Source organism: Erythrolamprus reginae, chromosome 1 (assembly GCF_031021105.1).
Source record: "Erythrolamprus reginae isolate rEryReg1 chromosome 1, rEryReg1.hap1, whole genome shotgun sequence".
NCBI lineage: Eukaryota > Metazoa > Chordata > Lepidosauria > Squamata > Dipsadidae > Erythrolamprus > Erythrolamprus reginae.
Window position 1 is genome coordinate 21,049,289 of NC_091950.1, and position 232,593 is coordinate 21,281,881.

At 42.6% G+C, this 232,593-nt stretch overlaps 3 protein-coding genes and 1 long non-coding RNA gene across 10 annotated transcripts; 2 read left to right on the forward strand and 2 right to left on the reverse strand.

The window, feature by feature from the left end:
- Nucleotides 1–208: 208 nt before the first annotated feature.
- On the forward strand, nt 209–76,365 carry AP3D1 (adaptor related protein complex 3 subunit delta 1). Of its 4 annotated transcripts, none has more exons than XM_070746742.1 (33): nt 209–694; nt 13,663–13,758; nt 16,817–16,897; nt 23,287–23,367; nt 25,317–25,424; nt 26,851–26,980; nt 28,371–28,510; nt 34,381–34,454; nt 37,581–37,630; nt 37,773–37,822; nt 39,971–40,019; nt 41,632–41,777; nt 42,146–42,294; nt 44,107–44,337; nt 44,484–44,715; nt 44,832–44,977; nt 45,535–45,676; nt 46,110–46,181; nt 46,341–46,416; nt 49,329–49,528; nt 50,377–50,450; nt 51,916–51,939; nt 53,038–53,239; nt 54,127–54,189; nt 62,493–62,579; nt 63,474–63,611; nt 64,873–64,920; nt 65,086–65,275; nt 66,351–66,439; nt 67,265–67,350; nt 68,702–68,823; nt 71,811–71,890; nt 74,568–76,365. In XM_070746742.1, exons 1-33 carry the CDS (start codon nt 599–601, stop codon nt 74,661–74,663), a joined length of 3,648 nt encoding a protein of 1,215 aa, XP_070602843.1. In that variant the 5' UTR covers nt 209–598; the 3' UTR covers nt 74,664–76,365. The 4 variants fall into 4 exon arrangements, with proteins under 4 accessions (XP_070602843.1, XP_070602854.1, XP_070602863.1 ...); XM_070746753.1 differs by having other exon boundaries at nt 62,496–62,579; XM_070746762.1 differs by lacking the exon at nt 51,916–51,939.
- A 420-nt stretch (nt 76,366–76,785) lies between these two features.
- On the reverse strand, nt 76,786–119,915 carry IZUMO4 (IZUMO family member 4). 3 transcript variants are annotated; one of them, XM_070746794.1, is made up of 11 exons: nt 119,734–119,915; nt 105,818–105,898; nt 101,581–101,652; nt 98,036–98,062; nt 95,179–95,254; nt 94,194–94,241; nt 92,037–92,051; nt 87,428–87,475; nt 86,961–86,978; nt 84,607–84,629; nt 76,786–76,947 (listed from the first exon to the last, which is right to left on the reverse strand). In XM_070746794.1, the coding sequence occupies exons 1-11, from the start codon at nt 119,882–119,884 to the stop codon at nt 76,847–76,849; spliced, it is 660 nt and encodes a 219-aa protein (XP_070602895.1). In that variant the 5' UTR covers nt 119,885–119,915; the 3' UTR covers nt 76,786–76,846. The 3 variants fall into 3 exon arrangements, with proteins under 3 accessions (XP_070602895.1, XP_070602886.1, XP_070602904.1); XM_070746785.1 differs by lacking the exon at nt 119,734–119,915 and adding an exon at nt 109,122–109,356; XM_070746803.1 differs by lacking the exon at nt 84,607–84,629.
- On the forward strand, nt 119,673–154,170 carry MOB3A (MOB kinase activator 3A). 2 transcript variants are annotated; one of them, XM_070746816.1, is made up of 4 exons: nt 119,673–119,809; nt 147,120–147,654; nt 149,532–149,734; nt 153,621–154,170. In XM_070746816.1, exons 2-4 carry the CDS (start codon nt 147,240–147,242, stop codon nt 153,648–153,650), a joined length of 648 nt encoding a protein of 215 aa, XP_070602917.1. In that variant the 5' UTR covers nt 119,673–119,809; nt 147,120–147,239; the 3' UTR covers nt 153,651–154,170. The 2 variants fall into 2 exon arrangements, with proteins under 2 accessions (XP_070602917.1, XP_070602925.1); XM_070746824.1 differs by lacking the exon at nt 119,673–119,809 and adding an exon at nt 137,617–137,887.
- A 2,126-nt stretch (nt 154,171–156,296) lies between these two features.
- LOC139156681 (uncharacterized) lies at nt 156,297–163,062 on the reverse strand. The gene is made up of 3 exons (XR_011557364.1): nt 162,948–163,062; nt 161,767–161,813; nt 156,297–156,358 (listed from the first exon to the last, which is right to left on the reverse strand). It is a non-coding gene; the product is annotated as an uncharacterized lncRNA (long non-coding RNA).
- Between the last annotated feature and the right edge of the window lie 69,531 nt (nt 163,063–232,593).

Below are 232,593 nucleotides of genomic sequence, written 5' to 3' on the forward strand. Positions count from 1 at the left end.
AGGGGTTTTTGGCGTGCTTCCTTAGTCATGGCTTTCTCACTTAGGCGTGGGAGACTAAGAAGCCAGCTCAGTTGACGCGTGGACTCTAACGGCCCAATGAGCAAAGCTAGTGATAGAGACGGAGGAAGCAAAGGAGAGAGCGGCAGAAGGATGTGACGTTCGTTCACTAACCTCACTTACTCTATGGAACAACCATAGATTTCAGACAGTTCCTGCATGAGCGCTATAAACTTGAACGCCCCGTCTTCCCAAGGCGGTCGTGATGCTGGCACGGGAGGCTGGCCTGGAGGATAGGAGGCGTGGCCTGCGCTCACTCAGCTGACTGTCCGCCATTTTGTCCGCCGCTCCGGCTTTTACCTCAGAAAAGCGCCGGTGGGGCGGGAGGCGAAAAAAAAAAAGAAGGAAAGGGGGGGAGCAGGCGGGCAAGCGGCGACGCTCCTTCCAGCCCGCGGGATGTGACCGGCCGCCGTCCTGCCTTTTTCCTGCCTGACTCCCGTGGCGTGTTTTCCTTTCTAAGCGGAACGCTGCCTTCTTTTTTCATTTAGTTTGGCTTCTCCCGCTCTGTCGCCGCCGCCGCCGCCGCATCTCCCTCTCCACGATGGCGTTGAAGATGGTGAAGGGGAGCATCGACCGCATGTTTGACAAGAACCTGCAGGACCTGGTGCGGGGCATCCGCAACCATAAGGAGGATGAGGTGAGCAGGAGGGGCGGGTGGTGGGGCGACGTGAAGGGTGGGACATATAGGCCAACATGTCGGCGACAGCGCATCCCTCTTCAGCATCTGTCAGATTTGAAGTGAACAAATTCCTCCGACCCGGCGATTAAGATGTGTTAGACTGCCAGTTCCCTCAGCCCCGGCCAGTAGCTGCATGCCAGCTGGATGTCATGCGAATTGAAGCCCGGGGTTTCTGCAAGGAACCAAAATTAAGGACGAGGCTGGTTTAAGAATTGGCGGGTGCACTTGTTGCTGTTCCTCCTACCTCGTGTATACACCGCCTTCTTCTTTCCCTTCCTGTTTTCTTTTCTTTCCCCCCCTTTTTTTGCATATGCCATTTGTACCCTTTGTTTCCCTCAGGGAACATAAAATCTGGGGAGTGGCTCAATCAAAGAACTTGTTCTCTCTGATCTATTTGGTCCCTCTGGATAAGAGGAGACGATTTCTTCTTAAAAAAAACATGTTAGGTTTTTCTGACCTTCCATGTTTGTTTTCTAATCTTAGCTCTGTTAAGGAAAGAAAGAAAAGAGTTGCACAAGATTTCTTTAAATAAATTAGTATGATTGATTGATGGATGGATTGGTTGGACTTCTTTGGACCTTGTGTTTGAATTTAGTTATTCCTCTCCCTTTGATTCTGATAAATGTATCTTTTACATTAAAAGCCTGAAACAGGAGCTGTATTGGAACAGGATTGTATTGGAACTGTACTGGAACAGGAACTGCACCAATATTATACCACTGATTTTTGCTATCCTTTTTAGGAGCCTTTCTGATAAAGGGAAATATGCTTTATGATCGATAGTGGTCTTACAATTTCGACTGTATTGGCATTATTCAGCTTCCATAACTAGCTTAGCAAGATAAGTTGGTGATATTGTTATATGAACATTCTATTAAAAAAACGTTCATTTGGGACATTGACAATCTGGCCCAGTGATTGTTGTGAGGATAAAATTGGAAGACAGAGTCCTGCCTTTCTGAAAGGGAATGGGAAATTTGGACAGAGGTTTTCTGTGTTGCATCTCAATGACTTGATCATTGAGAGCAGTCATGGGCCTACCTAGGTATGCCCATGTTTCACCAACACTCCGCAGTCTGCATTGGTTGCCGATCAACTTCCGGTCACAATTCAAAGTGTTGGTTATGACCTTTAAAGCCCTTCATGGCACTGGACCAGAATATCTCCGAGACCGCCTGCTGCCGCACGAATCCCAGCAACCGATTAGGTCCCACAGAGTGGGCCTTCTCTGGATCCCGTCAACTAAACAATGTCGGTTGGCGGGCCCCAGGGGAAGAGCCTTCTCTGTGGCGGCCCCGACCCTCTGGAACCAACTCCCCCCGGAGATTAGAACTGCCCCTACACTCCTTGCCTTTCGTAAGCTCCTTAAGACCCACCTGTGTCGTCAGGCATGGGGGAACTGAGACATCTCCCCCGGGCATATACAATTTATGAATGGTATGTGTGTATGTATGTGTGTTTAGAAAATGGGGTTTTTAAAATGTTTTTAGTAGAAATTTAGATTTGTTATCAATTGTTTTTCACTTTGTTGTGAGCCGCCCCGAGTCTGCGGAGAGGGGCGGCATACAAATCTAAATAAATAAATAAATAAATTATGCTGTGGCAATTTTTTATGAAAATCTTTGTGTAATTAATAATCACACACACACACACACACACACACACACACACACATATATATATATATATGGATCTAGTCAACCTCTCACTAGATTAATAAGGTTTGTGATCTTACAGTTAAATAAACCCCTGCCTTCAATAACAAAAGTGAGCAAAACACATTGACCAAACAAAATATCTGGAGACCTTTATAACTGATAAAAAAAATGTTTACTTCACATTTACACAGTAAAATAGACCAGTATTGCAAACTCTTTTTCCAAACAGAACTGAAAGTGGCATACATAGCACTTCTGCAATTTTCCTAAGAACAGTTCCTCTGTGGGATAAGGGTGGACTTGAGCTTTGATCTCCCTAGTTCAAAATACTTTACTACATTATTCAAACATTCAGGAATAAACATCTTTATTCTGCTTGTGTTTGAGTGTACCACTGTATTATTTATCTTCTCTTTCAACAGTCCTGTAACAGGCCACTGTAGCCTCATCTTACCTAAGATTATGGGTTGAATCCTTGCAAATGAATTCATATAATAGATTCCCTAGTCCCCAAAGAATATTGCCAGTATGTACCACTAGTCGTAACACATTATTTACTAGTGTAACTGTTTTGCATATATGCTTTTAAAGATAAGTAACCATTGTAAATACATGTGTGGTAAGACTGAGTATGGTTATATTGGCTATGCTTGCATGCCACAGCTACTATGAACTAGTCTGTTTAGCCTATTGTGTTGAATAACCTATCCTCTGTGGCTAATTTATGATTCAATATATTGAATGAACTCAGAAAATTACCTAAATCGTAGTTTAGTTCATTATAAACATACTCTGCAAATACAGCCATTGAAGGTATGTGGAAGCAGGGTTTCAGGCTCAGAGAAGTAGCTTTTCTAAGGCAGCCTAATAGATTTACAGTAAACCTACCCAATCAACAAAACCGGTTCATTGTTGAATTTCCTATTTAATTAAGGACTGTCAGGAAGGGAGATATCTTATCTTCATGCCTAATATTTATGGGGGATTGGAGGGAGAGGCTGATTGGAAATATAAATCCATTTGATCACTGTAGCTAACTGTAGCCGCTCCGAGTCCTCAGAGAGGGGCGGCATACAAATCTAATTAATAATAATAATAATAATAATAATAAATAATAATAATAATAATAATTATTATTATTATTAATCTGTGGCAACAATCTTCTGTCTTGCCTTAGCCACAGTTACATTTAACCAGCATCTTGAGATAATACTGAAATAACTTTTTTTTTTACTTGTTCCTCAAGATAAAGACTGAAATCATTTGTTGAATATGCTAAAAGAAGAGTGTAGCCAAACATGACTAGTGGTTGCTACATGGCCTGAAAACTGACTTTTGCAGCCCTGATGTGCTATTTCAATTAAAATTATTAAAAGTTCACAGCATGATTTTTTTGCCCTCACAGTATGGTTCTCTACTCTTTTATGACAGAAAATATAGGAACATGAAGGGCAATTTTTTAAAAAAAATATACTTCTAACATGGGAGGCAGGGGAGAATGACTCCACTTTTACATGCTCTCTTTATTTCATCATCCCACTCATTTGTGGTTTTAATCCTTCCCAAAATTGTTAATTGCAACTCTGGCCACCAAATAGTCACCCAATCTATTTTATGTCTCGAGTACTAGATTTAAAATGTTTAAGCAAGCCATGGTTTACTGTGGAACAGGTTACTATCTCAGGACTCAGACACAATTAAGGAAAATGTCATTCATGCAATTATAACATCTTTGTTTTGCAAATATCCAGTATTTATATAGAAACATAGAAACATAGAAGACTGACGGCAGAAAAAGACCCCATGGTCCATCTAGTCTGCCCTTTTACTATTTCCTGTATTTTATCTTACAATGGATATATGTTTATCCCAGGCATGTTTAAATTCGGTTACTGTGGATTTATCAACCACGTCTGCTGGAAGTTTGTTCCAAGGATCTACTACTCTTTCAGTAAAATAATACTTTCTCATGTTGCCTTTGATCTTTCCCCCAACTAACTTCAGATTGTGTCCCCTTGTTCTTGTGTTCACTTTCCTGTTAAAAACACTTCCCTCCTGAACCCTATTTAACCCTTTAACATATTTAAATGTTTCGATCATGTCCCCCCTTTTCCTTCTGTCTTCCAGACTATACAGATTGAGTTCATTAAGTCTTTCCTGATACGTTTTATACTTCAGACCTTCCACCATTCTTGTAGCCCGTCTTTGGACCCGTTCAATTTTGTCAATATCTTTTTGTAGGTGAGGTCTCCAGAACTGAACACAGTACTCCAAATGTGGTCTCACCAGCGCTCTATATAAGGGGATCACAATCTCCCTCTTCCTGCTTGTTATACCTCTAGCTATGCAGCCAAGCATCCTACTTGCCTTTCCTACTGCCCGACCACACTGCTCACCCATTTTGAGACTGTCAGAAATCACTACCCCTAAATCCTTCTCTTCTGAAGTTTTTGCTAACACAGAACTGCCAATGCAATACTCAGATTTAGGATTCCTTTTCCCCAAGTGCATTATTTTACATTTGGAAACATTAAACATTATTAGATTTATATTATTTTTCTTAAGAAGCGTATATAGCATTCAGATCTATGTCCTACCTCTATCAAAAAAAGTTTACTTGTATCCATTTTACAAACTGTATATGGGTAGGAAGAAACTTTAACAAAGCTATTTCAAGTTATTTATTTTTTGCAAAGCTTGCCTCCTTGAAATGTTTTTTATGTATCTTTTACACAAAATACATTTAAGGAATGTAGCGCTTTCTACATTGTATTGTTTTCCCAGCTGCCCTTGGGTGAGTGAGAAACTATTTGTACTCCTAATATAATCAGATAAGCCTACCCCCTAAAAAGAGGAAATGGCTGAGTCTTATGTCCTTTACAACATGAACATTTAGCCTTTTGATGAAATTATAAATAATAAGGTATCATAATCAGCCAAGTTTTCCTGTGTTCATCTACCCCTCTCTCATTTACCACAAGCATGTGAAGACATTAACTTTAAATTTATGTATGAAATCCAAACTGTGGGAATTGTAGTTGTAAGTTGTGATCATTAAGCAGGTCACCATGTGACTGCATCCAATTTTTCTGCCCTTTTTTTCAGTAATTGTAAAATTACGGTAACTCATTTTAGCCAGTGGGTGGTTTTTTGTCAGAAACCAGAAGTAAATGCCAAAAAAATTGCAGTCATATAACCATTTGCTAAATGCCCAAAAGATTAGGTGACCACAGGCAGCATGACTGTAGGAACTTTGAAACTTGGTCATAGGTAACTTTGGGAAGACATGTCATAACTCTGAGTGATCGTTAAGCACTCAGTCATAAGTCAAGGACTACTCTTAATCTTGTTTAATTTATGTTAGCTTTCCACACTAGTATTTGAATTTTTTGATTATGTGCCATTAAGTCACTATGAACTGCGAGCAACCACAAAGATTTTCTCCATGATGAAGTGACTCAACTAACTGTAATATTTAAATATTGTTTTATTTTGTTCAGACAAATTGCACATCTGGTTTAATTTAATAAACAGTGTAATTTATTGTACCCATAGATTAAATTGTGGTTAAACAGAAATGCTTTAAAGTCTTAAACCATTTCTTAGTTTTTTGTTACCTTATTTACAACCTACCATGTTGATTGAACTTGAGATGTTATGGAAGACCAGGATGCTTCAATAGTGGCCTTCAGCTCTTCTGCATTGTTCCAGGATATGTATCTCATAGATTCTCTATGGGGTTCAGGTCAGGTGAGTTTGTTGGGCAATCAAGGACAGTAATCCCATGGTCATTGAAGCAGGTTTTGGTGCTTTGGGCAGTGTGGACAGGTGACAAGTACTGCTGGAAAATTTCCCCAAATCAAGACACACCGCGGAAATGTTACACTGGACCTCAAGCATATTGCAGTATGTGCTTCTCCATTCTTCCTCCATACTCTGGGTACTTGGTTTCCAAATGAGATGCAAAGGTTTCCACAGTCTGTGTTGATTTGGGGAGCCATGTCATCTGCTGGTATTCATCCACTGTGCTTCATTAAGTCCAGGGTCAATGCAGCCCTCTACCGGGAGATTTTGGAGTGCTTCATGCTTCCATTCGCATACAAGCTTTATGGGGATGGTGACTTAAATTTTCAAACAGGACTTGTCACCTGCCCACACTGCCAAAAGCACCAAAACCTGCTTCAATGACTGTGGTATTACTATCCTTGATTGGCCAGCAAACTTGCCTGACCTGAACCCTATAGAGAATCGATGGGACATTGCCAAGAGAAAGATGAGAGACATGACACGGAACAATGCAGAAAAGCTGAGGGCCGTGGGGGAGGGCCTTCTCTGTTGCCGCCCCGACTTTATGGAATCAACTCCCCCCCCCCCCAGGTCCATATGGTCCCCACCCTGCTGGCCTTTTGTAAGGCCACAAAGACCTGGCTATGCCAGCAGACGTGGGGTCCCTAAATCAATCCAGTAGCTTGCCCGTGTATGTGAATTTGGTATGAACGATTAGTACATGTTGTTGAATCGCTTTTAAAATTTTAATTAGGATTTTAGTAATTGCTCGTTTCTTCTTTGACTTCTTTTTATTATTGTCATTGTCATTGTAATTTTATATTGTTGTGAGTCGCCCTGAGTCCTTCGGGATTGGGTGGCATAGAAGTATGTATGTATGTATGTATGTATACGTGCGTGCATGCATGCATGCATGCATGCATGCATGAATGAATGAATAAAATAAATAATCGCATGTAATATTCTAATTTTCTGAGATGGGGGATTTGGGGTTTTCATGAACTGTACCTCATAATCATCACAATTATGACAAATCATGGCTTAAACTATCTTGCCTTGTATGTTATGAATATCTCTCCTATATTAAGTTTCACCATCTAAGTTACATTACTGAAATAAATGAACGTTTGCACAATATTCTAATTTTTCAAGTTTCACCTGTATACGTCATCTTAACTGAATCTTAAAAGTCTGAGTTTCCTCCTCCCTGACTTCCTTTTATTCTAGTGAATTAGGAAGGGGACAGTTTGAGCTCATTGATTTTTTCTGTTTCCCAGACTTAATGCATATTTTTCCAATTGTGGTCTCTTCACTCAGCATGAAGACATTCGGCGTAAAGTAATATTTTCATGCTCATTGCATTCTCATATGGCTCTTAGACTCCAGAAATATTGCTGCCATTGGATGGCATTGGGCATTATGATGTGACCATTTTGTCAGAATGGTGTCACGTAAAGAATTAAGAACTGAACATGCTTTAAAATTTACTCAGAAAAAGTGCTTTGGACATTGTAAAAAAGCCTCCTGCTATTCCTTAAAATAACGATTTTTTAAACAATGACTTGCTTAAGGGGGGGGACTAACCTTTTGAGTATGCAGCCAGTGCTTCAAGAAGTGTGTGACAATTACAAAATCCATTCTTCAAAACAAGATCCATTCTTCAGAAATATCAAGCCAAAAGGCATGCATGAGAAATGAGAATTTTGATTCTTTTGCTTTGCTTGATGTTCCAAGAAAGTTGATTTCTCACATATCATATCTAGCGGTTACATTTTAATAAGTCTAATTCTCCAAGGACCTCTGCTATCTCATTTTTCTAATTATATAGGTGATAGGCATAGCACATCTTCTTGCTCTGCGTTTTGCAAAAAGAAATGCAGATTGGAATTTTATACCATCCTAGTTGTTCTAGAAAAAATATTTGGTATGGGAAAGATCGATGACAATGTACAGTGGAAATGGAAGAGTAAAATTGTGCTTTCTGCTCCAAGCCTAAGAATTCAATATGGGTGAAACTTTATATTTATCATCCCATTTTAATAGATTCATCCAGCAGCCGTCTTTGGCCTCTGAGAACAATTACTGGAATTATAGTGAAAAAAGTATCTGTATCTTAGCTTAAACTGTCTTTATCAAGATGATGGATAATTTATTAAGCTAGCAGAAGTTGGCTGTTCAGGTGGCTTCACCTATTTACTCTTTCGACCCCTCAACTTTCATTCCCCTTCCCAACCTGACTATTTCCCAACTTTTTTAAGGCTCTTAAACCTCTTGCTTACTGTGACCTGAATGGCTTCTGCCTATCCCCTTCCCTAGCCCACAATGACATTCAGTTCTCTCCTTCTGCTCTAGGTCTCATGTCAGGATTTAATGTAGTTTGCCAGAATTAAGTTTTGATCTAATGCCAAGTGGCTGCCTAGCTTTAGGCCATTGTTTCAGTTAATGTACATGCTTTGACCTTCAGTGAACAGAAAAGGGTGTAAATTGCCTTGGTGATGCCATGCCTGAAATACATACATCTTATATGTTTTAGATTAATGCTTCTGTGGCTGCCATGAGTTGCTATTGTCCAGCTGATTAATATGCACTGTAAAATATGCAGGAATATATTCCACAGCGGGCCAATTGCAATTCAGAATGACTCTTTGTTTAAGAGTGTTAAAAAAAATCATACTTGACCTTCAGCAGCTTCAGATAGCAGAAAAAAGTGTGATGGTGATGGGGGAAGACAGACCTTTCTTCTTGCTAATGCTGTTCCTCCTCCATGTAGTGTTCTCAGGATACTTTATATTTTCATTGAAAAGCTTGGCAAAAGCTCCATGGCTATCACTCCTTCCTAGCAAGAATCTGTTTTGATAAGGAAATGACACTGTCTTTGAGATAATATGTCCTGACATTATTAATTAATATTTCAGTCATAATATTTGGTTGTTTTCCTGAGCACACATTATACTATCTTCTCCCCAGAATTCATAGGTTATAGTCCTGCTTTGGGTACAAAGCCAATTGGGTAACTTTGAACCAATCACTCACTCTTGACTCTAGGAAAAGGACAATGGCAAGCCACTTCTAAAAATCTTGCCAAAAAAATTACATCCACAAATGCAGTGAGAGGAAACTTAAATTTGCTATCAGAATTCATCTGTTTTTGAAAAAGCTGAGATATATACATAGATACATCTGTGTGTATGTTTTTCAGATATAACCACCACAGATCATTTATTGAGATCTATATATATAATCTTTGCAGACAAGGCTGGAAATAAGAAGGATTTAAAATTTTAATGTGTAGTACTTTCCTGCTAGTACCACCCCCTCAGCTACTCAAATTGTAGCTCCATATTCCACTGCAAAAAAGGTTTCATGGCCTCAAAATCAATTCAGTGGAATGGTCTCCAAGTCTCTAAACCATTTAATGGAATTTCTGGACTAATATGCTTTGGACTGACACCCATTAAAGGAAAACTACATGATGTTTTTTCTAAATATTTCATATGCATTTTCCTGTCTTGCTGGTGTCAGAATTCTTGCTGTGGTTTTTTTGGGGGGTGGGGGGGGGTGGAGCAGCTATCTTTGGCTACCTTTGGCTTATTGTCAAAACTACACATGTAGAGTTCCAGCTAACTAATTTATTATTTTCTGCATATAATACAGGAATCCCTTTGTTCTGGTAGCCCATTCTTGGAAACAATTAAATAAGGCTCCAATGAATTGGGGGGGGGGTATCAGTCCTAGCCCTTTTGCTGGTTGTGCAGTGATTCCAGGCTAGCTCTATGCTTGACCACTTCTCCCTGCTAAACTGGGTATTTCCCAACACTTACATAAATTTCAGATTGGTTTTGCTCAGATCTTTTTAGTGTTGAGATTTAGAGATAAAAGGTTTTTTTTCACTTGTGGGTTTGCTGTCAACAAGTTGAACTACCTATATTGTTATCTACACATTTTGCTGTGTCTTTGGGAATGGCACAGTTTGTAAAAGCAAGAGCTGCAGTTTTCTTGGCAAGTACAAGTACTGTTTAGCCTGATCTGGAGAATTAGATATGGAAGTGATGGACTCCATAGCATCTGTATGCTTCTGCTGTGACATAGCCATCAAATATTTAGTGTGAAGAATTATATACTAAAAGATCTGTTGCATACTGAACAAGGCGTTCTCAGCATATCATTTTCCAGGTGGAATTGCAGAGACATGTGAAATTTGAGTCTTTTTGCTTGTTTCAAAATTTGAAAGCAATGGAGTATGACCAGTGGTAGCTCAAATCAGCATCTATTAAGTTATCTTTTTTATTATTATTATTAACACGGCAAGAAGTAGTCCAGTCATTCTGTAAAGTCATCGAGATAATTTGATGGATAAGCAAGGACATGAAACAGGGACGGCATACAAATCTAATAAATTATTATTATTATTATTATTATCATTATTATTATCTACGGAATTAGCAAAAGTTCTGAAGACCATGAACTGAGACTTACATAGAGCTATACAATCTGAGCAAAGCTATCCTGAGCAAAGAGATGTTTGCATTCAGTTGTTCGTACCATAATCAAAATTTAGTAGCCTTCGATTTGCATATTACAGATAGTTCTCAATTTACAAAAACAATTGAGCCCAACATTTTTGTTGCTAAGTGAGACTTAAGATGACCACATGCAGCTGTCATTTATGTCAGTTGCCAAGTGTCTGAATTTTGGTCATGTAACCATGAAGACGCTGCAATGAAAAATGCTAGTGCATCGTTTTTTCAGTGTCATTGTAACTTTGAACAGTCACTAAATGAATTATTGTAATTCGTGGACTTGAAACTTGAAACATGACATTGAAATGTAATCTGAATTTCCAGTTGCAGATTCTTAAAATTGATAGTTTCCAAGTACTGTATGACCCCAGAAACTAAGAATTCCTTGAGTCCTAAACACTCCCTAACATAGGAGAATTTTCTATGCATTTCCATGTGAATCATTGCTCTGATAATTTTATCTAGGCTGAGTTAACTCAATTACTTTTGTTGACACACAGAGAAGAGGCTACATGTTGCATCTTTGTACGGTTCCCTGGTCTGAATGTCAAATATGAATTCCTCCATATTTTTTCCCTAATCCCAGAGCAGTTTACAAAGATGAATTCTAGTTGGAATTCTAGTTTGTCTGACAGTCATAAGTTCAGGTGGTGAAAGAAGGTCAGGTAGCAAGACGGAAGCCCCTTCTTTAGCATGATAGAACAGCATATATCCCCAAAATATCATACTAAAGAAGGGGCTTCCATCTTGCTACCTGAGCTGTTTCACCTATGACTGTCTGTATTCAGAGCGGAGGCTTTAGAACAGAGTTTCCTGAAGTTTGAAAACCTCTGTCTTAAATTTACATTACTTGACTTTGAATTCTTACTGAGGGTTGTAGAGCTTCTGTTTCTTTATCTGGCCATTTCACCAATCGCTTCACATGCCTCAGTGAGTTGATAGGACAAAATCCTATGACTAAAAGCATTTTCCAAGAGGCATGATGAGAGTCCATAGTGTTGGGTGCGGCTGGAAGAAATCTGAAACCATTGGGCAGAGTACAGAAGGATTAACTGCAAATTTTCACAACCCTCCCAATATTTTCACAACCCTCCCAAGCCTGAAATGAAGTAAAAGAGCTGTGAACAATAGGAAGCTCCACAATTGCTCCTTCAATACTTCTTAATTTCAGTTCCAAATACATTAGTCAGTTGTGGAGGAGGGTTCAGATTTGTTTAGCATTTAAAATGAACATGCTTTTTTTTTTACTGCATGTTAACACAAATTTATTAATGTATTCCTCAGATAATTTCATGGCAAAGGTAGGTTTTCTAATGAAGAACTTTCCATGAAACCACATTACTGGCCAGAACCTACTTACAACTACCTGTAATATACTACAGGTAGTTCTCAGTTTATAAGCTACCGGTAATTGGGATCAGGAAACATAGAAACATAGAAGACTGATGGCAGAAAAAGACCTCATGGTCCATCTAGTCTGCCCTAATACTATTTCCTGTATTTTATCTTACAATGGATATATGTTTATCCCAGGCATGTTTAAATTCGGTTACTGTGGATTTACCAACCACGTCTGCTGGAAGTTTGTTCCAAGGATCTACTACTCTTTCAGTAAAATAATATTTTCTCATGTTGCCTTTGATCTTTCCCCCAACTAACTTCAGATTGTGTCCCCTTGTTCTTGTGTTCACTTTCCTATTAAAAACACTTCTCTCCTGAACCCTATTTAACCCTTTAACATATTTAAATGTTTCGATCATGTCCCCCCTTTTCCTTCTGTCTTCCAGACTATACAGATTGAGTTCATTAAGTCTTTCCTTATACGTTTTATACTTAAGACCTTCCACCATTCTTGTAGCCCATCTTTGGACTTGTTCAATTTTGTCAATATCTTTTTGTAGGTGAGGTCTCCAGAACTGAACACAGTACTCCAAATGTGGTTTCACCAGCGCTCTGCATAAAGGGATCACAATCTCCCTCTTCCTGCTTGTTATACCTCTAGCTATGCAGCCAAGCATCCTACTTGCCTTTCCTACCACCTGACCACACTGCTCACCCATTTTGAGACTGTCAGAAATCACTACCCCTAAATCCTTCTCTTCTGAAGTTTTTGCTAACACAGAACTGCCAATGCAATACTCAGATTCATAAAATGGGGGGGGGGGGGATCACATGACTGCACTAACTTGTAATGGTAGTTCCAGCAGCTAGTTATAGCTATTAAGCAAATCATGCAGGATTGTTATGCAACATTACATGATTGTAATTTGCAACTTCCTGCTGGCTTTCCCATTAACTTTGCCTGTTGAAAGCCATTGGATAAGGTTGTAATTGTCAATCACATAACTGCAGAACACTGAAACCATCTTGAATACTCATTGGTTGCCAAGCTCTCGAATCATCACATGACCATAGGGACCCTGTGATGGTCACAATTTTGAGGACAGGTCATAAAAGCCTCTTTGTTTAGTGTCATCGTAATTTTAAAAAGTCAGTGATGAGAGATCGCTGAGTGAGGACTTTCTGTAGATCATGTTTTTCTTATCCTGCTAACTAAGATTATTAAACTAGACCATGATTTGACATAGCAACCTACCAGTTGTGATTGCCTGCTTCCATTCCTTTGTTGAAGAGCAAAAAGAAAAAGATTGTGTTTATATAAATAATTAGATATCTTAATCACACCTTGTGCAGAAAGTTTTCAAGTCAATTATCCTTGCAGGAGTCAGTTTATTCTGTGAGAAGATTTCTAATGCTGTGTTTTTTTAATATTTGGGGGGGGGGGAAATCCAATATCAGAATTAGTCTATGCTGCATTTCAGCATAGAAATTGTTATCTGTGTCCTTAGGGCAGACAAACAATATTTGTGAATTGTTTTACCGTTATTGGTAATTTGGGTAGTTCTGGCTTGACAGGATCCTATTTATAACCAATAACCACACTTTTATTTTAATTTTCCAGGCAAAGTACATCTCTCAATGCATTGATGAGATCAAACAAGAACTGAAGCAGGATAATATTGCTGTGAAAGCAAATGCTGTTTGCAAGCTCACCTACGTGAGTATTTTCTTCATTTAGAATGTCCTAAGATAGAATATTGAATGTTCCAGAGCTATTCATTGATATATTAATAGCATTTTATTTCTTCGAAGATCTGATAAAGGATGTGATCGCTTTGTGGTTGAGCTATTGCAATGCCTTCCTATATGTGTCTGCCTTTGAAAATCATTTGGAAGCTATACTGGTACAGCACATAGCAGTACAAGCAGTGATGGGTAGCCATACTGTACCCATATTCTTTGAGCTGTCCTACTTACCAATTGACTTTCTGGTGCAATTCAAAGTGAAGGTTGTTATAGTTAATACTCTAATTGGCTTAGAGCCTATTTATTTAAGGCAAGGGGTCCCCAAACTTTTTACACAGGGGGCCAGTTCACTGTCCCTCAGACTGTTGGAGGGCCGGACTATAAAAAAAACTCTGCAGTTTTCTTAATGCCGCCCTGGGGGGGGGAGAGGTGAAGTGGAGCAAGTCCCAAACTCCTTGCCAAGTTTTCTGTCTCTCTCACTCTCTCTCTCTCTCTCTCTCTCTCTCTCTCTCTCTCTCACTCATTCTCTTTCTATCTCTCTTCCTTTCTCCCTCTCTATCTCTTTCTCTCTCTCTTGCTTTCTTTCTCTCTGTCCCTCTTTCTCTCTCTCACTCACTCTCTTTCTATCTCTCCCTCTTCCTTTCTCTCTCCCTCTCTATCTTTCCCCCCTCTCTCTTTCATTCTCTCTGTCCCTCTCTCTTTCTCCCTCTTGCTTTCTTTCTCTCTGTCACACTCCCTCCCTTTCTATCTCTTAAATTTTAAGGGATCACCTATCTTGTGTGGTTTCTATCCATCCTATAAGATCTGGCAGAGTTTGCTTTCTCTGGGACATATCAAGATTCTTCTAGATTGGCTAAGTTAAAGCTAATCAACTGTAAAAGTGACTAGGTTTGATTGGTCTGATAAATGTGTTGGGTGTGCCCAACTCCTTTGTGTTTAATCATTTCCCCTTCAATCATTTTTAAAATACAGTTTGGCAGCAACTTTTGAAAGGCCTCTAAGGCAGAAATGCTATGTGGCCATATGGTTTGATTTATAATAATTGGATTGTTTTCGTCTGGACTGCTATTGGGTTGTATATTTTTAATGGCTTTTATTATTTTTAATTTGCATTGATAAGCAGCCCAGCCTATGAAAGTGGGTAGCTATAATAAATTTCAGGTAATAATAATATGCAGTCCCTTAATTTTAAATCTTGTGTTTTATATTGATCTTTGCTGTTTTGGTATTGCGTTTGGTTATAAATATAAAGACATATCGTGCAATACCCTTCAAATGTCAGTATCATGCAAAGCACAGAAAGAATAAGCAATATAGCAAAAAAACCACCCTAATGGAATGAAGAATAAAAATAAAAAAAGAAATCACCAGCACCATCATATCTCTCTCTTTCCATACCTTGCCATTGTTGCAAACCATCCTTGCTTCCACCACATTGGCATACTTCTCATACATTGCCTTTTATAAGTAGTTTTCAAGTTATGATTACAGTTGGAACCAGAATTTTCATCACCTAAGCAATGCAGTCGAAAAGCGTGACATCACTTGACCCCATCCCTTAGCAACAGCAGTCCTTGTATTCCCAGTTCCTGTCATTAAGTAAAGTTCGTGGGTTGTTAGGCAAGCTCCTCCTCACAATTTTCTTTATACAAAATAATGACTTCATTATCATAAAATCAGCAGAGGCTTACTCTAATATATACAAATTTGTCATTTTTCAGATAATATTGTAGCAATCTTTTCTACTAGTATTTACATGTCTTAAAATTAGTAAGTTATTCCGTCTATTAAGGCAGAGTTCCACAAAGCTTTGCAGATTGGTTTGGGGGAGGAAAGAAATCAGCACAGACTGTGGAAACTTTTGCATCTCATTTGGAAACCAAAGACCCAGAGTATGGGGGAAGAATGGAGAGGCACACACTGCAAGATGCTTGAAGTCCAGTGTAAAGTTTCCACAGTCTGTGTTGATTTGGGGAGCCATGTCATCCGCTGGTGTTGGTCTACTTTGCTTCATTAAGTCCAGGGTCAACACAGCCGTCTACCAGGAGATTTTGGAGCACTTTCTGCTTCCTTCTGCAGAGGAGCTTTATGGGGATGCTGACCTCATTTTCCAGCAGGACTTGGCACCTGCCCACACTGCTAAAAGCATTAAAACCTCATTCAATGACCATAGGATTACTGTGCTAGATGGGCCAGCAAACCCACCTGACATGAACCCCATAGAGCAGGGGTAGGCAAAGTGGGCTCTTTTATGACTTGTGGACTTTAATGGACCAATCATGCTAGCTTAGGAATTCTGGGAGGTGAAGTCCACATGTCATAGAAGAGCCAAGTTTGCCTACCCCTGCCATAGAGAATCTATGGGACATTGCCAAGAGAAAGATGAGCGACATGAGACCGATCAATGCAGAAGAGCTGAAGGCTGCTATTGAAGCATCCTGGTCTTTCATAACACCTCAGCAGTGCCACAGGCTGATAGCTTCCATGCCACACTGCCTTGAAGCAGTAATTGCTGCAAAAGGGGTCCAAACCAAGTACTGAGTACATATGCAGGCTTTTCAGAGGTCCATCCTTGTTTTATTGATTACATGTAATCTAGTTTTCTAAGAAAGTCGATTTGGGTTTTCCATCATCATCACAATTACGACAAATCACAACTTGAACTATCTTGTGTTGCATGTAATGTAATGTATGAGTCTCTCATATATTACATTTCACTTTTTAAGTTGCATTACTGAAATAAATGAACTTTTGCACGATATTCTAATTTTTTGAGTTTCACCTGTAAATATATATGTATTAATGAATTTAAAATATTGCATGTATTAATAACTCTACTCTATAAGCTCAGACTGAGTTTCCTAGCCAAGTACACTTGCAAGCCTAAACAATCAGAAAATATTCCTATATAGACTCAGGTTAAAATATTCACACAGATATTTTCTACATTGGACTATATTGGAATATATTTATCTCTTGTTATGAGATTAATGCCTTGTATCTTCTCCCACATCCCATCTTGTTAATAGTTGCAGATGCTGGGCTATGATATCAGTTGGGCAGCATTCAACATCATTGAGGTCATGAGTGCATCCAAGTTCACTTTTAAAGTAAGTGTCTATATGAAAGTTGGAGTGTTAGAAACCATCAAGAATTGCTGTTATTGAGGACTTTTAATTCTATGCAGAATGACCTTTGCTTGTCAAGGCTGGGACCATAGCGATTTGTGTTTCTTCGTACTGAAGGAGCGGGTCCAGCAGTCACATGGGTTGCTCATGTCCAATCCGGTGGAACTGAGCCTAGTGTTAAAAAAGCTTGCTGGATCCGCCCCTTCCCCAGAATTCGCTCAGTTCTCGCATCCTGCGGTTGTATTGTGATAGCTTGTTCAACATTCTAACACCTTCCCTTCGATCTTTTCTTCAAAAGTAGTAAGAATTGTTTATCCTTATTTGTTTACTTGCACTAATAGCGCCAGCCGTTTGCGGCTCGGCTTTTTTCCTTGGGAGAAGTTGCGGTTTCGTTTTCCCACGGCTTTCTTTGCCGTTTACGATCCCCGCTGCCGCTTGTGGATTCTTTTAATCCTTTGGCCTGGAGGTCTTTGTGCAAGTATTGCTTCATTGATTTAGTACTATTGTTAAAGGGCTTAAGAATTACCTCCTGCGGAGTGAGACGCTTGTTATAGTCTCCTGGACTTAGTCGATCGCTTCCCCTTTAAGATTTCTATTACGGAGCGATTTTTCGGCGCGAAGGCCTTCGCGCCCTTTTTTAATCTAGGCCTCTCGTGTTGGCCTTCTGCCAGCCGCGTAGGCCTCAGTCCACCGCTCGGATCCCGGAGTGGGCTTTGGGACGCTCAGGCTTAATTCTCCACCGGCTAAGCCTCCAACCAGAGTGCCTTGGTTACTTTAATTAAAGTTTAGGGAGGCTAGCCACGCTGTATTTGGGGACACGAACTCTGGGTTTGCCCAGATTGCCCTCAAGTCTCAGCAGCTCCGAGGCCTAGGAGCAGGATCCTTTCCTCTTGGGAAGTCTTTGAAATTCTTCTCCCTAATTATCTAGTTTATTTGGCTCAGCCTTGTCTTCTGTTAATTGTCAGACTATGGCTACTTTTCCCAAGAGAGGCACCACTCAAGGTCCCAGAGAGGCCAGGCCTACAGGCGATGAGATTACCAGTATCCCCCAGGCCTCGACCTCCTCTTCTTCAGGGGCCCGTCCCTTGACCAAAGTCACCAGGGCTGAGAAGAGAAGGGACCAAGCCCTACAAAAACTCCATGACAAATCAGCAAAGCGTTTGAAAGTACAGGCCCAAGTACTCAGTAGTCATGACCCCCCAGAGGCTCCTAATCTGCCTTCTTCTGGGGTCACTGTGTTATCTCTGGATGAGCCAAACCTAGACAGACCCCAACCTAACCTATGGGGATTAGGTCCAGAGGAACCAGATATTATTGAGGATTCCCCCCAGCCAGGATCCTCCCAGGCTTTCAGGGATTCATCTGCCATTCCTGCTGATATTTCCAGTTTACCTCCTGAATTTCAATCTATTTTTTCTGTGTTATCCAAGGCCATTGATGCTAAACTCTCTACCATCAATGTGCCCTCCTTACCTCCTCCACCTCCTCGTTCCTCCCGCCCCTTGGGTTCTTCCCCAATGGTTAGAGCTCCTATTCAGGATGAATCAGATTCCTCTCAAGACGAATATGAGGATATGGAAGAGGATGAGGATCCCTTTCAAGGTCTCTCAGATGATGAGGAATCCCAAATAAAGGTTCCTTCTCCAATTACTATTTTTCCCTCTCAATTGTTCAAATCTCTCCTCCTCAAAGCTAGAATTTCTACGGGATTGGCGGCCCAGGAGAAACAGGCCTCCACATCCACTGATCCCCCGGAGGAGAACTTACCTTACTTCACAGAGGAACAGGAGGATAATGAGGTAATTCCTATGCCTAAATTGTTTAAAGATGCCTTACTTAAGCAGTGGGATTTCCCAGCCTCTGGGCTTAATCCCACAACCAAGGACAAAAAGTTGTACAAACTTTCCTCTTCCTATGAGGAGCTCCTATCTTTTCCTAAACCGGATGAACCTGTCAAGATCCTTCACTCGGCGGCTGCCGTGCCAGGCGAAGCAGAGGAGGTTCTCCGCCCAGAGGACAAGCGGATTGAACAGATGCTCAAAAGAGGATTCACCGCAGATTCCTGGGCCATTAAAAGTTCCGCAGCGGCTTCCTTTTTCTCCAGAGCCATGCTTCTGTGGCTTCGCCAACTTCAACAGCATATTCCTCCCGATAACTTGAGAGGTCAACAAGACTTCAACAAGGTATTTGCAGCTGCTCAGTACGTGGCTGATGCCACTTTACAATCTACTAGATTTGCTGCCAAGTCTATTGCAGCCTCTACAACGGCAAGAAGACTCCTATGGCTTCGCCCTTGGCAAGCAGGAGTACGTCAGAAGTGGCAGTTATCTCTGGGACCCTTGAAGCGCGACCTTCTTTTCGGGGATCTTCTGGATCCACTCCTCACGGAAACCACGGACAAGAAGAAGGTATTGGGTCCAACCACCAAAAAGGCCACCAAAATGCAGTCCTTTCGTCGCCCAGGGCGTCAACAAGATCAAGCGGCTTCCTATCAGAGAACACCAGGTCAGTATTCCCCCCGCTTTCGTTCCCAAGGTAGGAACTCCAGGGGCAGAGGTTTTCGCTTCCAAAGGGGAGCGTCCTCTAATAGGGCTTCAAAAAAACCTAGATGGTAATTCTTCCTCGATTCCCATAGGTGGCCGCCTAGCCTATTTCGCCTCTAATTGGCGTCTCACCTCCAAGGACCCCTGGGTCATTGACACTGTTCAAAAAGGCCTTCTTTTAGAATTTACTTCTCCCCCTCCTAAACGTTTTATTTCCTGCCCTTCTCTCAGGTCTTCCTCAGATTGTAATCGTATGGAGGAGGCCATTTCCCATTTATTGTCCATCAGAGCCATTCAACCGGTTCCCCCCGGTCAGAAGGGCCTAGGTTTTTATTCCATCCTATTTATGGTTCCAAAATCCTCCGGAGGTTGGAGAGCTATTTTGGATTTAAAGAAGCTGAACCTATTCATCAAATATAGGAAGTTTAAGATGCACTCCTTATCATCCATTTTGGCCGCCATCCACCCGGGAGATTTCATGGTTTCTTTAGACCTCACTGAGGCCTACCTCCATATTCCTATAGCCAAATGCCACAGAAAGTTTTTACGTTTCTCCTTTCAGGGTAGGCATTTCCAGTATAGGGCCATGCCATTTGGCCTTTCCTCGGCCCCTCGGGTCTTTACAAAGCTCTTGGGGTCCCTGGCGGCCTATATCCGGGCGTCACCCATCCACATTTTATGTTACCTTGATGATATTTTAGTTCATGGGAACTCCCTAGAGAAAGTGAAAGCAGACCTTTCTGTCACCATGTCGGTTCTACAGGACCATGGTTTTTCCATCAACTTTGACAAAAGTCACCTCCAACCTTCCACATCCATTTTACACCTGGGTTCCATTATTAATTCAGAAGCTTCCCAGGTATTCCTTTCTCCTGAGAGAAAGATCAGTATAGGGGAGTTAATTTCACGCATTTTATCTCAACCTTCAGTTTCCATAGTATCCCTGTCTTCCCTTTTGGGGAAGATGGTGTCATGCATAGGCATCATTCCTTGGGCTCGCCTTCATGCTAGGGAACTTCAGTGGCTCCTGTTACCCTTTCAGAGATCGGGGCACAGCAACTCAAGCCGCCGCATTGTCATCCCACCAATTGTTCGCAGATCCTTCAAGTGGTGGAAGTCTCCGGCCATGGACAAAGGATCCCCTTTCAGGTGCCCGGATCAATTTGTCATCACCACAGACGCCAGTCTATCGGGATGGGGCGCCCACGCCCAGGGGATGATAGCCCAGGGCACGTGGTCCCCGGAGGAAGCTTCCAAGCCAATCAATTGGCTAGAGTTAAGAGCCGTCTCCCTGGCTCTGAAGCAATTCTCTCCTCGCATCCCCAACCGACACGTTCTCATTCTCACCGACAACATCGCCACGAAAAGCCATATCTACAGACAGGGGGGCACGAGATCCAAGGCCCTCATGAGGGAGGCCCTCAAGTTAGGCCTTTGGGCGGAAAAACATCTTCGGTCGCTCCTAGCCGACCACATCTCGGGGAGCCTCAACGTCCGGGCGGATTGGCTATCTTGAGCAACGATAGACCCCGGAGAGTGGAATCTCCATCAAGACCTGTTCCATCAAATCAGCCTCAGATTCGGCCTACCAGTTCTGGATCTCTTCGCGACCAATGCGAACGCCCAACTCCCTCGCTTCTTTTCCAGATTTCCATCCCCGGGAGCGGAAGCAATCAATGCCCTCCGGAGCCCATGGCCTCCAGGCCTACTCTACGCATTCCCTCCAATTCCAATTCTCCCGGACGTGATTCACAAGGTCCTCACCGAGAGGGCCCGAGTAATCCTAATCGCCCCTCATTGGCCCCGCCGGCCCTGGTTCGCGGATCTCCAACAGTTGTCCGTCCAGGACCCTTGGCGACTCCCCGTTTCGGGGGATATGCTGCGGCAGGGGGCCTCATTCCATCCAGACCCGGAGTGGTTCCACCTCACCGCCTGGCTGTTATCAGGAGAGACTTAGAACTGCGTGGCCACGACCCCGATACAGTGGAGGTCATCTTAAAGGCCAGAAGGGGTTCGACCAATCGAATCTACGACCATACGTGGTCCAAGTTTCACCAGTGGTGTCTACAGGAGGGTCTCTCTCCCCTGTGCATCCCCATACACAGGATCATTTCCTTTCTTATGCAAGGTTTCCATCAAGGACTTTCCACCAGCACCCTCCGGCGTCATCTGGCGGCCATTTCCTCTGTCCTAGCGGGGCCCCGCAGACAGCCTCTCCGGTCCTTTCCAGAAGTTCAGGAATTCCTCAAGGGTATAGCCAACCTCAGACCTTCCAAGGTCCACAGGTATCCATCCTGGGATTTGCCACGGGTTCTCCATTCCCTTACGCAGGCACCATACGAACCCTTAAAATCGGCGTCCCTCAGGTACCTATCCTTTAAAGTGGCATTCCTGGTGGCTATTACCTCTGCCCGACGCATTTCGGAGTTGGCTGCCCTCTCAATCAGGCAGGACCTCTGCCAATTTCATCAGGACTAGGTAGTCTTACGACTGGACCCCACCTTCTTACCCAAGGTCAGTTCCATGTTCCACAGAACCCAGGATATTGTCTTACCTTCCTTCTGCCTCCAACGGGACCATCCCTTAGCAATTAGATGGCACACCCTGGATCTCATTAGAGCGCTGAGGATCTATATCCAACGCACAGGACCCTTTCGGAGGTCAGAAGCACTTTTTATAGCCTATCATCCCAGAGTCATGGGGGCCAAAGTGTCTTCTACAGTGATAGGCCGTTGGATCAGAGGGACTATATCTAAGGCCTACGAATCGGCCGCCCTCTCAGTTCCAAGGAACATCACAGCGCATTCCACCAGGAGCGCAGCCACCTCGGCTGCTTGGGCGACTCAAGCCCCGTTGGAGGAGGTCTGCAAAGCAGCCACTTGGGCCTCGCCAAATTCCTTCATCAGGCACTACAAGATTGATTCTTACGCCTCAGCGGACGCTGCCTTCGGCAGAAGGGTACTCCAATCCGTTATCTCTCACGATAGCAATCTAATCCCACCCTAGGGACCATCTATTGGGTATGTCCCATGTGACTGCTGGACCCGCTCCTTCAGTACGGAGAATAGGCGTTGATTGCTTACCTGAATGCCTCTTCTCGTACGGTGAGCGGGTACAGCAGTCACTTCCCGCCCTTGTATGTGTCTTCTATTCTGTCTATAACCTTTCTTTCCTCTAACAATGAGAGTTGAACACTAAAGAGCTTCACATCTGAGCCTAGTCTACGGATTCGCGAATTCTGGGGAAGGGGCGGATCCAGCAAGCTTTTTTAACACTAGGCTCAGTTCCACCGGATTGGACATGAGCAACCCATGTGACTGCTGTACCCGCTCACCGTACGAGAAGAGGCGTTCAGGTAAGCAATCAACGCCTAATCTCTTTTTTAAAATCAAAATGTAAAAATACTAAGTAAAAGTTACTATACAATCTTATTTTGTGTCAACAAAATAATAATTACTTTACAAAATCCTGATATTGCTATTCAGTAAGATGTGTCAGAAGCTGTGCAGGTCACAAACTCCCATCAATCCTAGATGCCTTCTTTTTGGTCCTTCTCTGATTTTGAATTTTTTGATATATTGCCCATATATTTAAATATACTTTTACAGTTAGATCTAGAAAGCTAAACTGTACATCCAGAACTGTTTCTGTATTTCTTCCCTGTCATTTTTTTTCTATTAAATTGTAGTTTATTGAGAAACCCAACTGTTGCTCTAATGCAATTCTTTTGTACCACCTACAGTCCATATTTTACTAGACTCCTGGTTTCTCAGATGGCCACAACTCTATTGAGTCTTTGATAGTGATTACTTTTTATTCATTTTGCAGAGAATCGGATATTTGGCTGCCTCTCAATGTTTTCATGAAGGTACCGATGTTATAATGCTGACAACTAACCAGATCCGAAAGGTAACTTCCGCAAAAGAAGCTTGCATCACCTGTATTTTACTTATGCCAAACTGTAATCAACAAAACACTTTAAAACTGGAAAGAATACAGTCAAAACTTTATTTGACTTTATTTTCAATGCGATAGCATTGAAAACAATTCAACAATCCTTTCAAAAAAGACTCTCTGTTTATCTGCGCCAAGGCAAGGACAGTAGAAATGATGAACACACTAGTTCAAGGGTGTCAAACTGGTGGCCCAAAGGCCAGATCTGCAGGCCATTACCACCCCAGCTCTGTGAAGAGGGGGAAAAAGGTCACTTGACGGCAAGTTGATGTGGTGAATTTGACACCCGTCCTGTAGTTGAAAAGCCCAGTCTTCTTTGCCTCTAACTTCTGCTCAGAAAGCAGAGCACCAAAAAGGATTTCCAAAGATGACATCCATAAGCAAACAGATTCCTCTGAAAAAATAGTCACTAAAAAGAGTTCCTGTATATTTAAAACAATGAATAGTTAAGGCAGAGGTCTTCAATCTAGGCAACTTTAAAACTTGTGGACTTCAACTCCCAGAATTCTCCAGCCAGCTATGCTGGAGTCCAAAAGTCTTATATAGTTGCCAAGTTTGGGGACTCCTGGGTTAAAGCAACTAACTAATAGCAGCCTTAGGAGTGACACAATAGCTGCCTTCTAGTACATGAGGGCTGTCCCAAACACCTGAGAGTAGGATAAGAAGCAGTGGGGGGAATCTTGTGAAAGGAAAATTCAGCCTGGTACTCAGGAGATGTTTCCTAATAGTGAGAACAATCAGTGAAACATTGCTGGAGACTTTCAAGAAAAGAGTGGACAACTATTTGTCTGAGATATGGTATACAGTAGTCCCTCGCTATATCGCACTTCACCCACCACGGTTTCACTTCATCGCGGGTTTTGAAGTCAGCGTTGGCACAGATACGGCGCTTAGAAGTTTGGAAGGGCAGGACAAGCCAACCAGCCCGCGGCTGGGCGAATGATGAGCAGGGCGGGGACTGAGCTCCGGCGGAGGCCCGTCCCCTCGCCTCGCCAGTGCCTCGCCAGTGCCGAGAAGGCAGTCTTTGGAGGCGCGCTTAGTGGTTGGCGGCGGCGGTGTGCTTGGGGTTGTAGAAAGAGCTCCTGGCAGCGTGCGAACGAGCGAGCGCGAGCAAAGAAAGGAACGCGACGTGGCGGGGATTTCCAGACTGGGCTCGAGGGCGGGAGAGGAAGTGCTGGGTGGGTGGAGGGGAAAAAAAAAGAAAAGAAAAGAGAGAAAGAGAAAAAAAGAACCAGCCGGGGCAGCTTACCAGGGACTTTCCAGCCGGGGCAAGGCAAAAAAGACAACGTTTGGCCGAACTGCTGCAAAGAATAGCAGTGGGTCGGGAATGCTCGGGAGCGTTTTTGCCCCCCTCCCCTTCTTTTCCTCAGGCGCAGAGTAAGTAGTAGTGGGGGGGGGAAAGGTTAGCCAGCCGTTGCTCGCCTCCAGGCATCCGGAGCTGTGGGAAGGAGGAGAAAGGGAGCAGGGAGCGTCCCCCCTAAAGTACTATCAGTCGATAAATTCCCCATCGCGGATTTCACCTATCGCGGCCGGGTCTGGAACGTAACACCAGCGATAGGTGAGGGACTACTATATAAGGTCTCCTGCTTTGGGCAGGTGGTTGGACTAGAAAATTCCAAAATTCTTTCCTCCCTAATAATTATATTCCACTCTATTCTGTTCTTATTCTAATTACAGTAATTCTAATAATTCTATTTCTAGATAAAAGTTCTTTCATAGATGATACATGGGAGAGTGATGATATGTTAGTGATTGACATTTTCAAAAGTGTATGTGATTGGCAGTGAATTTTGCATGCAAATATTAAATCTACAGCATACTTCCAAAAATTTTAAAAACTCTATTTTTTTTCCTCATTCACCCGTCCCCTCTCTTCCTCCCACTTTTCTACTTTACTGTTCTAGGACCTGAGTAGTCCCAATCAGTATGATACTGGAGTTGCGCTAACAGGTCTGTCCTGTTTTGTGACTCCCGATCTTGCTAGAGATTTGGCAAATGACATCATGACTCTGGTGAGTAGTTGGAGAGTGGCTGTCCACACTACCTGCTTTGTTCACTCTGAGAAAAAATCTTGGAAGTTCCAAATGAGGAAGAAATGTTTTCAAAGCAAATGAATATCAAGAGCAGCTGACTAGAGGAGCACTGGAGACACATTTTTGTGGTTCAGTCACATGCAGTGAAATTTTGTAGAAAGCAATGGCTACAGTCACAAATCTTTCTTGACTTATTTTTTTAAAAATTTGAATCTGATTCCTAATTACTATAACAGCATGTATGTAGAGCTTTTTGGTAACAGTATAGACATTATTGCTATTCTTTGGGGAATTGTTAGTCTTTCCAGTATAGAATCTAGCCCAGGGATGGCGAACTTGACATTCAGAGCCCTCTCCGAGCATGCGCGGCATCACGTTTTCTCCCTGTCACTTGCGGGACTAAAAAAAATATGGTACAGTGGTACCTCATGATACGAACCCCTCGCCATACGAACAACCCGAGATACGATCCCGGGGTTCAGAAATTTTTTGCCTCTTCTTACGAATTTTTTCCGTCTTACGAACCTGCCGCCGCGAAGCCCCGCCGTCTGGCTGTCGCTTTTTGAAACAGCCGGGGGGCTTCTCAGCATCCTCCTGAACCCGAACGCCAAACCCGAACTTCCGGGTTTGGCGTTTGGGAGGCCCCCGAGAAGCCCCCCGGTTGTTTCAAAAGATGACAGCCGGGCGGTGGGACTTCTCGACGGCCTCCCCAACGCCGAACCCGGAAGTTCGGCAAAAGTTCGGGTTCGGGAGGCCGCCGATAAGCCCCACCGCCCGGCTGTCGCTTTTTGAAACAGCCGGGGGGCTTCTCAGCATCCTCCTGAACCCAAATGTCAAACCCGAACTTTCGGGTTCGGCATTCGGGAGGCCGCCAAGAAGCCCCCCGGTTGTTTCAAAAGGTGACAGCCGGGCGGTGGGGCTTCTCGGCCGCCACCCGAACTCGAACTTTTGCTGAACTTCTGGGTTCGGCATTGGGAGAACGCTGAGAAGCGCCCGGCTGTTTGAAAAGGTGACAGCCAGGCGGCGGCGTTTTTTCCGGGGTTTTTTCGTTGCACGCATTAGTTCATTTTTCATTGTTTCCTATGGGAAACAATGTTTCATCTTACAAACTTTTCACCTTACGAACCTCCCCCGGGAACCAATTAGGTTCGTAAGACGAGGTATTACTGTACATTTGTTGTTGCTGCTTCCATAGCCTGCCCCTTGCATAGTGAAATTTAGCCGCTTCCCAATGGGGGAGACGGGGTCCTGTCCACCTCCTGGAGCCCCTTACAGCATGGATGATTTCTTCCTTCCTGCCAGAGGAAAGAAATCCTCTGAATTTTTAGTGCCAGGAGTGATTAAATGAAGGCGTCTTGAATTAATTGCTGTGAAAATATGTGTCAAAAGTTTTTTCTCTCTGCAGATGTCTCACACAAAGCCTTACATCCGGAAGAAGGCAGTGTTAATCATGTATAAAGTGTTTTTGAAATATCCTGAATCCCTTCGGCCTGCATTCCCCCGCCTTAAGGAGAAACTGGAAGACCCAGATCCTGGTTAGTGATCCAGAAGATTCTAAGCAGTTTGGGACTCTTGACCTGGGAAGAAGGTGTACATTTAAATAAATCTGGATAAGGTCTTTTGCAGTAATAGAGATGTTACTTGTATCCTCATTTTTTGTACTGGAGATACTATAACATTCAAGGATCAAAATAAACAGCTTTGCACACCATTTATTTTCACATATTTATTTATTTATTTATTATTTAGATTTGTATGCCGCCCCTCTCCGCGGACATATGCACAGGGTGATTGTGAAGTGGAAAAGAAAATGTAGGACAGATTAACTCATCAAGCACACAAAGCTTTATCTTGCTTCCCAAAAATAGTTTATTAGGATCATTGCTGAAGCTAAATTAAAAATGCCGATTAGCACAGCTGTTACATACCATCCATAGCAGCTTGTATCTTATTGTTTGTCCACATTTCTGTCATTGAACCTCTGTGAAAGGCAAAATAGGCCTTGACAGGTAGAAAGTATTGATCTAGAGTTATGGATGAAGTGTTTTTTTAATTAAATGTAGAACATGAGAAGACAACAAACATGCCTTTTCTCTCAGATCAAAATTTGCTGCTACTTTAAAACTTTATTATTGGAGTTGGGGGAGGGTAATGTTCTATGTTCTACACCGAGGAGGACCCCTAATGTTCTACTTTTCTGCCTTCTAACTTAAAAAAAGCTTATGCTTTTTGTAATGCAGAAACTCGGTGTTACCATCCCCCTGGTTATCTTGTTCTCTGTTTTACACTCTCTCCTTACAGTGGGGGCGGGGGCTAGTTCACTTTTCCCCAAACTTAGTGCTCTCAAGCTTTAGGGCATGCTGGCTGTTGTGTGTCTGGAAGGCCAAGCTTATAATAGGGAGGTTGGGATATACAGTTGGATCTGAATGCAGGACTTTGGCATGGATCTCACTTGGTAGCCATGAAGCTTTTATTGACTGTAAATAACTTGCTCAGCCTTCACATTTGTATTAGGGTGAATATTTTAAATGCTTTGCTAGTTTAAGCAGTAGCATCGTGCAGGAATCTCTAACTTTGGCAACTTTAAGACTTGTGGACTTCAATTCCCAGAATTCCTCAGCCAGCTTTGTTATGCCAGTCCCCTGGCATAATGGGAATGAGGAGTTGGCTTTCAAGTTTCAACTATATCATATGAGCATGTTTATATTTCAAATACTATACAGTTAGAAATCTACTTTCCTGTGTCATTGGAACATTCTTGTGGGGCAATCTGATGGGCTTTTCTATCTCCAAATTCCTCTCAAGTTGTTTTACGTGGATTATCTTGCACATTAATTAAGGGGGGGAAAGTGTTGCTGTAGTTGCCTTTTATGAGCTCCACAGCCCCTCTTACTAAGATATTCCACCCTCTTTTTTTCCCTCCAGGTGTCCAATCAGCTGCTGTGAATGTTATATGTGAGCTAGCCAGACGCAATCCAAAGAATTATCTTTCTCTCGCTCCACTTTTTTTTAAGCTGATGACATCATCCACCAACAACTGGGTCCTCATTAAAATTATAAAATTGGCAAGTATTAGCAGGTCCTGGCAGCTGGTGTCTCTTATCAGTATATGTAGTGTGAAAAACACAACCCTGTCACTTCAGAGGTGCAGTAGCTGACACAAACTGATGTGGAGAAAAGCAGCAGACTGTAAAACTGGCTTTGGAGGGGAATTGTTGATTTTCAGGCAAGAACTAGTAGAAATCTACCCGGCGGATAGAAAATGGAGATTGTAAACAAAAATAAGCAAAAAGGATTCTGCTTGTTAGCTATTCTATTACTGGTTGTTTTCAACTTCTAATCCTTACTGCCAAAAGCAGTCACGGTTACAAAAAACAGAATTATGAATTAAGCAGAATTGAGTTTGCATAATCAGTAATACATGAACTTGAGCCTGTTGATCCATATACAGATAATAATTGATTTATAATCATAACAGAGTTTAACCATGATTGTAACTGTTGATGATCACAGAACAGTTTGGTCATGATAGCACAGTTCCAATATTTGAGAGGCTATTTTCCCAAGAGCCAAAAGACAAGAAACAGTGGTTGGAAACTAACCAAGGGGTGAAGCAAGCTAGAACTAAGAAGAAATTTCCTAATGGCGAGAGCAATCAACCAATAGACTAGCTTGCCTCCAGATGTTGTTGGGTGTTCCATCATTGGAAGCTTTCAAAAAGAGACTGTAAAATAGATGTTCTGCTTGAGCAGGAGGTTGGACTAGAACAGAGGTCCCCAACCTTTTTTGCACCAGGGACCGGCTTTAAGCTAGACCAGTTTTCCATGGCCCGGTGGGGGGGGGAGCTAGCTGTCAGCGGCGCCGTAAAAGGGGCGATCAAGAGAGGAATGGGTGAATGAATGGACGGAGGGTGGGAAGGAAGGAAGGAAAGAGGGAAGGGACAGGAACAAAAGAAGGGTGCAAAGGAAGCAAGGAAAGGTGTGAAAGGGGAGAGTAAGAGAGGAAGGAGTGAAAGAAGGGAATGAGGGAGGAAAGAAGGGAGGAAAGAAAAGGAAAGCAAGAAATGGAGGGAGGAAAGGAAGGAAAGAAAGAAAGAAAGAAAGAAAGGGGGAAGGGACAGGAACAGAGGAAGGAAGCAAGGAAACTTATGAAAGGGGAGAGTAAGGGAAGAAGGTAGGAAGGAGAAAGAAAAGAAGAAATAGAGGAAGGGAAGGTAAAAGAGAGAAAGAAAAATAGCAAGAAAGAAAGCAAGAAAGAGAAAGAAAGAAAGGCAACTTCAAAGAAAGGCTCACTGAGCATCTCTCACTCTCTCTCTTTCTATCCCTCTTTCTTTCTTTCTCTTCCTTTCTCTCTCTCCTCTTCCTTTATCTCCTCTCTCTCTCCCTCTCTCTTTCTCTCCCCCCTCTCTCCCCCTTTCCCTCTCTCCCTCTCTTGCTATCTCTCCCCCCTCTCCCTCTCTCTTTCTCCCTCTCTTTCTCTCTCTCCCCCTCTCTCTTTCTCTCTCTCTCCCCCTCTTTCTCTCTCTTCTTCTCACTTTCTCTCTCTTGTTTTCTTTCTGTCTCTTTTGCTTTCTCTCTCTCTCACTCTTTCTTGTTTTCTTTCTCACGCTCTTTCTCTCTCTTGTTCTCTCTCTTGCTATCTCTTTCTCTCCCCCCCTTTCTCACTCTCTCTTTCTCACTTTCTCTCTATCTTGCTGTCTGTTGCTCTCACTCACTCTCGTTCTCTCTCCGTTCTTCTCAGCGATGACGCGCGCACGCCCTGCCCGCCTCACCTTTGCGAGAGCACTTTCGCCCCGGGCTCTCAGCAAGGGGGTTTGCAGGAGAGGCGGGGCCGGCGAAGGTGATATTGAATGTCGGGGGAGAACGGGCGGTTGCACGCGCTCCCTATCCCCCTGCTAGCCCACTCGGAATATTCAAAATAAGAAAAGCCTTCGCCGGCAAAGGTTTTTCTTATTTTGAATATTCCGAGTGGGCTAGCAGGGAGATAGGGAGCGCGCGCAACCGCCCGTTCTCCCCCGACATTCAATATCACCTTCGCCGGCCTCCGCTGAGGAAAGCCTTTGCCGGCATTTCCTCTCGGCGTCAAGGAGGCGCAGCGGCGGGCGGAGAGAGGGAAGGGGGGGCAGCGGCGTCCCTCCTGGCCTTGGCGGGCCGCCCAACCCTCCCCACCTCCTGCAAACGCGGCGGGCGGCGGGGAGAGAGCGAGGAGCCGGTTCCGGCGGCCGCGGGGCTTGGCTGGCTGGCGGGGGGAGCGCCGCTGGTGGTGCGGAAAGGCCGAGGGGGCCCTGGCGCCGCGGACCGGCTGAAAAGCCCCAACGGCCCGGTCCCGGTTCGCGGACCGGCGGTTGGGGACCTCTGGACTAGAAGACCCCTGAGGTCTCTTCCAGCTCTATTATTCTATGTCCTATATTCTATTTATATGTGTCCCTTGGGAGAATGGAGTAAATAATTTTTTTAAAGATAGATGTTGACCTTCATGCTGCCACTCTGAATCTTCTGGAGTCATATCTTTGGCCATTGTAGAATAGCAAAAATAAAGGTGTCGGCAAATCTATACTTTCTGCATTGTGCATATGTGTTTGAAGGGATCAGAAGTCAGGGGTACCTAATTTCTAAGAAGGGCTGAAGGAGGTACAGATGATTAAATAAAAATACCCCCCTCTTTTTTAAAAAAAAAAATTAAAAAATGGTCTTTAACTTTAGAAAGCTGTAGCATAGATAATATTTTCCCTTCCGATCTCTATATTTATTTATTTATTCTATTAGAGTTGAAAGGGACCTTGCAGGTCATCAAGTCCAACCCTCTGCTCAAGCAGGACATCCTACAGCTCTTCAGCCAGATGGCAGTCCAATCTCCTCTGGAAAATGTCCAGAGTTGGGGCATTCATAACCTCCGGTGAGAGGCCATTCCACTGGTTGATCGCTCTGACCGTCAGGAAATTCTTCCTTATTTCCAGGTTGAATCTCTCCTTGGTCAGCTTCCAACCATTGTTCCTCATCTGGCCCTCTGGTGCCCTAGAGCAGTGTTTCCCAACCAGTGTGCCGCGGCACACTAGTGTGCCGCGGGACATGGTCAGGTGTGCCGTGAACCCGGCCTGGCTGGAGCTTCCTTGGCGGTGACGGGGTGAGCTTCTGGGGTCCGGTGGGAGGGCGCCGGCCACTGTTGCTTCTAAGCTGCGTGGGCGTGCACCCGCACAGCCATTAGGACCCACACCCCCACCCCCGCAGAAATTTTTGAAGTGGCGCAAAGCCACGCAGTCCTGAATTGCTCCCTTCTCCGGCCAGCAAAGTCGGCTGCCCAGGAAAGCGCCGTGTTTGAAAAGCACGCGTTTAAAAAGCGTGCCGCTGTCCCAGGCAGCCGGCTTGCTGGCCTGAGAAGCGAGTGATCCGGGACTACGTGGCTTTGCGCCGTGATGACAACATCAGTGCCGTGGTGGCCTCCAAGCGCCACCCTTTGTGGCGCCCCTCCACCCGTTCCTGCAGGTAGAAGTCGGGCGGGGTACCGGGAGGCGGAGGTGGCGCGTGGCCGGGTGCTGAGCGCCATGGACACCTGGTAGGGCGAAGGGTTGAATGTGGCTGCTGCCTCTTAGGCGGAGGCGGAGACGACGGCGGAGTCCGCGCTGGGGCTATGCAGAGCCGCTGATCCAGGGGGCCACGGACCGGCAAGCCGCCCTCTACTCTCTCTCCACTCTCTCTCTCTCTTTCTCTGTTGCCGGCGTGGTGCATGAGAAAGAGAGAGAGAGAGAGAAAAAGGAGGGGAGAGAAAAAGCAAGAGAGAAAGAGAGAAGGAAAGCAAGAGAGAAATCAAGAGAGAGAGAGAAAGCAAGGGAGAGAGAGAGAGAAAGAGTGTGTGTGAGAGAGAAAGCAAGAGAGAGAGAGAAAGAAAGAAAGGAAGAGAGAGAAAGCAAGAGAGAATGAAAGCAAGAGAGAGAAAGAAAGCAAGAAAGAGAAAGAGAAGGAAAGCAAGAGAGAGAAGGAGAGAGAGAGAAAGCGAGAGAGAGAGAGAAAGCAAGGGAGACAGAAAGAGAGAGAAAGAGTGAGAGAGAGAGAAAGCAAGAGAGAGAAAGAAAGCAAGAAATAGAGAAAGAGAGAGGAAGAGAGAAAGAGAAAGAGAGAGAAAGAAAGCAAGAGAGGAAGAGGAAGAGAGAAAGAAAGAGAGAGAGAGAGAAAGCAAGGGAGAGAGAAAGAGAATAAAAGAGATAGCAAGAGAGACAGAAAGAGAGAGACAGAAAGAGAGAGAAAGAATGCAAGAGAGAAAGCAAGAAAGAGAAAGAGGGAGGGAAGGAGGGTGAGAGAAAGAGCAAAAAAGAAAGGAAGGAAGAAAGAAAGAGAGATGGAGAGAGAGAGGGAAAGAAAGAGGAAGAGAAAAATAGGGCGAAAGGGAGGAAGAGAGGATTTTTTTGTCCAAACTTTTTTAGCCCCCCCCCCCCCGCTCCCCCCCCCAATGTTTCCCAGGATTTTGTAAGTGTGAATAATGTGCCGCGGCTCAAAAAAGGTTGGGAAACACTGCCCTAGAGAATAGAGTGCCCCCCTCCCCTCTGTGGCAACCCCTCAAGTACCTGTATACTGCCATCATGTCCCCCTGGCCCTTCTTTTCACTAGGCTATCCATGCCCAGTTCCCGCAATCTTTTTGTTTTTGTTTTTAATATTTTTTAATTAATTTTTAACAAGTTTAATATAGACACAACATAAAACAGTGCATAGTGAAATGTGCCCACCACCCCGACACACACACATACCCCAACACCAATCGGGGGTGTTTCTTATATAATCCACTCTTTGTATGACTTGGTTCCTAGTCCCTTTATCATTTTGGTTGTTCTTTTTTGTACCCTTCCCAGAGTCTCTGTCTCTTTTGAAGTATGTTGACCAGAACTGAATGCAATACTCCAGGTGTCGTCTGACCCCAGGACATTATAGAGTGGTATTAATACCTCTCTAGTTTTGGAGTGTATTCCCCCGTTGATGCAGTTTAAGATTGTGTTGGCTTTTTTAGCCGCTGCTGCACATTGCTGGCTCATATTTAGTTGGTTATATAGCACAGTGTAACAGGATACTAAATTCAAGACTAACATTTTCATAAAATTTGCTACATAATTTATAGTAATGGTTTTGAAAGAGTACTAGGCATTTGGGGGGAAGAATAAAACAATTATTTGTTTATTAATCATTAATAACCAGCTGGAATGTCTGTGTTTGAAAATAAGCATCTCTCTGATTATCAGTTGCTATTGAGCCATTGTTGGATGGGTTTTTCCTTATATGTCCTTGTCGTGGGCTTCTCCGAGGTACCTTTCTAACAATAATGAGAAGATAATGGATTGGCTGACCTTTCTTATAATCTAGCAGAATTCTGGAATCCTCCCTTGTATTCTGCAACCATTATTTAAGGTCAACAACTGGTTTTTAAATCCAAACAATTTCTTTAGCCTGCTAAGTATCTCGCTAGTCTCCATAGAGTACAAGTATGCTGATCAGATCAAATCCAGACTTCCCTTTCTATACTATGCAACCAGATACCAGTGGAAAGCCAACAGACAAGAAATGACTATAACATAGCTTTTCTCTTTCTGAGCAAATGCATAGAGAGGAATCCTGCCACTGATGGTGGAAATAATGTAATTATTGTGACTGAACACTGGTTGGTTGGTTTTCATCATTTATCTGAAAGACCCATATTGATGTTATTCCCACACAATACTAAACACTAGTTGTATTAAACAATTCAAAGGCTTGCCTAACACATTGAGCCATAACCAAGCAAATTGTTTTATGGCTAAAATTAGGCTTAAGCACTGTGCCAATTCATTTGTTGACAGTTTGAATTTGCCTAATAGTGTAGTTTTCTGATCTAGTTCAGGTCTGTTGATGTATGTCTAATAACGGTTACAAATATGCTGAGACAACTAAATAATTTTTTTCTTTTCTTTTTTAGTTTGGTGCTCTCACTCCTTTGGAACCCAGGCTAGGAAAGAAATTGATAGAACCCCTGACCAATCTAATACATAGGTAAGTCAACTAATTCTTCTGGATTTTTTAAACTTAGTGTCTGGGGGAGATGGCTTTAACCAGCCATCTGTATATTTTAATATCAGTATTAAATAATTCAATAAAATTATTTGTGCTTCTCGGTAAGGTTAGTCATTGGTATCCTGTGTGTTGGACTTTGACTGAACTGTCTTTTATATTTGTCACCATTGTGCAAATTTTAAATATGATTCCGAAAAGAATGTTATTTTATCCCTTTGAAGGTAGTACAGGTAGTCTTCAATTTATGACTGTAATTGAGCCTGGAATTAACATTGTAAGTTGTGGCTGTTGTTAAATGTGACTAATTTTACATCCTTATTTGCAACAATCATTAAGTGAACTGGTTTTCCGCAATGGGTGTTTTTTGTCGGAAACCACAAATGCTGGAAATCAACAAAAAGTGCTCAAGATTGCGGTCAGGTGACTGTAGGATACTGCAAATGATGGTAAATAGGAGCCGGTGCCAAATGCCCAAAATGTGATCATATAAACCGGAATGGGGATTGCGGCCATTAGAACTACCTGTTGATTAGAGGAAAGAAAGAAATGTCCATTTAATTCTATTTTCTTTCACAAAGTCACTTTTCTAAAGTAAATAGAATTCATGGCAACTCTATATTTTAAAAAGTAATCTGCTTCCAAAAAATGAAGTAAAATGAGCAATATATTTGCTCTTGACTTATTCCACTCTTTCTAGTCTTTAATTCATAGCAAACCAAAGCAGAAAGTTTTTCTTAATCCTTCATTCTGGCAAAAGGAATGAAAGTTATATGCTGTGAAATGTTTGTGTTTTGAGTTTCCATAATTGTATCCTTCTATCCCATCTACAGTATAGGCTGCCCACTCAAAATTATTTGAAGTGATGATATAGATCAGGGGTTTCAAACTAGATTTTATTGAGGAACGCAATGAACTTGGCGGACTTGATGTCACTGGTGGAGGGGATGCCTGTGGGCTGCCCGATTGCTCTGCCAGCAGAAAAAAAGCTCCATTTTCAGCTGTGATGGCCTCCTGCAACCCTCCGTCAGTGAAAACAGAGCTCAGGAGGGCCGCGTGTGGCCTGCCCAAGCTCTGTTTTTTGCTGATGCTGCGGGTCAGTTCTTCGTTGTTTCCAGGGCAGCCCTGTGGGCAGATCTACGCACCCCATGGGCCGGTTCTGGCTCCTGGGCCTTGAGTTTGACACTCCTGATATAAATGAAAAACTTAAAGAGTCAGTGCAACAGTCGATGCCATAAAAAGGAAAATATGTTAGAATAGACAACATACCCAATAGCAAAACCAATCACAGTGGACCCATATCACACCCTAGCCTGGGGAAACAGCTCATCTTAAAAAGAGTGGGATCGGATCTAATTGGACCCTGGGGCGGGAGAGAGGGGAATTGATGATCAAAAGAACAGATGGTATAACCAAGAAGGCTTGTCTTCTGGGACTCATCAGATGACATGTCTTAATACAGGGGTCCCCAACCCCTCGTCCATGGACCAGTACCGGTCCACGGCATGTCGAAAACATGGCCACACAAACAAGTGAAGCACCATCTGCAGGATGCAGGCAGCATGCAAAACCATGCCCCCTGTGGTCCACGGAACAGCCTCTCTCCACGGAACCAGTTCCTGGTGCCCAAAAGGTTGCAGGCTGCAGTCTTAATAGATGTGACTCAAAGCATTCAAACTCTGTCAGATCTTACGAGTGGTCAGACATTATAGGAGAAACACAAACCCTCAAATTAGCTCTATTCAGGTTGTCCGCAACTTTCAACAGTCCATTAGTAACCATTCAATTTTTACAAAGGCACTGAAAAAAGTGACTTACCATCATTTTTCACACTTACAACCTTTGCAGCATCTCCATGAACATGTGATCCAAATTCAGATGCTTGGCAATTGGTTTATACATAAATGGCTATTGCTGTAGCCCAAGACATAATCAATTTTTGCAACCATTTGACAAGCAAAATAAACTGGGAAACCAGGTTACCATATTTTTCAGAGTATAAGATGCACCGGAATATAAAGCGCACCTTAGCTTTTGGGGAGGAAGATAGGGAAAAGAATCTGCTTACCAGATATTCATCGGGCTAGCATCCTTAGTCCGGTCATCTTCAGCACATTATTTTATCCCCTGGATAAGGGCTTTAAAAAAATGTATTCTGAGAGAGTAATAATGAAAGAGCTTGCAAGCTAGTAAGAGCTGGGAATATCATAAACACCTGGAAAGAACCAGTCTGAGCAAGTAGAGCAATGTAAAAAACCCTGCAAAGACTTAGGGCTTGGAAAACATTCTTAGCAGAGAGATACAATGAAAGAGCCTGCAAGTTAAGAGCTGGGAAGATCACTAGCAGCTAGTTAGGGCTGAAAAAAGAAGCTACATTCAAAATATAAGACGCACCCTAATTATCAGCCTCTTTTAGAGAGGAAAAAGGTGCATCTTATACACCAAATAATACGGTAACTTAACAACCATGTTACTAACTTATAAACTGTAGTGATTCATTTAACAACGGTGGTAAGAAAAGTCATAAAATGGGGCAAAACTCACTTAAATGTCTCAACAACAGAAATTTTGAGCTCAATTTTGGCAATAATCGAGGACTACCTGTAACCTGAATTGCACCTGAAAGTCTATTGCAACTTGTGATGAAGGTTAATATCATGGCATGTCCTTGACTGCTGGTGGAGCCACATTTTTAACCATCTGAAGCTTCTGAGTGGCCTTCAAGGGCAGCTCATGTAGACTTAATCTTATCAGGTAGACTACAATAATCTAAAGAGATGGCTAAACCACTGGTAACTATGAATAAGGCTCTCTGATGCAATAATGAGCATATTTGAGTGCATGAGTGGACTTGTTAAATTTGTTGATTGGGGTTTTAAGGATCTAATTACAAAGAAAAATGTAGCCTACCTTTGTTTTTTAAAATTCATATTTCTTTTGAAACCAGGTTATTAAAAATGCAAAAATTAAAGACCTTTTTTCTTTCTATGTTTTTATATACCTTAATTCTTTAAAATATAGAAAACATATGGTCACCTTTCTGGTGAAACTACTACTGGGGTTAACTGTGTCTCATAATGCAGTAATTTTCTGGTCTTTTTTCCTCAGCACCTCAGCCATGTCACTCCTCTACGAGTGTGTGAACACAGTGATAGCAGGTAAGGAAGTGTCATTGAGGGACATTGCATTTTAGTACAAAAGAAAAGCAGATATTTTTGGGATATATCGGTCTGAGAGTTAGTTTTTTTCCAGGAAAAATTGACTGGAGATTAAATACGTGTGTCTTTAACTTTTTCACAGTGTTAATCTCTCTTTCCTCGGGAATGCCCAACCACAGTGCAAGCATCCAGGTAACAAGGTTTCACTTTTTGGTGTCTTCTTGTTATTTTGTGTTGGCTTTGAATGTTGTGGTGTCTTGATTATAGAGTGGATATATATTCTAGAGAGGACATATTACAGTCTGTGCAGGTGGCTAGATGATTGTTGGTTTATATGTGGATATCCCAAGAACACACCAAAGCATTCAAGAGCAGATGGGCCAGCTTAGCAATGTAATTCCAGCGATATGTGGGGCATATTAAGCTTTGGTTTTTATTTGTTTGAAACCCTCATTCCCATTTGACCGAGATGAGTGGACGGACAGACACACAGATAGATATTTTAAAAAATAACCTCCCTTGCATCAGATCAATTCAGATCATTGACAGGAAATATATTTCTTTTCTGTGCTGCTTTAGAGGAGGACGTGCATTAGTAGGAAAGCGACAATGACTGAGGCTAAGTGGTGGAAAGATTGCTGAGAGTGTTAAAATGAAAGGCTATTCCATCCACTTTAATTATTACTTATTTTTATTACTTTAGATTTTTTTTTACCCTGCCTTTTTATTTTTTATAAACAACTTAAGACAATGAGCATATCTAATACTCCTTTCTCCTCCTATTTTCCCCATAACAACAACTCTGTGACTTGTGTTGGGCTGAGAGAGAGAGACTGGTCCAAAGTCACCCAGTTATCTTTCATGCTTAAGGCACACTAAAAGTCTCCTGGTTTATAGCCTGGGGCCTTAATCATTAGATCAAACTGATTCCTATGCTTCTATATGTAGCCCTATCATACAGATTCTCCCAGAATTGAGCCCTCAGTAAAAATTGGGCTGCCCACCCATGTTGAGATTAGAATCATAGAATCATAGAGTTGGAAGGGACCTCCAGGGTCATTGGGTCCAGCCCCCTGCTAGAAAGTTTTTTTCTAATATCTGATCTAAATCTACTCCCTTGCAGTTTCATTCCATTGTTTCTAGTCCTTCTATGTGCTAATGAGAACAATGCTGATCCCTCTGCTCTGTGACAGCCCTTCAGATATTTGTAGACAGTAAACAAGTCTCCTCTAAGTCTTCTCCTTTGAAGACTAAACATCCCTAGATCCTTTAACCGTTCCTCATAGGACATGGTTTCCAGACCACTCACCATCCTTGTAACTCTCCTTTGAACTTGCTCTAGTTTATCAATGTCATTTTTAAATTGGGCCCCCCAGAACTGAACACAGTATTCCAAGTGTGGTCGTACTGTAGAGAGGAATAATTACTTTGCGTGAGCGAGATTCTATGCTCCTCTTGATGCATCCCAGGATTGTGTTTGCCAGAGCGAGTCTTCTTTCCCCCCCTTACTATTCCATCAGGAATTACAGTGATACCTTGTCTTACAAACTTAATTGGTTCTGGGACGAGGTTCTTAAGGTGAAAAGTTTGTAAGACGAAACAATGTTTCCCATAGGAATCAATGGAAAAGCGATTAATGCGTGCAAGCCCAAAATTCACACCTTTTGCCAGCCGAAGCGCCCGTTTTTGCGCTGCTGGGATTCCCCTGAGGCTCCCCTCTATGGGAAACCCCACCTCTGGACTTCTGTGTTTTTGTGATGCCAGCAGGGGAATCCCAGCATCGCACAACCAAGCTCGCTGGCAACGGAAGTCTGGAGGTGGGGTTTCCCAGCGAAGGGAGCATCAGTGAAATCGCAGCATTGCAAAAACATTGAAGTCCTCAAAACCCCACCCCTGGACCTGTGTTTTTGCGATGCTGGGATTCCCCTGAGGCTCCCCTCGCTGGGAAACCCCACCTCTGGACTTCTGTTGCAGCATCACAAAAACACGGAGGTGGGGTTTCCCATGGAGGGGAGCCTCAGGGGAATCCCAGGAGCACAAAAATGGGTGCTTCACTGGCAATGGAAGTCCGGAGGCGGGGCATCCCAGTGGCGGCGGTGGGTTTGTAAGGTGAAAATAGTTTGTAAGAAGAGGCAAAAAAATCTTAAACCCCAGGTTTGTATCTCGAAAAGTTTGTATGACGAGGCGTTTGTGAGATGAGGTATCACTGTATTATAGAATAGTCTTCCACTATTAGTAAGAACTACTGATATCTACTAAAGAATAGAGGACCCTAAGGGGTAGAGGGAGGAAAATCCTTGGCTTTGCAGAAGAGGTTAATGATATATGCTGTCTCTGCAGCTCTGTGTGCAGAAGCTGAGGATCCTGATAGAAGACTCAGACCAAAACTGTAAGTATAGGAAATGCTGCCATCTTGGAGAGGTAGTAGTAATTAAAGCCAAGGAATTAGATGCTGTGTTCTAAAACTGAAACAGCTAAAATGAAAAAAAGACCACATTCATTTTACTTCTGGTGATACTCTTTCTCTCCCAGCCACTTATGAGTTTAGAGAAAGCATATGGTAAAGGGAATAGGCCTAAATTATGGGATGTTTTGGTGAATGTAATAAAGTACAGTATATAATTATAGTAAAATATATATAATGGATGGTTAGTGAATAGTTCAACATTGAATTGAGTAGGGAGTAAGTCACAGTTGTATAATGTTTCTTTTGTTGCTAGCTTATTGAATGTTTAGTGATGTTAATAATATATTACTTTGGGGTGTATGTATGTGTGTCTATAGAGAGAGAGAAAGAGACATACATACATACACTGCATACTGGTGAACATTTTATATGCATATGCATACGCATATGCATATATGTATATGTTCACCAGATGATATGTGTTTGTCTGTCTGTCTGAGAACTTAAGTGAAATTCAGTGAATGTTAAATTGCTGTTATAATGCAACCAGATCTAAAAAAGAACTCATTGGAAGCCAAAATTGTTAGGTTTGACAAGGAACATGAAGTAACTGCTGCGCATAAACTTAGAGCTCATGAATTGGTATAGTAGAAAGTTTGCCACAGATGGAGAAATGGATGGGGAATTTTGTAATGTACCTCTCCTTTAGAAAAATGTAGATAATATGCAATAAAGAATGCAATTTATCAAAATATGCCAAACTAGCCTACAGCTGTGCTTTTGTCCACTTATGTTAAATGGAAGTGAAAGTTGGATGTATTATCCCCCCAAAAAGTGAGGTGATAGATATGTAGTTATATATAAGAAAGGAGAAGAAAAAGAATGTTTTATCGAAGAAGGCAGGAAGGGAGGGAGGGAGGGAGAGAGAGAGAGAAAGAAAGAGAAAGAAAGAATGAATGAATTTTTATTTAAGAATGACAGATGTCATTTGGCACTCAAGAGAGACTATAAAACAGTTTCTAGTATTGTTAACCTTCCCCAAGCCAGTTCTTTTCAAATGTGTTACCTTTAGCAGACAAGATGATTGGGAATTCAAATAATGTTGTGCTCTAGAGGATTTCAGATTTGAGAAAACTGCAGAATGGGAACTTTCTTTTTCATTGCATTAATATCTGTAAAATGGTTCTCTTTTAATACCATTGGTGAACTTGGCAAGATGATGATCATCATCATCATCTGCATGTGTCTCTGTAGTCCTGGCATCTCCAAGTAGTATTAGCCAGCACTCCTGTCTGAAACAGTTAAGAGCCTCGGAAAATTTAAATAGAAAATACAAAACTGGTCAGAGGAATAAGACCAATGTAAGGGGAATGCTTATATTCCTTCTGTTTGTGATCTAGTAAATGCACTAGATACAACAGACACAGACAAAGCTAACCATCTATACCAGAACAAAACTTCAAACTACTGGAATTCGATCCATTTACTGTATTACTATATGTGTACGTTCTTTTAGAAATGGAGAGGGCCCTTGGAGGGTTTTTTTTAAATTGTGTTTTATTTCATGTGTGTATGTGTTGTTTCTTTACCCCAGTGAAGTATTTGGGATTGCTGGCAATGTCCAAAATCTTGAAAACACATCCTAAATCGGTACAGTCTCATAAGGATCTCATTCTCCAGTGCTTGGATGATAAGGATGAGTCCATCCGCCTCCGAGCCTTGGATCTTCTGTATGGAATGGTAGGTTTTGTTCTTAATGTGCATCCTAGCTAATTTATTTCCCTAAATACGGTAGTAAAATATCTTCCTAGATACTAGAGTGGCTAATATGGTCATGATAATAATGATAATAATAATGAAAAATGATTCTAAGATAGCTTATTTATTTACTATTTGTTTAAGCAGTTATATTCCTAAATCACTTTCAAGACAGCAAAGAAACTGGGAGATCAGAAGTTTCCAGAATGAAGCATCTGGTCTTGCTCACTGCTACATCTTGTGGGTTTTCTGCCAAGCTGCATCAAATAGGCACCTTCACATTACATGTATAGAGACCAGTATTTAGTATCTGGTGCCTGAGATTCTGTTTGTTTGGGCCTTTGCTACAGGTGTCCAAGAAGAATTTGATGGAAATTGTGAAGAAGCTTATGATTCATGTGGACAAAGCAGAAGGAACAACTTACAGGGATGAGCTGCTAACCAAAATCATTGATATATGTAGCCAGTCCAATTACCAGTACATCACAAACTTTGAATGGTCAGTATTTATCACATACGTAGGTCTTGCTTTATAGCCTCAGGAGGATTTCAGGAGGTTGTACAATGTTTTCCTCAAAGTAAAGTTTAAATCTTGCATAATTCAGGTAATTATGTGTCTATTAGCTTAGCAACCATTCAAAGTTATGATGGTGCTCAACCCAAGGGACATACAATCAGGCTTTGAAATTCCAGCCATTGCAGCTATGGACACATGAACAAAATTCCCATAAAAGAGATGTGAGGCAGAGAGCTCTTGAACCAAAGACTAGCTAATAAACTATATGTTATATATCCTATCGCATCTTCCTTTTTATGGATAGCATTTCCCCCCCAATTATGGCCCCAATCCTTAAATCTTTCAGTCTTGCTAAACCGTTTTGCTTCCCTTCACTGCTACTTTCCTCAGAATGTGTACTTTATATTGGATTGTTTTGGGTTTCCTCATAATTAGAGTCACTGTCTGTTTTTAACAGCTATGTTATTTTTATTTTTTTTTAAAGGTTAAACCCCCCCCCCTCAATCAACAAAGGCCTTTTGTTTTACACACAGAGAGACAATACACAAAGAATTGAAATGGTTCTGTTTTTCTTAAAATAATCTACATAGATTTTGGAAAAAGTTTGCTTAAAAATGTTTACTCATATTCAAATATATATATATATATATATATATATATATATATATATATATATATATATATATATATTTGTTTTCGTAAATTTTCACGGGTATATGTATGTAGATTGTTCTGAGTTCGGGTTTTGCCCTGTGTAATGTTTTGCATGTCTATGCGACGTTTCGGCGAAATCACATTCACCATCTTCAGGCTGAGGTTCCAATCTTTGTGATTTCGCCGAAACGTCGCATAGACATGCAAAACATTACACAGGGCAAAACCCGAACTCAGAACAATCTACATATATATATACTGTATATATATATGTTTTCGTAAATTTTCACGGGTATATGTATGTAGATTGTTCTGAGTTCGGGTTTTGCCCTGTGTAATGTTTTGCATGTCTATGCGACGTTTCGGTGAAATCACATTCACCATCTTCAGGCTGGAGTTCCAATCTTTGTGTTGTTGTAAATGGAATATTAGCAAACTTTGCTAATTTTAAAAAATTCCAGCTAAAAACATTTAACACATACAAAATATAGTTTGTCGGCTATAAATATATTACTGCCTTGCAGTGGCCCTGGGTTGGGCCTAGAGGCAAAAAAAGGAGCTGTGACGTTCCTTAAAAATATACCAGGGTGATCCGACATAAGAAAAACATATATATATATATATATGCTCACTCTGCCTCTACACACACACACACACACACACCTTGAGCAAATTTTATCTGTTCAGCTTTAGTAATAATACAATATATTTTTTGTACCCCATGGCTCTAATAGGGTTTTGTGAGGACATGGGTGTTGGAGCAGCCCTGGCATCACAGGAGGGTTGGAGCAGGCAGCTGTATCTAACTACTTTTGAACCATTCCAATACAGGCAGATAAAGGCTAGGCAGAAAAAACAAAGAAACAGAAAAAGCAGAAACTACCAATGGCCATGTAATGATATGGGGAGGGGCACGTAAGCTGGGAACTAGAGTTTGAAAGCAAGCTGAGGAAGAAATTCACAAGTGGTATTGGTGTGGGTGTAGAAGCTATAAGAGTATAATATAGATATTGACATTTGAATTATTGAAAATCGCGGTGTATGTGAATTGTGCATGAAATTTGTCGATAGGCCTCCTCTTTATAGTCTCCACTTGCTTTCTCTGCTTGGACATTGGTACCTTCTTTTTATCCGCTTCAGGTACATCAGCATCTTAGTGGAGCTGACACGGCTGGAAGGTACAAGGCATGGCCATCTCATTGCCTCCCAAATGTTAGACGTGGCAATCCGAGTGAAGGCCATCCGCAAATTTGCTGTGTCCCAGATGGCCATGCTTCTGGACAATGCTCACTTGCTGGCCAGCAACACGCAGAGGAATGGAATCTGTGAGGTGCTGTACGCCGCAGCTTGGATATGTGGAGAATTCTCAGAGTAAGTGCCCAGGAATCTGGTAGGGTTTTCAAGAGGCCAGGTTCTCCTTTGGTGACCCTGATGCCTGAAGCGTTTCTTGTGACTCCCCTTTTCCTGTCCTGGATAAGGAGAGGGAAAAAGTCCCTAAACCTCCCTCTTCACTGCAGACACCTTGAAGAACCCCAGCAGACCCTCGAAGCCATGCTGCGGCCTAAAATGACCACGCTTCCAGGCCACATCCAAGCTGTTTATGTCCAAAACATGGTGAAGCTTTATGCCTCGATTCTGCAGCAGAACGAACAGGCTGGTGAGAAGGAAGTGGCCCAGGAGGCAACACAGATGATGATTGACCGTCTGCCTCAGTTTGTGCAGAGCGCCGATCTCGAAGTCCAGGAGAGAGTAAGAAAAATCCAGCTTTTTTTTCCTTTTTCTTTTGCTAAATTCTTTGTATTTGCTGGGTTTGGAGTGAAAAGAAAGCATCATTCATTCATTCATTCAATCATTCTTATCTTTAGGCTTCCTGCATCCTTCAGCTCATGAAGTACATCCAGAAGCTTCAGATCAAAGAGGTCCCAGTGGCTGAAGAAGTGACTGCCTTATTTGCCGGGGAGCTTAACCCCGTTGCACCTAAAGCTCAGAAGAAAGTTCCAGTCCCAGAAGGGTGAGATGCTCTGCTTTTTCCCATAGGATGATAAGTCTCAAACGCCGTAGCCTAAGTAACCTTGGCCCATCTCATAAGCCATAGAGCTTAGAAGAACTAGGAGAGGATATTTATGTTTATGTGGGGCAGAGCCAGTATTGGGTTCCTACCTGGATAGGGGAGGGTGACACACCGGTAACGGAAATTGAACTGTGCGCGGAGCTCCAGGTGACTAGCGCGTGCACGCGTCAGAATGAGATTTGGCTTCTGCACATGTGCAGGAAGCAAATTATTGCGTGAGGATGCACATACGAGATTTTGGTGATTTTCGCTGAAAATGCCAAAATCTCATGCACCCGCATGTCTTTTTGTGAGATTTGCTTCCTGCACATGTCCAAATCCAAATCTCACTCCGATGTGCGTGCATGCCCACTGATCACCCAGAGCTGTGCGTGCATTGGTAGCGGTGGTAAGTTGGAACCCCTACCTGAGCAGGGCACTTGGCACCTCTGTTTTAACAACAGGATTGGCTGCCGTCTTCTAACATAACCTGAAACAGAGATTTCTTCCTTTCATAGTTTGGATCTCGATGCTTGGATCAATGAGCCACCTTCAGACAGCGATTCTGAAGATGAAAAACCCAGGACCATATTCCATGATGAAGAACAAAGGCATTCAAAGCAACGGCAGCCTGAAATGGATGAGGAGGAGCTGGCCAGGGTAAGTTGTGTAGGAGCAGTTCCAATGGCTGAAGGAAGGCTTTAAAGTTCATTGCATTTTTAAAAAAAATAATTGTCCCAAGGACCCCCAGGAACTTTGCACGTGTGATTTCCAGGTTCTTGCAACATTTCATGATTTAACAAAATTTTAGTCATTTTAACTCTTTTTTTAAATGGGAAAAGTACTAAAATATTAAAACAGTGCTGGTCCTTTGTTGAAATACTGAAGCTGTCTGACTGATTGTAACTTATTCCATTCTTACCTGTTCTTTAACAATGCAAATGACTTATCTACCTTGATCTGGGATTCTTAGTTTTTATTCAAGCAGAAGAAGAAACACCTTTGAATTTTCTTTTATAAATGAAACTCAAGTGATAGCAATCCTACTTCTGAATATTTTTCTTTATTTGCTTTTTTTGTTTTTGTTTTAAAGCGTCGAGAAGTTAGGAAACAGGAGCAGGCAAACAATCCATTCTATATTAAAAGTTCTCCATCTCCACAAAAGGTAAACAAAGGTTATCTGGGGGAATAAAAATAGTGACTTAGTGATAATGATACTTATCTAACAATTGGGGTTTTTTTTAATGTAAGTGTCTGCATGCAGCTGTCAGACTGCTGGATCTGTACATTAGTACTAAATTCCTCTTCTTTTTGCTTTCTCTAGAGGTACCAGGATAGCCCTGGTGTTGAGCACATACCTGTGGTTCAGATCGATCTCTCTGTTCCTTTAAAAGTTCCTGGTAAGAGAAACACTTTATTTATTGATTGATTGATTGATTGATTGATTGATTGATTGATTGGATTTGTATGCCGCCCCTCTCCTCAGGGCGGCTAACAACAATAATAAAAAACAGCATGTAAATCCAATACTAAAACAACTAAAAAACCCTTATTTTAAAACCAATCATACATACAAACAAACATATCATGCATAAATTGTAAAGGCCTAGGGAAAAAGAGTGTCTCAGTTCCTCCATGCCTGACAGCAGAGGTGGGTTTTAAGAAGCTTACAAAAGGCGAGGAGGGTGGGGGCAATTCTAATCTCCGGGGGGAGTTGGTTCCAGAGTGCTGGGGCCGCCACAGAGAAGGCTCTTCCCCTAGGCCCCGCCAAACGACATTGTTTAGTTGACGGGACCCGGAGAAGGCCCACTCTGTGGGACCTAACTGGTCGCTGGGATTCGTGCAGCAGAAGGCGGTCCCTGAGATAATCTGGTCCAGTGCCATGAAGGGCTTTATAGGTCATAACCAACACTTTGAATTGTGACCGAAAACTGATCGGCAACCAATGCAGACTGCGGAATGTTGGTGTTATATTCCCAAATAAGGGGGCAACTACAGCAAATGCCATCTGGCTGGCTGGATGAGCAAAATAAATTTGGGCATAGTCATGTCTGGCATAACCTTTCTATTTCTAAAGTCTAGCCACATTGGGTGTTATTGTTGTTTAGTTGCAAAGTCGTGTCCAACCCATCGCAAACCCCATGGACAACGTTCCTCCAGGCCTTCCTGTTCTCTATCATCCTCTGGGGTCCTAAATGGTAGCTCATGCCAACATTAGCTCACGCCTACTGCTTCAGTGACTCCATCTAGCTGCCTCATTCTCTTTCGTCCCCTTCTTCTTTTGCCCTCAATCTTCCCCAGCATCAGGCACTTCTCCAGTGAGTCCTCCCTTCTCATTAGGTGACCAAATGAATTTAAGCTTTATCTTCAGGATCTGGCCTTCTAAAGAGCAGTCAGGGTTGATCTCCACTAGGACTGACCAGTTTGATCGCCTTGCAGTCCAAGGAACTCGCAGGTGTCTTCTCCTGCACCATATTTCAAAGGCCTCCATTCTTTGGCACTCAACCTTTCTTATGGTCCAACTTTCACATCCATGTATTGCAACTGGGAAAACCACAGCCTTGACTATACACACTTTTGTTGGCAGGGTGATGCCTCTGCTTTTTAGTGTGCTTCTCTAGGTTTGCTATATAGGGTATGTTGTAGTAATCCAACTGTTCAATATTCACGGCATGAATGACTGTTGTCAGGGCAGCTTCTGAACCTAGTCTATATTGGTTTCTTATTAATACCATGTTTCCCCAAAAATAAGACATCCCCCCCCCCAAAAAAAATAAAAAACCCTCCAAAAACTAACCTTCGCTAAAAATAAATCCCTAAAAATAAGCCCTCCTAGAAAATATTTAAATGCATGCGCAGCCAGTCCCTACCATTTCCTCTGGTTAGGGAGCTGGAGCTGGATAGGGTAAGATGGCAAGATGAGCTCCGTCTTGCTCTACACGCCCCAAAATAATAAGACCTCCCCAAGAATAAAGCCAAACGCTTATTTTTGAGTTCAAAAAAATATAAGACCAAGGTCTTATCTTTGGCAGTACTGTATTTTTTTTTAATGTACTTTGGTTAAAAGGCATCCAAAGTTCTGTAGAACATAATGCAACAAACCAAAATCCTTAAAAACAGAATGCAACATAAAGATAAACAATAACTTTCAAAACAGCAGTTCTTTTTAAGGAGTGCAACATTTAACTTGTTAGTTCAATCATTATTATTATTTATTTAATTGGATTAATATGCCGCCCTTCTCTGAAGACTTGAGGTGACTTAGAACAACAACAAAAAGAACTATGCAATGTAATCATCTAAATCCAATTAATTTAAAAACTAAGTGTACTCATCTATCCTGTTTTTCAGTCAGAAATTTTCCTACCGACTTAAAAAAAAATCTGTATGGGTCGCCTTCTTAGTGTCCGTTCAGAGTTATGACCAATCTGAAAATGGGTATACAGTCTGAATCAGAAATTCCAACAGTCGCCTCCCTTCCACACTGGAAGTGGGCTGCATTTATGACCATTTGCAGCATCTCACGGTCTTGTAACACATTACAATGATTTTGCTGAAACATGGCAATTCCAATTTATGGCAAAACTGCACCAGCATCAAATCATGGATTTGCTTAATGACCGTAATGTTCATTTAATAACCGCCATAAAAAGGTCATAAAATTGATTCAGTCATGTGACTGTTTCAGCTAAAGACTGTAAAAGACACGGTCCATTACGGTCAAAACATGAAAATTATCTATAGTGTGATAGTCCCCATTCAGAACCTTAAAATCTAGAAAACATAAATCACAAGGGAAAAAAAGGAGGAAACTGGGAAAAGAAAAATAAGCAGGTTTGAATACTTACAGGTTATAATCTATTTCATGCCTCTGTTTAATGAAATATTTCAAACAATTTTATGTGAAATGAATGCTGGTAGACGACAGGTGAGAGATCTCAACTTATGTCAGTATTTCTCAACCTGCTGACTGGGGCATTCTGGGAATTGAAGTCCACACATCTTAAAGCAGCCCAGGTTGAAAAAACACTATCTTATGTAATTATAAAAATAGCAGGTGGAAATGGTATGGTTCAATATTTTCCCTTCTCTGACAAAGAATAATCAATGATGCATCTGCACATCATCTGTTAGCAAAGTTGGCTAACAATTTCTTCAGACTTATCACTTTTTTCTTGGAATTTAAATCAGGTTGTTTTGATAGCACATTAATCAACATGAAAGCTATCCTTTCTAAGCTCTCTTTCGTTCAGTAGCCAGCGTCGATACAGTCTCTTCTGGAGGCTACTTTTCTCTCTTCTGGCCTTATCAGGTTTACCAGCCTCTGACCAATATGTGAAGCTGGAGGAGGAGCGTCGGCACCAACAGAAACTGGAGAAAGACAAGAAGAAAAAGAAGCAGAAGAAAGAAAAATGGGGCAAGAACCGTCGCCACAATTCCTTGCACACAGAGAGCGATGAGGATATTGCACCCGCCCAGCATGTGGATATTATCACAGAGGAGATGCCGGAAGTAAGTGCTGCAGGGCTTTAGGTCTTCCTTTGCAGACTTCCATCCACCTGGCTAGAGACCAGGAGACTGAGTTCTAGTCCTGACATAGGTATGAAAGCTGGCTGACTGACTTTGTCAACCCACCCAACCCACCTCACAGAGTCATTGTGAGCAAAATAGGTGGAGGAAGGAGTATTATTCCCCACTTTGAGTTATTTATAAAAATAATAAAGGGCAATTTTAAATAAATGAACGAAGGGCACTCTGGTTCACATTTCTGTTCCCTTGTGTGACCCTGAAGCCAATTGCTAGATCTGGGCCTAACGCTCTGAATGGTGGGCAGGGCCTTGCAGAAATAAAGAATGGAGCACAGCCTCTAGTGGGTACAGTTGCTCATTCTTTCTTTCTCAATCCCTCTTTTTCTTTCTTTCTCTTAGTTTCCCCAGGGAAGAAATATCTGCCACAGGTTCAGATTGACCACTGTTAGAGAACTTTTGAATAAGGCTCAAGGTCATACAAAATTAAGCTATCCTCTTCTTGACATATTTTACAAGGATGGCACAGCTTGCAGATGAATGTTGGCTTTTCAACAAAATAGGCTTTTCCCCGGCATTCAAAGCTAGTACCCTGTAAGTCACGAACCAAAGAATGAAATAAATATGAACTGCAGCCAACAAATACTTTTTCCAGTGTTGCTTTTTTCACCAAACCTCTTTGATAAGGTGGGGGAATTATAGAAATGGGATTAATTGGTTTAGGATACCATAAACAGGAGAAATCTAAAGCACCCTTGAGAAACAAGGATCACGATGCATTTCCCTTGACAGTAGATACCTTTTACACCAACTCCTCTTCTGCCTCTTATCTAGAATGCTCTGCCCAGTGATGAGGATGACAAGGATCCAAATGATCCCTACAAGGCACTGGATATTGATTTAGATAAGTGAGTACAAATCTTAGCTTTTGCACAACCATCTAAAATTCATGCCAAAATGTAGTGCTGAATGTGACAGAGTGGGATTTATTGATTGCTGAACGTGATGTACTCACCATACACTACATAAATTAAAGTAGACAAGCTAAAGACTTGGACTTTGATTCCTAAACTGCTGGTTTTATAAATTTAGTTATAGAATGCTTATTCAAATAGTTATTTGAATGTTATGTTGGTGCATCTGAGATCTGAACATGAAGATGCATTAAAGGAATTCAAGAACAGAAATGACACCGTGATTAGAATACAGTTTGGCAAGCTAACTGCCTACTGCCAAGAATTCAGTCCTGACCAGCTTAAGGTTGACTCAGTCCTCCATCTTTCTGAGATCAGTTAAATGAGGATCCACATTGTTAGAGGCAATATGCTGATTATGTAAACCACTTAGAGGAGGCTGTAAAGCACAGTGAAGCAATATATGTCTTAAGTGCTGTTGCTGTTAGGGCCTTTCAAAGGGAGGCTTGCAGGCTTAGATCTTCCTTGTGCCATTATAGAAGGAATTGAGAAACCTTCAGCTTTCCAGATGTTTCTAGGCTCCATCTCTTCTATTCGGAGCTTTAATCATCCTCTTTAGTCTTGATGGGATTTGGAATTCAGCTAATAGAGGGTAATTAGTTTCAGAATCTTACTATATTAATTCCCTAAATTTCAAATGGAGGCAAAACGTATTTCTTTTTCAACCCTGATAGACATAGTTGAAATCATGTAGAGTTTCTCTATTTTACCTTTGGAATACAGTGATCCCTCGAGTTTCGCGTCCTCGAGCATCGCGAAAGGGCTATATCGCGAGTTTTCAACCCGGAAGTAAACAACACCATCTGCGCATGCGTGCCCTTTTTTTCTATGGCCACGCATGCGTAGATGGTGGAGTTTCCCCAGCTGGGAAGCAATAAGAGCAACGGGGTGGGCGGGGGAAGGCCGGGCGGTGCGCGGGCGGGGGCCGCTTCCCAGCTGGGAAGCAATAAGAGCAACGGGGTGGGCGGGGGAAGGCCGGGCGGCGCGCGCGCGCGGGGGCCGCTTCCCAGCTGGGAAGCAATAAGAGCAACGGGGTGGGCGGGGGAAGGCCGGGCGGCGCGCGCGCGGAGGCCGCTTCCCAGCTGGGAAGCAGCGAGAGCAACGGGGTGGGCGGGCGAAGGTCGGGCGGCGCGCGCGCGGACAAGCGGCAGCAGCGAGGCGGCGGGGAAACCCCAATCTTCGGCTCCTCGCTGCTGCGGTGGAAGTAAAAACACCATCTGCGCATGCGCAGATGGTGTTTTTACTTCCGCACCGCTACTTCGCGAAAAATCGATCGTCGCGTGGGGTCCTGGAACGGAACCCTCGCGATGATCGAGGGACCACTGTATTTCCATTCCCAGACATTGTCATATCCTGTAGTCATATTGTTTTTCTTTCTGTCTGTCTGTCTCATACACAGTCTGATTTCAGGGAATTCTGGCAGGTAAGTTCCCTCTTTGACAGCGTAGAAAGCTAACTGCTTCTCTTCAACACTGTAAAACACAACATGGCAAATACAACATGGTAAAGTTTTCTGTTTATACAGAAAATTTTACATCAAATTTCTAAATTTACTCCAAATCTCTACATTTATAATCTGGAATAAAACAGTCAGTCTATAATGATTGGTTGCACAACCATTGAATCCTACAATCCATCTTATTTCAGTCAAAGAATAATGGCCCTGCCACTTCATTTACATTCGTTCCCAATCTTTGAGCAGAAATTTAAAAATTGATATTTGGTTGAGAAAAATGTTGGGCTTTACAGTGTGAACTGTTCCTTTTCCTCAACTCCTCCACCCACTTCCTTTAAAATGAGATTCAAGATTAAAGTTTTGTACAAGGAGAAATCTCCAATTGCTTCAAGATGAATACAACAAATTGCAAAATTGAACAGGAAAACTAAATTATGCATTTCAAATGGGCAATAATTTTCTTTTCTCAATTGTTTTTTCCGCTTAATAAAGACTGACAATTTTTTTTCACAGAAGTTCTGTATTTGTCATTAACAGCAGAAATTCTGACCACGAGGAAGCTGGGGATAAGGGGAAATGAATAAATTGTAATTCTGGTCTGAAAAAGTTAAAAGTGAGCAAATAAATTTTTACTATCTTTGCATCAAGGAACATTTCCAATCTTTCTGAATGTGATTACAAAAATAATCAGGAAAGGAGCTATGTTTTTCTTTTTCAGACCATACAACTCTATATTTAAAATGATCTGAATTTTTAAAATGTCGCACCATTTCATCTAGGAAAACGCTAGATGGAATTTTCTCAGTTTTCACTTTTTGGAATTTAAAAGCTTGCTTTTATGTTGAAGAATTTTACAAATAGAATGCTAACAATTTTGTTCAATAATTCACTTCACTTCACTTAATTTCATGTGATCCTCTTTAAATTGTGTTGAATTATATTTAATTACATATGTAGTGCAACTAATTCACTCTGACATTCTGTGCTGACCCTGAACTGTTGTTGGAATCTGAGAGAGACATTTGGTGGAATTTCATTGAAGATTTTACCATCTTTTTTATTAAGGCCTTTAACCGACAGTGAGGCACTTCCCGTACAGAGGCATCGAAATACCGATAATCTTAAATCTCCTCAAGAAACGCAAGCTCCCCCAATTGAAAAAAAAAGCAAAAAGCCAAAACAAAAGGAAAAGAAACACAAAGAGAAAGAGCGGGAGAAAGAAAAGAGGAAAGAGCGAGAAAGAAAAACAGATGAAGACGACAAAAAGGTAATTTCCTTGCTTCTGCCTACCATATTTTTCACAATTGTAGAAGTCCAATGGAGATTTTAAGAGCTTCTCAATAGGCATAGGTGCCCACAAGGAACAGTGAAATGTAGCCTATTTGAAATATTCTGATTTAATAAAAATCTCTATATACTGTTTATAATATTTATGCATTGATTTAGAATAGAATAGAATTTTATTGGCCAAGTGTGATTGGACACACAAGGAATTTGTCTTGGTGCATATGCTCTCAGCGTACATAAAATAAAATATACATTTGTCAAGAATCATGTGGTACAACACTTAATGATTGTCATGGGGGTCAATAAGCAATGAAGAAGCAATATTAATAAAAATCTTAGGATATACGCAACAAGTTACAGTCATGCAGTCAACATGGGAGGAAATGGGTGATAGGAATGATGAGAAAAACTAGTAGAATAGAAGTGCAGATTTAGTATAAATAAATTTTTATTTTATTTTATTGTAAATATTTACAAATAATATGTTTGTTCAAATATTTCTGAACAAACATGACATATTTACTGTTTCTACCAGAATTCTAGATTGAGATTTAAGTGACTATATGGTACCTTGCAGTTCATTTATGTATAACACAGTAGTTAACCATGAACTGCCAGATGGTGGCAACTCTTGCAGCTGTAGCATTAAGAATATTATTAAAGAATACAATATTCAGGTAAATACTATGGGGCACATAATGTTTATTCTGGATCACAGTGGCTGAGTTCATATTTCTTGAGCTTGAAACAAAGCAAAGGACATTATGCCTAGTACAGTGGGGGGGCCCTATAGGAGAATATGTGCTTTGAATGCTTGAAGTTGTCTTATAATAGTTGTCTGGAATACTTTTTGGGTGATTCTTCCAGGCTCAAGATGTGGACCTGTGGCTTTCTGATACCCCACCCCCTGTGGCTTCCATGGAGGCAAAGGTTAGTCTCTCCTTTATAGAATGTGCAGCAGAACCTCTGAAAAATATTTCCTTCTCTATAAATATTGATTCCAATTTTCCAAGGAAGAAAAGGGAGTTCTAGCAAAGAAAATCTGGGTGTACTGGGCAAATTTATTTATTTATTTATTTATTATTTGGATTTGTATGCCGCCCCTTTCCGAAGACTCTCTACTCTAGGTTCTACTCTCTCTCCCCTCCTCTCCATAACAACTGCAAAAAGATGATTCATGGCATCCTTTCCTTCCCTTGCTATTTTGGATCCAAATTAAATACGTTATTAAATTAAGCTTTGCATTTACCAGTAATCTACAAATTCGGTGAGGGGAGCATTAGCAGTGGTGTTGAGTGTTATGACCGCAGAGGGTGCAGAGAGGTGATTCCCAACCACCACCACCCAAAATACGGTTTGAGGGGAAAAACATTCTTCTTTAAAGTATCATCTGCCTTATGAGGAAGTATTCTGTTTCCTGCAAGAGGTTTATTTATTTATTTTATTTATTTATTAGATTTGTATGCCGCCCCTCTCCGTAGACTCTCTACTCTAGGTTCTACTCTCTCTCCCCTCCTCTCCATAACAACTGCAACTGCAACTGCAGAGGAAGTATTATCTACTGCAGTAAAAAAACCAAAAACAAAGCCCATGGCAATTCCTTCCATGCTTTTACATCATTATTAACTTCCTTGACAGGTGATGCTTTTTGCATTCTCCGTACTGAAGGAGCGGGTCCAGCAGTCACATGGGTTGCTCATGTCCAATCCGGTGGAACTGAGCCTAGTATTAAAAAAGCTTGCCGGATCCGCCCCTTCCCCAGAATTCGCTCAGTTCGCATATCCTGCGGTTGTATTGTGATAGCTCGTTCAACATTCTAACACCTTCCCTTCGATCTTTTCCTTCAAAAGTAGTAAGAATTGTTTTACCATTATTATTTACTTGCACTAATAGCGCCAGCCGTTTGTGGCTCGGCTTTTTTCCTTTGGAGAAGTTGCGGTTTCGTTTTCCCCCGGCGGTTTTGCCGTGTACGATTCCCGCTGCCGCTTGTGGATTCCTTTAATCCTTTGGCCTGGAGGTCTTGGTGCAAGTATTGAATTATTGATTTATTGATTCATTATTGTATATTATTAAAGGGCTTAAAATATACCTCCTGCGGAGTGAGACGCCTTGCTAGTCTCCTGGACTTAGTCGATCGCTTCCCCTTTAAGAATCCTATTACGGAGCGATTTTTCGGCGCGAAGGCCTTCGCGCCCTTTTTAAATTTAGGCCTCTCGTGTTGGCCTCCTGCCAGCCGCGTAGGCCTCAGTCCACCGCGTGGATCCCGGAGCGGGCCTTGGGACGCCCAGGCTTAATTCTCCACCGGCTAAGCCTCCAACCAGAGTGCCTTGGTTTACTTAATTAAAAGTTTAGGGAGGCTGGCCCCGCTGGATTTGGGGACACGAACTCTGGGTTTGCCCAGATTGCCCTCAAGTCTCAGCAGCTTCGAGGCCTCGGAGCTGGATCCATTCCTCTTGGGAAGTCCTTGAAATTCTTCTCCTTATTTATTCAGTTATTGGCTCAGCCTTGTCTTCTGTTAATTGTCAGACTATGGCTACTTTTCCCAAGAGAGGCACAACTAAAGGTCCCAGAGAGGCCAGGCCTACAGGCGATGAGATTACTAGTATCCCCCAGGCCTCTTCCTCCTCTTCTCCAGGGGCCCGCCCCTCGACCAAGGTCACCAGGGCCGAGAAGAGAAGGGACCTAGCCCTACAAAGAATCCATGACAAATCAGCAAAACGTTTGAAAGTACAGGCCCAAGTACTCAGTAGTCAAGACCCCCCAGAGGCTTCTAGTCTACCTCCTTCTGGGGTCCCTGTGTTATCTCTGGATGAGCCTAACCTAGACAGACCCCAACCTAACCTATGGGGCATAGGTCCAGAGGAACCAGATATTATTGAAGATTCCCCCCAGCCAGGATCTTCCCAGGCCTTTAGGGATTCTTCTGCCATTCCTGCTGATATTTCTAGTTTACCTCCTGAGTTCCAATCTATTTTTTCTGTGTTGTCCAAGGCCATTGATGCCAAACTCTCTACCATCAATGAGCTTCCCTTACCTCCTCCTCCTCGTCCCTCCCGCCCTTTGGGTTCTTCCCCAGCGGTTAGAGCTCCTATTCAGGATGATTCAGACTCCTCTCAGGACGAATATGAGGATATGGAGGATGATGAGGATCCCTTTCAAGGCCTCTCAGATGATGAGGAATCCCAAATAAAGGTTCCTTCTCCAATTACTATTTTTCCTTCTCAATTGTTCAAATCTCTCCTCCTCAAAGCTAGAATTTCTACGGGATTAGCGGCCCAGGAGAAACAAGCCTCCACTTCCACTGATCCCCCGGAGGAGAATTTACCTTACTTCACAGAGGAACAGGAGGATAACGAGGTAATTCCTATGCCTAAATTGTTTAAAGATGCTTTACTTAAACAGTGGGATTTCCCAGCCTCTGGGCTTAATCCCTCCACCAAGGACAGAAAGTTGTACAAACTTTCCTCTTCCTATGAAGAGCTTCTATCCTTTCCTAAACCGGATGAACCGGTCAAGATCCTTCACTCGGCAGCGGCTGTGCCAGGCGAAGCGGAGGAAGTCCTCCGCCCAGAGGACAAGCGGATTGAACAAATGCTCAAAAGAGGATTCACCGCAGATTCCTGGGCCATTAAAAGTTCTGCAGCAGCTTCATTTTTCTCCAGAGCCATGCTTCTGTGGCTTCGCCAACTTCAACAGCATATTCCTCCCGATGACTTGAGAGGTCAACAAGACTTCAACAAGGTCTTTGCAGCTGCCCAGTACGTGGCTGATGCCACCTTGCAATCTACTAGATTTTCTGCTAAGTCTATTGCAGCTTCTACAACGGCAAGAAGACTCCTATGGATTCGCCCTTGGCAAGCGGGAGTACGCCAGAAGTGGCAGCTATCCCAGGGACCCTTAAAGCGCGACCTTCTTTTCGGTGATCTTCTGGATCCACTCCTCACGGAAACCACGGACAAGAAGAAAGTTTTGGGTCCAACCACCAAAAAGGGCTACCAAAACGCAGTCCTTTCGTCGCCCAGGGCGCCAACAAGATCAAGCGGCTTCCTATCAGAGATCTCCAGGTCAGTATTCCCCCCGCTTTCGTTCCCAAGGTAGGAACTCCAGGGGCAGAGGTTTTCGCTTCCAAAGGGGAGCGTCCTCTAACAGGGCTTCAAAAAAACCTAGATGGTAATCCTGCCTCAATTCCCATAGGGGGTCGCCTAGCCCATTTCGCCTCTAATTGGCGTCTCACCTCCAAGGACCCCTGGGTCATTGACACTGTTCAAACAGGCCTTCTTTTAGAATTTATTTCTCCTCCCCCGAAACGTTTTATTTCCTGCCCTTCTCCCAGGTCCCTCTCAGATTGTAACCGTATGGAGGAGGCCATTTCTCATTTATTGTCCATCAGAGCCATTCAACCGGTTCCTTCCGGTCAGAGGGGCCTAGGTTTTTACTCCATCCTATTTATGGTTCCAAAGTCTTCCGGAGGTTGGAGAGCTATTTTGGATTTAAAGAGGCTGAACCTATTCATCAAATATAGGAAGTTTAAGATGCAATCCTTATCCTCTATTTTGGCCGCCATCCACACGGGAGATTTTATGGTCTCCTTAGACCTCACTGAGGCCTACCTCCACATTCTTATAGCCAAATGTCACAGAAAATTTTTACGTTTTTCCTTTCAAGGCAGGCATTTCCAGTATAGGGCGATGCCATTTGGCCTTTCCTCGGCCCCTCGGGTCTTTACAAAGCTCTTGGGGTCCCTGGCGTCCTATATCCGGGCGTCTCCCATCCACATTTTATGTTATCTTGATGATATTTTGATTCATGGGAACTCCCTAGAGAAAGTGAAAACAGACCTTTCTGTCACCATGTCAGTCCTTCAGGACCATGGATTTTCCATCAACTTTGATAAAAGTCATCTCCAACCTTCCACATCCATCTTACACCTGGGATCCATTACTAATTCAGAATCCTCCCAGGTTTTTCTCTCTCCCGAGAGAAAACTCAGTATAGGGGAGTTAATTTCTAACATTTTATCTAAATCTTCAGTATCCATAGTAACTCTGTCATCCCTTTTGGGGAAGATGGTGTCATGCATAGGCATCATTCCCTGGGCTCGCCTTCATGCTAGGGAACTTCAGTGGCTCCTATTACCCTTTCAGAGATCGGGGCACAGCAACTCAAATCGTCGCATTGTCATCCCACCAAGTGTTCGCAGATCCTTCAAGTGGTGGAAGTCTCCGGCCATGGACAAAGGATCCCCGTTCAGGTGCCCGGATCAATTTGTCATCACCACAGATGCCAGTCTATCGGGATGGGGCGCCCACGCCCAGGGGATGATAGCCCAGGGCACTTGGTCCCCGGAGGAGGCTTCCAGGCCAATCAATTGGCTAGAGTTAAGAGCCGTTTCCCTGGCTCTGAAGCATTTCTCTCCTCGCATCCCCAACCGGCACGTTCTCATTCTCACCGACAACATTGCCACAAAAAGCCATATCTGCAGACAGGGGGGCACGAGATCCAGGGCCCTCATGAGGGAGGCCCTCAAGTTAGGCCTTTGGGCGGAGAAACATCTTCGGTCGCTCCTAGCCGACCACATCTCGGGGAGCCTCAACGTCCAGGCGGATTGGCTATCTCGAGCAACGATAGACCCAGGGGAGTGGAACCTCCATCAAGACCTGTTCCATCAAATCAGCCTCAGATTCGGCCTACCAATTCTGGATCTCTTCGCGACCAATGCGAACGCCCAACTCCCTCGCTTCTTTTCCAGATTTCCATCCCCGGGAGCGGAAGCAATCAATGCCCTCCGGAGTCCATGGCCTCCAGGCCTACTCTACGCATTTCCTCCAATTCCAATTCTCCCGGACGTGATTCACAAGGTTCTCACCGAGAGGGCCCGAGTAATCTTAATCGCCCCTCATTGGCCCCGCCGGTCCTGGTTCGCGGATCTCCAACAGTTGTCCGTCCAGGACCCTTGGCGACTCCCCGTTTCGGGGGATATGCTGCGGCAGGGGGCCTCATTCCATCCAGACCCGGAGTGGTTCCACCTCACCGCCTGGCTGTTATCAGGAGAGACTTAGAACTGCGTGGTCATGACCCCGAGTCAGTGGAGGTCATTTTAAGGGCCAGAAGGGGTTCGACCAATCGAATCTACGACCACACGTGGTCCAAGTTTCACCAGTGGTGTCTACAGGAAGGCCTCTCTCCTCTGTGCATTCCCATACACAGAATCATTTCCTTCCTTATGCAAGGCTTCCATAAAGGACTTTCCACCAGCACCCTCCGGCGTCATCTGGCAGCCATTTCATCTGTCCTAGGGGGTCCCCACAGACAGCCTCTCCGATCCTTCCCTGAAGTTCAGGAATTCCTCAAGGGCATAGCCAACCTCAGACCTTCCAAGGTCCACAGGTATCCATCCTGGGATTTGCCACGGGTTCTCCATTCCCTCACGCAGGCACCATACGAACCCCTAAAATCGGCGTCCCTCAGGTACCTATCCTTTAAGGTAGCATTCCTGGTGGCTATTACCTCTGCACGACGCATTTCGGAGTTGGCTGCCCTCTCAATCAGACAGGACCTTTGTCAATTTCATCAGGACAAGGTAGTCTTGCGACTGGACCCCACCTTCTTACCCAAGGTCAGTTCCATGTTCCACAGGACTCAGGATATTGTCCTACCATCCTTCTGCCTCCAACGAGACCATCCCTTGACAATTAGATGGCACACCCTGGATCTTATTAGAGCGCTGAGAATCTATATCCAACGCACTGGACCTTTTCGGAGGTCAGAAGCACTGTTTATAGCCTATCACCCCAGAGTGATGGGTGCCAAAGTGTCTTCAACAGTAATAGGCCGTTGGATCAGAGGGACTATATCTAAGGCCTATGAATCGGCTTCCCTCTCAGTTCCAAGGAACATCACAGCGCATTCCACCAGGAGCGCAGCCACTTCGGCCGCTTGGGCGACTCAAGCCCCGTTGGAGGAGGTCTGCAAAGCAGCCACTTGGGCCTCGCCAAATTCCTTCATCAGGCACTACAAGATTGATGCTTACGCTTCAGCGGACGCTGCCTTCGGCAGAAGGGTACTCCAATCCGTTATCTCACACGATAGCAATCTAATCCCACCCTAGGGACCATCTATTGGGTATGTCCCATGTGACTGCTGGACCCGCTCCTTCAGTACGGAGAATAGGCGTTGATTGCTTACCTGAACGCCTCTTCTCGTACGGTGAGCGGGTACAGCAGTCACTTCCCGCCCTTGTATGTGTCTTCTTTACCTTTCTATAACCTTTTTTTCCTCTAACAATAAGAGTTGAACACTACAGAGCTTCACAGCTGAGCCTAGTCTATGGATTCGCGAATTCTGGGGAAGGGGCGGATCCGGCAAGCTTTTTTAATACTAGGCTCAGTTCCACCGGATTGGACATGAGCAACCCATGTGACTGCTGTACCCGCTCACCGTACGAGAAGAGGCGTTCAGGTAAGCAATCAACGCCTATTTTCTAAAATACAGAAGTGCATGTATATAGGTCAGGAGAGGAGTGGAGTTTTTCCCCCCTGCTGTTCACTTATTTTCTCCAAGACTCACAACTAAGAGAAATCCCTAGTCTTTGCATATGCTGATGACAAGAATAGAATAAAATTGAATTGAATTTTTTATTGGCCAAGTGTGATTGGATACACAAGGAATTTGTCTTTGGTGTACAGTGATCCCTCGATTATCGCGAGGGTTCCGTTCCAAGACCCCTCGCGATAATCGATTTTTCGCGATGTAGGGTTGCGGAAGTAAAAACACCATCTGCGCATGCGCACCCTTTTTTCCATGGCCGCGCATGCGCAGATGGTGGAATTTGCGTGGGCGGCGGGGAAACCCGGATCTTCGTCTGCTCGCTGCTGCCGCGGCCGCCCAACCGCAGCGAGCAGACGAAGATCCGGGTTTCCCTGCCGCCCACGCAAAGGGGAAAGCCCGATTCGGCTCCTCGCTGCTGCCGCCGAGCAGATCAGCTGCTGGGCGGCCGCAGCAGCAGCGAGCAGACAAAGATCCGGGTTTCCCCGCCGCCCACGCAAAGGGGAAAGCCCGATTCGGCTCCTCGCTGCTGCCGCCGAGCAGATCAGCTGCTGGGCGGCCGCAGCAGCAGCGAGCAGACAAAGATCCGGGTTTCCCCGCCGCCCACGCAAAGGGGAAACCCCGGCTCCTCGCTGATGCCCCCGCCCGCCGCCGCCCGCCGCCCGCCAGCAAGAGGGGGAGAGATAGAGAAAGAGAGAGAAGGAAAGAAAGAGATGAGAGAGGGAGGAAGAGAGTGTGAGAGAGGAAGAAGCAAGATAGAGAAAGAGAGAGAGAAAGAAAGATGAGAAAGGAAGGAAGAGAGTGACGTCATCGGGTGGAAAAATCGCGATATAGCGTTTCGCGAAGATCGAGATCGCGAAACTCAAGGGATCACTGTATATGCTTTCAGTGTACATAAGGAAAATAAAATACACCCATCAGGAATAAAAAGATACAACACTTAGTGTTAGTCAAGATAAAGGATAGTCTCCTTTATCCTAAGGAGACCCTGGTTGACAGAAAAGGGTAATAAGGCAGAAATATCTTTTTGAGAGCTCATGGGACTTGTGGCCATTGATTACAAATTGAGAACTGTTAAGATATTCCTATAAATGGGATGGGCAAGCCACAGGTCATATGTGACTTATCAGGCCCTTTTATAGGCAGCCCACAGAGTTCCCCATGGTTATACTACCAAAGTTTGGAGACAAAGTTTCGAATTAAGAGAAGGTGGTTTTGTTTATTTGGTGGTTTATTGTTTTTTCACAAAACTGGGTGGTAAAATAAGCTTAATATTTCTATTTTTGGTCAAAACACCAGAAAGCCAAATGCAAAGAAAAAAAAAAAAGGAAATGGAAAATCTAGCCCTGCCTCTTTCAACTGTGTCATTTTCACAGACACCCGCAGTATCTGGCTACATACAAGGTTGCCTTCTTCTGCTTTACAGCTTTAGGATGTTCTTTGAGTGGACTCAGTGAGACCCATTAAGTGAGCAAAGATGAGCTGGCATGGACTTTCAGTTGGTGGGCTCCTTTGTGTGGCCCATTCCCAAGGAGGTTTGGAGAAGGAGGCTAACTACATTGAGGACATTTGGACTAATATGAACAGGGATCATACCTGAATGACTTGACCCACATATTTTCTGTGATGTTCGCAGATATGGTCTCTTAGACCAAGCTGACTTTCATTATCCCAGTTTGTTTCTTTAGCAGGACCTGCCTGAAGTCAGTGTAGATCCAACGGAACCTGAAGAACCTAAGAAAGAGGAGGAACTTCAGGAAGAAGATGAAGGAAAGGTGGGTGGCCTAGAATACTCTGCTTTTCTATATTTTGCCTGGGAACAGATGCTTCTTGACCAATCACTAATAATGGCAACCGGTATCACATCTGGGAATATTTTCAGTATTGTTTGAATCTGTTATAATGTATGAACTGTCTTTGATCAGCAGTATCTTAGGCATAGGGCTAGGTTGCCCAGCATGAGTTTTATTTATTTATTTATTTATTTATTTATTTATTTATTTATTTATTTATTTATTTATTTATTTATTAATCAGATTTATTAATCAGATTTGTATGCCGCCCCTCTCTGCAGACTCGGGCCGCTCACAGCAATACTAATACAATGTAAACAAATCTAATATTTAAGTTAATTTAAAAAACCCAATTTAGAAACCAATCATACATACTAGCATACCATGCATAAATTTTATAAGCCTAGGGGGAGGGGAAATGTCAATTCCCCCATTCCTGACGACAGAGGTGGGTTTTAAGGAGCTTACGAAAGGCTAGGAGGGTGGGGGCAACTCTGATATCTGGGGGGAGTTGGTTCCAAAGTGTCGGGGCCGCCACAGAGACGGCTCTTCCCCTGGGTCCCACCAAATGACATTGTTTAGTTGACGGGACCCGGAGAAGGCCAACTCTGTGGGACCTAACTGGTCGCTGGGATTCGTGCGGCAGAAGGCGGTCCCGGAGATATTCTGGTCCGGTGCCATGAAGGGCTTTATAGGTTATAACCAACACTTTGAATTGTGACCGGAAACTGATCGGCAACCAATGCAGACTGCGGAGTTTTAGCAGAAAATTCTGGCAGATACATGACTTGTCCAAGATAAACAGCTTTTATTGGTGAGCCAAGAGGCAGCTTGAGGAACCAGGAAGCTTACTTTTTGGTCTATGTGGACTTACAGAAATCCAAGCATAGAAAGAAGAAGCATAAGAAGGATGAAAAATCCAAAGAGAAGAAACATTCCAAGCATCGTGACCGAAGGGATGAGCCACAGACGGAATCTGTGCAGAATGGAACTCTGGAGGAAGAGCCACTGCCGGTGAGAAATTTGACCAGTGCAGAGAAGTTGTAATCGTTCAACAAATACTGAGATTCCAGATACTGCTGTGGCATGGTTCTGCAGTAGCTTTGAACAGCATCTGATACTTTACATACAGTTCCCCATCCCTTGGTTGAGGTTATTGGTATTGTAATCAACCATTAAGAGCTGCAGTGGTGCAGTGATTAGAATGCAGTACTGCAGGCTATTCTGCTGATGGCCGGCTTCCTGCAATTTGGCAGATTGAATCTCATGTCAGGAATAAGCATATCCTAAGGTAATATCTCAATGCAGAAGGAAGGCCTACGTAGAGAATGCTGAGTAATTCTGAGGCAACTAAGCATGCAGCAACCTCATCAGGTGAAAAGTATTTAAATATGCAAGAGCTCTCTGCTCGCTGCTGTTCGTTCGCGCTCTCTCTCTGTTAGATTTTAGATTTATTGGATTTATATGCCACCCCTCTCCGCAAACTCTCTGATTCTGCTCTGTGTGAAGTGTGCTCTGAAGTTGCTGTATTGATCTGTTGGTTCCTGTGAGTTATTGTAACTTAAGAGTTGTAGTGAGATACTAGTTTGATATATGTATAGTAGAGTGGAATATAGTAGTAGTGTAAATAAGAAGTAAATATATTTTTCCAAGACTTCCTACTGCTGCTGTGTTTCATTGAAGACTTCAACTCCTTATCTACTGGTCTGTGGCTGGCTGGTTGGGTTGGTTAACTGATTGGGCTGGTTTGCTGCTTGGGCTGGCTAGCTTCCGAAAGTGCAGCTCTGATATCTCATCAGGCTCAAGGTTGTCTCAGCCTTCCATCCTTCCGAGGTGGGTAAAATGAGGACTCAGATTGTTGGGGGCAATATGCTGAGTCTATAAAACACTTAGAGAAGGCTCTAAAGCACGGTGAAGTGCTATATAAGTCTAAGTGCTAAGTCAAGTGCTATTACTGTTACCTGGTTGTTAAATGCATTGAAATCCCAAAGGTGCTTTTTCAAAAGGCAACTGCACTTTATTTTTGCCTTAAAGACATTTCGCTTCTCATCCAAGAAGCTTCTTCAGGTCTGGCTGAAGTTCTTCAGTCAGAACTGAAGAGGCTTCTTGGATGAGAAGTGAAAAAAGGTCCCAAAGGCGCTTTTTAAACCATGACCTGGATGACTGAGAATCTCCATAGATACCCTGCACTGAAACCACAGATCACTTCATTGCTGCGTTGCACCATTTTTTTCTTTCCCTTCTGCTTACTTTAATTTTTCTTCTCCTTTCCCAGCCTATGTCAAGCTATATTCTCCTTGGTGAAAATCCCTACATTAAAATGGTGAGTAGTTTATGTGCTTTCCCCAGTTTTTGTTTTTTTCTTGATTTCTTTGAATTATGATCAGGATCTACCAGGCTTTGCTCTTGTTTTCAGCACCAGTTTTCAGCAGCACCGAATTTCTAATTTCTCTTGTGACCTCTCCCTTCCAATGATTCTTTTTCGCAGACGTATGATATCCAAGGGAACCTCCAGAATGATAGCCAGGTGACAGTTTCTGTGATCTTTGAGAATAAGAGCAGCAGTTTCCTAAAGAGCATGGAGCTGAACGTTTTGGACTCTCTGAATACTAAAATGCTGCGGCCGGAAGGATCCTCCATCCATGATGGGATACCTGTCCCTTTTCAGCTGCCTCCTGGTATGACTCTCTGCTTCCTGATGAGAGGGGTGGGTGGGAAAGAGCTTTTCTAAGAAGTTTGAAACACTGGAAGTTTTTCAGCAGATGTTGGATAACCATCTGTCTGAAGGTAGTGTAGGTAACAGTCTATCCTCTATACCAGTGTTTCCCAACCTTGGCAACTTGAAGATATTCGGACTTCAACTCCCAGAATTCCCCAGCCAGCATGCTGGCTGGGGAATTCTGGGAGTTGAAGTCCGAATATCTTCAAGTTGTCAAGGTTGGGAATCACTGCTCTATACTAACCTACCCAGGCCTCATGCTCTGGAGAGGACATACAGTGCATACAGCACTGAACCAACACGGAAAGCAGCAGTCACTGGTCTTTACTTGATTATCATAGAGCGTGACGGCAGGGGCAGCTTTGGAGGTCAATATGTCTCATTGGCATAATGACAAACAGTGACGTCTTCAGTGTCTTGGGCATGTTGTAAGAATGGAGGGTGGGTAGATTCTGAAAGATCTCCTGTATGGTGAACTAGTGCAGGGAAAGTGTCCCAGAGAGAGACCACAGCTGTGATATAAGGATATCTGTAAGAGGGATTTAAAGGCCTTGGGAATGGATATTAGCAGCTCGGAAGCCTTGACCTCTGATCGTTCAGCTTGGAGGATAAAGACACAGCTTGGCCTTCTCCAGTTCGAAGAGACACTTGTTCGGCAGGCTGAGGCAAAGAGGCAATCCAGGAACCAGTGAAATCCGGGGGGCAGGCAGGGGACAGAATGGATCTGCGCTCAGTGTGGAAGAGATTGCCACTCTTGGATTGGCCTTTTTTAGCCACACTAGATGCTGTTCTAGGAACTCTTTCCAGAGCACGATACCATAGTCTTTCAAGACTGAAGGTTGCCAGTGAGAATGAGAAATTTTAATGATTTGTACTCTTCTAGTAGAAAAAATGGTTAAGTCTTTTAAAGAAACCTGAGTGTGAGAAATAAGATTTTGAAATCAAGATAAGTCTTAATATAATTCTCACTTTGTTTATAAATCTAACTACATTCTGTTATTCCATTCTACTTTTGTTTCCTTTCCCAAATTTAGGAGTCTCAAATGAAACCCAGTTTGTTTTCACCCTGCAGAGCATTGCCATGGCACAGAAACTAAAAGGGACCTTGTCATTTATAGTCAAAGTAAGAACCTGTTACCCTTTCCTAATACATGTAGTTCATTTCTGAGAAAGTATTAAAAGGGATTAAAGAGATAGTAACACCAACTTTTTATTTCCCAAAGAGATGACCCTCACTAGTTAGTTTGAGTGAATTGTTTTTTTCATCCTGGTGCTGCAGTGGGCATAAGGGTGAAAAACAGTCATTGGTTACTTTTTTCAGTGCTGTCGTAACTTCAACAGTCACTAAAAAAATGGTTGCAAATCGACTACGTATATTTGAACTTTGGACAACTGGTAGATAGACAGATATATTTCCCTTAAGGCAGTGGGAAATGAGCTCCCTGCTTCTATTCGTTGAGGCTACCTCCTATTATAGCAATAGCTATGCTATTATAGCAATTTTAGTCTCCCAGAAAAGTCTGGTTCTGAAGGAGTGTTGGGGATACAATCCACACCTTAAAGTTGCCAGGTTTGAAAAACACTGTCCTAGGCTGTGATGGAGAATGGAGTTGGCTTCCCCTTGCTGCATATGAGGAGGGAACCATATCAAACATTTGGCAAGATAAAATGCCTAGGTTTTATCAAGAGGATAAAATGACTGGGATAATAATAATAATTATTATTATTATTTATTAGGTTTGTATGCCACCACTCTCCGGAGACTCGGAGTGGCTCACAACAATAAAATAATGGTGTATTTTAAGCTGTGTGACCTTCTGACTCCTTCCCCTTCCCAGTATCTATTTGGTCTGATACTCTTTCAGGAGTATTTAAATTATGTCTCATCCACTTGTTGGACAACTGGCTTTGGTCCTGTGGTTTACCTCCATTTGTCATTATGCTGCAGGATGATGAAGGCTCAACACATGAAAAGTTAGACTTTAAGCTGTACTTCAGTTGCGCCTCTTATCTAATTACGACGCCCTGTTACAGGTAGGTTACGCTACTTCTTGAAAAAAAGCAACTTGTTCTTCATTTGTTGAAAGAAATACGCTGTATTGTTAATATAGATCAGCATTATTCTTGCAATGATGTGGCTGTGACTTGATGAATTTGCAGACAAAATTCAGTGAGAATGTAAGAAGAATCAAAGCACCTTTAAGTAGGGGAAGAATGTGATGTTCCTTCAGTTATACACGCTCAAGCTTTATTACAGAGATCTGTAGCATAATTCCTATGGGTAGCAAAGTATTTGTCACAGCCAAAAATTACCCTTGTGCTTTCTTAAAAATGAATGTTTTCTTTAAAATCTCTTGAGCTTTGGTCAATTGCACAGAAAAATGCTGAAATTTGTAAAACTTGCAAAAGCATACATTCTCGTGTTGGATTTTAAGATGATGTAGCTAAAAATCACATCAACTGTAGCACTCTAGAAAAATTTAGGTACATTTAGGTGAAGAGTAATTAATGCCTAGCTCATTAATAGAAAATAGTAGACTGTGTCACAGATACATTGTGGGTTTTGCAGAAAGTTTTGAAGAAAAAGAAGCAACATGCAGGCTGGATGATGTCCAAATATGGAAGGTAGAATCTTTTAGGAAACCTTGGAAGAGCTAAAGTGGTTTGAAATGAGCTTGTTTCCCTTCATAGCATCCATCCCGGAGTATTTAATTGTATCTGTGAGAACACTTTAATGGGGAAATTAATGGAAATAGTTGTAGTTTTTTGCATTAGAATTAGCATAGAATGTGAGAAATTCAGAGTAAAATGTAATTAGAAAAAGATTGCAGATTATTACTGTTGAGTAATAGATTATTCAGATGTACAGAATAACAATATACACTATATAAAGTATTGTAGCAATTTCATAATACCTTCTGTTATAGCGAGGCTGTAGATTAATAAATGGAAATGGCTGTTGGGGGGATTTTGCTTTTATTTTATTCCTTGGATCTGGCTTTTTCTAATGTTATCTAAAGAATACAGTAAGCAGATGACCAATGGAGGAAGCACCCCCAAAGATTACAGAAAGAGTGTGGGGCTCTCTGAGCTTGATTGTTTGCTTGTAGATGTTTCACTATCCAAACAGATAACATCATCGTCAGACATCGGTTGCAAGCAAACAACCAAACCCAGATACATTAAGGACTCATTCAACTCCTGGTTACAACATACTGTATATTCTCTTTTATTAGAATTACAGAAAGTAAAAATGGACTGAGCTTGGAAGCAGTTTTAAAATTCCCTCTAATATCAGACAGGTCAAGGTAGATGTTAGCCATTCTGTAGTTTCCAACTTCCTCCACTACTCAGATAAGCTATTTCCCATTTGTATTTCCCACAGTGATGCTTTTGCCAAGCTGTTGGAGTTGGGAGACCTGCATGCTAGCTCAATTAAAGTTGATGGCATCACCATCCCTTTCCATCACCTCCTGGCAAAAATTTGCTTCCACCATCATTTCTCTGGTGAGTTCCTGCTAAGAAGATTCCTTGACTCATACAGTTTTGTGCATATTGGCTAACAATTTTGATGTTGGGCATAAACCTCCCAGGGTCAAAGATTGGGGAACCCTCATTTTGCAGAATTCTTCTGATGGTTGACGATTAGCCATGTTGTTAGGATTTAGCCCTGGTTTCTTAATACTGAACAGAAGACAACCTACTAAGAAACATAGAAACATAGAAGACTGACGGCAGAAAAAGACCTCATGATCCATCTAGTCTGCCCTTATACTATTTTCTGTATTTTATCTTAGGATGGATATATGTTTATCCCAGGCATGTTTAAATTCAGTTACTGTGGATTTATCAACCATGTCTGCTGGAAGTTTGTTCCAGGATCTACTACCCTTTCAATAAAATAATATTTTCTCATGTTGCCTTTGATCTTTCCCCCAATTAACTTCAGATTGTGTCCCCTTGTTCTTGTGTTCACTTTCACTAATCTTCCCAGCCTGGCAACTCTCCATTTGTTGAGACTCTGACTTCCAGAGTTACCCAGTTCTAAGCTCTGGAAGTTGCTTCCCAGTATATCCAAGGGAATATTAGGTTGTGAAAGACTGGATTTTTTTTTTTTTGCAGAATCCATTCCAACTAGGATTCTGTAAATTTGGGGTAAAAGAGTTTTTTTCCTTCTGAAAGTGTACCCTAAATTCCAAAACTTGCATGCCATACTTAAATGTTGGTGGTTATTTATTTATTGGATTTATATGCAACCATTCTCCGAGGACTTGGGGCAGCTTAGGGAAAAGGAAAGCAATACAAATAGGAAAACAATACATATATCCAAATCCAATTAATTTAGACTAGCTAATCTAAAAACCTCAGTTACTTAAAAGTCAATTATTCCCATTCAAACAACAAACATACATTGCATTTGTCAGTCGGGGCTAGAGTCTAATGGCCCCAAGCCTGGTGGCAAAGGTGAGTTGTCAAACTCTTGACGAAGACGAGGAGGGGTGGGGGCAGTGCGAATCTTTGGGGTGGGGGGAGCCAATTCCAGAGAGCCAGAGCTCCCACAGAGAAGGCTCTTCTCCTAGGTCCCACCAAGCGACGCTGTCTTGTTGAAGGGACAGTGGAGAAGGCTGACTCTGTGGGACCTAACTGGTCACTGGGACTCATGCGGCAGGAGGGAGTCCTGCAAATAATCTGGTCCGATGCCATGTAGGGCTTTATAGGGTTGTTAGTATGTAGGGTTGTTAGTTAGGTGCATTTTTTGTTTGCTGGAACAAATGTAACTGCTTTTTCGGAAGTTATTTTTTCCTCTACCGTGTTTCCTCGAAATATGGTAGGAAAATAAGCCCTTCCCCCAAAATAAACCTTCCTCCAAAAATAAACCCTTCCCCGAAAATAAGCCCTCCCCGAAAATATTTAAACGCATGTGCAGATGGTCCCCCCCATTTCCTCTGGTTAGAGTTAATGTGACAGAGCTGGAAACCCCGAGTCTTCGGAGAGGGGCGGCATACAAATCTAATAAATTGAATTGAATTGAAATCAGGTAAGACAGCAAGAGATTCCCTGTCTTGCTCCACACACCCCAAAATAATAAAATCTCCCTGAAAATAAGGCCAAGCACTTATTTTGGAGTTCAAACAAATATAAGACAGGATCTTATTTTCAGGGAAACATAATTGTTCTTTATTACTCCTATTCTCTTAAACTCAGTGTCTCAATATAATTTTTGGTTAATTCTATTATAATGCAGCAGTCGCTTCTATCTCCCATCTTGAATTGCCTATATATGTGTATAAAGGCTTTTTTTAAAAAGAAAAGTAAACCAAGAATGTGAGATTAGGCATTTTGTAAAAGGTATTTGAAAGGAAAATTGTTCTTGATAGTTTGTTACTCCCACTCTAAAGTAACTTGTGGTTTGCATGCAGAATATTCCTGTTTAATATATTAAATATCATGCCTATGACGCTGCAAATTTGCTATCAATATTTAGTTAGACTGGGGTGAGGTCTTTTTCAGATTGTCTATTACAGTGTTTTTCCATCTCAGCAAATTAAGATATGTGGAGTTCAACTCCCAGAATTCCCCAGCCAGCATGCTAACATGTTACAATTTACAATTATTATCCAGAGTGCAAACAATACTTTATGATCAGGGGGGGGGGGAAACCCCCAAGAATAAAGTTCATTCCAGAAATTCCTTGGAAATTTAATGGAGTAGCGGAAATGACCATTTCCTTCCAGCCAAGAAAAATCTCAGCCAGGAATTCCTAGAGAGATTTATAATATTTTAGACTTTATATTTCATATTTTCTGTTGTTATCTCTTGTGTTTTATTGAAATGTGATGTGAATGTGCCATGCAACAAATAAATAAATCCTAGAGAGGCATCTTAGGGTTTTAAAAAGGGAATTAAAACCATGCAAGCTTGCAGGAGGCTTCTTATTGAAGGTTGTGTGAGTTGTGCTAGTTTTGTCACATTATTAGAAGGAGAAATGTAATTGCTGGTGCTTTTCAATTGACTTCCCATGAGAAAACTGCTAACTCTGTGAGCCAAAAGCATCTCTTCGTAGAGGAGATGTTTCACTGTAGCAGATTCGCTGCATTGTCTCAGTACAATTGTTTAATGGGGCTCAGTAATTTTGCTGCATCTGCACAAATGTGGTCATAAAAATCCAGGGATATAGATGAGAATGATGTGTCCTGGGGAAAAAAATGGCTTGTTCCTTTTCTGAACAATGAAAAAGGAAAGCAGACGCTAAAAAGAGCGCAACAAATCCCAGCTGTCAATAAAAAATAGTCAGACAAACGTGATTTTTGGTACTTGGGATTCTTCCCTCTCCCCCTCTTTTGTTATTTTCTCCACCAGCTAGTGATCTACTTAGATAAGTGGCTCAGGCAGATATGCATTCCTTAATATTGTGCTATTTTTTTAAAAAAAATCCAAAAGCCTTATTTGTGGGAGGGATGGGAGCCCTTTAACCATTTTCTTTTTTCTTTCAGTTGTTGAACGTATGGGGGACTGTGCATCCATGTACAGCCGTTCTATCCAGGGCCATCATGTCTGTCTACTTGTGAAAAAGGTGAATCCAAAAACAAAGCACCACCGACAGGTGGTGATATGTTTAATCAGTCAGCTGCAGATGCTATAGCATAATAGGACATTGTCCCATCGTCCAGAAACCAGATATATTAATCACAGGCATTCCCTAGTAGGCAACGACTTTTCTCGTCTCTAGATTTTGTTGCTTCCACAATCAAATTAAAATATGCAAGTAGTCCTCACTTAATGACTCTAATTCAAAATGGCAACTCTCTCACTAAGTGATCTGATCGGAAAGCAGGAAAACACATGACCGTACCAACTCACAATGGACATTTTGGCAACTTCTAGTTGCGTTTGTTCAGTGAATCTCACATGTGGGGATTTAAGTGAGACATCATGTGACCGACTTGCAACCTTTTTTTCCAACTTTCCCACTAACTTTGCTTATCAGAATCTGGCTGTGAGGGTCACAAAAGATGATCAGATCATCTGTCAGCTTTTCCAAGTAAACCAAACAAGGAATACAATTAGATAAAGTAATTCTACTTTATGGTGAGAATTACATTGTCAGAATCATGAAAATCTGAAAGTACAAACTTCCCCCCTGCCACATGAACCATTAGAACTGTCCTTAATAAGATTCCTTTCCTGACCATTAGGCCATTGGGGGCTCCTTCCTCATGCCTGATTTGTTTCTTGGGCAGCATCTCTTCCCCTCTTCCCTCAGGGCCTTCCACAGATTTCAACACTTCACATGACCATAGGCACCTGCAACCAGTGTTCCCTCTAATTTTTTGGGGGGTGGGCGGAAAAGTATAGTGTCTGAGCGGCAGTCCCTTTGGGACTGGGCGGCACAAAAATAATAAATAAATAAATAAATAAACAAACAAATAAAAAACCCACCCTGTTTTGCCTCAGAGAATTTCAAAATAAAATATACTGTACTGTGTGTCTATAACAGTGAGCTCATAATAGGGCAACTCTATCAATATCAAAATGCCACTTAAATAGTTGAGCTAGTTTCAAACTAGATTTTGATTTTCTTTCTCTCTTCCTTACTCCCATTCTTTTTCTTTCTCTTTTCTTTCCTCTCTTTTTTTCTATCTGTTTCTCTCTCTTCCTCTCTTCCTCTCTCTCTCCTTCCCTCTCACTCTTTCCCTCTCGGCTTCTGGGCAGGTTTGGAAAACTCTGAGTTGATGATGATTTTTAAGTGAGCGATTGCTCACTGCTCAGCTTAGAAGGAACTATGCCTGCAACCATCATAACATGTGCAAAGGTTGCCAAGCACCTGAGTCATGATCACAACTTCAAGGACTGGATGTGAATATGTTTTTTCCCCCCAGCCCATTCATAATTTTGAATGATCCCTAAATAAATGGTCATTAAGTAAGGTCTGCCTATACTCTTAATAACATCCTTAGTTAGAATATTGGTATTAAGTAATAAATCAATTTATTGATTGATTGATTGATTGATTGATTGGATTTGTATGCCGCCCCTCTCCAGAGACTCGGGGCGGCTAACAGCAACAATAAAACAGTGTACAATAGTAATTCAATACTAAAAACGATTAAAAACCCATTAATACAAAAACCAAACATACATACCATGCATAGAATTGTAAAGGCCTAGGGGGAAGGAGTATCTCAGTTCCCCCATGCCTGACGGCAGAGGTGGGTTTTAAGTAGCTTACGAAAGGCAAGGAGGGTGGGGGCAATTCTAATCTTTGGGGGGAGTTGGTTCCAGAGGGCTGGGGCCGCCACAGAGAAGGCTCTTTCCTGGGTCCCGCCAAACGACATTGTTTAGTTGACAGGACCCGGAGAAGACCCACTCTGTGGGACCTAACTGGTTGCTGGGATTCGTGCAGCAGAAGGCGGTCCCTAAGATAATCTGGTCCAGTGCCATGAAGGGCTTTATAGGTCATAACCAACACTTTGAATTGTGACCGGAAACTGATCGTCAACCAATGCACTTCCAACAATCAATGCAAAAGAAATGGTTTAATTTTTGGGAATTGACACAATAGGCGTTGCTCTTGTAATTACTCAGTATTTTTAATAATACTTACATGCACCTTCTTTCTTTAAACACACCATTCACGGAACACAAAGGAGACGACCATCAGATGATAGGTAGTGGCATTAATAGTGCTGTATATTTCAACTTCCAACTTCGATTTGCTTTTTAAAGGGAACAGGTTAAATCTTATGTGTTCAATAACTCTCAACCTGACTCCCTGTTAAATCCATAATATGGATTGCCCTCCCTTCAATAGGGGAGAAATGAAGTTGCTTCCTAATAGGCAGGTGAGTCTTGACATCTCCTTGTAGAGAATAGGAGAAAAGAATAAACATGATTCAGTTTCCTGGCAGGTGAGAGGAAAGATGATTATGAGAAACAATTTGATCAGGCTAGAAATGGGGGAAGTAGTTCTAGTTTTCATTTTAGGCATGAAAACCACTTGAGTGACTGGGCTAACCACCAGGAGACAGTGAGTTCTAGTCCTGCCTTTCGCATGAAAGGTGATTTTGAGCCTCTCACTCTCTCAGCCCAGCTCACCTGACAAGGTTCTTGTCGGGAAAATAGGAGGAGGAAGATGCATGGGGTATAATAAAGAGATACAAAGAGCCAAGAATCATGCTACCTAACCCTAAAAAATCCCTATATTTTCTCTCTCTCTCCCCCTTCCCCCTTTTTAATGAATCCTTTGGCAGGGAGAAAACTCTGTGTCCATTGATGGAAAATGCGACGATTCAAGCTTATTGGGAAATCTGTTGACAGAACTCAAAGAAACCCTGTCGAAATGCTGAGTGCTCTCGGAATCGAGCACAGCCCCTCGTCCTCCTGGCCCTCCAGACGAGCAGCATCCCGAGGCTCACGGGACTGACACCAGTGGAGCATTCGATTCCTCTCCCTCTGTGCGCATGTTTGATCTCCCAGGGCATGTGTTTTCCATTTCCACCTCCCTCCTGGGTGGTTGTGTTCGTTCTATTTTTGTTTTAATTTTGTTACGGTTTACACCTCTTTAGAACTGGGCTCTCCTCTCTCCTCTCTTTGGAACGGTCCGACCATAGCAAAGAGATCCCCAACTGGATTGACATCCTGGCAAGGGAGAAAACGGGATAGAGGAGAGGCAGAATCCATATTGGAAACCCAACCGCATCCCTGGATGTGCTTGCACCTCTCCTGGTGTGAGAGCAGGTCAATTCCATTTATCGTTTTAAACCTCTCGCGCTTAAAAGGAGAAAAAGGTCAGAATGTCCCTTCTCTGCCACCAATTGGGATGCCAATTCCCTCCTTCCAGAACATTTCCTGCTGCCCCCGGCTGGGATTGGTTGATCCTCTCTCATCAGGGAAGGCTCCCACAGGAATGTTTAAAGCCCAGCAATCTCTCATTCCTGGAATTAACGAAAGTAGCCTAATTAGAAGTCCAAAGTCATTGTGTCTGTGTGGATTTGGGGGTATGTGGTTATTTTTTTTCTTTCTTCTGTGTTAGGTTGAACAATCCTACAGTGGGGCCTATCTGCCATGCCCAGCTTTTACAAAGCCTACCCTTAAGCAGATGGCCACAATCTTAGTGACAGTTTGTTTTTGAAAGTGTCCTCACTCCATAGTTGCAGCCAGTGGTTTATTTTTCTTTCTTCTCTCTCTCTCTCTCTTTTGGGCAAACTTTTCTTTTTCTCCTCCACAATATTGAAAGATATTAATGATGATCAGTTACAAATAGGGTGGGACACCTTGATTATTGTTAAAAGTTAATGAGAGATTTCACCATGGCCGCCCTTAACTTGTTTTTTTTTAAATTATCTCACAATGAAACTTCACTATTGGATACTCCAAACACTGATACTTAGATTCCTGAACTTGGGGGGGGGGGCGCTCAGGGACGATGGGGGGAGGACAGGATGGAACCAATGAACCCTTTGGTCTCTGGCTTGCATTATGTCCTCTATGTTTCAAGACATTTGGTGCCTCAATATCCTTCTGTGTGGTCAGGGGTCTTTTTTTTTTTAAAATATCAGTACAGTAATTATGTCTGTTGGGAGCTGAGCTGCAAGATTTACTGAGAATAATTTAGCGTTCTCTCAATATTGCAGGCTGGTGAAGCAGTTATTGCAAGGAGCAAGGCGGAGAGTGTTATTTGTTGACTTTTTGTGAATTAGTGCAGATTTTGTTGGGGGTTGGGAAATCTGCACATATTCAGAAATGTCTTAAAAGGGCAAATGCTCCTTGAAGTTAGTGGGTTTTAAATATATATATCTAGATATATATATATACACACACACATATATATATATTCCTGAATGAAAACTTGTCACTTTAGCATGTAGAGTCTGTTCTCTTACAGTGATTCTAAAACTCTTCTGAAAATTGTACAATATGTTATGTTTAAAAGAAAAAAGTTATTTACTATTGACATTCCCCCACAAAACACATACCACAAAGCTGCTGTAAGAATTTTTTTGTGTCAAGATGATCGAATAAAATTTCAAAACTTACAGAATTTAAAAATCTTTTGAATTGTGCCTTGAATCTTAGTGGTGAATGCAGACTTTTTAAAGGTATTCAAGTCTTTTCTGCTCAATTCAAATTGCCTCCTGGGCCTTAACAACAGATAGTGGGTTGAAATCCAGATTTTAAAGGAGTTTTCATCATGGTTTCTTTTGTAAGATTGTAAATAGCCATCATTGCTGCCTTCACCCAGTCATTTTAATCGAAGCGGTAAAAGGGAGCTTGTCATTATTTTTCTTTTTTGTCCCATTTTGTTACAGAAAGACATTTCCCATGCCGCTGGGGAACAGGGATATTAAGAAAATTAAGAGTCTTTGGAGAGGGGCAGCATACAAATCTAATAAACTATTATATAAAATAAACTTCTTCCATTTGCATATGAATATAGTAATATTAATCATCAGGATAGCAGTTTGGACGGATCTCATCATTTTATTTTGTGTGTCACATTTGTGTTACACAAACGAAACAGCAAATCAATTCAACAACTGGGCTCAAGTAGTTCTAAGAGAGAGGCATCCTCTTCCATTTCCTTCAAAGCCATCGTTTTGAGCCAGTTTTGTGACAGAGTATCTCCTATACCTAGGAACAGAGAAAACCCACAGATATTATTAATAAATATTCACATATACTGTTAATAACTCTTGCCGTGGCCTCAGATTTGTTAGGTGAGCATCACACAAGACAAAACAAGCCCGTCAAGACCTGGGCGTGTAATTGAGGAAAGCACAGAAAGTTCTAACGGGTGTCTTGCTTCATTAGAAATGTTTTCCCTCTGTAGATTATCTCTAATAAAAATATATGGCTCAGACTCAATTTCCCCTTTGCTGCGATTCACTTGAATATTGTCTTTGACCAAAGTAGAGATGTTCAGTCTTGGCAACTCAGATTAGATCCTACAACATAATCCTGGGACACACATATTTGCTCTTATTCACTTTAAGACCTCTGGACTTCAACTTCCAGAATTCCCCAGGCTTGGTAATTTTGGAAATTGAAGTCCAGGTCTTAAAGTAACCAAGGTTGGACACCACTGGACTAAAAGTTTCACTTGGACACCAATTGCTCCAGTGACAATTTTTTTAAAAAAAGATCCCTTTTTAAAACCATCCGTCAGCTTTGATAACAACTTGGTGTTCAATAAAGTTAGCCAAGTTAGATGGGGAAAAAGCCATTTTGAAGTTATTTTTTTTTAAAAAAAAAATATTCTATTAGTTTTTCAAATTTTAAAAAGCAAAGAAATATCCGAAATTTTTGGTTCTACATCATTGTATTTACATTGATTTCATATTAATGCATTGCAGTATTTTCATTATTTGCAATATTCCATGTTCTTGTTTCATTTTCCCTTTTTTGTTTTCTCTCATCAGTCCATTGTTACCAGTTTTGAGGTTGCTATATAAAACGTGTAGCAAGAGGACATCATTAAAAAAAAGTCAACTTTGTGGGGGAATCATTTTTGAAGGCCGCACTTCTTGAGGACAGTCTATGGAGGATTGTAGATTGGACCGTGTAAATCAAGAAGACCAAGATCAGCCTCTTCCATTTCGTCTCGGCAAAATAGGGCCTGGTTTGGCAAGATGCAGCCACTTTCAAAGGGTATTTTAAATTAGGTTCTAAATTTCATAGGCCTGATCTAAGAGGTGGTATTCTCTCAATTAAAAAAATGCTGATTTTAACTAAAGAGTATCTTCTCAGTCTTGCCAACTTGAAGATACATGGACGTTTTTAAGCAGATGTTGAATAACTGTCTGAAGTAGTGTAGGATTTCCTGCCTAAGCAGGAGGTTGGACTAGAAGACCTCCAAGGTCCCTTCCAACTCTGTTATTATTATAGACTTCAACCCCCAGAATTCCATGTATAGTAACTGTTCAATAGTATTGATAAAAGGGACTTATGACCATAGTTCCCTCTAAGCTGAGCAGTGAGCAATCGCTCACTTAAAAATCATCATCAACTCAGAGTTTTCCAAACCTGCCCAGAAGCCGAGAGGGAAAGAGTGAGAGGGAAGGAGAGAGAGAGGAAGAGAGAGAAACAGATAGAAAAAAGAGAGGAAGGAAAAGAGAAAGAAAAAGAATGGGAGTAAGGAAGAGAGAAAGAAAATCAAAATCTAGTTTGAAACTAGCTGAACTATTTAAGTGGCATTTTGATATTGATAGAGTTGCCCTATTATGAGCTCAATGTTATAGACACACAGTACAGTATTTTATTTTGAAATTCTCTGAGGCAAAACAGGGTGGGTTTTTTATTTGTTTGTTTATTTATTTATTTATTTATTATTTCTGTGCCGCCCAGTCCCAAAGGGACTGCCGCTCAGACACTATACTTTTCCGCCCACCCCACAAAAAAATTAGAGGGAACACTGCTTATGTCTACAGTTCACACAGCCATTGTAGCATCCCATTGGCTGGATAATCAAAATTTGGGCCCCATGTCAACTGGCATATATTTATGATGATAAATAGGGGTCATGTGATCCCCATTTGTAACTTTCCAGACAACCTCCGTCAAGCAAGATTCCTTTAATGGCCATATATGATGTGCTTAATAACTGCAGTGATTTGCTTAACTGTAGCAAAACAAGAGGTCAAAATGGGGCAAAACTCACTTAACAACTCTCTTGCTAAGCAGCAGAAATGTTGGGCTCATTTGTGGTTGTAAGTCAAAGATTACCTCTATCTGCAAGTTGTTATGGTTGAAAAAACATTGACTTAAGGCATTCCTTTTTGCATCTGCTATTGTGGGCCATGAAATTTCCATCCCAACTTCCTTCAACCCTAGTTTAGCATAACAGTTGGGAATAATGTGAGCGATAATCCATGATCATCTTCAGATTGTGTTAGGTGTACAGACTATTTGGAATTGTATGGGTAAGAATCGGAAGGGAATTTAGAGATCTTCCAACTCAGGGGTGTCAAATTCGCAGCCCGCAAGCTGGATGTGTCATGTGCTGGCCACGTCCATGCCCAGTTTAGTGAAGAGGAAAAAAGTCACAACACATCATGCGATGTCACTGTGACAATGCAAGTTTGACACCCCTGTTCTAGTTCCAACTGCCCAGAATTGAATTCATCTTTAACAAGATTTCAGAAAGGTAGTTATCGACCATGTTTCCCCCAAAATAAGACCCTGCCTTATATTTTTTTGAACCCTGAAATAAAGCTTGGCACCCAAAAGCCCCATTGGGATTATCAGGGGATGTCTTACTTTGGGGAAAACGGTAGTTTCTGATTACAAATGTCCAGGGAGTGTGGTCTTTTTCCAAAGTAGGCCTATTCCAGGGATAGGCACAGTGGGCTCTTCTATGACTTGTGGACTTCAACTCCCAGAATTCCTGAGCCAATCATGCTAGTTCAGGAATTCTCGGAGTTGAAGTCCACATGTCATAGAAGAGCCCACTTTGCCTATTCCTGGCCTAAGTACACTAAGGCTCTACTAGATGTAGATTTTAAGTTATGCCTCCATTGTTAAGCAGCACTTACTGCTGGGAAATTGTTCCTGATATCAAACAAAGATCTACTTACTCTTAATTTAAACATGTATTATTCTCTCTTCTGGAATAACTGAAGAGTTTTGCCCTAGGTCAGTGATAGTGAACCTTTTAGGCACAGAGTTCCCTAGCCAGAAGGCACTGCTGCCAGAGCCGCTGGAAATCTGACGACAAGTTGGTCTGTGCGCATGCGCAAGTCAGAAATCTGACGACCATCTTGCTGCGCTGGGGTGACGGGGTGCATGCCCAAAGAGAGGGTCCTGCGTGCCACCTGTTGCACATGTACCATAGGTTCGTCATCACGGCCCTAGATTGTACATAGCAACAGTTGAAATACAGTGGTAGCTCTACTTAAGAACTTAATTCGTTCTGTGACCAGATTCTTAAATAGAAACGTTCTTAAGTAGAAGCAATTTTTCCCATAGGAATCAATGTAAAAGCAAATAATGCGTGCAAACCCATTAGGAAAGAAATAAAAGCTCAGAATTTGGGCGGGAGGAGGAGGAGGAAGAAGATGAGGAGGAAGACAGTCCCTGCTGAAGGAAGAAGGTGAGGTGAAGGGAATCAAAATAATCCAAAACTTTAAGGCTTAAAAAAAAGAGAGAGGGACTCTGAGGCAGGGAGGAGGAGCACATGCCTCCCATACACCCGGCGTGAGGCTGCCTCCCATACACTGGCTGCAGCTGCTGCTACCTGCTTCCTCTTCCTTCCCATGCTGAAGGGCTCCCCTTTCCTCTTATTCGCTCGCTTTGTAGCCAGCGCCTTTCCTTCGCTGTGGTGACTCCTCGGCTGCCCAGAGCGAAGGGAGCGTTTCTTTTCTCTGGACACTGGCAGAGGTTTATTCCCTGTCCAAGCGCCCAGAGAAAGGAAAATGCTTTGTTCGCTCTGGACTGCCAAAGCCTCCTTAAGCGCCACCAAAAGGCTCCTCTGGCAACCCAGATGGCCGGGATTAAAGGGGGAATGGCAGGAAACTGGCCGGGCCTTCGTGCTGCTCTCAAATTTCCTGAGAAATTTTTCCAGGCTTGGGTTCTTAAGTAGAAAATGGTTATTAAGTAGAGGCAAACAAATCTTGAACACCCGGTTCTTATCTAGAAAAGTTATTAAGTAGAGGCATTCTTAAGTAGAGGTACCACTGTACAGCTGTACATATCAGGTGAAAATCCGTTTCCAACCATTTCTCCTAGGTTTTGCTTCTTGACTTTTTCATTGCAAACCCCACACCCTGTAGCATGATGTTGCCCAATTGACCAATGAAATGTCACCAAGCAAACAACCAAGGTTGAGAACTTTATTGCCTTCTTCTAAAGAAGATCCACCTTTTCAGTATCACTCCTAGAATATCCTGCATAGGACTTGCCTCCTCATTAGTAAAGATTTGCAAATGTAGCCAATCAAATGAGACTAATCAAGTAAAGCGGCTTAAAGTAAGTTAATAATAGCACTGCCTAAAATAACATAGCCCTGCTTACTTAAGAATCAGCAGACTGATTTGAAACAGCTTTCCCAGAAATTGCCTTGCTAAGGTTGGGGAAGGTTGTTGAGAAGGTGGTGGCGCTCCAGCTCCAGCGGTCCTTGGAAGAAGCCGATTATCTAGGTCCTCAGCAGTCAGGATTCAGGCCCGGCTACAGCACGGAAACTGCTTTGGTCGCGCTGATGGATGATCTCTGGCGGGCCCGGGACAGGGGTTTATCCTCTGTCCTGGTGCTTCTTGACCTCTCAGCGGCTTTCGATACCATCGACCATGGTATCCTTCTGCGCCGGCTGGAGGGGTTGGGAGTGGGAGGCACTGTCCTTCAGTGGTTCTCTTCCTACCTCTCTGGTCGGTCGCAGTCGGTGTTAGTGGGGGGTCAGAGGTCGACCTCTAGGTTACTCCCTTGTGGGGTGCCTCAGGGGTCGGTCCTCTCCCCCCTACTATTTAATATCTACATGAAACCGCTGGGTGAGATCATCCAAGGACATGGGGTGAGGTATCATCAATATGTAGATGATACCCAGCTTTACATCTCCACCCCTTGTCCAGTCGGCGAAGCAGTGAAAGTGATGTGCCGGTGCCTGGAGGCTGTTGGGGTCTGGATGGGTGTCAACAGACTCAAGCTCAACCCGGATAAGACGGAGTGGCTGTGGGTTTTGCCTCCCAAGGACAATTCCATCTGTCTGTCCATCACCCTGGGGGGGGGAGTCACTAACCCCCTCAGAGAGGGTTCGCAACTTGGGCGTCCTCCTCGATCCACAGCTCACATTAGAGAAACATCTTTCAGCTGTGGCAAGGGGGGCGTTTGCCCAGGTTCGCCTGGTGCACCAGTTGCGGCCCTATTTGGACCGGGAGTCACTGCTCACAGTCACTCATGCCCTCATCACCTCGAGGCTCGACTACTGTAATGCTCTCTACATGGGGCTACCTTTGAAAAGTGTTCGGAAACTTCAGATAGTGCAGAATGCAGCTGCGAGAGCTATCATGGGCCTTCCTAAATTTGCCCATGTCACACCAACACTCCGCAGTCTGCACTGGTTGCCGATCAGTTTCCGGTCACAATTCAAAGTGTTGGTTATGACCTATAAAGCCCTTCATGGCACTGGACCAGAATATCTCCGGGACCGCCTTCTGCCGCACGAATCCCAGCGACCAGTTAGGTCCCACAGAGTTGGCCTTCTCCGGGTCCCGTCAACTAAACAATGTCGTTTGGCGGGACCCAGGGGAAGAGCCTTCTCTGTGGCGGCCCCAACCCTTTGGAACCAACTCCCCCCAGATATCAGAGTTGCCCCCACCCTCCTAGCCTTTCGTAAGCTCCTTAAAACCCACCTCTGTCGTCAGGCATGGGGGAATTGACATGTTCCTTCTCCCTAGGCTTATAAAATTTATGCATGGTACGCTAGTGTGTATGATTGGTTTTAACTTGTGGGTTTTTTTAAAAATTAATTTAAATATTGGATTTGTCTTACATTGTATTGCTATTGCTGTGAGCCGCCCCGAGTCTGCGGAGAGGGGCGGCATACAAATCTGATTAAACTTAAACTTAAAACTAAAGATAATACAGTGATGCCTCGTCATATGAACCCCTCATCATACGAACGTTTCGAGATACGAACCCGGGGTTCGGAATTTTTTTGTCTCTTCTTACGAACTTTTTTCACCTTATGAACCCGCTGCCGCCGCTGGGATGCCCCACCTCCAGACTTCCGTTGCAAGTGAAGCGCCCATTTTTGCGATCCTGGGACTCCCCTGAGGCTCCCCTCCATGGGAAACCCCACCTCCGGACATCCACGTTTTTGCAATGCTCTAGGGGAATCCCAGGAGGGGAATCCCAGGATCGCAAAAATGGGCGCTCCGCTGGCAACAGAAGTCCGGAGGTGGGGTTTCCCAGCGAGGGAAGCCTCAGCGAAATCGCAGCATCGCAAAAACAAAGAAGTCTGGAGGTGGGGTTTCAAGGACGTCCGTGTTTTTGCGATGCTGCAATTTTGCTGAGGCTTCCCTTGCTGGGAAACCCCACCTCCGGACTTCAGTTGCTAGCGGAGCGCCTGTTTTTGCGATCCTGGGATTTCCCTCCTGGGATTCCCCTGCAGCATGAGGCGGGGTTTCCCATGGAGGGGAGCTTCAGGGGAATCTCACCAGCGCAAAAACGGGCGATTTGGCTTGAAAAAGGGGTGAATTTTGGACTTGCACACATTAATCGGTTTTCCATTGATTCCTATGGGAAACATTGTTTCGTCTTACAAACTTTTCACCTTACGAACCTCCTCCCGGAACCAATTAAGTTCGTAAGACAAGGTATCACTGTACTTAGAAGTTCTTTAAACATGAAAATAAGATCAGGCACTGATAAAGGCACACATTTCACCTGCGATGATGTGGTTTTAATTTTGGATCAATGAATCTGAGGTTAGTTGGGGAAAAGATTAGAAGCAACGTGAGAAAATATTATTTTACTGAAAGAGTAGCAGATGCTTGGAACAAACTTCCAACAGATGTGGTTGGTAAATCCACAGTAACTGAATTTAAACATGCCTGGGATAAACGTAGATCCATCCTAAGATAAAATACAGGAAATAGTACAAGGGCAGACTAGATGGACCATGAGGTCTTTTTCTGCCGTCAGTCTTCTATGTTTCTATGTTTCTATTTGTAAACTCGGCTGTTCCATTTTACTCAAACCACAGTTAAGCAAATCAGAATTTGGCGGGGTGTGATCCCAAATGTCTCATAAGTTGATGAACAGTTGCATTACTTTGGAATTAGTTTTGGGTGAAGGTGAAGAATTCCACCCTCCATTTGTAGGGGAAACTACATTGGTACACTGCATGCTAAATAATTACAAATCTTGAACTCATTCTTTGTAGGAATTATTATCTTTTTCGGCGTATAAGACACACCTTTTTCCCCCTAAAAGAAGCTGAAAATTTGGGTGCATCTTATATTCTGAATGTAGCTTTTTCAAAGCTTTCCCACCCCACCAGCCCTAAAAAGGCTCTAACAATCTTCCTGGCTTGCAGAATTTTTTCATTGCTATTCCAAAGAAGTTTTTTCCCAGCCCTAAGTCTTTGCAGGCTTGTTTTCATTGCTACTCCCTCTGAAGATGGTTTTCTTCAGCTCTAACAAGGGGATAAAATAATGTGCTGAAGCTGACCAGACTAAGGATGCTAGCCAGATGAATACCTGGTAGGTAGATATTTTTTCCCTATTTTCCTCCCTCAAAACTAAGGTGAGTCTTATACTCCGAAATATACAGTAAATCTTCATGCTTTTGAAAACTTACTTGTAAAATTCAGTGTATCGGGGCTATTAAAAAAAAGGAGGAAATGAAAGTTAATAGTATATCAGAGGAATTTTGAAAAAGGATAAATGCAAACATCAAAGAAGAATTATTTTCTAAATCGAGCATCACCTGCAGCAGAATCCTGTTCATTGAATATCTCAAAAGCAAAATAATAATAATAATAATAATAATAATAATAATAATAATAATAATAACAGCAGCAAAAAGATCGCACAGACTGACTACAAGCATAGACATAATGCTGTGGCACAGATGATCCACTGGAACTTGTGCCGGAACTACCATTTACCAGTGGCAGAGAACTGGTGGGATGCTAAGCCCGAAAAAGTGGTCGAAAATGAGCAAGCAAAACTACTGTGGGACTTCCGACTTCAGACTGACCGAATTCTGAAGCATAACACACCAGACATTGTGATCGTGGAGAAAAAGAAAGCATGGATCATCGACATTGCAATCCCAAGAGACAGCAGAATTGAGAAGCAGCTAGAGAACTTAGTGAAATACGAAGATCTAAAAATCGAGCTGCAACGACTCTGGCATAAGCCCGTGAAAGTGGTCCCAGTGGTACTTGGCACGCTGGGCGCAGTACCGAAGGATCTCAGCGGACATTTGAAAACCATCGGAATTGACAAAATCTCCATCTGTCAATTGCAAAAGGCCGCTTTACTGGGATCGGCAAACATAATTCGCCGCTACATCACGCAGTCCTAGGTGCTTGGGAAGCGCCCGACTGGTGATGAAATACAAAATCCAGCATAGTGATCTCGCTTGCTGTGTTGTACTGACATAATAATAATAATAATAATAATAATAATAATAATAATAATAATAATAATAATGAAAAGGTGTTGTCCTCCAGAGATGTCTACAGGGTTATGGTCATAGAAGATGACTTGTGTGATTGTACATAATGGGCAGTGTCTTGATCACACCATTGTCTTTTTGACTTTTGGGACTAAATCCTGTAGGCATTCCTAATAGTGGTTCTTGTTTCCCTTCAGCAATGACGAAAAAGTGTCCTACATCAGGGGTTTTCAAACTAGGCAGCTTGAAAATGTGTGGACTTCAACTCCCAGAATTCCCCAACCAGCCAGCTGGTTAGGGAATTCTGGGAGTTGAAGTCCACACATCTTCAAGCTGCCAAGGTTGAAAAATGCTGTCTTATATTACAGTCTTTAGTGGGCTATTGAGCCAAATGATGCTGAAATATCTATCTACGGTGTGTAAGACATTTGCAATGTTTCCAGAGCAACCAGCTAGCTCTTCACTTCCCTGTCCCATAAGGAGCTCTGGTCCACAAATGTAGAGGTATCTTTGTAGTTGTCTCTGCAATTCCTTCATAATTTTTTTTACCCTGGGAAGCTTGGGACTATCAGCAAACTTTTCCTCTTCTTGACCTCCTAACTCCAAATGGGTTATCCACAAGCTGAAAAGTAGTTCTTCTGATCCCCAGTTTTTTATGTCTCTCCAATTAGAAAACTTATCCATTTATTCTGGAATTTCCTGTTGGTCGTAAGACAAGTAACTGGGGGAAAATGTCTACCCCTTGTTCTAAAATATCATCACATTTTTGTCTTTACAAAGAGCCTTTGGTGAAGGATTTTGTTATATCCGGGCCTCTTAACAAAGGGCCTCTTGAATTTCTTTCTGGATACGTGCTAGAATTTTCTGGGTTCATGTGACCCACCAAATCATAAATATATCACATCGAGGCAATACGCACAGCCCACAATGGGGCTGAAATGCTTCTGGTTAGTTTACAGTTCAAAGCGCGGTGCTGTTCTCTTGAGATCAGAGATTCTATCCCATACATTTAGGAACAAGGGAAAAAAATCTCACTCAAAAAAACTTGAAACGCTGCAGCCAACTTTTGCAGAAAAAAGCTATTTTATCTTTTCCAAATCTCCGGGTGTGGCTGCCACAGCTTCCCCAAAGCTATCATTTAATTGTTATGATTTATGTGATAAAACTAGATGGATGGATGGATGGATAGATGCTAGATAGATAGACAGACAGACAGACAGACAGACAGACTAGATAGATGATAGATAGATAGATAGATAGATAGATAGATAGATAGATAGATAGATAGATTAGACAGACAGATTAGACAGATAGACAGACAGACAGACAGACAGACAGACAGACAGACAGACAGACAGACAGACAGACAGATAGATAGATAGATGCTATACAGTTTTGGCTTGCTTGCTTGAGTAAGCCATAGCTGGGTTTTGTTTTTATTTCTGCTAATCACCTGAGTAATGTGTGAACTAAGAAACAATCCCAATCCCATTTAGCCCTAAACATTCTTCCTTGCTGTCACTCCTTACCTTTCGGCAGTACAATGACTGAAAGACAAACAGAGAAACAATGAGAAATTATTTTAGTCATTAGAGAGAGATCAGTTCAGCCCCTATTTTGAATCCACAGGTGGATGATTCAACCATTTACTGACCTCATTTCTGCTTAGCAGATCCCCTAATTATGTGGGGTTTGTTTTTTTAAAAATCTACAGGTAGTCCTCAATTTACAACAGTTCATTTAGTGACCATTCAAATTAACAATGGCACTGGGGGGGAGGGGAATGACTTAGGGCCGTTTTTCACACTTACAACTATTGTCTTGCAGCTTTTGCAATATCTATTCAACACCTCATCCTTGTTCCCAGAATCCTCTGGGCAAGTTGCTTAGTTCTCCTCCCTCCCTTTTCTCTCTGTCTGTACCAAGAGCTTTTTTTTTTTTTTACAGAGCAAAGCTCTCCACTTCCCCCACAGCTTCCAAAGAAACAGGGACTTACCTAAATGTAGGGACCTGTCTTAGGGCCGACGCCCATACTTCTGGTTCCCTGTGGATACAACCATCAGATGATGTTACAAGAGGTTCTGGCTTTTTGTCAACCTGTTTCTAATGATTCTTGACGAACTTTTCTTTTATGTACACTGAGAGCATATGCACCAAGACAAATTCCTTGTGTGTCCAATCACACTTGGCCAATAAAGAATTCTATTCTATTCTACAGTGTTCCCTCGATTTTCGCGGGTTCGAACTTCGTGAATAGCCTATACCACGGTTTTTCAAAAAATATTAATTTAAAAATACTTAGCGGGTTTTTTTCTATACCCATGGTTTTTCCTGCCCGATGACGTTATACGTCATCGGCAAATTAATATTTTTTGCAAATAAATAACAAAAAATAATAATTATTGTTAATAAATAATTATGTTTATAAATATCAGAATCACTAAGTGTCTTATTCAATGGTGACTACCAGTAATAATGGTGAGTAAATTGTTGTTAAGGGAATGGGAAATGGTAATTTAGGGGTTTAAAGTGCTAAGGGATGGCTTGTGATATTGTCCATAACCAAAAATAGTGTATTTACTTCCGCATCTCTACTTCGCGGAAATTTGACTTTCACGGGTGGTCTCGGAACGCATCCCCCGCGAAAATTGAGGGAATACTGTATTCTATTCTGTTCTATTCTATTCTATTCCGGCACCTTGGATTGTATCTCTCATACAATATCTCTGCTATTTGCAAGCACGGGCCTGTATTTTGTACTACAGTATTTCGAATAATCTCCAGAATTACCTCTAGTAGATCTAAGTAATCCCAAGAAAGCTATCTCCGAAGAGCATACTAATCCAGTAGGATTACTTCCAAGGGTAACAGACAGTATCTTTGTTTCTTTTTCTCTCCATTCTATACACATCCAAGCATCCATTAATTTCAAACAAAGACACTTAGTGTTTTTCAAATTTAGCAACGTTAAGATGTTGGCAGTTAAGCAGCTGGGAACTGAAGTCCGCGCATCTTAGAAGTTGCCAAGTTTGGAAAAACACAAGTTTAAACATTGCGGTAGGAGGAACTATATAAGTTTCTGAATCCAATTGCTTCTTTTTCTGAGGATTTGATCTTGTCTGCATTAAGGAATCTAATTTAGCCAAGGTATATCTGTTGACCAACTGCCAAGGCAGTTGACAAAGGTCAATTGGTAGTTTACTGCCAAGTGTCCAGTTCCAACTGTGAAACCCATCCTCCCCTGCCTTGTCTAAATTTTTAAAGGAGAATCTTCAGCAGCAATGTGTTTTGCAGATACAGTGGTACCTCTACCTAAGAACACCTCTACTTACGAACTTTTCTAGATAGGAACCGGGTGTTCACGATTTTTTTTGCCTCTTCTCAAGAACCGTTTTCCACTTACAAACCTGAGCCTCCGAAACTGTAACCGGAAAAGGCAGGGAGATGCCTCTGTGGGACCTCTCTAGGAATCTCCTGGGAGGAAACAAGGCCGGAAAAGGTGGGGAGAAGCCTGTGGGGCCTCTCTAGGAATCTTCTGGGAGGAAACAAGGCCGGAAAAGGTGGGGAGAAGCCTCTGTGGGGCCTCTCTAGGAATCTCCTGGGAGGAAACAAGGCCGGAAAAGGTGGGGAGAAGCCTCTGTGGGGCCTCTCTAGGAATCTCCTGGGAGGAAACAAGGCCGGAAAAGGCAGAGAGATGCCTCTGTGGGACCTCTCTAGGAATCTCCTGGGAGGAAACAAGGCCGGAAAAGGTGGGGAGAAGCCTCTGTGGGGCCTCTCTAGGAATCTTCTGGGAGGAAACAAGGCCGGAAAAGGTGGGGAGAAGCCTCTGTGGGGCCTCTCTAGGAATCTCCTGGGAGGAAACAGGGCCTCCACCCTCCCTGTGGTTTCCCCAATCGCACACATTATTTGCTTTTACATTGATTCCTATGGGAAAAATTGCTTCTTCTTACAAATTTTTCTACTTAAGAACCTGGTCACGGAGCGAATTAAGTTCATAAGTAGAGGTACCACTGTATTAGCCAAATACATTTGGATAAAATCATTCTTTATTTATATGATAAGCCTACACCAGGGCAGTAGTGGGTTCCTACACCGGTAGTAAAAGTTGAGCTGCACGTGTAGCTTTGCTTTCCCTGCGGGCGCACGTCCCAACGTGTTTTTGCTTCTGTGCATGCGCAGAAGCAAAACAATTGCTAAAATCTCACACGTGTCCCCTCACAAAATCTTGCCTCCTGCACATGCGCAGAAGCAAAAACACACTGGGACGCACATGCGCGCCCGCAGAAGTAAAGCTGTGGAACTGGTAGCACCAGCAATTGGAATCCACCCCTGCACCAGTGGTGTCAAACTCAATGTCATTGAGGGCCGCATCAGGTTTGTGCTTGACCTCGGGAGGAATGTGGCCAAAATGGGTGTGGCCAGCCCAAAGTCACTTGTGTCAGGGGCGCCTGTGGTGGGCCGAGTGCTTTGCCAGAGAAATGCTCCTGAGCTCTGTTTTCAGCTATGATTGGCCTGCAACTCTCCGCCAGTGAAAAACAGCTCGAGAGGCGGCCCTCCCGAGCTCCGTTTTCACTGGCAGAGGCCTATCCTTTGCAGTTTTCAGGGTGGCCCTGCTACGTACAGAGCTACAGTGGTACCTCTATTCTACAGTGGTACCTTGGAGAGGGGCAGCATACAAATCCAAACAAACAAACAACAAATAAATAAATAAATAAACAAACAAACAAATAAATAAACAAACTTAATTCGTTCTGTGACCAGGTTCTTAAGTAGAAAAGTTTGTAAGTAGAAGCAATTTTTCTCATAGGAATCAATGTAAAAGCAAATAATGTGTGCAAACCCATTAGGAAAGAAATAAAAGCTCGGAATTTGGGTGGGAGGAGGAGGAGGAGGAAGAAGAGGAAGAGGACAGTCGCTGCCAAAGGAAGAAGGGCAGGGGAAGAGAATCAAAAAAATCCAAAACTTTAAGGCTTAAAAAAAAAAAAAGGGACTCTGAGACGGCAAGAAGGAGCACGTGCCTCCCATACACCCAGCGCCAGGCTGCCTCCTATACACTGCGCCAGAGAGAGAAACCCAAGGGGAATGGCAGGAAACGGTCCAGGCCTTCATGCCGCTCTCAAATTTCCTGGGAAATTCTTCTGGGCTCGGGTTCTTAAGTAGAAAATGGTTCTTGAGAAGAGGCAAAAAAATCTTGAACACCCGGTTCTTACCGTGTTTCCCCGATAGTAAGGCAGTGTCTTACTATCTTTTTACCCCCAAAAGCCCCACTGTGTCTTACTTTGGGGGTATGTGTTATATTGTCCCGGGCACCGGGGCCGGCTCGTCTTCGGGCTTCGGCCCGGGCGAGGCCTCTTCTCCTCCGGGCGGGCGGCGTTAGGCGGCGTTGCGCGGCAGGCGCGGCTGCCCGTCGGGCCCGGCCTCCATCCCTCCTGCGCCGTGGTGGGGCCGGTCTGCGATGCGCGTCCTGGGGGCGCCCGGCTGGCCGGCTCCGGAGGCTGCGGCTCTTTCTGCTGCTGCCCAACGCCGAGGATGCCCCGCGCCCAGCCCGGCTACGGCAGCAGGCAGGCAGGCAGCCCCAGGCGCGGCGGGGAGAGCAAAGGCGGCTTCGGCCCGGGCGAGGCGTCTTCTCCTCCGGGCGGGCGGCGTTAGGCGGCGTTGCGTGGCAGGCGCGGCTGCCCGGAGGAGAAGAGGCCTCGCCCGGGCCGAAGCCACCTTTGCTCTCCCCGCCGCGCCTCGGGCTGCCTGCCTGCCTGCTGCCCAACACCGAGGATGCCCCGCGCCCAGCCCGGCTACGGCAGCAGGCAGGCAGGCAGCCCCAGGCGCGGCGGGGAGACCAAAGGCGGCTTCGGCCCGGGCGAGGCCTCTTCTCCTCCGGGCGGGCGGCGTTGCGCGGCTGGCCTCCATCCCTCCTGCGCCGCGGCGGGGCCGGTCTGCGATGCGCGTCCTGGGGGTGGCCGGCTCCAGAGGCTGCGGCTCCTCCCGCTGCTGCCCAACACCGAGGATGCCCCGCGCCCAGCCCGGCTACGGCAGCAGGCAGGCAGGCAGCCCCAGGCGCGGCGGGGAGACCAAAGGCAGCGGCGGGAGTAGCGGACGCCTCCCTCGCTTTTAGTACCGTGTTTCCCCAAAAGTAAGACATATGTCTTACTTTCGGGGTATGGCTTATATTAGCCGACCCCCCTGAAACCCCCCATATGTCTTACAATCGGGGGGGTCTTACTATCGGGGAAACACGGTATCTAGAGAAGTTCTTAAGTAGAGGCATTCTTAGGTAGAGGTACCACTGTATGTTGAAAATTAGCATAGCTACCACTGATTGGCTGAGAAAGCGGCGGCAGAATCGAACGTCTGTCCCTGACTGGACGGGCAGCTGGGAAACCCTTAAAAGGGGCTTCCCTCCCGCTCATAGCCAGTTCTTTTCTCAAGTTTCTGCTTGTAATAAAAGGTGCTCCAAAAAATTCCCTCTGGCTCATCTTCTTTGTTCCCGCTCTCGAATACAACAGCCCCGTGGGCCAGATCTATGCACCCTGCGGGCCAGATGTGGCCCCTTGATCTTGAGTTTGACCCACCGCTGGCTTACACTCATTGGAAGATAAATCTCAACTTACTTGTTCAAGCTCTTTCTAGAAAAAAAAGAAAAAAGAAAAAGGCATATAAGTGAGAAATGTCACCGCATCTTGTTTCTAACTTGCTCGAACATTGCAAAAGGGCCAAATTTGCAAAGAATGGTAGGGGCAAAATCTGAACTTCTGCCTCCATGGTTAGATGTGCTATCAGTTCCTTGTTTCTCATTTAGAATTAAATAGAAATAGCCTTTAGATTTATATACCGCTTCATCAATGTTCCCTCTATTTTTTTTGGTTCCATCCTAGTCTCCCTTAATTTTAAAATTTCAGCTAAAAATATTTGATACATACAGAATATAGTTGTCAGCTATGAATAAATTAACTGCCTTGAAATGGTCCTGGGTTGGGCCTAGAGGCAAAAAGGAGCTGTGACGTTCCTTCAATATACCAGGGTGATCTGACATAAAAAATATATATATAGCAAGAAAAAAATTCCCTTCTTTTTTATTAAAAGAAATTAATAATAAAACAAAACCGAAATCTATTACTATTATTACTATCTTTTCCTCTTTTTCCATCCCTGTCTCCTCCCCACTTGTGTGTGTGGTGTGTTGTGTGTGTGTGAAAAGGGTGCGCGGGGGATTATTTTGGGGCGCGCACGCAGCTTACAGGAAACACTGCGTTTCATAGTGCTTTACAGCCCCATGTTTACAGACTCAGCATATTACCCCCAACCATTGGGTCCTCATTTTACCCACCTCGGAAGGATGGAGGGTTGAGTCAACCTTGAGCCAGTGGTGGGATTTGAACTGCTGAACCACAGCTAGCAGTTAGCTGAAGTAGCCTGCAATGCTGCACTCTAACCTAATCTATTGTGTTGTTTGAGAGTTACCTTTGTTTTTTTGAGCAATGTATATTATGGTTGCTTTCTATGGAAAAGCCTTCAAATTATGTCACCCATGAGAAGCACCGTTAAAATAAAGCAGATTCTCCCACCATAAGAGTAGCCTGTGTCTTGTGGTGCTAACTTAATCTGCACACCACACACGAATGCCTGGGGAAACTGGCTCACAAATGCAATAAATTACATTATTTAAATAAATATCATCCATTGCTTCCATTCCAGTTTTGAGAAGTGTACAGTACAGTACGTTCTTACAATGTACTCCATTTGGAGGCAGGAAAGGTACAAACGCTATTACGCTTGCTCTAAAGTAGGTTACATACATTTAAATTAAAAGAAGCCCAATCTTAAGGCACAATGAGATAATACTGGATCCGGAAGGCTTATAAACTAGTTGTAGACCAGCTATGTAAAGGGGAAAAGAATTTATCAGGTTGGTTTTTTTTTAAATTCTTTATTGTTTTTCCAACATCCAGCAAGGGTGGAATCTATGTCTAAAATTACATTTGTTAGATGTTGGTGTCATTTTCTTTTCTTTCTTGTACACAATTTTTTTCTTTCTTATTTTTTCTTTCTTTCTTTCTCTTTCTTTCTTTTTGTTGGTGGTGTTTTGCATTTTATTCTTGTTGAGATTAGATAGATAGATGGATGGATGGATGGATGGATGGATGGATGGATGGATAGATAGATGATAGATGTGTGTGTTGTATGTGTATGTGTGTGTGTGTACTGGGAACACTTAAATAACACAATATAACTCCAAGTAAATCAAACGTCTGAAATTAAATTGTCCACTTAAAGAAGCAACACTGATTGACAACCAATTTCACCTGCTGTTGTGCACATTCAACTTTGTACAGAACAAAGTATTCAATGAGAATATTTCATTCATTCAGATCTAGGATATGTTATTTGAGTGTTCCCTTTATTTTTTTCCACAGTGTGTGTGTGTATGTATGTATGTATGTATGTATGTATGTATGTATGTATGTTTGTATGTTTGTATGTGTATATATATATAGGCAAAGTTGGCTCTTCTATGGCATATGGACTTCAACTCCCAGTTAGCACGATTGGTTCAGGAATTCTGGGAGTTGAAGTCCATAAGTCATAGAAGAGCCAACTTTGCCTACCTCTGCTGTAGACAATCCATAGAGATGCTGCCAAATGCTATGGTCTCACCTGGATGGGCCATTTCTACCTTTTCTTTTGACCTTGGCTACTCTAGGTTCTACTCTTAGGTTCAACCTTCAAGGTTTTATTTTGTGACCAGAACATAGTACAATGAGACTTACACATAGTCATAGAGTTCATTCAAGGCATCTTTCCATTTTTCTGAGGAGCTGCAGAAAAGAACACGTGAAAATGTAAGCGAGAAGGGCATCACAATGACCTATGCCATGTTTCCCCATAAATGCAGCCTACCCTGAAAACAAGCTCTAGTCCGATTTTTCACATCTGCGCCTAATATAAGCCCTACCTCCCACTCCGAAAAATAAGCCCTGGTTAAGCCCCACCCACTGTCTGGTTCACCAAAATGGGGCGAGGTGTCGGCGTAAAAATCAAGCTAATGCAAGGGTGGGGAATGGAGAATTGGCGCTAGACTTATGGTTGGGGGTCACCACAACATGAGGAACTGTATTAAGAGATAGTGGCATTAGAAAGGTGAGAACCACTGATTCTTATCCCAAGAGGCAAATAATAATAATTTTTGTTTTCTCCATCGTTCCTAGCTGGGTGAGGCTTGACAGTAGCGAGAGGCAGAATTGGTACATGCCATACTAAACCTTTGGCCAAAATAGAACAGATTCATAAAATATACAATGTCCATATACAGTATGCCATTTTTTTCACTGTATATGATTTATTATTGTTTATAGTAGGGGCTATTTTTGCCAGCCCCAAAGTTCAAACTTTTCAATAATTAAGAGGGAGGGAGGGAAGGAAGGAAGGAAAGAAGGAAAGAAAGTATTAGAAAGAAAGAAAGAAAGAAGGAAGGAAGGAAAGGAGGAAGGAAGGAAGGAAAGTATTAGAAAGAAAGAAAGAAAGAAAGAAAGAAAGAAAGAAGGAAGGAAGGAAAGGAGGAAGGAAGGAAGGAAGGAAAGTATTAGAAAGAAAGAAAGGAAGGAAGGAAAGAAAGAAAGACAGGAAGGAAGGAAAGTATTAGAAAGAAAGAAAGACAGACAGGAAGGAAGGAAGGCAAGGAAGGAAGGAAGGAAGGAAGGAAGGAAGGAAGGAAGGAAGGAAGGAAGGAAGGAAGGAAGGAAAAATGATCCGTACTCGCAGTTATAGCCAAAGCAAGTTGGTTTGGTTGCATTGCAGCTTTCACAGGAGATAGCGTCATAGTGGTTGATGCCTGGAAAAAGAAGAAATGGCAAATTAATTAATCACCCAAGAAAATATGTATTATTTTATATTGAACATGCACATTTATACACGTATGCATGCACACTCACAGATGCACACACCTTATGCTCAATAGAAGAACAAATATTCTGCACACCAAAAATGTTACACAGCTGGGAAACAGAACGTTTCTGGAATCTTGGAGAGCTGTTTGATTTGTTATATTTTCTATTTCTTAAATGCTCTGGGAGTTGAAGTCCACCAGTCTTAAAGTTGCCAAAGTTGGAGACCCCTGCTTTAGAAGGCATGGACCTGGAACTCAAGGCATTGTTGGTGTCCCTCAAGGTAGTGTTTTTGGACCAACACTCTTCATTCTCTACATAAATGATCTCTCTGACCTTATTATCAGCAACTGTGTTCTCTTTGCCAATGATGTTAAAATATTTAATACCGCCGACTATACTGCTACTCTTCAAAAGGATCTTGACCATGTAGCTGAATGGTCTAACAACTGGCAACTTGAAATCTCAGCCAAGAAATGCCTCTGTCTTACACATTGGCAAAAAAAAAATCAGAACACAAAATACAAACTTGGTGGAAATGAACTTGTAGACGACCTTCACTCTGTCAAAGACCTTGGAGTATTCATATCCAGTGACCTAAATCCTAGAACCCACTGTAACAACATTGCCATTAAGAGTTGTAAATCGAATCTTACCTAGCTTCTCAAGTAGTGAATTCCAGCTGAGTTGATAAGGGAGATGTTCTCCCTTGAACCAAAACAACTGCCAAGGTCATCAAACCAATGGTTGCCTACTCATTGACCTACTCATTGTAGACTGCTTACTGCAACAGACTCATGGCAAAAATCCACAAAAAACAATATTAGATCCCATCCATAGTTCCCTCTAAGCTGAGCAGTGAGCAATCGCTCACTTAAAAATCATCATCAACTCAGAGTTTTCCAAACCTGCCCAGAAGCCGAGAGGGAAAGAGTGAGAGGGAAGGAGAGAGAGGAAGAGAGGAAGAGAGAGAAACAGATAGAAAAAAGAGAGGAAGGAAAAGAGAAAGAAAAAGAATGGGAGTAAGGAAGAGAGAAAGAAAATCAAAATCTAGTTTGAAACTAGCTCAACTATTTAAGTGGCATTTTGATATTGATAGAGTTGCCCTATTATGAGCTCACCGTTATAGACACACAGTACAGTATTTTATTTTGAAATTCTCTGAGGCAAAACAGGGTGGGTTTTTTATTTGTTTGTTTGTTTATTTATTTATTTATTATTTCTGTGCCGCCCAGTCCCAAAGGGACTGCCGCTCAGACACTATACTTTTCCGCCCCCCCCCCCCCAAAATTAGAGGGAACACTGTCCCAGCGAGAGAGAAATTTTGTGTAATTCTCCCCATCAAAACCCCAGTCTTGGTTGTCTTCTGAACAAAGTGAGAGAGAAATTCCCTGAGGATGGGACTCCCCAGCAAGAGTCCCAAAGCTCAGAAGACTAAACCTCTGGTCCCTGCAACATTGTCCTGGAGCGTGTATATTTGCCTTCATTCGTGTCTCCTGAATCACTGCAAGGTAGGTGCTATTTCAACCTTCTGAGACAAGATGATTCTGAGCAGAAGTCGGATACAGCAGGTTCTGACCAGTTCTGGAGACACCGGTAGCGGAAATTTTGAGTAGCTCAGAAACCCAGTAAATATCACCACTGGCTGGCCCTGCCTCTATCTATTCTTGGTCTCCCGAGTCCCAGCTGACCTGGAGGAAATGGGGATTTTGCAGTATCCTTCCGCTGGAGTGGGGAGATTTTACTGCATCCTTCCCCTGGAGTGGGGAGGGAAGGGAGAGTTTGCAGTATCCTTCCCCTGAAGTGGAGAGAGAATGGAGATTTTATTGTATCCTTCCCCTGGACTGGGGAGGGAATGGAGATTTTCAATTTCATTTTTTCAATTCAATTTATTAGATTTGTATGCCGCCCCTCTCCGTAGACTCTGAAGTATCTTTCCCCTGAAGTATCTTTCCTCCGTAGATTTTGAAGTATCCTTCCCCTGGAGTGAGGAAGGAATGGGGATTTTGCAGTCTCCTTCCCCTGAAGTGGAGAGAGAATGGAGATTTTACTGTATCCTTCCCCTGGAGTGAGGAGGGAATGGAAATTTTACTGTATCCTTCCCCTGGAGCGGTGTGGGAATGGGGATTTTGCAGTATCCTTCCCCTGGAGTGAGGAGGGAATGGAGATTTTGCAGTATCCTTGCCCTAGAGCGAGGAGGGAATGGGGATTTTGCAGTATCTTTCCTCTGGAGTGAGGAGGGAATGGGGATTCTGCAGTATCCTTCCCCTGGAGTGAGGGGATTCTGCAGTATCCTTCCCCTGGAGTGAGGAGGGAATGGGGATTTTGCAGTATCCTTCCCCTGGAGTGAGGAGGGAATGGGGATTTTGCAGTATCCTTCCCCTGGAGTGAGGAGGGAATGGGGATTTTGCAGTATCCTTCCCCTGGAGTGAGGAGGGAATGGGGATTTTGCAGTATCCTTCCCCTGGAGTGGGGAGAGAATGGAGATTTTATTGTATCCTTCCCCTGGAGTGGAGAGGGAAGCGAGATTTTGCAGTATCCTTCCCCTGCCATGCAAACCAGTCCTTACCCATCAAGCCATGCCACATCCACCAAGCCACGCTCACAGAATCAGTAGTAAAAAAAATTGAATCCCGTCACTGGATCTTCTGAGGAGACCACGTATGACACTAACATTGTGTGCAGAATCTCTTGTTTGTTATAAAGAATAGCTCTCCTCCCCAACTTACCACAGTGGTTTTCACACTTGTTTCTGCCTGAGAGAAAGGAGAAAAAGATTTCAACAGTTAACTAAGCCAAGGCTTTCCATCCATTCATTGTGTATTCCTTTGCAGGTCTACTGAGAAGTAAATCCCCTGCAATTTTTTTAAAAAGTTTTTGGATAGGTAACCAAAGAGCCGCTCAACAGACAGAAGATTCATGATTTTCAATTGCATTTACTGGAATTATCTTCAATAAGTTTTACCTTGGAAGAAACATTCTCACTGTTGTGTCTAGAACATCCACCGATCAGAATAAAAAGTTCACTCACTTACAGGATAATACTTTAAAAAGTATATTGATTACAAAATGTTTGGGTAAAAAAACTGGTTAAATAGTTCCAAATCTAATTTAGTCCCTTCCAGCAATATTCCCAGCTTAACTGCCTCTAAGATAAGAACCAGGTCCTGGACCAAAAGCCAAAGCTCAATTAGGGAAATTCCTTTGAAGTGATTCTGTCCGTCAAACAGACTGAAAGTTCTCTGTGGTTTATTCAGACAATGAGATTACATGAAGATGAGCTTACGTGGTTTAGAGCGATCTGCCAGCAAAGTGTTTCTTGAACTCTGGAGCTCCCACACGGCCACGATTTTTTATGAACGTTGTTTGCCATGCCCGCTTATCCCCAGACTGTCCCTTATATAGTGATCAGGTGTGGCCAAATGTTCCCTAGAGCTATTAATGCCAAGACCCCATTCTTTTCAGATACTCAGATTCTCTTCGATGGCTGGCATGATTAGGAAAAATCACTGGAAAAGGTGCAGAAAAGGGCAACAAGAATGATCAATGAAATGGAGCCCCTCCCTTATGAAACCAGGTTGCAACGCCTTGGTCTCTTCAGCCTTGAAAGACGGCGTTTAAGGGGCCAGCTGAGCCAGACGTGGACCCATCACATAGAAATATAGAAACAGAAGATTGACGGCAGAAAAAGACCTCATAGTCCATCTAGTCTGTCCTTATACTATTTCCTGTATTTTATCTTAGGATGAATATGTTTATCCCAGGCATGTTTAAATTCAGTTACTGTGGATTTACCAACCACGTCTGCTGGAAGTTTGTTCCAAGGATCTACTACTCTTTCAGTAAAATAACATTTTCTCACGTTGCTTCCGATCTTTCCCCCAACTAACTTCAGATTGTGTCCCCTTGTTCTTGTGTTCACTTTCCTATTAAAAGCACTTCCCTCCTGAACCTTATTTAACCCTTTAACATATTTAAACATTTCGATCATGTCCCCCCTTTTCCTTCTGTCCTCCAGACTATGCAGATTGAGTCCATGAAGTCTTTCCTGATAAGTTTTGTGCTTAAGACCTTCCACCATCTTTGTAACCCGTCTTTGGACCCGTTCAATTTTATCACAACATTCACCAACTGCCCCATCAAAAGAGGAATTTCTCTGTGAAGAGTTATTGCCAGTTGCTCTATTAAGGAAACATACCCACAGGGTGCCATCTTAGAAGAAGGGGCAGATCAGCGGCCCGTCTTGGGAGGTTCCACTGGCCGGGCATTAGAGGGTGCCCCATTTTAGAAGAGGCGTCTCCACTTCATGGTCCATACTGCAGCAGCCCCCCACCTTAAGAAGAGCCACCTTAAGAAGAGGCACCCAGATGCAAGAACGCTGGCAATTTAAGTAGATTTAAGTAGTAGATTTAAGAGTAGTAGATGCTTGGAACAAACTTCCAGCAGACGTGCTTGGTAAATCCACAGTAACTGAATGTAAACATGCCTGGGATAAACATATATCCATCCTAAGATAAAATACAGAAAATAGTATAAGGGCAGACTAGATGGACCAGGAGGTCTTTTTCTGCCGTCAGTCTTCTATGTTTCTATGTTTAACAGCAGCCCCATTAGCCTAATTACCCCCAGCCACAGGTGATCTCCCTTATTTCCTATAGTATTTCCGCAGTTGATCTTTCCTTGACATTGCCTTGCGTCTGCGCACATCTATGAATGTCTCCCCTTCCGAATCCAATGATGAGCCGGGGTGGCGCAGCAGGTAGAGTGCTGTACTGCAGGCCACTGAAGCGGACTGTAGATCTGAAGGTCACCGGTTCAAATCTCATCACCGGCTCAAGGTTGACTCAGCCTTCCATCCTTCCGAGGTGGGTAAAATGAGGACCCGGATTGTGGGGGCAGTATGCTGGCTCTGTTAAAAAGTGCTATTGCTAACATGTTGTAAGCCGCCCTGAGTCTAAGGAGAAGGGCGGCGTAAAAAATCTAATAAATAGCCCCAAGGAGGAGGGCTGTGTGGACAACTGTCGGTTCAGGAAGATTACGTGCAGTCGAGCAAAAACATAGCAATTTTGGTCTCTCTGTATCAAATTCCTATAATGTTCTTGCAGATTTAAATAGTAAGGATGTTGTAGGTATTAGCAAGTCCCCTCAGACGGGCTACAAGACGGGCTACAAGAATGGTGAAAGGTCTTAAGCATAAAACGTATCAGGAAAGACTTCATGAACTCAATCTGTATAGTCTGGAGGACAGAAGGAAAAGGGACATGATCGAAACATTTAAATATGTTAAAGGGTTAAATAAGGTCCAGGAGGGAAGTGTTTTTAATAGGAAAGTGAACACAAGAACAAGGGGACACAATCTGAAGTTAGTTGGGGGAAAGATCAAAAGCAACATGAGAAAATATTATTTTACTGAAAGAATAGTAGATCCTTGGAACAAACTTCCAGCAGACATGGTTGGTAAATCCACAGTAACTGAATTTAAACATGCCTGGGATAAACATATATCCATCCTAAGATAAAATACAGAAAATAGTATAAGGGCAGACTAGATGGACCAGGAGGTTTTTTTCTGCTGTCAGACTTCTATGTTTCTATGTTTCTATGTTAAGAAGAGCCGCCTTAAGAAGAGGCGCCCAGATGCAAGAACGCTGGTAATTTAAGTAGTAGATTTAAGTAGTAGATTTAAGAGTAGTAGATCCTTGGAACAAACTTCCAGCAGACGTGGTTGGTAAATCCACAGTAACTGAATTTAAACATGCCGGGGATAAACATATATCCATCCTAAGATAAAATACAGGAAATAGTATAAGGGCAGACTAGATGGACCATGAGGTCTTTTTCTGCTGTCAGTCTTCTGTGTTTCTATGTTTAACAGCAGCCCCATTACCCTAATTACCCCCAACCACTGGTGATCTCCCTTATTTCCTATAGTACTTCCGCAGTTGCTCTTTCCTTGACATTGCCCGCGCCTGCGCACATCAATGAATGCCTCCTCTTCTGAATCCAGTGAAGATAATGATGATGAATCACTCATGGGGCGACTATCTAACGGGCTGCCTGTAATTACCTCCTCTGTGGATCCCACGTCACTTTCACTACCTGCTACAGATGCTTCGCTGTCGGAAGCAGTCGGCAGTAAAACTGGCCTCTGACAATGGGAGGATTCTCCCACATCAACCCCCGCAATGCTTGGAGCAGGAGCTGGCCCAGAGCCAACCACAACACGTTCCCATCGACGTTCAGACTAATTCAGAATAGAAGAAGGACAGCTCACCTTCAGCTATGGCGACCTGTAGCATTTTGATTTGTTCTTCAAAAATAGAGTCCAGTTTTTTTGGAAGATCACCTGGGAAAACCAAGAGATCCAACAGGTCAGAAATACGACACCCACAAAGCCAAAACAACTAGCATGATCGTGAAGCAATCAGCCACCCAACCAAATGTAATCAGTCAACGGAATATATATTTTTTCAATGGCTATTTATGGCTGGACTCGGAAGAAGGTAGATGGGAGAACGGTGGAAGAATTTAAACTTTGGGGCTGGGAATGATCATTATATATTCCAAAGACTGCAACAAAGTCCTAGACCAGTATACAGTGGTACCTCATCTTACGAACGCCTCTTCTAACGAACTTTTCAAGATACGAACCCGGTGTTTAAGATTTTTTTGCCTCTTCTTCCGAACTATTTTCACCTTACGAACCCAAGCAGCTGCTGCTGGGATGAAGGGGTTTCTTTTTTCCCCCTTTTTTGAAGAAAGAAAAGGGAGGGGCAGCTTGGAGTAGGAAAGATTTTGCATGCTTGCAAAGGCACTGAAACGGTGTCTTTTTAAGAAAGAAAAGGGAGGGGCAGCTTGGAGGAGTAAAGATTTTGCATGCTTGCAAAGGCACTGAAACGGTGTCTTTTTAAGAAAGAAAAGGGAGGGGCAGCTTGGAGGAGCAAAGATTTTGCATGCTTGCAAAGGCACTGAAACGGTGTCTTTTTAAGAAAGAAAAGGGAGGGGCAGCTTGGAGGAGTAAAGATTTTGCATGCTTGCAAAGGCACTGAAACGGTGTCTTTTGAAGAAAGAAAAGGGAGGGGCGCCCCCCTTGCCTTTCTTCCTTCCCACTCACCTGTTCTGTCTGGGTGCCCCCAGACTTCAACACCAACTGGAAAAAACAGCCAGACACGCTGGTACAAACAAAGGCACTTTATAGTTTGAAAAATAAACACAGAGAAAAACCTGTTCTTCCCAACAGGCAGGCTTTGAGACTTCACAGCAGAGTCCTGACGGCCAGACAATACAGCAGACTTCTTGCTGGCACACCCACCAATGTAGAGAATAAGACCCACACCTTTTCCCCCCAAGGTTTCAGTATTCAAAGTCACAAACCAGAATTCCAAGACGCCAAAGATCACAGCCAGGTCCCAGGACTCCCAAAGATAATACTCCACAAGCCAGGAAGGGTGGGTCTGCCTTTTCAGCCTTTCCGGAGAGCACCACACCCAAACCCAGCTGTTGCCTCTTTAGTGCTGAAAGTACCTGGCTAATTGTCCCCTTCGTTGTGTTGCTCTTCTCTGCTGGAGATCGATGATTGCTTGTGCATTTTCATCTAAGGAATCCAGGCTGCTTGCTGGGGAGAGCTCCCCCGAGGGGGACTCTGGCTGTCCTCCCTCTCCCTCAGCCTGAGATTCCTCCTCCCCGTCTGCCTGAACCTCCTGTTCCTCATCCTCCCCCTCTGAGCAGGAAGCCGGCAGAGGATCAGCCGTTCCCTGAGGGGCCTCAGACGGAATCACAACACTCACCCTTTAGCCTAGCCTTGCTTCTTCCACCCGCCCCCTTTAGCTGCTCCTCCCTGCCCTCTGTTCGCCTCCCTTCAAAAGTTTGGGATTTTCCTGAAGGATTTGCACGTATTATTTGGTTTTACATTGATTCCTATGGGAAACATTGTTTCATCTTACGAACCTTTCACCTTACGAACCTCCTCCTGGAACCAATTAAGTTCGTATGATGAGGTACCACTGTATAGGTATAGTGGTTAACTGTGGCTACTTTGTGGATTAACTTCCGCATGCGCAAAACTCTCCCAACAGGATTTAGTAAATATGCAGAATATATCCGGATCAGAGGATTTTCAGCTCTCCCAGAATTCGGACAATTCAGCCACCGGATTTACAAAATCCCTTTGGTTTAGGGAGATAATGGCTGAGATTACACTCCATACTGCGCCATAATATGATTTGTTTTGACTTAACACAATGCTTTACCTACATACCAGGGACAGATCCCTCTTACCTGCGGCTAACAGTGCACTGTGCATGCAGCATGAGGATTCTCGCATTCATGCGCATATCCAGGGGGTGATTTTGCTTCTGTGCATGCGCAGGAAGAAAACATGCACCAAAATCTTGCGAGGGGATGCGCGCGAGAGAGAGGTTTTGGTAGTTTTTGCTCCCGCGCAATTATTCTTCCAGGTGTGTGTGGGGGGAATCCAAATCACTTTAAACACTCAGGTTATGAAAAAGCAACTCTTGTGAATGGCAGGAGTTTTTACTATTTGAATTTAATAGAAATATTGTGGTTCACTTTGGACTTTTAGGCTAGAAACCAGAAGTCTGTAAATTCTAGTCGTGCCAACTCAGTGACTTTGGGGTAGTCCCTTTCTTTCAGTACTAGGAAAAAGAACGGTAACTAATTCTGAAATCTTACTAAGAACACTGCCAGGGACTGGTTAAGGCAGTGACCAGGAATCAATATTGACTCAACACTCCTTACAATTACAGGTAGTCCTCAACTTATATGACCATAATTAAGTCCAAAATGTATATTGTTAAGTTTCACTTAACAATATACATTTTGTTATATGGAATAGAATAGAATAGAATAGAATAGAATTTTTATTGGCCAAGTGTGATTGGACACAAAAGGAATTTGTCTTGGTGCATATGCTCTCAACGTACATAAAATAAAATATACATTTGTCAAGAATCATGTGGTACAACACTTAATGATTGTCATAGGGGTCAAATAAGCAATGAAGAAGCAATATTAATAAAAATCTTAGGATATAAGCAACAAGTTACAGTCATACAGTCAACATGGGAGGAAATGGGTGATAGGAATGATGAGAAAAACTAGTAGAATAGAAGTGCAGATTTAGTAGAAAGTCTGACAGTGTTGAGGGAATTATTTGTTTAATAGAGTGATGGCGTTCGGGAAAAAACTGTTCTTGTGTCTAGTTGTCTTGGTGTGCAGTGCTCTGTAGCGACGTTTTGAGGGTAGGAGTTGAAACAGTTTGTGTCCAGGATGTGAGGGGTCAGTAAATATTTTACCCGCCCTCTTTTTGACTCATGCAGTATACATATCCCAGCGACCAATTAGGTCACATAGAGTCAGCCTTCTCTGGGTCCCATCAGCTAAGCAATGCCAGCTGATGGGACCATGGGGAAGGGTCTTCTCTGTTGCAGCCCCAGGCCTCTGAAGCCAACTCCCCCCAGAGATTTGTACCGCCCCCACTCTCCTTGCCTTCTGAAAGGCATTGAAAACACACTTGTGCCAGCAGGCTTGGCGCCATGAGTGATAGTTTCTGCTCCAACCAGTAGCATGAATGAGGGATGGTTGAATGTTATTTATACTGGGTTTTATTTTTGACTTGTTTTTATTCTATGCATTGGACTATTTTTTTCTTTGTTACTATTGTATTGCTGTAAGCTGCCCTGAGTCCACTAGAAGGGTGGCCTATAAATTAGATAGATAGATAGATAGATAGATAGATAGATAGATAGATAGATAGATAGATAGATGATAGGCAGGTAGGTAGGTAGGTAGGTAGGTAGATAGGTAGATAGATAGATAGATAGATAGATAGTTAGATAGATAGTTGATAGATAGATAGATAGATAGATAGATAGATAGATATAGATAGATAGATAGATAGATTAGATATAGATAGATGGATAGATAAGATAGATAGATAGAATATAGATAGATGAGATAGATAGATAGATAGATAGATATATAGATGATAGATAGATAGATAGATAAAATAGATAGATAGATAGATAGATAGATGATAGACAGACAGACAGACAGACAGACAGATTTACTTACTTACTTACTTACTTACTTACTTACTTACTTACTTACTTACTTACTTACTTACTTACTTACTTACTTACTTACTTACAGCTTTGGGGGTCTGGTGTGTGAGCGCATGCGTCCCAGTGAGAATTTGCTTCTGTGCATACGCAGGAAGTAAAATCTTGTGAGAGCACGCACATGCGCGTAAGAGGTCGCCAATTTTTTGCTTCCACATGTGCATGGAAGCAAAAAAAAAAGGTGAATGAAATTTTTTTCTGTGCATGTGTGGAAGCAAAAAATCCCTTGTGAGATTTTGCTTCCTACCAGTTCCATTTCATACCAATCCAAGTAAAAGCATTTGCATCTACCTGATGATTAAATATAGCAAAGGTAATTCACAGTGAAGGCAAGAAAACTACTATGAACTGTAGTAATGTCTCTGTATTTACCTGGTTTGTAGCTGTGGTTTTGGAACAACATATCAAGTTTTCCATACACGGTGGCAGCTATGGTGTGCAACTTCTCCACAGCTGCAGAGACATGGTTGGGGTGGGGGAAGGAGAGAAAGCAAGAGAATTTTATGCACCCAGCCCATCTCCATCTAGATTTTTTCTAGAAATATCGGAAATCTGAATGTCAGGGCTTGATAAAAGTGGCGGTATGCTACTTATTATCTTGAAATGTTCATCTTCCAATTTATTCCAGTTTTAGTAGATACATTACAGAAGAGTCCTCACTTCTCCACTCGTAACAGAATACCCTACGCCAGTGTTTCCCAACCTTGGCAACTTGAAGATATTTGGACTTCAACTCCCAGAATTCCCCAGCCAGCGTTCGCTGGCTGGGGAATTCTGGGAGTTGAAGTCCAGATATCTTCAAGTTGCCAAGGTTAGGAAACACTGCCTTACGCAACCAGACTTGAAATCCTAGGTTTAGAAAGCTTAGAGCTACGTCACCTTAAACACGACCTAAGCATAGCCCATAGAATCATTTGCTACAACATCCTTCCTGTCAACGACTACTTCAGCTTCAACCACAACAATACGCAGCACACAACAGATTAAAAACTCAAAGTAAACCGCTCCGAACTTGACTGTAGGAAATACGACTTAAGCAACTGAGTAGTTACTACACTCACTACACTACACTCATTATCTGACTCAGTATAATAATAATAATAATAATAATAATAATAATAATAATAATTTATTAGATTTGTATGCCACCCCTCTCCGAAGACTCATCACCAACCCCCCAAAACATTACCCTTAGACTATCCACTATTGACCTCACCTGATTCCTAAGAGGTCAGTAAGGGGTGTGCACAAGTGCACCAGCGTGCCTACTGCCCCCACTGCCCCTAATAATGTTTATCTATTTATAGTACCAATATCATGTATATAAACATTGTTATATTTTTGTATACTACCAATATGTACTTGACTAAATAAAATATAAAATAAAATAAAATAAATTCTGAGGACTTCACGCCTGTGGCAATGAGTTCCACAAGCTGAACTAGGATTCTGTTAAAGGCTGCCTGTTTTATAGGGGCAGAATACTGACTATTTCAACAAGCAGAAATGAGCTCCAGGTAGCCCAATATCTTGAACCCTTAACAGAGTTTAGAACAGGGGTCTCCAACCTCCGGCCCACTACCGGGCTGCAGCTTGTTCTGAACTGGGCCGCAGAAATGACAGACGAACACCGACATATGCAGCTCCACTTGCACGCAGAGAGAGTAGTTCCATTTGTGGGAGTGGGTGGCATGCTGCCCCTGCCATTCACGCAAATGAAGTGTCACACACACACAAACACTCAGGTGTGCCACTCACCCCCTGCCAGCCTGCAAAGCCAGAAAGGTTGGAGACCGCTGGTTTAAAACAGGGGCGTCAAACTCAACCCTCAATGTGGCCCACTGGGTGCTTAGATCTGGCCTGTGGGGGAAGTTTTATGAATGGTTGGAAATTAAAAATAATTGAGAATTATTTTCTTTTACATACTTTTGAAGAAATACATGATGACTTAATTTTAATCTATTAAAGATCCAGATGACGAAATAAGAATTGGTGGCAGCATTGGATAAGGAGTCAACACAGAAATGAAAGGATTAAATTAGATGTTGAGTTAAGATGTTAAGATGTTTATGTTTAATTATAAATAGAAAAAGGGAATATAAGGGACTGGATTTTATAATATTGTTATTTGTAGATGAAATATGAACTCAATCTGTATAGTCTGGAGGACAGAAGGAAAAGGGGGGACATGATCGAAACATTTAAATATGTCAAAGGGTTAAATAAGGTTCAGGAGGGAAGTGTTTTTAATAGGAAAGTGAACACAAGAACAAGGGGACACAATCTGAAGTTAGTTGGGGGAAAGATCAAAAGCAACATGAGAAAATATTATTTTACTGAAAGAGTAGTAGATCCTTGGAACAAACTTCCAGCAGACATGGTTGGTAAATCCACATTAACTGAATTTAAACATGCCTGGGATAAACATATATCCATCCTAAGATAAAATACAGAAAATAATATAAGGGCAGACTAGATGGACCATGAGGTCTTTTTCTGCCGTCAGTCTTCTATGTTTCTATGTTTTTATATATCTCATGTGTGGTTAATTTTAATTGACTTAGCAAAGAAGAGGATAAAAAGTACATATTTAAAGTATTATTAGCGCTTTTTTCTCTCTCTGAATGTTTAACATATCTAAGAAATATTATTAATTATTATTTTAAGCATTGATTCTGTGTTTTTAATTGCTTATGTTGTTTTATTGTATTGTGAAAGAAAAATAAAGAAAAATTTTATACCCGAAAAAAAAAGATTTGGCCTGTGAGGCCTCAGTGGAAACAGCAAAGGAATGGCCTGTGGTGCCTCTGTCGGCAAAAACGGAGCTCAGGAGGGCCGTTCCAAGCTTTTTTCAGCCGCAATGGCCTCCTGCAGCCCTTTGCCAGCGAAAATAGAGCTGTCATGGCTGAAAACAGAGCCCAGGAGCCTGTTTTAGCTGGCAGAGCGCTTGGGCCACAAGTGCTCTTGACACAAGTTACATCATGCTGGCCATGCCCCCTGGCCACACCCACCCTGTCCCCCCAAGGTCAAACCCAACCTTGATGATGCCCTCAATGAAATAGAGTTTGACACCCCTGGTTTTAGAACATCCCATTCCCACATATTATGCTGGTATAATAATAATAATAATAATAATAATAATAATAATAATAATAATAATAATAATAATAATAATTTATTAGATTTGTATGCTGCCCCTCTCCGTAGGCTTGGGGTGGCTCACAACAACAATAAATACAGTAAACACTAATGCAAATACAATTAATAAAAGTAGAATTAAAACCCCTTAATATTAAAAACAATCAATGTAACAATATAGTGTATAACAAATCTAATATTAAAAACGTCTAAAACCCATCATTAAAACCATACAACACAATCATACCATGCGTAAACCATATAAGCCTGGGGTATCTCAGTTTGTTATGCCTTAAGTGGTTTTGCAACGAACAGAAATCCAACTGGTGAAGCCTCCTTTTTAACTCAGCTACTGAAGAAAGAGAGAGGGAGAGAGATCCAGGGACGCATAAGAGAAGCAGAGGACCAAATAACCTCGTCCTATGAGCCAGATTGAGTTGGCAACCCTAGTTATATGTTGGTTTGAAGAATCTAGAACTGAGCTTTGTTTGAAGCCCAGAAGAAATAGATACGGGTATATGCTTGGGGACCAACTTACGTATGTCGGGGGGAATCTTGAAGTTCAATCCCCTAAGAGTATCTTGAACCCAGCCCCTCAGCCTCCGTCCTGCCAACGGCACGACCCCGAGCCCCCAAGACTTGCGACTCAATTTTAGGGCGTAAGAGGAAAGGTGGCTGGTGAAATTGGGGTCACACTGCAAGCAAGCCAGAGAAAGGCGAGGCTCAAGGAGCAGAACAATTGCTAAGGCCACAGAGAGGCTTCCGCAACCCATTCTCGGCTGCGTTCCTTATTCCAGAACATGATCTCCCCAGACCAGACAGTGGTGGCGGGTGGAGCATTCTGCTTCAGAACTCTCCAGAACAGATGCAGCTGTTCCAGAACAGCTACACCCAGCCTGGTGACCTCCAAGAACTTTGAACTTCAGTTCCCAGAATTCCAGAGGAAGGAAGTCAGGTGGGAATTCTGGGAGCAGGAGACCAATGCCTTTGGAGTCGCCAAATTGAACATGGCTATTCAGGAGTCCTTAAATCAGGGCTGTCAAGCTCACATCGTCATGTCGCCGTCGCATGACGTATCCAGTCCCAGAGGTCATCGCAGGCGCACTTATGGGCAGCGGCAGGTTCGCGCATCCCCGCACAAGAATTTGCTTCTGCGCATGTGCAGAAGCAAAGAAATCTATGAAAATTGCCAAAATCTCACACGAGGATTGATTGATTGATTGATTGATTGATTGGATTTGTATGCCGCCCCTCTCCGCAGACTCGGGGCGGCTAACAACAATGATATAAAACAACATGTAACAATCCAATTTAATAAAACAACTAAAAATCCTTATTATAAAAACCAAACATACACACAAACATACCATATATAACTTGTAATGGCCTAGGGGAAGGAATATCCTAACTCCCCCATGCCTGGCGACAAAGGTGGGTCTTGAGTACTTTGCGAAAGACAAGGAGGGTGGGGGCTGTTCTAATCTCTGGGGGGAGTTGATTCCAGAGGGTTGGGGCCACCACAGAGAAGGCTCTTCCCCTGGGGCCCGCCAAACAACATTATTTGGTCGATGGGACCCGGAGAAGGCCAACTCTGTGGGACCTTATCGGCCGCTGGGATTCATGCGGTAGAAGGCGGTTCCGGATGTATTCTGGCCCAATGCCATGTAGGATGTTCTCACACGCAAGGTTTCGGCGATTTCTTTGCTTCCGCACATGTGCAGAAGCAAAGAAAGGCCAAAAATTGCTGAAAATTGCTGATTTGTTTGCTTCCAGAAGCGAATTCTTGCTTAGGGGCGCAGCGGGGACGCAGGGATGTGCATGCATTACCGTTTCCGCTAATGAATCGGCAATCCCAGGCGTACCGGGGGGCAGCCCAACAATGGATGTATCACAACTTCCTCCCCCTTCGCTAAACCGGGCAAGGGCCTGGCCAGTGTGATGCATCCTGCCCGCGGGCTATGAGTTTGATACCCCCTGCCTTATAAATGAATGTTTCTCGAACTTGGTCATTTTAAGTCTTGTGGACTTCAACACCCAGAATTCCCCAGCCAGCATGCTGAAGTTAGGTGTTACAAGAACTTGGCGCACCAAATAACCACATATTTTGAAAGAGGTGAAAGAATCCCAGCTGTTTCTTCATTTTATTGAAAGGAAGATTGAGATAAAAGATTAGAGTATCATTTTCTACATGGCTTTTTAGAAACATAGAAACATAGGAGATTGACGGCAGAAAAAGACCTCATGGTCCATCTAGTCTGCCCTTATACTATTTCCTGTATTTTTATCTTAGGATGGATATATGTTTATTCCAGGCATGTTTAAATTCAGTTACTGTGGATTTACCAACCACGTCTGCTGGAAGTTTGTTCCAAGGATCTACTACTCTTTCAGTAAAATAATATTTTCTCATGTTGCCTTTGATCTTTCCCCCAACTAACTTCAGATTGTGTCCCCTTGTTCTTGTGTTCACTTTCCTATTAAAAACACTTCCCTCCTTTTTGGTAGTAATTCCTGCTTATTGATTATTTCCTGATTGCTTATTTGTATCCTGTGACAATCCTTAAGTGTTGTTCCTCATGATTCTTGACAAATGTATTTTTTTCTTTTATGTACACTGAGAGATATGCATCAAATACAAACTTCTTCTGTGTCCAATCACATTTGGTCAAGGAAGAATTCTATTCTATTATGAGATTATGGAGTTTTCGCTGTGTCTTCTGATTGCTAGTTGGGTGTCCCTGGTGCTCCATAATCACAAACTACTAGTACTCGTTTCCTATCTGTTTCTCCTAAATTAATGTGATAAATAAAAACAGGAGCTGTTTCAATCCTCACATTGTGCATGGTAGATGACTCCTATTTTTATTCTCGGGCTATTCAGTTGTGTGTCATAGAAACATAGAAAATTGACGGCAGAAAAAGACCTCATGGTCCATCTAGTCTGCCCTTATACTATTTCCTGTATTTTATCTTAGGATGGATATATGTTTATCCCAGTCATGTTTAAGTTCAGTTACTGTGGATTTACCAACCACGTCTACTGAAAGTTTGTTCCAAGCATCTACTACTCTTTCAGTCAAATAATATTTACTCATGTCTTACTTAAGATGTTTTGAATGGCTTTACTGGTGTGTTAGGATGAAGTTGTATAGTTAGAAAATAGAATTCTTTATTGGCCAAGTGTCATTGGACACACAAGGAATTTGTCTTTGGTGTCTACGTTTATTTATTTATATTTATTAGTTTGTTTTGCCAAGTATGTATTGGTGGTATACCAAGATATAACAATGTTTATATACATGATACTAGTAAGAGAAAAAATATTAGGACAGAGGACGGAAGGCATGCTGGTGCACTTATGCACGCCCCTTACTGACCTCTTAGGAATCGGGAGAGGTCAACAGTGGATAATCTAAGTGTAAAGTTTTGGGGTTTAGGTGATAATACTACATAAGGGTCATGTACATAATAATACTAATAAGGGTCAAATAAGCAATGGCTTATTTATTGTAACAGTTGTAATGGCTGTTTGTTTCTGACACTTTTTTGATGTTTTGAAGTCACTGTATTTGAATTGGGCGGCTATACAAAGGTGTTAAATTTGTAAAAATGGCAGCGATATCCTTCTCATAGTTTGCATTGGTTGTGTAGCAGTGGTCAGATATTTTTTGGTAGACTTGGGCAGGTATCCATTTTGTGGGAAAATGTTATATAGGTGATTCCTCCCCCCTTTTTTAATGGGGTGCCAGGTTGCTGCATTTGAATAACTTTCTTACACAGCTCCTCTTTTTAATTTGGTAGCAAGCAGAGCACTTGTTTAGTGTGGGATGTCCCAAGGGTGCTTTTTCAGGAGGCAACTGGACTCTTTTGGTTTTCTTTTTCTTTTGAAGACATTTCACTTCTTATTCAAGAAGCTTCTTTAGTTGACAGGAGAGTGGGAAATGGAAGGATTTATAATACAATGGTCCCTCTACTTACAAACTTAATTCGTTCCGTGACCAGGTTCTTAAGTAGAAGTTTGTAAGAAGAAGCTATTTTCCCCATAGGAATCAATGCAAAAGCAAATAATGCATGCGATTGGGGAAACCACAGGGTTTCCTCCCAGGAGATTCCTAGAGAGGCCCCACAGAGGCTTCTCCCTGCCTTTTCCGGCCCTGTTTCCCCCCCAGGAGAGGCCCCACGGAGGCTTCTCCCTGCCTTTTCCGGCCCTGTTTCCCCCCAGGAGATTCCTAGAGAGGCCCCACGGAGGCTTCTCCCTGCCTTTCCCAGCCCTGTTTCCCCCCAGGAGATTCCTAGAGAGGCCCCATGGAGGCTTCTCCCTGCCTTTTCCGGTTATCTAGGTTCTTATCTAGAAAAGTTCATAAGTGTTTGTAGGTAGAGGTACCACTGTATTCTTTGCAGACAGCTGGGGATTTGCATCCTTTTAGAGGGTCCTTGAAGCACTTGGAGGTTTATCTGTTTCAGGGTCAAATGCGTGCGCCGCCCTGTGCCCCATTTTGGGCCTAGTAGGCCTCTCTTCACCGTCCTGGGAGCAAAAGCAGGCTGTAGGGGGGTGCAGCGCAACCACCACACCCCATTTTAGGCCTAGTAGACTTCCCTGCACTTATAACCCATCATGTAATGTGTGTGCAACCCGCACATGTGCAGCAGACATTCAAAAATCTGTGGGAGGTGCGTGTGCATCTGTGGCGAAGCTGAGATTGGGTGACGGCTCACGTACCCGCAGAGAGGTCTTTGCGTGCCATAGATTCGCCATCATCGATCTATTATTTCTGAAGGCAACTTGTTCTGCTGGTTAATTGTGTGTTGTGTTTGTACAAATAGTCCTTGAGATATGACCGTAATTGAGCTTGGCAACTACGGTCAGGAAGATTATAAAGTGGATCACCATATGACGGACTCAATTTTACAACTTTTGTTTGCAGTGATTTTAAGGAAACGCCCTGGTCATTAAGCAAATCCGTTGTTTGCTGTAGGATGAGTTTTGCTGGAAATAGGAAAGGCCATTTTCCAGCAAAACCTTCGTAAATTGTAATTACATGCCCCAGGCGTTGTATGTAGCCATAAATGAAGGCTGGTTGCTGAGAAGCCAAAATATGATTATTTGACTGCAGGACTGAAAGGACATAGTAACTTTAAAATTGGGTAATAAATAGCTTTTGCAGGGGGCTCATTGTAACTTTGAACAGTTGCTATATGACCTCTCATAAATTGAGATCTATCTTAAACTGCTGTCTTGGATGCTTTCACTAGTTTTGAGTCTATGAATTTGTTAAATTTATTTATTTGATAAATGCATTTGCTACCCATCTCATTATGGCTTACAACAGTAAAATGGGAAAAAATAATAAAAACATTAGATAAAGAAGATTTGGAATATTATAAAATTTGGGGGATGTTTTATGAATGGATGGAAATCAAAAATATTTAAAATAAATAATTGTTTTGGATGTGATGTAAAAGAATTAGAAATTAGATGGTAGGGACCCAGATGAAAAAAGAAATGGTGATAGCACTAGATAATAACGTTACACAAATTTAAGGTAGTTTATTATTTATACTATTTTAAAGATATAAATGTTATTCTTACTTGTTAATTAACTGTTTAACTGTTGGAGTGACTTTTTTTCTTAGTTGATAAGAAAATTATACTATATTTACAGCAGCACGAAGCTTACAACTTCAGCCTGATGATGGTGAATGTGATTTCACCGAAACGTCGCATAGACATGCAAAATATTACATGGGGCAAAACCCGAACTCAGAACAATCTATATACATATACAGTACCCGTGAAAATCTATGAAAACATATGTATATACATATATACATACATACATACATACATACGTATATATATATATATATATATACCGTGTTTCCCCGAAAGTAAGACAGTGTCTTACTTTCTTTTTACCCCCAAAAGCCCCACTACGTCTTACTTTCGGGGTATGTCTTACATTGGAAAAAAATTGAAAGGGTCGCGTTCCCGAAGGCATCTCCCCAGAGTCCAGAAGGGCAGCCGCGGGACAGGAGCCTCGTGAGCCCTCTTCCAAATTCAACCTCAGGGCTCCAAGCGGCGTGCACGCGTGGAGCCACAGACGCGTGTCGGGGAAGCGTGTGTCTGGAGGGGAGGAGCCGCTCTGCGCAGTTGGGCAGCCCCACCTGCCTGCCGGAAAGGAGGCGGGCGAAGGAGGGCGCAGCTCCGGCCGCTCGCCTTGGAGCTGGTCGGCCTCGCTGGCCGCTTGCAGCCGAGCCTCGGCAGGACTCGGTTGCTGGGACGAGCGCCTTTGCTGCAAGCCGCCGCCCGCTCGGCTCGCTTCGGACCAGCGCCGTCCTTCGCTTTGCCAAGCCGGGGAAGAGGCGGTGGCGCTGCGGCGAGGCGAAGGCGAGGGGCACGTGGGGAGCTTGGAAGCGACGTCATTGGGCTCCCCCCCAGCAATACCCCCGTGTTTCCCCGAAAGTAAGACATATGTCTTACTTTCGGGGTACGGCTTATATTAGCCGACCCCCCTGAAACCCCCGATACGTCTTACAATCGGGGGTGTCTTACTATCGGGGAAACAGGGTATATATATATATATATATATATATATGTTAAAATGTTTTCAGCTGGAATTTTTTAAAATTAAGGGAGACTAGGATGGTCCCATTTCGGCCTTATTAGGCCTCATCAGCTAGCCACACCCCTTTCTTTTACTGGGTGTGGCTAGCTGATGAGGCCTAATAAGGCCGAAATGGGACCATCCTAGTCTCCCTTAATTTTAAAAAATTCCAGCTGAAAACATTTTAACACATACAGAATATAGTTGTCGGCTATAAATATATTAACTGCCTTGTAGTGGTCCTGGGTTGGGCCTAGAGGCAAAAAGGAGCTGTGACGTTCCTTAAATATACCAGGGTGATCCGACTTAAGAAAAACACACACATATATATATATATATATATATATATATATATATATATATATATATATACACACACACACACACACACACACACACACACATATATACATATATATATATATAAATTTCCAATGGATTCCAAAGAGAGGCAATCACCAACTTAATCCAAAAAGAGACACCCCCCAAGAACCAAGACACAGAACAGGACAATGGCATCGCCCTCCTCCCTTACATCAAAGGCACCACAGATAAAATCAGTAAAATTCTCCGCAAACACAACATCAAGACAGCCTTTGGTACAGATAAAAAAATACAGTAGCCAACATCCTAAGAAACCTCAAAGACAATATCCAGCTAGAAAACCAGGGAGTTTATCAAATACCGTGTAAAATCTGCCCAGCCACATATATTGGACAAACTAACAGGAGAGTAAATGCAGGTGTTGCAGAACATAAGAATGCATTAAGGAAAAAAGAAAAAACCTCCTCCCTTTTCCAACACTTCAAAACTACAGGACATGAAATTGATTTTGACAGTACTAAATTAATTTCCAAAACACAACACTACAGCAAAAGAATAATCATGGAAGCCATCGAGATAGAAAAACATCCCCAAAATATGAACAAGCGGGATGATACCTCCCGCCTACCAGACATCTGGAAACCAGCCCTCAAATGTATCCCAGCCATAGAAACTGAAACCAGACTCAGAACACACATTGCAAAACAATCAAGTAGCCTGCAAGCTCCAACTACTCAGGATATCACGCCTAATCCACAACCATTAACTAATCAGCATACCTCAGTTACATCAACGACCCCAGGTATTACCCTACTGACTCACCAGGAAGTTTCTACACAGCAGGCAATTGCTGAGTCATCAAACCACACCCAGCCACCAGTATTTATAGAAGGAAGGCAGCTCAGGTCTCGCTGTGTTCGCCCTAGCACAAGGACAGAAACACCAGCCTGAAGATGACGAGTGGGATCTTGTCGAAACGTCGCCAGAAATTTCTAAATCCTACACAGGAAGAAACCCGAATATACCAAGACCGTCATATATATATATAAAGGCACTGAAGTTGTATGTTTATTTTTATTTGTTAATTACCAGTAGTTCGAATGTAGTCATGATAGTTTAAATGAAAATTGAAAGCTTAAGGTGCTTCATTAGGTGTTTACTAGATAAGAAAATTCTATACATATATATATTGTTAGACATTGATGTCGTGTTTTTATTCATGTATGTTTTATTTTAAGGGGGAGAAAAAAATAAAAACAAATTTATACCCCCTCCCAAAAAAACCTGTCAGCATACCAGTAGCAAAAATAATAAAACAATAAAGGATGGTATAGTAATATGAATTAAAAGAATGAATATAATTGCAATGTGACATGGAATGAAATATCATAATTTTTATCTTCTATTTTTAGAGGTTTCATTTTCTGTAGATTCTGCAGTGGGGAATTGCTAGAAAAATGCCCAAGCTTTTATTTATTTATTCATTAGAATTGGAAGGGACCTTGTAGATCATCTATTCCAGTGTTTCCCAACCTTGGCAACTTGAAGATATCTGGACTTCAGCTCCCAGAATTCCCCAGCCAGCATTCGCTGATCTAGTCCAACCCCCTAGTCCAACCCCCTGTTCAGGCAGGAGTCCCTGCAACATTTTGGACAAATGGCAGTCCAATCTCTCTTTGAAAGTCTCAAGTGTTGGAGCGCTCACAACCTCGGCAGACAAGCTGTTCTCCCAGAATTCCTGAGACAGTCAGGCTAGGTCAGGAATTCTGGGAGTTGAAGTCCACATGTCATAGAAGAGCCGACTTTGCCTACCCCTGTACGAAGGTACTAGAGAAGGAAGGACAATAAAAAAGACTATTAAGTATTCCATAAATAGTGCATAAACTTTACTACCCCACTGTGCCGCCCCTCCATGGAGACAGCAGCCCATTACTGAATGTATGATAGGATGAATGGGGATGATTGGTTTTAAAAATTGGGGTTTTAGTGTCTACGGAGAGGGGTGGCATACAAATTTAATAAATAAACAAACAAATAAATAAATATTTTAAGTTAGATTTCTTATATGGTTTTTTTTGTATTTACCTGTGTTGTGAACCACCCCAAGTCTACAATCCTTGGTTCCTTTTGCTGCTGCGGTTTATTTATTTATTTATTTATTTATTTATTTATTCATTCATTCATTCATTCATTCATCCAATACACAAATACATAGGAAGAAAAATAGACATGTGATAATATAAAAGAGGGTGAAAGTGAACTTAGAGGAGAGGATATATGAAAGGAAGAGAATATATAAGATAGGTGAAAGAAAGGAAAGACAATTGGACAGGGGACGAAAGGAACACAGTGCACTTATGTACGCCCCTTACTGGCCTCTTAGGAACCTGGAGAGGTCAATCGTGGAGAGTCTAAGGGAGAAGTGTTGGGGGTTAGGGGTTGACACAATTGAGTCTGGTAATGAGTTCCACGCTTCGATAACTCGATTGTGGAAATCATATTTTTTTACAGTCAAGTTTGGAGCAGTTCGTATTGTTTGAATCTGTTGCATGCTCTTGTGTTATTGTGGTTGAAGCTGAAGTAGTCATTGACCGGTACGACATTGCAGCATATGATCTTATGGGCAATACTCAAATCGTGTTTTAGGCGCCGTAGTTCTAGGCTTTCTAGGCCCAGGATTGTTAGTCTATTTTCGTAGGATATTCTGTTTCGAGTGGAAGAGTGAAGGGCTCTTCTGGTGAAATATCTTTGGACATTTTCAAGGGTGTTGATGTCCGAGATGTGGTATGGGTTCCAGACAGATGAGCAGTAGTCTAGGATTGGTCTGGCAAAAGTTTTGTAGGCTCTTGTGAGTAGTGTGAGATTGCCTGAGCAGAAGCTGCGTAGGATCAGGTTAACAACTCTAGAGGCTTTTTTGGTGATATCGTTGCAGTGGCCTTTAGCACTTAGGTCATTCGATATTAGTATTCCAAGGTCTTTTACAGAATGTGGGTTAGCAGTGAGTGGTGGTGGGGGGGATAGAAAGAAGTGACCATGGCTAGTTTAATGAAAAGAAGGACCAGGGGAGACATGATAGCAGTCTTCTGATATCGCCTTCTGGAACCGCCTTCTGCTGCACGAATCCCAGCGACCGGTTAGGTCCCAGATTTGGCCTTCTCCGGGTCCCGTCGACTAAGCAATGTCGTTTGGCGGGACCCAGGAAAACAGCCTTCTCTGTGGCGGCCCTGACCCTCTGGAACAAATCTAATAAATACAAATATAAATCTAATAAATAAAAAATCTCAGGGGTTGCCACAAAGAAGAAGGAGTCAGACAATTCTCCAAAGCACCTGAGGGTAGAACAAGAAGCAATGGGTGGAAACTAAACAAGGAGAGAAGCAACTTAGAACTAAGGAGAAATTTCCTGGCAGTGAGAACAATTAACCAGTGGAACAGCTTGCCTCCAGAAGTTGTGAATGCTCCAACATTGGAAGTTTTTAAGCAGATGTTGGATAACCATCTATCTGAAATAGTGTAGGGTTTCCTGCCTAAGCAGGTGGTTGGACTAGAAGACCTCCAAGGTTCCTTCCAACTCTGTTGTTGTTATTATTATTGTTATTACAATACCGAGGTTCCACTGTATAATAATAATAATAATAATAATAATAATAATAATAAAAATTATTAGATTTGTATATCGCCCCTCTCCGAGGACTCGGGGTGGCTCACAACAATAATAAAATACAATAAACAGTGGCACAAATCTAATATTAATAAAAAGTAGGATTAAAACCCCTTAATATTAAAAACAATCAATATTACACAATCATACCATTCTCAAGTGCTATAGTCAGCAGAGGGGGCGAATCAGTCTACTCCTCCTCCAATTATTATTATTATTATTATTGTTGTTGTTGTTGTTGTTGTTGTTGTTGTTGTTATTATTATCCATCGATCAGGGAGAGTGAACCCAAAAAAAGGAGAACAGAAACCTAGCCAAATAAAAATAAACCTTCCACCCATATTATCTCCTCTATCCACGCGGAGAGGTCGCGCAGGGCAATGGAAAAAAACCCGCTTGATTTTTCTTTCCAGCGAAAGATTTCCGGGTAGGGAATCCCCCACCCCGCGCCATCCTTCAGGCAAAAAGATGCGGGTCTTCTAATATCCGCTTAAGGGAAGGAAGCCGGGCTGAGGCCGGGCAGGAGAGGCGGAAGGGGTGGCGCTTGGTTCAAATCTTGCCTGCAGGGCGGACAGACGCCTTTCGGAGGCTCCGGAGAGAGCGGCGTTGGGGAGGTTTTCGTCGAGACCGAAGAAGGTAAGGATTGCACGTGTGGATTTTGCCCGCGTCCTTTTCTTTCTTTTTGCTTGTTTGCTTTCGCTTGTGTTGCATTCCTCCCCTCCCCCCCGCCGGAAAAGTAACGATCGCCGGCTCTCTTTAATCCGGTGTTGCAATGAGGAGCAATCGCCTCGTGCGGTTGGATTTCCGCTGTCTTCTATCCCAAGCGGCCCTCCTTGCGGGAGTAGTAAAGAGACAGTAAGGAGTAGCAAAGGCATAGTAGAGGAACAATGTAGTATAATAAGAGGAGCGATGTATTAAAAGCATAGTAGAGGAGCGATGTAGTAAAGGCAGAGTAGAGGAGCGATGTATTAAAAGCATAGTAGAGGAGCAATGCAAAGGTATAGTAGATGAACAGTGTAGTGAAGGCATAGTAGAGGAGCAATGTCCTCGGGGAGGGGTGGCATACAAATCAAAGAAATAAATAAATGTATTAAAGGCATAGTAGTCTTTTGGGATTGGGCAGCATAGAAGTCAAATAAATAAACAGTAAAGGTATAGTAGAGGAGCAATGTAGTGAAGGCATAGTAGAGGAGCAATGTAGGAAAGGCATAGTAGTCTTGGGATTGGTCGGCATAGAAGTCAAATGAATAGAGGAGCGATGTAGTGAAGGCATAGTAGAGGAGCAATGTAGTAAGGGCATAGTAGAAGGAAGAGGGGCTCCAAACAGCCCTTTAAGGGTGAAGGGCAGAAAGAAAAATAAAAATGCTTTCCGTCAAGGAGATTGGCATCTGGCTGGGGGAAATGCACCTGATCTTACCACCTTTCCTACTCCGGATGGGTTGATCCAGTTTACCTCCGTGGTATTTATGGGAAAGTTTCACCAAGCTGGTTTCTGCCATTCAATAGCTGTGAATATCCGTCATGTGGAGGCGGTTTGCAAACAGCGGTTGTCTTACTTTCCTGACCTTAAGGCGATCTTTCCAAAACAGTGTGAATTCTCAACCTTGGGAAATTTTAAGATGCCCCATAGTTCCCCAACTATCTTGAGGGAAATTCTGGGGGTTGAATCCACCCATGTTAGAAGTTGCTGAGGCCAGGGAAACACTATTTTTAAAGAATAAAATTGTCTTTTGTTTTTTTCCTCCTTTAGTTTTGGTTTTGTGATCGGCATTGGCAAAAATGATTTTGACTGCTGAGTGAAATAGTACAAACATTTTTACTTGGATATTGCCAAGGGTCTCTGCAATCTTTAGAAAACCTATGAAAATGTGGGTCCTGGAACCCCTGCAGATCTTTCAGGGATCCACAAATTCGAAAATATTTGCTAGCCTATTAAACGATTCCCATCAAACTACTATGTTTCCCCCCAAAATAAGACCCCGTCTTACATTATTTTGAACCCTGAAATAAGTGCTTGACCTTATTGCCATGCACTCAAAAGCCCAATTGGGCTTATTATCAGGGGATGTCTTACTTTGGGGAAAATAGGGTGTGTATGTATATGAGCGTGATTGCTATTTTTTATAATAACTTTTTACCGGGTTTTAGTTATGTTTTAACCTTAATGACAATTTCCCTTCTAATTTTATTGTAAATGTACAGATGTCATATTTTCAGTTTAAAAAAATCAGCAACTTATTTCCATTTCTAAATGGATCTTGTTTTTTTAAAACTCTAATTGAAGGTGCTTTTAATTGCTGCTAAATGATATTGCTTTTGCTTTGTAAAGAACAAAAAAAACAACAAATCAAAGGGAGATTGTGATCCCGCTGTATGGAGCCCTGGTGGGACCACATTTGGAATACTGTGTTCAGTTCTGGAGGCCTTACCTACAAAAGGATATTGATAAAATTGAACGGGTCCAAAGACGGGCTACAAAAATGGTGGAAGGTTTTAAGCATAAAACTTATCAGGAAAGATTTCTATGTAGTCTGGAGGACAGAAGGGAAAGGGGGGACATGATCAAAACATTTAAATATGTTAAAAGGTTAAATAAGGTTCAGGAGGGAAGTGTTTTTAATAGGAAAGTGAACACAAGAACAAGGGGGCATAATCTGAGGTTAGTTGGGGGAAAGATCAGAAGTAACGTGAGAAAATATTATTTTACTGAAAGAGTAGTAGATGCTTGGAACAAACTTCCAGTAGATGTGGTTGGTAAATCCGCAGTAACTGAATTTAAACATGCCTGGGATAAATATATATCCATCCTAAGATAAAATACAGGAAATAGTATAAGGGCAGACTAGATGGACCATGAGGTCTTTTTCTGCCGTCAATCTTCTATGTTTCTATGTTTTACTGTTTTGTATCTATTTATATTGTACTCATACTATTGTTGTAAGCCACCCTGAGGCCTTCGGGATTGGGTGGCATAGAAATCGAATGAATGAATGAATGAATGAATATCATGAGAACCAGCGGTGGCGGCAGTTTTAATTTTCAATATGGTAAATATCAGTAAATACAACCAGTATTGTGTTGCTACCAGATCGGGCGGGAGGGCGGCGTTCTGGTAGTGAAAATGGATCTTCACGCGCAGCTCTAGGTGACCGGTGGATGGGGCGTGTATCGGAGCGAGATTTGGCTTCTGCGCATGCTCAGGCGTGTGAGATTTCAGCAATTTTGGCTATTTTTCTACATGCAGGGAAGCAAAACAATAACCAGAATCTTGTGCACCAGCACGTCTTCTCGCGAGATTTGCTTCCTGGAAATGCGCAGACGCCAAATCTCACTCCGACACGTCCCCTCCCCCCAGTCACCCAGAGTTGTGGGCGCATCAGCACTGGTAGCAGAGGTAGGTTGCAACCTCTGTCTGAATATAATACATATAAATAAAACATCTTTAGATGTTTTCTGTGTTTTTTATAATGGGGAAGGGCCCTGAGAGAAGAGAGGTCAAGAAATATCATATAAAATCATTGTTTCCACCACCACCACCTTCTCAAACATGATCAAGGAAATGGAGCCCCTCCCTTATGAAACCAGGTTGCAATGCCTTGGTCTCTTCAGCCTTGAAAGGCGGAGTTTAAGGGGTGACTTAATTGAAGTGTATAAAATCATGCATGGGGTAGAAAAGGTGGATAGAGAAAAATATTTTCTCTATCACACAATACCTGGACAAGGGGGCACTCCCTAAAGCTTATAAGTAAGAAATTGAGGACAAATCAAGGGAAATATTTCTTCACCCAGAGGGTCGTTGGTTTATGGAATTCACTTCCAGACGAGGTCATGACAGCTGTCAGCATGGATGGCTTCAAGGCAGGATTAGACAGATTCATGGATGCCAAGTGTATCGGTGGTTATTGAAACGGATGTCCACGTGTCGCTTCTATGTTGGTTGAGGCAGGCAGGGTTCCCTTGAGTACCATTTGTTGGGGGTCAAGGGAAAGGGAGGGTCTTGCCTTCACTTTCTACTCAAGATCCCCATGGACAATTGGTGGGCCACTGTGTGACATAGAATGCTAGACTCAATGGGCTTTGGCCTGATTCAGCATGGCTCTTCTTAGGTTCTTATGATGGGTTGTATATCTGGTCATCTCCAAATCCCAGCCTGCATTCTTGTCAGACAGTCAAGATGGTGGAGGACCTTGAGAGTTATAGTTTAACAAATCTGGAGGACAGCAGGCTTGTCAATGGTGTTGCTTAATTCCAGATTTCCTTGGCACTGGGGTGGAGGCTGTATTGGGAAAGAGGGTTGCTAGAGTTTCAACGTCTGTTGAAAGTCCAGGAAATCTGACTGGATTCTCTTGCTTTCATTCACGGTTGCTGGGTTTCACACAACAAACTGAAACCTGGTTAACAAGTATGGTTTGCTTCCTTGTAATGGCTGGTAAACTCAGTATATTGACAAAGTCTGCCAGATCAGATGTTTTAGAGCAGTGTTTCCCAACCTTGGCAACTTGGAGATATTTGGACTTCAACTCCCAGAAGTCCCCAGCCAGCATTCGCTGGCTGGGGAATTCTGGGAGTTGAACTCCAAATATCTCCAAGTTGCCAAGGTTGGGAAATACTGTTTTAGAGGACTAGAGGCTAAAACATATGATGAACAGTTGCAGGAACTGGGCATGTCTAGTTTAATGAAAAGAAAGACCAGGGGGGACGTGATAGCAGTCTTCCAATATCTCAGGAGTTGCCACAAAGAAGAGGGAGTCAACCTATTCTCCAAAACACCTGAGGGTAGAACAAGAAGCAATGGGTGGAAACTAAACAAAGAGAGAAATAACTTAGAACTAAGGAGAAATTTCCTGACAGTCACAATTGTCGATCAGTGGAACAAATTGCCTCCAGAAGTTGTGGATGCCCTAACACTGGACGTTTTTAAGAAGATGTTGGATAACCATCTGTCTGAAGTAGTGTAGGGTTTCCTGCCTAAGCAGGGGGTTGGACTAGATGACCTCCAAGGTCCCTTCCAACTCTGTTGCTATTATTATGGCATTGAACCAGATTACCTTCGGAACCGCCTGCTACTGCACGAATCCCAGCAACCGATAAGGTCCCACAGAGTTGGCCTTCTCCGGGTCCTGTTGACTAAACAATGTCGTTTGGCGGGCCCCAGGGGAAGAGCCTTCTCTGTGGTGGCCCCAGCCCTCTAGAACCAACTCCCCCCAGAGATTAGAACTGCCCCCACCCTCCCTGTCTTTCGTAAACTACTCAAGACTCATTTATACTGCCAGGCATGGGGGAGTTGAGATAGCCTTCCCCCTAGGCCATTACAAATTATGCATGGTATGTTTGTGTGTATGTTTGGTTTTATAATAGGGGTTTTAGTTGTTTTTTATTATTGGATTGTACATGTTGTTTTTATTATTGTTGTTAGCCGCCCCGAGTCTATGGAGAGGGGCGGCATACAAATCCAATTAATAATAATAATAATAATAATAATAATAATAACAACAACAATAATAATAATAATAATAATTATTATTATTATCAGGGCTGCATAAATCTAGACAACAGCTAGTCTACAGAGAGGGGCGGCATACAAATCTATAAATAAATAAATAAATAAACAAAGTAAGTAAGTAAGTAAGTAAGTAAGTAAGTAAGTAAGTAAGTAAGTAAGTAAGTAAGTTTTCCGAATTTTCTAACCCAGGACTAATATGCCTCGTTTAATAAAAACTTCCCACAACCTCTTAAAACGGGGTTTGGGTTACCATTGTATGTTGATCTGCCAAGCTATCCAACTCCATTTTCACCTACTATTGTCTGGTGTATTAAGTAGTGAGTGTGTATTATAAGGCTGTTTAAATGGCTGCTTATATTAAGCTCAGTACTATTTAATGTCTTTGTAAGTGGCAAGGCTGGAGTTTTGCCACTTATCCTATCTTGTGTACACACAATTCAGAATAACCTTGTGATCTTCAGCAGATCGTTGTTTTGTGTTCTAAAGATCACCAATGTTTATCACTACTAAGTGAGTTATTATTTATCCTAGCCTTTCATGCCTGTGCCCTCTGAGTGCTCACTAGTAACCTATTTTTCAGGTGATGAATCCCGAGGGACAATCAGGAAATTCATCACAGAAGTTTTGGCTCTCTAAAATTGGGGGCTAAATTCTCTGTATATTCTGGAAAAATCAGAGTAGAATCTGTCCAAGCCAACCTTCTGTTGGAGTGTCATTTCTAACATGATGGAGGGAATCACAATTCAAAGTGTTGGTTATGACCTATAAATCCCTTCATGGCACCAGACCAGATTATCTCAGGGACCGCCTTCTGCTGCACGAATCCCAGCGACCATTTAGGTCCCACAGAGTGGATCTTCTCCGGGTCCCATCAACTAAAGAATGTCGCTTGGCGGGACCCAGGGGAAGAGCCTTCTCTGTGGTGTCCCCGGCCCTCTGGAACCAACTCCCCCCAAAGATTAGAATTGCCCCCACCCTCCTTGCCTTTCGTAAGCTGTTTAAAACCCACCTCTGCCATCAGGCATGGGGGAATTGAGACCCTCTTCCCCCTAGGCCTTTACAATTGTATGCATGGTATGTATGTATGTATGTTTGGTTTTTTTATATTAATGGGCTTTTAATTATTTCTAACATCAGACTACTATTGTACACTGCTTTATTGTTGCTGTTAGCCACCCCGAGTCTCCGGAGAGGGGCGGCATACAAATCCAATGAATGAATGAATGAATGAATGAATGAATGAATGAATGAATGAATGAATGAATGAATGAATGAATGAATAAATAAATAAATAAATAAATAAATAAATAAATAAATAAATAAGATTTTCTCTGAAAAGCCTGGCTCAGTTCCACTTAGAAATGCACAAAGAATTTCCTGTGACTGGAACTCGTCTTGAAAATGTGATCATTTCAAAGAACTGTTAAGAAGACAGCAGTCTGATTATACAAAGTCTTAACAGTTTTGTTTTTAAAATAACAAGATGTGATTTGGGTATCCCGGAAGGGGAGAGTCCAAAATGTTTCTACTTTTCGGAGGACCTTTATCTACTTCAGCTTGTTTAAAAACAGAGCTATTAAAATACTTTCCCCACTTCTTTGTTCCAGCATCGTTTACTAGGGATAAAGGGAAAAATCCATAAACCCCAGATCACGTTGTTAAATAGCTTCCCCTTCCCCATTAGAGTCCAGAAGGAGTTGGGTGGCCTATAAATCTAATAGATTAAATCTAATAAATTAATTTTGTTTGTTGGAAGCCCCATGGGACGATGGTGATCATATTACCCAGGAATGCAGTAACCATCAGACATATAAGCTGGTTGTCAAGTGTCCAAATTTCCACAGATCATGGGGTCTGTAATATTCCTAAGTGCAAGGACCAGTCAAAAATCACTTTTCCAACTCTTTCATAACTCTAGTCATTAAACGAAAGGTTATTGTTGTGAGTGGTCTTCGACCAACTCTGGTAATGATAGATTCAGAGGAGGATGAGCCAGGCCCATCTTGGTACACGGGGCCAGTGGTTTTGCCAGCTGATGCAGAGAATGAGAGTGAGGAAGAAATAGAGCTAGATCAGACATAGAAACATAGAAGTCTGACGGCAGAAAAAGACCTCATGGTCCATCTAGTCTGCCCTTATACTATTTTCTGTATTTTATCTTAGGTTGGATATATGTTTATCCCAGGCATGTTTAAATTCAGTTACTGTGGATTTATCTACCACGTCTGCTGGAAGTTTGTTCCAAGGATCTACTACTCTTTCAGTAAAATAATATTTTCTCATGTTGCTTTTGATCTTTCCCCAACTAACTTCAGATTGTGCCCCCTTGTTCTTGTGATCACTTTCCTATTAAAAACACTTCCCTCCTGGACCTTATTTAACCCTTTAACATATTTAAATGTTTCGCTCATGTCCCCCCTTTTCTTTCTGTCCTCCAGATTGGGATCATTAAGTCTTTCCTGATACGTTTTATGCTTAAGACATTCCACCACCTGGGCAAAGTGCGGCCCAGGGGCCGGATGTGGCCCGCCCGCTGTCTGTGACCACCCCGCGGAGGTTGGAAGGAAGGAAGGAAGGGAGGAGAAATGAAGGGAGAAAAGAAGGAAGGAAGGAGAAATGGAGGGAGGGAGGAAGGAAGGAGAAATTCTCTTTCCATGCCCTTTTGCAAAAGTCCAATAAATGCTCATTTTTAATTATTTAAAGCAACCCCCACCCCACCTCTCAGGGGGAAAAAAGGGAGGAAGAGGAAGAAAAGGAATCCAAAGCTACTTTCAGGCAAAGCCTCCACTATGTTTTCTCAACTGACAATGTAGGTTAGTTGAAGAGAGGCACCTGAAAGGAATATTTTGAAAGAGAAGTAAAGAACTGCCCAAAAGCAGAAATAAAAGGCAGAGAAAATCAGAGAGACAGAAGCTTCTCTCCATCTGGAGAAGGAAGGAAGGGGTGGGCAATTAATTTATAATTATAATATATAAATATATATATATATATATATATATAATATAATATAATGTAATATATAATTATAAATTATGATTATAATATAATTAACTCAGTTCTACCCAATAATATAGAGTATTAGGTAGAACTGAGTTAATTATATTAATCCGGCCCTCTAAAACCATCCCAATTTCTCATGCGGCCCCATGGCAAAATTAATTGCCCACCCCTGACCTAGATGAACCTAAAAGACCACCAGAGGTGGCGGATACACCAGTGACAGGAGGGTGTGACTTAGAGGAGGAGGAGGAAGACTATGAAGCCTTTGTTAGATGCTCGCTTTAGAAGACTTAAGAAAAAGACAAAAATACTTGTATGGGAAAAGGAAGTAGTCTGTAGTTTGTTAATTTTAGGGAATTGTTGATCACTTCCCATAGGTATTTAAAGGTGGCTCATGGGATATTCGGGGTGGAGTTTTAATGTTTTGTAATGGAGTCAGTTGATGTTTGGAGTTCCAGCCATGTTACGCCAGCCAACTGTTATTTCTCAACTAAAATCCTTGGAGTAGAATTGCCCTGTCTGCAGGGAGTATGGCAATCGGTAAATGTAAGTCAGGGAAACTGGAGGCTCTTTATCTCATAAAGGAATGTGCAAATTAGCTTTGATCTTCGGCAGCTTTTAACTACTCTCACTGAGAAGCTGCCAAGATGACCTCCCATGCATGAATTTGGCTTGTATAAATGCTGCTTTCTATATAAAAAGGTCGATTTAAAATATCAGCGCGTGGATTCCTCCTTTGTTTTCAATCTGCGTAGGCTCAGGATAGAACAGTTATAAATTGATAATTATCTGTAGTGGTTAGATAACCACTACCGGTCATGTGAATGCAGCCAAAGGATCCAGGTCTGAGGATCTTGATCTGCACATAAATTCACATGTAATGGTGCCTAAATGATCTGTGCAGGAAGTTTTTAAATCTTCCTCCAGCCCCAGATGGAGTGAACCAATCTAGTATAGGTAGTCCTCGACTTACAACCACAACTGAGCCCAGAATTTATATGGCTAAGTGAGAAATTTGTTAAGTGAATTTTGCTCCATTTATACGGCTGTTCTTGTCACTTTTGTTAAGCGAATCACTGCAGTTGTTAAATTAGTGACACAGTTGTTAAGTGAATCTGGTTTCCCCATGGACATGACCCCGGGAGTCACCTATCAATCACATGATCTCAGGGAAGCTGCAAATCATAACTATAAAAAATGGCCATAAGTCACTTTTTTCAATGTTGTTGCAACTTTGATCACTAAATGAATGTTGGATATCGAGGACTAACTGTAGTAAGAGACACCCACTCACCCAAAAAGTGCTAATTGTGATAGATTGTTCCTCCCTTCTCCTAAGGGAACTCATCCAGAGAAGATAAAAGAATTGATTATAGTGTCATTTTAAAATTATAAGCAACGATCAATGACCTGAAATTCATTATGTAGCTATTGAAGTAAGAGCTGTTTGGCAGTGGAAGAGACTTGCCTTGAGTGGCATTAAACTCAGTTTAACCCTGCTGTTCTGTTCGGGTCTGTGAGACCCGAAATCAAGGTTTGAGACCCTGTAAAAAATTTTCCCTGCATATCTGAAACTTGAAATTTCATGACTTTTCATCATTTCAGGGGTTCTCTCTATGAGAATTTTTTTGGGGGGTGGGAGGTTTCTTTCTTGCTGAAAAAAAACCCCTCCCTAATGTTATGTTCCCGGGTCACCCTGACCCGGACCGAAAACTCTTCATTTGCAGTGCTTATGTTTGGTCTTTTTGAAAGCTTTTTTCACTTGGAAAGTAGTCTGAACATTTCTTCACACAATGGAATGAAAATTGAACTGAAAAAATTAATCCTTATTGGTTTATTTTGCCCATAAATGTGCCTCCCCCCCCCCGTTTTTGTGAAAGTTTTTTCAATTTATGGATAGTTTTGCTTGCAAAATGCAGTCTATTTTACTGGAGTTGGTGTGGGAATGGTACCTTGAACATTTCTGAATATAAGAAAAATATAAAGGAACTGAAAAAAATGATTCTTACTGGTTTTTTAACATCAGAAATAAGGCCTCCCTCCCCCCCTCGGCTGCTTGCAACCATTTTCACTTTATATTTACGCAGGCTTCAAATCCAAAATATTTTTAATATCTTAGGCATTCATTTACTCAATTTAACAATGCTGATCATCAAAGAAATATTTGTGGGGGTGGGGAAAATTTTTTTTTTCTGGGCAAAAAAAAAGTCACGTTTAGTCTGTTCGGGTCATATAGACCCGGACCAAAATGATTTTTTTTAGGTACTTGAATTTGGTATTTTTGAAAACTTTTTCAACTGGAAAACTAGTTTGAACATTTATGAACATAATGATATGAAAATTGAACTGGAAAAATTGAGACTTATATTTTTATTTTGATCAAAAAGCCCCTCCCCCCATCCTTTCTGAATTTCGTGTCAATTTCTATTTTTTAAGGCTACAAATCCCTAAGGAATTTTCCCCCAAAAGGTTTGATATACTAAATTGAACATTTCTGAATATAAGAAAAATATAAATGAACTGAAAAAAATGGTTCTTATTGGTTTATTTTTGCCACAAAAGGGACACCACCACCCCCGGCCTTGCTGTGTGCCATTATTGTCACTGTTCATACATATTTGTCTAGAAATATTTGGAATATCCTTTTGAAAATCAACCACATTGTAGCCAGATAACTAATTTTATGAAAGAAATCCATTTTACTAAAAAAAAGTATGTAAATTTGAAATTAACAGCATAAATTTTATATAAATTGAAATAACTTTATATGCAAAATAAACCAATATGCATCAATTTTTCCACTTCAATTTTCATATCATTATGTTCAGAAATGTTCAAGCTACAAATCCCACACCAACTTTAGCAAAATTGAATGTATTCTGCTAGCAAAACTATCCATAAAGTGAAGACTATGTCACAGAAACGGGGGGGGGGAGGCACATTTATGTGCAAAATAAACCAATAAGGATTAATTTTCTCAGTTCAATTTTCATATCATTGTGTGCAGAAATGTTCAAGCTACCAATCCCACACCAACTTTAGTAAAATAGAATGGATTTTGCAAGCAAAACTATCCATAAATTGAAAAAACTTTCACAAAAACGGGGGGGGAGGCACATTTATGTGCAAAATAAACCAATAAGGATTAATTTTTTCAGTTCAATTTTCATTCCATTGTGTGCAGAAATGTTCAAACATGTTTCCAGGTGAAAAAAGCTTTCAAAAAGACCAAACATAAGCACTGCAAATGAAGAGTTTTCGGTCCGGGTCAGGGTGACCCGGGAACATAACATTAGGAACTTTTTTCGAACAGCATACAAGGGTTAAACTGATATAGGGCAGCCATCTCTTAGCTATGCTATTGATAGGCGGTTAGCCTCAATGACCTCGAGGCTCCTTTCCACTCCATCACTTTAACTAACAAAATGAGGTGAGAAGGGTGACTCTCTTTTAACTGGCTCTTATCTGAGAATATTCCTTTCACCCTTCAACTTTGGGGTCCTAATTACTGACCCCTCGCATCCTGGACATAAATTGTTTCAATACTTACCTTCAAAATGATGCTATAGAGCAGTGTTTCCCAGCCTTGGCAATTTGAAGATATTTGGACTTCAACTCCCAGAATTCCCCAGCCAGCATTCCCTGGCTGGGGAATTCTGGGAATTGAAGTCCAAATATTTTCAAGTTGCCAAGGTTGGGAAACACTGCTATAGAGAACTGCACACCAAGACAAGTAGACACAAGAACAGTCCCCCCCCCCCCCGAACACCATCATTCTGCTAAACAAATTATTCCATCAACACTGTCAAGCTATTCACTAAGGCTGCATTACTGTTACAATGGAATTGTCCCATCGTTCCCATCACCCATCTCCTCCCACTTGTAACTGTATGACTGTAACTTGTGGCTTGCATCTTTAAGATTTATATTAATATTGATTGTTTCCTGGTTGCTTATTTGAACCCTATGACAATCATTGTGTTGTACTTCATGATTCTTGATAAATGCATCTTTCTTTTATGTACACTGAGAGCCAATGCACCAAAGACAAATTTCTTGTGTGTCCAATCACATTGGGACATGAAAGTATTCTACTCTACTCTTTCTTTCTTTCTTTCTTTCTTTCTTTCTTTCTTTCTTTCTTTCTTTCTTTCTTTCTTTCTTCCTTCCTTCCTTCCTTCCTTCCTTCATTCATTCATTCATTCATTCATTTATTAGATTTGTATGACGCCCCTCTCCGCAGACTCGGGGCGGCTCACCACAATAATAAAACCGTATACAATGAACAAATCTAATATTTAAAAGAAAATATCTAAAAACCCATTATTTTAAAAACATACAACACAAGCATGCCATACATAAAACTATATAAGCCTGGGGGAGATGTCTCAATTCCCCGATGCCTGACGGCAGAGCTGGGTTTTAAGAAGTTTGCGAAAGGCATAGAGGGTGGGGGCAATCCTAATCTCTGGGGGGAGTTTGTTCCAGAGGGTCGGGGCCGCCACAGAGAAGGCTCTTCCCCTGGGTCCCGCCAGACGATATTGTTTTGTCGATGGGACCCGGAGAAGGCCAACTTTGTGGGACCTAACTGGTCGCTGGGATTTGTGCGGCAGAAGGCGATCTCTGGAGATATTCTGGTCCGATGCCATGAAGGGCTTTATAGGTCATAACCAACACTTTGAATTGCTACCGGAAACTGATCGGCAACTAATGCAGACTGCGGAGTGTTGGTGTGACATGGGCATACCTGAGGAAGCGTGTGACCTAAGGCCAACACAGCCTCTTCCAAAAAGACCAAAATATCTCCAGGACCGCCTTCTGTCACACGAATCCTAGCGACCGATTAGGTCCCACAGAGTTGGCCTTCTCCGGGTCCCGTCGACTAAACAATGTCGTTTGGCGGGCCACAGGGGAAGAACCTTCTCTGTGGCGGCCCCGACTCTCTGGAACCAGCTCCCCCCGGAGTTTAGAACTGCCCCCAACCTCCCTGCCTTTCGTAAACTCCTTAAAACCCACCTTTGCTGTCAGGCATGGGGGAATTGAGACTTCTTCCCCGGGCATATACAATTTAAGTATGGTATGTCTGTGTGTATGTCTGTTTTAATAACGGGGATTTTAATGTTTTCTTTTTTAATCATTAAATTATTAGATTTGTTATGAACTGTTTTTTATTGTTGTTGTGAGCCGCCCTGAGTCTACGGAGAGGGGCGGCATTCAAATCTGATAGATAGATAGATAGATAGATAGATAGATAGATAGATAGATAGATAGATAGATAGATAAAATAAATCGCAGAGGAAGTGACCCTTCTATATAAATAAGATCACTAGGTTTTTAATTTTTTTATTCCCCTTTTCAGTGGCTTTGGTGGAAGGCAGATGTCTCACCAATGCACTTCAGTGGCATTACTCATTGAGGTTTTGCATCAGTTCAAACGAATAGAGGAACTTCAAGTTTGGGGGTTGGTAGGAAAAAAAAAAGACCCAACACACCACTGTGCACTCTTCCTCTTCTGCTGCTGCTAAAACCTTTTGCCTCTGCTGTCCATCTGCAGTTCGGATGTGTTTTTCCAAATCGATCCTTTGCCTGCTTATCATCTCTGTAGATCAGGATTTCTCAACCTTAGCAACTTTAAGCTGTGTGTGAATTCAGTTCCCAGAATTTCCCAGGCATCAAGGGGAATGTCTTTGTTGTTTGTTTATTCACTGTATTTTTCAGAGTATAAGACGCATTGTTTTATCCCCTGGTTAGGGCTGAAAAAAATCTTCTTTGGGGGAGTAGCAATATCCGCAACTTGGGTGTCCTCCTCGATCCACAGTTCACATTAGAGAAACATCTTTCAGCTGTGGCGAGGGGGGCGTTTGCCCAAGTTCGCCTGGTGCACCAGTTGCGGCCCTATTTGGACTGGGAGTCACTGCTCATGCCCTCATCACCCCGAGGCTCGACTACTGTAATGCTCTCTACATGGGGCTACCTTTGAAGAGTGTTCGGAAACTTCAGGTTGTGCAGAATGCAGCTGCGAGAGCAATCATGGGCTTCCCCAAATATGCCCATGTTACACCAACTCTCCGCAGTCTGCATTGGTTGCCGATCAGTTTCTGGTCACAATTCAAAGTGTTGGTTATGACCTATAAAGCCCTTCATGGCACCAGACCAGATTATCTCAGGGACCGCCTTCTGCTGCACGAATCCCAGCGACCAGTTAGGTCCCACAGAGTGGGTCTTCTCCGGGCCCCGTCAACTAAACAATGTCGCTTGGCGGAACCCAGGGGAAGAGCCTTCTCTGTGGCGGCCCCGGCCCTCTGGAACCAACTCCCCCCAGAGATTAGAATTGCCCCCACACCCTCCTTGTCTTTCGTAAGCTTCTTAAAACCCACCTCTGCCACCAGGCATGGGGGAACTGAGATACTCTTTCCCCCTAGGCCTTTACAATTTTATGCATGGTATGTCTGTATGTATGTTTGGTTTTATAATAAGGGTTTTTAACTGTTTTAATATTGGATTGTTATATGCTGTTTTTATTATTGCTGTTAGCCGCCCCGAGTCTACGGAGAGGGGCGGCATACAAATCCAATAAATGAATGAATGAATGAATGAATGAATGAATGAATGAATGAAAACAAACCTTTATAGGACTGGAAAAAAAGCTTCTTCCGAGTAGCAGTGAAAAAAATCCTGCAATCTGAGAAGATTGTTAGTACAGTGATACCTCATCTTACAAACGCCTCATCATACAAACTTTTCGAGATACAAACCCAGGGTTTAAGATTTTTTTGCCTCTTCTTACAAACTATTTTCACCTTACAAACCCACCGCCGCCACTGGGATGCCCCGCCTCCGGACTCCCGTTGCCAGCGAAGCACCTGTTTTTGCGCTGCTGGGATTTCCCTGAGGCTCCCCTCCATGGGAAACCCCACCTCTGGACTTCCGTTGCCAGCAAAGCACTTGTTTTTGCGATGCTGGGATTCCCCTGTAGCATCGCAAAAACACAGAAGTCCGGAGGTGGGAATCCCAGCAGCGCAAAAATGGGCGCTTTGGCTGGCAAAAGGGGTGAATTTTGGGCTTGCACGTATTAATCGCTTTTCCATTGATTCCTATGGGAAACATTGTTTCGTCTTACAAACTTTTCACCTTAAGAACCTCGTCCTGGAACCAATTAAGTTTGTAAGACAAGGTATCACTATTAGGGCTGGGGGAAAAAGCTACATTCGGAGTATAAGACGTACCCAAATTTTCAGCCTCTTTTTTTTGAGGGGGGGGGGGTTGTATTCTGAAAAATATGGGTAATAAAATATTTATGCTGCCTATCTCCTCTGTAAGGCTACAGAACCGTAGACTCTGGTTGCCTTACGATTTATGTAATTTGATTCAGTTTCATTTCTCCTATGGGGCCCAGCTGGGATTCAGGAATGAAAACTCACCTCTTTTACCACAGGGGCCTGTAACCTGTGGGCCAAGGCCAGCTACTAGGCCGCAGCCTAACTGCCAATGGGCCCACTCGCATAAGACTTGTTGCAGGCTCTTAGAGCGAGCCCAACTTGCACAAGTGTTGCTGCAAATGCTGAGAGCACTCAGGCGTCCGTACACAATTTTCCCTCTGAGATTTATTATTATTATTATTATTATTATTATTATTATTATTATTATGACTCGGGACGGCTCACAAAAGTAATAAAAAGGCAATAGAACAAATCTAATAATAAAAAGATATATAAAACCCCAACAATTAAAAACCATACAGCACATACATACCAAACATAAAATATAAAAGCCTGGGGGAGATGTCTTAGTTCCCCCATGCCTGGCGATAAAGATGGGTCTTGAGTAATTTGCGAAAGACAAGGAGGGTGGGGGCCGTTCTAATCTCCGGGGGAGTTGATTCCAGAGGGCCGGGGCCGCCACAGAGAAGGCTCTTCCTGGGGCCCGCCAAGCAACATTGTTTGGTCGACGGGACCCGGAGAAGGCCAACTCTGTGGGATTTATTTATTTATTTAGATTTCTATGTCGCCCTTCTTGAAACGACTCAGGGCAGCATACAACATTAAATGCAATAATATATAAGAAATCTAAATAATGATAAAAGATTATGAAAATTTACTAAAAAAACATTTTAAAAAGATCCCATGTACAATCACACCCATTAATCCAGTCCAATCATTTGTAGTATCGGCCGGAGACAGTCTCATCACTCAAGGCCCCCATGCTTACCAGCAGAGGTAGGTTTTTAAAGCTTTACGAAAGACCAGGAGGGAGGGGGGCGGTACGTATCTCCAGAGCAAGTTCGTTCCAGAGGGCCGGGGCCGCCACAGAGAAGGTTCTTCCCCTAGGCCCCGCCAGTCGATATTGTCTGGCCAACGGGACCTGGAGAAGGCCAACTCTGTGGGATTTAACTGGCTGCTGGGATACATGAGGCAGAAGATGGTCCCGAAGATAATCTGGTCCTAAGCCATTTAGGGCTGTGTAGGTCATAACCAGCACTTTGAATTGGGCCCGGAGACCAATTGGTAACCAGTGCAGCTCACAGAGTGATGTTGAAATGTGGGCAGATATTGGTAGTCCCACTATAGCTCGCGCGGCTGCCTTTTGCACAATTTGTAGTCTCCGAACAGTCTTCAAAGGCAGCCCCATGTAGAGAGCATTGCAGTTGTCGAACCTCAAGGTGATAAAGACATGAGTGACTGTGAGAAGTGACTCCCTATCCAGATAGGGCCGCAACTGAGGGCAGTCCTAATCTCTGAGGGGAGTTGGTTCCAGAGGGCCGGGGCTGCCACAGAGAAGGCTCTTCCCCTGGGTCCTGCCAGACGACATTGTTTAGTCGATGGGACCTGGAGAAGGCCAACTCTGTGGGACCTAATCGGCCGCTGGGATTCGTGTGGCAGAAGGCTTTATAGGTAATGACCAACACTTTGAATTGCGTTCGGAGACCAATCGGTAGCCAATGCAGCTCGCAGAGTGATGGCGATACAAGGGTAAATCTTGGCAAGCTCATGACAGTTCTCGCGGCTTAGCTGCAGTCTCCAAACGTTCTTCAAAGGTAGCCCCATGTAGAGAGCATTGCAGTTGTCGAACCTCAAGGTGATAAAGGCATGAGTGACTGTGAGAAGTGACTCCCTATCCAGATAGGGCCGCAACTGATGCACAAGGCGTACCTGTGCGAACACCCCCCCTCGCTACAGCCAAGAGATGGTCTTCTAAGCTCAGCTGTGGATCGAGGAGGACGCCCAAGTTGTGGACCCTCTCTGAGAGGGACAAAGACTCCCCCTCTACCAGGGTAATGGGTGGACAGTTGGTATTATCCCTGGGAGGTAAAACCGCACGAATCCCAGTGGCCGGTTAGGTCCCACAGAGTTGGCCTTCTCCGGGTCCCGTCGACTAAGCAAGGTCGTTCGGCGGGACCCAGGAGAAGAGACTTCTCTGTGGTGGCCCCGACCCTCTGGAACCAGCTCCCCCCAGATATCAGAGTTGCCCCCACCCTCCTTGCCTTTTGCAAGCTCCTTAAAACCCACTTCTGTCATCAGGCATGGGGGAATTGAAATTTCCCTTCCCCCTAGGCTTATAGAATATATACATGGTATGTTTGTATGTATGAGTGGTTATTTAAATTGGGGTTTTAAAGATTATTTTTAATATTAGATTTGTTTACATTGTCTTTTTATATTGTTGTTAGCCGCCCCGAGTCTTCGGAGAGGGGCGGCATACAAATCTAATAAATACAATACAATACAATGCAATACACATCCACTCTGTCTTGTCGGGGTTGAGTCTGAACCTATGGGAACACTGCTATCAGGTCACCCCAGTCCTTCTTGTCATTAAAATAAATAGGCCCAAGTTTGTGATGCTTTTGGTGGTGGAAGTTTTGTCTGTATAAAATAAACCTCAATTGTTATGTACAGCATCCAGGGAACCAAGGATGTGTGGATTGTTGCTGCTTAGAAACGCAGTCAATAAACAAATGTCGCAAGGTCAGCAGCTCGAGATAAATTCTGCTGTCTCTGTTTATAAGTTGGGATGGATTCCTTCCTGCATTTCTCTTTGGTGGTTATTCAAACCCAGAACTAGTTTGGTGTGGTGCAGGGGTCTCTGAACGTGGCAACTTTAAGACTTGTGGACTTCAACTCCCAGAATTCCCCAGCTAGCCAAGTTGCAATGGACCATGACCAGACCCCGGATGTAAGGGAGAAGATGCTGGGCTGGAACCTTGAAGACCCGTGAGTGTTAGTCTTCCTTAGGCATCAAAACCAGCTGAATCCCCCTCTCTCAGCCGAACCCGCCTCGCAGGGCTCCTGTTGGGAGGAAATTGGTGGCAGCCAAAGAGGGTGTGATTATTTCAGAATGCACTGAATTACAAGCGAGTCAACTTCATGTGTTGTCTGATCCAGCATGTGTTGTGTGACGAAGAGCCCGTTTAGAGTACTGTAGTGGCTAAGATGTGGGAGACACCGTGGATTCTCATCCTGCCAGCTGGGCGACTCCGGGCCGGCGACTTCTCTTTGCCCGACACAATTCACTACTGGGTTGCAGTGGGGAAAGAAGAGGGTGAAAGAATATTGTGTATGTTCAGTGCCTTGAGATTGAATTTCTTACAAGGAATAAAGGAGGGATAAAAATATTAGTGGATGGATGGATAGGTAGGTAGGTAGGTAGGTAGATAGCTACAGGTAGGTAGGTAGGTAGGTAGGTGCATAGGTAGGTAGGTAGGTAGGTAGGTAGATACAGGTAGGTAGGTGTTGTGATTCAGCCTGAGGCTCCTCAGGGAACGGCTGGAACTCTGCCGGATCCATGCTCAGAGGGGGAGGACGATGAACAGGAGGGGGAGGACCAGGCAGAAGAGGAGGAGGGGGAGAGCAGCCTGAAACCCCCGGGGGGGGGGCTCTCCCCAGCGAGTAGCCTGGATTCATTAGATGAAGACGCCCAGGCTATCATAGATATGAGGCAGAGACGGGCAGCCCAAAGAAGGGGCCAATTAGCAAGGTATTTCCATCCTTGAATTGGTAACAGCTGGGTTTGGGTGTGGTTCTCCTCAGCAGGGTTGAAAAGGCAGGCCCAACCTTACTGTATTGTGGAGAGTTATCTATTGGGAGTCCTGTGACCTTGCTTCGATTCTTGGCGTCTCTGATCCTGGCTTGTGGCTTCGAAGGCTGAAGACTTGGGGGAGGCGTGGGTTTTATTACCTCCAGTGTTGTTTTTGCCAGCAAGAATCCTGTTTTATTGCCTGGCCGTCGTGAAACCTCTGTGAAGCTTCATAACGTTCCTGTCTGTAAGAACAGTTTTTGTTACCTGTGTTTGCTTTCAAATATATAAACTGCCTTTGCTTTTTACCAGTGTGTCTGGCTACTGTTTTTAGTTGGTGTTGGCGTCTGGGGGGACCCAGACAGAACAGTAGGTAGGTAGGTAGGTAAGTAGGCAGGAAGGCAGGCAGACAGACAGACAGACAGACACTGGTAGATGGATGGATTTGACAATTCATCCACCCTGAGCAGAGGCAATCTACCTTAGTTGCCACATCATGTAAGAGGGGAAGACTATTGCTTTTAAGCCTTGCTTATGCATTTCCTGGAAACTTCAGGCCAGCACCAAACAGACTGTAAACTATTAAGAGTTTGTTGCAAAATTCAAAACCAGAAGTACACACAGATGACCAATTCAGCTGGATTGAATGACTCCTTTTTAACCATAATTAACAGATGAATTTGCAATACCCGTATCAGATTATTTTTTCAAGTAAACACAAGCAGGAGTTAGCTTCATTTCAGCAGAGCAGTACAGAGGGGACAGAGAGAGTGGATTGAGCTACGCCCAGCCTTAAGCTTAAGCTTTGAGTTTTGATTCTCTGCACAGACTCGGAAGTGCTTAGTTCCCATTGGCTGACTTAGTTACTATGCCTATTCATTGGCTAACCTTGCTACCTTTGGCACTCCCAATTCACGAATATCTCAATATAAACGGAGGTGTGTTATTTCTTACCCCAGACTCTTTAACCTCTGTAACACAGGTTTCGTTTCTTCCCTGAAGTTATATTCTCCCTTTCCTTCCAGCAGCTCAAAATGACACTCCCGCTCCCTATTTTCTTCTCCTATTACATAGAAACATAGAAGTCTGACAGCAGAAAAAGACCTCCTGGTCCATCTAGTCTGCCCTTATACTATTTTCTGTATTTTATCTTAGGATGGATATATGTTTATCCCAGGCATGTTTAAATTCAGTTACTGTGGATTTATCTACCACGTCTGCTGGAAGTTTGTTCCAAGGATCTACTACTCTTTCAGTAAAATAATATTTTTTCATGTTGCTTTTGATCTTTCCCCCAACTAACTTCAGATTGTGTCCCCTTGTTCTTGTGTTCACTTTCCTATTAAAAACACTTCCCTCCTGGACCTTATTTAACCCTTTAATATATTTAAATGTTTCAATCATGTCCCCCCTTTTCCTTCTGTCCTCCAGACTATACAGATTGAGTTCATGAAGTCTTTCCTGATATGTTTTATGCTTAAGACCTTCCACCATTCTTGTAGCCCGTCTTTGGACCCGTTCAATTTTGTCAATATCTTTTTGTAGGTGAGGTCTCCAGAACTGAACACAGTCTTCCAAATGTGGTCTCACCAGCGCTGTATATAAGGGGATCACAATCTCCCTCTTCCTGCTTGTTATACCTCTAGCTATGCAGCCAAGCATCCTACTTGCTTTCCCTACCGCCTGACTGCACTGTTCACCCATTTTGAGACTGTCAGAAATCACCACCCCTAAATCCTTTTCTTCTGAAGTATTTGCTAACACAGAACTGCCAATACAATACTCAGATTGAGGATTCCTTTTCCCCAAGTGCATTATTTTACATTTGGAAACATTAAACTGCAGTTTCCATTGCTTTGACCATTTATCTAGTAAAGCTAAATCATTTACCATATTACAGACGCCTCCAGGAATATCAACCCTATTGCACACTTTAGAGTCATCGGCAAATAGGCAAACCTTCCCTACCAAACCTTCCCCTATGTCACTCATTACCACAACCCTGCAAGGTAGGCTAAGCCCAGCTCTGCCTTCCCCAATTCCTCCAGTACCCCATAATGTCAACTGCCCACGTTCTTTGATGTTGCTGTGGATTTACGGTGGTTGGAATCATCTTTTCCTGGAGGGAGAGAGGGAGACTTTGTTTGGGAAAGACCTGAGCCAAGGCACAGCAAGCGAGTTCATTTCGGAGGAAAATTAGTAATTTGTTGTCTTGAGCTCTTTTGCTCTCTTCTCCTTTTCTTTGCAAGTTGGGTGTAAACATTCACTGGGTTTCCGCTTTCTTAACAGAGCTGACACGGGGTGGTTGCAGGATGCGGTGATGGCAGCTTCTTGAGTGGTTTCTGAGTAATCGGAGAGTCACAGCATCTGTCTTCTGCCTTCTCCGTAAGCTTGTGCATTTTGATAAAGAGGCCTTTTTTTTGCAAAATTAAAGAATAGAATAGAATAGAATTTTTTTTGGCCAAGTGTGATTGGACACACAAGGAATTTGTCTTGGTGCCTATGCTCTCAGCGTACATAAAATAAAATATACATTTGTCAAGAATCATGTGGTGCAACATTTAATGATTGTCATAGGGATCAAATAAGCAATGAAGAAGCAACATTAATAAAAATCTTAGGATATAAGCAACAAGTTACAGTCATACAGTCAACATGGGAGGAAATGGGTGAAAGGAATGATGAGAAAAACTAGTAGAATAGAAGTGCAGATTTAGTAGAAAGTCTCACAGTGTTGAGGGAATTATTTGTTTAGCAGAGTGATGGCGTTCAGAAAAAAACTGTTCTTGTGTCTAATTGTCTTGGTGTGCAGTGCTCTGTAGCGACGTTTTGAGGGTAGGAGTTGAAACAGTTTGTGTCCAGGATGCGAGGGGTCAGTAAATATTTTCCCCGCCCTCTTTTTGACTCGTGCAGTATACAGGTCCTCAATGGAAGGCAGGTTGGCAGCAATTGTTTTTTCTGCAGTTCTGATTCTCCTCTGAAGTCTGTGTCGGTCCTGTTGGGTTGCAGCACCAAACCAGACAGTTATAGAGGTGCAGATGACAGACTGGAGTCTTCTCAAAACCTGGCTTGTTGGATGAGATTGGGGGAAGAGTTCGTTGGGATGTTTTATACATATGGCCAATAGGTTCCACCTCCCCCCTCCAAAGAGGATCGGTGAGACCCCATTTGGAAGACTGTATTCAGTTCTGGAGACCTCACCTTCAAAAAGATATGGATAAAATTGAACGGGTCCAAAGTCGGGCTACAAGAATGGTGGAAGGTCTTAAGCATAAAACTTATCAGGAAAGACTTCATGAACTCAATCTGTATAGTCTGGAGCAGTGTTTCCCAACCAGTGTGCCGCGGCACACTAGTGTGCCGCGGGACATGGCCAGGTGTGCCGCGAGCCCGGCCTGGCTGGAGCTTCCTTGGCGGTGAAGGCAAGTGAGCTTTTGGGGCCCGGTGGGAGGGCGTCGGCCACTGTTGCTTCTAAGCCACACAAAGCCACGCAGCCCTAAATCGCTCCCTTCTCCGGCCAGCAAAGTCGGCTGCCGCGTTTGAAAAGTGGGCGTTTAAACAGCGCGCCGCTTTCCCAGGCAGCCGGCTTGCTGGACGGAGAAGCGAGCGATCCAGGACTGCGTGGCTTTGCGCCGTGATGACAACGGCGCCATGGTGGCCTTCAAGCGCCGCCCTTCGTGGTGCCCCACCACCCGTTCCTGTAGGTAGAAGTCGGGCAGGGTACCGGGAGGTGGAGGCGGCGCGTGGCCGGGCGCTGAGCGCCATGGATGCCTGGGAGGGCGAGGGGGTGAATGTGGCCGCTGCCTCTTAGGCGGAGGCGAATGCGACGGCGGAGTTCACGCTGGGGCCATGCGAGGCCGCTGATCCAGGGGGCCGCGGACCGGCAAACTGCCCTCCACTCTCTCTCCGCTCTCTCTTTCTCTCTCTGTTGCCGGCATGGTGCACGAGAGAGAAAGAGAGAGAGAGAAAGCAAGAAATAAATCAAGAGAGAGAGAGAGAGAGAAAGCAAGGGAGAGAGAGAGAGAGAGAAAGAGTGTGTGTGAGAGAGAAAGCAAGAGAGAGAAAGCAAGAAAGAGGAAGAGAGAGAGAGAAAGAAAAAGAGAGAAAAAGAGAGAAAAAGAAAGCAAGAAAGAGAAAGAGAGAAGGAAAGCAAGAGAAAGAGAAAGAAAGAAAGAAAGAAAGAGAGAGTGAGAAAGCAAGGGAGAGAGAGTGTGTGTGAGAGAGAAAGCAAGAGAAAGAAAGCAAGAAATAGAGAAAGAGAGAGAGGGAGAGAGAGAGAGAGAAAGAAAGCAAGAGAGAAAGAGAAAGAGAGAAGGAAAGCAAGAAAGAGAGAAAGAGGAAGGAGGGAGAGAGAAAGAGCAAAAAAGAGAGGAAGAAAGAAAGAAAGAGGGATGGAGAGAGAGAGGGAAAGAAAGAGGGAGGGAGAGAGAGAGAAATAGGGTGAAAGGGAGGAAGAGAGGGTTTTTTTGTCCAAACTTTTTTAGCCCCCCGCCCCCCCCACCCCACCCCCGCTCAATGTTCCCCAGGATTTTGTAAATGTGAATAATGTGCCGTGGCTCAAAAAAGGTTGGGAAACACTGGTCTGGAGTGCAGAAGGAAAAGGGGGGGACATGATCGAAACATTTAAATATGTTAGTTAAAGGGTTCAATAAGGTTCAGGAGAGAAGTGTTTTTAATAGGAAAGTGAACACAAGAACAAGGGGTCGCAATTTGAAGTTAGTTGGGGGAAAGATTAGAAGTAACATGAGAAAATATTATTTTACTGAAAGAGTAGTAGATGCTTGGAACAATCTTGCAGCAGACGTGGTTGGTAAATCCACAGTAACTGAATTTAAACATTCCTGGGATAAACATAGATCCATCCTAAGATAAAATACAAAAAATAGTTTAAGGGCAGACTAGATGGACCATGAGGTCTTTTTCTGCCGTCAGTCTTCTATGTTTCTATGATGTGAACTTTCCACTGAGTGGGAAACTTCAGATCCAGGTTTCCCAGTGAGGTTGCCAGGATAGCTTCGGAAATAAATTGGAACTTTGAGGAATACTTTGACTCGGACTCTCATTTAGTTTGGACGTTATCTGGAACCTTAACATTGCACTTATTTCAGGGTTCCAAAAAAATATAAGACAGGGTCTTATTTTCAGGGAAATATGGTGGCAGGTGTCTTATCTGTGCATCCCTGTTTGTGGAAAGGAGAAACTGGCCCCGTGTGGCTTTTTCTCAAAGGTCTCTTTGGCAGCCAAGGGAATGACCGCCTTCTGCCACACGAATCCCAGCGCTGATTAAGTCCCACAGAGTTGGCCTTCTCCGGGTCCCGTCGACTAAACAATGTCGGTTGGCGGGGCCCAGGGGAAGAGCCTTCTCTGTGGTGGCCCCGGCCCTCTGGAATCAACTCCCTCCAGAGATTCGAACATCCCCCACCCTCCTCGCCTTCCGTAAAATGCTGAAGACTCATCTCTGTCGCCAGGCGTGGGGATGATTACCTCCCCCCTTCGTTGTTTTTCTGACCTCTGTATTATGATTAATTGGGTTGAGTGTGTACGAGTGCATAGTTGTGATTTTATGATATTGATTATGTTATATTAATGTTTTTAAATTTACATTTTACTTTTTACATTTTAAAATCAGATTTGCAATGTATTGTACTATTGCTATGTTGTGAGCCGCCCCGAGTCTTCAGAGAGGGGCAGCATACAAATTTATTTATTTATTTATTTATTTATTTATTTATTTATTTATTTATTTATTTATTTATTTATTTATTTATTTATTATTTAGATTTGTACGCCGCCCCTCTCCGCAGACTCGGGGCGGCTCACAACAAAGTGAAAACAATTTACAACAAATCTAAATTACTGTCTAAATTTTTTTAAAACCCCATTTTCTAAACACACATACAATTTTTAAAAAAATATTATTATTATTATTATTATTATTATTATTATTATTATTATTATTATTAATGAATCCGAAGGGAACTTGGATTGATTGGTGGCTGGGCTTACAACCAGGGCTGAGAAGCAGATAGGGAAACTCCATGTTCAGAGGAAGTCTATCCCCACTAGGAATGAAGTTTAGGATTTGCTTTGCTCACCTGTCCTGGCAAGTATCCCGTGGTGGATAGTAGATGCTGGACGAGAAGGACTTTGGATATGACTGTGACATCAATGAGTGTGGTTATATGGTCTTATGACTTGGGTTTTTAGATTAATTTTATAATTGGGCTTTAGAATTGGTTTTTGTATTGCTTTTATATGTTGCAAGCTGCCCTGAGTCTTTGGAGAAGGCTGGCATATAAGTCCAATTAATAAATAAATAAATTCAAAGTTACAAAGGATTTCCGCAGAGCTATTTGTGACCCTGTTCCAAAGTTATGATGGCCACGTCCCTGCAGTCCCATGACCAAGCAGCAGACCTACGTTGATGCTCATTTGCAATATCTAATGGTCACATGACTTTTGGGGTATGTTTGTTTCCTGAAACTAGTTTTGCAGCAAAAAAACCCCGCCCATGTCAAACAATGAGTTTGCTTTTATGACCACAGTGTTTGTTTTAAAGGGTTGTAAAATTGGATCACCCACATGGCTGACCCACTTTATTAGTGTCACGAGTTACAACTCCATAAGCAGGCTCCATTAGAGCTACCTCCATCGCTGTTGTATATGCGATTGTCTTTTTCTCAAAGTTGCATTTCCACGAAGGCGAGGCAAGATTTTTTGACCCAGGCATGTGTCTAAATACAGTGATAACTTGTCTTACAAACCCCTCGTCATACAAACTTTTCGAGATACAAACCAAGGGTTTAAGATTTTTTTGCCTCTTTTTACAAACTATTTTCACCTTACAAACCCACTGCCGCCACTGGGCACCCTGCCTCCGGACTTCCATTGCCAGCGAAGCACCCGTTTTTGCGCTGCTGGGATTCCCCTGAGGCTCCCCTCCATGGGAAACCCAACCTCCGGACTTCCGTGTTTTTGTGATGCTGCAGGGGAATCCCAGCGGGGGAATCCCAGCAGCACAAAAACGGGCGCTTCGGCTGGCAAAAGGGGTGAATTTTGGGTTTGCACTCCTTAATCGCTTTTCCATTGATTCCTATGGGAAACATTATTTCGTCTTACAAACTTTTCACATTAAGAACTTCGTCCTGGAACCAATTAAGTTTGTAAGACAAGGTATCACTGTACTGCCCAATTTGACCTTGATTTTTAAAAATAGAATTCTTTATTGGCCAAATGTGATTGGACACACAATGAATTTGTCTTTGGTGCATATGCTCTCAGTGTACATAAAAGAAAATTACATTTTTCAAGAATCATGAGGTACAGCATTTAATGATTGTCATAGGAGCCAAATAAGCAATGAAGAAACAATATTAATAAAAAATCTTAAGGATACGAGCAACAAGTTACAATCATAAGTGTGAGGACATGGGTGATAGGAATGATGAGAAAAAAACTAGTAGTAATAGTAGTGCAGACTTAGTAAATAGTTGTATAATGTTGAGGGAATTATTTGTTTAGCAGAGTGATGGTGTTCAGGAAAAGTTTGAACAGAACATACATACAACTCCATCATGATCCTCTTACCCTTCACCCAAACAACTACCCTACAAACTTATAAAACAACATTATGAATCATTGATAAAAGGATGAACAAATTCAAAATGACAAAATTTAAACTCTGACTCAACTTTAGAAACTCAAAACTTTCATCTATACTGATAGTAAAGATCTTAAAAGCTGTAGAGTAATAGGGTCAACAGATGTGGACGCTATTTACGACATCTGATAAATTTATAGATATGAATCTCTTGTTTCCTTCTTCTTTTTTAATTTTTAATTTTTCCTCTTCTCTTTCCTTTCCCCTTTTCCTTCCTTTTCTTTCTCTCTAGCTTTATTTTCTTTTATATATGTAAGTGTATATTTTGATTTATAACTGTATACTCTAAATTCATGTACAATTGTACCAATTTTCGCACAGTCCTTTTGCTATATGTATCCCCTCTCCTATTTATCTTCAATAAAGATTATCGGACATACGGGGACACAATCTGAAGTTAGTTGGGGGAAAGATCAAAAGCAACATGAGAAAATATTATTTTACTGAAAGAGTAGTAGATCCTTGGAACAAACTTCCAGCAGACATGGTTGGTAAATCCACAGTTACTGAATTTAAACATGCCTGGGATAAACATATATCCATTGTAAGATAAAATACAGGAAATAGTATAAGGGCAGACTAGATGGACCATGAGGTCTTTTTATACCGTCAGTCTTCTATGTTTCTATATTTTCTTTGTTTTAAGAATTCAGAATATAAACAAAGTGCCTGAGTAACCAAATTTTAGAATTTATTTTGAGACATCCTTTTTGGATTTCTTTCCTTTCCCACTTTCTCAAACTTCTTGTTTATATATTTTTGTCTTGCAGATTTCAAAGTTCACTAGTGGGATTCGAAAGGAGATTTAAAGGTGTTGGTTGTAGCAGTCACACCCTTGGAGGGCACGTGGTGGTGGATTTCTAGATCTCAGAAACTTTGGGGAACAGGGGATGGCCAATCCTTTGAAACAAGTTTTTAACAAGGATCGGACCTTCCGGCCTAAGCGGAAATTTGAACCCGGGACCCAGCGCTTTGAGCTTCACAAAAAGGCTCAGGCATCCCTTAACGCCGGGCTGGATTTAAAGCTGGCTGTGAAGCTCCCTCACGACGAGGAGCTACACGATTGGGTGGCTGTTCACGTGGTCGACTTTTTCAACCGCATCAACCTCATTTATGGGACAATCAGTGATTATTGCACGGAAAAATCCTGCCCGGTTATGTCCGGTGGCCCAAAATACGAATATCGGTGGCAGGATGAGAAATACCGCAAGCCCACTGCCCTTTCTGCGCCTAAATACATGAACCTTCTCATGGATTGGATTGAAGCACAGATCAACAACGAGGATCTTTTCCCTACAAACATCGGTGAGTTGGTGGGAGGAGGTTGAAAAGGCCAGGAAGGAAATTAAGACGTTTGATTAGAAAAATCAGAAAAACCCACCTTTCCCCCTCTAAACACTCCACAGTCTGCATTGGTTGCCGATCAGTTTCCGGTCACACAATTCAAAGTGTTGGTTATGACCTATAAAGCCCTTCATGGCACCGGGCCAGATTATCTCAGGGACTGCCTTCTGCCACACGAATCCCAGCGACCAGTTAGGTCCCACAGAGTGGGCCTTCTCCGGGTCCCGTCAACTAAACAATGTCGTTTGGTGGGGCCCAGGGGAAGAGCCTTCTCTGTGGCGGCCCCAGCCCTCTGGAACCAACTCCCCCCAGAGATTAGAACAGCCCCCACTCTCATTGCCTTTCGTAAACTCCTCAAAACCCACCTCTGCATGGGGGAACTAAGATATTCTTTTACCCCTAGACTTCTACAATTTATGCATGGTATGTTTGTGTGTATGATTGGTTTTATAACAAGGGTTTTTAGCTGTTTTATTATTGGATTTTTACATTCTGTTTTTATCACTGTCTACGGAGAGGGGCGGCATACAAATCCAATGAATGAATGAATGAAAGAGAGTGAAAATTTGGTGCGTCTTATACACCGAATGTAGCCCTATCGAGCCTTTTTCCCAGCCTCTGAAATCTCTGTTTGAGAGGCTGGATGGAGCTACAACAGAGGTTTCAGAGGCTCGAAAAAAGCTTCTGAAATGGAGATTTCACAGGCTGAAAAAGCAAGGTACAGAGCTTACAACCAACGAACCTAAAGTTCTAAAGTTCCGCTCTGGGAACAGCTGATTGAGGGTATTCAGGGAGGCCATTCATCCCGCCAATCAACTATTTCTCCTATTTTCCGCCCCAAAAACTAAGAGGCGTCTTATACTCTGGTGCGTCTTATAGTCCAAAAATACAGTGTTTTGGCTGGAGACTATATATAACCCAAGTCTCCTTGTGGTAGCTCTTCCTTATTTTATTTCCCCTTCCTGGGTGCTGGAAAGGGACACTCCAATTTTGGGAATATGCAACTTGCGTAGTTAATTCTGGCCTGCTGGTTTTAACCATGTCTGCCATTTTTCCTGCCCTGGATATGTTACGCTGATCGAGTTGGCCAGACAATGTCAGTTGGTGGGGCTGTGATGGAGGGCCTTCTCTGTGGTGGCTTCAGTTCTATGGAACCAGATACCTCTTGAGATATGTATCCCTGCTGGCAGGCCTGGGACCGTTGATCGATAGATACCATCTAGATCCGGCCACAAAAAGATATGAATGGTTTCTTATTGGATCTTTTATATTGTTTTTAGATATTGTGGGCCACCCAGAATCCAGAAGGAGTTGGGTGGCCTATAAATTAATTAGAGAGAGAGAGAGAGAGAGTCTACGGAGAGGGGCGGCATGCAGATCTAATTAATAATAATAATAATAATAATAATACCCTAATAATAATAATTTCTTAGATTTGTATGCCACCCCTCTCCGAAGATAGATAGATGGATAGATGGATAGACGGATAGATAATTAATAATAATAATAATGATGATGATGATGATAATAAATTTATTAGATTTGTGTGCCACCCCTCTCCGAAGACTCCGAAGATAGATAGATAGATAGATAGATAGATAGATAGATAGAAAGAAAGAATAAATCAAGGGGGAGAGGGAGGGAAGGAAGGAGATAGCAGGGAAGAAGGTAGGTAGAAAATGGGAGGAACGAAGAGAGGTGGGAGGAACGAAGGGAGGATAGAGGGAGGGAAGAATGAAAGAGAGGAAGAGAGATGGGAAGGAGGAAGGGAGGAGATGGGAAGAAGGAAAGGAGAGAGGGAAGACGGAAGGAAGATTAATTGTTGTGGTCTTCCACAGGTACTCCATTTCCCAAGAACTTCCTCCAGGCTGTGAAAAAGATCCTCTCCCGTCTCTTCCGCGTCTTTGTCCATGTCTACATCCACCACTTTGATCGTATCGCCCAGATGGGCTCGGAAGCCCACGTGAATACATGCTACAAGCACTTCTACTATTTTGTAAAAGAGTTCAATCTCATAGACAACAAGGAATTGGAGCCTCTGGTGAGTGCAGGGTTGGTGTGGCATTTGCTTGCCTGCCACATGGGGAGCCATGGTTCAGGTACCTGAGAGGAGATGGAGGGAGGGCTCCCCCTCCTGAGCTCCTCAGGTATTGCACACTTTCAGCAGTTTGTTCTTCCAAAGTTTCACCCTAGAATGGTGGGATTTGGCAATCAATGAAGAGTATGGTTGTTTTAAGACAGTGGTTCTCAAACTGGGGGTTGGGGCCCTTTTGGGGGGTCGAACGACCATTTCACAGGGGTCGCCTAAGACCATGGGAAAAGACAAATTTCCCATGGTGTTAGGAACTAAATCTTCTATTCTGGTGTCTTGGAACATATTTTTACAATTCGACCAATCAGATGTTTACAGTGGGGGTGTCCCTCTGACCTTCCTGCCAAAGCTTAAAGCTCTGTTGGGAGAATTGGGGCTAGACTTATGGTTGGGGGTCACCACAACATAAGGAACTGTATTAAGGGGTCGTGGCATTAGAAAGGTTGAGAACCACTGTTTTAAGAGAAAAAGAGTCCACTTTTATTTAACGAAGAGCCACAGGACTCATTGGCATGTTATTGTTAAAGTTTGTACTTAATTTATCTAATTGCCCATTTCTGAATGGCTTAGAATAAAACAATAAAAACACATCTTAAATAACCATTAAAAACAAGATTACAAATAAAGAAGACCATGGAACAGTGGTGTGTTTTTGTTTTTAAATGAATATAAAAAGAATATATACGCAGTACTATTCCCCTTCATTCCTCTAATGCATAAAATGCATGTCATATTTGAAGTTTTATTTATTTGTTACGGCAACTAGGATTAGATATTTAACCAAGTTGTATAAACATTATTAGCTCTGCAAAAGGAAAGAGAAACAAGAACATATAGTACTAAGTTCATTCCCTTTCCTCTGATGCCTAAAATGCATGTGATTAGCTTGAGTTTTTATTTACTTATTAGGGCAATTAAGATTAAATATTTAACAAAATTGTACAAACATTAATACTTCTGCAAAAGAAAAGAGAAACAAAGAAAGGGAGGCACACCCAGGTGTTTTTCATCCTTAGCTGGACAATCAACAGCTTGATGGTAGATAAAGTAGAATAAATGACATTGGACTGCTGAGGTTTATTCATTTTATTTATTTAGAAAGTGTACTTGGCGATCTATTTCTAAGCCAGGGGTCTCCAACCTTGGCAACTTTAAGACTTGTGGACTTCAACTTCCAGAGTTCCTCAGCCAGCTTAGGCAACTAACAGCGGTTGGGGAAAAAACAATAAAATATATACAGACAAAACCAAAAAATAGTCATGCAATAATGGAAACACTATGTAGCCCAGTATTAAATTAATGGGTTTTTAGCTATATTTTTAACTATTAGATTTGTATACTTATTATTTGCATTGTATGTTGTGAGCTGCTGCAGGTCCCCAGAGAGGGGCGGCATACAAGTATAATAATAATAATAATAATAATAATAACAATAATAATAATAATAATAATAATAATTGTTATTGTTATTGTTATTGTTATTATTTCCTCAACCGTAGCAACATAAAGATGTCTGGACTTCAACTCCCAAAATTCCACAGCCAGTACGCTGACTGAAGGATTCTGGGAGTTGAAGTCCACATTTCTGCTCACAGTCACTCATGCCCTCATCACCTCGAGGCTCGACTACTGTAACGCTCTCTACATGGGGCTACCTTTGAAAAGTGTTCGGAAACTTCAGATCGTGCAGAATGCAGCTGCGAGAGCAATCATGGGCTTTCCCAAATATGCCCATGTTACACCAATACTCCGCAGTCTGCATTGGTTGCCGATCAGTTTCCGGTCACAATTCAAAGTGTTGGTTATGACCTATAAAGCCCTTCATGGCACCGGACCAGATTATCTCAGGGACCACCTTCTGCCGCACGAATCCCAGCGACCAGTTAGGTCCCACAGAGTTGGCCTTCTCTGGGTCCCGTCAACTAAACAATGTTGCTTGGCGGGACCCAGGGGAAGAGCCTTCTCTGTGGCGGCCCCGGCCCTCTGGAACCAACTCCCCCCAGAGATTAGAATTGCCCCCACCCTCCTTGCCTTTCGTAAGCTCCTCAAAACCCACCTCTGCCGCCAGGCATGGGGGAACTGACATACACTCTCCCCTAGGCTTCTACAATTTTATGCATGGTATATGTGTATGTATGTTTGGTTTTTATAATAATGGGTTTTTAACTGTTTTTAGTATTGGATTATTATTATATGCTGTTTTATTACTGTTGTTAGCCGCCCCGAGTCGGCAAATCAATCAATCAATCAATCAATCAAATAAATAAATAAATAAATAATTTTTTAAAAAAAATCAATGGAGAATCCAGATTCACTTAACAACCTGTGTTGCTAACTTAACAAATGGAACGATTCACCATAGTGAGGTGATCAAATTTCAGAGGCTTGACAAACTGGCTTGTATTTATGACAAGTTCATGCGATCTCCTTTCGCGACCTTCTGACAAGCAAAGCAACCTGTGTGATTAACTTAAGAACTACAGTGATTCACTTGACAATTCTACCAAGAAAGGTCACAAAATGAGATAAAATTTCACTTTAACAACTGTCACACTTAGAGAAATTTTAATTAGAATTAAAAAACAAAGAAGAATCTTCATTTTATAATTGCTGGGATTTATTCTATCGTTGGCTTGAAAAAAGGCCAAACCGTCATAACATACTAAACTGTTAAAAGTATAAAGGAAAATTACCTGGTGACAAAGTATAATGTATAAAGGAGATTAAGATATTTATATTAATTAAGATCATTACCTTTTTTTCTCTTTATTTCTTGTTAATTAGTAATTATTAATTGCTATTCAATTCAATTCAATTTATTAGATTTGTATGCCGCCCCTCTCCGAAGACTCGGGGCGGCTCACAATAATAAAAACAATATTCCAGCGAAAACAAATCTAATATTAAAAAGCACATAAAACCCTATCATATTTTAAAAAGCAAACAACATATACATACCCAAACATAAATATAAAAAAAGCCTGGGGGAAAGGCGTCTCAACTCCCCCATGCCTGGCGGTATAGATGGATCTTGAGTAATTTACGAAAGACAAGGAGTGTGGGGGCAGTTCTAATCTCCGGGGGGGTTGTTGATTCCAGAGGGCCGGGGCCGCCACAGAGAAGGCTCTTCCCCTGGGGCCCACCAAACGACATTGTTTGGTCGACGGGACCTGGAGAAGGCCAATTTTATGGGACCTTATCGGTCGCTGGGATTCATGCGGTAGTTTGGCAATAGAGAATGCACATAGTTAATACCGCTATACAGACTTGTCATGCACTTGCCCGCTTTCTATTGTGAGTTTTAATTGTGTATGTTTGTATTGTTTATATATGTAAATAAAATTTAATTTAAAAAAAAAAGAAATTTTGGGCTCAATGGTAGTCATCAGTCAAGAAGTACCTGTAATAACCTTAAAAAAAAGAAAATGTGATTTCTAAGTGACATTTCAATGTTCTTTTTAAAAAAAATATATTAATTTTTTCCTTTTTTTAAAAGTACATAGTCATATTTACAGATGAATCTACATCGTATATACATTCCTATTGACATTGTCTTCTAATTACTTTTAGATTTCTTGATGTTTTATTTCAATGCTTCTTTTAAGTTTCTTTTTTTTGTCCATTGGTACCATTTTGTCCAGGTTTCATAATAGTCCAATTCTTTTCGATTATTAAGTCCCATTGCCAATCTGTCCATCTCTGCACAGTCGTATATTTTCTTGATGATCTCATTGTCTTCAGGTATTTGCGGATTTTTCCAGTTCTGTGCAAATACAATCCTTGCAGCTGTTGTAATATGCAAGCTTAAATATTTTACATTTTTATCTTTTGACAGAAGGATATGACTTCACGGATGTGCCACTGACCTCTTGGGAATTTGTCTGCTGCCTTTCAAGCCGACGCCGTCCAGATCGAAGACCATTCCTGCCCGACAGACAAGATCTTATGATCTGGAGGGACTTCCATTTTTATACAGCTTTTTATGTTTATTTTTTTATGTTTAAAAAAGGAGCTTTCAGGAGCTCATGTAATGAATTTTTTGTAAAATCACCATGATTGTTGGATGATTGAAGTACATATATTTGTTTAAGAAAGGAAAGGACCACCGTTAAATGCAAGGCATCCTTTAAATCTCCATGACTTTCTTCTCACATCACACGGTGGGAGGCTGACTTGGGAGTGTTATTTGGAGCTTTCCCACCAAAATCACCTGGGCTTCGGAAGACAACACCTACTGCGTCAAGGGAGCAACTGATTTAAATTTAAACCCAAATCCACTGGACACCTGTAAGTAGCTTAGGAGTCTGCTTAGGCCATGACTTGGAATCACCTCTTTTGCAAAAAATGAAATAAAATAAAAAATTTAGCACTTCTTTCACTTGAAATCTCCTGTTGACGTATGTAGTGACTGTGTTTCCTGTCCTCCCAAGAAGGGGAAGGAAATTATCATGGGGCAATTTAACCTTTCTCTTTTGGGTCGTGCACAGCGAGCCAAACTATGCTTGGAAGTTGGAAATTATGGACTGCAACTACATCCTGTGTTTTACAGATAGTCCTCACCTTATGTTCTGTCTGGGTCACTCCGGAAGCCAAGACCAACCAAAAAAGAGAAGCCAGACACATCGGTAAAAGGCAAAGGCAGTTTATATAATTCAAGGAAAACACAGGTAACAGAAAATGTCCTTACAAACAGGAAAAACGCTGGAACTTCAAATATATACAGGATTCTTGCTGCCAAGACGAAGCTGTAGATAGCAAACAGACGCCTCCCACGAGTCTTCCAGACTGCTAGGCCACAAGCCAAGATCAGAGACGCTGAGAATCAAAGCAGGTCACAGCAACTCCAATTGATAACACTCCACATGGCTTCAAAGGCTTGCCTGCCTTTTAAACCCTGCTGATGAGGACCACACCCAAACCCAGCTGTTTCTAATTCAATGGTGATAATATTTCTTTAACTGCTCCTTTCGTTGCTCTGAACATCTCTGTCTCATGTCAATGACAGCTTGTGCGTCATCACCTAATGACTCCAAGCTACTGGCTGGGGAGAGCCCCCCCCCCCCCCCCCGGGGCTCTCATGTTGTTCTCCTTCCTCCCATTCCTGACTCTCCTCTCCCCCGTCCGACTGTTCAGCCCCCTCCTCTGCGCTGTCATCCTCCTCCGGGCATGGAGCCAGCAGAGACGCAGCAGGGTCCTGAGCAGCCTCAGGCTGAACCACAACACCTTACAACCACAATTGGGGCCAGAAGTTCCATTGTTAAGCAAATACAGTTGTTAAGTGAGGTGTGCCCAATTTTACAGGTCATTAAGTGAATTCTTCTTCCTCCATTGATTTTGCTTGCCTATCCAGACAATTAAAAAAAAAAGATTTGGAAATGATTGTCTGGAAAATTCCTAACGTTTGAAAGTGAATGGTTAGGCAGTAGATAGATGCCAACATGCTCAGCCAGGAACTCAGGAACCAACTTAGATAAATAATGAAGACATTTCCACAGAAACAGGTTTAAGTACTTTTCAGTGTATTCAAAAAAATACTTTCTTCCTCTTCTATTTACAGACTATACTTCACTTTAACTATGTACATGAAGGTATAACAAACCTTACTTACAAGTAGCTATTATACTAACTCTAGTTTAACTATCTTACCACCAGTATGCAGCTCAATCTTAATGCTTCAATCAGACCACAAACTAAGCCATCAACCAACTATCCAACAAAACCACACCAACTGCAAAGGTGCTTTCCTTCTTATAATGCTCTGGCCCAATCAGATTGCAGCTTAGTCATTGCGACTCAGCATTATCACTGTCTTACATATTCACAACCTTCTTTTACCTTATATGGAATATTGCCTAGAACAGAGATAGGCAAAGTTGGCTCTTCTATGACACGCGGACTTCAACTCCCAGAATTCCTAAGCTAGCATGATTGGCTCAGGAATTCTGGGAGTTGAAGTCCACAGGTCATAGAAGAGCCAACTTTGCCTATCCTTGACCTAGAATATTGTTTATTCTTGACAATGATGTGCAATTATTTCAGTGCAGAAATTTAAAAACTCTGGTTTGCATGGTGGACTCCACGCAACATGTGCCTCAAAGATCTTCAGTCAAAGAGTCTATTCCCCCACAAGGCATCTGCCCTCTCGAAGTTCAGATTGCCCTTAGTGCTTCCACAAAATCTACTTTCTTGTGGTTCCCCCACCACACCCCAGCTCTGATTGTGGGTGTCTGCAAAGAGGCGAGGAAACTGAGACAAATGCATGGATCATTATTGTCCTTATAGAAATGACATGACTTCACTTGCTATCATCTCAGTATATAATTTGCACAATGAGGTCATGATGACATACCTGTTAAGGCTCGCCAGCAGAGCAGGGGGCAGACTCAGACAGTGGGGAGGTTGGGAAGGAACATAGGCCAGGCCTGAAGTCTAGGGAAGGCTCCGATGAGTGCTTTCCGTCGGAGGCAGAGATGGGACCAGGGCTGTCAGACAGTTATCAGCTACCTTTGGAATCAGAGATAAGTGGGGCTGAAGATCAGCTGGAGCCTGTTCCCGATGTACACATGCACAGAGCTGTCGGGAGAAGGGAATTTTCAATATATCTGCAAAAATAGGCCCCAAAATGTGATCTATTATCCACACAGATTCTAAAACTAAATGCATAGCTTTGGATCACTCTTCTCGATAAAGCAGTGAGCAAGCATCATATTTTTGACTCATCAGTTTAACGGGTTCTCTTATCTAGTTTTGGATTTGTGTGGGAAATTAGAATAGAATAGAATAGAATAGGAATTTTTCATTGGCCAAGTGTGATTGACACACAAGGAATTTGTCTTAGGTGTACATGCTCTCATTCTATATAAGGGGAATAAAATACACTCATCAAGAATAAATAGATACAACACTTAGTGATAGTCAAAGTTACTAAAAAGCTATCAAATCATAAGAAAATTTGATAGCATTAGCAACTTTACTAGGAAACAAAAACAATATGATTGAAAGGCAAGCAACATGGTTATAGTAATAATTGGGAAGAGATACAGTAGATACTAGTAAGGAAGAGAAGAATAATAGTACTCGTAATACAGTCTTAGTAAATTATTTGATTGGTAGCAATTGTTTTTTCTGCAGTTCTAATAATAGAAACATAGAAGACTGACGGTAGAAAAAGACCTCATGATCCATCTATACTATTTTCTGTATTTTATTTTAGGATGGATATATGTTTATCCCAGGCATGTTTAAATTCAGTTACTGTGGATTTACCAACCACGTCTACTGGAAGTTTGTTCCAAGGATCTACTACTCTTTCAGTAAAATAATATTTTCTCACGTTGCTTTTGATCTTTCCCCCAACTAACTTCAGATTGTGTCCCCTTGTTCTTGTGTTCACTTTCCTATTAAAAACACTTCCCTCCTGAACCTTATTTAACCCTTTAACATGTTTCGATCATGTCCCCCCTTTTCCTTCTGTCCTCCAGACTATACGGATTGAGTTCATGAAGTCTTTCCATTGAAGTCTCTGTTAAGTCTTGTTTGGTTGCAGTGCCAAACCAGACAATTATGGAGGCGCAGATGACAGATCCAATAATTCCTTTGTAGAACTGAATCAGCAGCTCCTTGGGCAGTTTGAGCTTTCTGAGTTTGCACAGAAAGAATCTTCTTCGTTGAGCTGTTTTGATGATGTTTTTGATGTTAGGTGTTAGAACACATTATAGGTCATATTTATGCAGAAGTCCTGAAAATTCAAAAGAGTTCACGTACTTTGAACCACTGTCGTACAATGTCTCTATTTTTATTCTAATGAATGTTGGGGATTGGAATTCTATTGCTAAAATCTGAAATTGGCCATTAACTCAGTTTCCTTACCCTGACGCGAATCAAATATTGTGACTTTTGTGTTGGTAATTCATCATATGAATTACGAAATGAGTCATGGTGCTTTGAAAATGATGTTTAGAGCTTATGATGCTGGTAAACTCAGCCAGTGGGATTATACAGTCCTTAATTTACAATCATTAATTTAGTATTTAGCTGCACATATATTCTAGAAAAACTCTACAAGTAGTCCTTGATTTACAATATTTCATTTAGTGACTATTCAAAGTTAGAACAGAGCTGAAAAAGGTAACTTATTACAGTTTTAAGAGACATGGTAATGCAGTGGTTAGAATGCGGTATTGCAGGCTAATACTGCTGACTGCCAGCACTTTGACAGTTCAATTCTTTTTTAAAAAAAATATTTTTATTATTTTTCAAAAACAAACATAACAAACACAACGTATAACATAGAAACATAGAAGTCTGACGGCAGAAAAAGACCTCATGGTCCATCTAGTCTGCCCTTATACTATTTTCTGTATTTTATCTTAGGATGGATATATGTTTATCCCAGGCATGTTTAAATTCAGTTACTGTGGATTTATCTACCACGTCTGCTGGAAGTTTGTTCCAAGGATCTACTACTCTTTCAGTAAAATAATATTTTCTCATGTTGCTTTTGATCTTTCCCCCAACTAACTTCAGATTGTGTCCCCTTGTTCTTGTGTTCACTTTCCTATTAAAAACACTTCCCTCCTGGACCTTATTTAACCCTTTAACATATTTAAATGTTTCGATCATGTCCCCCCTTTCCCTTCTGCCTCCCAGACTATACAGATTGAGTTCATTAAGTCTTTCCTGATACGTTTTATGCTTAAGACCTTCCACCATTCTTGTAGCCTGTCTTTGGACCCGTTCATTTAGTGGAGCTACAACCGCTCCTCTTAAAATAGAAGTCTTCATTGTATAAAGAAGAAGAAAGAACTTATTGTCGTTTAACACCGTGTAAAAAATGTATAAAAATATCTATTATAACACACTACATAAAAGCACATCTAAAAATATAAAAGAATATATATAGGAATTCTTAATTTGTAGATTAAATCAAACAGAAATAAAGAAGATAAGAGTAAAAGAGATTGCATTTATGTTACAGTTCAATTCTAACCAGGCTCAAGGTTGACTCAGCCTTCCATCCTTCCGAGATGGTAAAATGAGGACCCAATTTTGGTGGGCAATATGCTGATTCTGTAAAACCGCTTAGAGAGGGCTGTAAAAGCACAATGGAGTGGTATATAAGTCTAAATGATATTGCTATTTTAACACTGCCTTTGCAGTTATGAGATTTGCACTGTCCTGGAGTCACATTATCCCCCTTTTCAGTCTTCTCACAAGCAAAGTATGAACTTATGAAAGTATGAAGAACATATTATTATTATTATTATTATTATTATTATTATTATTATTATTTACAGTATTAGATTTGTATGCTGCCCCTCTCCGTAGACTCGGGGTGGCTCACAACAATAACAAAGACAATGTAAGAGCAAATCTAATAATTTAAAAAACACTAAAAAAACCCATTATTAAAAGCAAGCATACACACAAACATATGAAGAACAGTTGCAAGAACTGGGTGAAATTAATGGAAAGAAGGACCAGGGGAGACATGATAGCAGCGTTCCAATATCTCAGAGGTTGCCACAAAGAAGAAGGAGTCAAGCTACAGTATTCTCCAAAGCACCTGAAGGTAGAAAAAGAAGCAATGGGTGGAAACTAAACAAGGAGAGAAGCAACTTAGAACTAAGGAGAAATTTCCTGACAGAGCAATTAATCAGTGAAACAGCTTGCCCCCAGAGGTTGTGAATGTTCCGACACTGGAAGTTTTAAAGAAGATGTTGGATAACCATTTGTCTGAAGTGGTGTAGGGTTTCCTACCTGAGCAGGGGGGTTGGACTAGAAGACCTCCAAGGTCCCTTCCAACTCGTTGTTGTTAACGTCAATGAGAACTCAATAACTATGTTACTAACTTCACAACTGCATGGTTTCACTTAACTGTGGCAAGAAAGACCTTAAAATGGGGCAAAACTCATTTAAGAACGGTCTCACTTAGGAATAGAAATTAGGCCCCATTTAGTCAGAAGTTGAGGACTACTTACTACAAGGCTTCCCAAACTTGGCAACTTTAAGACTTGTGGACTTCAACTCCCAGAACCTCTCAGTCAGCATACTGGCTGGGGAATTCTGGGAGTTGAAGTCCACAAGTCTTAAGTTGCCAGATTTGAAGACCTCTGACCTACTGTATGTGTATGTATGTATATATATATATATATATATACATATATACATACATACATAGACATACAGTAGGTCAGAAGACTTCAAACTTGGCAACTTAAGGCATATACATATATAGATACATACGTATATATATGTAGCACATGTTTTTTGCTGAAATTTTAAAATTAAGGGAGACTAGGATGGCACCATTTCGGCCTTGTTCTGGCCTCATCAGCTAGCCACACCCTTACTGGGATTTGATCCAGCAGCTTCTGCCTTGTAAGGCAGATAATTAACCGCTAGGCCACCAGACCTGATCCCTTCAGCTGTACCAGGGAGGGGCTATATGTTTTTTTTATGTCGTATCACCCTAGTATATTGAAGGAACGTCACCGCTCCTTTTTGCCTCTAGGCCCAACCCAGGGCCATTTCAAGGCAGTTAATTTATTCATAGCCGACAACTATATTCTGTATGTATCACATGTTTTTTGCTGAAATTTTAAAATTAAGGGAGACTATGATGGCACCATTTCGGCCTTGTTCTGGCCTCATCAGCTATAAAGTATATGTATGTGTGTGTATATATATATATAAGGAGCTGTGATGTTCCTTCAATACACCAGGGTGATTCGACACAAAAATATGTAACCCTTCCCTGGTGCAGAGCTGAAGGGATTGGATACTGTAGCCTAGAGGATAATTCTCTGCCTTACAAGGCAAAGGTTGCAGGTTCAAGTCCCAGTGGGTATGGCTAGCTGATGAGGCCAAAATAAGGCCAAAATAGATCTATCCTAGCCTCCCTTAATTTTCAAATTCAGCAAAAAAACAAGTGACATATATATGTATATACACAGTATATATCTCGTTAGGAAAACCCAACCCAGCTTTCCTCAAATAATTGCACTGGAAGCAATCTGAATGGGCAGTGGGCCATGAACGGGGTTTCCTTGGGTCTTTCCCCCTGCAAAATCCCCACCCCTCCACTCATTTCCCGGACTGAGGGACATTCCAGCCAGGAGTGTCCCAATTTCCCATCAACACTTCTGGGCCAATGCTTCTGTGTGCCAGCAACTCTTCATTCTGGAAAGGCAGCAGCTGTAGCAATACCAGGAAAAGCTTCCAGAAGGAAGTCCTTTGCAATGAACTCAATCAACAGCTGGAAGGATTTTAGAAACCTGTTTTTCTATAATTATTCTATGTCTTTAAATGCTCTTCTATTGCACTTTATTTTGGGGGAGAGCGGAGGGGGGAAGTCTGATTTTCTTTCTCAAACAAGCAGTATTGTTTCTGTGCCTGTCATTTCAGGGTTATGAGAAAATATTATTTTACTGAAAGAGTAGAAGATCCTTGGAACAAACTTCCAGCAGACGTGGTTGGTAAATCCACAGTAACTGAATTTAAACATGCCTGGGGTAAACATATATCCTGGGATAAACTGAACTACCCTTTTCCCCCTAGGCCTACACAGTTTATGCATGGTATGTTTGTGTGTATGTTTGGTTTTAATAAGGGTTTTTTAATTATTTTAAACATTAGATTTGTTACATGATGTTTATTACTGTTGTTAGCCGCCCCAAGTCTACGGAGAGGGGCGGCATACAAATAAATAAATAAATAAATAAATAAAATAAAATAAAATAAATAAATAAAATAAAATAAAATAAAATAAATAAATATCCATCCTAAGATAAAATACAGGAAATAGTATAAGGGCAGACTAGACGGAGCATGACGTCTTTTTCTGCTGTCAGTCTTCTATGTTTCTATGTTATACTCCGGCAACAACAGGGTTATAATAATAGACAGACAGACAGACAGACAGACAGACAGACAGACAGACAGACAGACAGACAGACAGACAGACAGACAGACAGACAAACCTGGCTGCTTCTCGCCTCCTTCTCATGTTTGCTCTGTGGGTAGAAGCCTGAGACAGAGGAGAGAAGGAGGAGAGAGTCAGTGATGCAATTTTTTGGTTCTCTGAACTGCGCATAATCGTCGCCATCAGTTATGTAGAACCTGTCCGAGCATGCCGAATTTCACCTCTGGTTATACTATATATTTCAACAGTCCCATTTTGCTGTATTCTGGTTTTGTAACACCGGTAGTAGGTTGCTATCAGTATGGTAGAGCAGTGTTTCCCAACCTTGGCAACTTGAAGATATTTGCACTTCAACTCCCAGAATTCCCCAGCCAGCGAATGCTGGCTGGGGAATTCTGGGAGTTGAAGTCCAGATATCTTCAAGTTGCCATGGTTGGGAAACACTGCGGTAGAGGATGGTGCATTAGTAGCGCATGGTGCGATGCACATGCGGCTTCGGTTCCAATGTATTTTTGCTCGTATCCAAAAGCAAAATCTCACGAGGGAACATGCAGGAGCAAGATTTCGGCGATTCTTTGTTTCTGCGAATGCATGTAAGCAAAAACAGTTGCCGAAATCTCATGCGCATGTGTATCCCCTTGTGAGATTTCAGCGCGTTTTAATATATAGTAGCCTACAACTTATGTTTAGTGACTATTCAAAGTTTATGATGGAGGTGCTTTACAACATACAGTATTCAACAACTTACTACAGAGGGACCTCAATTTATGACCACAACTCACCTTGAAATTTATGTTAAGTGAGAAGAGTTTTGGCACCTGTCCTTTGGGATGATATTGCAAAACCCTGAATTATGACTGGCTTCAAGCCGGTTGACTTTCAAAAAGGCACTAAAAACGCAATTTTTTTCCCCTTGGGTTTTGGAGCTGGGACACTTGTAGTCAGGAATTGTTTGCTGCTGAGTATTATTCTCAATTAGATATCTTGTAAGATATCTAATTTTTCCTATTATGATTTATAATAACATTGCTCCTGTTTTCAGTTCATCTTTCAAAGTGGCTTGCATTAATTTTATATGTGCAATAATAAATATTTTAAAAATATTTGTTTATTTTATTTATTCGATTTTTATGCCGCCCTTCTCCTTAGACTCAGGGCGGCTTACAACATGTTAGCAATAGCACTTTTTAAACAGAGCCAGCCTATTGCCCCCACAATCCAGGTCCTCATTTTACCCACCTCGGAAGGATGGAAGGTTGAGTCAACCTTGAGCCAGTGATGAGATTTGAACCTCTGACCTGCAGATCTACAGTCAGCTTCAGTGGCCTGCAGTATAGCACTCTACCTGCTGCACCACCCCGGCTCGTAGTTCAATGAACACTTTTCACAGAGAGCTAGTTTGGTGTAGTGTGGCTAAGGTGTGGCCTAGAAACCAGGAGGCTGTGAGTTCTATTCCCGCCTTAGGCATGAAAGCCAGCTGGGTGACTTTGGCCAATCACCAAGAGGCTGCGAGTTCTATTCCCGCGTTAGGCCTGAAAGCTTGGCTGGATGACTTTGAGTCAATTGCTCTCTTTCAGCCCAACCCATCTCACCATAGTTGTTGTGGGGAAAATCGTATTAGGTGTGTTCACCTCTGAGTTACTTACAAAAGAATAAAGGCAGGGTAAAAATCTAAGATAAACAAGAGTCGCTTTGGGATAGGGGTGTATGAAGCCAGCTGAGCAAACTATGAGCCAGTCTCCATTTCTCAAGCCTAGGAAACAATTAAGGGCGAACCATTTCCGAAAATCTTGCCAAAACTGGAGGAACATATCCAGGGGATTGTCAGAGTACAAGACCTACTCGAAAGCACCACAGATATAAAAGCAAGTGTGTCAGGGTTCCAGCAGGTAATATTATTATTATTATTATTATTATTATTATTATTATTATTATTATTATTATTAATTATTTACAGTAGTACCTCTAGATATGAGCTGCTCCACATGCGAGTATTTCAAGTTATGAGCTGAGACGCGAGCAAAATTTCTGTTCGACACCCGAGCTCAAATTCGGGATACAAGCCGAGCTTCCACTAGGTGGCGCAAGAATTCCTTGCTTCCAGTTATCTTGGCGCGAAAAACAAAGTCTAAAGGCATTCGTTCGAGATGCGAGTTGATCGACATACGAGCTCGAGTCTGGAACGAATTAGACTCGTATGTCGAGGTACCAGTGTATTGGATTTGTATGCCGCCCCTCTTCGCAGACTCATCCAAGCCAAATCAGAGTCTGAGTCAAAGTACAGTGATACCTCGCCTTACAAACTCCTCGTCATACAAACTTTTCAAGATACAAACCCGGGGTTTAAGATTTTTTTTGCCTCTTCTTCCAAACTATTTTCACCTTACAAAGCCGCCGCCACTGGGATGCCCCGCCTCCAGACTTCTGTTGGCAGCGAAGCGCCTGTTTTTGCGCTGCTGGGATTCCCCTGAGGCTCTCCTCCATGGGAAACACCACCTCCGGACGTCCGTGTTTTTGCGATACTGCAGGGGAATCCCAGCAGGGGAATCCCAGCAGTGCACAAACGGGCGCTTAGCTGGCAACAAAAGTCCGGAGGTGGGGTTTGCACCCGTTTTTGCGCTGCTGGGATCTCCTGGGAGAAAACAGGGCCAGAAACGACAGGGAGAAGCCTCCATGGGGACTCTCTATGAATCTCCTGGGAGGAAACAGGGTTGGAAAAGACGGGGAGAAGCCTCCATGGGGCCTCTCTAGGAATCTCCTGGGAGGAAATAGGGCCGAAAAACACGGGGAGAAATCTCCGTGGGGCCTCTCTAGGAATCTTCTGGGAGGAAACAGGGCCAGAAAAGGCAGGGAGAAGTCTCTGTGGGGCCTCTCTAGGGATCTCTCCGAGTCTACGGAGAGGGGTGGCATATAAATCCAATAAATCTAATCTAATCTCCTGGGAGGAAACAGGGCCTCCAAACTCCCTGTGGTTTCCCCAATCGCACACATTATTTGCTTTTACATTGATTCGTATGGGAAAAATTACTTCTTCTTACAAACTTTTCTACTTAAGAACCTGGTCACGGAACAAATTACGTTCGTAAGTAGAGGTACCACTGTAATTCAAAGCAAGCATATACTAAACAGCACTAAAAACCTGTCAGAAAGAAAACAAAGAGTTTTTTTTTTAAATTACTTGCACAACCAATTTTCAGCCCCACATTTCATCCTCCAGCCTTCCAAATTGAAAAACAGATAAACTCTCTCTGATATCCTAAATCAGTGTTTTTCAACCAGTGTGCCGCGGCACACTAGTGTGCCGCGAGACATGGTCAGGTGTGCCGCGAAGCTCAGAGAGAGAAAGAAAGAGAGAAAGCAAGAGAGAGAGAGAAAGCAAGAGAGAGAAAGAGCGAGAGAGAGAGAAAGAAAGAAAGAAAGAGAACAAGTGAGAGAGAGAAAGAAAGAGAGAGAGAAAGAGAACAAGAAAAAGAAAGAAAGAGAGAAAGAAAGAGAGAGAGAAAGAAAGCAAGGGGGAGAGAGAGAAAGAGAGGGAGGGAAGGAGAGAGAGAGAAAGACATAGAGGGAGGTATGGAGGGAGAGAGAAAGAGCAAAAAAGAGGAAGGAAGGAAGAGAAAGAAAGGGATGGAGAGAGAGAGAGAAAGATGAAGGGAGAGAAAGAGGGTGGGAGAGAGAAATAGAGTGAAAGGGAGGAAGAGAGAGATAGAATTTTTTTGTCCAAACTTTTTTTAGCCACCCCCCCCCCTCGCTCAATGTGCCCCAGGGTTTCGTAAATGTAAAAAATGTGCCGCGGCTCAAGAAAGGTTGAAAATCACTGTCCTAAATAATCCAGCTTCTAGGAAAAGGATATAGCCATCAAACTTTAAAGGGTTATATTATGATTTGTCCTCTAGGGGGCGATGCCTATCATGGTAATATATAAAGCAGGGGAAAAAATATAGTCAAAGCCATTTGCTCACTTTAGCAGCGTTTTTTTTTCAAACTTGGCAACTCGAAGGTATGTAGACTTTTACTCCCAGCTAGCGTGTTGTGTACATGTTTATATGCACACAGGAAATGATAAAATTCAACCAAATATCTAATGATAATTAAAAATAACTAAACTAATTTATGGCATCATTCTTATCTTATCCTGTTGCTGTGTTGTGGTAATGACCAATGCTTTTTAGCTATAGGGAATAAATGGAGTCTCCATAAGGCAGTGTAAGTGACTTAAATTTACAACCACCATAGCATCCCTACAGTCACATGATTAAAATTTGGGCACTTAGCAACAATTTATAATACTGTATATCATATCATCATATATCATCATATATGCTGCTCAAAAAAACAAAGGGAAAACTTAAAGTAAATCAACCTTCTGTGAAATCAAACTTCCCACTTAGGAAGCAACACTGATTGACAATCAATTTCACATGTTGTCAGCACATTCAACTTTATACAGAACAAAGTATTCAATGAGAATATTTCATTCATTCAGAACTAGGATGTGTTCGAGGGTGCCCTTTATTTTTTCCAGCAGTGTATATATGTATGTATGCATGTATGTATGTATGTATGTATGTATGTATGTATGTATGTATGTAACATATTTTTGCTGATAATGAAAAGGGAGACTACTATATATACAGTGATCCTTCGAGTTTTGCGATCTCGATCTTCGCGAAACGCTATATCGCGATTTTAAAAAAAATATTAATTTTTTTAAAAACCACTTCCGGGTTTGGCTTCGGGAGTCAGCTGGGAAGCGGCGCGGCTGTTTTAAAAGGTCGCAGCCGGCCTGGGGGGCTTCCCAGCACCCCCTAAACCCACAACCTGGGTCTTCCTGGCCGCCCACGCAAAGGGGAAACCCCGGCTCCTCGCTGATGCCCGCCGCTCGCCCACCCGCCAGCAAGAGGGGGAAGACCCAGGGAAGGTTCCTTCGGCCGCCCAGCAGCTGATCTGCTCGGTAGCGCAGCAGCAGCAAGGAGCCGAATCGGGGTTTCCCCTTTGCTTGGGCGGCGGGGAACGCAAACTCCACCATCTACGCATGCGGGCCATAGAAAAAAGGGTGCGCATGCGCAGATGGTGTTTTCACTTCCGCAACCCTACATCGCGAAAAATCGATTATCGCGAGGGGTCTTGGAACGGAACCCTCGCGATAATAGAGGGATCACTGTATTTGTGTTTGTAGGTTTTCATGGATATATGTATGTAGATTGCTGTGAGTTTGGATTTTTTCCAATGTAATATTTTGAGTGTCTTTGCGATATTTTGGCAAAATCACATTCAGGAAAAAAATGAATATATATATATACTGTATACACACACACACACACACACACACACACACACAAAACTATATTCAAAGCAGCACGAAGCTAACAACTTCAGCCTGATGATGGTGAATGTGATTTCACCGAAACGTCGCATAGACATTCAAAATATTACACAGAGTAAAACCCGAATTTAGAACAATCTACACACACACATATATATATATATTTGTTTTCGTAGATTTTCACGGGTATATGTATGTAGATTGTTCTACATACATATATATATATCTATATATATATACACACTTAATCAGCCTGATTATGGTGAATGTGATTTCACCGAAACGTCGCATAGACACTCAAAATATTACACGAGGCAAAACCCGAACTCAGAACAATCTACAGATAGATAGATAGATAGATAGATAGATAGATAGATAGATAGATAGATAGATAATATATCACATATCACACATCACACATCACATATATACACTACTCAAAAAAAAAGGGAACACTCAAAGAACACATCCTAGATCTGAATGAATGAATATTCTCGTGGAATACTTTGTTCTGTATAAAGTTGAATGTGCTGACAATATGTGAAATTGATTGTCAATCAGTGTTGCTTCCTAAGTGGGCAGTTTGATTTCACAGAAGTTTGATTTACTTGGAGTTATATTGTGTTGTTTAAGAGTTCTCTTTATTTTTTTGAGCAGTGTATATCATATCATATAATGAGTTGGAAGGGACCTTGGAGGTCTTCTAGTCCAACCCCTTGCTTAGGCAGGAAACCCTACACCATTTACTTAACCATTGTTTAAAGTTACGGCAGCAACGAAAAAAGTTCTGTTGTAGGGAGAGGGAGGCCATGTAGGGCTCGAAAGCCACCCGAAAGCTGGCTGGTCTTCGTCTGAACTTTGTCTTTGTGGCTCCTGAGCCAGAGTTCCTAGAATCAGGAGGAGAGTGTCTACTCTTTCCTTCTCGGAAAGAAATTGGAGCTGGTAGGTTTATGATTCGTCGTGATTGGCTGCGAGGGGGGAAAAGCCTTTGGCGCTTGGATTGCGGCCTTGGAGAAGGGTAGCCGTGTGTGGTTAGCCACGGAAAGGGTGGTGTCGCAGAGCAGAAGAACAGCTGGTGCAAGGAAATAAATGTCTTTTCCATTGCTCTGAATTATAGGCTCGATCCCACCCCCTTCAACTGGCTTCCGAAGCAGCACAGAAAACACATACAAACAACATTGAATAAAACAACCTCTAGATCAGGAGACTCCAACCTTGGCCACTTTAAGCCCGGAGGACTTCAACTCCCAGAATTCCCCAGGCAGCTAGCACTGGCTGGGGAATTCTGGGTGTTGAAGTCCCCCGGGCTTAAAGTTGCCAAGGTTGGAGACCACTAATCTAGATGCTTGCAGAGTTCTGGGTTTCTTCACTGCCAGTTTGTTCAGTGGTGTTTCACGTGCGTGCACATACGCAGTACTAAAAACATAGCTTTTGCGCATTTATTTTATTTGAGGTTTTTTTGCAAAGTATGTACAAAGATATAGTAATGTTTATATAGATAATACTAGTAAGAGAGAAGTCTTCGGAAAGGGGCGGCATACAAATCTAATATATTGTTATTGTTATTGTTATTGTTATTGTTACGTCAATACAAAACAGCAAATGAGATCACTATGCTGGATTTCGTATTTTATCACCAGTCGGGCGCATCCCAAGCACCTAGGACTGAGTGATGTAGCGGCGAATTATGTTTCCCGATCCCAGTAAAGCAGCCTTTTGCAATTGACAGATGGAGATTTTGTCAATTCCGATGGTTTTCAAATGTCTACTGAGATCCTTTGGCACTGCGCCCAGCGTGCCAAGTACCACTGGGACCACTTTCACTGGCTTGTGTCAGAGTCGTTGCAGCTCGATTTTTAGATCTTCGTATTTCATTAATTTCTCTAGCTGCTTCTCCTCAATTCTGCTGTCTCCTGGGATTGCGATGTCGATGATCCATACATTCTTTTTCTCCACAATCAGGATGTCTGGTGTGTTATGCTTCAGAATTCGGTCAGTCTGAAGTCAGAAGTCCCACAGTAGTGGCTGGAGAATTCTGGGAGTTGAAGTCCACAGGTCTTAAAGTTGCCAAGTTTGAGGACCCCTGCTTTAAGTGTTATTAACTAAAATTGCTAGATGGAACTCTTGTGTGAAATATACTGCCTCCCTGCTCCTCAGGTGGTATCAAGGCCGAGGATTTGGTGAGATCTCATTGTCTCTTCACTCCTGGGATTCTTTTTTTTAAAATAAAAGGATTAATGCCAATGTAAACAAATTATTATTATGATCAGCCACTGGTTTAGATTGGATTTGGCTTTTTTTAACCCACCGGTTGAGTTTTTCTCAAGGACTTGGGATAGCCAGAGGTTATTATTTGATGGCATTAAATGATGTCAGCTGTTTCAAGTAAAGCTGCCTTTTTTGCAATTGACTGTTGGTGGAGTTATCAGTGTCAATGGTGTTTGAGTGGTGTTGAAGCATGGTTAGAGACTCCAGACACCCATTTTACGGTTTGTTATTGTTGCTCCCCTCTGGGAGGAGGTTTTCGAAGTACAGTGGTACCTCTACCTACGAACGCCTCTACTTACGAACTTTTCTAGATAAGACCTTGGTGTTCAAGATTTTTTTGCCTCTTCTCAAGAACCATTTTCCACTTACAAACCTGAGCCTCCTTAACCTGAAAAGGCATGGAGAAGTCTCCCTGGAGCCTCTCTAGGAATCTCCTGGGAGGAAACAGGGCCGGGAAATGTGGGGAGAAGTATCAGTGGGGCCTCTCTAGGAATCTTCTGGGAGGAAACAGGGCCGGGAAAGGTGAGGAAAAGCCTCTGTGAGGTCTCTCTAGGAATCTCTTGGGAGGAAACAGGGCCAGAAAAGGCGTGGAGAAGCCTTTGTGGGGCCTCTCTAGGAATCTCCTGGGAGGAAAGAGGGCTGGAAAAGGTGGGGAGAAGCCTCTGTGGCGCCTCTCTAGGAATCTCCTGGGAGGAAAGAGGGCCAGAAAAGGCAGGGAGAAGCCCCCGTGAGGCCTCTCTAGGAATCTCCTGGTAGGAAACAGGGCCTCCACCCTCCCTGTGGCTTCCCCAATCGCACACATTATTTGCTTTTACATTGATTCCTATGGGAAAAAATGCTTCTTCTTACATACTCTTCTACTTAAGAACCTGGTCACAGTAAGTTTGTAAGTAGAGGTCCCACTGTACATTTAACCTGCCTCGGTTTGCATCAAGGATGAGTAACTATGGCAACTTTTGAGTGGCCCAGGAATTCTGGGAGTTGAAGTCCACAGGTTATAATAAAGCCTCTGTGTACAAATCCCCCCCCTCCAAACAAACCAGCCTCCTCCTCGCTGTATTAATTTTATCTATTCACCTATCTCCCACCTATCTCACCATGGAGCTGCTCTAAGTGGCTTAGAAATTACAATAATTATTGATGTGTCTCCTGGTCCAGTTTACAACCCCCCCGCCCCACACTCCACCCTATCCTGCTTGCCTCCTGGACAAATGCAAGACAGCCAGTGGAAACTGTTTTCTGGTTATTTGATACCTGGGACAAAGTGACCTGCAAGGGTTGAATCACCTGGAGAAAGAGCCATCTCTCTCCCCCAGCTGCCTTGGCAAGGATGCTGACATTGAGGCCTGAGATTTTGTGGGAGTTTCCCATCGCAGTCCTAACCAGGTTAGATTTGGCTTGGTTGCCAAGCCCAGCTAAGTGCTGTGGTCTTCTGCAAGAAACCTTACTTATTGTGTCATTCATTCATTCATTCATTCATTCATTCATTCATTCATTTGATTTATATGCCTCCCATCTCCTAAGAGTCAGAGTGGCTCACAACAAGAATTCTGCGGGTCTGCGGAGATACAAATCTAATAAATAAATAAAATAAAATAAATAAATAAATATACTGACAACATGTGAAATTAATTGCTTCCTAAGTGGACAGTTTGATTTCACAGAAGTTTGATTTACTGGGAGTTATATTGTGTTGTTTAAGTGTTCCCTTTCTTTTTTTGAGCAGTATAGAAAACATGTAACAAATCTAAAACACTCTAAAACAACTTCAATACTAAAAACATATAATTTAAATGCTAAAACCTCAAAATCTGAATACAGTGTTCCCTCGATTTTTGCGGGTTCGAACTTCGCGGAACGTCTATACCATGGTTTTTCAAAAATATTAATTAAAAAATACTTCGTGGTTTTTTTCCCTTATACCACGGTTTTTCCTGCCCGATAACGTCATATGTCATTGCCAAACTTTCGTCTGCCTTTAAAAATCATTTTTTAAAATAAATTTAAATAAATAAACATGGTGAGTAATAATCTAAATGGTTGCTAAGGGAATGGGAAATTGCAATTTAGGGGTTTAAAGTATTAAGGGGAGGCTTGTGATACTGTTCATAGCCAAAAATAGTGTATTTACTTCCACATCTCTACTTTGCGGAAATTCGACTTTCGCGGGCGGTCTCGGAACGCATCCCCTCCGAAAATCGAGGGAACACTGTATCTCAATATCTGCCCCAAGTCTTTGGAGAGGGGAGGCATACAAATCTAAATGAATGAATGAATAAATGAATGAATAAATAAATAAATATAAAAACCAATCATCCACATTCATCCTATCTTTTAATCATATAGATGTTAAAATTTCACTAGCCCCAGGTCTGCTGGCAGAGGTGCGTTTTTAAGGTCTTATGAAAGACTGGGAGGGTGGGGGCAGTACAAATCTTCGGGAGGGAAAAGTTGATTCTGAAGGGCCGGGGCCACCACAGACAAGGCTCTTCTCCTAGCCCCTGCCAGACGGCATTGCCTGGTTGACGGGCCCTGGAGAATGCCAACTCTGTGGGACATGACCGGCTGCTCGGATTCCTGTCTTCTGCATCATCTGAAAGGACATGACAGGTGGATGAGTGGGTGGATGACCCATTTTGATCTGACCATGGTTTCCAAAGCAAAACCTATTTCGGTAGTGCAAAAGTCTGCCTTACATCAATATTTTGTTCATTTCCCATATTTCTGGGCTAGCTTTCTTTCTTGCCTTTCCACCAGAATCCTAAATCAGCACTTTTTTTTCACTAGCTCATGTATCTTTCCAGAGTATTAAATCATAAGGGGATTCTGGGAGATAAAATCCAAAACCCTCTGAAAAACATCCCTTGGGCGCCATCTTGTTTATGAAATGCTGCTTTGATGTTTCTCGTCAGCTCTTCACAAAATTGTAAACTCACACTCAAATTATCATCAGAGGTTCATTAGGAATCCTCAATCTGAGTATTGTATTGGCAGTTCTGTGTTAGCAAAAACTTCAGAAGAGAAGGATTTAGGGGTAGTGATTTCTGACAGTCTCAAAATGGGTGAACAGTGCAGTCAGGCGGTAGGGAAAGCAAGTAGGATGCTTGGCTGCATAGCTAGAGGTATAACAAGCAAGAAGAGGGAGATTGGGATCCCCTTATATATAGTGCTGGTGAGACCACATTTGGAATACAGTACTGTGTTCAGTTCTGGAGACCTCATCTACAAAGAGATATTGACAAAATGGAACGGGTCCAAAGACGGGCGTCAAGAATGGTGGAAGGTCTTAAGCATAAAACGTATCAGGAAAGACTTAATGAACTCAATCTGTATAGTCTGGAGGACAGAAGGAAAAGGGGCGACATGATCGAAACATTTAAACATAGAAACATAGAAAACTGACGGCAGAAAAAGACCTCATGGTCCATCTAGTCTGCCCTTATATTATTTCCTGTATTTTATCTTACAATGGATATATGTTTATCCCAGGCATGTTTAAATTCAGTTACTGTGGATTTACCAACCACGTCTGCTGAAAGTTTGTTCCAAGGATCTACTACTCTTTCAGTAAAATAATATTTTCTCATGTTGCTTTTGATCTTTCCCCCAACTAACTTCAGATTGTGTCCCCTTGTTCTTGTGTTCACTTTCCTATTAAAAACACTTCCCTCCTGAACCTTATTTAACCCTTTAACATATTTAAATGTTTCGATCATGTCCCCCTGAAAAGTCCCGAGACAAGGCTAGGTAAAGACGGTTCCTTTATTTCAGCTCTTAAAGGTAAGTGACAATCAGCGGAACACCGTCTGCTCAACCTGGGGAGAAACCGCTCTTTTTATACATTTGCGGCTCCCGCCAAAAGAGAGCAACCCGCGTCTGAGCCAATCAGACGCGACTTCCTGTTTCCCGCTCAGACAGCGTTTCCACACGGAACCAACTATTTACAAGGATACAACACCCCTCCCTCCTTAGTCAGAATACATCACTCAAGAAAGCCACGTGACGAAATCCTCCAATCTGCTTGGTTTTCGCGAGGCTCGCTCCGACCTGCGCAGTTCATTTGAGTCCTCGCTTCCAACGGTGGAGGTCGGTTCGCCTGCACTTCCCCAGTGCGGCTGGGGCCTGGTTTGGGCTCCAGCCCGCTGAGTCGATCGGGCAGGCACAACACCGACCTCTGAGGATGAAGATGGCTCGGCGTCGCTGGAGGATCCTTCCTGACTCGATAAGTCCATTTGAATGTCCATTAAAGCATGTTGCGCGTTACAGTCTATTAGAGTGGGACAGTCTGTTTTAGCGGTTTGCTCAGGGGAGGTTTCAATGCGCTTACGTACATTCGACCATCATCCAATTTTACAATGTATGTTTTAGGAGCAGTTTGTTGTACAATAGTTCCCTTCATCCAATTCAAACCCCCATCAAAATTCTTTGCAAAAACACTTTGACCCAAATACATTTGTCTTTCAGGGTTCACATACATAGGGTTATGAGTACAAAACCTTGGGTGTAACCTATCCAGTGGGGATCTCAGTTTCCTTCCCATTAGTATTTCAGCAGGGCTTACATGTGTGTGGGAATTTGGTGTAATATGTTGTGTTAACAAGAATTGGTCCAGATGCTGTTGTACATCTCCAGGGCCTGACCTGTGCAATGCCTCTTTTGCAACCCGAACGTATCGTTCTGCCAAACCATTAGCCCAGGGCGAGTAAGGCGAGATGAGGGCATGTCTGACCCCCAAGTTATCTAAAAATAATTCAAATTGCCTGGCTGTCAATTGGGGGCCATTGTCTGACACTAAGATGTCAGGACAGTCATGGGTGACAAACAAATGGCGCAGAACCTTAATGGTGGCACTCGTAGTTATATTATTCATTGCAATGATTTCCACCCACTTGGAAAATGCATCTACCACTATTAAGAAATATTGTGACCCCACTGGCCCTGCAAAATCAATATGGACCCTGGACCAAGGCCCTGCAGGTTGTTCCCACTCTGCTGGAGTTGTTTGGGGGGGGGTTAGGCCGCGACTCTTGGCATGGATCACACTTGGCTACCCACTTTTCAATATCAGTATCCAGACCTGGCCACCATAAGTGCCCCCTAGCTAGGCCCTTCATCCTGACAATCCCAGGATGGCCCACATGTAACATTGTGAGTACTTTGGTCTTTAGACTTTCAGGAATGATTACTCTATCACCCCACAACAGGCAACCTTTAACATATGACAATTCCAGTCTTTTGGTTTTAAAATCACATAAATCAGATTCTACAGAGTCATTCTGCCACCCCTTAAGTACACAGTTTACCACCTTTTTCAGAATTGGGTCTTGCTGCGTGTGCGCAGCCACCTCCCTTGCAGTAGTTAGTGGGTTATCTTCGAGCTCTATCATTAAAACATCAGCAGATGGGGCAGGGTCCTCTACTAACTCTGCCATTGGGCACCTACTGAGACCATCTGCGTGGTTGATGGTTTTACCCCCTTTGTGAATGAGCTCGTACTGGTATCCTGAGAGGAACAAGGCCCACCTGATTAATCTTGGAGACATAAATGGGGGAGTTGGTTTGTTGGGGGCTAAGAGGCCTAGTAAAGGCTTGTGGTCGGTAACCAATTCAAAACTCCTGCCAAAGAGATAATTATGAAACTTCTTCACCCCAGCCACTAACGCTAGAGCCTCCTTATCTAGTTGGCTGTAATTTCTCTCCGTATTGGTCATTGTCCTTGAAAAGAAAGCAATTGGGGCCTCTGTATTATTTGGCAACACATGTGCCAAGACCCCTCCTACGCCATATGGGGACGCATCGCACGTAAGCCTGACGGGTAGTAACGTGCTATACTGGACTACTACACTTGCGGAAGTTAACAACTGTTTTATTTGTAAAAAGGCTTCGTGTTCAGTTCTCCCCCATGTCCAAAGGGTTCCTTTCTGAAGTAGCCGGTGTAGAGGCTCTGCTGCTGTTGCCTTCTGTTTTAAAAAGACAGAGTAAAAGTTTAGAAGGCCTAAGAATGCCTGCAATTCTGTTCTATTCTGTGGCTCTGGGGCTTCCCTGATGGCTTTTAACTTTTCAGTAGTGGGGTGTATGCCTTCCCCATCTATTCTATATCCTAAGAATTCTACACTGTTGGTTCCCCACACACATTTGTCAGGTTTGATCCTTAACCCTTTATCTTGTAGTCTATGTAATACTTCTCTTATTCTTTCGTTGAGTTGAGATTGGTTTTCTCCTGAAATTAAAATGTCATCAAAATAGGGAATGGTCCCTTTAATTCCTGACAACAAACGTTCCATTATGCTTTGAAAAATCCCGGGAGCTATGCTTACCCCAAATTGTAATCTGGTACATTTAAATGCACCCCTGTGGGTGACAATTGTCTGTGCGAGTGCTGTTGGTTCATCGACAGGGAGCTGCTGGTAAGCTTGGGCTAAATCGATTTTTGCGAACACTTTCCCTTCCCCCAGGGAGTGAAGGAGCTGTTGTACCACTGGAATGGGGTAAGGGTGATGTTGGAGGGCTTTGTTGAGCGTAGACTTATAGTCAGCGCAAACCCTCAAAGAGCCATCCGGTTTAAAAGGCGTAACTATGGGTGTTTCCCATGGCCCCTGCTCTACAGGAACTAAAATGCCCTGGCTTATGAGCTTATCTAGCTGTAGGTCAAGCTTGGGAAGGAGCGGGAGGGGTACCCTGCGAGGTTTGAGCCGGACAGGAGGGACCTTGGGGTCAATAGAAAAGGAGATAGGGGGCCCTTTATACGATCCCAAGGTGGGGCTAAACACTTCTGGGAATTCCTGTAAGAAGTTAGGCATGCTATCAGAGTTAACAGTACAGATACCAGAAATTTCAATTCCCAATGGTTCCATCCAAGCCAAACCCAGGAGAGAGTGTCTAGCCCCTGTAACAACAATCATAGGAAGGGTACATTTAACAGTCTTAAACATAATAGGTACATTCGCTTGGCCTAGAACAGGTATTATTCCCCCTTGAAAATCTCTAATTACCAATGAGGTTTGTAAAAGGTCAGACTTTGAGAGGCTAGGCATGTACATTATAAGCTTTTCCCACGGCATAATGGTGTATTTAGACCCCGTATCAAGTTCCATAGAGCATGGCTTGTTGTTTAGGAGCAGTGAGATTACAATCTTGCCCCCATTTTTTGTTGCCGTGCTATTCACGGAAAATTGATTGTTACCTCTTGAGTAGTCGCGGTTAGCGGTTGAGTAGTTCTTGCGGCCGGAAAACCAGGGAAACCGGTTTTCGCGCAGTTGAGGTGTTTGATTCTGGAAACGAGGAGGACGAGGAGTGGAGAAAGATTCCTCAGGCAAAGGTGCTCTGCAGGCTTCGGCGATATGGCCGCGTCGGTTGCAGCGGCGGCAAATGGCGTCCCGGAAGGGGCAGCGTTGGCGCGGATGGTTTCCTCGGCAGCCGGCGCAGGGAGCGATGGGGCGAGGGTATCTGGGTTGTCTCAGTTGGTCCTGTTGCAGCAGGAAACAGCTGTCCTTGTTGAGGGCTGGTGGGCTGAGGTCGTCTGGGGCCTCAGCGCGGGAAAACGTGGAGTCGATCTTGGCGATGACTTCTCGCTTGTCGTGCTCCTTCAGCTCTTTGGCAGCAGCGTCGGCGACCTCTGCGGTTTGTGCCAGCTTGATTACTGCCTGGAGAGACGGCTCGTTTTCGGTGAGGAGTTTGTTCCGCACCATGGCATTTCTCATGCCGAAAATTAAGGCATCAGTGAGGCGAGCTTCCGGGCTATCAAACTTGCATTTTGAAAGCACCGTTCGAAGACGCGTCGCGAACTGATTAATGGATTCGGATTCGAGCTGGGCCATTCTTGAAAACTGGTGCCGGAAAATGACGGCTGGTTTTGTAGGCTTGAAATGGCTCGCGAGCTTGGTTTGCAGGACGTCCCAAGCGACGGATTTGGCTGGGAGCGGATCGGTGAGAGCCTGGGTGAGATCGAATATTTCTGGGCCGCAGTAGTTCAGGAAGATTGCCCGCTTTCGTTCGGCGTTGGCGTCCCTTATTCCCGCGGCTTCGAGGAAGATCTCGAACTTGGCTATGTAGGCGTCCCAGGAAGATTTCTCCGGATCGAAGAACTCAGGAGCCCGGCCGATTTGAAGGTTGTTCATCTTGCACGCGTGGTTCTTCCGTCCGTCGTCGCCAGTGAAAAGTCCCGAGACAAGGCTAGGTAAAGACGGTTCCTTTATTTCAGCTCTTAAAGGTAAGTGACAATCAGCGGAATACCGTCTGCTCAACCTGGGGAGAAACCGCTCTTTTTATACATTTGCGGCTCCCGCCAAAAGAGAGCAGCCCGCGTCTGAGCCAATCAGACGCGACTTCCTGTTTCCCGCTCAGACAGCGTTTCCACACGGAACCAACTATTTACAAGGATACAACACCCCCCTTTTCCTTCTGTCCTCCAGACTATGCAGATTGAGTTCATTAAGTCTTTCCTAATACGTTTTATGTTTAAGACCTTCCACCATTCTTGTAGCCCGTCTTTGGACCCGTTCAATATGTTAAAGGGTTAAATAAGGTCCAGGAGGGAAGTGTTTTTAATAGGAAAGTGAACACAAGAACAAGGGGACACAATCTGAAGTTAGTTGGGGGAAAGATCAAAAGCAACATGAGAAAATCATATTTTACTGAAAGAGTAGTAGATGCTTGGAACAAACTTCCAGCAGATGTGGTAGATAAATCCACAGTAACTGAATTTAAACATGCCTGGGATCCATCCTAAGATAAAATACAGGAAATAGTATAAGGGCAGACTAGATGGACCATGAGGTCTTTTTCTGCCGTCAGACTTCTATGTTTCTATGTTTCTATTATTTATCTACCATACGCGACGGTTATTAATGCAAGAGGGCATATGGATTTCAACACAGGAAGCTGGGGCTTTTTATCACATGAAATTATTGGTACATTTTTAGTTGACTAACATTTCCTCGATGGGTAACTGCCTTCTGGAAGATTTTCTCAATCCGTTTTAACTTCGTTCCTGGAGATGGCGGAGACCAGAAACTATTTTGATGCCCCAAGGCAACCTGCCAATAGTGAACCACAAACCTAACATTTTTGCCTTGAATTTAGTGTGAACACAGCCTTGGTATTTTTCTTAGGATTATGGGAATCCAGACAATGGAATATAGGAAAACACGTAAACATGGTCATTCAGTTCCAAGAAGCCCAAAATTAAAGCTTGAATCCACATCCGTCTCTTGCAGAGAACTGAATTTTAAGGGTTATGAAAATGAGGAGGGACTGTCCCAGCTCATTCATTAATTGTATATAGGCAGTCTTCGGCTTCCAATGATTCATTTAGTGACTGTTCAAAGATAAGAAAGGGACTGAAAAATGTAACTTATGACCGCTTTTCAAAGTTACATAGAAACATAGAAGATTGATGGCAGAAAAAGACCTCATGGTCCATCTAGTCTGCCCTTATACTATTTCCTGTATTTTATCTTAGGATGGATATATGTTTATCCCTGGCATGTTTAAATTCAGTTATTGTGGATTTACCAACCACGTCTGCTGGACGTTTGTTCCAAGCATCTACTCCTCTTTCAGTCAAATAATATTTTCTCACGTTGCTTTTGATCTTTCCCCCCACTAACCTCAGATTGTGCCCCCTTGTTCTTGTGTTCACTTCCCGATTTAAAACACTTCCCCCTGAACCTTATTTAACCCTTTCACATGTTTAAATGTTTCGATCATGTTCCCCCTTTCCCTTTTTTCCTCCAGACTATACAGATTGAGTTCATGAAGTCTTTCCTGATCAGTTTGATGCTTAAGACCTTCCACCATTTTTGTAGCCCCTCTTTGGACCCGTTCAATTTTATCCATCTCTTTTCGTAGGTGAGATCTCCAGAACTGAACACAGCTATTTTTAGATGAACACAGCTACAACTTTTGCAACCTCCCTATGTTGTTGTGATCAAAATCCAGCCGCTTGGCAACTGGTTCTGCACATGCTTAGAACCACTGAAAGGCCGAAAATTGCTGAAATCTTGTTTATGCGAGTGTCCTCACGCGAGATTTCAGCAATTTCCGCTGATTTCTTTGCTTCTGCACATGTGCAGAAGCAAAATATTGTGTGTGGGGGCACGAGTGCATGTAAGAACATAAGAACATAAGAAGAGCCAGGCTGAATCGGGCCAAAGCCCATCGAGTCCAGCATTCTGTGTCCCACAGTGGCCCACCAATTGTCCATGGGGATCTTGAGCAGAAAGAGAAGGCAAGACCCTCCCTTTCTCTTGACCCCCAACAAATGGTACTCCAGGGAATCCTGACTGCCTCAACCAACCTAGAGGCAGCACATGGACATCTGTTTCAATAACCACCGATACACTTGGCATCCATGAATCTGTCTAATCCTGCCTTGAAGCTATACAGGCTGACAGTTGTCACGACCTCTTCTGGAAGTGAATTCCATAAACCAAGGACCCTCTGGGTGAAGAAATATTTCCCTTGATTTGTCCTCACTTTCTTACTTATGAGCTTTAGGGAGGGCCCCCTCGTCCTACTACTGTGTGATAGAGAAAAGAGTTTTTCTCTAGCCACCTTTTCTATCCCATGCATGATTTTATACACTTCGATCAAGTCACCCCTTAAACTCCGCCTTTCAAGGCTGAAGAGACCAAGGCATTGCAACCTGGTTTCATAAGGGAGGGGCTCCATTTCCTTTATCATTCTTTTTGCCCTTTTTTGCACCTTTTCCAGTTCCATTATATCCTTCTTGAGATGCAGTGACCAGAACTGTACACAGTACTCCAAGTGTGGTCTCACCATCGATTTGTACAGAGGCAATACAACACTTACCGACTTATTTTCGATTCTCTTCCTAAACATGCCAAGCATGAAATTTGCTTATAGCTACCAGATCGTCGATCCCAGGCATACCGTGGGCAGCCCAATACTGTTTGCGACCCTCTGACAAGCAAAGTCGATGGGGAAGCCAGATTCACTTAACAACCAGGGTAAACAACTGATCAACTGCAGTGATTCACTTAACAACTGTGGCAAGAAATATCGCACAATGGGGCAAAGCACAGTTTGCAAATGTTTGACTTAACAACAGAAATCTGGGGCTCGATTGTGGTTGTAAGCCGACAATACCTGTAGCTGGCCACCTTAAAAAAATATCTCTGCACGCAATTTATTTATTTATTTATTTAATTGGATTTGTATGCCGCTCCTCTCCGAGGACTCAGGGCAGCTCATAGCATATATAAAAACAAAACAATAATGTAAATCCAATTAATACTACAATTTAAAAACAATTAAAAGAAAAACCTATCAACCAAACATTCAGCAATCATACTTAAGGCATTCAGTGGTCAGGGGAAGATCTAAGAGTCCCAAGCCTGGTGGCAAAGATGAGTTTTTAAGCTCTTTCAGAAGGCAAGGAGGGAGGGGGCAGTGCGAATCTCTGGGGGGAGTTGATTCCAGAGGGCCGGGGCTCCCACAGAGAAGGCTCTTCCTCTAGATCCCGCCAGCTGACATTGTTTGGTCGCCGAGACCTTAAGGCAGGGGTCCCCAAACTTTTTACACAGGGGGCCTGTTCACTGTCCCTCGGACTGTTGGAGGGCCGGACTATAAAAAAACACTATAAACAAATCTCTATGCACACTGCACATACCTTATTTTAAAGTAAAAAACAAAATGGGAACATGCTATTTAGAGGGGGGGGGGGATGAAGTCTGAAATTCATATATGTTTATGTTTTGTTTTTAATTTTCTCTTGTTAACATCTGATTGGCTATACAAGGTTTTTAGGTTTATAGAAAAATGTATAAAGAAAGAAGGAAGCACTTTGGCATAATGGTTAATAAGTTAGAAATATAATTGGTGTTGTACTTTTTGAAGGAACATTAAGGAGGGAATTTAATTAAAAGAAAAGTATTACCTGGTGTTCTGTCTGGGTGCCCCCAGACTTCAACACCAGCTGGAAAAAGCAGCCAGACACGCTGGTAAAAGCAAAAGCACTTTATAGTTTGAAAAATAAACACAGAGAAAAACCTGTTCTTCCCAACAGGCAGGCTATGAGGCTTCACAGCAAAGTCCTGACGGCCAGACAATACAGCAGACTTCTTGCTGGCACACACACCACTGTAGAGAATAAGCCCCCACGCCTTTTTCCCCAAGGTTTCAGCCTTCAAGGCCACAAGCCAGAATCAGAGACGCCAAAGATCACAGCCAGGTCCCAGGACTCCCAAAGATACTACTCCACAAGACAGGAAGGGTGGGTCTGCCTTTTCAGCCTTTCTGGGGAGAACCACAACCAAACCCAGCTGTTACCTATTTAGGACTGGAAGTACCTGGCTAATTGTCCCCTTCGTTGTGCTGCTCTTCGCTGCCTGTGATCGATGATGGCTTGAGCATTTTCATCTAAGGACTCCAGGCTGCTTGCTGGGGAGAGGTCCACCCCGGGGGATTCTGGCTGTTCTCCCTCTCCCTCGGCCTGATATTCCTCCTCCCCTTCTGCCTGGGCCTCCTCCTCCTCCTCCTGTTCCTCATCCTCCCCCTCTGAGCAGGGAGCCGGCAGAGGTTCAGCCGTTCCCTGAGGAGCCTCAGACGGAATCACAACACCTGGATGACAACATTAGAAAAAAAAACTTTTGCAACTTTTTTGATGATTGATATTAGTTACTAACAAAATACCACATTTTATTCATGGAAAATTAGATGGTACACTGTATTGTTTGAATGTATGTTGAGAGAAAAATTTTTAAAAATGTACACCCCCCCCAAAAAAAGTCCTTCCTTCCTCCATCCCTCCATCCATTTCTTCTTCCTTCTTTCCTTCCTTCCTTTTCCCTCCATTTCTCCTTCCTTCCTTCCTTCCCTCCCTCCCTCCTTCCTTCCTCTCTCTCTCTCTCTTGCTTTCTTTCTCTCTCCCTCTCCCTCTCTTTCTCCCCCTTCTTTCCTTCCTTCCCTCCCTCACTTCTTCCTTCCTTTCCACTTCTCTTTCCCCCCCCTCTTTTTCCCTTCTCCTTCCCTTTCTTTTTCTCCACTTCTCTCTCTCACCCCTGGGCCGGATAAATGGCCTCAGCGGGCCGCATGCGGCCTGCGGGCCGTAGTTTGGGGACCACTGCCTTAAGGAGACCAACTCTGTGGGACCTAACTGATCGCTGGGATTCGTGCGGCAGAAGGCGGTCTCGGAGATAACCTGGTCCTGTGCCATGTAGGGCTTTATAGGTCATAACCAACACTTTGAATTGTGCTCAGAAACTGATTGGTAGCCAATGCAGTCCATGGAGTGATGGTGAGATGTGGGCATATCTTGAAAGGCCCAAGACTGCTCACGCGGCTGCATTTTGGACAAGTTGGAGTAAGTACTGTATACAGATCTGGCATGGCTTAGCTATAGCTCTTCAAGTTGATTTTCTTTTGGCTAAGATGTCAGTTTTTATATTTTTTCCCCACCATGTGCCGTACCTATTTTAGGTTCACACTGAAGTTTTCATGAGTTTCCCCCTTCAGAAATGGCCAGGGGGGGGAAATACCGGAAAAACCAGTTTCAAAGCATAAGTAACTAAACTTGTTTTAGGAAACCATATGTATGTTTACTCAGAGGTAATCCCCAAGTTAATTCACCCTGTGTATACAGAGCGCCCAGTTTTATTCTCCATGCAAGTTGAACATCTCACAATTCGCATCTCAGACATTAACACCCTTGAAAATGTCCAAAGATACTTCACCAGAAGAGCCCTTCGCTCCTCCACTCGAAATAGAATACCCTACGAGACTAGACTTACAATCCTGGGCCTAGAAAGTTTAGAACTATGATGCCTTAAACAAGATCTAAGTATTGACCACAAGATCATATGCTGCAATGTCCTGCCTGTCGGCGACTACTTCAGCTTCAACCACAACAACACAAGAGCACACAACAGATTTAAACTTAATATTAACCGCTCCAAACTTGACTGTAAAAAATATGACTTCAGTAACTGAGTTGTCGAAGCGTGGAACTCATTACCGGACTCCATAGTGTCATCCCCAAACCCCCAACACTTTACCCTTAGATTATCTACGGTTGACCTATCCAGATTCCTAAGAGGTCAGTAAGGGGCGAGTACAAGTGCACTAGAGTGCCTTCCGTCCCCTGTCCTATTGCTCTCCTATATCTCCTATACCTTTCTTCTATTCCTATATCTCTTCTTCTATTCTTTCATTGATATGTTCTATTACTATATCTTCTTTTCTATTATTTCTTAGATATATTTTACTATGAGTATCTCCTCTATAACCTTCATCATGTATTTTACTATGTGTATATAGATATATACCCACTAAAACCCTCATTGTGTATTGGACAAAATAAATAAATAAATAAATAAATAAAGTGAAATAAAAATTCTATTACAATTGACATCTGCAGGCTGATGTATAAATTTACAAGAGTGACTTGAGCACTTGGCCCGGCACAAAAATATATAGAGGTGGAGTTCTTGCCTCACAATCACGAGGTTGTGAGTTCACTCCTAGGTAGAATAGCAATAGCATTTAGACTTACTGTATTTTTCGCTGTATAAGACACACCTTTTTTCCTTCCTAAAAGAGGCTGACAATTAGGGCGCATCTGAATGTAGCTTTTTTTCCCCCAGCCCTAACTAGCTGCTAACGATCTTCCCAGCTCTTACCTTGCAGGTTCTTTCATTGTTTCTCTCTGCTAAGAATGTTTTCCAAGCCCTAAATCTTTGCAGGTTTTTTTTTCATTACTCTAACTTGCTCTGAGTAAGTTTCTTTCCAGCCCTAAACAAGTGCTAACAATGTTCCCAGCTCTTACTGGCTCGCAAGTTCTTTCATTGTTACTCTCTGCCAAGAATGTATTCCAAACCCTGTCTTTGATTTTTTTTTTCATTGTCTATTTGCTCCAAATGTTTCTTTCCAGCCCTAACCAGGTGCTAACAATGTTCTCAGCTTTTACTGGCTTGCATCAACACCCTTGAAAATGTCCAAAGATATTTCACCAGAAGAGCCCTTCACTCCTCCACTCGAAACAGAATATCCTACGAAAATAGACTAACAATCCTGGGCCTAGAAAGCCTAGAACTACAGCGCTTAAAACACGATTTGAGTATTGCCCACAAGATCATATGCTTCAACGTCCTAACGGTCAATGACTACTTCAGCTTCAACCGCAACAACACAAGAGCACGCAACAGATTCAAACTTAATACGAACTGCTCCAAACTTGACTGTCAAAAATATGATTTTAACAATCGAGTTATCGAAGCGTGGAACTCATTGCTGGACTCAATTGTGTCAACCCCTAACCCCCAACATTTCTCCCTTAGACTCTCCACGATTGACCTCTCCAGGTTCCTAAGACACCAGTAAGGGGCGTACGTAAGTGCACTGGTGTGCCTTTAGTCCCCTGTCCAATTGTCTTTCCTTTCTCTCACTTATCATATATATTTTCTTACTTTCATATATCCTCTCCTCTAAGTTCACTTTACCCTTATATATATTACTACATGTCTATTTTTCTTCCTATGTATTTGTGTATTGGACAAATGAATAAATAAAAAATAAACAAATGTATTCCAAACCCTGTCTTTGTAGGGTTTTGTTTTCATTGCTTTACCTGCTCCAGATATTTCTTTCCAGCCCTAACCAGGTGCTATTAATGTACCCAAGCTCTTTCATTGTTACTGTCTGTGAAGAATGCTTTCCAAGCCCTAAGTCTTTGCAGGTTTTTTTTTTCATTACTCTAAGTTGCTCTGAGTAAGTTTCTTTCCAGCCCTAATCAGGTGCTAACAATGTTCCCAGCTCTTACCCGCTTGCAAGCTCTTTCATTGCTACTCTCTGCAAAGAAAAATGTTTTCCAAGTCCTAAGTCTTTGCAGGGTTTTTCCCATTGCTCTACTTGCTCAGACTATTTCTTTCCAGGGGCTAATGATATTCTCAGCTCTTACTGGCTTCCAAGCTCTTTCATTGTTACTCTCTCAGAATAAATTTTTTTAAACCTTTAACCAGGGGATAAAACAATGTGCTGAAGCTGACCAGACTAAGTACACTAGCCAGATGAATACCTGATAAGCAGATTCTTTTCCCTATTTTCCTCCCTCAAAACTAAGGTGCGTCTTATATTCCGGTATGTCTTATACGATCTCAGCATCTACTGTTGTCCTACTATCGCAGCACCATTGAGAGTGTCCTGACATACGGCATTCTAGCTTGGTATGGGAGCAGCTCTGTAGCGAACAAAAAAGCTCTACAGAGAATTATTCAAACTGCCCAGAACATCATTGGGCTCCAGCTACCCGCCCTGGATGACATCTTCACATCTCGCTGTTCTAGGAAGGTGCATACCATTCTCAAAGACTCTTCTCATCCTGCTTACAATCTTTTTGAACTGTTGCCTTCTGGCAGAAGATACAGAACAACTAGAACTCGGACCACACGTTTCCTGAATAGTTTTTATCCCAGAGCTGTACTCGCACTTAACAATGAACTAAAGGGTCACCATCATTTCATTTCATTTCATTTTATTGGATTTGTATGCCACCCCTCTCCGTCGACTCGGGGCGGCTAACAACAGTGGTAAAAACAACATGCGACAATCCAATACTAAAGAAGCTAAAAACCCTTATTTTAAAACCAATCATACATACGAACGTACCATACATAAATTGTGGAAGCCTAGGGGGAAAGAATATCTTAATTCCCCCATGCCTGACGACAGAGGTGGGTTTTAAGAAGCTTACGAAAGGCAAGGAGGGTGGGGGCTATTCTAATCTCTGGGGGGAGTTGGTTCCAGAGGGCCGGGGCCGCCACAGAGAAGGCTCTTCCCCTGGGTCCCGCCAAACGACATTGTTTAGTTGGTGGGGCCCGGAGAAGGCCAACTCTGTGGGACCTAATTGGTCGCTGGGATTCATGCGGCAGAAGGCGGCAGTGAACTGTTGGACAATATTACTCAGTCTGTCATGTAGATGGTTGAGTGGTTCAGGGTGGGGAATTTGTAGTGGGTGGGACATTTTATTCTATTTTTTATTTTATTTTATTTTATTCTATTTTTAAATTCATCTATTCTGATTTTATGTATGGTGGGACTGGTCTCTGGGTGTCACACGACTTTCGTTGCCCATGACAATCTGTTGTTTTGACAATGACAATAAATTTATTATTATTACTATGAAAAATACAGTATATACTGCTTCATAGTGCTTTGACAGCTCTCTTTAAGTGGTTTACAGAATCAGCCTATTGCCCCCAACAACCTGTATCCTCATTTGACCCACCTTGGAAGGATGGAAGGCTGAGTCAACCTTGAGCCAGTGGTGAGATTTGAACTGCTGAATTACAGCTAGCAGTTAGCTGAAGTAGCCTGCAGTGCTGCATTCTAACTACTGCACCACCCCGCCTCAAGCAGACGTAGGGTCTCCTGCTTGGACAGGGGGGTTGGACTAGATCAGTGTTTTTCAACCAGTGTGCCGTGGCACACTAGTGTGCCGCGAGACATGGTCAGGTGTGCCGCGAAGCTCAGAGAGAGAAAGAAAACAAGAGAAAGAAAGAGAAAGAAAGAGCAAGAGAGAGAGAAAGAAAACAAGAGAGAAAGAAAACAAGAGAGAAAGAAAGCAAGAGAGAAAGAAAGAAAGCGAGAGAGAAAGAAAGAGAGAGAGTAAGAGAACAAGAGAGAAAGAAAGTAAGAGAGAGCAAGAGAAAGAAAGAAAGCAAGAGAGAGAGAGAAAGACATAGAGGGAAGTAGGGAGGGAGAGAGAAAGAGCAGAAAAGAGGAAAGAAAGAAGAGAGAAAGAGGGATGGAGAGAGAGAAAAAAGAGGGAGAGAAAGAGGGAGAGAGAAATAGAGCGAAAGGGAGGAAGAGAGAATTTTTTTGTCCAAACTTTTTTTAGCCACCCCTCCCCCCTTCAATGTGCCCCATGGTTTTGTAAATGCAAGAAATGTGCCGCGGCTCAAAAAAGGTTGAAAATCAATGGACTAGATCAGAGGTCCCCAACCTTTTTTGCACCAGGGACCGGCTTTAAGCTAGACCAGTTTTCCATGGCCCGGTGGGGGGGGGGGGAGCTAGCTGTCAGCGGCGCCGTAAAAGGGGCGATCAAGAGAGGAATGGGTGAATGAATGGACGGAGGGTGGGAAGGAAGGAAGGAAAGAGGGAAGGGACAGGAACAGAAGAAGGGTGCAAAGGAAGCAAGGAAAGGTGTGAAAGGGGAGAGGAAGAGAGGAAGGAGTGAAAGAAGGGAATGAGGGAGGAAAGAAGGGAGGAAGGAAAAGGAAAGCAAGAAATGGAGGGAGGAAAGGAAGGAAGGAAAGAAAGAAAGAAGGGGGGAAGGGACAGGAACAGAGGAAGGAAGCAAGGAAACTTATGAAAGGGGAGAGTAAGGGAAGAAGGTAGGAAGGAGAAAGAAAAGAAGAAATAGAGGAAGGGAAGGTAAAAGAGAGAAAGAAAAAGAGCAAGAAAGAAAGCAAGAAAGAGAAAGAAAGAAAGAAAGAAAGGCAACTTCAAAGAAAGGCTCACTGAGCATCTCTCACTCTCTCTCTCTTTCTATCCCTCTTTCTTTCTTTCTCTTCCTTTCTCTCTCTCCTCTTCCTTTATCTCCTCTCTCTCTCCCTCTCTCTTTCTCTCCCCCCTCTCTCCCCTTTCCCTCTCTTTCTCTCTCTCCCTCTCTTGCTATCTCTCCCCCTTTCCCTCTCTCTTTCTCTCTATCCCTCTCTCTCTCCCTCTCTTGCTATCTCTCCCCCTCTCCCTCTCTCTTTCTCCCTCTCCCCCTCTTTCTCTCTCTTCTTCTCACTTTCTCTCTCTTGTTTTCTTTCTGTCTCTTTTGCTTTCTCTCTCTCTCACTCTTTCTTGTTTTCTTTCTCACGCTCTTTCTCTCTCTTGTTCTCTCTCTTGCTATCTCTTTCTCCCCCCCTTTCTCTCACTCTCTCTTTCTCACTTTCTCTCTATCTTGCTGTCTGTTGCTATCACTCACTCTCGTTCTCCGTTCTTCTCAGCGGTGACGCGCGCACGCCCTGCCCGCCTCACCTTTGCGAGAGCACTTTCGCCCCGGGCTCTCAGCAAGGGGGTTTGCAGGAGAGGTGGGGCCGGCGAAGGTGATATTCAATGTCGGGGGCGCACAGGCGGTTGCACGCGCTCCCTATCTCCCTGCTAGCCCACTCGGAATATTCAAAATAAGAAAAGCCTTCGCCGGCAAAGGTTTTTCTTATTTTGAATACTCCGAGTGGGCTAGCAGGGAGATAGGGAGCGCGTGCAACCGCCCGTGCGCCCCCGACATTGAAGACCTCCGCTGAGAAAAGCCTTTGCCGGCATTTCCTCTCGGCGTCAAGGAGGCGCAGCGGCGGGCGGAGAGAGGGAAGGGGGGGGCAGCGGCGTCCCTCCTGGCCTTGGTGGGCCGCCCGACCCTCCCCACCTCCTGCAAACGCGGTGGGCGGCGGGGGGAGAGCGAGGAGCCGGTTCCGGCGGGCGCGGGGCTTGGCTGGCTGGCGGGGGGAGCGCCGCTGGTGGTGCGGAAAGGCCGAGGGGGCCCTGGCGCCGCGGACCGGCTGAAAACCCCCAACGGCCCAGTGCCGGTCCGCGGACCGGCGGTTGGGGACCTCTGGACTAGATGACCTACAAGGTCCCTTCCAACTCTGTTAATGTTAAATATGGAGGAAGGCCTGCTTTTCATAGCGCTAAGTTCGTTCTTAAATTCTGCAAAGAAAGGCTAGAGAAACTTATCACTGTTTATCTGATGGTTTTTCTATGTTGCTTTAGTTTTTCTTTTCTTTTTACTTTTGCACAGTAGGACAAGGATTTTGCACACCTAATTCTTGATGTTTTGCCTCCTTCTACCCCCCAAAATCTCCCACTATTCAGAATTTGAAGCAACTGCGTTTTTCAAGAGGTATGTCAATGGCAGGATTTGGGTATCAATTTATCATTGGCTATATGTCTCTGATGAGAAACATACCTTAATAAATCAATTTCAATTCAATTCAATTTATTAGATTTGTATGCCGCCCTTCTCTGAAGACTCGGGACGGCTCACAACAATGGTAAAAACAATATTATAGTGGCACAAATCTAATATTAAAAGAAATAACTAAAACCCTATTATATTAAAACCAGACAACACATACATACCAAACATAAATTATAAGGAGTCTGGGGGAAAGATGTCTCAAATCCCCCATGCCTGGCGGTATAGGTGGGTCTTGAGTAGTTTACGGAAGACAAGGAGGGTGGAAGCAGTTCTAATCTCTGGGGGGAGTTGGTTCCAGAGGGCTGGGGCCGCCACAGAGAAGGCTCTTCCCCTGGGGCCCGCCAGATGACATTGTTTAGTCGACGGGACCTGGAGAAGGCCAACTCTGTGGGACCTTATCGGTCACTGGGATTCGTGTGGTAGCAGGCGGTTCCGGAGGTATAATAATAATAATAATAATAATAATAATAATAATAATAACAACAACAACAACAACAACAACAACAACAACAGAGTTGGAAGGGACCTTGGAGGTCTTCTAGTCCAACCCCTGCTTAGGCAGGAAACCATACACTACTTCAGCCAGATGGTTATCCAACATCTGCTTAAAAATTTCCAATGTTGGAGCATTCACAACTTCTGGAGGCAAGCTGTTCCACTGATCAATTGTTCTGTCAGGAAATTTTTCCTTAGTTCTCGGTTGCTTCTCTCTTATTTAATTTCTTTTTTAATTTTTTAAAAAAATAAACTTTATTTAAACACACAAAATACAAACAATAAAACTCACCCAGAAAAAGAAAAAAACCCATTAAAATAAAAGTTGGATAATTTGTGACATGCCTGTAGTACAAATCAAATAGTGCTTATTTACTATTACATAGATTGTATTTACATATATACATGAAGTTTTGGCAAAAATCTTATTCTGGTATATCTTTTGGTTTTCCTTTTATGACCGATTCTCTGACATTTACTTCCCATATTATCTCCTTGTTTAATTTCCACCCATTGCTTCTTGTTCTACCCTCAGGTGCTTTGGAGAATAGGTTATTTATTTTATTTATTTATTTTATCCAATACACAATAATACACAATGAAGGTTATAGAGGATATAGTAGAGAAGAAATACGAGATATAGGAGAGACTATAGGACAGGGGACAGAAGGCACTCTAGTGCACTTATATACGCCCCTTACTGACCTCTAAGGAATCTGGAGAGGTCAACCTTGGATAGTCTAAGGGTTAAACGTTGGGGGTTAGGGGATGATACTATAGAGTCTGGTAAGGAGTTTCATGCTTCGACAACCCGATTACTAAAGTCATATTTTTTACAGTCAAGTTTGGAGCGGTTAATATTAAGCTTGAATCTGTTGTGTGCTCTTGTGTTGTTGTGGTTGAAGCTGAAGTAGTCTTTGAGAGGCAGGACATTGCAACATAAGATCTTGTGGGCAATACTTAGATCATATTTAAGGTATCGTAGTTCTAAGCTTTCAAGACCTAGGATTGTAAGTCTAGTTTCGTAGGGTATTCTGTTTCGAGTGGAGGAATGAAGGGCTCTTCTGGTGAAATATCTTTGAACATTTTCAAGGGTGTTAATGTCTGAGATGCGATATGGGTTGCAAACAGATGAGCTGTATTCGAGGATGGGTCTGGCGAAAGTTTTGTAAGCTCTTGTAAGTAGTGTGAGATTTCCAGAGCAGAAGCTACGTAGGATTAGATTAACAACTCTTGAGGTCTTCTTAGCGATGTTGTTGCAGTGGGCTTTGGCACTTAGATCTTTAGTTATTAGTATCCCGAGGTCCTTGACCGAGTGGGGATTATCTGTGATAATTTGTTTATTAAACCTTAAGTTTATTAAGGTTGACTCCTCCTTCTTTGTGGCATACCTGATTTTAGATCTTTGATAGAAATATTTTTGCCTTTCTCTTCTCCTGCCGGGAGGGTTTTTCCGCACGTACCAGAGATACTCAGGCTCGGAAAGTTTGAAAACAAACTGCAGACTTGTGGGGTCTGTTCTATTTCTTTGGCAGTGGGGTCTGTTCCCAACCTTTTTGGCAGTTCTCCCGGGAAATTTTGCAAATACCAACAAACCAACGTGGACAATTTGGGTTTCACTGATCCGGAGCAATTTTCCCTCGCTGCAATTTTGCAAAGGTCACCGTGAAGTCAATTTACATTCCCTGGCTATTTTGCCCACTGGGGGAAAAGTGTATATGTTGGGGTGGGGTGGGGGGGAGAGACGGTTGCTTTTGAACACAAAAGAGAATAGCTTTGGAAGCAGCTGAGCCGAGCAGTGTCCTGGATGTGCCCCAAGCTGTGGCGTATCCTTCAGAACGTTCTGTTTCCACAGGGTCATATGCTCTGGACCGTCCAGTTGCCAGCAACTTGATGGACTACGGGTTTTCCATCTAGGCTCTCTGCCAAACACACGAACAGAATCTCTCCAGGATCCTAAGAGAGTGGAACTGCAGCAGGTTGACCTTGAGCTGGAAAAAACTCAACAACAACAACAAATTACCCTACTCCTCCAGACTTCAAATACTAAATCTAGAAAATTTACAACTACGTCATCTCCGAACTGATTTAACTGTTGTTCATAAAATCATACATCATAATGTACTCCCTGTCAGTGACTACTTCACCTTTAACAACAACAACACAAGAGCACATAATAGACACAAACTGAATGTAAATCGCTCCAAACTTGACTGCAGAAAATACGATTTCAGCAATAGAGTGGTCACCGCCTGGAACTCATTACCTGACTCTGTTGTTGCTTCCCCCAACCCCCAAATCTTCACCCTTACATTATCTACAATTGACCTCTCCCCTTTTCTAAGAGGTCTGTAAGGGGCGTGCATAAGTGCACTTATGTGCCTAATGTCCCTGTCCTACTGTCTTATTATCCTTTCTATTACTACGTTCTACTTATGTTATGTTATGTTAATATGTACTATAATACTATACTTGTTTGACAAATAAATAAATAAAAAATAAATAAAAACAACAACAGAGTCTTTGGAGGTCTTCTAGTCCAACCCCCTGCTTAGGCAGGAAACCCTACACTACTTCAGACAAATCGTTATCTAACATCTGCTTACATGCCTTCTGCCGCACGAATCCCAGCGACCGGTCAGGTCCCACAGAGTTGGTCTTCTCCAGGTCCCGCCGACTAAACAATGTCGTCTGGCGGGACTCAGGGAAGAGCCTTCTCTGTGGCGGCCCCAACCCTCTGGAATCAGCTCCCTCCAGAGATTAGAACTGCCCCCACCCTCCTTGCCTTTCGTAAACTCCTTAAAACCCACCTCTGTTGTCAAGCGTGGGGGAACTGAGACATCTCCCCCTGCCTATGTAGTTTTAGTGCATGATATGACTGTATGTATGTTTTTTAAATTGAGGTTCTTTGCTTTTAGATTTTTAAATGTGCAAGTGTTATTTTAGATTTTGAATTATTAGATTTGTCAATGTACATTGTTTTTGCCACTGCTGTGAGCCGCCCCGAGTCTGCGGAGAGGGGCAGCATACAAATCTAATAAATAATAATAATAATAATAATAATAATAATAATAATAATAATGTTATGTTTAATGAAAAGAAGGACCAGGGGGACACATGATGGCAGTCTTCCAATATCTCAGGAGTTGCCACAAAGAAGAGGGACTCAAGCTATTCTCCAAAGCACTAGAAGACTAGAACGGTGATTTTCAACCTTTTTTGAGCCTTTTTTACATTTTAAAATCCTGGGGCACACCACCAACCAAAATGACACAAAATGACACCCTAAGACACTTTCCTCTCTTTTTCCATCCCTGTCTCCTCCCCACCCTTGTGTGTGTGCGTGTGTGTACACACTCTTGAACCATTTCCAGAAACAGGTGAGGACTGGGGGGGGTTTCTCTCTTATTCTTTAGGTGCTTTTTATCATATGCTTTAAATCAAGAGTCACTTCTCTCTCTCTTTTGTTTCTCTCTCTTTCCTCTCATTCTCAGTCTCAATCATTTTCTCATTTCTCTTTTTTTCCTCCCCTTTTTGCTCTCTCTCTCTCTCTTGCTTTCTCTCTTTCTCTCTCTTGCTTTCTCTCTCTCTCTCTCTTGCTTTCTCTCTCTCTCTCTCACTCTTTCTCTATCACTTTCTCCCTCTCTCTTGCTTTCTTTCTCTCTCTCTGTCTCTCTCTCAGCAAAAAGTTGCAAGACTGGAACCTGAGCTTCTTTTTTCGCGGCACACCTGACCATGTCTCGCGGCACACTAGTGTGCCACGGCACACTGGTTGAAAAACACTGGACTAGAACATCTCCAAGGTCCCTTCCAACTCTGTTGTTGTTGTTGATATTTTGCCCAATCATGCTTTTTTAAAGTAAATGAGTTTGTCTGCTGCAAAGCCAAGCATTTGTGTCAGGCGTAGTTATTTCCCATAATTTATTGACCTGGGTATTTATAGACCACTACAGTAAACGAAGCAATCTAGTAACTCAATCTGTCCAACCTACAACAGATGAGAATAACCTATGACACACGCAAAAAAGAGTCAGAGTTAAGGTGACATGGATGGGACTGCCAGGTTGAATTGTTTGACTCCTCACATAACCCTCTGGAACAAGAGTTGTCAAGGCCTCATTGATCCTGGTTCTTCCTCGCCACTGGAACCGCAGGAAAAAGCAATGGCTGCCAACCTGCTCTGCTCTGGCAATCTCTCACTACTTACCAGAGCTTACAAAACTTTCGCCAGACCCATCCTCGAATACAGCTCATCTGTTTGGAACCCATATCGCACCTCAGACATTAACACCCTTGAAAATGTCCAAAGAAACTTCACCAGAAGAGCCCTTCACTCCTCCACTCGAAATAGAATACCCTACGAGACTAGACTTTCAATCCTGGGCCTAGAAAGCTTAGAACTAAGACGCCTTAAACATGATCTAAGTATTGCCCACAAGATCATATGCTGCAAAATCCTGCCTGTCGGCAACTACTTCAGCTTCAACCACAACAACACAAGAGCACACAACAGATTTGAACTTAATATTAACCGCTCCAAACTTGACTGTAAAAAATATGACTTCAGTAATCGAGTTGTCGAAGCGTGGAACTCATTACCGGACTCCATAGTGTCATCCCCAAACCCCCAACACATTACCCTTAGATTATCTACAGTTGACCTATCCAGATTCCTAAGAGGTCAATAAGGGGCGAGTACAAGTGCACTAGAGTGCCTTCCATCCCCTGTCCTATTGCTCTCCTATATCTCCTATACCTTTTTTCTATTCCTATATCTCTTCTTCTATTCTTTCATTGATATGTTTTATTCCTATATCTTCTTGTCTCTTCTTTCTTAGATATATTTTACTATGAGTATCTCCTCTATAACCTTCATCATGTATTTTACTATGTGTACAGTGTTCCCTCGATTTTCGCAGGGGATGCGTTCCGCGAAGTAGAGATGCGGAAGTAAATACACTATTTTTGGCTATGAACAGTATCCCAAGCCTTCCCACTTTAAACCCCTAAATTACAATTTCCCATTCCCTTAGCAACCATTTAGATTATTACTCACCATGTTTATTTATTAAAGTTTATTAAAAAAAATATTTTTTAAAGGCAGACGAAAGTTTGGAAATGACATATGACATCATCGGGGGGGGGAAACCATGTATGGTATAGGGGGAAAACCGCAAAGTATTTTTTAATTAATATTTTTGAAAAACCGTGGTATAGACGTTTCGTGAAGTTCGAACCCACGAAAATTGAGGGAACACTGTATATCCATTAAAACCCTCATTGTGTATTGGACAAAATCAATCAATCAATAAATAAATAAAACCTGCGTTCCATTGAGGACCTGTATACAGTACTGCAAGAGTCAAAAAGAGGGCCATCAAAATAACTACCCTCAAAACAACGCTATAGAGCACTGCGAATCAAGACAACTAGACACAAGAACAGCTTTTTCCTGAATGCCATCACTCTGCTAAACAAATAATTCCCTCACCACTATCAAGCTATTCACTAAGGCTGCATTACTATTACTATTAGTCTTCTCTTTGTTCCCATCACCCATCTCCTCCCACTTATGATTGTATGACTGTAACTTGTTGCTTGTATCTTTACTATTTAGATTAATATTGATTGTTTCCTGATTGCTTATTTGTTCCCCATGACAATCATTAAGTGTTGTACCTCATGATTCTTGACAATTGCATGAATTTTTATATGTACACTGAGATGATATGCACCAATGACAAATTCACAGCTTGACGGCCAACTGTAAGAATGGTATGTATGTATATGAGTGTGCTTTTTCTTTTTTTATAATAACTTTTTAATGGTTTTTTTTATTTTATATATATATATATTTTTAAAAAAACAAAACAAGACATACATACATACATTAGAAAACCCCCACAAAACATATAACACAGAAGGAGGAGCACTAATCGCTCCTCTCTTGGTTAGTAAAAAGCTTTGGTTGATTAGATCTAATCAAAGGAAAAGTACCGGTAACATATTTCATATCCCTGTTATATGCAATTTCAAAATGAAATACTTTGTAATCTTTAAGTTCATTGAGTATTTCTTATATTCAGCTGAGTGTAGACCCTATCCCAAATAATATTCCATATTTTATGGGGTTTTTTAGTTTGTTATGTCTTAACCTCAGGTAAGTATTTGACTTCTTGTTGTAAGCTGCCCTGGGTCCTTTGGGATTGAGCAGCATAGAAGTCAAATAGATAGATAGATAGATAGATAGATAGATAGATAGATAGATAGATAGATAGATAGATAGAAAAATAAAATAAAATAAAATAAAATAAAATAAAATTAGAAACATAGAAACATAGAAGTCTGACGGCAGAAAAAGACCTCATGGTCCATCTAGTCTGCCCTTATACTATTTTCTGTATTTTATCTTAGGATGGATATATGTTTATCCCAGGCATGTTTAAATTCAGTTACTGTGGATTTATCTACCACGTCTGCTGGAAGTTTGTTCCAAGGATCTACTACTCTTTCAGTAAAATAATATTTTCTCACGTTGCTTTTGATCTTTCCCCCAACTAACTTCAGATTGTGTCCCCTTGTTCTTGTGTTCACTTTCCTATTAAAAACACTTCCCTCCTGAACCTTATTTAACCCTTTAATATATTTAAATGTTTCGATCATGTCCCCCCTTTTCCTTCTGTCCTCCAGACTATATTAGATTTGTCGTTGTACTGTATTGTTATACACTGCTCAAAAAAATAAAGGGAACACTTAAATAACAGAATATAACTTCAAGTAAATCAAACTTCTGTGAAATCAAACTGTCCAATTAGGAAGCAACACTGATTGACAGTCAATTTCACATGCTGTTATGCAAATGAAATAGTTGTGCAAATGAAATATTCAATGAGAATATTTTATTCAATCAGAACTAGGATGTGTTATTTGAGTGTTCCCTTTATTTTTTTGAGCAGTATATTTATATGCTGTTGGCCGCACTGAGTCCTCGGAGAAGGGCGGCATACACATCTAAATAATAATAATAATAATAATAATAATAATAATAATAATAATGTAATAATAATAATAATAATGATGTTGTGGCTAGCTCTGGCCCAACTCCTGCCCCAAGGACTGTGGATGTGGGGGAGACATCCACATGCTGCAGGCCTGTTTTGCTCCCGGTGGAATCTGCTGGTGAAGGCTCCTCTGACCAAGAAGACATGAGTGACAGAGAGGAGAGTGTGGCAGACAGCTCAGAAGGAGATCAATTATCTAGCTCCTCCTTGGATTTAGAACAAGAGTTAATGATACAGCCACCCATGTGGAGAGCGATGCATAGGCAACAACAACTGAGAGATTATTATCAAAGAAAATGAGGCCACCTGTGGTTGGGTGGGGCTGTGGTCATTAGTGAGGCTGCTATAAATAACAGCCTGTGGGTTTGGCCATTGTGGAGGATTATCTGATCCTTGTGTTTCGTGACTGCTTTACTGACTTTGACTTTTTGTGTGCTGATTTTTCCCCGCTTTGAAACTAAAGCAGAGCAAAGTGTGTTTCACTTTGTGAAAGAAGAAGGACTGTGAATTGCCTCACAGCTGCAAGCTAAGTATCTCAGAACTGATAAGGGACTTGTACAAATTACCAGTTTGTTTGGAGACGAGTGCTCTTTGCTATACAAAAAGAGTGCTTCGTTTATTTGCATTTTCGGTATAAAGAACATTGTTTTGAATTTTCAAACATGTGTGTGTCTGACATTTGTATCTGTGCATTTTCGGGAGGATTCTACCAGAGAGCTCGACAGAACAAATAATAATAATAATAATAATAATAATAATAATAATAATTAATAATAATAATAATAGTAGTAGTAGGAGGAGTAGGAGTAGGAGTAGAGTAGGAGTAATAATAATAGTACTACTACTACTAATAATAACAATAACAACAACAACAACAACAATAATAATAATAACAACAACAACAACAACAACAATAACATTTTTGTCTGTGATGCCCTCAACCCAGCCGGAAGAAAAAAGGCTCCTTTATCCGATGCCAACATGAGGAATGCTGCAAAAATTGTTGGCTAGTAACATCAAAGGAAACTGCTGGGAATAAACTTTGAGCATCCTCAGACCTGGGCAGAGAGATAAGAACAGTCAGTGCAATTTGTCTGTTCACTGAGGCCAGAGGAGAATTCTTCAAACCGTTCCCGGGCCTGCAAAATCCTGATTATTATTATTTTTTAAGTAAAATTGCCTTTGCGTCTCACAGGAGAACAAAAGTGGAAATATCAGAACCCACCTTGTGTTGCAATCAGTATCCCAGTTTAACAATAACGCCCATCTAATGGAATGGGGGCAATGAAAAGGGGCTAATAGAAATTAAATCCCAAAAGAAGAGGTTGCAGGAAAAAGGGATTATGCTGAGCCTTGAGAAATTAGATGATTAACGGGCAGTGTTGGGCTGCCAAAATTTTTACTGCTGCTCTGTGGGCGTGGCTTATTTTGTGGGTGTGACTTGATTGTCATGTGACTAGTTAGGAGTGGCTTGACAATCATATGATTAGGATGGCTTAAAGGTCATGTGACTGGGTGGGAGTAGTTTAGCGACCAAGGTAAGTTTTCAAATAGGCGCTTGGACTCTTTTTCAGTTGTTTAAGTCAGTGTTTTTCAACCAGTGTGCCGCGGCACACTGGTGTGCCGTGAGACATGGTCAGGTGTGCCGCGAAGCTCAGAGAGAGAAAGAAAACAAGAGGGAGAGAAATAAAGAGCAAGAGGGAGAGAAAGCAAGCAAGCAAGAGAGAGAGAAAGAAAACAAGAGAGAGAGAAAGAAAGAAAGAGAAAAAGAAAGCAAGAGAGAGAGAGAAAGCAAGAGAGAGAAAAAGAAAGAGAATGAGAGAGAAAGCAAGCAAGAGAGAGAGCAAGAGAGAGAGAGCAAGAGAGAAAGAAAGAAAGAGAGAAAGAGAGGGAGGGAAGGTGGGTGAGAGAAATACATAGAGGGAGGTAGGGAGGGAGAGAGAAAGAGAGCAAAAAAGAGGAAAGAAGGAAGAAAGAAAGAGGGATGGAGAGAGAGAGAAAAAAGAGGAAGGGAGAGAAAGAGGGAGGGAGAGAGAAATAGAGCGAAAGGGAGGAAGAGAGAGATACTTTTTTGTCCAAACTTTTTTTAGCCGCCCCCCCCCTCAATGTGCCCCATGGTTTTGTAAATGTAAAAAATGTGCCGCGGCTCAAAAAAGGTTGAAAATCACTGGTTTAAGTCACATTCTTTGAATAGCCACAAAAAGGACAAATGACAGACGGCATTATTTGTTGAGGAGCACAGGAATGTTTTAAGGTTTTGTACTGAACCCACAAGGTTCAATATGATAGCAGATTAGGTAAGTGGCTCAATTTCTCTCAGATTAGAGATGGATTCCATAAGGTTGTCTCTCTTACTCTTTCCCTCTCACTCCCTCTCCTTCCCTCTCAGTCCCTTCCTCCCTCTCTCAGATTAGAGATGGATTTCATAATATTGTCCCTCTCACTCTTTCCCTCCCTCCCTCCCCTTCCCTCTCCTCTCCCTCACTCTCTCTCAGATTAGAGGTGACATTCATAATTTTGTATATACAGTGGAACCCCGACATAAGAGCTGCTCTACTTAAGAGCAACTCGAGATAAGAGCTGGGAGGGGAGAGATATTTTTGTTCTACTTACAAGCCCAAATTCGAGATACAAGCGCCAAGGAGCTGTCTCCTGAAGCCAAATGCTAACTTCCGCGTTCGGCTTCAGGAGACAGCTGCGAAGCGGCGCGCGTGTTTTAAAAGGTTGCAGCCGGCCTGGGGGGCTCGGGGGGGTGCTTGCAGCTTTCTTTCTTGCTCTTTTTCTTTCTCTCTTTTACCTTCCCTTCCTCTATTTCTTCTTTTCTTTCTCCTTCCCACCTTCTTCCCTCCCTCCCTCCCTTCACTCATTCCTCTCTTACTCTCCCCTTTCACAAGTTTCCTTGCTTCCTTCCTCTGTTCCTGTCCCTTCCCCCTTTCTTTCTTTCTTTCTTTCTTTCTTTCTTTCTTTCTTTCTTTCTTTCTTTCTTTCTTGCTCTTTTTCTTTCTCTCTTTTACCTTCCCTTCCTCTATTTCTTCTTTTCTTTCTCCTTCCCACCTTCTTTCCTCCCTCCCTCCCTTCACTCATTCCTCTCTTACTCTCCCCTTTCATAAGTTTCCTTGCTTCCTTCCTCTGTTCCTGTCCCTTCCCCCTTTCTTTCTTTCTTTCTTTCTTGCTTTCTTTCTTGCTCTTTTTCTTTCTCTCTTTTACCTTCCCTTCCTCTATTTCTTCTTTTCTTTCTCCTTCCCACCTTCTTCCCTCCCTCCCTTCACTCATTCCTCTCTTACTCTCCCCTTTCATAAGTTTCCTTGCTTCCTTCCTCTGTTCCTGTCCCTTCCCTCTTTCCTTCCTTCCTTCCCACCCTCCGTCCATTCATTCACCCATTCCTCTCTTGATCGCTTAAAGCCGGTCCCTGGTGCAAAAAGAGTTGGGGACCTCTGTCCTACAGGATTGGGTGGCAGAGAAGTTGAACATATGTAAATTTAAAAGTTTAAGAAAGTTTACAAGTTAAGTGAAAGAAACTTCATTATTCATTTATATGTACATGTACATTTCTTCATTAAAAACATGTCTTTCTGCATAATTTAGACTAACTTTGTGAGTTTTTTGAGGGCTGGAACCAATTAAAATTATTTACATTAATTCCTATGGGGAAAAGTCGTTCGAGATAAGAGCTGCTCGACTTAAGAGCCCAGGTCCGGAACGAATTAAACTCGTATCTCGAGGTACCACTGTACAGTGTTCCCTCGATTTTCGCGGGGGATGCGTTCCGAGACCGTCCGTGAAAGTCGAATTTCCACGAAGCAGAGATGCGGAAGTAAATGCACTATTTTTGGCTATGAGCAGTATCCCAAGCCTTCCCTTAACACTTTAAACCCCTAAACTGCAATTTCTCATTCCCTTAGCAACCATTTAGATGTTTATTTATTAAAGTTTATTTTAAAAAAAATTATTAAAGGCGGACGAAAGTTTGGCGATGACGTATGACGTCATCGGGCGGGGAAAAACTGTGGTATAGGGGGAAAAAACGCAAAGTATTTTTAATTAATATTTTTGAAAAACCGTGGTATAGACGTTTCGCGAAGTTCGAACCCGCGAAAATCAAGGGACCACTGTATATCTCTCTCTCCCTCACTCTCTCGTTCCCTTCCCCTCCCTCCCTCTCCCTTCCTCTCTCCCCCCCCCTCTCAGATTGGATTTCATAATTTTGTTGTCTCTCTCACTCTCTCCACGCTCACTCTCTCCACCCCCCTCGGATTAGAGATGGATTTCATAAGGTTGTTGTCTCTCTCCCTCTCTCACTCCGCCCCCTCCCTCCCTCTTCCTTCCTTCCTCTCCCCCCCCCCCTCAGATTAGAGATGGATTTCATAATGTTGTTGTCTGTAATTGATGCTCCTAGGAATCAGTTTGTGTTTCCCCTTTGGGCAATTAACTTTGAAGAAATCAAACAATTAGTGTGGGTGTGTAGGAGTGTGAGTGTTTATATTTTTTCATGAATCACTGAGCTAGGTGTGGCTCCCAACTGGGGAGAGCTGCCTTGGACAGTGACTTACACAGAGCTGCAACAGTTCACTTTTGCAGAGAACCAACTCTCTGCAGAGGGAATTATGGGGTAATTCGGTGATAGCTGGTATTATAGCATAAATTATATGCATTATTGAGATTTCCCATGAGGGCTGATGAAAGAAGATAGACTTTTAACAGAATAACAGAGTTGGAAGGGACCTTGGAGGTCTTCTACTCCAACTGTTTGCTCAAGCAGGAGACCCTATGTCAGGCCGAAGTCATCGTTTTGAGTTGGAGACTTTAGCCACAACAAATTCTTTCCAGAGATTCAAGGTCATTCTTTGTTCAGCACCAGCCGGAAGTACATGGGAGGATTGTGGATGTTGAGGCAACTGGAGTGATCCATGTGATGAACTTGTGGGTGTGGGGACGAGGGATGAACCTTCACCTGGGTGGAGAATTGTAGGAAAAGTTAGTATCTGGTCAACTACAGTTTGTAACCAACATGGCTCTGTTAATGAATTGGAACTTGCAAGACGGCCAAGGTTTGAATTTTGATTTATTTCTCGGATGCTTATTTATTTATTTATTTATTTATTCATTCATTCATTCATTCATTCATTCATTCAATTTTTATGTCGTCCTTCTCCTTAGACTCAGGGCGGCTTACAACATGTTAGCAATAGCACGTTTTAACAGAGCAAGGCTATTGCCCCCACAATCCAGGTCCTCATTTTACCCACCTCGGAAGGACGGAAGGCTGAGTCAACCTTGAGCCGGTGGTGAGATTTGAACCGCTGACCTTCAGATCTACAGTCAGCTTCAGTGGCCTGCAGTACAGCACTCTACCTGCTACGCCACCCCGGCTCATAAATTGGAGCATTGACACCCTATACCAGGAGTGTCAAACTCAATTTCGTTGACGGCCACATCAGGGTTGTGTTTGACCTCGGGGAGCTTGACATCACTCATGTCAGGGGCATCTGTTCCAAACCCTCTGAAAGCAAAAATGGGCTCTTGATCTCCATTTTACATAGAAACATAGAAGATTGACGGCAGAAAAAGACTTCATGGTCCACCTAGTCTGCCCTTATACTATTTCCTGTATTTTATCTTAGGTGGATATATGTTTATCCCAGACATGATTAATTCAGTTACTGTGGATTTACCAACCACGTCTGCTGGAAGTTTGTTCCAAGGATCTACTACTCTTTCAGTGAAATAATATTTTCTCACCTTGCTTCTGATCTTTCCCCCACCTAACCTCAATATGTGTCCCCTTGTTCTTGGGTTCACTTTCCTATTAAAAACACTTCCCTCCTGAACCTTATTTAACCCTTTAACATATTTAAATGTTTCAATCATGACCCCACTTTCCCTTCTGTCCTCCAGACTATACAGATTGAGTTCATGAAGTCTTTCCTGATCAGTTTTATGCTTAAGACCTTCCACCATTCTTGTAGCCCGTCTTTGGACCCATTCAATTTTATCCATATTTTTTTGTGGGTGAGGTCTTCAGAACTGAACACAGTACTGTATTCCCAATGTGGTCTCACCAGCGCTCTATACAGCGGGATCACAGTCTCCCTCTTCCTGCTTGTTATACCTCTAGCTATGCAGCCAAGATTCTACTCGCTTTCCCTACTGCCTGACCGCCCCTGTTCACCTATTATTCTTATTAGGTACAGTATTTTCTTTAAAAATTATTAAAAAAGAAATTCAATAGCTTGACAGCTGCCAGAATAGCTTTTGCACAGCAGTGGAAAAACAAAGAAATTCCAAAAGAAGAAGTGGTAGTTTAAAAACTTATCAACTGCACAGAGATGGACATAATGTCAAAAAGGTTAAAAGGGCAGGAGGACTCAGAATATTATAAAGTATAGGATATATTCTACAAATGGTTAGAAAAGAGAAATAGAGCATGTAATTAAATCATATGGGGGGAAAAGCAACTTAAAACTGAAGTAATAATGTAAATAATATACAACAATATATAATAGTAAATAGTATAAGAATTCTATGTTAAACAAACTGTAAAAAGCATAAGTAAGGATTGCCAAAAATGCTAAGAAAAGGTTGTAAATCTATAAGTTTTAGTTAATTCCTCCAAAGCTCTGAAAATAGCTTCTGACAAGAGGTAGGTTGTAAAGAACCCCAATATATTTTTATGTTTGTTTGTTTGTTCGATCGTTCCTTCCTTCCTTCCTTCCTTCCTTCCTTCCTTCCTTCCTTCCTTCCTTCATTCATTCATTCATTCATTCATTTATTCAATTTTTATGCCACCCTTCTCCTTAGACTCAGGGCAGCTTACAACAAGTTAGCAATAGCACTTTTTAACAGAGCCAGAATATTGCCCCCACAATCCAGGTGTTTTGTATTGTGTCATGAAAAAAATGTAATAAAAAAAAGATAATTAAAAGGGTAACACAAGGAGGCTTTTACTAACAACAAGCCTTTCTACTGTATTCCTGCATGGAAAGGTGGGGTAATTAACTGCTAGAAAATATCTACAGACCCCCTGCATCCTGCAGATAAATTGTTTCAACTTCTACCCTCAAAACGACGCTATAGGGCACTGCAGACCAGAACAAGGGCAGCTTTTCCCCAGATGCCATCACTCTGCTAAACAACTAATTCCCACAACACTTGTCAAATAATTTACTAAGACTGTATTATTATTATTATTATTATTATTATTATTATTATTATTATTATTATTATTATCATCCTTCCTAATACCTATCTCTTCCCACTTAGGACTATATCCATGTTGTTTGAATCTTTCACTTTACCATATTTTTCAGAGTATAAGATGCACTGGGTTATAAGACGTGCTTTAGTTTTGAGAAAGGAAAATAGGGGGGGGGAGGGAATCTACCTACCAGGTATTTATCTGACTAGCATCAGATAGTCTGTTCAGCTTCAGCACATTATTTTATCCCCTGGTTAGGGCTGAAAAAGCCTTTTTCAGAAGGAGTAGGAATGAAAGCAAGCCTGCAAAGACTTGGGGCAGGAAAAACTGCTTCAGAGGGAGTAGAAACTTTTTAAAATGCAGCAAATCAGGAAGATAGTTAGCACTGCGTTAGGACTGACAAAGCCTTTTCCACAGGGAATAGGAATGAAAACAAACCTGCAAGGACTTAGAGCTAGGAAAATCCTTCTTAGAAGGGAATAGGAAGCTGGGAAGAATCCCAACGACTGGTTAGATCCCACAGAGTTGGCCTTCTCCGGGTCCCGTCGACTAAGCAATGTCGTTTGGCGGGACCCAGGAGAAGAGCCTTCTCTGTGGTGGCCCTGACCCTCTGGAACCAGCTCCCCCCCAGATATCAGAGTTGCCCCACCCTCCTTGCCTTTCGCAAGCTCCTTAAAACCCACCTCTGTCGTCAGGCATGGGGGAATTGAAATTTCCCTTCCCCCTAGGCTTATAGAATTTATACATGGTATGCTTGTATGTATGAGTGGTTCTTTAAATTGGGGTTTTTAAAGATTATTTTTAATATTAGATTTGTTTACATTGTCTTTTTATATTGTTGTTATCCGCCCCGAGTCTTCGGAGAGGGGCGGCATACAAATCTAATAAGTAAGTAAGTAAGTAAGTAAGTAAGTAAGTAAGTAAGTAAGTAAGTAAGTAAACAAACAAACAAACAAACAAACAAACAAACAAATAAATAAATTAGCACCTAGTTAGGGTTGGGGGGAAAAAGCTTCGGAAAAGCTACATTCCACACACCCAAATATTCCACCTCCTTTAATGAGGAAAAGGATGTGCCTTCTACTCCAAAAATGCAGTAATATTGTTTTTATTGGTTTCCTAGTACGATTTGATAGTTTTTAGTAACCTTGACTATCACTAAGTGTTGTATCTTTTTATTCTTTTTTCGGGGGTAATTTTTTTTTTGTATTTTTCTCCATACATTTTCTTCAATGCGTTTAAAAATATTTTCATATTATAATAAAAATAGTATCGAGTTAGTACATTCTTTAGAGTTAATCTCCCCCCCCAAAAGTTATTAGTTCCAAATTAATTACTTTTCGGTGTCAATCCAACCCCCCCCAAACCTTGACCTCTAATTTTGTCATCTAGATATCTAATTTTTGCCTAATTGAATTCAAGCTTAATTTCTTTTAAACCTGATTAAAATAGTATCCTTCGCCTTTAATACTTCAGATATGCCATAATGCCCACTGCTCCTTCTTATGTAGTCTCCAAAACCCTTACAGGGAAAAAAAAAACGTTATCAACTACAAATAATGAAAAAGAGAAATTATAGTTTAAAAAAGGGAAAGAAAAGAGCAAAGAAAAAAAGAAAGAAAAAGACAAATAAACAAAAAGAAAATCAAACTCTATTATTATACCAGTATTATAACAATGTAAAGATTAACCAAACCATTATTTTAAATCTTCAATTAATAATAATCTTAATATTATAATAATATTTTGTTTCAAATCATAATCAATTATCGTTAATCTATATATATAATTGGATTAACGATAATTGATTATATGACATATATGATTATATGTCATATGTTTTTTTGCTGAATTTGAAAATTAAGGGAGACTAGATCTATTTCGGCCTTATTTTGGCCTCATCAACTAGCCATACCCACTGGGACTTGAACCTGCAACCTTTACCTTGTAAGGCAGAGAATTATCCTCTAGGCTACAGTATCCAATCCCTTCAGCTCTGCACCAGGGAAGGGTTACATATTTTTGTGTCGAATCACCCTGGTGTATTGAAGGAACATCACAGCTCCTTATTTGCCTCTCGGCCCAACCCAGGGCCATTTCCAAAGCAGTTGATTTTATTGATAGCCGACAATTCTATCTGTATGTGTCACATGTTTTTTTGCTGAATTTGAAAATTAAGGGAGACTAGGATAGATCTATTTCGGCCTTATTTTGGCCTCATCAGCTAGCCATACCCACTGGGACTTGAACCTGCAACCTTTGCCTTGTAAGGCAGAGAATTATATATCAGTGTTGCATCTTTTTATTCTTGATTAATGCATTTTATTCTCCTTATGCACCCCGAGAGCATATACAGTGATACCTCGTCTTACAAACGCCTTATCATACAAACTTTTCAAGATACAAACCCGGGGTTTAAGATTTTTTTGCCTCTTCTTACAAACTATTTTCACCTTACAAACCCACCGCCACCACTGGGATGCTCCGCCTCTGGACTTCCGTTGCCAGCGAAGCACCCGTTTTTGCGCTGCTGGGATTCCCCTGAGGCTCCCCTCCATGGGAAACCCCACTTCCGGACTTCCATGTTTTTGTGATGCTGCAGGGGAATCCCAGCAGTGCAAAAATGGGCGCTTCACTGGCAACGGAAGTCCAGAGGTGGGGGTTCCCAGCGAGGGGAGCCTCAGGGCAATCCTAGAAGCGCAAAAACGGGCGCTTCGGCTGGCAAAAGGGGTGAATTTTGGGCTTGCACGCATTCATTGCTTTTCCATTGATTCCTATGGGAAACATTGTTTCGTCTTACAAACTTTTCACCTTAAGAACCTTGTCCCGGAACCAATTAAGTTTGTAAGACAAGGTATCACTGTACACCAAAGACAAATTCCTTGGGTGTCCAATCACACTTGGCCAATAAAGAATTCTATTCCAAAAAGAATTCTACTCTAGAAAGCCACAAAAAAAACCCCAACCCCTCAACTCATATCAGAAGGAATCCTCAAATGAGCAAGGCAACCTACAGAGGCACAGAGGGAACCCTCCTCTTTGGGTGGATGGAGGGCTTTGGGATTTATTGCTCCAGCTGCTCACAGCGATCTTCCCAATTGCTTTTAAGGAGAAGGTCAGCATCATTCCAGGGGCCTCCTCCGTTTCTCAGAAACCCAACTTGGTCTCTCAGTTCTGTTCCGAGTTCTTGATGAAAACATGTTTTGCTGCCTTGTGGAGGGCGGGACAGAGGCTGGAAGGGGAGGGAGCCAATGAGAGGACGCAAATGCTCAGCTCCTCCTTGTGGCTGTTTGCTACAAGTGATAAATGCGTTAGGGTGGATCTCGGCCTCCGCAGTCTTTTAACCCCGGAGGGGAGCTTCATCCCAGAAGAAATCAGCTTTCCATCTCTGTCTAAGCTTTTGACAGTAGGTCATGAATGTGAAGATGCCAAACACTTTTCACTGAAAGAATAAATTTACAATGGAATAACAGAGTTAGAAAGTCTTCTAATTCCACCCCATGCTTAGGCAGAAAACCCTACAATATTTCAGACAGATGGTTATCCAACATCTTCTTAAAAACTTCCAGTGTTGGATCAATTGTTCAGGAAATTTCACCTTCGTTCAAAGTTGCTTCGTTCCTTGATTATTCATTTCATTTCATTTCATTTCATTTTATTGGATTTGTATGCCGCCCGTCTCCGTAGACTCGGGGCGGCTAACAACAGTGGCAAAAACAACATGTGACAATCCAATACTAAAGAAGCTAAAAACCCTTATTTTAAAACCAATCATACATACAAACGTACCATACATAAATTGTAGTAGCCTAGGGGGAAAGAATATCTCAATTCCCCCATGCCTGACGACAGAGGTGGGTTTTAAGAAGCTTACGAAAGGCAAGAAGGGTGGGGGCTATTCTAATCTCTGGGGGGAGTTGGTTCCAGAGGGCCGGGGCCGCCACAGAGAAGGCTCTTCCCCTGGGTCCCACCAAACGACATTGTTTAGTTGATGGGACCCAGAGAAGGCCAACTCTGTGGGACCTAATTGGTCGCTGGGATTCGTGCGGCAGAAGGCGGTCCCAGAGATAACCTGGCCCGGTGCCATGAAGGGCTTCATTCATTCATTCATTTATTTATATATTTATTGTTAGAGTTGGAAGGGACCATGCGGGTCATCAAGTCCAACCCCCTGCCTAAGCAGGAACCCTATAGCATCCCAGCAAAATGGTAGTCCAATTTCCTCTTAAAAATGTCCAGAGTACTGTATTGGAGTTCACAACGTCCGCTGGTAGGTCGTTCCACTGGTTGATCGTTCTGACCATCAGGAAGTTCTTCCTTATTTCCAGTGTTTCCACCCATTGCTTCTTGTTCTACCCTCAGGTGCTTTGGAGAATAGGTTGACTCCCTCTTCTTTGTGGCAACCCCCTGAGATATTGGAACAGTGCTCTCATGTCTCCCCTCGTCCTTTTTTTCATTGATAAGGCCACACTTGGAATATTGCATTCAGTTTTGGTTGCCACGATGCAAAAAGGGTGGTGAGACTCTAGAAAAAGTGCAGAGAAGAGCGACAAAGATGATTAGGGGACTGGAGAGTAAAAGCTATGAAGAATGGTTGCAGGAACTGGGCATGGCTAGTTTAATGAAAAGAAGAACCAGGGGAGGCATGATAGCAGAGTTCCAATATCTCAGGGGTTGCCCCAAAGAAGAGGAAGTCAAGCTATTTTCCAAAGCACCGGAAGGTAGAACAAGAAGCAATGGGTGAAAACTAATCAAGGGGAGAAATCACTGAGAACTAAGGAGAAATTTCCTGACAGTCAGAACAGTTAATCGGTGGAACAGCTTGCCTCCAGAAGTTGTGAATGCCCCAACACTGGAAATTTTTAAGCAGATGTTGGATAACCATCTGTCTGAAGTAGTGTAGGGTTTCTTGCCTAAGCAGGGGGTTGGACTAGAAGACCTCCAAGGTCCCTTCCAACTCTCTTGTTGTTGTTATTGTTATTAAAGTAGATATACCCAGATCCTGCAACCGTTCTTCATATGTTTTAGCCTTCAGTGCCCTATTCACCTTTGTTTCTCTTCTCCATACCCTTTCTTGAGTCTCAACATCATTTTTACATCATGCCAACCAAAACTAGATGTAATATTCCAAGTGTGACCTTACCAAAGCATACTATATTATTATTATTAACACATTATGTGATTTTGATTCTATCTCTGTTTATGCAGCCTAGAACTGTGTTGGTTTTTTTGGCATCTGCAGCACATCGCTGGCTCATATTTAAATGATTGTCCACTAGGACTCCAAGATCCCTTGCACAGTTTCTTCTATTGAGCAAAAACAATGAGTTTGCATAATGACCGCCACAACTATTGAGCAAAAACAATGAGTTTGCATAATAATCACCACAAAAAAATTGAAAAATCAGGTCAATCACATCATTACCCATTTTACGACCATAATGAGCATTCTCCATTATATACATTTGTCGAAGACCAATACCTGTGCATTTTGTTGTCTAAATGTGGAACCTTATTTTTTTCACCATTGAATTTCATTTTGTTAGATAGCGCCCATTGTTCAAGTCTGTCAAGATCTTTCTGCATCTTAAGAATATCTTCTTCAGCTATTCCTTGACTTACAATAGTTTGTGTTGTATTACGTTGAATTGTTGTATTTCATTTGAAGTTACAACAACACTGGAAAAAATTGTGGCCATTAAGTCAAGTACCTTTATTCTCCACATGGAATAAATACAATGCTGGTAAAAATTTCAGAAGCTTAGGCATTAGAATAAAATAGAATTCTTTATTGGCCAAGTGTGATTGGACGGACAAGGAATTTATCTTGGTGCATATGCCATCAGTGTACATAAAAGAAAGAAAAGATACTTTCGTCAATAATCATAAGGTACAACAGTTAATGATAGTCATAGGGTACAAATAAGCAATCAGATCACACATTAGGAAACAGTCAATATAAATTGTAAGGTTACAAACAACAAAGTTACAGTTATGCAATCCTAAATGGGAGGAGATGGGTGATAAGAACAGTCAGAAGATTAATAGTAGTGCAGACTTTGTAAATAGTTTGACAGTGGTGAGGGAATTATTTGTTTAGTAGAGTGATGGCATTCAGGAAAAAATGTTCTTGTGTCTAGTTGTCTTGGAGTGCAGTGCTCTGTAGCGACATTTTGAGGGTAGGAGTTGAAACAGTTTATGTCCAGGATGTCAGTTAATATTTTCACAGCCCTCTTTTTGACTCGTGCAGTATACAGGTGGAAGGCAGTTTGGTAGTACAGTGATACCTTGTCTTACGAACTCCTCGTCATACAAACTTTTTGAGATATGAATCTGGGGTTTAAGAATTTTTTGCCTCTTCTTCCGAACTATTTTCACCTTACGAACCCGCTGCCACCGATGGGATGCCCCGCCTCTGGACTAGCGTTGCCAGCCGAAGCGCCAGTTTTCATGCTGGTGGGATTCCCCTGAGGCTCCCCTCCATGGGAAGCCCCACCTCCGGATTTTGCGATGCTGCAGGGGAATCCCAGCAGGGGAATCCCAGCATTGCAAAAACAGATGCTTTTATGCTGCGATTTCGCTGAGGCTTCCCTTGCTGGGAAACCCCACCTCCGAACTTCCGTTGCCAGCTGAAGCGCCTGTTTTTGCAATGCTGGGATTCCCCTGCAGCATCGCAAAAATGCGGAAGTCCGGAGGTGGGGTTTCCCATGGAGGGGAGCCTCAGCGGAATCCCAGCAGCGCAAAAAACGGCGCTTCGGCTGGCAAAAGGGGTGAATTTTGGGCTTGCACGCATTAATCGCTTTTCCATTGATTCCTATGGGAAACATTGTTTCATCTTACAAACTTTTCACCTTACGAACCTCGTCCTGGAACCAATTAAGTTTCATCCACTAAATTAGCTTCTATCCTGACACCATTCAGGAATTTTGTCCTACAACTCCCATTGTCCTCAATTATTCCTTTGCATTGTTTTTTTAACTTTTAATTATGGTTTGCTGCCCAGAGTCACTGGTTCGAGATGGGCAGTTCCAGGTAGTCTTTGACAAAAGTATATAATGGAGAATGCTCATTATGGTCGTAAAATGGGTAATGATGTGTTTGACCTGATTTTACAATTTTTTTGTGGCGGTCATTATGCAAACTCATTGTTTTTGTTATGGGGCCATTTTGACCACTTGTTTCAGGGAGCCAGAAAGTCCATTAGATTGCAGTTTTAGAAGTAGTTTGTCATGCACCATGGAATCAAAGGCTTTACAGAAGTCTATACAAATTGCATCTATTGTTTTGCCTCGATCTAGTTGTGTAGTCCATATGTTTTTCCAGTGTGGGAGTTGCGGATTACAGGATTTTTTTTTCTGGAACTAAATTGGTTGTCCAAATTACTCAAAATTCTCTGAACTACTCAAAATTTCTGCTACAGGTTCTCCAAACTATTCAAAATTTCCACTACTGGTTCTTCAGAACCTGTCAGAACCTACCGGATTTCATCCCTGTAAGCAACTGGTTATAAGCTGAGGACTACCTGTATATAAATGTAATAAATAATTGCTCAATAAACCAGCTAATGGGTGGATGAAATGACAGTGCAGTGTTTCTCAACTTGTTGGCTGGAAAAATCTGGGAACCAAAGTCCGCACATCTTAGAAGATAAATATTTCATTTGAATTTAGCAGGTTACTTCAATTTCTTTCACCACAAGATGGGGTGGATTTTTTTCCATGGCAAGGCTCTGCCCCCCCCCCCCCTTCAGCCCTTAACAGCTAGAATTTCAGCTGGTGAAAAAAATATTTTTGCTGATCGGAAATTGATTACCAAAATCCTGTCTGTCTATCTGTCTACCTCCTCTTTTCTAATGTCCTCTTTGTTTTGTATTCCCAGATTATAGAAAACTAATGCAAACAAAATCCCTTTGCATCTGGGTTATCCAGGATAATGAAGACGAAAACCACATTTGTCATTTCTGAAAACTAGCCAAGCCCACTTTCTAAAGTTGACACTTGCTAAAACATACATGTATTTTACACTTAGGTCTGTCTCGTCAAACATGTGCCATCTTTCGTCGTAATTTTAAAGACCTTTTGGCAAACACTATATTGCTTGCACAAACCAACCGCATTGCAAAAGACAAGAGCCTGCAGATTTCAAATGGGAAACGCATTTGAGTTCAGTTAATCCCTTGAAATCTGCTTAATTATCTAGGCTTGCATTCAGATGCCAACAAAGCATTGTTTCCTTACAGGAGATGTATGGGCTGGCATTCTCCACCTGCCTGCTCACACAGAGCATCCTGGCAAAGCTATATGTTATTATTACAGACTTGCGTGTGCTTTGTCTTGTGGTAACCCTTTGGTTAGGTAATATTTGGCAGCTGTTCAGGAACGGCTGCCTCTGTGTATCTAGAGATAACTCTCATCACCATACATACATACGCAGAATCCAAGGCCTGTCCTGTCCTGCAGAACGGCAGGCAAAGGAACCGAAGCCAAGGTCCAAGGAAAGGGTGTTTCCTGCAGCTGGAGCAACAGGAAAGTAACCAAACGTGATTGACAGCCGTCTGCAAGAGCTGCTTGGCTACCTTGCTTTTTCTCCTGGAAGGATATATATATATTCCCCACCCACTCCTCCAACTATGCAGCGATGGAAGATTTTAAATTGGTTGTACAGTTAAAAGTTTATATTTTTCATGGGTTTAAAGTCTGAATTGCGTGCAAAAGTAAGTTATTATTCTGTATCCCTTGCTAAGTTCTGGATATTTATTTATTTATTTAATTTATTTTATTCATTTATTTATTTAGTTATTTATTCATTAGATTTGTATGCCGCCCCTCTCCGTAGACTCGGGGCGTCTCACAACAAAATAAAACAATTTATGACAAATCTAATAATTTAAAAAACATTTTAAAACCCCATTATTAAAACAGACATACACACAAGCATACCATATATAAATTGTATAGGCTCGGGGGAGATGTCTCAATTCTCCCATGCCTGACGGCAGAGGTGGGTTTTAAGGAATTTACGAAAGGCAAGGAGGGTGGGGGCAGTTCTAATCTCCGGGGGGAGCTGGTTCCAGAGAGTCGGGGTCGCCACAGAGAAGGCTCTTCCCCTGGGACCCGCCAAACGACATTGTTTAGTCGACGGGACCCGGAGAAGGCCAACTTTGTGGGACCTAATCGGTGGCTGGGATTCGTGCGGCAGAAAGCGGTCCCGGAGATATTCTGGCCTGGATATATTGGTACAGTGGTACCTCTACTTAAGAACTTAATTAGTTCCGTGACCAGGTTCTTAAGTAGAAACGTTCTTAAGTAGAAGCAATTCTTCCCCTAGGAATCAATGTAAAAGCAAATAATGCGTGCCAACCCATTAGGAAAGAATTAAAAGCTTGGAATTTGGGTGGGAGGAAGAGGAGGAGGAGGAAGAGGAGGAGAACAGTCACTGCTGAAGGAAGAAGGAGAGGTGAGGGGAATAAAAAAAATCCAAAACTTTAAGGCTTATTAAAAAAAAGAGGGACTCTGAGGTGGCGAGGAGGAGCATGCACCTCCTATACACCCGGCGAGAGGCTGCCTCCCATACACTGGCTGCTGCTGCTGCTTCCTGCTTCCTGCTTCCTGCTTCCTCTTCCTTCCCATGCTGCAGGGCTCCCCTCTCCTCTCGCTCACTCGCTTTGTAGCTGGCGCCTTTCCTTCGCTGTGGTGACTCCTTGGCTGCCCAGAGCGAAGGGAGCGTTTCTTTTCTCTGGGCGCTGGTAGAGGTTTATTCCTTGTCCAAGTCCCCAGAGAAAGGAAAATACGTTATTCGCTCTGGACTGCCAAAGCCTCCTTAATCACCCCCAAAAGGCTCCTCAGGCAACCCAGATGGCTGGGATTAAAGGGGGAATAGCAGGAAACTGGCTGGGCCTTCTTGCCGCTCTCAAATTTCCTGGGAAATTCTTCCCAGCTCGGGTTCTTAAGTAGAAAATGGTTCTTAAGTAGAGGCAAAAAATCTTGAACACCTGGTTCTTTTCTAGAAAAGTTCTTAAGTAGAGGCATTCTTAAGTAGAGGTACCACTGTACATAGAAAAAACAGAAAGTCCAGTTGCCTCTTGAAGAAGCACCTTTGGGACATGCATACACAGGCACACCCCACCAGTGAAAATATAATCCAGAAAACATTGGATTGTGCAGAGATGGATAGAGTGAGATTGAAAATAAAAGATAAAGGAGACACAGAATGCTGTTTACAATAATGTAGAATAGCTTTGATCAATTAAATTGTTAGAGATAACAGGTAGAAATTAGATGAAGAAAGAGTATTGTTATGATTAAGTAAAATATGAATGTTGTCTATAATTATGTTAATATAATTAACAGGAACATAAATAAGTGAGTATAATTATAAATGTTCTGTTGTAGTATTATTACTACTATCAGTATAGGTCAGTGATGCGAACCTATGGCACGGGTGCTGTTAAATCACTGCACCGGAGACTTCTGTTTGTTCAAAGCATCTTTTATTTCTAAATGCAACAGCCAACTGTTCCTCTCAAATAGCAACTCCCAACAAGGGCAACGGCTAACCCGTTGCCCTATTTATACCTTTACTTTCGTGCGGGCTTTTTTACTGAAAACCGTTTGTTTTTGGCAGCAACCTGAATTTAGCCGCGTCTTAACCAATCAGCGATTTTCTGTATTTCTTTAAACGAACACAACTGGTGGCACAGGTGGCACGCAGAGCCATATCTGCTGGCACACAACCCATTGCCCTAGCTCAGCTCCAACGTGCATGTGTGTGCTGGCCAGCTGATTTTTGGCTCTCACAGAGGCTTTGGGAGGGCGTTTTTGGCTTCCAGAGAGCCTGCAGGGGGATGGGGGAGAGCGTCTTTACCCTCCCCTGGCTCCAGGGAAGCATTTGGACCTGGGGAGGGTGAAACACAAGTAGGGGTTGGGGAGTAGGCAGGACGAGGTGGAACACAGTTCCACCGGCGGAAATGTCGATCAGCGGCAGTAACTTCTTAGATTACGAGTCTCAGCTCAGCTCTCCTTTTCCCCCCCTGCTGCTGCTGCTGTGCACTCCTTGCTTTTTTCCTCTTTCCTCCTTCCTGGCCTCGGATAAGTTTCCCTCTCTCCTGCCCAGCTCCCCTCCAGCCTCATGCATCCACCTCCCAAGGCCAAGAGAGCCATGCCGCACTGAAGCAATCTGGGCTGCGGTCTTTTTCCCCTCGCAAAGTCCTCACTCTGGCCACAGCTGAGATGAAAAGGCATCGTGCGGCAATAAGAGTTCACTTGAATGATGATGATTGTTCAAGCCACTCCCATCTGGTCACATGGCTGGCAAGCCACTCCCACCCTGTCACATGACCATCAAGCCACACCCACAGTGCAGCAGTAAAAGTTGTGGCTGCCCATTACTGAACACGAGCCTACTGGGCCCACCAGAAGTTGGGAAACAGGCCGTTTCTGGCCTCTAAAAGGCCTTTGGGGGTGGTGGTGATAAGCTGTTTTTGCCCTCCCCACAGGCATTAAATTATGGGTGTGGGCACTCACGCATGCTCTCGGCACCCAAGGAAAAAAGGTTCGCCATTCCTGGTATAGGTGTTTTTTCCTTTTTTTTCTTTTGTAAAATGATATGCCTGGACAATATACTGTACTATATTCAAAGTATTTATATAGAAATTTAGAAAACTTGACTGGGGAAAAAAAAAAGCCCCTTTGGACATGCCCAAGCATACACCCCACATACTGAGATTATGTTTGAATGACAGCAATTAAGACGGCAATCCAACTAAAATGTGGTTTCCTGCCACTGCTTTGTAAGTTCTTAGGTGTTACACCCAAGTCTGGGAAGTGTTGCCAAGTGACCTTGTTTTTTAATTATTATTATTATTATTATTATTATTATTATTATTATTATTATTATTAATTAGATTTGTAGGCCGCCCTTCTCCTCGTGGACTCAGGGCGGTTTTCTCCAGTTCATAATCTTATTTTAGAAATACTGGTTTGCATGTGGCGTGAGAAATAGATGATGGGTTTGTGCAAGCCAATAAGACACTTCTGAGGTTACCTGCTGCTTCTCTGGATGAGCCCCTGCTGGGTTTCCAGATAGGCCTCGACTTACAACCATTCATTTAGTGATTGTTTAAGGTTGCAATGGCACTAAAAAAAAAGACTTACGACTGGTTCTTGCACTTAAAATTGTTGCACCATCCCCCACAGTCATATGATCAAAAGTTAGAACAATTAATCAGTGGAACAACTTCCCTCCAGAAGTTGTGAGTGCTCCAACACTGGGAAGTTTTTAAGAAGATGGTCGGATAACCATTTGTCTGAAATGCTATAGGTCAGGGGTATCCAAGCTTGGCAACTTTAAGACTTGTGGACTTCAACTCCCAGAATTCCTCAGCCAGCTTTGCTACCAGTACGATGGCATCGATCATACACAGGGGTGGGCAGCAGGCAGGACGGGGTGGAATGCAGTTCCACCAGTGGAAATGAAGATGGGTGCACAGCTCCAGCTGATCGGCAGCTGCCACTTCTGGGATTACCGGTCTCGTCTCGGCTCTCCTTTTTCCCCCTGCTGCTGCGTCTGCGCTCCTTGCTTTTTTCCTCTTTCCTCCTTCCTGGTCTCGGACAAGCTTCCCTCTCTCCTGCCCGGCTCCCCTGCAACCTCACGCGGCCACCTCCCTCCTGAGGTGCAAGCAGATGGCGTGGGTGGAAGCGGCGTTGGCAGCATTTATGCTTCTGGCCGCACTCGTTTGCCTAACTACCCAGCTTGAGGTGGGGGGGGCAACCCAGGAAGGAGAGAGCAGGAAATGCGAAGCAAATTGTTACCCCAGTGAACGACACTGGTAAGGTTGTAAGTCGAGGACGATGATGATTGTTCAAGCCACCCACCTGATCACATGGCCGGCAAGCCACTCCTACTCAGTCACATGACCATTAATCCACACCCACAAAATAAGCCACACCCACAGTGTGGCAGTAAAAATTTTGGCTGCCCATTAGTGATCATACGCTACTGCTTATGACCATTTTTCACACTTATGGCTACTGCAGCATCGCAATGGTCACGTGATCAAAATTCAGACACTTGGCAACTGACTCCTATTTATGATGGGTGCCAGGTCCTGGGTTGCCATGTGATCACCTTTTGAAACTTCTGGCAGGCAAAGTCATTGGAGAAGCCAGATTCACTAAATAACCATATTATTAATTGAACAACTGCAGTGATCCAATTAACAATGATGGCAAGAAAGGTCGTAAAATGGGGCAAATCTTAACAATTTTCTCATTTATCAACAGAAATTGTGGGCTCAATTCTGGTCATAAGTTAAGGATCACCTGTATTAGCTTGCAGTTAAACTTTGATCCTAGGGGTAGAGAGCCAGGGTGGCGCAGCAGGTAAAGTGCTGTACTGCAGGCCACTGAAGCTGACTGTAGATCTGAAGGTCAGCGGTTCGAATCTCATCACCGGTTCAAGGTTGACTCAGCCTTCCATCCTTCCAAGGTGGGTAAAATGAGGAGCCGGATTGTGGGGGCAATATTGGCTCTATAAAAAGTGCTATTGCTGACATGTTGTAAGCCGCCCTGAGTTTAAGGAGAAGGGCGGCATAAAAATCGAATGAATGAATGAATGAATGAATCAATCAATCAATCATTCAATCAAAAATAAAAATAAAAATAAAAATAAAAATAAAAATAAAAATAAAAATAAAAATAAAAATAAAAATAAAAATAAAAATAAAAATAAAAATAAAAATAAAAATAAAAATAAAAATAAAAATAAAAATAAAAATAAAAATAAAAATAAAAATAAAAATAAAAATAAAAATAAAAATAAAAATAAAAATAAAAATAAAAATAAAAATAAAAAGTCTTTCTTTCTCAAGAATTAGTCTCCAAGTGGCCAGAAATAGCAATTTTTCCATATTGGAAGTTGATTACTACCAGTGATGGTGAGCTATGGCGCGCATGCCACAAGTGGCACACAGAGCTATATTGGAGGGCACGTGAATCTTTGGCCTATGTCAGCTCCAGTGCGCATGGACATGTGGGCCAGCTGATTTTCGGCCTTGGGGAAGGCCATTTTCACCCTCCGGAGGCTTCAGGGAAGCCCTGGAGTGTGAAAAATGGCCCAACGGGCAAACCAGAAGTTCGGGAAAATGGACTTCCGGTTTGCTCATTGTGCTGTTTTCACACTCCGGACGCTTCATGGAAGCTTCTTGAAGGCCCAGAGTGTGAAAAATGGCCCAACAGGCAAACCAGAAGTTTGAGAAAATAGACTTCCCATTTGCCTGTTGTTCTGTTTTTCACACTTCGGAGGCTTCATGGAAGCTTCTTGAAGGCCTAGAGTGTGAAAAATGGCCCAAAGGGCAAACCAGAAGTTTGAGAAAATAGACTTCCCATTTGCCTGTTGTTCTGTTTTTCACACTTCGGAGGCTTCATGGAAGCTTCTTGAAGGCCTAGAGTGTGAAAAATGGCCCAACAGGCAAACCAGAAGTTTGAGAAAATAGACTTCCCATTTGCCTGTTGTTCTGTTTTTCACACTCCGGACGCTTCATGGAAGCTTCTTGAAGGCCCAGAGTGTGAAAAATGGCCCAACAGGCAAACCAGAAGTTTGAGAAAATAGACTTCCCATTTGCCTGTTGTTCTGTTTTTCACACTTCGGAGGCTTCATGGAAGCTTCTTGAAGGCCCAGAGTGTGAAAAATGGCCCAACAGGCAAACCAGAAGTTTGAGAAAATAGACTTCCCATTTGCCTGTTGTTCTGTTTTTCACACTTCGGAGGCTTCATGGAAGCTTCTTGAAGGCCCAGAGTGTGAAAAATGGCCCAACAGGCAAACCAGAAGTTTGAGAAAATAGACTTCCCATTTGCCTGTTGTTCTGTTTTTCACACTTCGGAGGCTTCATGGAAGCTTCTTGAAGGCCTAGATTGTGAAAAATGGCCCAAAGGGCAAACCAGAAGTTTGGAAAAACAGATTTCCAGTTTGCCATTGTTGCAAACTGGTTTGTCCCTTTTTTTCACCATCCCATGCTTCGGTGAGGCCTGTTCACATGCATGTGTGGGTGGAGGTTGTCACAGGGGACAGCATGGGGGTGCACATGCGTGGGGGTGAGAGAATAGGTGTGGGCACATTCACGTATGCTAGCACCCCCCTCTCTTTTGGCACACAAACCAAAAAAGGTTCACCATCACTGCTCTAGTGCAGCGTTTCCCAACCGGTGTGCCGCGGCACACTGGTGTGCCGCGAGACATGGCCAGGTGTGCCGCCAAGCTTCAGCTGGGCGGGGCGCTGCCGGTACTTCCGTCCTGGGGCTCCCGCTCGCAGCTGTCTCCTGCTCGATGCCGCGGTTTTCGGCGCTCTCCTGCTGGGCCCCAAAGAAGGAAGGCAGGAAGGAGAGCTCCATTCTTCGCACCTTTTTCCCGCCTTCTTTCTTTGGGGCCCAGCAGGAGAGCGCCGAAAACCGCGGCATCGAGCAGGAGGCGGGGGACAGCTGCGAGCGGGAGCCCCAGGACGGAAGTACCGGCAGTGCCCCGCCCAGCTGGAGCTCCTCTTTCGTCGACGGCAAGTGTCCGATGGGAGCAGGGGGGGGGGGGTGGCCGCAGCGGCCGCAGGCAGTCGGGGGAGATGGCGGCGGCGAGAGGGATCGCTCGCTCGCTCTCTCTCAGCTGACTGCAAGTGGGAGCCCTGACGGTGGCGGTTGGACGTTCTGCTGGACGTCGTACATGCTGGCGCTGCGTGCCTGGCATATACGGTGTCCAGCACCACGTCCAGCTGCCGCCGTCAGGGCTCCCGCTTGCAGTCAGCTGAGAGAGAGAGAGAAAGAGAGACATATAAGAGGCAGAGAGAGAGAGAAAGAGAGACATAGCAAGAGAGGCAGAGAAAGAGAGACAGAGCAAGAAAGAGAGACAGCAAGAGAGGCAGAGAAAGAGAGATAGAGAAAGAGAGAGAGAAAGAGAGACATAGCAAGAGAGGCAGAGAGAGAGAAAAAGAAAGAGAGACATAGCAAGAGAAAAAGAGAGACTTAGCAAGAGAGGCATAGAGAGAGAGAGAGAAAGAGAAAGAAAGAGAGACATAGCAAGAGAGACAGAGAGAGAAAGAGAGATAGCAAGAGAGGCAAAGAGAAAGAAAGAGACATATAGCAAGATAGTGAAAGAGAGAGAGAGAGCAAGAGAGAGAGAAAAAAGCAAGAAAGAGATAGCAAGAGAGACAGAGAGAGAGAGCAAGGGAGAGAGAAAGACATAGAGGAAGGGAAGGAGGGAGAGAGAAAGAGAGCAAAAAAGAGAGGAAGAAAGAAAGAAAGAGGGATGGAGAGAGAGAATGAAGGGAAGGAAGGAAAAGAGAGAAAGAGGGAGAAATAGAGCGAAAGGGAGGAAGAGAGAGGGGTTTTTTGTCCAAACTTTTCTTTAGCCCGCCCCCCCCCCCTTTCAGTGTTCCCCAGGATTTTGAAAATACGAATAATGTGCCGCGGCTCAAAAAAGGTTGGGAAACACTGCTCTAGTGTATATGTACACAAAATGTAAGACTTGTACTGAGTCTGCGGAGAGGGGCGGCATGCAAATCTAAATAATAATAATAATAATAATAATAATAATAATAATAATAATAATAATAATAAAACTTCCAATTGTACCAGATTAAAACGCCCATCATTTCCCTTCAGTGTGTCTCTTTTAAATACCCACAAATTTTCATTTAGCTCTGTATAACCTCTTCTAAATCCTGGGAAATAATCTCTCAGGTTCAAATATTTACATAGCAAACAGATCTCTTGTATGTGACCAATCAGTCAAGAGTGTAACCACCTCTATTTGAAATGAGAGGTATATTTGAGGGATAATGCCAATAGTAATTTGAAAGATTTCAGCATAAACCAGCTGTGGGGATCCCAGTGGTTATCGGGACAATGGGTGCCATATCAAATAGCCTTGGATTAAATTTTGCCTGAGATGGAATTTAAAACATTGACATCCCAGCGGCTGGTTAGGTCCCACAGAGTTGGTCTTCTCCGGGTCCCGTCGACTAAACAATGTTGTTTGGCTGGCCCCAGGGGAAGAGCCTTCTCTGTGGTGACCCCGGCCCTCAGGACTCAACTCCCTCCAGAAATTAGGACTGCCCCCACCCTCCTTGCCTTTCGTAAACTCCTTAAAACGCACCTCTGTCGTCAGGCTTGGGGGAACTGAGACATCCCCCCCTTGCCTATGTAACTTTGTGCATGATATGACTGTGTGTATGTATTTTAACTACTGGTGTTTTGTTTTGTTTTAGATTTTGTAATGTAAAACTGTTATTTTAGATTTTAATTATTAGATTTGTTACCATGTATTGTTTTAATCACTGTTGTGAACCGCCCCGAGTCTACGGAGAGGGGTGGCATACAAATCTAATTAATAATAATAATAATAATAATAATAATAATAATAATAATAATTTCCATCTGTCAAATTACAAAAGGCCCTTTGCAAAAGATCTGTTGCTTTTTCTTAAAGTCTCATAGGAAGGATCACATCTCTAGGGATCAGCTTTTGCAGAAAACGGGGCTCCCCAAGTTGTAACTCTTCAATGTCCTTGGAGGTTGCACCCCAAACATTCTCTCTCTACACTGCTAACCAGAGCTTACAGAACATTTGTTAGACCAATTCTGGAATACAGCTCACCTGTCTGGAACCTGCATTGCATATCTGACATTAATAAAATTTAGAGTCCAGAAATATTTCACAAGAAGAGTCCTTCACTCTTCCGCTCACAACAAAATACCTTATTCCACCAGACTTGAAATACTGGGATTAGACAATTACAACTACATCTCCTCCGATCTGATCTAAATGTAATTCATGGCGCTGGCAGCATTTACGCTTCTGGCAGCACCCATTCGCCTACTTACCCAGCCTGAGGCAGGGGGGCGACCCAGGAAGGAGAGCGCGGGAAACGCGAAGCAAATTGTCACCCCTGTGAGCGACACTGGTAAGATTGTAAGTCGAGGACGATGATGATCGTTCAAGCCACTCCCACCAGATCACATGGCCGACAAGCCACTCCTACCCAGTCACATGACCATTAAGCCAAACCCACAAAATAAGCCACACCCACAGTGTGGCAGTAAAAAGTTTGGCTGCCCATTACTGGGTAAGGGTGATAAACCGGTGGAACAGTTTGCCACAGGAGGTGGTGGGCTCGCCTTCGCTGGATGTCTTTAAACAGAGATTGGACAGTCATCTTTCTGGGATGGTTTGATGAATCCTGCATTGAGCAGGGGGTTGGACCCGATGACCCTGGAGGCCCCTTCCAACTCTATGATTCTATGATTCTATCCTGTACATGCTTGACAAATAAATTCAATTCAATTCAATTTATTAGATTTGTATGCCACCCCTCTCCGAAGACTCGGGGCGGCTCACAACAACAATAAAAACAGTATAACAATGGAACAAATCTAATAATAAAATTACATTAAAAAACCCCAACAATTTAAAAACCATACAACACATACATACCAAACATAAAATATAAGAAAGCCTGGGGGAGATGTCTTAATTCCCCCATGCCTGGCGATATAGGTGGGTCTTGAGTAACTTGCGAAAGACAAGGAGGGTGGGGGCCGTTCTAATCTCCGGGGGGAGTTGATTCCAGAGGGCCGGGGCCGCCACAGAGAAGGCTCTTCCCCTGGGGCCCGCCAAACGACATTGTTTGGTCGACGGGACCCGGAGAAGGCCAACTCTGTGGGACCTTATCGGCCGCTGGGATTCGTGCGGTAGAAATAAATAAATAAAATAAAATTAAGCTCCCTGCTTGTCCACCCCCCATTTGAAGTCTTGTCCTGCTCTCCCCAGGAAAAGGAACAGAAAGACCAGCGGCTGGACTAACAGATGTTAAGGAAAACGGGCCCAGGGGTAGCTATGAGACATTCAAAGCAGGAACCAGGCAGTACGTGTTCAGAGAGACATGACGCTGGGGAGCAAAGGAAACAAACCGTCCCTGGTTTCCCCGGAGGAAAAGCAAGGCAAGATGGGGCAGGGAGGGGGGGGGCTGTAGCCTCTTGTGCAAAACAGAAAACACAACTTGCAAGGGAAAGCAGAACTTGCAAGAAGGGAGACGCAGAATGGGGTGTCCTTAAGCGCTGGAGTTCAGGACTTAGGAAATTCCTGCCCGTGCGTGTATTTATTTAAATGAGTAAATAAACATTTCCCAGATGTTTATTGCAACAGAAGTATAGACTTGGAGATACACACAGCCACACACACACACACACACACACACACACACACACCAGTAATCCTTGGTGAATCACCACATTACCAAAATAAAAAGTCAAGACTTGGGAAAAAGTGCAAAGAAGAGCAACTAAGGTGTTTAAAGGCCTGGCAACAAAAACATATGGAGAACGATTGTAGAAATTGGGTTTGCTAATCTAGAGAAAACAAGGACTGGGGAGTGAGTGAGAGAGAAAGAAAACAAGAGAGAGAGAGAGAGAAAAGGAGAGGAAGGGAGAGAGAGAGAGAGAGAGAAAGGAATGAAAGCAAAAAGGGGAGAAAAAAGAGAAATGTTATTTATATGTTTGTTTATTCATTCATTCATTCATTCATTCATTTAGACTTCTGTGCCGCCCAATCCCGAAGGGACTGCCGTTTAGACACTATACTTTTCCGCCCACACCGAAAAAAAATTAGAGAGAACATTGACTGGGGTGGGAGGGATATGATAGCAGAAGGCTACTTCTACTGCCTGTCCACTCCCTGCAATTTGGCAGTTCAGTTCTCACCAGGCTCAAGGTTGTCTCAGCCTTTAATCCTTACGAGGTGGGTAAAATGAGGACCCAGATTGTTGGAGGCAACACAGTGTTCCCTCAATTTCCGTGGGGGATGCGTTCCGAGACTGCCCGCGAAAGTCGAATTTCCGCGAAGTAGAGATGCGGAAGTAAATACACCATTTTGGGCTATGGACAGTATCACAAGCCCTCCCTTAACACTTTAAACCCCTAAATTACCATTTCCCATTCCCTTAACAACCATTTACTCACCATTATTACTGGTACTCACCATTGAATAAGACACTTAGTGATCCTGATATTTATAAACATAATTATTTATTAACAATATATATATTTTTTAATTTACAAAAATTATTAGTTTGGCGATGTCATATGACGTCATTGGGTGGGAAAAACCGTGGTATAGGGAAAAAAACGCGAAGTATTTTTTAATTAATATTTTTTGAAAAACCGTGGTATAGGCTATTCGCGAAGTTTGAACCCGCGAAAATCGAGGGAACACTGTACGCTGATTCTGTAAACCGCTTAGAGAGGTCTGTAAAGCACTATACAGTGGAACCTCGACATACGAGCAGCTCTACTTACGAGCTACTCGAGATAAGAGCTGGGAGGGGAGCGACATTTTTGTTCGCCTCCCGAGCTCACATTCGGGATACAAGCGCCAAGGAGCTGTCTCCTGAAGCCGAACGCTAACTTCCGCGTTCGGCTTCAGGAGACAGCTCCTTGGCGCTCGTATCCCGCGTGTTTTAAAAGGTTGCAGCCGGCCTGGGGGGCTCGGGGGGTGCTGGCAAGCCCCCCAGGCCGGCTGCAACCTTTTAAAACACGTGCGCCGCTTCGCAGCTGTCTCCTGAAGCCGAACGCTAACTTCCACGTTCGGCGGCAGCGGGTTTTTTTGTTGTTGCACGGATTAATTGACTTTACATTGTTTCCTATGGGAAACAATGTTTCGTCATACGAGCGTTCCGACTTACGAGCCTCCTTCCGGAACCAATTAGTCTCGTAAGTCGGGGTTCTACTGTAAAGTGGTATTTAAATCTAAGCGCTATTGCTATTTTTCAATGCCACTGTAACTTTGAACTAAGCCAACTGTTGTAAGTCAAGGACTACCTGTATTAGTTGATACACTAAAGCAGGAGAATATAACCGGGAAGGAAAAAATGTAAAACTCGGAAAGGGACGCATGAAGAATAGCAATTCATGCTGAGCTGCACCAGGGAAACTTATTTTCTGTAATTTAACTCTGCCTGATTGGGACTGTCTAAGGCAGTGGTTTTCATCCTTGGGGTCCAGACCCCTTTGGGGATCGAACGACCAATTCACAGGGGTCGCCTAAGACCATAGGAAAAGATGTTGTTAGGAACGAAAGCTTCTATTCTGGCACCTTGGAACCAGCAATGGGCCATTTCTAGAACAGTTGAGATCGCTGTTCCGGTAGTGGAAATGCGGTTTGTGCCCGCATGCCCCCGTGCAAGATTTGGCTGCTGCGCAAGTGCAGCAAGCAAAATGGAGCATGAGGACAATCGCACATGTGAGATTTTGGCGATGTTCGGGCTTTTTTTGCTTCTGTGCATGCGCAGAAACAAAGAAATCGGTGAAAATTGCCAAAATCTCATGCTGCAAGCATCTTCATGCAAAATTTTGCTTTTGCGCACATGCACAGAAGCCGAATCTCATGCTGGGCACACATGCACATGTGCCAAATGTGCATGTGCTTGTTCCTGCCGCGAGGGGTGGACCAGTAGTACCAGTGGCGGGCAGCTCCTCGCTGCTTGGAACATATTTTTACAATCCGACCAGTCAGGTAAATATACAATGGATAATTACTAAGGAAATGGCAGTATTAGTTAAAAGTAATGTGATGGGAGAATTTAGAGAAATAAAACAAACAGCGATAGAAAGCGTTCAGGCGGTAATAGTCTTGGGTTGGAAGGACGTGACAAAATAGACAATGCAAAATTAGTATCAGTACATGGTGGACCATATTCGATTTGAGATTATGGATAAAAGGATGAATTCAGTTAATGAAACTGAGTTGTGACAACTGATGGGACGATGGGACAAAGTAAGACAATATATGGTGAGTAGAATCCGAGACCAAGCTACAAGGAATAAATTGGAATCACTCTTGTGTGCTTGTTTTTTAATATTCTGGGGTTGTTTTTTATGAATTTTTTAGCTTAAAATTGTAATTGGATTGGTGGGTATTGGATTTGTTATTATGTATTGTTTTTACCATTGTTGTGAGCCGCCCTGAGTTTGCGGAGAGGGGCAGCATATAAATCCAATAAATCTAATCTAATCTAATCTAATATATAATATGTAAACAAATATTTTACTCTTGAGTTAAAATGGTATATATGAGAAACCCCCCCGATTTGGTGGTGGGGTGTGAATGCTTGTCTGGTGGTGGGCACTACTCACAGAGCACCTGTTTTATGTTGTGTGTGTGTTCATATTTTTAAAAAAATCAATAAAAATATTAAATATAAAAATCCGACCAATCAGGCATTTACAGTGGGAGTATCAAAAGGTTTTCAGAGCTCAAAAGGATTGCATGCAGAAATAAAAATTTGTTTTCTCTATAGCAGTTCATTCATTACATAAATGCAGGACCCTATAGATTTTTTTATACATAAGCATAAAGATTAAAAAATGATATATGCAGTGTTATCTTCATTTTAGATGTCAAAATGGTTTTGTGGCTCCCGGTGTTTTCTTTTCTGTGGGAAACAATGAGTCCAAATGATTTCTTGAGTGTTTAAGGTTGCCAACTTCTGGCCTATGCAGTTAATCAGTCCATCAGCTGTTAACCCGTCTGGGAATTGGAACATCCAGGTTCTGATGCAATACTTGACTTACAACAGCTCATTTAGTAACTGTTCAAAATTACAGGTGAAAAAAGTGACTTATGACCATTTTTGCACACTGATGACCCTTGTAACATCCCCATGGTCTTGTGATCAAAATCCAGACACTTGGCAACCAACTTATATTTATGACGGTTGCAATGTTCCGGGGTCATGAGATCACCTTTTGCAACCTTCTGACAAGCAAAGTCAACAAGGAAGCTAGGTTCACTTAACAACCATGTTACTAACAACTACAGTGATTCACATAACAACTATGGCAAGAAAGGTTGTAAAACAGGGCAAAACCAACTTAACAAATGTCTCCCCAAAACAACAAAAAATTTGGACTCAGTGGTTGTCATAAGGTAGTTCTCGAACTGTTTTGTTCATTTAGTGACTGTTCTAAATTACAATGACACTGAAAAAAAAAGACTTATAACCATTTTTCACATTTATGGCCATTACAGTATCTCTCCAGGTCATGGGATCAAAATTCAAATGTTTGGCAACTGACTCATATTTATGACAGTTGCAATAGCCTGAGGTCACATGATCTCTGAGTCGTCCTGAGTCCCTAGGGAGTTGGGTGGCGTGTTGTGTGTGTATATATATATATATATACCTGTGTATATATATATGTAGATAATTCTACGTTCGGGTTTTACCCCATGTAATATTTTGAGTGTCTATGTGATGTTTTGGTGAAATCACATTCACCATCATCAGGCTGAAGTTGTTAGCTTCGTGCTGTTTTGAATATAGTTTATATATTTATAAACTATATTCAAAGCAGCACGAAGCTAACAACTTCAGCCTGATGATGGTGAATGTGATTTCACCAAAACATCACATAGACACTCAAAATATTACATGGGGTAAAACCCGAACGTAGAACTATCTACATATATATATACACAGGTATATATATATATATACACACACAACACGCCACCCAACTCCCTAGGGACTCAGGACGACTCAGAGATGTTTTGGTGAAATCACATTCACCATCATCAGGCTGAAGTTGTTAGCTTCGTGCTGTTTTGAATATAGTTTATATATTTATAAACTATATTCAAAGCAGCACGAAGCTAACAACTTCAGCCTGATGATGGTGAATGTGATTTCACCAAAACATCACATAGACACTCAAAATATTACACGGGGTAAAACCCGAACTCAGAACTATCTACATATATATGCCCGTGAAAATCTATGAAAACAAATATATATATAGAAAATATATATATAGAAAAAAAAACATATAGCCCCTCCCTGGTACAAAGCTGAAGGGATCAGATCTGGTGGCCTAGAGGTTAATCCCCAGGATCAAATCCCAGTAAAGGTATGGCTAGCTGATGAGGCCAGAACAAGGCCGAAATAGCGCTATCCTAGTCTCCCTTAATTTTTAAAATTCAGCAAAAACATGTGATACATATATATATACACATACACACACACACATATATATGGTTACATATTTTTGCTGATGTTTATCAGGTATTTATCACTTATCAGCAAAAATATATAACCATGTATATTATAGTTTGCCAACTATAAAAAAAAAATTACTTGTGTTGGATATGAACCCTGAGTGGGGCTGAGAACATTCCGGGTAAGATTGATATAATAATAATAATAATAATAATAATAATAATAATAATAATAATAATAATAATTTATTAGATTTGTATGCCGCCCCTCTCCGAAGACTCGGGGTGGCTCACAACAATAATAATAACAATGTTACAATGGAAACAAATCTAATATTAAAAAACAGCTAAAACCCCCATCATTTAAAAACCATGCAACACACGCATACCATACATAAAATGTAAAAGCCTGAGGGAGGTATCTCAGTTCCCCCATGCCTGGCGATACAGGTGGGTCTTAAGTAATTTGCGAAAGACAAGGAGGGTGGGGGCAGTTCTAATCTCTGGGGGGGAGTTGATTCCAGAGGGCAGGGACCACCACAGAGAAGGCTCTTCCCCTGGGACCCACCAAACAACATTGTTTAGTCAACGGGACCCGGAGAAGGCCAACTCTGTGGGACCTTATCGGCTGCTGGAATTCGTGCAGTAGAAGGCGGTTCCAGAGGTATTCTGATCCGATGCCATGTAGGGCTTTAAAGGTCATTACCAACATTTTGAATTGTGACCGGAAACTGATTGGCAGCCAGAATAGCCAAAATTCTATCAATCATACCCTGGAAAAGACCCCAATTTCCCAAGACCTACATCTCTCTCTCTCTCTGTGTAACATATTTTTGCTGATAAGTGAATATATATAAAACAATCAATCCCTTTTTGCAACCTTCTGACAAGCAAAGTCAAAGGGGAAGTCCAATCACTTAACAACCGTGTTACTAAATTAACAACTGCAGTGGTTCCCTTAACAACTACTGGTTGTAAAATGGGGCAAAACTCACTGAACTAACATCTCACTCAGCAAAAGAAATTTCGCCTTCAGTTGTGGTCCTAAGTCAAGCACTATGTGAATTTATAACAGGAAGGAAGCATTTTCTTCCCTCATGCTTTGCTGAGGGGAGGGTGGGGGGGCTCCGTTAAAACCCCTGCTTATCCCCCATGGGAAACCCGACGCTGGTCTCGCCGACCCCTCGGTATGTATCATCGTCTCTTCAGGCCTTGCTTTGCAGACGTGAATTCGTGCATGTACTCGCCCGCGGGCCCATGAGTACATGAGTACGCATGCGAGTAAATGCACCTCTGCAAAATGAGTGTGAGGGGAGATTCTCGTGACTCTGGTGCAAAAGGAGCTATGGGGGCGGGGTAGGGAGGAAGGCGAGCAGGCCTTCTCGGAAAGAGGCTCTCCCGCAGCTGGAATTAATACAAAGGGGTGTGTGTGTGCGTGTGTATGTATGTGTGTGAATGGGGTAAGGTTTGCCCGGGGTAAGTCGGCCCTTCTGGCCTTGAGGAGGAAACGCGCGGTCTTCGCAGCCCTGAAGAGGGCAGGCAGCACCAGCTACTAATTATAAGGCAAAGTTGGTTTTACGTGCCCGCCCGCACACAAGGCCCGCGTGTATGTACGTTTGTGTGTTTACTGAGGGGAAAGTGCTTCGCACGGCGGTTTTAACCCGCAGAGGACACCCTCCCCCCGCTTCTTGTCCCTTTTACGCGTCGTACAAATTCGGCAACTCGGGTCGTTGAGTTAAAAAACAACAGCAACAACCCGTTGGGTGAAGAAGCACGTCCTGCGTTTCTTGCGAAAGCGCCCTCAGAAAGGACCGAATTCCTTTGACTCTCGTCACGAAAAATCAGCCTTGGGATCCTCTGTGGAATATAAAAGCTTGTGCAGGGGGAAAAATGAGATTATTTATTTATTTATTTATTTATTTATTAGTTTTGTCAAGTGTGAGAAGGTATGATGCTGGTAAAAGTCAAAAATTTGAAAAAAGTATTAGAAATAATAATATTCAAATACATGCAACTAGTAAAAATAGAGAAACATTAAGGACAGGGGACGGAAGGCATGCTGGTGCACTTATGCACGCCCCTTACTGACCTCTTAGGAATTGGGAGAGGTCAATAGTGGTTAGTCTAAAGGTAAAGTTCTGGGGTTAGGAGATGATACTAGTGAGTTCCATGCATCAACTACTCAGTTACTGAAGTTATTTCCTGCAGTCCAGTTTAGAGCAGTTTACTTGAAGTTTGTATCTGTTGTGTGCTCGTGTGTTGTTGTGGTTGAAGCTGAAGTTGTCCTTGACAGGAAGGACATTGACACATATGATTTTATGGGCTATGCTTAGATCACCCTGAGTCCTTCGGGATTGCGCAGCATAGAAGTCAAATTAAATAAATAAATAAAATATCCCCACCCCCCCGAAAGTCTTGCTGTCCTTGGTTTATCCTCGACATGTGTAAAATACACTTTCAAAAATAGTAAAATTAATCCTGGCAGGGAGGAAAAATCAAAGCTTCCCCTTTTCAGATGAAATAATAAAGACTGTAATGAGACGTTGGTTATCTTGGCAAAAAAGGCCCATCTCTGCTCAATTTTTGCCTCTTCGCTCAAATCCCCAACTCAGTGTTGGACAATTCTACATGCAGGGTTTGATGCGTTGTGTGAAGGCGGCACCCCGAAAGCATGTTAAGGAAGGAAGGGACTGTGTTTATCTTTGCAAAATAAAACATAGCTTAGAAGGGCTGCAAAGCACTTGTGAAGCGGTATACTGTACTGTATTTAAACGCCATTGCTAGACCAGGGGTAGGCAAAGTTGGTTCTTCTATGACTTATGGACTTCAACTCCCAGAATTCCTGAGCCAATCATACTAGTTTGGGAATTCTGGGAGTTGAAGTCCACATGTCATAGAAGAGCCAACTTTGCCTACCCCTGCACCAGTCTAACTAGACAGCCACTTATCTAAAATGGGTATATGTGTGTAAGTGCACCATTGTGCCTACTGTCCTTGTCATGCATTATTATCCTTTTTATCACTATTTTCTACTTGTGTTAATACTAACTACAATTCTATTCTGCTTGAGAAAGGGGGCTGGACTACATGACCTCTCAGATCACTTCCAGCTTATTCTAATTCTATAATGTTTCTTTCTTTTGTCCTTCCCCCACCCCTTCTGCAGAGAAAGGCGGTAGTTATGAGGACAAAAGTACTCTGCACATGCTCTGTGCAGAGATGGAGAAGCTTAAAATGGAAATAAAAAATAAGGAAGAGTCGGAATATTATAAATGTTGGGGCAAATTCTACTGCTGCCTGGAGCAAAGAACAAAGTAATAAATGTACATTTAGTTATAACAATACCCTGTTTCCCCGAAACAAGTCACCCCCGAAAGTAAGACATAGGAGACGTTTTGTAGAATTGCCTAATACAGTGGTACCTCTACTTAAGAACTTAATTAGTTCCGTGACCAGGTTCTTAAGTAGAAACGTTCTTAAGTAGAAGCAATTTTTCCCATAAGAATCAATATAAGAGCAAATAATGCGTGCAAACCCATTAAGAAAGAAATAAAAGCTTGGGATTTGGGTGGGAGGAAGAGGAGGAAGAAGAGGAGGACAGTCGCTGCTGAAGGAAGAAGGTGAGGTGAGGGGAATAAAAAAATCCAAAACTTTTAGGCTTAAAAAAAAGAGGGACTCTGAGACAAGGAGGAGCAAGCGCCTCCCATAAACCCGGCGTGAGGCTGTCTTCCATACACTGGCTGCTGCTGCTTCTATCTGCTTCCTCTTCCTTCCCATGCTGAAGGGCTCCCCTCTCCTCTCGCTCGCTTTGTAGCCTTTCCTTCGCTGTGGTGACTCCTTGGCTGCCCAGAGCGAAGGGAGCGTTTCTTTTTTCTGGGCACTGACAGAGGTTTATTTCCTGTCCAAGTGCCCAAAGAAAGGAAAATGCTTTGTGCACTCTGGACTGCCAAAGCCTCCTTAAGCGCCACCAAAAGGCTCCTCTGGCAACCTGAGATGGCTGGGATTAAAGGGGGAATAGCAGGAAACTGACCGGGCCTTCGTGCCGCTCTCAAATTTGCTGGGAAATTTTTCTGAGCTTGGGTTCTTAAGTAGAAAAAGGTTCTTAAGAAGAGGCAAAAAAATTTTGAACACCCGGTTCTTATCTAGAAAAGTTCTTAAGTAGAGGCGTTCTTATATAAGGCATCCCCTGAAAGTAAGACGTAGGAGACGTATCGTTTCACAGCATTCCTGAACAGAACATATATAACCCTGCTGTCCATAAATTGCCTCCCAAAACACTGCATCAATCAGATTTAAAACACATCCATCCATTATGTAGTAGTACATAATGGTACAGTAGTAGTAAGAATTTTTTGATAGGATTCACAGTTTGTCTGGTTATGCTGGTTCGTGATGACAACTACTGTACAGTATATAATAAATGTTCATTTTTTTTGTTCAGCAATAAATGTGCATTCTTTTTCATTGAAAAAAAAATAAGACATCCTGTGAAAATAAGACGTAGCATTTTTTTGGGAGCAAAAATCAATATAAGACGCTGTCTTATTTTCAGGGGGAAAAAGGGTAGTTGTAGGAGTGAAAAAGTTTTTAACA

What these genes read in the sequence shown, in the direction of transcription:
- IZUMO4 (XM_070746785.1), bottom strand. Translation starts at nt 109,356, where the DNA reads ATGGGTTGCGGAAGCCTCTCTGTGGCCTTAGCAATTGTTCTGCTCCTT. An exon ending in AAACCACAGCTACAAACCAG is followed by an intron (nt 101,653 to 105,817) that starts GTAAATACAGAG and finishes TGGTTTTCCCAG; the next exon opens with GTGATCTTCCAAAAAAACTG. An exon ending in CGATACACTGAATTTTACAA is followed by an intron (nt 76,948 to 84,606) that starts GTAAGTTTTCAA and finishes CTCTGTTCCTAG; the next exon opens with GTATAGGAGATACTCTGTCA.
- MOB3A (XM_070746816.1), top strand. Translation starts at nt 147,240, where the DNA reads ATGGCCAATCCTTTGAAACAAGTTTTTAACAAGGATCGGACCTTCCGG. An exon ending in TCTTTTCCCTACAAACATCG is followed by an intron (nt 147,655 to 149,531) that starts GTGAGTTGGTGG and finishes GGTCTTCCACAG; the next exon opens with GTACTCCATTTCCCAAGAAC. An exon ending in ACAAGGAATTGGAGCCTCTG is followed by an intron (nt 149,735 to 153,620) that starts GTGAGTGCAGGG and finishes ATCTTTTGACAG; the next exon opens with AAGGATATGACTTCACGGAT.
- AP3D1 (XM_070746742.1), top strand. Translation starts at nt 599, where the DNA reads ATGGCGTTGAAGATGGTGAAGGGGAGCATCGACCGCATGTTTGACAAG. An exon ending in TCATTAAAATTATAAAATTG is followed by an intron (nt 28,511 to 34,380) that starts GCAAGTATTAGC and finishes TTTCTTTTTTAG; the next exon opens with TTTGGTGCTCTCACTCCTTT. An exon ending in AGGAAGAAGATGAAGGAAAG is followed by an intron (nt 62,580 to 63,473) that starts GTGGGTGGCCTA and finishes GTGGACTTACAG; the next exon opens with AAATCCAAGCATAGAAAGAA.